Genomic DNA, 244815 nt, shown 5'->3' with positions numbered 1-244815 from the left:
CTCTTTAAGCTGAAAACATTCTGAATAAAATACATTTCCTGCTGTTCAATATGCTACAGGGCTTCCAACTAGGTAATCTTTAAACAGATTTTAGGTTGCTCTGAATTGCGGGTAATTTCTGAACCAAGAGTTGGGATGCACATTTCCCCCTGCTGTCCTGTGTCAAACACAAAGGTCACTGGAATTAGACAACAAAGGCTCCAGCAGAACTGAGTGCAGATCAGTATTCAAGGAGTTAGTCTGGGCAGCCTCAAACACGATAACCAGACGACACAGGTGGGGAAGAGGACCAGACGGGCTGTTCTGAATACTGCCCAATGGAATAAAGAGGTAAAGGTGATTTCATTTTCAAATTCAGCGTTTATTAGCACGCAACAGTGAGTTCAGGAACATGGGCCTTTTCAGTCTGGAAAAACAAACCCCCGAGCACTTTTCCTAGAGCAGTCATCTATACATTTGTGAATAAATGCAGTAAAATATAAACACATTACACATATGTATCCTGCATATCACCATATATATGCAAAGTAAAATAACAACATATTGTAACACTACAGGGTTCACATGGGCACCCTCACCACTACCACATCAGGTCAGCCCCCTGCCGTCAGGGACTCAAACCCGGGTCTCCAGCATCACTCAACAGGGACCCAGCCTCTTGAGCCAAGGGGAGATCTCCCCTCAGCCCAGCGGCTGCGGGCCCTGCTATTCACAGGGAAGGGCAGTGACGTCACCGCGCTGGTAGGCCGGCTCAGCTCTTGCGAGCAATGGAGGCCGTATGTGTGACAATATGTTCAGCCAGACCAATTCCTTGTAATAGACAGGCCAGCTAAGAGTTACCTAGTAACTTGTCTGCAGATCTGACAGCATTTAAAAACATTATAAACTGATGACACAGTTATGAACAGGTGCGCAGCTCCAGAACCCAGACAATAACTTTTGTAGAGCATACCTGTAGCTCATCGAGATGTTAGGATTTGTACAAAAATTACATCTTTGACTGTTTTGCAAATCTAATTCCTCAGTTTGTTCAAGACCACACTGCTCTGACACTTGAGAAGACAATGGTTTTGGAAGTTTATCAAAGCTTAAAAGTAGAACAATATAGAATACACACTTCCTTGTAGTCACATGCAGGGATTTCCATAGAAACAGAACCTCCAGAATTAATCTGATTGGCTCTTTCTCAGCCACGTGATGCTTTGTCAAACACAAAGCCCATCCAATCACAAGCTTTCCAACACTGTGATTATTACACTTGTAATCACTTTAAGAAGAAATCGGTTTTAAATTTTAGCTGGGTCTGCCTGAACTGCTTCAAAATGCAAAATCTGCAGAAGGCCTTAATGATCCCTTAATATTAAAGAGCTCCAAAACGGCATAATCTCCTTCCCAATTATTTAAATCAGTTCAAACCACAACCTTTTTGCATATACTGTACATAGCCATAATCTAACTGAATATGAAAGCTTTTACCTACCTAAAGGAAAGATTAATGGTGATTTATGCAAATTAGAATAGGTTCATATTAATGAAGACAAAGTCCTCAGGAATGCAACAAACATCTCTGACTGTTTAAAAAAATACCCATATTTTGGAATCAAAACAATGAATAAAATACTTTAAAAAATAATTACACACATTTAGATACAGCCCCGATCTATAAATGTATCCTTTCAGGATCATTTTCAGTCAGGCACTGTTTCTGCAGTGGTGTGAAGGCCCCATTTCCTTTCAGGGCCTTTGAGAGAGGTAGGTCAGCTCACAAGCTGTTGATTCCTGACATCAAAACGCAAAAAAATGAACAATTATCACTCCACTGTTGAACAGTTCTGCTCCAAAGCACCTTTAACAGAAAGGCATTGTTTTGTATCTGAAAAGCAGACCACACACTTCTCAAATCAATCCTGAACGTGAATATTTCAGGCCATCATTTCTGACGGTACCATGTAACATTTCTCACATTGCCAGCCTTTGTCTGAAAACCTGCTGCCTGCTAATCTGTTGATTTTCCAGGAACACTGTGTTCTCCAAACACCTGAGCATGAGAGGCCTGCTGAAATTGTTTTATTTCCTATAAGCTGGTTGCAGTTTCTATCTCGGAGTAGGCAGTTTAAAACACTGCTCTGTTGTGTCCATTATAATGCATTTTCTCTTCTAGAACAAAACAGTTTTCTTCAGAGAAGGAGTGTGACCAGCCCAGCTGACAGCAGAGATTCCTCATCTCTTTAAACCAGTGTCCTGCGGTCAGTTTGCCCTGAATAAACTGCTGATTCCTGACCTTCTGCCTGTTACTGTGCTTCTGGGCTCAGGGGCTCAGTCCTGGTCCTCAGGTCCCCCCTCTATCTTCTGATTTCCATTCCAGCTGCTGTGTGAATTCCTGAAGCACATTAGATCCCCCAGTTTGCTGGGGGGTAGGAGGGTACAGCAGTTATCTGTAACTGAGTAAAAGTGCTGGGATTCATGACCCCTCTCACTGAGGCTTGTTTCAAACGGCCTCATGCAGAACTGACTGCTGGTTTGCGTGCCCAGCTGTCTGTAATTGGTGCGTTAAGGATTTTAGACGGTTCTAGATGTATTACACTCTGTGTGCTGGAGCTTTACTGATTATCGGAAGCACCAGAGTCAGGGTAACATCTAAAGCCAAAGGGAACAGTTAAGACCTTGGGGCTGATTGACCACCACTGGCAGCTGGAGGGCTGAGTGGAGTAGGAATGCAAAGCTGGACGGATAAGGGAAGTCAGAGGTCAGGACTGACACTGATTCACATGATGCCAAGTGAAATCAACACATACTGTAGATAATTGTTTACATCTGTGTTATACTTCTACACTTTTCAACCCAAATTGCCCAAAATGAATAAACTGGGGTGTCACGGCGCCCCATTGGTCAGCATAGCTGCCTCACAGCCCTGGGTTCAATTCCTGACCAGGGGCGCGGTCTGTGTGGAGTTTGCATGTTCTCCCTGTGTGTGCGTAGGTTTCCTCCCCCAGTCCAAAGAGATGTTGTGGAGGTTAATTGGGTTCTGGGAAAACTGGCCCTGGTGTGAGTGTGTGTCTGCCCTGTGGTGGACTGGTGTCCTGTCCGGGGTGTACCCTGCCCTGTGCCAGTTGCATGCTGGGATGGGCTCCTGATCCTCTGTGGCCCTGAATTGGATGAAGCAGTTAGAAAATGGACAGATGCATGAACTGTTGACTCCTGGCCTGCAGTCGTTCACTGAGCTACTGCCCAAGCTGGCTCAGACACGTTCCTAACGAGAAAACCTAACGACAGGGAAATTTGGATGCTACAAAGGGCAAACCTTTAGAATTTCCCATTCTAAAAATGTATCCACTAACCAGGAGAGACCATTTTTAACCGAGGGATTCTTTATATAGGAAATCAGAAGAGAGAGGAACTCTTTTAATCCTGTCTTCCCGGACTGTTGTTGACTCCTCATGATTTACCCAGAAATTAAGACAAACTAGAAGATTTCTTTGAACAATGCGTCCATAAGACCCCCTATAACTCATTAAACACTTCAGTTCCTCTCTTGCTTTGAAGCTCCAAGAACTGCAGATGGTGACAATAGCCAGATGTTGACCAGCCCCTCCATCCAGCTGTAACGTTTTTTAATTCAGCCTTTTTCATAATGGAGACTGAGCACCTACATGGGACAGTTCTGTTATACATAAATTCCAGCCAACTGCACTTCCTATAGGCCTATTTCCCATTTAAACGGGGACCAGAAAATACTAACTGCAATCATAGCTAAGAAATTAGCACACATTCTCCCCTCAGTAATTACTCAAGATCAACCAAGCTTTGTGTCCAACAGCCAACTATCATATAACGTCTGACGAACATTTAACATCATAAATTATGCAACTAAAATTAAAACACAAACTGATATTAACTCTGGATGCAGAAAAAGCACTGAACAGGGCATTATGGTCTTTTTTATGAACCTTGCAAACAATGTGGTTTCATAATGACTTTATTGCTTGGCTACAGACAATGTATAAACAGCCAAATGCACTAGTACAGGCTAACGGAACTCTGTCAGAGGGCTTTAATTTATATAAGGGACCTAGACAAGGAGATTCCTTGTCTCCATTGAGTTTTGTTCGCAGTATACAACCACTGGCACAGAGTATAACACAACAGAATTATATAGAGGGAATTCATACAACAGGAGAAACACACAAGCTGGCTCTTTATGCAGATGATGTCATTATAAGCCACAAATCCAACCACAATCTCTCCCTGTTCTCGTGGGTGTAATCACAGAGCATAGTAACTTTCTAGGATATAAATTAAACAAATGAACATGTGAAACAATGGTTATTTTCATCACGGGAGATCAAAAATAAATCCATTTACAATGGGATCCATTTAGCAATTACAATACCCACAAACCTAGAAACCATTTTTAATTAGAACTGTGAGGCGCTAGACATTCAGCGTCATCAAGACTTCGATAGACGGAAATTGTTGCCACCCTGGCTTCTGGGAAGGATTGAGAAAATACGAAGGAATGTACTTCCAAGAATTTTGTTTTTGTTCCAGACCATCGCACAAATGGCAGCATTTGGACAGTTGGTGGAGAAACGTGACTTTCCTAACTCACGCTACTTCTCACACATCATTGAGAACAACCACAATAACCCTAGACACCATAAAGACATTTCTTGGGCCAAACTGCCCCTCCACATTACTGGCCTCTTCCAAACTTTGCATTACACGTTCTCTCCACAGCGCATGTTACCTCCACACCGCCTTCGCTAACCGCTGGTGTCCCTCTCTCTAGCTTCTCCTTGCTTGACTCCGCTTCTGTCACTAAACTGGTTTCACACCACCTGCCTTTTCGATCCCATTCCCACTGCTTTATTTCAATCCTGCTTCACTTCTCCTTACCCCCTTGTCTTCAATATAACGAGTTAATTCATATAATTAATGAGTCCTTGAGCACTGGTGTGGTACCTATGGCCTTCAAAAGTGCTGCGGTCACCCTTGTGCCAAAACAAATATGGCTCTGGACAACCTGAACACTTTTGACCCCATATCCAACTTACCCTTTCTTGCAAACATTTTGGAACTTGCTGTTTGGAACAATTCAGTTAAATAACCATCTGAATGCAAATAACCTCTTCTGAACCCCTTCAGTCTGGTTTCCAACAATTTCACAGCACAGCATCTTCTTCTGCCTCCTGATTCTGGTTCAATTTCTATCCTTATTCTTCTTGACCTCAGTGCTGCTTTTGACACTGTTAACTATGACATCTTACTTTCTCGTCTTGAGACTTTGTTTTGAGTTCCTGATACTTAAACGGTTTAAGTCTTACCTCACTCATCGCTGTCACTTTGTCTCTCTTGGTGGTTTTAGCTCTGAATCTGGACTCCTTAAGTCTGGTGTTCCTCAGGGCTCGATACTGGGCCCCCTGCTTTTCAGCATTTTCACTTGGTCAGCTTTTAAGATCACATGGTTTCAACGGTCATTTTTATGATATTCAAATCTATGTCCATTCTAAGCCTGACACTGATGTGACTGTCTCTGCTTTCTAATCTCTGAAATAAAAACATGGATGACTCCAAATTTCCTTCATCTAAACTGTGACAAGACTAAAGTCATGCTTATCAGCGTGCCCAATCAACTATCTAAAGCCAATGCAAGTAACCCTTTCTGTGGATAGTATGTATATTCATTGTATAGATTTCATGTGTTCTTCTTTTGTTTTGTTGTTGTACTGTAAAGTGCTTTGACGATGATGATGAAGTTAGGCCTCTGGAATATCTTGTCTGTACATATGGTATACATAGAGTATACATGAACTTACTGTATGTCTATGTTTTATGTAGTGTAACGTTTGTATTGTCATTGTTAATAAACATTTGTTTAACCAAGTTTGCCTGAATTATTCTCCTGTGCCAGAGTATAAGGAATTCATGTGCCTCTTGGCTATACTCTGGAGAAATCACTTACAAGTTGGGGGTCATGAATAATTATTTTACTTATTGATTAAATCATTGGTCAGATCCATGATATGCACCAAAATCTAACAATCTGCATGCAAATGTCATATTCCTCATTTTTGAACCCCCCCTCAGTTAAAAGCCAAATCGATAAATCTGTGAGCTAATCCAATCAAGCGGTTTAGATTACATTTGTCAGCTTAAACAGGTTAAAACTGGGCCCTAGAATTGTAGGTCTGGGGCAAACAGCAGACGAGCTGTCAGAGCTGGACAGACCTAGTGCTCAAGCTATCTGACAGAGAAAATTATCCACAGAGCTAGAAATTAACAACATGTACTTGTAAAAAGATGGTGGAAATGGGGAAGATATGTAGAGACTCTCAAGAAGCAGGACACAATTTCAACTTAAAAAGTAATATACAGTAGCTATTATTTTGATGTTCTATGTCCCTTCCCTCCTTTTCTGTTTTGTGTTTCTGTGTCGTCTACAAATGTGTGTGAAAAGAGGGGTGGCTGTAAGTCTCAACATCACTACAGTAAATAGAAAAAGACATGTCCCTCGCTTCAGGAGAGGAGTGTGGCTGTAGCATTAAAGGATACTGGGAGACTGCAGTCGTGCTGGATGTCCAAGGTCATGTTCCTGCAGCGCCTGCAGTGCTCCTGCTGCTCACATGAACTGGAAGGGGGGGTCTTCTCAGACTCTGATACACATTTGAACTTTCTGACCATAGACTTTGTTGGCAAATTTTTATTCTCTGGAACATCTTTCAGTTGTAGATTGAAGAATCAATTATACCACTTAACTCGTTTAAGGGATCTGTACATGTGTTCCTAGTGACTGATGTCCTCAGGGAAAAACATTAGAAACCAATATTTTTTTACCAACTGCTCTCCGTAGGCCAGACAAAGGTATCAATTATGATGATTTTCATGCACATAAATCACTGAGGCAGTAATTGCTTATTTTGTTGTTGTGGTAATCTGGAGATACAAAAAAACTGCGTAGAGCAATCATTTTGTTCCAGCTGGTATTGTTCAGAAGCAGAAATGTAATTTCAGAAGCAGCACCTTTTAAGTGCCAACAATGTGTCCCCTACTGCTTCGCACCTGAGGCTTGCTCAAGACCACACAGGGCTGACCGATGGGGTTCCTAACACCAAGACAAAGCTGCTCAGACTATCTGTGAGGGCTGTGAGTAAGTAGTGTTAGAGCTGGAACAACAGAAATACAATGTTTACCAATCAAGGCCTCCTAATAATCCCCATCTCTGAACTGGCCTCATCACTCTGCTCTCCTCCCCACTGAGAGCTGGTGTGTGGGGAGAGGACTGGAGCATCATCCAGGTGGGGCTGCACACTGGTGGTGACAGTGGGATTCCCCATTACCTGTAAAGAGCTTTGAGTGGAGTGTCCAGAAAAGAGCTATATAAGTGTAAGCAATTATTATTATTACTAACTTAGCTTTGCATGCTCTGTGATCTTTAATCATTTTTGATTAAGGGCAGTGGTGGGTGCACTGAGCTGCAAAGGTGTGTGGCACTATTGTCCAAAGATTTCAGTATTGAACTGCAAGTGCAAATGAGAAAATGGTCATTCACTCTGTTAAGCCATAAAAACCTAAAAAACAAAAGCAAAAGTGCTGAGAGATCTTGCAGAAAACCTTGTGCAGGGAAAGGCAGGACTCACTTGGCCTCAGGTGACTGACACACACCTCAGCCAGAGCTGGGGGACTGCAGGTCATCACCTGTCCGAATCCATTAGCATTCTCACTGCTGCCACGAGGACAGGAGAGTTCGGAGTCCTCCAGGGGTGCTTGGGATCTCCACCCAAGAGGTCGCTTCAAGCTGCACAACAGGAGATAAGAAGAAAGACAAGGTCACAGAAGGGCCTCAGGACAGAAATCCTGGAGCACTTTCTTTCATGTCATTAGTCAACAAGATGCCCTTGTCTTGGGTAACAAAATACCCAGCGGTACATAAGATAAAACATTCGGATGCAGTAAGATGGAGCTGGAGTCACGCGGATCAGGCAGGCATACCCAGCAGGAGGAGGTCCTACAGGAAGCGTCCTGATGGCATTTCGGGCAGCAGCTGTTTCAAGAGCCAGGGGGGCGAGTGGACGCTGCTGCAGGCTGTCCTGCACGGCCCCTCGCTGGCTCAGCTCCGGGGGTCTCTGGCTCATCACTGTCAGACCGCCAGCCGGCCTTCAGATGGCTTGAGCGACACAGCCTTTCTCCGACATGCATCCTGCATCCCGGCGAGCCGCAGCTCTGCGGGGGGGATGTGCGTGGAGACCAGGGCGCAGGGCGAGGACGGGACTCGTGACCCAGGCGACAGAGAGCTCCCCTACTGCCTTTCTACCCCTGCAGTTTGTACCGGTCTTTACGCTAACCTCTATGTTAAGAAAAGGGCATCAAAATAATATTAATTTCTTACACTATAGCTCTTTTCTGGACTCTCCACTCAGAGCTCTTTACAGGTCATGGGGATCCCCTCCACCCCCACCAGTGTGTACCCCCACCTGGATGATGCTCCAGTCCGCTCCCCACGCACCAGCTCTCAGTGGGGAGGAGAGCAGAGTGATGAGGCCAGTTCAGAGATAGGGATTATTAGGAAGCCACGATGGGTAAAGGCCAGGGGGAAATTTGGCCAGGACACTGGGGTAACACCCCTACTCTTTCTGAGAAACACCCTGGGAGTTTTAAGGACCACAGAGAATCAGGATCTCGGTTTTATGTCTCATCCAAAGGACAGCGACTTTTTACAGTGTAGTGTCCTCGCTACTGTACTGGGGCATTAGGACCCACACAGACCGCAGGGTGAGCGCCCCCTGCTGGCCCCACTGACACCTCTCCAAGCAGCAGCCTCAGCTCTCCCAGGAGTCTCCCATCCAGGTACTGGCCAGGCTCACACTGCTGAGCTCCAGTGGGGCTGCCAGCTGGGAGCTGCAGGGTGATAGGGCATAAAGATAAAAGAAGAAAACACAAGTCACAAGACTGTACCCAGACTGGAGGTCTGGCTGCAAGGACAGACGCCTGAACCTCATTAAGGGCAGATGTGGACCCCGCTGTCCCTTCTCTCTGAGGGCGCATGATAGACGAGCCAATCCGCAGGCGTTTTTTTCTGACCTGCCTGTGAGCCTGAGGGGGTGGCAGTGGGGAGCAGGGGTATGTGCCTGCAGCACGGCTCACATGGGCATCCGGCTTAGTAGTGACGCCACCCCTGCAGTAGGTCACTGCTCATCGGACACCGAAAGAACAGTCAGGCCTTCTGGCCCCAGGAGCGATAGAGACCACGTGAAGACAGCCCAGGACACCAACCACTGCAACAAACAGAAGCGCTCTCTTTAAGATACCTGACTTGTTTCCTCCGTTCACAGATTATTGGAAAACCTCTGTACTTCCGACCTCTCCTACTCTATCTTTAGCTTTGTGGGCAGATTTCTCCCTAGATGGCAACTGTACTTGGATCAAGGTAAACGAGCATCATTTTCGCTGCTTTGATCACCCCCCTGCAGGAAGAAAGATGGCCGCCGTGAAGCGCTCTCTGGGCTGTGAGCTGCGCTCCCTCCCAGCTCACTGCGCTCCGCTCTCCCCCTGCACATCTGTTCTTTCCTGTAGCTACACTGACATCACCTGTCGCCATGGCTACGCTCTCCGAAAGGAAAAAAGGTGACGATGGCTTCAGTCCAGGGATAGACGGAGCGCTTTTCCCTCTGCCCTCTGAGCAGAGCCCCGTGTGTGCGTGCGTGTGTGTGGAGCACCACGCAGGACAGATTATGGGGTTATTGGATTACTATTACCCCCAGACAACATCTGTCTGCAGGGGTAAATCTTCTCGGCTCAAATCTCCAGCCACAAAAGTCAATTCAAGGGGGGGGAGTCTTGGACAGGTGTCCAGGTGTGTGTGGATTTCAGGAACAAGACAAGAGGATGTTGCTCAGGGGCAACTGGAGGACAATGTCAGGATAGCAGCTTCTGTTCCTGCCTGCCTGTGGAGAAACTTTTCTCTGAACGCAGCTGTGGCGGGGGTGTTAGGTGTGCGACAACACCGAGGGAGAATGAAAGGAGCGGGAGAGCGTCTCTCTCTATCCCCCTGGTAATTCATTAGATCACCGAGCCAGAGGAGACGCCGGCTCTTCAGAAACACAAAGCGGAGTCGTGATTTCCTGGCAGACGCGCCAGCGACGAGACGCCCGAGTCAAAGACACCGCCAGGTAGCGGCGGAACAGAAAACGGCGGGCGGGCGGGGGGGGCGGCCTTGTTAAAGTGGGAGCTCAATAAAGAGCCGCATTCCTCGTCGTCTTCTGTTTACCTGAGGCCTGCCCCCCCAGGAGAGCCACACTCCCTGGGTTGTCATGGTGAGGGAACCAGGAAGGTGTCAGAGCGTCTGGCTGCAGCAGCACTGAGAGGAGCAGACAGACGCCTCAGAGAGCTGCTGTTTCTGCCTCCTGATCGCGCTGCTTGGGTCTCCAGCTTAGCTACACAGCTTGACACAGCCAGAGCAACATCTAACAACAGGAATGATAAACTCTGTTCTACAGAGGGCCACTAGGGCATCTTCTCAAAAGCGCTTTTCAGGAAAAGTAAAATAAAAACCACTTAAAACAACAAAAATAATAAGATACGAAATTAGCACAAACAAAAAGGGCCGACGATTCTGTTTTTATAACTTCAATGCTTACAAGAATGCCAGCAGCCATGTCACCCTGTAACTTACAATTGGCAACCCACTGAAGCTCAGCAGTGAGAGCCTGGCCAGCACCTGGAGGGGAGACTCCTGGGAAAGCTCAGGCTGCTGCTGGAAGAGGTGTTAGTGGAGCCAGTAGGGGGCGCTCACCCTGCGGTCTGTGTGGGTCCTAATGCCCCAGTATAATGACTGGGACACGATACTGTAAACAGGTGCTGTCTCTCGGATGAGATGTAAAACTGAAGTCCTGAAAAGAGTAGGGGTGTTACCCCAGTGTCCTGGCCAAATTTCCCATGCCTCCTAATAATCCCCTCTTTGAATTGGCTACATTACTTTGTTCTCCTCCCCCCCCGGACGGCAGGCGGAGTGACGCGCTGGTTGGAGTATTCTCGGTCGCAGTTAATGGCAACGTCAGCTCAAAGATTTGCTTCAAACCACCAAATGGCGACGGGCGTGCTGACAAGCAGGGTCTGCTGATGCGGGATTAACGCTAGGATGAGAGAGAGAATGGTTCAAAGAATAATTAGCAAACAATTACAGTGGCCAGATGAGCAAAGCTGGTAAAGATTTATCCAGCTCATGGCTGTAAATTCTGCTAAAGTGGCAATGGTGCCTCTACCATATAGAGGTGGATCATCCAGGTGGGGCTGCACACTGGTGGTGGTGGAGGGGATCCCCATTACCTGTAAAGCGCTTTGAGTGGAGTGTCCAGAAAAGCGCTATATAAGTGTAAGCAATTATTATTATTACCATATAGTGTCTCTGGGATGGGGGTGAATACTTATACAATCAATGATTTTAATTTGCAATTAATTTAGGAGGATCTGTTGAACTATAATGTGATTTGTGTCAGTCAATGCACACAATCCCAATGAACTACATTATGATTCCATTGTAACATAATAAAGTGAAAAAGTCCAAGGGAGGTGAAACCCTCTGATGGCCACTATAGCTATAGACCGGTCAAGTGCAGGAAATCGGTGCCAGGACATCAGCTGACCTTCGAACCCGGTATCTGTCACTGGAGAGGCCAGCTGTTCCAGCTGCAGCTGCAATGCCAGCGTTTGTACCGCCTCCCGGAGAGCAGCACAGCTGACAATGAACTAGTTATCTGTCGAACACAAAGCAAAGTCTGTAGGTTCAAGGAGTACTTGTCCACCCAGCAAAAGACACATAACCACAGTATCAGATACACGTAAGGCAACAAAAAAAGCATTCAAGCGTAACACAGCGTTTGTTGAACTGCAATGATTTGGCAATTAAGTGACTTCAAAGCAGATTGGATATACACTCCTTCACATGAGCAGTGTGGGCAACTGGTTAACCCCACCCCAACGTGCTCATACAGCCGGTAACAGACGCCTTCTGCTGTACTGAACCAGCGTGAATATTCACTAGCGACCATGGGGAACCTGCTCTTGGCATTAACGTCCCTATCAGCCCCAGCAGGAAGCACCCTGGGTCCAGCTATATCGGACACTGCCTCTGCGCGTCCTCCGTTTTCTGCTCAGTGTTGTGTCACAGCTGTCCATTGTGGAAGACCATAAAGACTGCACAGCACTGTGTTCTGCCCAGAATGAAGAGCTACGCAAGTGAAAGACAAAGCGCTTATTGTTGGAGTTTCCACACTCTGGAGGTGACATCACTGCAGGGGAGGTTGCTGGCGACAATCGTATCAGGAAGTGACCTTGAGGTGCAATTTTCTCAGGTGAAACCAAACAGCTGGCCCAACCCAATCCCCCCTACCCGTGCTTAGATCACTAGAGGTACCAAAGGTCAAACTACACCTCATGGGGTCCAGAGCCCCCCCCAAGCGTAGGTGTGGAGGTGACCCAGGAATGTTCGAAAATGACGTGGTGGAGAGGACTCTCCGATAGGCCAAGAGTCTACTAGACTTCAGTGCATCATCAGGCGATTCTGGAGTCCACCACAGCGCCCAAAACACCAGCCCTGCAGCCCATCGGCCTGGGGACACTGCAGTGAACCCCGCTGCCTTCAAGTACACCGTGGTGGCGAATGGGGGGACCCCTGCCCTGTCTGCAGGAGTCGGGGCTCTGCCAACAGCCGAGAAGCACCCGACTGGCTCACATCCCCAGCCTGGACTCCTCCAGCTAGGAGCAGCTGGGGCTGGGAGGGCGGAGGACACTGCCTTGGCAAAGGACTGGGGAAGAGGAAGTATTCTCAAGTGCAGGTTCTGGGTTCAAAACCAGCACATTTAAGACCGTGAACGTGCTTTGCTCTCCGAGTCAACATCAGTCTCGTCCCCTTTCTGGTACCTGTCTCAGGTCTGCTGCAGCCGCCACACTGCGGCAAGAAGGAAGAAGCAAAGTCATGTACAGGTCCCTCCCTGCCCTGGCGGCTTAAATTTGCCTCACGCCCAGTGGGACAAGGTTACAACCTCCTGTTAGTGGCTTTTTAAATAATACAAACATTAGACTAACTTAAGACCAGCCTTTTTACCCCCAGACTTCCCAGAGTCCGAGATAAAGCACACCAAAAACAAATACCAAATCTTTAGCTTCTACTTAAAAACACTTTCACATGCCCATCCTGTGTATACTTACAGAGTTCCTCTTCGAGGTTAATGAAAGCTTATTAAAAAAATGCTATCACGATGGATTTTTATACAACGGATTGGAAGCACTTACTGCACGTCTCCCTAGACAAATCTGCCAAGCAAATAAAGATGTTGACGTAAGTAGATCGTTCTCAGGTCAAAATCAAGGAACAGAGTCCACTAACATTTGTTGCAGGTGCTCTAGACCGCAGGAGTTTGGAAACCCAACAAAACCACTGACAAGTTATTTCTCCCACAAGCACCTTGTAGGGCATCACCCTGAGCAGGAGTGCGTGTTCAGGATTCTTCAGCCTGGTTTGTGAGGGTCTTGAGCGGTGCTGATCTGCAATCAGGCGGTCCTGGAAGATGGCAGTGCTCCCATGTAAGGGTCCCTGTGCCATCAGCTCTGAAGCAGAACACCTGTTTTCCCAACATGTTGAGATCTGGGGGAGCCGACTGTAGCACGGCAGGGTGCTGAGCTCTTCTCACACAGCCCTGCATGCGTATACAGTGGACATCAAAAACCTACGAACCCTGAAATGTCAGCTTTTGTTGATGTAAAGAGAATACACAAAATGATTGCAACATGCAGGGAGTGGCCAGTTACTGCCATAAATTCCTGCAGCTCCTTTAAGGTTGCCGTTGGGCTCTCAGTAGTCTCCCAGCTGAGCTTTCTCCTTGCCCGGTCATTGATTTTGGAATGACATCCTGACCTTTGCACTGTCCTGGTGGTGCCATATTTCTTCCACTGCATTATGATGCTCTTCAGTGTTCCATGATGTAATGCCTTTTAATGAAATTCTCTTAAATCCCTCTCCTGATCTATACCTTAATATCACGTAGATCTTCTGTTAGCTCCTTGTGGACATTGGTTATCTCTGCACTAAGCAACCAAAGAAACCTTCAGGGAAATCCTACAGGAGCAGCTGACTATTTAGGGCTAACCAGAATCACTTCAGTTGATGTCGGGTGAAGGCGAATTAACTTTGTACATGATTTGGAATGTGATTGGTTAAATCTGAACATGGTTCCGTTTATAAAGAGCATGCATCCCTGTACAGGAAAGGTGAAAAAAGGTCCGACATGACTTGTCATGATTTAAGCCTTAACATTAACAAAAGCTGAAATTTCAATAAGGGTGTGTAGACTTTTGATATTCACTGTAGAGTACATGTGGTATCCCAGTGCTAGGGACACAAAGCATCACACTGACCGGACACAACAAGGCATCTGTTGTAGAACATTTTTATTCATTTCTATCCCCTAGATATACAGTACAGCTCCCCTTCTAAGGGGAGCTCATGTCATATAAAACCAAAGCACAGTCTATTGACACAGAACAATCAAGGTATAAACCTGAACTCAAAAGACATGAATGTCTGTAGGTGGAGGATGTGGGGTTAAGGGGTGAGAGGTTGGGGAAGCAAGCAACTTAATTTCATTATACCGTATAATAATGGGAATCCATATAATCTACTACATCCAAATACATGAAATATTACCCAGGGAAGTACAGACACTCGGTAAGACTTCACATAACCTTCTCTGGCTGCTAGTTTGCCTGGTCTTTTACCAACTGTTTGCCATGACAGTCCTGTCTGTACCCCAGGACCAGCTGTGGCTCATGGTTCAATGCGAAAAAATTGTTAACAAAAAAGAGAAACCAGCAGATTTGTATTCATACAAACGGAGAACACAAAATAGAAAAAAACATATTAGAATGAGAGGGGAAAAAGTTAAAATGTGACCCAAAAAAACAAATGCTTTCAACAGCACAGTTACTGGCACAGCAGGTTAAAAGAGCAAGATGATCCTTCAGACACCCCAAGATTACACGGCTACACCACCCGGGGAAACAACCTGAAACTGCGGCCAGCCCACTCCTCTCACAGCAGCAAACCTGCCGCTGTGCACATCTCGGCGAACGCGGGTACAAGACGAAAAAAAACAAGGTCAGAGGCTAAGCCCAGTATTGCACAGTGCAGCCTCCAACCAGTGGCATGCCTGCCGCCCACCTCCCCCCCCAGTGAGGTCACTGCCTTTTCTGATGGTGGTCCCAATTCGTCAGCTCACAGACTGCACAAGGAGCACGAGGGGAAGGCTTTTACTACTCGAATGGAGCTCCATGAACACGAGAATTCGATCTGAAATGACTCCTAGGCGCTAGGGTAAAGGGGTAGGGTCGGTTTGCTGCATGACTGCCCTTTTTGGGGAGCACAACCTAACCAATTCTGAGAAGCTCTGGGCCTTCAAATCATCTTGCCCATCTGCTGCAGGACTGAGGTCACCCCTCAGAATAGAGGCTGCTGGGCATGGTATTCCACAGCAAAACGCGTCAAGGGAAAAGCAGATTTATAAGCAGCTGTATAGAAGCACTGGAACACAACGGTTAACTGTACAATTATTTAAAACGAAGATCGAGGATGAAGTGAAAAGCAACAAGGAGAACATCTACACATCAAAGACTTTAGATTCCATGCAAAACCATATTAAACCACAGCAATAGGAGTGGTGATGACTGTGTGTGCTCTAGTCTACCAAAATGGGACAGGCTCATTCAATGTTCAGTGCAGTCAGTTTTACAGCAAGCGTTGCCAATATCTGAACTTCCCTTGTACAATTACTACCATTGAAAGCAAAGGAGGGAACAATGATTTTGACATTAAAGACTCTTTTCCTTTTTTTTTGTTTAAAGTAGCCAGTTGATCCTGGATATCAATAAATAGGATGTGGTTATGTCGTGGGATGTCTTGCACGTTCAGCAGAGACTGATCGGCTGGCGAATCCGTTTGGTTTTGTGTCTGTCTTAAGCCAGGGCAAGAACTGTAGAGAAGGAAAAAAAAAAAAACAGGAATTACAAGGTCATGTCTAATCCCTTGACGCACAATACTATCAGCTTAATCGCACAAGTGCCTATAAAGTCTAAATGCGTAAGTTTTCAAATATAGCTGGATTGAAACCATGCTTTGGAGTGGAGTAACAAGCAAACACTGAAAAGCAGCTCAGTCGTTTCTGATCCTGACCGATGTTGTGCAACGGGAAGGTGGAAGGAAAAACATCCACTGCTTGCTGGCCAACACCGAGTTAAGTCAACCATGTTCTTTAAACCCATCACTTCATGCTGTCCTAGTCTTAAGTTACACTACACTCAGTAGTGCAAAAGGTACTTCAAGAGATTAAAAAAATACATCCAAGATGCAGAAAGGCCTGCTCTCATAAGAGCAGCCTTCCTTGAAATACACTGCGTAGATAAAATACTGCAGGGGTCCCCAACTCGGTTCCTGCATTGCCGACTGCAGTGGGAACACAAGCCGGAAGATACTAGGCCCTCCAGGAGGAAGAGACGAGATCCATGACGCACTGCGTCTCAACACACGCTGGGCAGAGAGGTGCCCAAGACCCCTAAAAGCCACATCAAGCCAATAAACTTTGCCTAAAAGCACACCATCACCTTCATCACCAGCCTCACTAAACCATTTTTACTGAACAATGCTGTAAACGTAGACAGGTTTGACAATGCATGCATGAGAACATGCAACAAAGCATTACAGCCACAAAACCACAAACAAGCTGGGCAATATTCTTTTCAACCAGCCGTTTCTCCAAGTTAAGCAAGATCAGGACAACAGCTTCAGGGAAAAGGACAGCGAGCCTGCTAGGCTTACCTGAGCAGCAGAGAGCCCTGCTTACAACCAGGAACACTGCACTCCCAGTAATCAAGCAATCTATAATTTCCCACTCAGGGGTCAGGGGGTCAGACGTGATTAACTGTGAAGGAGTAATAGGCTGGCTGTTTCCTCAAGAATCTGCAAGCTGAGCTGGGGAACTCTTTAGCCAAGACATGTAGTCTTGTCCAGGCATTTACAGTTCACCATGTGGTCTGTCAGTGAAGTAAAAAAGTTAAGTAGGAATGCATACCACTTATAGCTTCCTGGGCGAAGTATTTGACATCCATGTCTTGATCTGTGGCCAGCTTCTCCAGCACAGGCTTGACTTCTGTCTGCAGGGCACTGTAAGGCACAGGGGACAAGTGAACTTGGGCTCTTACAGACTTACAGGCCAAGTCTCCTGAGTATTGCCCCCTCCCAACCCCAAGTCCTGTCTCGTATTGCAATAGACTAACCCCCCTTCTCCCAACCACCCACATCCTCTCAAAATAGCAAAAACCACATCACACCCTGGCGGAGGGTTCGCTCACATGTCAAATGTCAAGTACTGCTATGCTGCTGCAGACAGACGTTAGAAAACCCAGAGAGAACGTTAGAGAACCCAAGTCTACAAAGTCGGTACACTGAGTTGAGGCTTTGGTCTAGACTTTCTTCAACATCCCTTCAACAAACCCAAAATGAAAAACAAACACCGGTCGCTTCAGCGCGTACTTGCTGTCAAGAACTGGGCCGATTTTCTGCAAGGACTTGGCGACGTTGAACCGCACGTTGGCCACCTGGTCGTTGGACATCTTCAGAACGACGGGCAGCATCTGCTTGGTGGTGATCTCCTGACCACAGGCCTCAGAGAGAGCCTGCAAAGCCACACACAGCACTGATGCGGGATGGTCAAAAATACATTTTCCTCTACAAACTAAGAAAAGCAAAGAATGTGATAAGTCTGCCTTAGCCAAAATGAAAATTCTCCTACTTAAGATGCATTCAACTGAATTGCTTTTAAAGTGCTTTAATGACAAAGCACTTGTCTTTTATCTCCATTGTAGCAGTTGGCGGCGATTTCTTTAATGGACTTTTCCAAAAATTCTTGTAAGTGGAATGTTATTGGGCAAGACCTGAATACGAAAGGCCCTTGAACGTGCACTGAGCCAACACTGACACAGCAACAGAAGCACTGCCAGGAGTCTGGCTGGTAACAGGGAAACACGATGGCTGAAAATCCTGTTTCTGTCCCTCCCTCCTCTGAAGCATCGGGAAACAATATCAATATAATTTCAGGTGAAGGCTGATTTTCATTTTTCTAAAGCTCAACTGAATAGGCAGTGTGTGAAACACAACCCAATCCCTATGCGAGCTGTTTCAGGACAAGGCACAAGGCTGTTTCAGAGAGCCGCCTTCATATGTGAAATGGAAGAGACAGCATGGCTCCCCTGAGTATACGAAAATAATTCGAAACAGAAAAGGCCTGAAAAGGTGTTTTGTTATGAGTTTAGAGGTATACCATCACTGTTGTCAGTTCTCTACCGGCAGACAGCTAAGTGTCAGAATATTATGACATGTTCAGCAGACAGCCTGACCCAGATTCCCATTTCACTGGAGGCAAAACTGCTAGAGGCGGACATGCCCTGGAGCAGAAAACACGACTGGACTCACATTGATGCAGAAGAGTGTGGTCATTCTGTGCAGGTAGTTGGGATCATTGGCCATGCTCAGGACCTTGGGGACGATGGTGTTCTGTGCCCACTCCGCCCCAAATTTCTCCACTAGCTTCATGAGGTTGCAGGTGGCTGCCTCTCGGATAGCGTACACTGCAGAAACAAGGGCACATCGGCTGCTGTCTAGCATCTTTAAAAGTGTGTGTGCTGCACAACCTGATGGGCACGCTTGGACACCACTGCCCTGAGACGACTTCTGGGGAGGAACAAAATCTGAACCATAAGAACATGCAGCACCACCACCAACCAAAAATGTCAGTATTAAGGATGTCATAGTGGAACACTACTTGTCTGAAAAGGGAATGTGCACATTCAAAACAGACCAGCTCCGAGGAATTGTAAAGTATTACGAAATTTCAGGTGCTTAACTACCAGAATATAGCAATGGAACTTCGAGGTTTATCCCAGAACGAAAAGTTAGCAGTGACAATAATCTCTTAAGAAACATTAGCATCACTCAAAACGACACCTCCAGCTTCCGGAGTCACAATAGAACAGGGGTAATAAGTCTACCACAGCCCAAAGTGTAAAAAAGTGCCTCTCATTCGCACCATGCTTGCTAACTGAGCAGTTAGATCCTTGTAAGTACAGACCAGTACCCGCTGGCACAGCAATTTCCCTCTTAATTCAATCTGCAAGCCCACACTTTTCCGAGAATGTCAAACACGAGGTATTGCTACTCTGTACACGTTAACACAAGACCGATGGAACCTATCGGTTGGATTCTCTAAACAGTCTGGAATGTTTTTAGGATAGTAAAATGGGATGGGTAATCACCAGGCCTGGAAAATTGGAACCGGAAAATATATGCCAAGAGTACGGCTACACTGTGGTCCTAATCTCTCCTGCTGTGGAGTGATTCAGTGCTGACAGATGCTTTCTGGGGCCACAATAAAACAGACAGCACAATACCATTCAAGGAAAACTGCTGCCACTGCTACAGCCAGGGATTGAGCTCCTCTCTCTCTCTAGCCAAGCTCATCATACACTCTCACGTCATCAGAAATAGCTATCCTGCACCATGGAGGACAGGCAGGAACATTCCAGTGATGTAATCTCCCCCCTCCCCCAGTACGTTATTTGCTTTGAAGTTGGCTCCGAAGTGCACAGCCTTTGGGAGTGGGACACTGGGCGTGTCTGTGGGATAACAGAACTGGAGAGGAAGGACTGCAGGCTGACAGACAGAGAGAGAGTGATAACGCACAGATTGCGGATGGGAGCCGCGTACCGCAACTACCATGCCCTCAAATACACGCACAGGTCATATTCACACAGGATGTCAGCACGTCCAGCATGGGACATCTTTGTAGAAAAAAAAAGATTAAAAACAAAAGGGCATCCCGCTAAGACTACCAGACCCCATCATGCTTGGTAGTCCAGTACAGGGTCTGTAGTGGCTACAGAGCAGCGATTCTAATCTCCCCGTGTGCCCTTTCTGTGCTGCCAAGGGGACTGCTGGCATTTCAGGAAACGGCAAGTTTCAGGACGCAGGCGCAGTGCTCGGGTCCCACAGACCGAGCGCTGGCATGCTGCCCACCACAGCCTCAGAGCTGGAGGTCTGGATCCTATTTAGACAGCACCTCACCACTTCAAAGGCTCTTGGAACTTCCTAATGGGATGCAGCCCTACAACATCTGCAGTGATATTTGCACCTGTCTCGCCCAACATTCTTCCGAAAGCAAAATCTAGCAAGAAGTCAACAAAGATAGGGCGCCTTTGTAGTAGGAGCGGTGTGAAATGTTATCTTATACTTTCAGAATATAGTTCAGACTAAATTTCACAAAGCAATAAATCGATAAAATGCTGTTTTCTCAAGTAGATACTAGAGCCAAGAAAGCAATATAGAACAAAGCATATATGGGCATTTCCCAGGCTGCTGCTCCACTTTCTTATCCGACGCCTTTTGGACACTCCGTCAAGACGCATGGCTGGGCCTGCGCACAGGCCAGGCAGGCTGTCACCACTCGGCCCAGGAGCTGCAGTCCCACACGTCCTTCCCCCAGTGTGGGGCGGGGGGGGCTGGTTCTGGGCAGCTCAGGGCTCGGTCTCACTCCAGCCTCCCGGCTGCAGGAGGACTAAATCACAGCAAACCTACTGGTCTCAGGGGGCAGGATGATCCATTTCTTACCTACATGTTCCAGACAGTTTTAAGGCACGTATTTGTCCTCCCCAAAGCTGATTTCCCTGAAAGGTTCTACATAAAAATGTAATTGATGACAGAGTTTGATCCTTATGAATCACAGGCACCGATGAAACAGGGGAGCGAGCTTGGGCATTTCACTCATTCGGCCTGGTTCTGGAAAAGCTTGCATTGGCCCCACCTGTCCGGATGTTAAGATGTGATGGAAAGGAGTCTAGGCGGAACTAAGACACCGCGAGAGAAGCAGGCTTTGTCGCCCAAAATCACTTCTCAACCCCATCACCCCGCGCAGGAGGAGTGGCAGGATCTCAATGAAGGAACAGCGAGGAGCTTACCGTGGTCGACGAGCCACGCCATGCACAGGGAGTTCAGCTTCTCATCGAAGAACTCCACCCCCTGAGGACAGAGAAGAGCGGTCAGGCCCGCGGGCTGGGGTCGAGACGGGCACGTGAACTGAAAAACCACTGCGTCCCCTCACGTCTGGCTGCCTCGGGGTTATAAAACACACCTGCCCACACCCATCAGCGACAGACGAGGTGTAATTAACTTAGAGGAAGAACTAAATCAAAGCAGGGCTCTGCACTTCATTATAAAATGTCTTCCCAATATTCCGTCCACAATGCTGCAAAAATGATACAATCACAGCGAAATAAAATACTGCTTCATGTTTTAAAGATCACAGAATACAACTGCACACACATCAGCAGGTATAAAAAGTGGTTATACTTAAGCCAAAAAAGATTAAGTGCAATTAATACCGTTAACCCTTAGCAAGTCAATAAGGCCTCTTCGGTGTTTAGTGCATACTCTCTCACCCGAGCAAGCTGTAGTTAAGACATTCCAGTGAATAACATTTGTGCCCATCTGTTGAAATAGTTCAGTGTCCCCAGATATGCATAAATATTAAGAGGTCTCTCAAGAGCCTCATCTTGGTTATTGTGCCAACAGGACACATGTGATATGCCTGCCGCCCTGAAGCTCCACACACACCCCCGAGACCATCGCAGCGTCAGGACTCACCAGCTGCCCGGCCAGCAGGGGCATGTACTCGATGATGGCCAGGCGCACCCTCCACTTGGCGTCCTCAGCCAGCTCCACGATGGCGGGCAGCAGGGACTGAGACAGTTGCCGGATCCCAATCACCTCATTCACACAGTCCAGGTTGGAGATGATGTTGAGGCGCACCTCGGGGCACTGGGAGAGAGAGAGGATGGGGGTGAGCACACTTGTCAGGGACTCTAGCAAACAGGCTGATGAGAAAGCTGGCACCGCAGAGAAGAACAGAGGACATCTCCTTGCCAAGGGCTCTGGTTTACTGTTCCTTTATCTTTTTAAAAGGCTTCAGTCTAAAGATCCTCCTGTCACTAGCTGCGCTGGTGTCCTTATAGTACAAATAACAAGGTAACTGCGCCGATTATAAGTTTAGGAAAAGGGTAGGCCTGGGTTGGGGGCTGATGTCTCCCTTAACATTTCATGCTCTTTGACTCTGTGAAAAGGGAAAAAAAACAAAAAACATGTGCAACAAAACACAAAAGCCTTTGATAAGATGCTCTTGACATCTTATCAAAATCCTGCATTTTTCTGAGCAAAACGCACACTGTGTTCAGGGACAGAGCAAAATTGATCAGAAGTCACCGTTGTCTCTTAGCTTCTAGGAACACGGGTCGCTGGCCAAAGACCCGATGCTGACAAGTGAAATGTTACAAGATGATCAATACCTGGTTAACCCTGTTCAAGCTGCATAATGAACCTGAGCAGCCCTCTGCCTTTAAATTCATAGCGATTTGAAAAAGTTACCAATATCTCCAGCATGGAGAGTTAAATACTATGCAGATGAATATAACGGGACATATTGAACGCTTCTTCTCCAGTGTCCAAGATGGAGGCACCGACGTGCCAGCTGTCTGGTGCGCTCGCCACAAACGCACAGCAGCCTGAATTAACAGCCAGGATTATAAACGGCCACAAGAATTATAATTAGGAGACTAAAAAGTTTTTTTTTAAAAAAAGAACTGCGGACAAGTTAATTTGTGCCGCAGTGAAAAAGAAAGATGGATTACAGAGGAGGTCCGTTGACAGTTTCTTTGAGCTTCCGAAATGTTTTAACAATCGCAGTGAAGAGAGCCCAGATCCTCTTGGCAGCTGTGTCTGTCCGCGACGGAGAGCTGCCAGCTCCCACCTGGATTCGCTACATACAATTGCTAATTTTCCTGCCGCTTTCAGGAACTTGAAAGGAGGGCCCCTCTTAAGCCACACATCAAAAGACGATCCATTTCAATTTCAAATTTTAAATCCGAGTCACGAAACCTGAAGGCAGTTTGAATCCAGCACGAACGCAACTTTAAAACTGCGGGTCCTGTTTGAGCATGCCTTCCCGGCTTTCTTTTTTTTTTCCCTCTACCATTTGGCCTTTCCCTTCTAGGCTGTTTCCTGCCTCTGGGGATGAAAAGGCTTCAGTGCTGCACGCCAGAAGCTTGGCCAGCGCCGCGGTGCTCCCAGCTGCAGCAGGGGCAGAGACGTGAAAGCAAGCTATTCTTGCCGGAGACTGGGGAGGACTTCGAACAGGAAGCAGCAGGCATCGCAGGAAGCGAGCGGTATCCAGCACATCCACATCAAAGGGCCTGGAAAGCTGGGAAGCACCATGTTCACCCCCTCGGCCTCACGACCCTGCTCCCTTCACATCTCCCACCCCCGCTGGCCGGCGGCAGAAACATCAAGGCTTTTCGGGACGCGGCGGAGGTGCTCCGTAAAACGGGTGGGGAGGAGGGGGAAAAAAACCCAGGTTTCTTGGGAATGTTGAGGAGTTCTTTTTACCCCGGAAAAAGATCTCCTGGCAGCTGGCTTCAGAGCCTACAGGAAGCCAACAACCGAAACGTGCGCCCGATGTCACAACATGAGGGCCGATCTACCTGGAGGGCAGAGAGGGCTCAGAAAGCACAAAGCCCCCAGCCACCCCGGGCAACAGGGAGATGGACACCCACACGACACACAAGTGTTCTGCATCAGCCAACACTTACAACAGACAGGGCGTGTGGAGCGGCAAAGGACGCAAGTGTTCCCCGTGATTGCTACCACATGTGAACTAGCCCTGAGGGGAGGAGGGGGGTGACAGAGGGAAGACACTTCCCAAGAACTTGTCAGTCTTTCGAAACATCTCTCTGCACTGAAAGCACACGGGAGAGGTGTATCTTTCCTTTGGAACTGGGTGCATTGCCTCCTTTTTTAAAGGAAATTAATATTACTTGAAAATAACCACGATTTTTAAGGTCTCGCAAAGAGGAAACAAAACAAAAGAGACGGACACCCTAAGGGACACGAACAGAGGACAGGTGTCTTCCGGGGGGGGCGTGGGCACACTCACCTCGTCTTTCAGCTGCGCCAGGAAGAGGGGCAGCAGGTGCTCGATGGTGTTGTCTTTGCCCAGGATCGTGGACAGGCCCATGATGACCGACGCCAGCGCCGACTTCACGTGCTGGTTGGTGTCCGACACCAGCTCCTGTGAGCAGGCGAAAGGAAGGAATGGCATCAGATACAGAGAAGAGGGCACAGGACGCTCGGCACCGCCACCGTTTCGATAATCTTCCTTCCTGAGGCAGAGACATTTGCCGCATATTCAAAATACCGGTCGTGAATTGTGTGTGTGTGTGGGGGGGGGGGGGAACCACTCTGCACGGTGCTTGAGAGAACTAGAAAAACAGCTGAAGAAACAGTTGGACAGGTGTGCTGTGGGACCCAGTCTGTCCGCCCCTGCAGAGGGGCAGGCTCGGCAGGCACACGCCCATCCGCAGGCACCAGCGCGGCAGGCCTCCTCCCAGCAGACTGGAGACCAAAACATGTGTCGCTCACATGGCCGCCTCTCTTATTTGCGCACACAGATCATTAACCCCTCGCCCAGGTAGGATTTATTTGCGTTGCTGTAGCTATGAAGGGTTTGGAATTAGTCTGCCGGTTTAAAAAAAACCACACTGCTTCTTTTACCAAACTGAGCCCACATCCAGCACCATGGACCTAAACCCGCTGGAGCGGGAAGCGGGCAGGTTATCGCGACGCAGACGCGATTTGAAATTTGAAAACGCTGAAAAAGAATCGAGATAAGTATAACAGGGAAACTGGCGAGTAAACCACTGAATTTCTAGCCACACTAAAAACTTTTTTTAAACGACTGATGTGTTTCCCCAATACAGTTTGATCCTTACACAAAACCCGTATTTTGGTAACAAATTTGAGTCACAAATTCATATGCAAAGTTACTGGCATACCAGCTACAAAACAATACAGTTGGGGAGGAAAATGAGTGGCACACAGTGCTCATCAGTGTTAGAGAAGCCATTAATTAGTACATGATGCCTACGCAGCCCTGACATGCTGTCTCTTCTAGTTTCCTCCCTGAGCCCAACATGCACTCCTGTTGAGTTTTTAGAGCTGCACACTAGAATGCTCTGAATGACATGAAGCAGGCAAATAAGGGACTGTGGAAGCACATATACAAATCAAGGGTCGAAGGGTCGTGGGGAAAAAAACCCAGCCGGGAAGGGCACAGTATGCCTGCGAAGGCCTGTAGGTCTAAGGGAGAGGGACTATCGAGATCCAGACAATCCAGTAAAGCAATGCAACCAGGCAGCAGCAGCTGCAAAAATGGTGGCCTTGCTTTCTGAAAGTGCTTCTTGGGCTCTGTATCTATTCCTGCAGGGCCACAAACAAGTGAGCACTTGGCCGAGGTGACACAAGGCTCCCATTCGGCACTTTCCTGGATGAACCCCCGATGCATCTGCTTCAACAACACAGCCAGTATGTTCCAGTCCCCCACAACCCTTAGTGTAAAGGTCTGCCTGCCGTTCTCAGGCCTCAATGCGGCACCTTACGTTTCTACACTCCCTTAAGCACAAGTGCTCAAGCACAGGGAAAAAAAAACTGTTTTGTGATAGTCTTGATCTTTATGCTGCTGCGTGCTTTTCTGCTCTTAATTTCAGCAACATGTTCGTCCTCAAACTGCATTAAGGATCAGAGTCGCCTTCTCTGAGCAGCAGCACAAGATCAGGTAAGGTCATGGTGGTGGAAGCCCCAGAGCAGGAACGTGCTGAGAAGTTTGTGGGAAAGGTTTCCAAGTACTGACAGAAAAAGGAAGTCAGATGCTGACTGTGCAGCTATCTGCAACCTCATAACCTCAGGACGCTGGACCCGTTTCTTCCTGTTCTCTGAAGGTACCTCACCTCAGGCAGGGGAAAGTAACTGATCACCAGCCACTGCGTTAGAGACTCTGGCTCGGATATCAATTTGCCAGCATCTGGGCTACAGCCGGCCATCTCACTAAGTCAATTCAGGAAAAGCCACATAAAAAAAAAACATGAACGTGTGGCCAGTTTTAATGCTTAACTGCTCTTTATCTCTGCGTACTTGAACTGTCTCTTGTGCAAGAGTGTCGGCCCTGCAATATCTACTTTTTTTGCATGCAAGTTCAATAAACGCTAGCCTGTTCTGTGGGAAAAAAAAAAAATCGAAATAGTAAGAACAGCCTCAGTGGGGAACCTTATCAAGAAAACAGGTTCTGCACAACGCCGCGTTTGAGTTAAATAGGTCAGCCGAACTGCTGATGAGGGATCATGTGTCTGCAGCTGGAGGGTTTGTCTCACCAGACAGAGGCTGTCGGTTAACCCAGCCAGGTGCTGGCGATTCCACAGTACAACTTGGAGACCGTCATTTCGAAACAGAAAAAGGGGGCTGATCACTGAAGTTTAATGGACAACTGCTGGATTCTGAACCCCCCTCCAAAACAATATATATTGCTTACACTTATATAGCTCTTTCCTGGACACTCCACTCAAAGCACTTTACAGGTAATGGGGATCCCCTCCACCCCCACTAATGTGCAGCCCCACCTGAACGATGCGACGGCAGCCATAGTGCGCCAGAACGCTCCCCACACATCAGCTCTCAGTGGGGAGGAGAGCAGAGTAATGAAGTCAATTCATAGAGGGGATTATTAGGAGGCCATGATTGGTAAGGGCCAATGGGAAGTTTGTCCAGGACGCCAGGGTTACACCCCTACTCTTTTCAAGAAACGCCCTGGGATTTTTAATGACCACAGAGAGTCAGGACCTCGGTTTTACGTCTCATCTGAAGGACGGCGCCTGTTTACAGTATAGTGTCCCCGTTACTATCCCCACATGGACCGCAGGTTGAGCACCCCCTACTGGCCCCACTAACACCACTTCCAGCAGCAGCCTTAGTTTTTCCCCAGGAGTCTCCCATCCAGGTACTGGCCAGGCTCACACTGCTGAGCTCCAGTGGGTTGCCAGTTGTTAGCTGCAGGGTGACGTGGCTGCTGGTAGAGACTCCAACAGTCTATTCTCCTCTCTGACAACAGGGCTAGGAACTCAGGCCACCCCTGGAGCACAGAAAATTGTCAACTCTAGCTGTGAGGACAAGACACAGGCCAAGAGGAATTTCACAGTTTCTTCACCCATCAACGAAGAGAGAAAGCACATCTGAGCCAGAGATCAGATGGCACCTTTTTCATAAAAAGGGTTGCCGGAGTTTGGAACAAGCTATATAGCCATGTTTGATTCACCAAAGCAGCTGCATGACATCTGTTGGATCATTTAAAAACAAACCATCCAGATGGGCCAAATGGCCTCCTCGTTTTGTAAACAAAGATCAAAATGAGTAAGCTCACAATTAAAACCTGTATTCCAACGGGTCAACCGCACAACCCAAGGCCATCCCTACAGTCCAAATGAGCTCGACGCTGCTCACTGACCCTCACATTGGGGGTGTGAGAAGTCCTAAGAACACACTTCTTTGTCAACACAGCCCCATTAGGCTAATCTCTCCATTTCTTATCTTTGGCATGATAAGGCATGTTTTAATGAGCAAAGGAAACTGGACAGCCTCAAGTCAACAACGAAACTCAAAGAGACAGGGGGGGGGTGGAACCGCAAAGCTTTTTTGCCAAGATAAGTCTGGGGAGCAGGAAGGGTGCTGATAAATGGGAGCTCAAACAGGTGCACACCGCCGCCACCTTTACAAACTCAGAGAGCCCATGACAGGTAAGCAAACAAGCCTCCCAGCACCTCCGCAGTACACACCACCCTACCTCGGTGACGCATGAGGGCTTCCAGGAAACCCCCACGGTCAGACCCCAGGACTTACTGAGAAACCAGCAGGGCTCCGGCACGTCACTCACGCAGGAGAAACAAAACACCCTTTGACACTGCGTGCCAGATGGGCAGACCTACACAATGGAATTTCCCCCCCAAATATTTTCAGATCATTTATACGGCAATAATAGATTCAATTCGGTTAAGGCTTTTTATCCAATGCAGTTTATATTTGTTCAAAGGCATAGAGCTGGTCATTTTACTGGAGCAATCCGTGGGCAGCAGGAAGACAACCGCAGAGGCCCTGAACACTGCTGCACACTATAGCCTCAACACAGCGTTCAGGATCTGTTAGTGCACAGCTCCTTGCACAGGCGGCACAATAGTGAAAATGGAAATGGTGCACGTTAGAACAGCTACTCTTTCAAGAATATGTTTGATGAGAGGGAACTGAGACTGTCAACAATATAAAAAAAAAAACACCAGCATGACAATTCAGAAAAGCCCAAGTCAAGGCTGGTTCTGATGTTTGTTTTCTTTTGCCTGCAATGCCTGAACATATCCAGTTATGAGTCAGCTTAGGAGTAATGCACATCAGGTCCTTCAGCAAAAGCAAGTGTTTTTGTGCAGAAACAACATCTGCAACAGTTTAAACTCCTGCCCTTGTAAAAGGTCTCTGCAGTGTGCGCTAAGTGGTGCCAGACCAGAGTGGCTGATATCGGCAAGGAAGCCCATTGGATAGAGAGAAAATCACTCTGCCCTTCCCCAAGGGTGAGAAAGAAACGCCACCTGGGAGCGAATGAATGTGCAACAGCGCCCTCTGTTGGGAATGCAGAACACCAGCAGCCATCCAGTTAGGATGTAGTTCTTGAGTTATGGCCTGTAGCCCCGAGAAGCCAAGGGCATTGCCCCGCTACCCTGAGTGGCTTTACCAGAACTCACTTTCTAATTGAGAAACTACAACAAGCAGCTGATAAACTGGGAGGAAGATTCAGCATCAACAGGCTAAACAAGCCTACAGCCAGGCCCAGTCTGACAAACCCTTGCACCAGGAGAACAACAGCTTTATCATCAAGCCGAGAGGTCAGCTAGGAGACCGGACGCGAGGAAAACGAGGAGACAAATACTTCTTTTAGCACTGCCAGGGAGTTTCGTAGGAGGTGATCGGCCTGTGCCCTGTACATCCTCGAGATGTACAAGCGGGTCGAGCCATGTGCTGGCCTGTACAAGCCTGTTCCTACGGTCTGATTTACACACGCCCGGCCCGGCCCACACCGAGGCGCTGCTTAACAAGCAGTGACGGGCAGGTCAAGCCACCAAAGGCACACAAGTTTCCACGTCTTCGGCTCGGACGCTCTCTAGGTTTTGAGCTCCGAAACAACAATCTCCTCCGAGCAGCAGCCAGAAGGGTTTTTGACCAAACTATCAGCAGGAAGTACAGCAAGAGAAAAGGAGAGCGTGTGGGAGTTGCAGGATGATCTTCATTCTTGTGTAGCATTTATACAAAACGCCCAAATGCTGACAAGCCATCGGCACAGAGACTGCTGAATCCCTCCTCTGCCTCACCTGCCTTAAACACAAAGTACATAAACCGAGATCTCCTGAACGATCATCCTGTCGTCTGTGAATCTCTTCAGAACAATCTGCTCGGGTCCACAGTAAACACTCAGTTTACACAGACAAAATATGATCAAGTGGAGTTTTGTCTGCAAAATGAAAAGTACCAGACTTCCCTCGCGATAACAGTAAGTATAGGGCAAACGGTGTAGGGACAAGCAAATTGTTTACTATGGGTGCTTCGGATGTTTTAGTGAATTTCAAATGAAAAACAACAACACACAGTCAGAAATACTATATAGGTTTACAATTAAGGAATGTCAATGGTGTCCTATAAGGGTAGGTCAACTGCATAGCTTGGTATTTTGTATAGTACATTTTATTACATGAAATAAAAAGCTTATATAATTTAAGATAAAAAGGCACAGGAACAATTTATTGACTGTGTTGCTTGCAATTCTTAAAAAAAAGTCAAAAGATCCAGAAGGCATATGTATTGTATGTATTTTTCTTATCTCAATACTGCTCATTGCTGGAAGAAGTCAGAGCTATACCACAGAGGAAGACAAAGAACAGCACACAAGCATTCACTGAGAACATGCGCCACCTCTGGAGCACATAGCGCAGAGCAGACATGACACTCACCTTGACACAGGGCAGGATGTGGCTCATGATGATGGTCTCCCTGCTATCCTCTGGCAAATTTTCACAGAATTCTGAGAGGGGGAAAACCAGCTGGTCAGGAGTGGAGTTGTTTGTGCAGCAGGGATCAAAACAGTTATACAAACATATTACCATCTACATATCTGCTTATTCTCTGCAGCTCTTCCAATCATCCATTTTCTAACCTCTCTATTCAACACTGGGGCACAGGGGAGCCAGAGCCTATCCCAGCAAGCAACAGTATCAAAGTATCCAGTATCAAAGCAGGATACACCCTGAACGGGATAGCAGTCCATCTCAGGGCGGACAGACACACACCAGGGCCAGTTTTCCCCAAGAAGCCAATTAACCTACCAGCATGTCCTTGGACTATGGGAGGAAACCCACAAGAACATACAAACTTTATGCAAATAGCACCCCAGGAACTGAACCCAGGGCCCTAGTGCTGCAATCCTAAACACTATCACCATGTCTGTCCTACTTTTTCCATTCCATCTGAACGTTAATGGAGAAGCCGCAGACAGGGATGAGTGATGGGGTTTATAATGAGCTTAAACCATTTTCCTCCTAATCGCCAACTGTATTCCTTTATTTCCTAAAAGTCACTGTTTGTGCTGGATCATAATATTCAAATAATTGCAAACTTTAAAACAAAGAAGCAAATGTATTGCCCCACACCTGCCAGTACTATCACTGGTATCTTAATCAAACAATATAAATTCAATACAATATTAAGACAGATAAGCAAATGGGAATGTTATTTTGATACCAAGCGTATCTCATAACAGGGTGATTTGACTTACAAACTTCAAACAGATAACAAAAGATACTTTAAAAAAATAGAACCACGTCCAATCTAATGTTTTAAGCACAGAGCAGTCTCTCGGGATCGCAACAAAAGGCTGAACTGCTCCCACCAGGAATTGAATAATCGCTCAACGAGCTCAAGAAAACAAGATCTTGGTCTAAAGCAGCCAGTCAAGACATTAACGCTCATTTGGTTGCTGTAAGTCTTTCAATGATCCGTTTTCTGGGGACTTCTGAGGACATGGTCTCAACATAAAGGCTTGTGGAGTAACTCTGCACATCTCCAACTCTTTGCATACAGAAAAATAGGCTACTAGCTCCTGATCCTGAATGTATGTGCAATTAATTCCCCATCTGTAGCCTCCACTCCTGGTGTCTGTGTTACACTCCTGACTTAATGCTTTAGCAAGTTATTTTTTTCTCTAATCATCTGGAAAGCATTAAAAGGAAAGAAAGCTCTTTGTGCATCACTGTGGTAAGGGAAGAATGAATCAGAGGCCAACTCCAGCACAATCACAGCCTGCCCCAGCACTGACCTTTGACCTTGTTGGCCGCCGCAGCCCTGACCTCAGCCTCGCAGTCCTTCAGGAGGCTCTGGAAGGCTGGTACCAGGTCGTTCTTGGTAATCTCTGGACCCACTGCCTTCTGGAGCTGGAAGAGGAGAGCGCACAGGGGAAAACTGAAAATCTCACTTGCCCACAGTGCCAGGCCCGTACATTATCATCTCTGAACAGGACTGCAACTTCATGGGCGGAGCGGTGGCTCTGTGGCTCAGGATCTGCGCCTGTGGCTGGAAGGTTGCCGGTTCAAATCCCGCGGCCAGCAGAGGAATCCTACTCCGTTGGGCCCCTGAGCAAAGCCCTTAACCCCAGCTGCTCCAGGGCCGCTGTACAATGGCTGACCCTGCGCTCTACCCCAAGCTGGGGAATGCGAAAAGACAAATTCCTAATGCAAGAAGTTGTATACGGCTAATAAAGTGATGTTATGTTATGCATGGAGAAACCCAAAAAGAAGCAAGACAGTAGTATTCTCCTCATGTGTGAGGTTAAACAGGCCTATATGAATGAAAATAAACTGTACATGAAAGCTTTACTTGAACAAAAAAACTTGTTTTTAACGGATTAGAATTTGCGCAGTGGGTTTGTTAATGTGCGAAGTTTCAGAAGCAGACTTCAGGCTCCTGGAGGCGAGGCCACACTGCCTCTGTAAAAGGCACTTGTAGGTGTACCTGCATCACAAAACTAATCACAGCCTCACTGCCAAGGACTTCTGCAGGCAAGCCAGCGATTGCTGGGAGGTTATCCGTGTTCTGTACAGGTGTTCATGGTCTCCAAGGTTACTAATTCTATTAGTCCGGGGCCGTTCGCAGCCAGAATGGAAAATGAGAGGAGACAACAAAAAGACAGGATCCAAGGACAGCTGAACGCAATATTTTTACATGCTTTTATAGTGTTTTTCCCCACACATAAGTGAGGTGCGTTAGCAGCCTGCAATACCCAAAGTCACTTAATTGGCAGGACAAGTAATCGTGACTACTGGTTTTCACCGAGGTGACTTTAGTGCAAGCATTAAGTGCACTTAACGCTATTGATTCTAAGGGAATATTCATTCCAATGTCAAATAAAATCACCACTGACTTTCTCTGTTGGATGTTCCAGGATCCACTAAGTACTACCTACTGTGGGAACCATTTAACACCACCTCTGCCAAAATTGGACTAGAAATGCGTGCTCTGCTCTTCAAAATCATTAATGCAGGTGAATCAGGGAACCAGATTTTTAGATGTTTTCAAAATACAGACCAAATAGCACCACCTTACTATTGCAAGGTGGTGCTATTTGGTCCGTTTGTATTTGGTTATTACCAGAATACTTTGCAGGCTTATTTTTGTCGGCAGAGCAGAAGAGACCAGTAGCAAATAGAAAAATAAAGCTATAACCCACATCTGCGGTAAAAACACGGCAAATGCTTGGCGTTCTTCAACGAAACGTGCCAAAACAGCGGGTGCGTCCCCAGGCAGCGGGTGGCCGCGCTGCACGCCAGCAATCAACACCCCGCCTGGCCACCACTGCACGTCAGGTGCCAGAGCTCAAGGCCCGTTTCTTACTGAGGTCGCGTTACACAACTGCCCCCGTCAACCCCCCAGACCGGGGGGGGGCACAATGCCGGATTTGGGCAAGTCTCCACCCTGTCTGAGGGGACCTGCGACCAAGCACCCCTCTCGAGCTGCGCGCTCCTCAGAAGGTGCCTGTAGCACAGCAGCCCCACACAGGGCCTGCGCTGTCACTGCGGCTCTGCTGGCTCACACCTGGAGGCAAGCAGGGGCTTAAGAGCCAAGCCCACACGGGGAGCACAAAGACCTTTAAGCCCCATTTAATGAAAACAGCCTGGCGAGCAACTCCAGGGATCGCAACTGCTTGTTTGCAGCTACAGTCATTTCACTTCTAGTCCCGACTGTCTGCACACAGCTCTGTCCTTCCTCGGGGAATCTTTGAGATTCCTTTCAACTACATTCCTCACGGGAAAGAAACCACTAGACTAGGAGGCACTAGAGCAGAGAAGGATAATGACAAGCACACCGAAATGACTAAGTCTTTTTTGTTAAATTGAAGTGTTCCCCTGGTGGGATGGGATAAAAATCAACACCATGCCTTTCTATCCAACGTAGCACATAATGCGTCAAGAAGACTTACAGAACTCCAATGTTTTTTCATCCTTTGAATAACGTTTTATCTTCACAAATCCTTGAAGGACTGAGAAAGTTTATACTGGAAATCGGGAGCCGCAGACTGGGTTACAGAAAGGAGGGAGAGATTTTGAACTTCGACGTGCCCCCCCCAGGCCCCCACTTCACACCACCGGGGGAACATGGCTCCGAGGGGAGCAGCCAGCAGCAGCGGGGGTCTCGCTCACCTCGGAGAACTTGTCCGCCACCATGTAGCGCACCCGCCAGGACTTGTCCTCGGCCGCCTGGCGCAGGGTGGGCATCACCAGGGCCTCCAGGTCCTCCTGCGGCAGCAGCTGGGCGATGCTCACGCAGGCCTCCACCGCCAGGAGCCGCACCGAGTCCTGCAGGGCAGCACAGGCACATCAACCCACCGAGCACAGGCCCACCCCTCCCAGGGCAGCTGACTGGTGCAGCCTCAGGATCTCACAAGAGCTACCTTGGATGCAGTTTTGCAATGAGAACATTATAAAAAAAATAATCCTATCGGCACTACAGTTATCACCGCCAGGGAGACTCCTAACTAAGCACTCATTAAAGACCCCCGGCACACTGTCTGTAAGAGCAGGGGTGCTGCTCTTAGTATGATCGGTCAAACCCAAGTTCTCCCCTAATTCTACTGCTGAAGCATTTTCTCGCTCCTCCACCTGACCTGCTGTGTAGTGGGGCCGTTGGCACAGACTTTCTACGCGAAAGGTCTAGAAATAAAAGGGTGGACTTCCAGAGATATGCAATATTATTTGCTGGGTGAACTTTGGTGAGTATTATTTTTGTAGAAATACTCAAATTTAGAAAACCCAGTAAATCATGCTGACTAAGACGTCTTTTCTGGAGCTGGTAAAACCTGTCATGGATCAATCTGCGGAGCAGTAGGAGTTCAAGGCCTTTTTAGCTGCTGCAGCTCTTGTGCTCAGTCACACATTTCACAACTGGCAACAGCGAAGCATGCATGTCAAGCACGGTCGTTCTGTAAACTGCGCTTTGAGAAGCTACCTTTAAAGGCACTACGTAAAATAAAATTTATCATTAAAAGGTTATAAAAGAGAATGTAACTTGAAAAGGCGAGAGAAATGTTCCTGTTGGAGAACGGGCGTTAATGAGAGCTGATCAGATGTCAGAGGTGCAGGGCTCAGGAGGAGACAGGCAGGTGGGGAAGAACAGGGGGCTCGTGGGTGTCTAGTGGAGAGTTTGATCTGATATGCTTGTTGAAGGGGCAGCACCGTGCTGTACCTGCTCGTCAGAAGCCAGCGCGGTGAAAAGGGAGATGATGTCACTCTTGACGTACTCCAGCTCCAGCACCTTGGCGAATTCGCCCAGCTTAGAGGCTGCAGCTCGGCGCACCATGGGCGTGTCATCGGAGCACAGGGTTCGGAAGTGTCTGGGGACACATACACAGAAGACTGAAGGCCACGGACACTCACACAGCCGGGAGACAGGCTAACCTGACAGTGTAAAAACACGCCGTGCAGTAGGAATGACGGCAACATACGTGTGCACACTCACATGACCAACGAATCATGAGCGTAATTAACAGTTGAGCGAATGAAGCCATTCTATAGATCGTTATGTAATTAAGGAAAGATATAGGCAGTGATGCTAAGCCATGTTAGTTTTCATCTGCACTGCGCACTTGGATGTCCAGCAGCTGGTTCTGGCAGCAGCTCAGTCCTGCTCCCTGATCTACCCGACGCACTACCGACTGCCTCCAAACTGCTGGCCACACTCCTGGAAGCACTGCTAAGTGCTCTAGAGGGTCTTTCTCATCTTTTATTCTCGTGCGTGTCATTTCTTATTTCATTTTGCTGAAAGGAAAACCCACAGAAAAAACAACTGTGCCGTTAGACAAATTGTACTTAAAAGCTGCTGCAAGGGCACCATGCTGTGAAAATGAGAGCATTTCTCTCCCTGCAGACGAAATCGTAGTCGGCACTACAAAGGCCTGCTAATTTCTTTGCTGCAATGGCTGGAGAACAGCAGTTTGAGCCCACAGTGAAACACGCTTTCACCTTAACCTGGAAGGAACAGAGGGTCAAGAGAGGAAGTAGCCCACTATCCATTCCCTGCTCCCAGAACCTCAGCTTTGGTGGATCCAAGCTCCTGCTATGCAGATGCTAAGCCTACAGACCCCAATGAATCTACTGCACTGAGAAAGGGCTGGGGAGTGGAGCTCAGGCTCAGCCTGTTCTGCAGGCACAGGGGTGTACAGGGCCACTCACTGGCGGATCTCGGCCTTGACGGTGCTGGAGACACGGGGGTAGCAGACGCTGAAAAGGCCACAGGCGGAGGTGCGGGAGGTGAACCAGTCCCCACTGGCCAGCCGCTTCACCAGGGGCTCGAAGTGCACCTCCAGGTCGACGGGGGAGTGCTCATGGGAGATCTTCCGCAGGGACTCCACCGCCTTGTCGCGCACCACCGTCTCCTCCACTGTGGCCAGGCTCTCCAGGGGCGGCTGGGGGACAGGCGGACGAGAGGGAGAGACGTTGAGACGTTGAGAGAGGAGGAGGAGGAGGAGGGAGGAACAAGGGAGATCAAGGCTTTTAGAGACAGTGCAAGGGAGAGACATTGAGAAACTGGGAGGCAGAGACATTTCAAGGAAAGAGGAGACAAATGAAAAGGACAAGGTGATGAAAGGAGAGAAAGTCAGGAGAGTGAAGAGAAAGACGAAAGGGAGAGATACACAAAAAAAGGGAAAGAGGAGAGACGAGCATAAGCAAAACAAGAGGGCCTTCGGGGGGTAGGGGATGGGTGAAGGAGGAAGAGGAGGAAAAGGTCTTGTTTCCCAGGTGGAAGAGACTACCAGGGAGAACAGACAGCAGGACTGACAGGAGCTGAATTCCCAAGTAGCTTCAGCGTTCGATCTTACCAGCAGGCAGTGGACATACTCTGGGCCTCCCACCAGCATGGTGAAGTTGCCCAGCTGCTCTGCAAGGGCCAAGAGAACTTCATCCTCATCATAAATAGTGTCTGCGGAAAGAAAGAATGAATTTCTGTATTACGTCCTTCTACAGCCGAAAACAAGCATCTCTTTACAGGAATCAAAGCAAATCCTACCTCTTTCTACCCCTGACTCCCTGCTTTACAGCAAGATAACTACATGTAAAGGCATCAAAACGTAGTCGCTCCCTGTGTCACATTCCACTGTGTTCAACTCATTAAGTCAGCACTCATCCTGGCCCTGAGCCAAACCATCTGCATCAGCAACAAACCCCCTCTGTTCTTGCATGAGAAACGGCTCTTCCAAATCAAAACACGGAGAGTGTACGAAAGACATCCCACATGTACAGTGCTGTGAAAAATAACACCCCATGAAAAGGTGTGTTTTTCCACATATTTACACGTATAGATATCTGATCTTCATTTCAACAATATTGATAGATAAAGGTGATCTAATTTAACAAATAATGAAAATTTGCAATCAATTTTTGCACACAAAAAAAGTCAGAAATGCAATTGTCTGCTGTGGAAAAAATAAGTACATCCCCAAGCTTCAATAGCTGGTGTTGCCCCCTTTGGCAGAAATCACTTCTTGTAAGCATTTCCTGTTATTATCCATCAGTCTCCTACAATCGACTTGGAGAAATTTTTGCCCACTCCTCCAACTGTGTGATGTTTGAGGGCTTTCTTGCACGTCCTGCCCACTTCAAGTCCCCCCACAGCATTTCTATGGGGTTTAGACCTAGGCTTTGACTTGGCCATTCCATAACCCTCCATTTCTTCATTTGGAGCCATTCTTGTGTGGATCTGCTTGAGTGTTTTGGGTCATTTTCTCGTTGCAAGGTCCACTTATGGTGCAGCTTCAGCTTTTTGACAGATGGCCTCACATTCTCCTCAAGTACTCTCTGGTACAATGTGGAATTCATGGTTGACTCCATGATGGCAATCTGGCCAGGCCCTGAGGCAGAAGAGCAGCCCCAAACCATAATGCTTCCACCACCATGCTTTACAGTTGGTATGAGGTTCTTTTGGTCAAAGGCAGTTTTTGGTTGTAGTCAAACAAAGCATTGTGGCCAAACGGCTCTACCTTTTTTGTCATCCTTCTAGAGCACATTGTTTCACTAGTCCTGATCTTCACCTAGGTGTTGTCTAGCAACCTTCAGTCGTGCATCTATATTCATTTTTGAGAGCAGAGGCTTCTTCCCTCCTGAAGTCACATGTAGGGCAAAGTTGTGCCATTTCTTTCGGATGGTGGACTCATGCACTTTAACACTGACTGAGGCCAGACTTGCCTGTCAATCCCTTGAAGTTATCCTGGGGTTCTCGGAGACCTCCTGCAGCATCTTCCGGTCAGCTCTTGGGCTGAACTTGGTGGGACGACCAGGCCTAGATTGCCAGTGGTTTGACATTTTCTCCATTTGTAGATTATCTTTTGGACAGTGGAGTGATTGACTACAAATTGCTTGTCAATGGCTTTTTAAACCCTTCCCAGACATCAACAGTCTTTCTTAAGAGGGCCTCAGAGCTCTTTTGATCTTGGCATGACGTAGCCACACACCTCAATTGCCAAGACCAAACCAGACCACAGGTTTCTGATGTTTAGAATTTATTATAAAATCATTTGCACGTGTTTTAGCAAACCAGATTCTTCTTTTAGGTATTTGATGCAATGATAAAGGTAGGGGTGTACTAACTTTTTCCGCACAAGGAAATTGCATTTATATTGATTTAAATAGTACAAATAAGTCCAAAATGTGATTTTTCAATTAAATATATCCTTTTGTCCAAAAATGTAAAAAAAGACAAACCTTCCATGGGGTGTCCTTGCTTTTTCACACTACGGTAGTTTTGGAAACGAAACCGTGCGGCCCTGTTCACATTGCCGGACTGTTATAATCAGCCCAGGATAGCAGCTGGGGAACATGAAGCCTGACTCTTTTGGTGCCACCCCACTGAAATCAACCTCGCTTTCAGTAAAACGCGTTTCACTGGTTCCTGGGGTGGCAGTGGGGTACGTACGTACCTGTGAGGAAGGGCAGCAGCTCAGTGCGCGTCCTCTCCACTCCCAGCGCCAGAGCGATGGTGGACAGCTTCTTGATGCTGTTCAGACGCAGCTGCCAAAGAGAAGGGAAGAGATCAGGGAGGCAGGTGAGAGAGAGAGAAGCCTTGAGTGCTCGGACACAGGCCGCAAGGCAACAAGCTACCCAGCCATACCGCTCGAGTGAAAACCACTGCTTCTTCCAAGACATCGGCAGATCAATAACCTGCTCGTTATCAAACAGGCTGGATGGGCCGAATGGCTCCTCTCATTAGTAACCTTTCTGAAGACGGGGTTCTGCTGACCCAGACTGTCAGGACGCGAAACCTGCTACAGCCCAGCGTAACGAGGCACTGGGGGACTGTGCCCAGTACATGCCAGCAGGCTGCGGTGTTGATCTTCCATCACTGTGAAGGGCACTAAAGGCTGGGATCTCGGGAATCAGCACACGGGCTTCAGAAATGGGAAAAGGAGAGCCGGACATCTCCTTCACATGACCCACTAACAGACCAGCACAAAGCCTGCCCCCCCCCGCGTCTTCTGACAGTGCGGACAGGGGGGGGGAGCTCAACAGAAAATGCGAATCTGCTTCTTCAACTTCACGGAAGTACAAGCCGCCACCGTTTCTAACCAGCAAGCTCCCGAGAGGTTCTGGTCTCGGCCAGTTTGTTTACAGGACTGAATCAGACAGAGTGCTGCTGGCAACCCCACTGAGCTCATACAGGGCCTATATTTAGCAGTGAGGGTAAGGGTTGCCACGGCAACAGATGAGCCATCACGTACACCCACCAGTCTTTCAGAACCATCTGCAAAATACCGGGGTCCCTGCAGCCACGACTGGAGAGCACTGCACCACTCCTGCATTCACAAACCACTGCAGAGGAGCCCCTGGCTAGACCGCTTGGTGGTCCGCGGGCGTTTTTTCGGGAAGAACAGCACTTCTCATGTGAAAGCCAGGGAGGTCAAAGGCCTTTATTAAAAGAGTGAAATCTAGAAAGAGACCTCATTAATAAACTCCCCTAAAATCGGCTTGATACTGGTTTCTGTGATGTGAATGGACATCACATGTGAATACTGTAAAACAGAGAACGGGGGACGGGACATCATATTAATAAGTGGAATATAAAATAATAACAGCTCGTTTAGGGCTTGGTCACTCTCAGTACATCAGACCCTTCAATCCACACACATGAAATCACAAATCTGTGTCTCACTGGTGTCCCCGAGGGCCAGTCGGTTTCGACAGTCCCGGGCCAGCGAGAGCTCTGGGCACCGCCGGGCGCTGAGGCCTGAGCGGGGAGACAACAACAACAACGCCCAACCGAAGAAGAGGAGGAAAACCGGCCGTGTGCACCACAGAGAACAGAAAAATGAACACTTATACATATACACAGAGCGGTAGAGCTGTTTTTCCTGCTGCCCCCTGTGCCCTCGTCCGCGAGTCCGGGCTAGTGGATACACCCAGTCATGACGGGCAACTCGCTGCACCGGCTCGGCGCTCTCCATGACAACTCGGCGGCCCGCTACCAAGCCCGGGGGGACGAGCACGTATCCTCCTCAGAGCCCAAGTCCAGAATCGGAACCGACTTCCCGAATTCTCCGAATTCCCGGTCCCCGCCCTCCCCCTCCGGCTACTGTAGTGTACCCCAAGCACAGCGACAGCCCTTGGCGAGGAAAAAAAATAAACTATTCTAGATCCATTCTGTTTTCTATTCAAGTCTTTTGTTAAAAAGGCGGCTCCGACAAGCTCTGTTTGGATACAAACAGGAAAACCGAGAACCGTGTCCCTGAAATGAATCTCACCGCCTCTCTCACCAGCACCGCGGCTCGCCGGCTGGGATTTCTGGAACAGGCCCCAGACGTCACTCCTCCGTTTCATCGCTCCGGGTCGCTGAATTCCGCAACGCTGCGCCTGAAAGCTGCCAGCCCCACACTCCGACCTCCCCGAGAGCCCATGTTTAGGGGCTTACCTGAACGTCTTCATTCCGGAGCTCGTCAATGAGCACGGCGATGGGATAGAGAGAGTCGTCTCCGTCGGCTCCTGCCATTTTGGATTCGGGTTTGCTGCTTCCGGCTTGCGGCGCGCACGGGGTTTCCTGCGAGAAGACAATGACCACCAGGGGCTGGTGGGCGGTCACCAGCTTTTATCTAAAAAAAAAAGACAGTTATTTTTTTAATCGACCAAAGGCACATAAAACCAGAGTTTTATGTCAAAATTAAGTCGTTGGGACCTTTACTGTCAACATGTATAATTTACCTCACCTGGTGCACCGTTAAAACTATCGGTGACTACTCGTCGCAGTCTGTCTATAATACATCAATAAAGTTGAGTGAAATTAACGGACTCTTGCACATGCGTGCTGCGAGATTAGTATGATGCCAAATGGAAACATTTTTGTTAAGGGCAGAGCAAGCGCCTGCGCAGTGTGGTCTGTATGGCGCAGACGGCAGATGTTTCTGTTTTTTCATGTGCATCGATTTTGCTGACTGTCGGGCTCTGTGTTGTTTTATGATTCTCAAAGCATCACACTTAAATATCGGAGATCGTGAAAATACGGTGTGCACTTACGTTGCGTTTTTCATTGTATTGTAAATATATAAAATATTTGCGAGGTCTGTTTAAAACATGTTTTAATAATACATATAACAACAAGATGACCTATAATAACAATAATCGCTTACACTTATATAGCGCTTTTCTGGACACTCCACTCAAAGCGCTTTACAGGTAATGGGGATCCCCTCCACCACCACCAATGTGCAGCATCACCTATATTAAGAGAATTAATTTTGTATTCTAAATTTGATTGGTGCTTTTCATTATTATTATTATTATTATTATTATTATTATTTTAACAAACTATTTGAATGAAGCTTCTGGATTGAATCTTTTTAGTCTTGAACAGAGAAGACTGGGAGGAAACCTGAGCAACTGCTCAAAATCCCCAAAGCCCCTCCCAGAATCAACAGGATTTCTTCAAAACGAACCATGAAACACGAAAACTGCTGGAAACAGCGCAGAAGTGCATTTCTTCATAAAAGAAAGACGAGAAAGCAGTTCTTTACCCAGAGAGTTGTGGGAGTGTGAAACAAGCTGCCGGGCCAAGTGGCTGAAGCCACCACTCTGGCTTCTCTAAAGAACCAGCTGGAAGAGAACCGGCTTCCAATCAGGACATGAGGCAACACTTTACGCATAGGGTGGTGGGAGCGTGGAACAAGCAGCCCAGCCCGGCGATTGAAGCCTGTCCGTTGAGTTCCTTCAGGAAGCGGCTGATGGAGCGCTGACTCACACACATGCTTCTTGTTCTCCTTTCCCACATTCTGTCCCGAGTGCCCCTGTCACAGGCGGCAGCCGTTTGTGTTGCCAGTCTGTTCCCGCAAATCCAGCTCCGGAGCGAATGAGCAGGATGGAGGGAGGGAAGCGTGTCTGTGGCGCACGGGTTCCAGGACTCACGCTCTCGGGACGGGGCTCCTAGGCAGCGCGTGACACACATTTCTTTCCCCGGCACACTTCCCTGGAAGAACTGCGCTGGCCTGGCCAGCTGCCCTGCGAGCTGGGCAGAAGAGGATGGGAGAGAGGGCACGCATAACAGCTTAGGAGACGAGCCAATTAGAAAAGTGAAAGGGAATCAGCCCTTGACATCCACTGCTGGCTTGAGATCCTGCCAGGATCCCACCCGGGATCGCCGAGTATCCGGCCCGGAGAATTACACAGATGTGCCAGCTGCCAAGCCTGACTCTAGTCTGCTCATTCCGCTGTGCTCCCTGAGGAAGATGCACGGATCCCCTCGCTTTCCTTCCCCCCTCATTAGGCTGAAAATGGGAAGCTCCAGTGTTCCCTCTCATCAATTCTGCGCTCGTTAAGAGATTCCCTGCCCGCCAGCCCGCGGGGGACCATGTGACTGCGCTGGAGTCTCATCATTCCCAGGAACAGAGAAGCTGACATACAGACAGGGTCACACACACGCACACACAGCGCCTACTGCTGCCTCGCAGACGCTCAGGTATCCTGAGGGCTGCTCCTTTGTAATTAGCGGTTTGGGCTGTCTTGATCAATGGCCTGATGTTTTGCTGGATTTTCCTCTTTCTGCCCACACTAACTAATGACACACTCAGATCAGCACTAATGCACTGAAGGTTGTGCAGCACCTATTGTCTTCCCCCGCCCCACTTCCTGTTGCGCAACCTGGAGGTTGTCCCTCAGGGGCAGACACAGGCAGGGGCCCTGAGCACCTGCTCGGTGGGACAGAGGAGAGAAAGTATGTGCTTGGGGGAGATTTAGCACTGTCAAGTTGCAAAAGCATGTAAAACCTTAGTGAACTGACGTTTCGAGTGTGATCAAAAGTGGTGACTGTGTTGGAATTGTCACAGGACTTCACCAGCCGTCAAGGAGGGCAGCCAGGTGACTTGGAAAAGAGCTGAAAAGGTTGACGTTGAGACAGAAGCAAAAACCTTCCAAGGTCATCCATTAATTAGCTAATTAAATCTACTTTTGCGTCCCACTCAATCAGCCAGATGAAAACAAGACTGGCCATGGAATGTGACTATACAGGGAAGCACCAGAACTGTGGAAAAACACACACAGGAACACAGCTGCTCAGGGATGGAGACTCGTACATTTGATTTTGGCTTTTTTTATTTGATTTGAACACTTGTTTGGTTTTCCTGTACAACACACCAGACACCCAGAATGTAAACACTGACAGGAGGTGCCCTCTCCCCTCTTCAGTGGCTGCATGACCAGACACCCCTACCAAAACCCAGCTACCCAGCCAGAAGGTCAAACACAAACACAATCTCCAACCCCCTCCGAAAAAATAGAGAAAGAAGTCCCAGAATAACCCATTACTCTTCACCAAACCTCCCCACCCCCCTCACTGAGCACGGCCCTCCGAGGCCAGGGGGGAGGAGGAGACCGCTGGGGTTGAGCCCTGTCCTCCAGAACTCTCTGTGCCAGGCAGCTCCCCCAGGACAGTCAGGGTCAGAAGATAAACCCTCTACATCAGGGTTGCTGGGCCAGAACCCACAATAGGTTTTTATTTCTTGTGCTGAGAAAGTGTCACCTGACTTCCAGGATGCTCATTTTCTTCCTCCTTCTCTATCCCCCCTCCCCGCCCCCAAACGCAGTCTGACTGTAATGGAAAAGGAACAGCAGCAGAAGGGATAAGCTCTGCTGGGAGGACAACCGAAGTGGGAATGTGGCAACAAACCGGAATGAAAGGATGAAAGAGAATCGGACCCCCCCCCCCTCAGCGTACGCGTGAGTGCGGCTCACCGACAGGGCATCATGGGACAGGAGCGGGGCGCTGCAGTCTTCAGGGGTGCCTGGAAACCGTGGCTGCTGTTTCACCCCGACATGTAGGCCGGACAGGGAGCTCCACAGCTCCACAGTCACACACCGCTTCCCAGTCAGCAAAACCCCAGGAGGCCTCTGGGGCAGCGGGCGCATCCCCGCGGGTTTCAGGTCTGCCCCAGGAGCGCCGAGAGTTCTCCGGGCCGGCGCCACGACAACTTCAAAACACTGGACACAAGCAGACGGCCTCCGGACCACTGGCCGCAGGCCCGCCCTCCCACACGCGCTCACAGAGAGGAGGACCGCTCGCGATCGGAAGAAGACGCACGATTCACGCCCCCGTCTCCACCCAGTCCTCCCCGAGGACCGCGCGCTGGGGGGGGCGCCGTTTGGCTCAGAGCTCCCCCTGGGGAGAGGAGTGCTGCACTGGTCAGCTGGACCCCCTGTATTTGACGTATGACAGGCTGTGGGGACCCCTGTATTTCACATTTGAGGAGCCTGTGGGGACCCCAGTATTGGACATGTGAGGAGTCTGTGGGGACCCCTGTATTTCATGTATGACAGGCCGGTGGGGACCCCTGTATTTGACGTGTGAGGAGTCCGTGGGGACCCCTGTATTTCTTGTATGACAGGCCGGTGGGGACCCCTGTATTTGACGTGTGAGGAGTCTGTGGGGACCCCTGTACTTGATGTGTGACAGGCCAGTGGGGACCCCTGTAATTTGACATGTGCAAAGCATGTGGGGACCCCTGTGTTTTGACGTGTGTAGAGCATGTGGGAACCCCTGTATTGGACATGTGAGGAGCCCGTGGGGACCCCTGTATTGTGACGTGTGTGGAGCCCGTGGGGACCCCAGCAGAGGGAGCGCTCCAGTCCAGCGCCCACTCACCCCAGTGACCTGCGCGCTGGCGAGACGGGGCACCCCGCAGGCTGGCGGGCGGAGAGGGAGGAGAGGCTGGGGCGGGGGGTGCAGGCGGTCAGGGCTGAGTCCGTTTCCGGGCCGGTTTGGGCCTCCTGGGCTTGAGGATGACGTAGCTGGTGTAGCTGGTGTGCTGATCGGACAGGTATGGCACGAAGAAGGCCCGCAGCAGCCGAGAGGACCTGCGGGGCACAGGGACACTCAGAGCGACGGTTACATTTCACACCTTGCTGACACTCCCCTAGCAGGCTGTGAAACAAGGAATACACGACGTAGCAAGACAAATGAAATCCCATCAAACCAGCTATCCCCCTGACAGACTTCTGAAGAGGGGCTGTCTTATTGATGGGCAAGAACACAAGAAGGCGAGACATTTGGAAACACAGCAGAGCTGCAAAGACAGCACAAGGGAGCCGCTGTGGCCTCCCCTGGCCCGGGGTGGTGGGGACAGTGTGAGTGCGGTGCTCCCTCTGGTGGCCACAGGTGGGCTGTGCAGCCAGGGGCTCCTGTCTGGGGAAGAACAGGTCTGTCTTCTGCAGCCTAATGACAAGCCAGTCTATCAGCAGATAAGGGTCAGGAGGCTGGGGAAGTGATTAGACCAGGGGTCTGCAGCCCCATCTCCCCGCAGAGTGTTTCACCAGGCTTTCTAAGTCTTTTTAAATTATCAGCAGCTTAAGCCGCTGGATGAGGCAGTAGAGCTGCTCTCCACGACAGCAGCCCGGGGAACACAGGGGCACGGGACCTGACAGGCGGACTGCGGAAAGAGGAGGTCAGAAGAGGAACCCCTTCGTGCGGCGCCCACTATTACCATGTCCTGCCGGTGTGTCTGCGCACACTGCGCAGGCGAGAGATGTGCCCAGGGCCTACGCTGCGCAGCCTGTCTGCGAGCTGCAGTACCGCTCGATCAAAGACAGTGGTTTACATGCTTGCAAGAAAACAACTGTTTCACTGCAGCTATGGAAGCCCCTGTGGATGGCTTTAGAGCTAAAAGAGTCAGACCCCTTTTCCCTGGTGGACTTGTGGACACATTTCCCCTTGCCGGGCTTGCTGTGTGACAGCCTCCTGCAGCAGTAGGCTCTTCGGCGAACGAGGTACCTCTGACATGAATGAGCTGCCTGAGTGGCATAATTAGTTGCCCGGCTCAGAGCGCTATTCTAATTCAATTACTGGCACCATTTATCAGCGCAGGCAGCCAGGGGGCCGAGCTGGCACTCGGTGACGTCAAGCAGGGAGACGCCAGCCGTCCCACGAGGCCTTGCTGCAGGAGGCGTGCACGTGGGGGGTGGGGGTTTTTCGGCGGTATCGTCTCCTCTTGGAAGCACTGAAGGTTCTCTTTAGCGCACAGGAGCGAGAGTCTGCAGGGGGGCCGGCGCTGCAGAGCTGTCGGGGGCGAGCAGGAACTGTCCTCGCGCTCCTCGCACTGACCCGCTGGGCTCCCAGGCCGGGCGATTCTAGCGCTTTATCTTCCTGCTTCCCCACAAACTCACACTCCTCCCACCCTCCCCAAAGCAACACACATCTACCTACATGCACGCACACACAGCGGGATGTTTAAAGAGAGAGAGAGCGCATCAATAACAGCTCAGTTGTCAAGGTGCTTTGCAGGCATGGAAACGAGTTTTATCACCATAGCAACCCACGTCCCCCTCCTTCCCCAAAGATGAAGTCAGGCCTACACTCCCCCCCGAACTCTGATCACACCGTCTTTGTGCGTGTGTGTTTTGGGGGGGGGGGTTTATTGGAAAAAGTGGGAACAGAGGGGTGCGGGCTGGCTCATTACCGGCTCTGCATGGGGCCCCCTGATCCGGTCTGATCTACGGGAGTGAAACAGCTTGTCCTTGTCTTCCTTCTCAAAGCTAATTTCTTTTAAACATCCACACAGAGGCTCCAGCTGTTCCCTTCCAACTGGAACCACCGTTCAGTCCAGCCTGCTGCTGCGCTGCTGGGTGACCTTGGAGAAGAGAGGGAGGGGGGCAGCAGGACAGACACAGGGACAGGAGGAGAGAAGGGAGCAGCAGGACAGACACAGGGACAGGAGGAGAGAGAGAGAGGGGGGCAGCAGGACAGACACAGGGACAGGAGGAGAGAGAGAGGGAGAGGGGCAGCAGGACAGACACAGGGGCAGGAGGAGAGAGAGGGGCAGCAGGAAAGACACAGGGACAGGAGGAGAGAGAGGGAGAAGGAGAGAGAGAGAGGGGCAGGAGGGGAGAGGGAGAGGGAGAAGGAGAGAGAGAGGGAGAGGGGCAGCAGGACAGACACAGGGGCAGGAGGAGAGAGAGAGAGGGAGAAGGAGAGAGACAGGGGGAGGGCACAGCAGGAATGTGTGCAGTATGTATTGACATCTCTGCTCTTGTCCTGTGACACAGCTGTCTGCCGGAGCTCCAGAGAGAGGGGTTCTTACTGTCTCTCAGCCCAGGCAGGCACCTTCGACACCACCCCTGCTCCTGGGAGTCTGACCCCGCCTGGGGCACTGGGCTGGACGTCCAGCGGTCAGTGCAGCCGCTCACCTGGCGGAGTCCAGGAAGGGCTTGTAGGCGATGACAGTCCACTCCTCCTTGTTGGCCGCGTAGCGAGGCTCTCGAGGAGCTTCGGCCGCAGTGTCCAGGTCCACCAGGTAGTGGCACTGCTTGATGTCCACCTGCGGAGGACGAGCGTGTCAACACTAGTATAGTCACACAGCAGGACACCCATGCTCTCCGCCTGGACACACACTGGACATGCTGCACACACACTGGACACACACTGGACATGCTGCACACACACCGGACACAAGCCGCACACACGCCGGACACACGCCGGACACACGCCGGACACACGCCGGACACACGCCGGACACACGCCGGACACACTGGCAGACGCGCAGGACTGGCCTGTGCTCAATCTTTCGAAACCTGGACTTGCGTTTAGAGCTCGAACACTCCTTTTCAATCTCGGGTTTTCAAAACATGCACAGGCCAGATCCGGGCACCGCAGGTAGAACCTAGCTCACAGCCACATCTGCCATGACACAGAGGTCAACAACTGCGCATCTTCCCTGGCAGATAAACAACAGATTAGAGCCCTGTCCCAGCTCAGGGCATTTGGGTCCCTTCCTGTGTTTAAGACCTGCTGGCTCTCGTACATGTACTGGTTTATAGGATACTGACATCATCACTCAAAGAAGGGGGCCGAGCTTGTACAAAGCAGCAGCAGGATGGCCTTGATGCAGAATGCTGAAGTTTCGGGTAAACCCTGGAATGGCTCTACCTGCTATGCAATGGGAGTCTAGCAGAGCGCAGAGACAGGAGGGGAGTTTGTGTCCGTAGTGTGGGAGTGCGCTTCCTGTATGTGCTGCCCTCCTCCAGCTCCAACCCAGACACCTCTGGAACACGCTGCTCCGGCCCCCAGCTGTCTGCTGTGACAGCCGAGGCCGTGTCTATTTTCAGGTCTGTGCTGACAAGGTGACTCAAGTACTAATCTGCTCTTGGCGATTCCCCCCGCCTCTCGGGACCCTCTCTCCCTCCTGCCTCTGATCCACTGCAGACGCTCACACCCGTGATCCCAGTCATGACGTGTTTTCCCACTTTTAACATTTTAAAGTCAAATCCCGGTAATCCTCATGCCCAAGTACATATTTCATTTCCCAATGTGGTTGGACTAAGGGATCTGAGCTGTCCAATAGCATTCCCTTTCATTGCATAAAACAACTATCAGCATTGCCAGTGCTTTTTTTAAAAACATTATTGTTTCTCAATAACAGTGTGGTAGGATTGGGGTGCATTGAAAGTAAGTTTGAGGATAATGACATTGTGGTGGATCTGCTGAATCTGCTGCACCTGTGTAGGGACCCAGACATATAGAGCTCTGTTGCCCTGTGCTGTACTGTAGACACACAGACAGAGCTCCTGTTGGCTGTGCTGTACTGTAGACACACAGACAGAGCTCCTGTTGCCTGTGTTGTACTTCAGACACACAGACGGAGCTCCTGTTGTCTGTGCTGTTCTGTAGACACACAGACAGAGCCCCTGTTGCTTGTGCTGTACTGTAGACACACAGACAGAGCCCCTGTTGCCTGTGCTGTACTGTAGACACACAGACGGAGCTCCTGTTGCCCTGTGCTGTACTGTAGACACACAGACGGAGCTCCTGTTGCCTGTGCTGTACTGTAGACACACAGACAGAGCTCCTGTGTTGTACTTTGTCTGCTCTGCAAAGGGACAGATGATTATAGCTTCAAGACATATGACTCATTTCTGAGGATAAAAAATGAATCAAATATTTGCTGAAAGAAATAAGGAGCAATGTGAAATGAAGGAAGAAATAAAAAAGCATACATCTCTTTCTTCAAATGCCAAAGGGTAGAAGGTACTATTCAAAAGGCAATGCCTGACTCTAGTGGCAGTGCTGTTTGTTCAAACGGTCAGAGACAATTCTATAAAACCACATTCAGCCGGTACCTTTTTATAGCTCCCTCCAGTGACTCACTTTCAAACTGACAGACTCGCTGCTAGGCTTACTGGTCAAACCAACTTTCTATAAGCTCCTAGGTCTGCTCTTGTCCTACTGCACTTCTATTAAACCATGGCCTCCGCCAAACACAGCAAAACACCCATCTCCCACAGCACAGCATTGCAGGTTTGAGACATGTTTTCGTACACAGATTCAGTACACGTATTCAGTACAACTGTAGTAAGCGGATAATTGTTCCAATGATCTCATCCAGCCATGAAGCCAAATTATTAGCTTCAAGATCATGGCTGAACAGCTTGTTCCACACTCCCACCACCCTTTGGGCAAAGGAGCACCACCTGTTCTCTGTTTTTAATGCACTTCCATGTAGTTTCCACTTGTGACCTCTAGTCTGTTTTTCATTGTTGGTTCTGAAGAAGTCTGATGGCTTGACTTTGTTACTGCCCATAACAGGCCCTCTCATAATCTTCTCTGTACAAGACTAACAAGGATCAGTTCTTTCAGCCTGTCTTAGCAGCACACAGGCAAACAGGGTGTGGACAGCAGGGAATCACAGAGCAGCAGACAGGAGGACAGGGTTTGGACAGCAGGGAATCACAGAGCAGCAGACAGGAGAACAGGGTGTGGACAGCAGGGAATCGCGGAGCAGCAGACAGGAGAACAGGGTGTGGACAGCAGGGAATCGCAGAGCAGCAGACAGGAGAACAGGGTGTGGACAGCAGGGAATCGCAGAGCAGCAGACAGGAGAACAGGGTGTGGACAGCAGGGAATCGCGGAGCAGCAGACAGGAGGACAGGGTGTGGACAGCAGGGAATCACAGAGCAGCAGACAGGAGAACAGGGTGTGGACAGCAGGGAATCGCGGAGCAGCAAGATGATCAACTTCTCCGATTCACTGTAGCCTGAACGCAATGACGACAGGCAACGTCAATGGACCATAAATACCTGCTGCTCAGCTCACAGGCCCAGAGAGAAAGCTGTCTATCCAGTGACTCAGACACGCACACAAAACTATTCTCTGCGATTCCAACACCAACAACAGCAAATGAGAAAAATACTCAGGGCCCTATAACAGGAGCCATGACTCACTGCTCACTGGAGGGGGGGCTGGGGGGCAGGAGGCTTTCTGGGAGTAAAACTTTAAACGCACAACTTTTCTCTTCTTGTTCCCTTTGCGCCTGTGTCTCAGAAGCAGACCCAGGTAGAAGGGTCAGGCGGTGTGACCCGGACTCTGCACGCCGCGCTGCGCGAATGAGGGGCCAGGAGCCAGCAGCCAGACTGCCGCCCTGGCACCACGACAGACCCTGCGGGCACGGCCCCTGGTCACTAACCCCCCCGCCACCCGCCGGCTGTGCGGGACTCTCAACCCACCGTGAATCATGCTCATATAGCGCCTTTCTCCCCCATCGCGTGTTAATTTAGGTCGGTGGCGCATCCGTGAGCCGAGCGGACGAGGGGGCGCAGGAGAGCACGGTATTACGCCATCGGGGGGCTCCGGCGCTCCAGCCTGACCGCGCCGGCCTCAAACAGCCCGCCTGTCCGATCGACAGGGCGCCCCCCAGCGTTAACTCAGAGCGCAATCAGGGCTGCAGGCTGCAAAACAAAACAACGCCGGGGAGGGGGTCGTTCGGACACAGAGCAGTACCCAGGGTGCACTGTTTCGCCCGCAGGCCGGGGTCGACACCTGGCAGACAGGCGAGCCCTGAGCAGAGGGGTGCAGCCCCCACCCCGCGGGACGAGGAAGAGGGTGCGCAAGAGCAGGCGGCACGCACGTGGGGGGCTGGGGGGGCACGGGCTGAATGAGCCCGGTTTGCATGCAGCCCCTCGTGCTGCACTGGGGGGCCCGGCGGCCGGACTCACGTATCGGGAGGGCTCCTCCAGGTTCTGGTCGTTCACGTGCTCAGGCACCGTCTGCGTGGCGCGGGGGCCCTGGGGGTACGGCTGGGGCAGCTGTCCCCGGAACTCCGACTGGATGAACTGCAGATGCCAGCTGAGACACAGAGCAGACAGGGAGGCCGGAGTGTCACCAGGACACAGAGGAACAACCTCCGGGTGAGCAACTGAGGAACACACTCCCCCAGACTCTCACACTCTCACACACACACACACTCCCCCAGACTCTCACACTCTCACACACACACACACTCCCCCAGACTCTCACTCACACACACACACACTCCCCCAGACTCTCACTCACACACACACACACTCCCCCGGGCTCACACTCACACACCCCCCAGAATCTCACACACACACACACACACACACACACACACACACTCCCCCAGACTCTCACACACACACACACTCCCCCAGGGTCACACACACACACACACTCCCCCAGGGTCACACACACACACACTCCCCCAGGGTCACACACACACACACACTCCCCCAGGGTCACACACACACACACTCCCCCAGGCTCACACACACACACTCCCCCAGGCTCACACACACACACTCACACACACTCACACACTCTCCCCCAGGTGCGACTCACTTGTCGGGCAGCAGGAAGCTGCTGGGGAAGCGGTGCCACTCCTTGCCCACACACACGCTGACCGGCCTGCCCTCGGGCACCGTGTGGATGCTGGGGTCCTTGGCGATGCGGTGGAATTCTGGGTACAGGTCGAGGGGAGCGTGGTACCCTGTGGGTGCACAGGACGGACAGGGGGGCGTTACGACAGAGCTGGGGGCGGGCGCCCGCGGGCAGGCAGGCGTGGGCGGCGCCGGCAGCCTCACCTCGGAACAGGGCGACGGAGCGCGAGAGAGACAGCAGGGAGGACAGCAGGACGCAGCCCAGGGCCAGCCAGTGGGAGGACACTGTGTAGTGCTCCAGGCGGTACCGCTGGAACAGGAAGTGGTAGCACTTCTGAAAGGCGGAGAGGACACAGGCCGGGGTCAGAGGGCACGAGCGGGCAGCCCGCGCCCCGTGATGCCCCGGGAGAGAGAGGACACCTGCAGCGGCCCCAGGCAGGTCGTTTTCTCGTGTCCTGCCCGTTCCGTCTCCCTCCTCGCGCTCCTCTCTCTGACCCACCTGCAGGGACGACAGCGCCACAGCTCCGCACAGGCAGATGAGGGGGTAGATGGGAAACAGGAAGCGCTCCTCCTTGTGGGGGCGTGTGAAGAACACCAGCATCCAGATGTACATGGGTGACAGGGTGAGCCAGTAGGGCCGGCCCAGGTTCTGCACTGGAAAGAGAGACACACACACACACAGGTCACACTGAGGCGCTCTGCTGCTCTCACAAGACGAGGCCTCTTCTCTCCCACAGCCAGGCTGCCAGGCTCCTTCTCCACGGGACCTTATTGAGCTTGACTTAATGTCCAAAACAACACTGGACACACTGACCCCCCACAGCGCCGGACACACTGACCCCTCACAGTTCTGGACTCACTGACCCCTCACAGTTCTGGACTCACTGACCCCTCACAGTTCTGGACACACTGACCCCTCACAGCCCCGGACACACTGACCCCTCACAGTTCTGGACACACTGACCCCTCACAGCCCCGGACACACTGACCCCTCACAGTTCTGGACACACTGACCCCTCACAGCCCCGGACACACTGACCCCTCACAGTTCTGGACACACTGACCCCTCACAGCCCCGGACACACTGACCCCTCACAGCCCCGGACTCACTGACCCCTCACAGTGCTGGACACACTGACCCCTCACAGCCCCGGACTCACTGACCCCTCACAGTGCTGGACACACTGACCCCTCACAGTGCTGGACACACTGACCCCTCACAGCCCCGGACACACTGACCCCTCACAGCCCCGGACTCACTGACCCCTCACAGCCCCGGACTCACTGACCCCTCACAGCCCTGGACACCAGGGTTGAGCTGTGCATGATCAAGAGAGCAGTGAGAGATCCACACTGGGATTCTGTGGCCGGTATCCGGTATCCGGTATCCGGTATCCCTACCGTTGAAGCGGTGCAGCAAGGCCTCCATGATCGCGGTGAGGGGCAGGGCCAGCAGCGCCAGCACGAACACCAGGTTGAAGTTCAGGAAGCCGTTCACGAAGTAGTAATGCCAGGGCTCTGTGCCTGCAAGCACACACACAGAGCAGACCTTGACTTTCCTGCAGCTGCTCCCTGACCTGCTGCACCGGGACCGAGGCTGCTCAAGCGCGAACACTCAGAGGTCACGGCAAACAACCGTAGTTTGGGAAGAAAAACACAAGAGCAATCTGACTCTTCAGCAGCTCTCCCACACAGCCTGCTGACGCTGCCCTTGTGCCTCACACAGGGCCTGACACGGACGATACTAACGGGCATCATGGGATATGTCACGAGGAAAAAAAGATGCCTGTACTCGTCTCCAACAAGAAGAACAGTCCTCAGGGAATTCATAGCAAACAGCCAGGGGAGACAGATGGGGTTCTCACTCCAGCTGCAGGGTAACAGGCTCAAGATTGGGGTACCATCGCTCCCTGTTCCCCAACGTCAATCCCAAACCTTAAAACTCTCGTTCTCCAAATTCCGAGGGGCCACACCCAGCAGACAGGGAGTCAGACTGCGGATCAACAAGTTTTTTTCACCATCCGGCTTTTATAGGAGAGACTGGGAGGTGAACCCGAGACCCCCACGCTGAGCTGACTGTGTCTCCCACAGTCACCACACTCATCCTACACAGAATCTGGAGGAGATGGAGAAACTGCAGGACGAGGTCGCTGCAGAAACCCACCACTGCTCAGGCTCCTCTGCTCAGTACAGTCAGCTGCAGGTACTGTAGGGCGGACTGGGGCAGAGACGGGAAGCCCTGCGCTGCCCTCTTGTGGCTGTGTCTCAGAACTACAGCTCGCAGGCTCGACGCTGATATTCTGCGGTCGATCACTATAGCCTCCGTCCTGCCCTCCTGTGGCCATTCCCTCTAATTACAGTTTTCCGTGCCCCGTGGGGAAAAGGAGTCCTGCAGCAGGCTGGTAGAGTTATTTATAATAGTTCCGTCATGGCAAACGTCTAAAGAACTCGAAAACAGGAACAGAAATAAAGCCCTCACCGTATAGGTCGGGCCCATGGGGGGTGAAGACGTTGTAGAGGACGATGTTGAGAGGGGCGATCACCAGCTTGCCGTAGCAGTGACTGTCCAGCACCACCACAGGGACCTGAGCAGAGAGGAGAGCGCGCTGTCTGACACGAGAGGAGGGGGCGGCTTCGCCGGAGCAGCGGTACAAGGCTACAGCGCGGGACAGCGCCCCCCCCGGCCGGTCAGCGAGCTCCTGCCCTGTACGCAGGTCCAGCGGCCTTACCAGGAGCAGCGCCAGGGCCAGCAGCGTCCAGGAGAGGAAGCTCCTCCACCTCCTGCGCAGCAGCAGCAGGTCGAAGGCGATGGGGAGCCTGGGGGGGACAGGAGGGACCGGGGTCAAAGGTCGCGGCCAGGGGGAGCTCCTTCTGTCCAGTCGGTGTGCCCAGCCCAGCGAGGGCAGCTCTCTCTCGGGGCCCACCCCACACGGCCAGGAGGGGGGCTCCAGACTCCCCCAACCCCCTCTTGCCTGCCACCCTTGATGTGCTCAAGCCCAGACTGCTGCAGTGTTTTTAACTTTTTGCTGTGGGCGAACTGATCGTCTTCAATAAGAAAGAATGTGCCAGCAGCCCTATCACCCCGCAGCTCCCAGCTGGCAGCCCCCCTGGAGCCCAGCAGTGTGAGCCTGGCCAGCGCCTGGAGGGGTCACTCCTGGGAGAGCTGAGGCTGCTGCTGGAAGAGGTGTCAGTGGGGCCAGTAGGGGGCGCTCACCCTGGGGTCTGTGTGGGTCCTAATGCCCCAGTACAGTGATGGGGACACTATACTGTAAACAGGCGCCGTCCTTCAGATGAGACATAAAACCGAGGTCCTGACTCTCTGAGGTCATTAACAATCCCGGGGTGTTTCTCGAAAAGAGTAGGGGTGTTACCCCAGTGTCCTGGCCAAATTTCCCCATCGGCCTTTACCCATCATGGCCTCCTAATAACCCCCGTCTCTGAACTGGCCTCATCACTCTGCTCTCCTCCCCACTGAGAGCTGGTGTGTGGGGAGAGGACTGGAGCATCATCCAGGTGGGGGTACACACTGGTGGGGGTGGAGGGGATCCCCATGACCTGTAAAGAGCTCTGAGTGGACGGTCCAGAAAAGCGCGCTATAAGAGTAAGGAGTTATTATTAAAACGTTCCACACGGAATTTGTGATGAGCAGCCAGGGGAGACAGCTGGGGTTCTCACTCCGTCTGCAGGGTAACAGGCTCAAGATCAGGGTCCCTTCATTCCCCGTTTCCCCAACGTCCATCCCAAACCTTAAAACTCTCGCTCTCCAAATCTCCATGGGGCCACACCCAGCAGACAGGGCGTCAGACTGCGGATCAACGGGGTTTATCACCATCTGGAAGTTCAGCGACTGGGGGCTTCCTGTCTGTGTGTGTGTCCATGTGCTTCTTGGGAGACCCAGTCTGGCCCCCCCAGCGACAGTGCCAGTGCAGGCCGGTACACTCACCCCAGCAGGGCACTGAAGGGCCACCCCACGAGGGCCCCGGCGGCCACCCCCAGCACGGCCACCCCCGGCCGGTCCTGGAACCAGCCTGTCATGGCCACCAGGGTGCAGTACATGCAGAAGCTGCTCGGCAGGTAGGCTGGGGACACAGAGACCAGACAAGAGCGCACAAGTCAGCCTGCAGCTCAGCATCCAGACAGAGAGAGGAAAGAGGCAACGATTCCGGCACATTTCTGAAAAACACGACCTGAAAGCAGGGCGTCCTGGCAGAGAGCGAGAGCCAGGACAGCTCCCCCACAGGATCTCGTGATGACTCTGAACACTGGGCACCGGCTAACTCGGGTTTAGCTCAGGGAGCTGAGCAGCACAAAGCTTTGCGGGTCAAAGAGCAAAAAATAAACCAGGATGAGCTCCCGAGGACGACAGATACTGCCGTGTTTGTGAGGGCTCGGTTTCGTGCCGGGTGTTGGCCACGGGCTGGCTGACCAGCTTCAGCGCTGGGGGCATCGGCCCGGCCCACCCCCACCCTCCCCCCAGACGAGACCAGCCACGCCCTACCTGCGGCCGAGCAGAACATCCCCGCGCTCAGCACCAGAAACGCCAGCATGAGGCGGCCCACGTGGAGCCCGAACTTCTTGCACACGGCCCTGCGGCACACAGAACACAGGGCATAGGGTGAGGGCCTGCAGGGGCAGGGCAGAGGGCAGCTGCTCGCCCAGGGGCCTGACCAACGTGGAGGCCTTCAAGACCAACAGCGAAATACACGTCAAAGGACACAAGAGAACCCAAGAAGAAGAGATAAGATCACTTTATTAGCCCTCTTTAGTGACGCCCCCACTCCCTCCCATCATACTCTGATCTCTCCTCTCTTCTTCCTGTACCCACAATGACTGTGCTCCTACACCACTACATACATGACAACTCAATGTACTGTAAGCTGAAATTGTGCTTAAAACTGTACTAGTTGAGTTGGACTATTTATTAACTCTAACCCTATTATTTTTGCACTGTTCCCCGAACTACTTTTGCACTGTTTTTGTCCTGTTTGTATACTTTTCTCCGTTTGCGTATTTGCAGTTTTTGACGATTTTGCACTGGCATCATACTGTTGTTTACATTGTCATTGTTATTGTGTTACTGTCTATTGTCTTGTCTTCTGATCTATTTATATACTGCACCCGAGAGACTAATGAGAAACACTTTTCACTTTACTTTGCACCCCTATAATGACAAATAAAGTTTAATTGAATTGAAATATTGTTTTTGATTTCGAGACAGGCTTGCTAACAAATACTACTTGTTAACTCATGTTTGAACATTTCTGCTGCACAACCTGTACATATTCACTCGTCCATCCCATCACATCATTCAGTGCAGGGACTAGTGAGCAGGAAGGGCCGCCTCTTGTCACAATTCTCACAAACTCACTCTCACCCGTGGCGAGACCGTGGTGAGCTTTCCGACAACATGGTGACTCACAACGCTCTCGCAAAGCTTAAGATTTTGCGATTGATTTGAAATTCGTCATTTATGATTTGTGGTTTATTTTGTGACCGAGATTGGAGAACCGGTCTGAGAAACTGGGACTGCAGTTCCCTTGAAGACCCAGCTGGGATCGACTCGCTGCCGGGCACCAGCCGGACCAGCTCGTGTGTGACCATTCCTGTGTTCAGTGGTGTAGTGGGGGGGTGTGACGGGGGTCCTCACTGACTTGTAGAAGTAGAGCTCACAGACGCAGCAGGCGAAGGCCAGCAGGCAGCGCAGGAAGTAGAAGACCAGGACCTGCGAAGGGAGCAGAGCGGACTGTCAGAGGGAGGCAGGGGAGGGGGAGTCTCTGGAGCCGGAGCCCGGCCTCTCCCGAGACCCGACCTGCAGGGGGCGCCGGATCCGTCGGGGACAGCTGGGAGGGGGATCTGGGCTCCAGAGCGAGAGACACCGTGAGGGCCACAGCAAGGGGGAGAGCCTGAGCTCCTGGTGCAACACGGTGTCCTCTCTGCTGCCCTGTGAGCCACTCACCCTGTTGCCCTGCAGGGGGCGCTCACCTGTTGGTCTTTATGGGCCTCTGACCCTGTTGCCCTGCAGGGGGCGCTCACCTGTTGGTCTTTATGGGCCTCTCACCCTGTGGGCCTGCAGGGGGCGCTCACCTGTTGGTCTATATGAGCCTCTCACCCTGTGGGCCTGCAGGGGGCGCTCACCTGTTGGTCTTAATGGGCCTCTCACCCTGTGGGCCTGCAGGGGGCGCTCACCTGTTGGTCTATATGAGCCTCTCACCCTGTGGGCCTGCAGGGGGCGCTCACCTGTTGGTCTTAATGGGCCTCTCACCCTGTGGGCCTGCAGGGGGCGCTCACCTGTTGGTCTTTATGGGCCTCTCACCCTGTGGGCCTGCAGGGGGCGCTCACCTGTTGGTCTATATGAGCCTCTCACCCTGTGGGCCTGCAGGGGGCGCTCACCTTGTTGGTCTGCAGGATCCTGGCGTGGAAGCAGGCCGGGAGGGCGTGGAGCCACAGGTAGGCGTAGGAGCGGATGGCGTACGTGGGCGAGTACTCCCAGGTCTGCATGCCCTTCCCGTACAGCAGGAAGTGGGTCTAGGAGGGAGGAGACACATGACTTACTGCACTGTACTTCCTTTTAGTGTCCCAGATGGGAAATTTGCTTTGCAGGTAGGTAAACACAATGCACAATACAGTTAACACAACATGAACACATTAACAAATAATACATTACATGTATGATGAAAAAGAAAGAAAATAAACATAAATGCAATAAAATATACAATCAATTGTTCACATTAAGCAGGTTAATAGCCTTGGGAATAAAAGATTCTAAAGGAGAACTTATTTCTACTGCACTTGAATCTAGGTAGTTTAAATTGATGGTCTGAGCTGTCGTGAGCCGGCGTGAACCGATGTGAGCCGGCGTGAGCTGTCGTGAACTGGTGTGAGCCGTCGTGAACTGGTGTGAGCCGTCGTGAACTGGTGTGAGCCGTCGTGAGTTGGCGTGAGTTGGCGTGAGTTGGCGTGAGTTGGCGCGAGCCGTCGTGAGCCGGCGTGAGCGTGTCCGAGGCAGGACGCCCCGCCCTGTGAGAGCCAGGGGCAGGCAGCAGGAGTCAGGAGCCCTGCGGCGGGGTGGCGGTACCCACGGGCTCCCAGTAGTTGAAGGTCTCGTCGCAGTCGGAGATGTTGCTGAGCAGCGCGGCGCAGAAGCGGGCGGAGACCAGGCACTTGAAGGCCGTGGAGCCCTCGGGCGCCCACACCTGCCCCGCCCTGCTGGAGCCCCTGCAGGAGGGGGAGACACAGAGAGACGGGTGAAAGGGACAGACGCGGCGCAGGGGACCAGCAGGCACAGAGTGTTACAAGACCTGTGATTGTATCCTAGTGAGGCGACTGCCACAGGCCTGGAACTTGCACTAGTACCCCAGGAGCTCACGCACACTGGCCGGGGCAGCTCGGGGGTGAGGACAGGCCCACCGATCTCCGCAGTTCTCCCTCGGCACCCTGGTGTGCCCCAGATTGACAGCGCCCCTCGACAGACTTGTACCACTGCTTCTGTGTGCTGTGCTACACCTCCCTCTCTTAATTCACTCGCCGCACAGCTGGACAGGATACGCAGACCTGCCTGCCTGCTTGTGTAGCGGAGCTAGTTCGGATACAGCGACGTCATCGCCCTGGGCTGGGGGAGGTCTCCTTTAGCTCCCCCGGCTGGCTCTCTGGTGCGTTCCGCCGGAGACCCGGGTTGGCTCCCCAGGTGTGGCGGGAGGAAACGAGCCCGCGCGGACCCCCGACGGTCACAGTTCCTCACTTTTCTCCCTCCTGCCCTCTGGTAAGTGAGCATAAAGGCACGGACTTCCAGATTCAGAGACAGTTTCTTCCCACAAACTGTCAGATTACTGAACTAATAAGAATTAATAATAATTCCTCACACTTCTATAGCTCTTTTCTGGACACTCCACTCAGAGCTCTTTACAGGTCATGGCGATCCCCTCCACCCCCACCAGTGTGCAGCCCCACCTGGATGATGCTCCAGTCCTCTCCCCACACACCAGCTACTCATTTTTTCTTCTCACACTGCTTGTCTGACTTTTTGGGTGTTATTAACTTGTTGTTGTTGCTGCTTTTCTGTGTTTATGTTTTGGTGATTCCTTAACGTCTTAGTATCGGGGCACACATGCAAATAAGCATTTCATGGCACTTGCGCATACGACAAATCAACCGAACCGAAGCACGGGTCAGGGAGGAACCCTCTGATCGCGATCTTCACAGCCCGACACCGCCAGCACCTGCACACCTCTGCGCGCACGGCAGGGGTGACGTGTTCTTCCCGGCTGCCAGAGCGCACGGGTGCGCGGCTACGTGTTGTGCAGAGGCAGCTTCGCAATGAATGAAAAGAGACCAAAACGAGCGGTGCGCGTTTCTTTTCCAGATGTTCAGCACGATTCAGCGTCTCCTCCTGAAAGCACGGAGCCCGATCTCTAAGTCAGGCGTGATGCCGTTGTCTGAATGTTAAACCCGCAATCGAGACTGGAGAAGTGGGATTGCTCGGGTAGCTTAAATGGAGTTGCAGATGCGAGCTGCTGACACTGCCAGAGAGATGCCATAGACCGAGAGATCGCGGCACTCACTCATTCCTGGTTTCCGAGGTTTTACTCTCCTCCGATCCTTTGATTTCGTCTCTGATCCTGGGGTCGCTGCCGACTTTGGGGCTCCCGCTGTTTGCCTCCTGCTTGCTTCCTCGCCTGACTCTCTGCCGGAGACCCCTTGCCGCCATGTCTGCTACTGGCACAGCTCGGCTTCAGCCGCACACAAAAGCCGTTGGCCCTAATGGACTGTCAGGTGGCCATATTGAGTAAGGGCACACGTACAGCCCATACTACAGCGTCATCAATTGGACAAACTACACAGGATTGATCGATAACGCAATTCCAGTTTTACCATTATTTATTACCATTATTGATTATTAAAGCTTTAATCATGTAGAAGATGAAGGTATCTGAATTAAAATATTGCACGTGGTTATTGCTGGAAAAACCTGCAATACTTTTGTACATACGGTTTATAATGAGGGTCTTAAATTATAATAATATATAATAATTATATATAATACATAGAGCCTTTAAAAGTGGCTTCTTTAAGTGCTTTGCACACACACTAAGAGGAGACACCATAATTACACAATTACAATAAAGGTTTGGAATAGAGTAGGAAAGCAAACTGATTACATGAAAGTCCTCTAATAAAGGGTTTGATTCTAGATTTGAAAGCGCTCAGGGAAGGCGACTCTCTGATATCCTTGAGGACAGAATTGCAGAGTTTGGGGATGTAGCAGGAGAAGGCCTTGTCACCCACAGAGTGGGGGATTGGGGGACAAACAGTACAGGAGACCAGAGTCAGACGAATGGAGGCTGCGAGGTGGGGAGTAGGGAGATAATAACTGAGATAGGTACTGAGAACCTGGGACTATACGTCCCCTTTAAGAGTAACGTCAGAAACTCCCAAACGGTCTCAAGTTGAGAAAGTAAGATGTCACGGTTAACAGTGTCAAAAGCAGCAGTGAGGTCAAGGTGAATGAGGATAGAAAGAGAACCGGAGTCAGAAGCCATAAGAAGATCATTAGTGACTTTAAACAGAGCCGTTTCTCTGCTGGGTAGTTGTCTCAAACCAGATCCGAAGAGTTCAAAGAGGTTATTTGCAATGACATGGTCTATGAACCGAATTGTAACAGCATGTTCCAATATTTTTGCAAGGGTGGGCCGGATATTGGGTTAACATTATTCAGGTTGTCCAGAGATAGATTTGTTGCACAGGGGTAACTGCAGCTGTTTTAAAGGTCACTGCTATCACACCAGTAGACAAGGACTCATTTAGTAAGCTGAAGACAACAGTAGAGGAACAGGACTGAAATAAAGAGGGGATAAGATGTGATAGAAGTGTCTCACTTCTCTGTGTAGAGGAATTACCTTGGCCCATGACTGGAGCTGGGTGCAGCGCCCTCTAAAGGACGCGTCCTGCATGTGCAGAATAGGGAGGGTGTGTAACACTTCTGGTATCCTGGTCTGTAACACACACATGGGCCTCCAGGGCAGCAAAGAAAAGCAAATTTCTGATAAACCCAGTTTTTACATGTTTCTCTTTTAATAAAACCTCTCACATTTTGCATACAAAGGTGCATCCAGTGCCACAACAAAGCAGAGCCAGCGTGCTTGCGGTCTGACCCCAGAGATAAAAGCGCAGCTTTCAGCACAACAGGTCACTCACTTTAGTGACAGAATCAGCAGTGAAGCACTACTGACCACTGCACAGAGCCTGACACAGCCTGTGGTCAAGATATACTCACACACAGCACACCTGCAGGAAAGCTACAAAAGCCAAGAGTTTAAAATAAAGTGATACAATTGTGTCCGACTATGATTGGAATAAGCAAGCAGTTCAGCACTCAGAGCAGGAAGAGGACCTACGAAAGTTTAACAGAACTTAACGGAAGTTAAGGTTTCCAATTTATATGATCAAAACCCTAACGTTTTAGATCCCAGAATCAAGAAAAAAGTAAGACAAATGCTAACCTGATAGCAACGTTCTGCATCTCAAAATAATCCCCTCAGTAAACACATGAAGCCAGTTCAGACTCCCCAAACCGAGATACTGTGAGACACAACGTAGTATCATGGTATTCAGGAAATGGGGACACAGGGTGTGGAATTAATAAAGCATGAGGTAATGTACAGTGATTTGTTTCCCCATCAATTAAAACCTGCAGCTTTCTTTTTTTTTGCTGAGCTGACCACAGCTGATCCACACAAATACAGAACACGGGTGAACCCGGAGAGCTTTTGTGGACATTGGCTTTGTCAAAGAAAACTCAGTCCTCACTCAGGCTGGGAGACTGTCAAACAGAGATCTTTAATTCAGTCAGCTGAAGGGGAGCATATCACAGAGGAAGGTTTTCCCCCACCACTCAGGAAGACATGCTCCCTGGACTGACGTGACACTTTCCTTTCTATACATTAAAAGTAGGCAAGACTTTAACATATCAAAGGAACATACAGGGGAAAGGGGCAGTGTCAGAAGTCAAACAAACAGGACAGGGAGATGCCAATCTGTCTCACTTCTCTCTGGTTGAATGGGTGTGAAGAATCACAGGCTTTAGTTTGCACCTACGACAGTGGTCTCAGGTGCAAACAGAAAACCTTTCCGGTGCACAGTCACCATCTTGACCTTTTCACTCGGTCTTCCACAGCTTCAATCCCCTCGATCGATATTATACTGGCAGAAAGCAGTCCCCAGTAAGGGTTGCTCTTCTTCTTCTGTGCAAAGCAATGTCGTTCTCCTACCGACTTTCAGGACGCGCAGGGGAGAAAGCACGCGCCCTGCCCGGAGCGCACCAGTCCTCTGACACCTCTGTTCCCTGCGTCTCTGCCAGGGCTGCAGCCACTCAGCCCCGTGCCACTCTTGGACTCCATGCCCAGGCACGACAGCAGAGAGCTGAGATCTTCCCTACGACAGAGACCACCATCACCGCTGCCAACACGTCAGATACGACTACACGGCACCGAGCAATGAAGCAGCAGCACTGCTCGCAGATGAACACCATCCACCGGGCGAGGTGAGCCCGACTCCAGGTAGCAGGAGACGCCAGAATGAGGGCACAGCCTTTTAAAAAGAGCCACCGATGTCCAGATCACATTTCTTTATTGCCACCGCTGGACATATTACAGCGACTTGTAATGTTGTAATCTGAATTAGCTCTTTTTTTTTTTGGCTCTTTCATTCCTGCTTTGAGGAACCCATTGCTGACGGGAATCATGGCTCTATTACTCCTTTCCCTCAGTCAGACCTCCGCAAACAAAACGAAATCAGTCCAAAACCACCCACACTATCAATGTCATCAATAAGCCCAATGTCGCTTTGCAGACCTGAGTCACTGACACACCTGGGAAGCAGCAAGTTAGACGTGTCACAGTCAAGCAGGCCTGCCACACACACCCTTCAGACAGAACGAGCCTGAGAACATTTCCCTTCCAAAACCACAGATCAGGGTCATCGACGCCTGCTTGTCACACGCGAGAGTCACGGTGCTTTTGAGCGATCGGGAGCAAAATCATACCCTGACCCACCGAATGCCAGTCCCATCAGCAGCCCTCCTCTTCATAATTGAACTGGAAACCCTCACAACAGCTGAGGTTACAAACCTGGCAATACAGCATACAACAGAGAAACTAAAAAATACAGTAATCAACTTGCCCCCCCTCAAGAGAATAAAGACACTCTCTCAACAGATAAACTCAACAATACAGTGCACAACAGATAAATTTAACAATACAGTAAACAACAGATAAACTCATCAATACAGCGCACAACAGATGACCTCATCAGTACCTACTTCATGGCTTGTGACCCTGCTGAACAAGCTATCACACCAACGAGCAGTGCAGCACCTGAGCGAACAACAGCTTTGCCGGCGAGCACCGCTGTAGCCAGCGTGTCTGGAAAACGCAGCCAGTTCTCTAGAAACACCGCAAGCCTCAACACTGGGACCCAGCATCCCCAGACACCAGCCTGTCTTCTCGGTGGGCAGGCGATGTCCACACGCTGCCAGAGAATCAGGTGGTACAGAAATTAAACAGGCAGTTCGAGTAGGGAGCTGCAGCAGCACGCAGAGGCTGCAAAGGAACAAGTACAGGTTTATTCCAGGCTGAAAAGAGAAGAGAGGAGACAAAAAGTTTTGGCTCTGGAGCCTTCTTCGGGTGTGCAAATTAATTAAACAAAACAGGTAAAGGAAAGATTAATGTTGTGACTGCTAAATAAATAGAAATGAGGTGCTGACATCCTGACTCCAGGCCCAGAGGTCCTTCGCCTGAGGTTAGCTGTCAATTGCTCTTGAAACCTCTGGAGGCCACAGCCACTGGCCCCTGGAGAATGAACACAGACTGGAATCCATGTGACACACAGGAGCAGGAGGGCAGAGCAGGATGCGGGTGAGCTGGGAGCAGTGACATCAGGCCCGGATCGGGACCGTTCCAGGATGCCGCTCCCAGGAGGCCTTCCGAGCAGCGCGCCCGGAGGGAACGTGGCGCCCGGGAGACGAGAGGAGACCGCCCGCAGCCTCGCTCCGAGCTGTAACGGAACGGGGGATCGAAACTTGTCCAGACTGTAAACTGTGAAGAGCTGCCCTGAGAAAAGTCTCCTGTGGCAACACCAGGGCAGGGGTCGGCACCATCCAGAGACACGGAGGAGTTTCTTCTTCAACACGAACCATCCCTCCAGAGAGGGAAGGGCAGGGGTCTCCTTCTGGTCATTTTTGCTTTCCTTCCACAGGCGCCCCTGTATACGGACTTTCTTCTGGGGACCTGCGGCCACACAAACCTTCCCGTCTGCGGGCTGATCCTCCACCACAGACGAGGCGCCGGAGCCCGGCGACAAGGGATCGGAGCCGGAGATCGACGGAAGAGCACGTCGCAGAGCGCAGCGTAGGTCGTCACCGTGACAGTACAAGCCCCGTTCGGGTCACCTCTCGTTCCGGCACAAAGAGAAACTAAAAGGCGGCTGGAAAAAAAAAAGTGAAAGCGACCGAGCTTCACCAGCCTGGTGCAGAAAGAGCAGCCGAAGCTCACCCATGTACGCAGAAACGTGCCCGCTGCTTGGCCGGGCTGAAGCCGAGTCCTCCCTCTTGCAGCGGGAGAGGTCGACACGGAGATCAGGCCAGCATCACGGTGTCCATTCCCTGCTGCCTGAAAATGACTTCCATCCTCAGGTCCTAATTTGTGGCTAAAAGACTCTTCTCTGCCGTTTTACACAGCGAGCATCCGGCCCCTGTATCTGAAACAAGATCACTCACAAATGCATTCAAAGGTCAATTGGTTCAACTACGCTGGTTTCTCAGAAGGGCCTCTTTGACAGTCAGTGATCACTCCTTGGTCCTAGCAGCTGGTGGTTAAAACGGGGTCACAGAGCCCGAGCTCCTGCGTGTCGGGCTGTCACCCCCAGGCCCGCGGGCCCCGGCGACCCCGGAGCCCCCCTCTATCTCAGCGTGACCTGCAGCTGCAGGGGGAGCAGCCTGCGCAGCTGCAGCTGCATGCCCAGGGCCTGGCTGTACGACAGCGCCCGGTCGCAGGACTGGTAGGTCAGCCTGTAGCAGAGGCTGGCGTGGCCCATGTGGGGGTGGCGGAAGCGGTCGACCAGAGCCACATCCCGCACGGCGTCCCCGGAGACCCGCCGCACCAACGCGTGGAACGCCAGCTCGTCGAAGCTCTCCGGCTCCACCCAGAAGCTGATGTCGTGCGTGTAGGAGGGGGGGTAGAGGGAGAAGCTGGAGAAGGGCCGGACCTCCTTCCGGGCGAACTGCGCTAGGAAGCGGGGATCCCCGCTCCACAGCATCCTCCAGTCGGGCAGGGAGAACACCTGGCACGCCAGCAGGTCCAGGTTGAGAGTAGCCGCGCAGACCTGCAGGTCCTGGGACAGCTCTCCTCTTGGCGGGAGTGCCGCTATCCTCCCCACTCTGGGGACGCCCCTGAAATTCACCCACAGCTGCGGCGCGGGGCCGCCCGTATCCTCCTCGAAGGAGACCGCGGGCACTGCGGGGTCTCGGGGGGCAGCCTGCCCGTCAGCAGCGCCCAAGGCCGCCTCCAGGCAGCACCGGAGCAGCTGGCAGGGCCGGGAATCCGCTCGGAACGCCCCCAGCAGGAGGAGCTCGTGGAAGGCCGGCGGGCTGCTCTTAGAGACAGGGAGCCTCCGAAAGACCAGGCCGCTCACAGCGTGGAGCGTGCCGGCCCGGAATTCCCTGTGCCCGCAGACTTCCCGGGCGTGGAGGAGCAGGGAAGGCCGGAGGCCGTACCCCTTGGTCTCGCTGTCCTGGGGGCCATTGGGCGCGGAGTCCCCCTCCTCCCCGTCCACCCGCGCCCTCGTCTCGGTGGGTCTGATCCAGTAGACCCGGGCCGGGCTGACGTCGGGCCCGCAGTCGGAGAGCAGGCCCGGACAGGCGCGGAAGAGCTCCGGGAAGTCGCTCTCGAGCCTCTGCACGGGCCAGGGAGAGCGCAGCTCCCTGAGGAGCAGATCCAGGAGGATGCGCACGGGGTGCGAGGAGTTCTGGCCCAAGACATTCCTGGGAAGAAGAGAACCGTTTTTGTGTCTCATGAATTCTCTCTCAGGCAGCGCCTCTTGACGGAAGAGGAACAGATAGATACAGATCCCCCGCTGAGCGACGGTACGTATGGGATGGGGAAGTGTGACAGGGATCTGCGATGAAGGATGATGGCTGTAAGGGAAGATCTGTGCCATCTCTTTGCAGGAGCCAGCTCACCTTTGCCCAGAGTAGCAATATAATGATTAACGTGATATAACATATAAGGTCTTTTTTTTCACATTACCATTCAAATCAACACAAATAAGGAAGTGCACAGGACCTTTGCACTTGAGTTGACCTCAGAGAGCTTAGTGTGGTGACTCTTATCGCACCCCTGGAGCAGGACTGCTGGAGAGCCAGCAGGCCAGGAAATAAGCAGAGGCTTGGAAAACAGGTGAAGGGTGCTAATAATAATAATAATAATAATAATAATAATAATAATAATAATTGCTAACACTTATATAGCGCTTTTTCTGGACACTCCACTCAAAGCACTTTACAGGTCATGGGGATCCCCTCCACCACCACCAGTGTGCAGCCCCACCTGGATGATGCGACGGCAGCCATAGTGCGCCAGAACGCTCACCACACACCAGCTCTCAGTGCGGAGGAGAGCAGAGTAATGTAGCCAATTCATAGAGGGGGAGTATTAGGAGGCCATAATTGATAAGGGCCAATGGGAAATTTGGCCAGGACGCCGGGGTTACATCCCTACTCTTTTCGAGAAACGCCCTGGGATTTTTAATGACCACAGAGAGTCAGGACCTCGGTTTTACGTCTCATCCGAAGGACGGAGCTTTGTGCAGATTGTAGCACTTCCCCTGTTAAATACCCATTATAGCGATCAATTTAAAAGATTGAAGGAAGACTTGCAGGTCAACAGAACCAGCATGTTGAGTGTCCAATCACTACTGTCCATAAAGGTTTTGACAAGTGATCTATGGTTTCCTACCCACCTGGAAACCTACCAAAGACCTGATTCCAATATCACCGACTCTGAATGCAACAGTGTGGTTTTAGAGAAAACAGATTTTACTTTTTCATCCAAACGTTCAGATGCTTTGTGAAGTTTATTTTCTGAAACGCGGTGCAGAGACCCCGCGCAGCGTGGGAGTCGGGGGCCAGCTGGGGCCCCCAGCCCGTTCCCGACTCCAGTACCTGCCGAAGCTGTGGCTCAGCTCCTCGGGCACCTCAAAGCCAACGCTGCCCCTGGCCAGCCTCGCTTCGGCCTGCACGCTCTCCGGGGGGGCGCAGGGCAGGCTGCGAGTGAAGACGTGGGTCAGGGCCCCCTCCGCGTGGAAGGTTTTGTCCTGGCTCCTGAAAAGAGAAGAGGAAACGTGAACGAAGGACAGCTCGTGTTCTCAGCACGGCGTTGCCTTCCCGTGTTAAAATGAGCTGGTTGTACAGAGAGGCTAGCAGACGACGGAGCAGCAGGAGCCTGAGTGGATCTGCAGACCTCCGCCATCACAAGGCTTGGCCATGGGGATTCACCAGCGGAGGGCCCCCGGGAGATCGGAGCAGGACGAGGCCCTGGGCGGCACGCTGGCGGAGCAGAGCCCCTCACCTGTAGCCCGTGCTCCTGTAACCGTGGTACTTGGCGCCGTCGAAGGGGCGGATCTCGCTGAGGATGAATCCCGCCTCCGCAGCCATGGCAACGGCCTGCCAGCTGTTGTGCCACTCTCTCATTGGCTGGTCAGCGGGCGTGCCCCCCTGCCCGTTGCACAGAGTCACGTGGACCTCGCCGCTGTCCTTCAGCACCTGGGCACAGCTGGAGAGGACAAGAGTCCCGCTTGAATATACACTGTCGTCAACCAGTCAGACAGAGCTGCTTCAGGGTGCTCAGTTTGACAGCTGTTTGGAGCACCCATCACCCTTTCAACACCTTACTGCGAATTCAGAATGCAGCAGCTAGAATTGTTACCAGGAGCAGAAAGTACGACCATACAACCCCCATACTTAACTCTTTCCATTGGCTTCCCGTCAGGCTGTACATGCCATTGTGTATCTCTATCTTGGCCCACCAGGCAGATACATCTGTTCTGACCAGACTATCCTATTCTCCTCCCCACATGTCCAGATGGCGCCTGGGCTGGGCATCATCTGAGTTGGATGCTGCATCACTGCCCTGGATCCAAGAGGGACATTGTGGATATAGCTATCGTTTAAGAGGAATTTACTGGTCTACAGAGATCTGCATGGAGTACTAACACACAGAAGACATGATGGATGTATTAATACCTCCATGTATTAATAATTAGTTTTTCCTTTTTTAATTGTATAATGTTAGCAGAGGGGTTGGGCAGACAGTTGACCTTGGACCCCTAGAGGTTTCTTTTCTCCTTACTAAGGAGTTTTTGGTTCCTCTCCTCCGTTGCCTTCTGGTCTTTTCTGTTCTGTATTCACAACATGTAAGGTCACTTACTTTGTAAAGCGCCTTGGGGCAACCTTGTTGTGAAAGGCGCTATATACAAAATTCACTGAATTGAAAGCTAACGCAAAGAAACGCCAATTAGAAAGGAACTGTAACTGTCAGAAATGCAGAAAACTCCGTGACACGACACTGAAACACAGTTTTCCCTTCTGGAGGTGAAGTGGTAGGAATGTACATCCTGCGGAGCCTGACGGCAAAGGGAACACAACTTACAAACTCCCCGGCCCTGTGGCTGCACCTTTCTGCTCCGCCCCACGGGTTCCGGTAGGGCTCACCTGAGGAAGAACTTGGCCAGCAGGCTGCGGTTCCTCTTCACGCCCGCCTTCCTGCCGCAGTGGGGGAAGTTGAAGATGATGTGGTCGAAGAGCTGCCCCGCCAGCGCCGGGCACTCCCCCAGCCGGGTGCTGTCCACTGCGAAATGCACCTCCGCCCCTGAGTGCCCACAACGAAACAGCTGACACCCCCTGCCAGTCACCCCGCTGCCCTGCTGCCACCTTGTCCCCCGCGGAGCCCCATCTTTCCCGTCCCTGCGCTCACTGAGCCATGCCTCCCACGGTTCCTATCGTGCTGCACCAGTCCTCCCACATGCTGGCAATCGACTGTGCTTCCTGGCACCAACACCAGCTGGTGGGCAAAGCCAGCTCAAGCTGGAGCTGGGCAATGCAATCGCGCACACCAAACGATCAGCCATGCGCACAAACGCCAGAGCGGAACGGAGGGGTTTCAGCCAAGCGCAGGGCGAACTCCATGATCAGGAGTTTGAGCCTAGGTCTCACATTACTGGACAGCTGGGATCAAGATTCCCAGAGGAAAGGAATCCAGGGACTAGGGTGTGAGTAGTCAGCCTAGGCACAGCGACCCCTGCGGATTCTCGGACACTAGCAGGAAAGAGGCACATTTGCCGTACTCGCCTTTCTACCAATCAGCACCAAACGTCCGGTATGGGTGGATAGGTGGCTTGAGGGGGGGGCGGGCAGGGCGGGGCAGAGGAGTCTGGCCACACCCCCTCACTCTCCCCTGTGTGCGGCTGAAGGGTTTACAGCTGGGAGCCAGGAAGTGAAAAACACACAACCTGCGATCCCGAATCAGGTGGCCATACAAATTTCTAAATCTATTTTTTAAGTGATCTTTAAAGTGATTTTAAGCGATTTTTAAAACAAAAAAAGGAGTAAAAACATAAATGCAGAATAACAATAAAGAATGCTGTTTCAATGCACCAGGACCTTTATAGCACAAGACTAAATAAATGCAGGATGAAATCTGGTAAAATCAAACAACGATAATTCTGGTATTAATGATAATGCTGCATGTTAATATCGGCCACCAGTGCCAGTAAATGCGACCTGTGTCCCTCTGTGCCAGAGTCCAGTTCATCTAGAGATCAAGAGCATGGGTTCCCAACTCCAGTCCAGAGTCCAGCAGGCTTTCTATGTCTCCCGGAGCTATAAACAGCTCTTCGCCCCGGGAGAAGTGTGAAACTGATCCAATTAGGGTTTTACTTGACCAGTTCATCCCTTCTGCACAGCCTCCAGCAGCTAGAGCTACAAGGAGATACAGACACCCCGCCGGACTGCAGACCCCGGGGTTCGGAGCTGGGAACCCCTGTTCTGGAGCCACGTCAGAGGTGGGCGGAGCAACGTCTAGTCCCACTCGCTGACGTCACTGCGGAGGGCGACGAGGCAGGTGGCCTGTGTGTGTGCGTGCGTGTAAGCGTGTGTGTGGGCCAGTCCTCACCATGCTCTCGGAGGAGCTGGATGTTCTCCTCCGCGCCCTCCTGCTGCAGGACCGCCTCCTCGGCCTGGTAGCAGGTGGCGGTGACCCTGGGGCTGCCCCCGCCGGCCTGGCACAGGGCGGCAGCGAAGGAGAAGTTGCCCTCGCCGAGCAGCAGCACGTCCTGGGGGTCCCGCACCGCAGCGCTGCCTGCGGAGACGGACATGCGCTGAGCTCCACACGCGGTCGCCTCGGCGAGAGGCGGGACGACCAGCTCCTCCTCCTCACACATTCTCAGACCGAGGCACAGAGGCTCCAGAGCAGAACTCCTCCTGAGCACAAGCCCGTTCCCCACGTGCCTTAAGGATCCGATACCACGACGATTCCTTTTTTATTTGGATCTTATATTTAAATCAAATATACAAGGGCAACACCGGACAGGCCTCAGTTCTGTGTAAAACATACACACACACACACACACACACACACACACACACACTGCACCTTGTCTTTGTGATGTTGGCCGATAGTGAACACAGTTATTTTTCACAGGGGTGGAGTGGGACACATACATGAGCACATATTCAGATATTCAGGGTTACCGTGTTAGTACTTAATCACGCTGTGGCACGTATAAAATCATTATTGGGTTAAGCTTAGCTAAGTCTGTTGAACCGGCTCCGATAATCGATTGATGCCTCACGAGGCTGGGGATAGAAAGAAGGATCAACTCCAAGGAACGGGACAAAAACCCGAGGCAGGAAGAGTCACGGACTATCGTGAGGCTCGACTGTATGACAACAGTTTGAAAGCTTGAGCCGTCTCTGTACGGGAGGGTCAACCCAACAGCTGCGCTGCTGTAAGTCCTGGGTTCAGTCAAGGCTGAATCTGCACCAGGCTAGACCTGCTCCTGTCACGGCGGTACGCGTGCCCTCCCCCCGAGAGCTCGGTATAATAAAACAGCCACACTCACTGGGGTCCATTGAGGGAATGTGACTTTTCAACAGGCCAGTTTCCGACCCTGGAGAAACAGAGCAACATGTTACATCTCTATAATGTACAAACCGAGCCCATCGCTGGTGACACACACTACGATCTGTCACACTTTTAGAGAAGAACCAAGAATATCAGATACTGCACTTCACACCCCCCCGTTAAAAGTTATTCATGCTTAACATTAGTTTATATTACATTACCCTTATGTATTTAAACTAATAGCTTAAATGTAAGTAATACGCGCGCCATTTGGTAAATCCAGTTGGTAATTTAGAAAATTACACTCTAATCGCTGTGGTTATCAATACTGAAACACGCCGGTGCCAAGGCACTTAACACGTTAATTACCTAAATTAAAATCTCCTCTCTTCCAACGCAGTTGAAAGTGAGGCCAAGTAATGAGACAACTCACGCTGGAAGAATAATATAGGTTTATCTAGATATTGATAGGACTGTAGATTCCGCCGCTCCGCTTCCCGTGAGTTTCCAGCACGTCTGTCGAGCAACTGGGCTCGCTGTATCTCCCGAGGGAATTTCCTAACAGCAGAGAAGACACAGATACAGCACCTTCACCACTGCAAATGAATGAAACGCCACTCCTGAGAAACTCGATTTTAACATAGTTTCTTTCTTACCGCAGTAGCTCACCATAGCTCACTAAATAAACACTGTTATCAAAGGTACATAAGAGCGTCAGTAAAAAAAAAAATAATTCGCTATGGGAGCTCCGGTTTACAACTCCCTGAAGGAAACCACACGGTGAACTCATACACGACTAGAGTATAAACAGGACAATGTATTTGCTGTTGATAGATATTATATTACAAATTCGTTTTGTTTCCAGACGACCGGGCGGTTATTTAGAAGTTGTGCAACAAAAAGCGCTTAGAAAACACAGTTTACAAAGTGTTCCGCCCACGCGTGTTTCCACGCCGGACGACTGTACTGCGACACACCGGGGGCGGGACATAGAAATTGACACTCCCTTCCGCCAATGAGATGCGGGAGAATCGGCGAAAGGCGGGACTTTTAATTGGATTACTCGATGCGCGATTGATCACTCTAACCTGCTGCTCGCTGTCATTGATTTGCCTGCTATCAGTCATGCGCCCGAACTCTACCAAACGCAGGGCGTCGTGACTGACCGCTGCAGTCCATCTCACGAACAGCAGCTTGCCACCTTTAAAGAGACAGATCGAATTTATTATTGGAATTGATTTATCCAATTGAGTCTGTAATCATTGAAGGGGAAAACAATAATTCCTTACATTTATATAGCGCTTTTCTGGACTCTCCACTCAAAGCTCTTTACAGGTCATGGGGATCCCCTCCACCCCCACCAGTGTGTACCCCCACCTGGATGATGCTCCAGTCCGCTCCCCACACACCAGCTCTCAGTGGGGAGGAGAGCAGAGTGATGAGGCCAGTTCAGAGATGGGGATTATTAGGAGGCCATGATTGGGAAAGGCCAGGGGGAAATTTGGCCAGGATACTGGGGTAACACCCCTACTCTTTTTGAGAAACTCCCTGGGATTGACCACAGAGAGTCAGGACCTAGTTTTTATTGTTTCATCCAAAGGACAGCGCCTTTTTACAGTATAGTGTCCCCGTCACTATACTGGGGCTTTAGGACCCACACAGACTGCAGGGTGAGCGCCCCCTACTGGCCTCACTAACACCTAACAATGATCCATACTCTTACACTGATTTAATATTAGCCATACCTGTTACACCTGTCATTCCGGCTGCATTTCGATGGAATTTCAGATGCCTACACCAGTTCAAGCTGTGTTTAATAAGAAGACCTCTCTTCCTCTCTCGTGCTCCCTGCTGCCCTAGTAAAATCCCACCTGTCTCCTTCTCAAGGGCACTGCTGTGCTCTTTCTACCACTCTGCTCCAACACTCTCCCAGACCATCACTGCCGCTACACGCCCCTCTGCTTGTACTGCGGTATAGCACAGCAGGACTGTAGTCAGGACAGACGCCCCTGTTCCCTGCTTTCACAGGAGGGGGTGGGGCCTGGCTCTGCCTCGATCCCTTGCCCTGGCCACAAGGAAGGCCTTGCTTTCACAGGAGAAAACCCAGGCCTGCTGTGCCCTACAGCAGTCTTTAAGACCTCGGACCTGGATCTTGGTAGGATTCAGCCCGTGTCTTGCAGGAACCAAGCAGGTCTTTGAGGCTGGTGCCCAGTTTGCATCACCTGGCCTGCTCATTTCATACTGAACACCGGCCTCCACTCTGCAGGAGCAGGGCACATGGTGTACCTCTGCTGCACAAACAAGAGGAAGAGTTTCTTCCCAGACACGACAAGAGACAGCAAAGCCACACAATTACAGTATATAACACCAATGCAGCACGCAGAAATATATAACACAAAACCCGTGGGCACACTTAGCCAAAACAAGAGGACACGATTATTGTGCCTTTGGCAGAGCTCACTACTTAAGGCAAAGGAGCCTGTGAATTCCTGAGCCTCCTCCCCCTGGCCATCCGAGAGCTCCAGAGCCTGACGTGCTTCCTGGTTTGGAGACAAGGGCCGAATGTGCAGAGGTAGCCATGGAGGTCAGCGGAGGTGTCTCTGTGGTCCTGAGTACAGAGGAGAGCTTGTTTTCCCCGTCTCCCTCAGAGCTCCACTTCCTGTTTTCTGCAGGGTGTTTTGCTCTAAGCTGCGTGTGAAGGGGACTGACCTGGTGCCACGTTTCCTGCCGCCCAGCTCCTCCTCTCCCCTCCTCTCCCCTCCTGTCCTCACTCTGCAGACGCGGCTGAAGATGGCGAGAAGGTTCCCTCTCTTGCTGCTGGTGCTGGGCTCCCTGTGCCTTGCGCCAGCCTGGGGAGGCCGGCAGATGCCCAAACTGTCCGACAAGAAGATGTGTGCGGACGAAGAGTGCAGCCGTGAGTACTCCCCCGCCGCCGATCAGAGGGCAACAGACTCGTTTATTGAACCATCACATGCAATTCATGTACCTGATTGTCTATACCAGAACCAAAGTCTCTCTGATGTCTTTCTGTGGCTTTCTAGTTAACTTGAACATGAGGAGGAAACCTAGAAAATGAATCTGAATGATGTGGGATGTGTGTTAGACACACAGGTTGTGTGTTTGGCTGTGATATTCTATATTAATTGTATAGTATATTAATGTACACATACAGTGCAATGTGTATGCAGCAATGATTGGGATCTGTGTGTGTGCAGGGTGCGGTGGATTAAAGTCTATGTTCCTGTGGCTGTGCAATGGGGCCCTCAGGTGGAATTAGGAAAGTGGTGTAAGTGCATTAGGAGTGTAGGTTCAAGACAGCTGTACCCCCCAGTCCTTATGGTGTGTCTTTGAGCCTTCTGTCTGTCTGCTCTGTGTCTGTGTTTGTCGATTCCAAATCTGTTTGCCCTCTGTCAGCTCTGAGTCTGTGACTCCCAGTGTCTGTCACCTCTGATTCTGACTCCCAGCACCTATCAACTCCAAGGTTGACCCTTCCGTCTGTGTGCCTGTCTGCAGACCCCATCCTGATCGCCCGAGCTCTGGAAGACTTTTACCCCCAGGACTGTCGCTTCATCCCCATCCGCCAGGGCCAGCTCATCTACGTCTACGCCATGCTGAAGGACCGCGGAAATCTCTTCTGGGCCGGCAGTGTAAGTGCCCCCATCCCACAATGACAAACAGCAGCAGACAGACACTGTGCCTGCGAGTCGTGACAAAGGAGACCCACAAATCCCTCGGATTGTGTTTTGTGTTAAAATTGAAAATAAAAGAAAATAATCTCGTCATTCTGGGATGCGTTTTAGTGCCTTTAGTTATAGGGAAAACAATGCTTCGACAGCAGGATGGTTACATGATCAAAAAGTGCAAAAAGGCTCACATCTCAGAGGTCCATACTGCAGGTCCAAAAGAAGAGCTGGGTTCAATATCCATTTTGTCCACGGGGTGGCAGCCTTCTCCACGTTTCCCGGCAGGTTCAGGGCGAGTACTACGGAGAGCAGGAGGCCCGCCTGGGCCACTTCCCCAGCAGTGCGGTGGAGGAGACGCACGTTCTGATGCCCGCAGGCGTGGAGGTCAACACAGACGTGAGTCCACTTGAACCGGACGCACTGTCCACCACCACACTCGTCCAGGCACACTGCATGACTGACTGGGTCTGGGGATTCAGCCCGTGGTGGGTTTTGGGGTGCAGACCGGAGGTGGAGTAAGCGCTAGTTCAGCACTCGGGGTCCACTCTGAGGTACGCAGCGCTGGGAGCTGAGCTGGCGGGGACGACGAGCGCCACACACACTCCGCCGTCTTCTGAGGAGAAGCGTCTCTGAAGAAGCCAGGGCCTGTTACTGCTCCCCTCTGACTGTCCTGTTCCTCTCCCCTCTCTAGAAGTGGGACTTCTACTGCCACTGAGGCTGCGGTCCGGCCCAGCCTGTGGTCACCCGAGCGCTGGGGGAGAGGAACTTGCCTGGCGGTGTCTGTCTAACCCGGAGAGCTCCGCCTTTCGTTTGCTGTTGGGGCTGTGGTCAGCACCGCCGCTGGGCTCCAGTCTGTGTTTCGTTATGCTTAATTATTCCAGCCCTACAGGAAGTCTTGACCTAAGCCTTAAACCTGACGGCAGCCCTGTGCCTCATCCTAAAACTATATTTTAATGTACCCCATTACTTCTGAGTGAGTATACTGTATAGCATTTCATTATTCCAGCTTTAACCCTATGTAACAAGTGCAAAAGCACAGACTGCATGACAGAAATCATCTCTAATACCATACAGTACAATAGGGTATTGTATTATACCGCACTAGTATACCATGTATTTTAGAATAGAAAACAGTATATTTGATACAGTATGTTGTGTATTTGATCTTATGTTGGTCAAGCGTGGCGACAGCAGGCCAGTGGATAATATCAAATAAACTCCGACGTTTGCAATACTGCGCTTCGTTCTCTGTGTTTCATCACCCAGACGGGTTGTTTTGCTCTGGGAAACAGCAGCAGAAGCCGACAGCGGCTGCAGTAGATCCGGGTTTCAGAAAAAAAAAATCATTTTTGTCTGCGTGCTGTTCAAATCGGGCAAGTCACTACATCCGCTCCTTATCCGAAACAGCCCTGGGCTGCCCTTTTTGCTTCTTGCAAAAATCTGGGGGTTGGTTGAACGATGAGAAAATAAATACATCTAAACTGCAGCCTCATCTTAATAAATACTTCCGATTCAACCAGAAAAGCACTTCTTGAGAAATGTGAACGATTCGACACGGTCGCGCTGCAGGGCGAAACCGCAGCCGCGCGCCCGGTGTCCATGGAGACGGGCCGCAACAGGAGCGCGTCTCCCCGCTGAGGAAGAGGATCCCGCTGAGGAAGAGCGCTTGAGCCGCGCCGGGATCACTTAAACCGGTAAGTCTGTAGGGTAGCGACTTCACGTTCAGGCAATGAATGAAAGCGTGGCTGTGCGGCCCTGTCATGGTGCATTAACCGCTCGGGGCTAGCGCCGTGGTCAGCTGGGGAAATAATTAGAGCTGTCGGCTTTTCTCACTGGGAATGGGAGTCACCTATGCTGAAGTGCCCCGTCGGTAACAAAATACGATGCAAAAAGTCCCACTACACTAACGAAATCCGGGGGAGATCAGACTTGCTCCTCGTCGTCACGGTCCGGCAGTAACGCTGGCGCTGCTGCAGGGTTTCCAGTGTGCTCGTCAGCTGCAAAACTGGACAGAATCGCCTCGCTTCTGAAAACAGGAAAATCAGACAAATTCAGAGGCAAACTCGCGGTGACGCTGCGTGGGACTAACTCAGAAGGAAGAGCGAGTTGCGGGAGACCCAGTCGCGATCTCCGTGATAGCAGCTCATACGAAAGTACGATTTATCTATTATTTAGTCATGCATAATGTCGATATATTATTAAGTATTTATGACGGTTATAGGTGTTGTCGGTTATCGTAGCCTGAGGTTAGTAACCGTTGTTTGTCCTCGGAGCCGGATCGGCCTTTTTCCCAGGCGAGTGAGCAGGTTGACTGCGCTGCCGGCACCGTCTCGCCACACTGCTCGTTTAAGTGCAGCGAAGAGCGTGGGAGTTCATTGACGTGTGCTTCTGGGAAGTTACCGCAGTGACTTATTTAGTTAATCGAATTTGCCCAGTAAAGACTATGGAAGCCCGTTTCCGCCAGAGAGTAAAAATAACGCGCTATGGTAAATCAGAATTGCGACTTAGTAACTCAGAACCGCGACTTAGAAACTCAGAATTGCGACTTTATATCTCAGAATTACGACTTTATATCTCACATTTGCGACTTCGAAATATTTCATCGTCTGTCCTTTCGTTATTGTACCGGATTCGGGTTCCAGGGCTTGTGCCCTCGCCGCCCCCACCCTACTTTCTCACTGCATGGGCTTGTATTATGTACCCCTGCCGATGTTATGGATCTTGTCGGTATTGTATTTCCTTCTGTTGCTCAAATCAAGAGTTTAAAAAAAGCAATGCCCTGTTTGTTGCCGGTGATTCCTGTGTCTCCTCCCGAGGGCTGCGGGATGTCGTCGCCATGGCAGCAGCCCGACGCGCCCTCCCTCTGCGCACCGCGCGCCGCGGGCCACGGGGAGGTGTGGCGCGACTGGGACGCCGACGCCACCTTCCGGCAGTACGGCTGGCGCCGCGGCACCGGCGAGGACGCCTACTCCCCCGCCACCCTGGTGGGCAACTGGGCCGAGGAGCGCCGCGACACCCGCGCCCTGGCCCGCCGCCGGCCCCTGCCCTCCCAGGTGGGCCAAGTCTGGGCCTTACCCCCAGGGTGTGTGGCCGTGGGGGCAGGGGGCGCCACCTGGATAGTTTCTGAAAAATGTTGTTTTTAAACACCCGTACAAACCATTTCATTAAAGTTCTTTGTTTTGTAAAAAGAAAAAAGATGTAAAAAGAGAGCTATACCAGGCACGCAGTGTTCTGGACCTGAATACTATTGGCTCAACCCTGTGATTTACCGTCAGCCCTCCAGGCCAAGTTGAGAATTTTGCTCACAATCTTCCAGAGGGAAGAAAGCTCTGAGATGAGCAACCGTGTGACTGACCACTCAAAATATCCACACCTACTGTGGCGAAAGCGTTCTTTTCAGGACTGTCACAGTGCAGCCCAGAAGTCCCCGTGCTCCTCACAGCACAAGGCCCACCCCCCTCCATTCCTGGCACTCAACACACACGCCACAGGAGTTTCTCGGGGGTACCTCCCCCCGGGTTCTCAGGCTGAGCCACATCTCCTCTCTTTTGGCAGTTCGCTCACTATTTTGAGACGACGTATTCCTCCACGTATGACCGAGGCCGACAGCCCCCCCCGCGTGATCCTGGTAAGTTCCTGCTCCCTTCTCTTCAGCACCTGAGACCCCTGCCTGTAACGACCCCTTCTGGTCGCGCCCCTGAGTCTCGTCTCGGCAGCTGAGGCTGATCAGGTCATGGCTGCCTGCTGCGAGACTCAGACTCTTGGGGAAACAGGTGCTGTAGAATGTCTTTGGGGGAATTGCAGAGCCTCCAGAGATCCCCAGGGTGGGCTACGCCATAAGTGTATAGAGTTTCCTGTAGAAATTCAGTAGAATAGAGGTGTGTCCACCTATCCACTATCAGAAAACTCCCAGCATGGGTCACAGAGTGTTCATGAAGCAAGGGCACAAGGCAGGGCTGCAGCCTGGGAAGGGGCACCTGTCCTTCTCAGGTCACTCACACACACATTAAACACACAAAGACAGATACACAGTCACACAAATAGACACGTACACACATGCAGACACAGACAATCACACACACAGTCAAGTACACAAATGCAGACACACACACAGACACGTACACACACACAGACACACATAGACAGATACAGAGCCACACACACAGATAGATACACAGTAACACACACAGATATTCTTACATGCAGACACACACACGGGCTCATACACATTCTCAGTCACACACACACAGACACGTACATGCACTCACACAGATAGTCACACACACAGACACATATACACACGCAGACATGTACACACAGAATACCCAGTCACACAGACAGTCACCCACACAGACACATACACATACACACACACAGTCACACACACAGACACAATTTGGAGGCACTAAGTAATCCAGCTTTAGGGAGAACGTGCAAACTCCACACAGAAGGTGCCCCAGTGCACAGTTGAACCCAGGACCCACTGTGCTGGTGGGTGCAAGTTATGGGGTTTTCATAGTCTTCTGAAAAAGTCAGATGAGCCGACTGATTATTCTAGACAGACAATTAAGAGCTAGACTGACAATCTGAAGACCCTCTGGTGACCTGCCAGGCCTGGAGTCACACCGCCATGTTCCTCAAATGCTGACACAGGTCTCTGCTTTGCAGGTACAAAGAGGGAACCCCGCTGCTTCCCGGGACACCAGCCTGAGCTGGATCCCCTGCACACAAAGCCCGTCCCCGACTCCTGCTACCGGCACGACTTCAGAGACCCAGCCCCACACCTGCAGGCGCAGAGAGGGACGCAGGCAGGGCAGCAGAGTAATAGCTCACAGAGCTCCACCTGCTGGGGGTAAAGTGTGCAGGCTGAGTACAGTGTACCGTATATCCCGACAAACCGCAGATGTGAAAGTGGGACTAAGAGTGTGATAAAGTGAAGAGAAGCAGTTGTGCAATGTTCTTCATGTGTGCAAGTGGACTTGTGGATGGATGGTGTGGCGAAATGGGACCTTGTGGTATAATCGCAGTGAGGTCCAGTGCAGAACAGGTGTGTGTTGGGGAAACTCTGTAGCCACGCCCCCATGAAGTGTTGATGGGCATAGACTTCCTTTTCGTGTCCTCCAATAAGAAGGGTGTTGTCTGCTGCAATGTGTAGTTTAAAAGGGTTAATATAGGTTTTTCTAGCACAAACATTTTTTAATTCAGGGTTCTACGGTCCTGGTGAATTTCTGCCCTGCAGAGTTCATAAGGAGCTATAAACAGCAGGCAGACACCTTGAGTACAAGTTTACATGTAGTGATTCTGCAAGTAACCGGCCTAAATTAAGATATTGGCAACTCCTCTGGAATTAAAATTAGAACATTCTGTGAGTCTCTTCAGCCCCAGGACTGAAGACTGCTGTCCTGAGGCTGCAATATGGAGAAAACATGGGATTCAAACGCAGACAGCAGAAAAAATAAACAACAAAAGAACGAAAGAGCCACCCATGTGGTTGAAACGATTTATTCTTGAACATTTAAGAAACTCAAGTGTTAATTGAGCTCTGGCTGCTCTATATGGGGTCTCAGGAATGAAAGGTTAGGCAGCGACCACGACAAAATAGAAAATGAATAAGCAGGATCTTTTTAAACAACACTGCCCCCTCCCTGTCCACGAACCTGAACCCGACACAGGAGTGCCCGACCGCTGAGCTGAGCCGAGCCGAGCCGAGCCGAGCCGAGCCCACTCACCGGCTGCAGGAAAGAGCAGACAGCACAGACACTGCAGGGCTGTCGGACAACAGACTACAACTGAGCCCCTGCAAGGGATAAGTTGTGCACTTCTTTACATCACTGGAAGATATGCTGTTGTTCCCATCTGGTTTCCTTTCTGCTTCTACTTTTCCAGATTTTGTGGGCCCATTCTACAATAAAAGTTTTGATATCATGTTCTTGTCTCATTGGCTGTTTTCTGCCTCAAGTGGCCTTGTTTTAAGTGCCTTCTGTGTCCCAGTCACCAATACACGCAGCTGCGACACCTCTGTGTATACCTTGTGGTTATCACAGAGTGCATCTGGGCCAGTGTCCAAACCAGAGGCCTGGCTTCTACTGGGAAAACACCCACTTCCCTCTTGACCACTGCCATGTGAGCAGCGTCAAAACACACTGAAGGCAGGTGCGTTACACTTACAGCAAAGTGCTTTAATATATACAGGGAGGCATTAAAAATGCATCAAATGAGTTTTGGAATCAATAGTGTTTTGTTGCACTTTAAATGCTTTTCAGTATATACAAAAACAAGAGAATTTTATCAGAGAACCTGTCATTAACTCCTCTGTGAAGTCAGACTACTTATTCAGTCACTCCTTTGGTCTTTTTCAAGTCTGTAAGTAAAAAATTCAGCAACCATTTTCCAGACAACTGCTGCGGTAAACCTAATGCCTCAGCCTTTGAGCTGGGTGGAGCGGGGATTTTCCTGAAGCCGATACCTGCGTTCTTGACTGGGATTTGCCAACACCCCTGCAGTGTAACTGCCCTTCAGGTACAAGGTACCTGACTGTACAAGAACACAGGATCTGGTTCACACTCTCAGAGAGGCAATGGTCCCCACAGCTCCAGCTACAAACTGCTCTGGAGCGCTCCTGTGCTCTGTCACGGGGCTCGCTTCTGCACATAAACCCTGCCCACTTAAGGGCATGGCGTTTCTACACGCACAAGTTCCCTAAGATTGTCCTACTTCCTTGAACTGTTTTTGTGTCTTTGAGGCACGATCAGTAGCTGACTTCACAGAGGCTCGTCTGTCACTCTGTGGACCTTTTCCCCCTTCCTCAAGGGACTGACTGGTCCAGCTGCACCAGGGCCCTGCACTCAGTGTGCCTTTGTCTGCTCCTTCCCTTGCTCATTCAGCTGTTCTGCAGCGTGTTTGATTTTACTCAGCAAGCTAGGAGGACAGAGGCCCTGATGTAGCAGCGAATTCCATGAGCCCACCCTTTCTGAGTAATGGAGGATGAGTGGGGTCCTATCCCCTGCCTGTAAATGCAGGGGGGGGCTCTCTTCACTTCCCGTGGCTCAGCGGGTGCCGGGGTCGAGGAAGACGGGGCGGTGGTGGTGGGGTGGCAGTGGCGAGGAGCCAGGGAGGGCGAAGGGGCGGGGGAGAAGGAAGTCTACTTCTTCTGCGGCGCAGCCCCAGCGGGCTTGTCGTCGCGGGTGATGGGGATGGTGCGCTCGGCCACTTCGGACAGGTTGCGCGTGGCGCTGATCGTCAGCACGCCATCGGCGGACAGCGAGGAGGTGATGGAGCCCGGCTCGACCCCTCCTGGGATCCTGTACTTCCTGTGGAACTCCCGAGACACATAGCCGTGCTCATCCTGCCGAAGGGAAAGACACAAGGCACGCTGGAGGGCAGGCTGGACCCCGGGAGACTGCAGGAGGGGAGCAGAGAAAGAGAGAGTGGAGAGGGGAGGGCCAGGGAGACAGGGCAGGAGCCGGGAGGAGGCAGGAGAAAAGGGGGATGGAGAGGCAGGGAGGGAGGGTGTTCCCCTACCTGGCGGTCCTCGTGCTTCCCACGGATCTCGATGAAGTCGCCGTTGACCTTGACGGACAGCTCCTCGGGGGAGAAGTGCTTGACGTCCAGGTGGATTGCGAACCTGTCCTTGTCCAGACGCATCTGCCGGCCAGGAGGAAGCAGGGTCAGCACACAAAAACACACCTGTGCAGCCTGGGCTGCTCACATGCACACAGGTCAGCATCCCCGTCACAGGGCAGGGCATTGAGCCATCAGGTGTGCCTCATTATTAAACAGAAGGATTCATACAGGTATCTGTTTCTTTCTCTTAGAGCCACAAGCTGACAAAGCGCCTCTTAAGTGTGACCAATTCCAGCTTTAGCAGGTTAATTCCAAGAGGTATTTTAGGGCTGGTTTTCTAGGCGGCTGAAGGTTACAGACGAGCGCTCTGCAGTCTGAAAGAGCAGCTCTGACCCTGGGAGTCAGCTGAGTGGGGGAGTGGGCAGTTTGCACTGCGCTCTGAGATTCCTCCCATGGGTCACATTGTGACACCTCGCAGCGAACACAGAGGGCATGGTGCTGGGCTGAGCTGGCTGCAGGCAGCGGGAAGCAATTCTAAACATTCAGAGGCCAACATGTGCACGCGCCCGCCGACGGACTTAAAGGAACAGCTCACATCATCTGTGCTGTACTGGTTTCATGTCCGAACTGTTGGAGTCACTTTCTTTGTCGAGTGAGTGTTTCATCAAACTACAGGGTTTTTTGTCTTAAACTAACAGGGCTCAGGTATTTGAGCTGGTGATCGTTTTATGAGGAATAAAGTTTTAACATGCTACCAAGAAAATGTTGCCACAGTAGGGAGGGACTCGCGTGACACAGAGGGAACCTCATCACGGGATCCCCAGGAATCGGAGCAGGTCAGGACACTGAGCCCCAGGACTCATGTGTGAGAGAGCCAGAGACACCCCACCGTTTCCTCCCTGACTTCAGTGCCCACGTCAACGCCAGCACCCAGCCCCCCACAGCAGAGCAGCAGCTCCTGTTTCACTGCGCTTGATCCTAGTGCTGGTGACGCTGTGGATACGACGTCTCAATATCTGCTGCGCTCTTCCCTGCTGTCACATTCCTGGCCATCCTGCTCTCACAGACAAAAACACCCCCTTCCAAGCCTTTTCTCTCCCACCTCAAGGATTTCAAGCCTTGGTCTCCATATCCCACAAGCCCTTGGTCTCAATATGTCATACGTGCAACGGTTTAGTTTAGTAAAGACTTAGCAAAATATTAAGGTTTTCACAGCTAGTTTTGAAAACATTCCTCTGTAGGAAAGAAGCTATAGGTCCTGCAGCAAACCTGTGAAAAGTCAGAGATTGTCTCTTTTGTCTTCTGGAGAATTCTGGAGCTTTGGCTCTGGAAGGTTAGTCGACGGTCAACCCGCAACAGGCCCGGCCCTCACCTCTGACAGGCCGCCGTCCATCCAGCTGGCACCGCGGAAGGAGGCCCGGGGCCAGTACATCAGGGGGAAGGGGGCGAGCAGCTCGCTCTCTGGGATGTGCTCCCCGAAGTTCTGCTCAAAGATCCGGACGGGGAACAACGAGGAGAAGAGGGGGCGGCGAAACCAGGGGCGCTGGATGGCGATGTCCATGCTGGCTGGGCTGGGCGCACTCTGTGCCTGCTGCTGCCGTGCCGCTCCTGCTGTGCCTCTGGCCCTCAGCTCACTTATATAGCCGCCCCACCAGCCTGTGCCAGCCTGCCACCCTCCTCTTGAACTTTCTGGAACGGTGATGTAAACCGTCTCCCCCGCTCGCCCTCTCCCCCTGCAAGTGCCAGTCCGTGTGTGTTTACGTGATTACTGGCAGTCCGATTTCATTCAGGCAAGCGGCCCTGCGATTGTTCTGGGGGATTTTAAATAGTGCTGATGCCCCCGTGCGCGCAGCGCTGGAAAGTCTCCTTTTGTGCTGGTGCGCGGTTTTCTGTGTGTGCCTGCACGGCCAGCGCCAGGACCCGGCTCGTCTGTCAGACGGGTTTCGGTTTTTGGCGCGCACTCCTCGGGCTTGGCCTCTCTTCCTCCGGCTGCCCCGCGTGCCGGTGGGATTATTTCCGCCGCGCTCCGGTGCCCCTCTCCCCCGCCTGCCCTGACTCCTGTTTGTCCAGGGAGGCTCCAGGCCGGATCAAAGGCTCTGGTGGGTGTGTTTGCCCAGGCGCAGGCAGGGCACCCTGTGTGCAGAGTCAAGCCCCGGGATAAACCACCCCTGGCAGCCCAGCGCAGGCTGCCTCTGCTCCAGGACACAGCACCAGCCTTTGCAGGTCCTTCATTCATTTATTTAGTCAGCTTCTCCACTCAAGATGTCCTTTATGTGTGCAGGTATTAAACTCTCTATCAAAGCTGTTCTTCACAGTATGGTGATGAGTGCTTTTCACAGCTACCTCTCATACTTGAGAAATTCTACAACAGCAAATTTGCGAGACATTTCTGATCTTCCCTATAGAGTACGTGCCTGTGGATATGCTTTGATAAGCACCACCTAATGCTGCACAGTAGCTGTACTGTACTTCACTACTCTGTACTGTCACCACAGTCAACCACAATGCACTTTTATTAGGGCATCAATGGAGGGTAAGAGGATCTACTAGCGGGTGGCACTGTGGCCTCACAGATCTCGAGTCGGGTTTGTGTCCAACTTTAGGGAATCAGTCTGTGTGGAGTCTGCATGCCCCCCCGTGCTTGAGCTTGATTGGCTACTTTAAATTGTTTCGTCCCTGGTTCCCATGAAGAAGGGAACTAAGCACCTCTATTCCATTCTGAACCCCCTGCTCAGATTTTGGACAATATTTCGGCCAATACTTATGTTAACACCTCTCTGGATGTGTAGACTGGACAGTAGGCCACTTCAGCCCGCAACAGCTGCTAACAGCAGTAGCAGCCATCAGCAGAGCAGCAATAACAACACTGTAGAGCTCTGTGGAGTTCTGGAGACCTGCAGGGGCCTGTTGACGGATCACCAAACACTCAGCTCCCAGAATGCTGGACTGTTAGCATCCCCTGGTGTGTCAGTCAGAGCCACAATCACTGTAAGAGCCCCGCCACATTATTCTAGGAAAGGCAAACAGAATTCAAAATGAACAAAAAAGCACTCGGGACTTCCTTCACCTGGGACCTGCTGTAGTCAAGAGAATTATCATCCAACCATGAAAGAAGTGGGATTTGACCTGATCATTGTCGCTATTGTTAACGTGCCTACACCTGGTGACATCATTTAGTCACTGAGTCTGACACCCCTGCACTTCTAAGGCCTTCTCCTTCAGAAGATACGAGCTGCTGTGATACTGTACACATTCACTAGCCTCCTAGAGCTTCCTGGACCTGACAGAACTCTTGCCTAGACCCCTGGACACCCTGTAGTGCCCAAAATAAGTACACTCCATCACCAGGAGGGGCCCCAGCACTGACATCACACTTGATATGTACAGGAACCACAGAAGACAGGAGTGCAGCCCTGGGCAGGTCAATACTCACAACAGGTATGATACACATAAAGAAATATTGCACAGTTCATATCATATGCATATGAGAAAGACACAGCTTTCACTTTGAACTTTTCATGTAAATGAATCACGCAGAGGCAAACTGCTGCTGTCGTGACTTTGCTCCGCTGTGCACAAAAGGCGTCGCCCCCCCGCCCTCACCCAGAGAAACATCAGAAGAGCAGCCTGTTAATCAGCCGCTCGACTTCCCCCCTGCCCCAGGGCGATGCCAGACTTGGCAAGGCCTGGGGCAGAGCTCAATAGCCGTCTTGTAAACAGGGCAGAGACAGGCGGTGTCGGCTGGAGACAGGCTGGAGTTCGGCGTCCTCTCGGACGTCCGCGGCAGTGTGGGGCTCCACCCGCGGACCCCGCAGGGTCAGCTAGGTGATATATAATATCCTCTGAGAGCTGTGGGCTTATTCTTAGGTCCAGGAATGGGGGGAGATGTATTTCCTTACACTTTCTCTACCGGGAGGGTTCAGCTTTTCATTCCACTCGCAACCTTGTCGTTCGAAGGGCCGTATTCAGCAGAGTGCTGACAGTACCAGGCTGGTAACATCATCACAGTTCCCACAGCTCCACACAAAGCCAGGTCCCACTGTGGCCTGCAGTGCTTCTCCCAGTCGTGACGTACTGCAGTAAGTGCAAAATTATTCCACGCATTTCTAATCCTTCAAATAAATCGTCCCAGGCTGCTCTTGGTGAGATGTAATATCCCGTCTCGGAATCGCAGACAAGAGCCCTGCCAGCCGGTCTGTCCAGGCAGGACTGGCCTGTCCCTGTGGGCCATTTTAAACTGATCCATCAGAGATCCCAGTGGCGTATTTGTCTCTGGATTTATTTGTAGTTATGATGTCTCCTTTGGAGTGTCTGTGACCGGGCTATTTCTGGCCTCTTTATCAGCCCCATGCAAACACAGGCACACAGTCACTCTCTCTCTCCCCGACTCTCTCTGCAGACCCTGCCAGTCGTTTCCGCGAGGAACTGAGCCGCCGTGCCCTCGCAGCTCGCTGGGATGTCGGAGCGCACCGTTCCTCACGCGTACCCCATGAGTGTGGAGTACGAGATGGCGTCTCCCTGCCGCATCTACGACCAGAACTTCGGGGAAGGTAAGGCCTCCCGCTGTGCTGGGCTCGTGATCGTGCGTCGGGTCGGCGTGTGTGCGGTGGAACCATGGAACTGCACAAGTCAACAGCGCCCTGTCCTGGTGGAACTGGACGCTTTTCTTCAGAGTGAAAGAAGGAACACAGAGGGGCTATTAAACAGCTGGGCACACAGAGGGGCTTCACAACAGCTGGGCACACAGAGGGGCTTCACAACCTTTTCTGTTCCTGCACAAAACTTAAATCTCCATCCATTCTGAGCAAAAACAAATTCACCAAGAACCGACCCACAAGAAGAAGGAACACAAATGATCTGATCTAGCGCGCTGGTCTGTGGTCACTGGGCTCTGGGTTCAAATCTGCAGTCGCTGATGGTCTGGGTTCAAGTCCACAAAGTGCGGAAGCAGGGCAGTGCGGTGGCTCTGTGGCTGAGGAGCTGTGCCTGTGGCTGGAAGGTTGCTGGTTCGAATCCTGTGACCAGTGGAGGAATCCTACTCCGTTGGGCCCCCGAGCGAGGCCCTTAACCCCAACTGCTCTAGGGGTGCTGTATAAATGGCTGTGCTCCGACCCCAAGCTTCTCTCCCTGTCTGTGTGTCTCATGGAGAGCAAGCTGGAGTATGCGAAAAGACAAATTCCTAATACAAAAAACTGTATAGGGTGAAAAAAGTGATCTTATCTTAAACATTTTACTAAATGACTGTAGCTTGTATGAGGCTATTAAATTGGATTAGATTCTTGCCAAAAGCTTAAAAAGCTCTTAAAACTGTACCAGGGTATTGAAGGCCTGTATGTGGGCATGATAGATAACTGGACATTACTTGAAAGTTGCATGTGATGAGGTAAGGATGCAGGCAGGCAGGCTCACGGGCTCCGAGTCTCAGTCGGATTGCCCCTTGGAGCTGGCGAGGTGCTGACGTGAGAGGGAAGTGACAGATCGACCTGCCCCTGACCTCTCCTGCTGTCGGGGGCCCAGGCAGAGCTGTCACGGACATCGCCCTCCCATGAGCCGCACCAGCCTCGTTCCTCAAGAGGCCGAAGAGGCATGTGTGCAGAGCACCCCCTGGTGGTAGAAGCTGTGAACTTCGGCTTGTCTCTCGCCTAACTTCCTTTAGACTCTTGGAGAGAGTTTCCCTTTGTTTTGGCCTCCTGCTCTGTGGCAGCGGAGCATGAAGGAGTAAAAGGCTGAGAGGGAAATAAAAACAGACGTCTGGCGGCGGAGGGGAATTCCCCGGCCCAGCCCGAAAATAAACTGCCCTCCTACAACCCTGGAGGTCTTGGGAACAGAGCAGCCAGCCTGGCAGCACATTGACACCCCTATCAAAAGACACGCAGGGCTGCCTTTGTTCAGCCTGTTTCTCGCCGGCGAATCCAGACTCCAGAGGAGGAGTAGAAGCTGAGGGATCGCGCTGGTCACCCCAGGGTCAGCCGGATTGAAACCCTGGCTTGACAGGGGCCTCACCTGCTCCCCGCGACCGACCCATCCCCCCAAAGACAGGGGCTTGCATCTGCCCCAGTGTGGGTCTCAGGTTCCGAACCCGTCCTCTGCGGGGGACGAGGAAGTCTCGTCGTGCCAAAGGGAATGGAATTTGTGAGAAATGTATTGACTGTATTAAAATAACATATTAAAATCAATACATTAAGTGCACACCATGACTTTCCTTTGTAATGGCTCTGAAGCAGGCCTGCAAAATAGCATCAGAGCCTTTGTGCTTGGCAGGTGGTTTACTCTGGTAAAAGAGACATGTCCCTGACCAGTGTCGTCTGTGAACGTTTAGAAAAAGGATCTGCTACAAGCGAAGAGACATTGTACACAGCCTTACAGAGGCGCATTGCCAGCGTCCTGACTCTGTTATTACACAAATAATTGCACATACACCATACTCAATTGTAAATCCTTTATTACGAGAATGATTTTTTCTTGTTTATTGCCAACAAACAGTGTGCAACATGGCAGCAGCTATGTCACCCTGCAGCTCCCAGCTCCCAGCTCCCAGGTTGAGCCTGGCCTGCCGAAGCTGCTCTCTCTCGCCCCCAGGCCTGTCGCCTCAGGACGTCCTGGCCCCCACCCTGTACCACGGCTACTACATCCGCCCGCGGCTCAACAAGCAGCTGGAGCGGGGCTTCTCGCAGGTGGACAGCGGCGACGACTGGTTCCGCGTGCTGCTGGACGTGTGCCAGTTCACGCCGGACGAGATCGCGGTCCGCACCGTGGACAACCTGCTGGAGGTGAGCGGTCAACACGCCCAGCGGCTGGACCAGCACGGCTTCGTCAGCCGCCAGTTCAGCCGCACCTACATCCTGCCGCTGGGCGTCGACCCGCTCCTGGTGCAGGTCACCCTCTCCCACGACGGCGTCCTGTGCGCCGAGGCGCCCCGGAAGGCTGCGGATGTCAAGCCCACCGTCCGCGAGCTCCAAGTCCGAGTGGAGGGCGGGGAGAAGCAGCACAAGGAGGCGGGGAAGAGCACGTGAACCCCTCCCACACTGGCAGGGCTGGGCGGGGCTGGGCGGGGCTGGGGAGGGGCTGGGGAGGGGCTGGGCGGGGCTGGGCGGGGCTGGGGAGGGGCTAGGTGAGGCTGGGTGTGCCTGGGGCGGGGTTGAGTGTGGTTGGGGAGGGGCTAGGCGAGGCTGGGTGTGGCTGGGGCCGGGTTGGGGTGTGGTAGGGCGGGGTAGGTGTGGTTGGGGCAGGGCTATGCGAGGCTGGGTGTGGCTGGGGCAGGGCTGGAGAACCTGCAGTCCTGCTGGAGGCCTGGGGTGTTGGCAAGCCTGCTGATATTTCTAGGATGTCTAATCACTCAAGCTGTGCATCATGTTCTTTGAAAGGAGGCGTGTGTTTTATTTCCTGATGAGCAGACTCCAGTGTGGGTGTGTAATAGCCCTCAGGGCTGTGTTGTGTCCTGGATAGGAAAGCATGCCTGAGAAGTTGGCAGCGGATGTTGTATTATTGCATTACATTAATAAATCTATTATTCTTACAAAATGACAACAGGAAACTCTTATTTGTCAATAGGAAGAACCACTTGTTATGCATGAATGTGTTTGACTAGTTAATAGGGTAATCTTTATAGTACCCTTCACCAGTTAAAGACATGTATTTCCCTCCATCAAAAAATAAACTCAGCTGTGAAGTGGAAATAATGACTGGGCAGCTGCTGAAAAAAGCCTCTCATCTCCTGGTCTGAATCACTATCCACTGATCAGACCAGACTCACTGCCCACTGATCAGACCAGACTCACTGCCCACTGATCAGACCAGACTCACTGCCCACTGATCAGACCAGACTCACTGCCCACTGATCAGACCAGACTCACTGTCCACTGATCTGGCCTCATGTGCACCTGCAGAAATGTAGTGCTCCTCTGAGCCACACTAGCAGGGGCTCATTCAGAGTACTGTGTAAACTGTGGTCACAGCATTACAAAAAAGAACACTCCTGCTCTGGAATCAATCACATACATTTGTAGGCTGAAGGGAATGTTTTACAATGGCAGGCCAAAAATTAACATTTTTTAAATCTTTAAACACAGAAGACTATGAGTGGAAGCAGATTTAGGCGATTATCCAAGTTTTTACTAGAATTTTCAACAACTTCATACCTACCAATGCCCAGGTGTGTCTGATTCAACACCCCCCTGCCATTACGCCATATTCAGCTACCATCTTGGCTCAAGGCTATACCATGGTCTGAGCCAAGATGGTGGCTTCCCCATAGGGAGTTCACTATGAGAAAGGCACAGTGTGAAAAAGACAGTGCCTTATGAGTGTGTGGAAAAGGCTCTTAGTCTTTCATATCTCCAGCAGTGACATAAACGCACCCAAAGTGGAAACACATCCGAGGAGGAGAACAACAGCCAACAGAGAAGGAAGGAGAAGTCTCAGACCACTGTGTATTGTTGCTGTGTGGAAACTGCGCTCCTTGGACCAAATTCTGTGCACTCTGCAGACTATCCCTAAGCAGGCAACTCAGCCTGGCGAAGACAGGAAAAGAAGAGAAGCTGATTCGACCTTTTTGATTTGACCTTTAGGTGCTGGGGTAGCTGATTTATATAGAAAGACCAGGAAGAATCCAGCCAAGACATTTACTGTAGTCTGACCGTGTCATAACAGTGTTTTGGCCTTGTGCACATACCCTACAGCTGAGCAGGCTGGGAGAGAGAGAGAGAGGTCTTCTCTGACCCTGAGGAAAAACGGGCTGTTCATAAGTCACTCATTAGCCTAAGAGAGAAAAAAAAAACTTTTCGTGAGAAAAAACAAGACCTAACTGGGAAAGTAGCTGTTTTTATTCACAAGTTCCCAAAATAACTTCCCACCCAACTGAAGATTTAAAAAACGCCACTGTGGTCGGTTCTTATTTTGCTTTTTTTTTTCAGGGTATCATTAAACAACAGCCTTCTGTTTCGATAAACACTAATGTCATGTCGCCAGGGGGTGATTTCGGTGTGGTATTTAAAAAGACTTCACGGCTTTAGTGCTGTGCTTATCTTGACCGCAGGGGGGCGCTGTTAGCATGCCAGAGCGCTGCACCTGTGCGGGAATGTGTCGTGACTTTCAAGAACTGGGAACAAGGAAACGGAATAACTCCGACCTCTTTTGAGTCAGACCTTAAAAAGCATGAATTGTTATGGGAAACCGTATTACCAAAGGAGTGGATAAGTAAGTTTCACGTTTTAACTCTCTTTTTTCCCGACTGTTTTTTTTTTGGAGGAGAGTTTTGGCACCTGCTAGGTGTTGTGTGAGAAACCTGCGTCGCCCTTTTCAACCAACAAACCGGGGCTGTTCCGCCGTGTTTCTCTCAGCGCTGCTTGTTGACACAGCTGTTGTTTCCGAGAGCCGTGTTGGTTTCCTGGATACATCTTTTTTACTTACATTAAACACATGGTAAAGTAAAAATAACAACAACAACAAAAAACGTCGGGCTGAGAATTAGAAGCGTAGTTGTAAAACAAAACGCGACGAACGTTTTGAGTTTCTTCGTGAGTACCGAGAAGCTCCGTGGTGCGGGAGTGGTCGTAACTCCTAGCGCTGACCTGAAGTCGGCGATGCTCGACGGCGCTCTGGGGGTGAACTAGCTGTGTGTGACTACAGGCCAGTAGCCCAGTTAAACAGAGTCGACGGAGTTAAGCAGCTCCCTTCGCGTGTGCGTTTCGGTGGTGGGAGCTGGGTGTTGTTACACGGGCCCGCAGAAGAAGCCCTTTCTCGCAGTGAATCTCATTCTTCCCAGCGACGCTGTGATATTCTGCTCTTGGCTGGACCTCCCCACCTGTCGGCCGGGCCGATCAGAACAGGTACCAGAAGAGCTCTCTTACCGTCCCTGTAACATGTCGGTGATCCAGACAGCCTGCAGCCGGATGTGAATGCTGAACAATTTCATCGTCCGTCGTCAATCTGTTTTGGATAACTCTGGACTACCGATTGATTCAATGATATGTTTCTGTTGCATTTTAGGCGGGGGCTGAAGTCTCCAAATAAAAAAGATCAAAAGAAAGGTGAGTTTTTTTTGTTTTAAGGAAATTGTGTGGCACAGTCATCTTGCAGTATTCAGGAAGAAAGATGTGCCTAACTGGGGACGGAGCTGCAGAAATCGCTGCCCAAGGCTGGCCAGAGGCTCAGCACTCCCAGGTCTGACTGAAGCAGCGGGCCCTGGAGGAGTTACCTAGCAAGGGGGTGAAGAAGCCCACAGAGCAGCACCCTGCTGCAGGTGTGTCAGGTGCAAGGCCTGTCCTGGAGAGTAGGAGACACAGCAGCACAGCTTTGACAAACACTCATGTGTTCCTCCAGGTAGAAGCAGCTTTAAACCAGTGGTATGTCTTTGTGGCACATAGACACTGAAGGGCAGAGAGTTTGATGACATCACTGGTGCTGATGGGTAGAGTGGCCTCTGATGTCACTGGTGCTCAAGGACAGAGCACGATGAAGATGAGCTTTTTATCCAACAAGCCAGGCTGCATCTGTGCCATTATCCACAGGTGCAAATCATGTCATATTTGTGTATTTTCCGTTTCCCTTACAGATGGAAAGGCTGACCTCTCACAACAGGTTTGGTAACAAGTGTCCCTCATCTGCCATTGGCTTCCTGAACTGCACGCCCTGGTGGTTCTTCATTTCCACAGCCTTTTCTTTGTCTTCTTTGTGTAATGCAACGCTTTCGTGTGCGGCAGTGTGGAGCTGTGTTCAGGGTCATTGACTCATAACAGGAAGGGTTTGGGTTCGAATCCCTGAGACACTGCGGTTGTACCTTTAACTGTACTCCACCTAAATTGCTCCAGAAAAATACCCAGCTTTATAAATGGGTGCAAATTATGGGGATAAAAGTATCCATGTGGTAGAAGTGATACACTACTCTATTACTGGTGATTTACTCTATTACTCTCTGTTTCTCTGCTCCTGGGGTATTTTCTGTCCTTTCTGTCCTGTCAGTAGATTAGGAGCCTCAGCATTGCACGCTGAAGCTGTACCTCTGCATTTACGGAGTCGGCCACTGTGTGGCGCTGTTGGCATTAGAAGTCTTTGTAAGGACTCAACACCGTGTTCTCAGAACGAATCCAGTTCTCCTTCAGGTTACTTACAAGTTCTTAAAAATAATCCCTAAAATTTGGGAGGTTTTATTGCTTTCTCTGAAAATGGAGTGGCAAGAAAAATGGAATTATTGATTGGACTTTAAATTGTGGTGATTTTTCCCTAGATTTTCTGCTGTGTGTTCGTGTGGGCCTGTGCCCTCCTCTCACTGCCAGTAACTTGTTCTTGCTTGTCTTTAGTTTCCTGCTTGCTTATCAGTGTTTCAAGACCCCCTCAGTCTCCATATCTGTGTTCTGGTGTGTAGTGGAGAGTTGAGCTGGGGGCTACTTGCCCCTTCTGTAACGCAGCACGACTCCCCCCTCTGTCCCGAGCAGGAAGAAGCCCACATGTACGACGCGGTGGCTGAGATGCCGATCTACTCCGTGGTGAACAAGCGCCGCAAGGCCGGGGGGCAGAGGCAGGAGGAGCTGCACTACGCCGAGATCCAGGTGCTGCAGGGGCCCCCCTCCTCCAGCAGGGGGAGCAGCGCGCCGGCGCTCCGGCAGAGCAGCAGCACGGAGTACGCCACCATAGACTTCCAGCCGCCCCCGCCCCCGCCCCACGGCCCCCCCCGCAAGGCGTCCGGCCCCCCGCGGGCCGCCAGCGCCAGAGCCAGGACTGCCGCCAAGCCCGCGGAAATCCGCATCCCCTCCGGCACGGTGAAGAGACCCGCCCCCAGGCCCCAGCCGCGGAAGGGCACGCTGGTGTAGCGCCCAGGCCGTCCCAGCTCCCACTTTCCCCCGGCTGTGCGCGCCAGGCCAGGCCTCTCCGGGCTCCCGCTGCGCCGCGCCGTGATTGTCGCCTGCTCCAGCTCCCCCCGGTGGTGGTGGAGGGGAGCGCAGCCCTGATCCGGGCAGAGGCGCTCGTGCCCGCAGGGTCCTCCTCCGATCGGCCTGCAGCTGGGGCGGGGAGTCCAGGGGCCCTTGGGAGGCGCCGAGTGGGTCCGAGCCAGGCAGCCCTTGCAGGTGAGCTGAAGCACACGGACACGGAGGGAGGCCACCGGGCCCGTCGTGCTCGTCCGATTGCGGGTGGCTGGGTGAGGATCTTGTCCAGCCTCGCGAGCAGGAGCGGACAGCCGATCTCCGTTTCGCTGCTGGCAGACTGCGTCTCTGCCCTCTGTCCTCACGCTCTTGGTACAGCGCAGTGGAGTGTGTCGCGTGCCGCGCTCTGAGGCCCGGCAGACGGGTCGCGGTGCTTTGAGGACACCTGCCTGACGGAGAGGGTGGCAGGCGTGACGCAGGCAGGGGGCTGACGTGGAGACGCACCCCTCTGGGACACACAACAGCTGGCCGTATGCTGACTCTTGGAGTCAGGATACTGCCTCCTGTTGGGGCGGGGGGGGTCCATGCGGGACTGGGGCAGTGGGGCAGAACCGGACTGGCAGGAGACTGGTGCCAGAAACAAGAGCTAAAGGGCTCCCATGCTTCATCTGGCGTGCTGAGGCCCGAGTGAGCCGGAAATTTGGGTCCACTTAATAAAGCTGGAAGTTTGTACAGTACGTAGTGGTGATCCCACCTATTTAACATGATCGCATTCTTATTACTGCAACACAGATTTAAAACTAAACAAGAAGTCAGCTGTCATGACATTGAAGGCCTAATAGAATACTGCTGCATATTGTAATTCGGAGAACAGAAGGCCGTCGTTTACACAAAGAGTTGTGGGGGGTTGGAACACGTCGACCAGCCATGAAGTCAAAGTTCTAAAAAGTGCCGGTTGAGTTCAGTCAGTTCCCTTCCTGTCACTAATCAAATCAAGGTTAAAAACAGTCTTTGGTTGGTGGTTGTGTCTTTCTGGAGAGGCAGCTTGTGTTGCTTGTGTGCTGCTTCATGGACTACCCAGTATCTGTGAGGCTCATTCCAAAATAACATAAAGACAGTTTCGTGCCTGAGTGTGCTTGGAAAATGAACAAGGACTCATCTAGGTTGCCTTTACAGCATTAAAATCGCTCCACTGGGATGGAAGACAAGAAATTTAGAGCCCAGTCCAGACTGGAGGAGACACCAGCTTCAAGGTCTTTTATCAGAAATATCCGTCAGTCTGTTTCAAGTTAAAAAGTTTAACTTCTACAATTGTTTCTGTTTGAAATTGTGTAAATAGATCAGGGGATTTTGTGTAATTGTTAATAAAAGGAAGGGCAGTGTTTGAGTACAGTGGTCTTTTTGCACCGCCGAAAGACCCAACAGAATGATTACAATAGAAGAATGTCACTGTGCTTTAATTTTTAATTATTTTTTAAATGATTTGTATGTGTTTCTTTGCTATAAAATACTATAAAATGCTATAAAATGTCAACAGCCTTGAGTTACATTTTTCTTCTCCTAAAAGTGTCTGCTCTGCTACTTTGGACATTAATATGTTGATATATCTTGCCAGCACCTATATCACCCTGCAGCTCCCAGCTGGCAGCCCCACTGGAGCTCAGCAGTGTGAGCCTGACCAGTACCTGGATGGGAGACTCCTGGGAGAGCTGAGGCTGCTGCTGGAAGAGGTGTCAGTGGGGCCAGCAGGGGGCGCTCACCCTGTGGTCTGTGTGGGTCCTCATGCCCCAGTATAGTGACGGGGACACTATACTGTAAAAAGGCACCCATCCCTGGTCTTTACCCATCTTAACTTCCTAATAATCCCCATCTCTGAACTGGCCTCATCACTCTGCTCTCCTCCCCACTGAGAGCTGGTGTGTGGGGAGAGGACTGGAGCATCATCCAGGTGGGGGTACACACTGGTGGGGGTGGAGGGGATCCCCATGACCTGTAAAGAGCTCTGAGTGGAGGGTCCAGAAAAGAGCTATAGGAGTGTGAGGAACTGGTTGCAGGAAAGACTCGACAGACCGGGGAACTTGAGGATAAGAAAACTGGCTTCATATATTTAGTGCGCAATGTGTAGCGTACTGTACGTGATGAGATTTGTAAAGTCCAAGGGCTTGAAGAACTCCTGCGGTCTTGTTTTTATAGGCTCGGGGAGAGAGCTGCGTCTGTGCGGACAGCAGGGGGATAAGTAAATCTGCTCCCTTTTACTCCAGAAAGAAGCCCGGGTTATCCTTCTACTTCAATCACAGCCGCCACCGGGCCTCGATGAGTTCTTACACCTCTCAGTCCTGCGCAGATTTCAGCTTTTCACACCCCTTTGCCGGGTCTTTCCCGAGGACACTTTCTCACCTCCTCTGTCTTTTGTTCCCCCGCGCTCCGTATCGCCGCTTACAAACTCGGATTCGAAGAGCTGGGATTGGCATGACTGACGGGGGACGGTGTTGCCGAGGCAGAGGCAATTAACACAACGTCTCCAGTGCAAACATACCGCTCTCTGCTCCTTCCTCACACACATGAAGGAGGTTCAACCGTCCAAGCGTTCCTTTTCCTTCTTGGCTTATTTTCGCCCCACTTTCCGGCGAGGAATCGACCCTTGCTTCGGTTTTTCGCAGGTGGGAAACTACTTTTCTCTGGCCTGGGTCTGGAAAAAGTATCTGTAAACCGAGGGCACATTGCACAGCGCACCCCCGCCCTTATTATGTCCATCAGACCCAGTGGCCCTTCAAAGGCGGTGTCGTCGTTTCGTCAGGGGAGAGAGCGATGCAGAGGTGATGTCTGAGCTCTTTCGCCGGCCTGTGTCTGCTTAATTGCACAAGTTCCTCACGGCCGCCTGGTGTTGCAGGCTTGGTCACCATAGAAACCTGCCGCCCGTTGCTGAAAATTGCACCACAGGACAGCGCCGGGATAACAATTTCCCCTTTTTGAAAAGAAAAAAAACAAAACAAACGAAGATACGTTTTGAACAGCCACCGAGGCTCTAAAAAGAAGAATCCAAAGGGCTGGTGAAAGAAAGCGTGCCTGTCCGCATGTGTGAGTAAATCGTGCGGTGTTATAAACTCCGCAATCCCTGCGGGGTTTGTGCGGAGCTGACTGCGCACAACCTCTCTCCCTACGGGTCTGGCGCTCGCCTGTGTTCAAGTTGCCGCCGTGTGGCCGCGGGTGTAGCTGTACCTCTCGAGTATTTCAGTCATCGCTATTAAACCCACTACCGCTTTCTTCCGGACTGAACCCAGAAGCGGCGTTACACGCAGAAAAGCCGCCGATTCGTGTGCCAGGGTGCGCTCGCATGTATATCCACAAATAAATCTGGTCTAGCAGTCGTGATAAATGTGAGTATAAGTTTCCAAAAAGGCGAGTGTAGAGCAGGGTACTCTCCTGCACGTCGGCAATGCGGACTATCAAACCGACAGCGCAGCTCCTCCTATTAAACCGAGACCAGACGTGACAGTATCCCAGTTTAGGGAGATTAGTAACTAATCCGGGATTTGGACACCTGAGCGCCAGCTCAGGACCCGGACGCGGTGAAGAGAGAGGACGCTCAGAAAGCGCTGTTTCTTGCAGAGGCCGGCGCTCAGAAACGCGAGCCGGGCACGGGGCCAGCCATGACCACGAACGCGCCCGCAGAGGGCTCGGTGAGTACCCCGTGGGGACGGGCCCCGCGGCCGCGGCCAGTGTGGGACAGACACGGAAAGTGTGTTTTTTTGGGGGGATTGCAGATGTCTTTGTTTACTTCAGGAGTGAAGGTCTCATGTCGCATTTTTTCTTTGGTTTAGTGTTGGAGCTGGGGTAGACGCTTATCAATGCAGTGGACAGTTGTTATTGTAATTATTGGACACCAACAGCCGGCCTGTCTGTAGTGTTGTGAATCATATGAGAGGCGGCCATTCTGTCTGTCAAACCCACTAGCTGGTAGTTACCAGCTAATCGATCAGATCTCGTCCAGCCATTTCTTGAAAGAAGCCAGGGTATTGAGTTCAACAGCTCGGATTGGGCAGCTTGTTCCACACTCCCGCCAGCTCTTTGTGTAAAGAAGCTCCCCCTGTCTGCGGTTTAAAATGCACTTCCCTGTAGTTTCCTCCTGGGCCCTCTGGTCCGCTGGCTTGACGTTCGAGGTATTTGAATACGGTTGTATCAGGGGCTGTCATAGCCTCCTCTCTTCCAGACTAAAACAGCTTCAGTTCCTTCAGCCTGCCAGTGTAGGAGCTGGGGACTTTGCGACTTCTTTATTTAATCACCTCACTGCTGTTCCTTTCAAGAACATGAAATGATCTGGCCTGTTTCTTGGATGAAGCCAAAGTATCCTCATGATGGGGCAGCTTGTTCCACACTTGCAGCCCCCTCTGTGTACAGACAAGCAGCAGAGAGGCCAGGCCTCAGGGGTGAGGTCTGCTGGTGGGGTTGGCGCTGTGTAGGAGAGTTTATTCTCAACAGACCTAGCTCGTTTAGGTAATGCATTTTTTCCCCCCCAGAGGGATAGCTGTGTGGATATTGTGTGGAGCAAAGCACAGATCTGGTTAATGGGGATTTTTTTACTTTGGCTGTAGGTCTTTGAGAGGCAAAAGATTTTGTGCCTCTTGAATGATAAATTGATCTAATGTGTTATTTTTCAAACCGATGGTAGTGCATCAGGGTCATTGAGTCCTTTATTTTTAATTGATTATTTATTCATTCTGATTCTTGAGGCCTCCCCGTGGTGAAAGCCACCTGTCCCCTAATCGCCTGTGTCTCAGGAGAGCCGCTCCTGAGCCAGGATTAGCCCAGGAGCTCTCAGGAGACGCCCTGTCCTTCTCCATTTGTAAAAAGCCCATTCGCATTTTTCGGGATGAGAACAGAAGAAATGATCTAGACACAGTGAAATCTAGATGAGTTACAGTTTCTGGAGCCTCACTGCTTTCTCGTTGGGACGTTCAGAGCTGGTGGTTGTCTTAATGTTGACTGGAAGTCTCGCTGACAAAGGTCTACATATCTGACACAGCAATAAACAAATCAGCGGTGGTATCGCATTTGACCGCCAGGTGGCGTCAAAACACAAAACTAAAAAACGAAGACATGCGTTCCGAGTGGAAGATCAGTTGGTGGTTGAATTGACTCACTGCTGTCCTGCCTCTGTGATTGTACAGCAGCAGTCACTGTCAGCAGGTCTCATCAGGGTGTGTTGCTCACTGGGGGGGTGGCTGCCCCATAATGGACGGCGATGCTTTTTGGCTCCGCCCTCGGTGTCAGAGCGAGTTGGGTTCTGTCGTGAAGCTCAGGAGAGAACACAGGCGTGGCCTGGCGAGGAGATCTGTGGGTGACAGGCTGTCAGCAGTGGAGCAGTGGGTGACAGGCTGTCTCCAGTGGAGCTGTGGGTGACAGGCTGTCTCCAGTGGAGCAGTGATGCTGTCAGACCTGCGCGGGGGGAGGAATTTAGGTGAAAGGAGGAAGGATGTGGTTTTATTCTGAGCAGCTCATGCGTGTGTGAGAGTGTGTGTATGCATGTGTACAGTACATGCTTTTGATTGTGTGTCTGTGTGCATCTTTGCGTGCGTGTGTGGGTGTTTGTACGTGTGTGTACACATGGCTGAGCGCGCGTGTCTCGGTGCGTGTGCATGTGTGAGTGTTTGCACATTTCTGCAGGCGCGCGTGTATGTGTGAGTATGTGTGTGCGTGAGTGTGTTTGTGTGCGTGCAAGAGCATGTGCATGAGGGTGTGTGCACCTGTGCACGTCTGTGTATGTGTGAGTGTGTGTGCACTTGTGTGTGCGCGATTATGTGTGTGCGAGTATGTGTGCGTTTGAGTAAGTTAGAGCAGTTATGTGCACTTGTGTGTGTGCACTTGTGTGCGTGTGAGTGTGTGTGCACTTTTGTGTGTGTGTGCCCTTGTGTGCGTGTGTATGCGCGAGTGTGTGTTTGTGTGTGCACTTGTGTGTGCGAATGTGTGTGCACTTGTGTGTGCGTGTGTGTATACTTGTGCGTGCCAGTGTGTGTGCACTTGTGTGTGCGAGTGTGTGCAGTGTTTGCCCCGAGCTCTGCTGATGACAGTGCTCTGTGTGGCGTACAGCAGTCACAGTTTCTGTGTGTTTTTCCTTTTTAAATTTTCCGTCGGCAGCTGGATTTTTCCATTGGAGTCACGCTGGCTGGGGACTGGAGGCACTGAGCTTCCCGCAAAGCGCAGCCTTTAAAGTCGGCTCGAACCCGTGCTTTCCTGCCTGGACTGGGGCTCGAGGTCACCACGGTCGCGCAGGGTCTCAGGGTGGGAGGGGGGCAGTTCTGGGAGCTGAAGAAGCGGGGAGGGGGGTTTCAGATGAGGCCTGTGGCCCGGACGGCATGGGTTCGAGCCTGAGCAGTGGTGCCCAGCGTGGGCACAGCGTGTCCTTCACTCGCCAGCCTGACGGGGTCCCTGGGAGCTGTAATCCCACACCCCGGCCTGGCTCGGCACTCAGCCCTGGAGCTCAGAGCTCGCCGGTCTCCAGATGTCCTGCAGAGGATTCCTGACCCTCCGCTCACAGCAGCTCAGCTCTGGATTCGCGCTCGCTGCCCTGGGGCGGGCCGTTTCCTCAGGAGCACCCCGAGGAGGAAGCGAGCGGGGGAGCCATATCTGTGCTGCACAAGACCACGAGCGAGGCCTCGTGTCAGCAGGCTGTGTCGGCGCTCCTTTTCCGTCCCCCTGACGTTTCCCCAGGCCCGTAAGAAGCCCGTGGGACAGGGCCCGGCCCGGGACAGGGCTCAGGACAAACCGTGAGCTTGTTCTGCAGCACAAGAGGGCAGCCTGGCACAGCCCAGGAGAGTCTGCTCGGGGGCTTTAGGGCTGCTTTCTTATCTGAGCCTGACTTCTCATTTTCAGCCTCTGTCATACAAAAACATCAGCCAGCCTGAACTACTATCCGATTATGTTGGGTACCAGCCGGGGTTTTTTTTTTTAATGATACGTGTTTGGTAAATTCTGTCTAAACAATCTTGAAACTGTTAACAAACCGCGAATGCAGAAGATGGCTCCCTCTCAAATTAGCCTGGGCTGCTTTTAAACCCACCCTTCACCCTCCTGCCTAATGACTTCAGTGGCCCTTCAGCTCAGAAACCGCACAGCAATCAGACCCAGCGAGCGAGCGAGAGCGCGCGCGCGCGCCCGCGCCGGCCGGCCGGGGCGTCGCCATGACGACGCGGGCTCGGCCTCGCAGCAGCAGCAGCAGCAGCAGCAGCAGCCGGGCACGCTCGGTGCGCGCCCCCGCGCCAGCCCCGTATCCTGTTTCGCGTAGCGGGGCTGCGCCGCCGCACAGATGGGGCAGTAAGAGAGGGGACGGGCTGTTTGGAGCCTCTCCTTTGTGTCCGGCGCAGCCGTCGCAAACTCTCCCGGGGTCCGCACGTTTTCCCGAAAGCAGCCCGGGGCACCGCGCCGGGATGATCGCGTCGCTGTCCCGCGGGAATCTGCTGGATGTGCTTCAGGAAGGTTTCAATGAGGTACCGTTTTCCCTGGCCGGAACCATCCGCCTGGCTCAGTTCATGAAGTAGTGGCGCCGGTGCGATCACGTTACTATAAAATCCGTTAAAAACACATCGCGTGTTTCCCGGCTGCGCCTGCAGGAGGGGTCTGTCACGGGCGTGGGTTTTGTGGGGGGGTCCGTGCAGGAGGGGTAGGGTCAGGACGGACCGGGACCCCCCCCCTTTGTGTGGTTTTGTACCCCCACACTTACTCTGGTAACCGGCTTTGAAGGTGACGCAACTGCGTGAGCAGACGCTTTTTAAACCGAGGGAGTGCGGATGTGCGCGCAGGGTGCTGTCTCGCTGCTGCCGGTGGGCAGAGCCGGGGCTTCGTCTGCGCCTGTCATCCCGCGGTCACACGGGTCTGTGAGGGCAGAAGCACACCTGGGTGTCCTGCGAGCCGTCTGGCCCGGTCTCACCTCTCAGTGGGCCGGCAGGGGCACCCCAGCGCCTCTTCTGTACACTGGCCCCCTGCGCCCCAGTCTCTGAGGCCTGTGGAGGGGAGTCAGTCTGCACAGCGTTCCCCCTAACTCTAACCCGGGGGGCACAGGTAACTGGGAGGAGTCAACTCGCGGGGTTCCCCATCCTCAACTTGGCCATCTCCGTTCTTGGAGTCTCCCATCCCCAACTCAGTCACTTCCGAGTCCGGGGCGGCTATCTCCAATTTGGTGACCTTTGGCAGCCAGCAGCCCTATCACCCCACAGCTCCCAGCTGGCAGCCCCCCTGGAGCTCAGCAGTGAGAGCCTGGCCAGTACCTGGAGGGGAGACTCCTGGGAAAGCTGAGGCTGCTGCTGGAAGAGGTGTTAGTGGGTCAGCAGGGGTCGCTCACCCTGTGGACCATGTGGGTCCTAATGCCCCAATATAGTGACGGGGACACTACACTGTAAAAAGGCACCGTCCTTTCGGATGAGACGTAAAACAGAGTCCTGACCCTCTGAGGTCATTAACAATCCCGGGGTGTTTCTCGAGAAGAGTAGGGGTGTTACCCCAGTGTCCTGGTCAAATCTCCTCCTGGTCTTTACCCATCATGGCCTCCTAATAATCCCCATCTCTGAACTGGCCTCATCACTCTGCTCTCCTCCCCACTGAGAGCTGGTGTGTGGGGAGCGGACTGGAGCATCACCAAGGTGGGGCCGCACACTGGTGGGGGTGGAGGGGATCCCCATGACCTGTAAAGAGCTTTGAGTGGAGTCTCCAGAAAAGTGCTATATAAGTGTAAGCAATTATGAATTATTATAATTATTATTACCCCCCCTATCGGGGTCCCCCCATCCCCAGCTCGGCCGTCTCCCTTGGCGTCGGGGGGTGGAGTTGGCCCTCCCAGGGTTCAGCTGGAGTCAGGCTGGGAAGCGTGGCGGTGTTCGGCGTGTCTGAGTGACGGGAAGCCCAAGACAGCTTCAGGTGAAATAACGCCCCCAGGGGCCCGCTGAGGGGATGTCTGGCAGCTGCACCGTTCCGGGCGAGAGGGAGACGTCGGACGCCGGCGGAGGGAGGGGCTGGAAGCCAGCGCTCAGGACGCGGAGAGTGGATCAACCCGTGCCCAGCTGCGAGACCAGAAGTCACGCTTTTCTGCAAGAGCGCCGCCCTGGAGGCTCCCCTGGTCCCCGTGTGGCGCGAATCTGCCAGGCCTTGGGGTGAGATCGGCTGTCCGAGGACCCGGATCTTCGATCGCTAAGAGAGGGGGGCTCGGGCTCCTGCCTGCAGCTGGCCCCTGTCCGTCTCCTGTGTGTGATCTGGCCTGGGAAGTGAAGGGTTTCTGCCCGGCAGGATAAATCCACGGTTTCTGGGCAGTAACATCTGGAACGTTTGTGTGCCCTGAATACGGGATTACAGATCGTCTTACATCAGCTCCCAGCTGTAGGCCTCGTCGGCGTGCTCAGTGCTTAGCGACCCCGGCCTCCGTTCGCGCAGGGACTGACGACTCCCGCTGAGCAGCCGTTTGACCCGTTCCAGGTGTTTGTGATGCCCCGCTGAAGGCCTCACAAGCCCTCACAAGCCCTCACAAGCCCTCACAAGCGGGCTTTTCAGCGGCACGCCTGCGTGCGCTCAGAGCAGGCAGCGTGGAAACATTCGCCGCCCGGCGCTGGTTTTGTCCCAGAGTCCTGGTGCACGCCTGGCACGGGCTCAACTGCTGCTGTCCGAGGAGCAGGAGCAACAGGGGGTTGTGCGTCACTCTGTGATCCCGGGGCCAGCCTCGATCCGAGTCCGCTCAGGACAGGACTGGGACTGATCAATCCAGCCCCACCTGGATGATGCTCCAGTCCTCTCCCCCCACACCAGCTCTCAGTGGGGAGGAGAGCAGAGTGATGAGGCCAGTTCAGAGACGGGGGTTATTAGGAGGCCATGATGGGTAAAGGCCAGGAGGAGATTTGACCAGGACACTGGGGTAACACCCCTACTCTTCTCGAGAAACACCCCGGGATTGTTAATGACCTCAGAGAGTCAGGACCTCAGTTTTATGTCTCATCTAAAGGACGGCGCCTGTTTACAGTACAGTGTCCCCATCACTATACTGGGGCATTAGGACCCACACAGACCGCAGGGTGAGCGACCCCTACTGCCCCACTGACACCTCTTCCAGCAGCAGCCTCAGCTCTCCCAGGAGTCTCCCCTCCAGGTACTGGCCAGGCTCACACTGCTGGGCTCCAGTGGGCGGCCAGCTGCAGGGTTATATGGCAGCAACAGGAGCAGCTCTTCCATCCCGCCTGGCTCCCTGTGTCCCTGGAGCGGGTGAGGGGCTCCAGCCTGCTGCGTCACCCACCAGGAACCAGCGGCATCCCGGCTCTGAGGATGGAAGCTCAATCGGAATTGGCCCTTTCAGTCATGGTGGTAAAACAGATGCCAGAAGGTGGAAAAGAAAATGAGTAACAGTAACAGTACTGAGTGGGCCTGCCGTGCCCCCGTCAAGGGGTCCCCCGCCTGGCCAGCTGGCAGGGGTCCCGCCTCAGCGGCGCTCTGCCGAGAACAGGGACCCCCGCTCACAGGGCCGGACCCGGGAGGCGGGCGGACTCGCGCCCGTGCGAGGGCTCAGCGGCGTGCCGGAGGGGTGCAGTGTCCCCACTCTCCCGCCTGGAGCAGACTGCGCGTGGGTGCGGAGCTGAGGACCAGCCCCTCGCCTCTGCCCTGGTCGGGCCGCGGTGCGTGTGAGCGCCACCGGACACGCGCCCGAGTCCGCGTCCCCGCCGTCCCGGGGCCGGGAGCGCTCCTGTGCCGCCCTGGCGCCAGCGCGGCGGTCTGGGTAGAGAGGGATTTGCGCTGTCAGAAGGAGAGAGGGCTGAGCGCTGATGGCTAAAGCCTCTTTCACGGCTGACAGCACAGCAGGCAGGAGGACAGGCGGAGCGCACCGGGCCGGAAAGGCCATCTCCTCGTCTCCCGCTGGACTGGGGGAGCGGGGGCATCATCGTTCCTCTCTGATCGCCCCCTCGCCCGTTTGCCCCCCCTGCAGCTCGTGCCCTTCAGGTGCAGGACACATGAGCAGACGACAACTAGAAAGAGCGCAGAAGATGAGAAAAACAAGGTAGCAGCTGTAAGTCATCCAGTTTAGAAAGACAACGTTAATCGGTGTGTGAGATAGATACAGTGGTGCTAGAAAGTTTGTGAACCCTTTAGGATTTTCTGAATTTCTGCATAAATGTCACCTAAAATGTGATCAGATCTTCATCCAAGACATAAAAATAGTCAGAAAGTCCTAAAGGGTTCACAAACTTTCTAGCACCACTGTACATAAGACATAAGCATAATAAAAAAATTAAGGATTACAGTCAGTTGTCCAAATACATCAGGTTAAAATCAGATTAATTTAGTTCTTTTATGCTTAAATCTGGGTAGTCAGGACAGGCGCCCTGATGGATGGAGTTCAAATTCGCTGTGCAAACTCAGTCTGCCACAGTGCTGCACCTGTGGGCCTCAGAGCACTGCGCCGTCTAGAGTGGCGCCCCCCACACTTGTTGTATCGTGGGCTTTCAATCTTTCTACTTGTAAATGTGTGCGTCCATCCCATGTGAGGACATCCAGCGTCCCTGCCTGTGCTGCAGCGCGGGCGCCTGTAAACAGGACGCTGTGTTTCTCTGTGGTTCAGCAACAGCTGCAGGCGTACGTGTCCTGGGTGAACTCCCAGCTGAGGAGGAGGCCGGGGCTGCAGCCTGTCCAGGACCTGAGGCGGGACCTGCGGGACGGGGTCGTCCTGGCCCACCTCGTCGAGATCGTGGGTGAGTCCCCGTCACGCGCCGCCGCGCCGCGCCGCGCGCTCCGAGTCTTCCTGGCTCTGCCTCATGCTCCAGTGTCGTGCGCTTCCCTCCCCCAGCGGGCGAGCTCCTGGAGGGCGTCCACTACAGCCCAGCCGACCCCCAGGAGATGCGGGAGAACGTGGAGAAGGTCCTGCAGTTTGTCGCCTCCAAGCGCATCCGCATGCACCAGACCTCCGCCCGCGGTGAGAGCGCCGTCCTGCTGGGGTCGCAGCATCGCTGCCCCGAGAGACAGCTGCCCGTGCAGGGACTGCAGGATCAGTGCGGTATCTGGGCTGGATTCAGGCTGTAGCTGCGGGGCTTGGACAACACTGACTTTTGTGGGAACTTTGCACCTCACTCTGTGCTGAAACACCTCAAGCTGTGCTGGTCTGACGCTGTGCTCTGTGCTGTAACAGCTGTGCTCTGTGCTGTAACAGCTGTGCTGGTCTGACACTGTGCTCTGTGCTGTAACAGCTGTGCTCTGTGCTGTAACAGCTGTGCTGGTCTGACACTGTGCTCTGTGCTGGTCTGACGCTGTGCTCTGTGCTGTAACAGCTGTGCTCTGTGCTGTAACAGCTGTGCTGGTCTGACGCTGTGCTCTGTGCTGGTCTGACGCTGTGCTCTGTGCTGTAACAGCTGTGCTCTGTGCTGTAACAGCTGTGCTGGTCTGACGCTGTGCTCTGTGCTGGTCTGACGCTGTGCTCTGTGCTGTAACAGCTGTGCTCTGTGCTGTAACAGCTGTGCTGACTCTCCCGTCTGCTCCTCCTCACAGACATAGTGGAAGGAAACCTCAAGTCTGTCATGCGGCTCATCCTGGCTCTGGCCGCCCACTTCAAGCCCTCCGCCTCCGCGAACCAGAGGGCAGCGGCCGGCGCGGGACCGGGCCAGCCAGGCCCCTCGCTCAACCACAGGCCGCACTCCGCCACGGCGATGGCCCAGAACGCCGTGGCGGCGCTGGCGGCTGCTCGGCACGACGCGTCCCACTCGGGACGGGGCGTGTTCCAGTTCCGGCAGGATCGGCAGAGGTGAGACCTCCCCTGATTCCCAGCCTCACGCCGTGTGACTGCAGCGGCCCTGCTGCTCCGGCTCCAGCGTGCTTGTCCCTGCAGCTGCCCGGGGCGACTAACTGCCTGTCAAGCAACTGGAGCACGCAGGAAGGGCTGCAGGTGTTAGGACACAGAAAAATACAAGCAGTCAGCGATTTTTTTAATATTCTATTTAATAATCCAGGTGGAGGCGGCACACTGGTGGTGGTAGTGGGATTCCCCATTACCTGTAAAGCGCTTTGAGGGGAGTGTCCAGAAAAGGGCTATATAAGTATAAGCAATTATTATTATGAATTATATTTACTAATTTATTTACTATAACAAAACAAAACAGTAATTACAATTACAGTTATAAATACAACTTAGAATGAGTAAAGAAAAAACACAAAAGTTCACTTATCTAAGAGTCCCTATCTGTCAATGCGCTGTCGTCACTGATCTGTAAATTGTTGTTGCTAGGATTTCCCTTTCAGTTGGTGTCCACCAAAACAGATACACAAGAGGCAAACTTCAATATCCCTCGATAAACACTAAATCCAAATATATATTATAGAAATCCTGTTCGTTAGTATAAAATTACTTTCAAAACAGGCTGAATCCCTCTCTGCTCAAACTCTGTCCGTTTCTCTCTCTGGTGAATTCAAACTCCCCCCCGGAGGTCTTGACCTTTTTTGTCGCTTGCTCCTTTTTAACCATTTAAATAATCATTCTAGTAAATTCTGGTCAAGAAAATTCAAGATAACACTAATTATTTACATAAAGCAATGTAATTTACAAATGATGAATATTCTAGTACAGTGGTTCTCAAACTTTTTGGACCAAGTGCCACCCCTGATCAAACCAAAGCATCCAAGAACCACCTACAAGTCATCTTCTCATAGGAACCCCAGAAAATCTCCATGACCAACACACACTCGCACACACACACATATAATAAATATAATAATAATAATAATAATAATAATAATAATAATAATAAACTTGATTTTATATAGCGCCTTTAAAGGTGGCTTCTCAAAGCCTACAGAATGACAACAGGAACAACAACAATTAAAAATAAACAATAAAAAAGCACCATTTCAGTGAGAGGGGTGAGCCTGTTGAGTCCAGCAAAGCAGATGTGAATTCATTCAGAGTCTAACAGGTTTTAAATCGTCAGGCATTTTCTTGACTGCCAAGGCCTCACGGTGGATGCTGCAGTTCATGTCTGGAGCACCCTCTCTAATTCGTGCAACTACACCGCTGTGTCGGCTTGTCATCACTCTAGCACCGTCTGTACAAACTCAGATGCTTTTTATCCAGTCGATGACATTCTCTTCGATACACTCATTCAGAAGCTGAAATACTGTATGTGCTCTCCTGTTGTTTTTGTTGGTAGCAAAATGGGTTTTCATATAGAAAATATGAAAACCCATCCCAATTTTTCAGTGCACACCACAAATTTCCAGGGTCGTCTGGCGTACCACTGGGGGGCGCTCCGCGTACCACAGTTTGAGCACCATGGTTCTAGTAAATCAAAAATATTTTCAAAGGTTCATAACACAAGCAAGAGGAGGCTCCCCAGCCCGTCGGGCTTCTTTGCTGGTTAGCAGCTGGGGGCCAGGTGACAGGAGGGTCTCCGCCAGATCTTAATCCAGAACACAGCGAGGAGTAACTCCCTGGCCAGCAACGAGTCTCACCTTGGCCTTTGCTTTAACGACTCATCGGCAACCGGCCACCAGGCTCATGGGAGACGTCCACAGCGTTCCTTTCCCCGCTCGGCAGTGTGGGCGACACCAGGCACAGGGGCACCACACGCCCGAGTCCTTCTGGATCCCAGCTGCCACAGGGCTGGCCGGGGGGCGAGCCTCTCAGGTCTGGCTCTTCTGCAAGCTCAGCTGTGCGGCAGCAAAGGAAAAGGAAGTTTATCTGTTAACTTTGAACTTACAGCCCACCATGGGAAATGTCACAATGCAGCTAAATATGGAAGGAGCAGGACATATTCTATACCTGGTGTCGGCTTATTGACTACAGTCTGTGGTCTGGGACCTGGAATAGGCTTATACTGCTTTGGAATGGGACTGTCTGACTGCCCTAATTAACTCCCTGAAACATTGAGGAGGACGTTTTCACTTGCCTAAACCATGGACACATAACACGTAATTCCAGGGCTTGAATTGCGGCATGGGATTGTGGGTATGCCGCACAATTTTAGTTATTCCTGCAAATCCAGCATTAATAATTTATCGCATTTATCGGCAAACTGTCTGCCAAGTAGAACTAGCCTAAATCAATCCACACGTATTCTCTGTCAGACTGAGTTTTCCCAGCCTGTAGACAGCCCTTCTGAATGATTTGGTGTCGTTCCACATCTCGTATTCGTTATGGGCGGACGAACGGGAATCGGTTAACGCTATAGTTCAACCTGTTATGTTCTTGTACCTTCAGTGGAGAGGAGGCTGGCAGTGAAAGACAGATTGACAACAAGGTAGGACAGTATTTACAATGAGCTTATGAAGCTCGTGTTGTGTATGAATTATTTCAATACACTCATTAGTCTACTATTATTCCCCTCCAAGATGCTGAACCCCCCCATGAGCTTCATGTAAAGGGGGAATTCCCACCTCGTTTTCCAAAATGAATTTCAAGCCCTGTAATTAGTCAGTCACTCTAACCTGTCTTAATTATTCTTTATAAATGAATCTAGGCTTTGCAGCCTTTAATTAAATCGCCCAATGAGATTTTCTGTGCAGTGAGTTCTCTACTGAGAACAGGACCTTGTCTGGGAAGGATCCAGCTCTGCCTGGAAGGACTGGACTGCCCTCCAGTGGCCACTGGCCTGTACTGCAGCAGGGCACCATCCCTGCCTGGCGAGAGCTGAAGGATTCTGGGATTCTGGACTTGTGACATGGGAAAAAGAAACCGCTGTTAAACCATCTGCGACACACAGTTCAGTGCTTCACAGTGCTCAGATACTGAACGCTCTGAGTGCAAAACTCCGCCGGGCGCCGGTCTGACCTCGGCGTGTCCCTGTGCCCGCAGGCGGAGCTCCAGCGTGGACGAGGAGATCGAGAACCCGTCGTGGAGCGTGCGGGCACTGGTGCAGCAGTACGAGGGCCAGAGGGAGGCGCCGGCGGGGGACAGCGAGGCCCTGCCGTCCGGGTGAGAGCTCCCTCCGCTCTGTCGCGCCGCCCTGGGCCTGACGGGCCGGCCCGGGTCAGATGTGAAAAGCACACTGTGGGCGATTCCAAAATAATTTAGTGATCCTGGGTCCTCCGGCCTGGGCTGGTAGGGTACCCCCACCTTCACCATGACAATCTGGCGGTCCTCCGGCCTGGGCTGGTAGGGTACCCCCACCTTCACCGTGACAATCTGGCGGTCCTCCGGCCTGGGCTGGTAGGGTACCCCCACCTCCGGCCTGGGCTGGTAGTGTACCCCCACCTTCACCGTGACAATCTGGGGGTCCCTTGGCCCAGCAGTGCCTTTCCCTCCCTGACTGTCTGGAGCCCCGGCGCTGCCCGCAGGCTGAGGGGAAGTAACTCAGAGCAGTGGGGCAGGCGGGTCTGACCGCTGTGTCAGTGGAGGCTGTGCTGCAGTGAGACACAGTGAGGGGTGGGGACTGAAGCGCGGAGCAGCGTCATGGAGGCACGATCGGAGAAACCAGACGAGTGGCAGAGCTCTGTGGGAAGAGTGTAAAGAAGCTGCAGGTGTCCCGTGGCCCAGAGTCACACCGGCCGCCGGTTCTCCTGGCGGAAGAGGAATTCAGAGCGGGTTGTTGGAATCTGGCAAGCGGGCGCTGGAGCTGGTGGTGTGCAGGCTTTGACCCAGCGGGCAGCGGCTGGCAGACGGCACAGCCCCTCCCCCACTGCGCCAGGGGCGCCCCCGGCCGTGTTCTGTGTGGCGAGCTGAACAAGCCGCGGAGTGTGTAGATGTGGCTCTGACGCCCCGCGCAGGCCCCGAGGGGGCGTCGGCTCGGCACGCGCTCCGTCCTGTCGCAGGGGAAGCTGCACAGCGTGTTGCCTCTCTGAGGCTCCATTGTCAGAATGGGTCAGGAGCAGTGAAACCCCAGCAGGGCACTGCGATAGATGTGTTACTGCTTTAAAAGGCTCTCCCTTGTACTCACTGTTTACTTCCCCATTATAGATCATTCCCCAGATATATAGTAAATACGCACATAGATCGTTCCCCAGATATACAGACAGCAACTCCCCAGATATACAGACAGCAGATACACATAGATCGTTCCCCAGATATATAGTAAATACCCATATAGATCATTCCCCACATATATAGATAGTAAATACCCATATAGATCATTCCCCACATATATAGATAGTAAATACCCATATAGATCATTCCCCAGATGCAGTATATAGATAATAAATACCTACATTGATCATTCCCAGATATACAGTATAGAGAGTATACACAGTACCAATGTAGATCATTCCCCAGATATACAGATAGTATATACTGTATGTGTATAGATCATTCCTCAGATATATAGTAAATACCCATATAAATCAGTCCTCAGGTATACAGACAGCATTTAAACATAGATCATTCACATATTACACCTGCAGTAAGAGGCTCAGGATGGCTGTGGATCAAGAGGAGTGATCTGTGGGTGACAATGCCCCCTGGACACAAGCTGGGGTCACCTGGGTGAAGGTGTCTGATCTTGAAAGACCCGAAACACTCAGTGACCCCAGGTAACATCACTGATGATGTCCAGGGGTGGCATCAGAGCATGTATTTTCCAACAAATTGTTCAACTGTCTTTATATAAATAATTACACACATATATATATAATTGTTATACCCCCATATAGGTAATTCCTCAGATACATAAAATGTATATACCAATATAGATAATTCCCAGATATATATACAGTGGATATCAAAAGTCTATGCACCTTTATTAAAATGTCAGCTTTTGTTGACGTAAATGCTGAAATGCAGACAAATCATGTCAGACCTTTTTTCACCCTTAATAAGATCTTGTAACCAACAATATTTAAGTGAATAAAATATGGATCGTTTTTAGGAAAAAATACTTGAAAATACAAAACTTTCAATGCCAGTGCATAAGTGTGCAAACCCTTTAACTTATACTTCTTGGAAGCACAAAGTAAGTCTGTTTGGATAGGTATCTATCAACTTAGCACACCTGGATTTTGCAATTTTATCCCACTCTTCTTTGCAGAAGAGTTCAAGCTCAGTCACATTTTGAGGGCAAATCCTGTGCACAGCCCTCTTTAGGTCAGTCCACAGATTGTTCTATAGGATTGAGGTCCATATTTCCTTCATCATGGTCTTCACAGTGTTCCATGATGTACAGTATGTAATGCCTCTGAAATTCTTTTATATCCCTCTCCTAATCTGTACCTTTTAACAATAAGATCCCATGGTCCACAACATGATTATTAGATAAGATCACTTTATTGGCCCTATACAATTTCTTGCATTAGGAATTTGTCTTTTTCTCAGACCCCAGCTTGCCCTCCATGAGACACACAGACAGGGAGAGAGAGGCCGGGGATCAGAGAGCAGGGCAACCAAGGCATTGAACATTTTTTTTGTTTTAATTATTTTTTCTAAGAATTATCCATTTGTTTTTCACTTAAATATTGTTGGTTACAAGATCTTTATTAAAGTCTGAAAGATGTCTGATGTGACTCCAGCCTTAACATCAACAAAAGCTGAAATTTCAATAAGGGTGTGTAGACTTTTGATATTCACTATAGATATTATATCCCCATATAGATCCTTCCTCAGATAGTATATTTCTATATATATTATTCCTCAGATAAAAAGTATATACCCATATACATCATTCTTATGATATTTAAATATTGTATCTTTATATGATTAAGATAAGCCACAGATATATAGGTATTATATCCCTGTATATAGAGATAGTTTATCCTCATAAAGGATAAAGTGACTGAGCCTGAGCCCCTGTATCGCTAATGCAGGCTCCCCAGGGGTCCGCTGATCCCTGATCCAGCTCTGTGCTGCCCTCACAGGCAGACGTCTTCATTCCCTCCTCCCGTCCTCCGCGGGTCTGATACTTTCTCTTGGGATCGGTGCCGCACGTTGTGAGCCAGTCCAGCACTGGGCGTTCCCGGGGCGCACACTTCCTGGGGCACACTCCACTGTTGTCCTGACTTTCTCATTTACTCAGACAACACTCTTACCCAAGGCGGCTTCAAATCAGCCGTCCCTCCAGACCTCCGGTATCTGAGAGTCACCTGCTCCTGGTGAGGGCTGCAGCAGCCCAGGGCCCATGCAGGGACACCGGAGGACAGACAGACTGCACCCTGAATGGGGCACCAGTCCATCGCAGGGCACCCACTCATGCATGCACACAAGCACGCACACACGCAAATGCATGCACACACAGGCACACGTGCAAATGCACACACATGCAAACACACACAGGCACATGCGCAAATGCACACCCACACAAACACACACAAGCACACATGCAAACACACACACAGGCACACACATACAAGCACACACAGAAACACACATGCAAATGCGCACACACATGCAAATACACACACAACCACACACACACAGAAACACACATGCAAATGCACACACACGTGCAAACACACACAGAAACACACATGCAAATGCACACACACATGCAAACACACACACACATAAGCACACAGCCGTAATTTGGAGACACCGGTGATCCTAACCAGCACCTCTTTGGAAGTGGAAGGATGAGGGTGGCCAACGTGAGCACAGATGGCAGCCTGGTCCAGAACTGAAGCCAGGATTGTAGAGCTGTGCCAACCGGAGTGCCATGCAACCATGCAACTCAAAATCAATGGCCTGTAAAATACTGACAGTACAGGATCATCCACATGAAGAGGATGAAATGGAATCAACCAGAACACAGCATAATAGCATTGCATAATCCAACGACCAGAACAACCCCCGGATGATAAAGCAGGAGTATTTTCAGTGAGCTCTTGTTTTGTGACAGATCGCCTGTCTCTGTGAGCTCTGTCACTGAGGATAAACCTCCTCTTGTAGTGAGATGATCGTGTTAAAATCCACCGAACAAACTGTCCAGGCCAGGATCTGTCAGCCTTACTGGAGTGGGACACTCCCCCTCCCCAACCCCCGCCTCCTCCTCCGCCAAAACACATCTCCCCCGCGGAGGGAGAGAGCGCGGAGGGGGAGGGATGATGCCTGACATCTCTGCACAGACAGGGAGAGGGAGGAGGGAGAGGGAGAAGCCGGGCTGGAGCTTCCAGCTCCCAGCAGTAGGACGGAGAAGGAGCTCAGCGCGACAGCACGAGTCTGAGCGGAGAAAGCAGGAGGCACAGAGCCGACCTCTCTCCTGGCCTCGGGGCAGCCGGGGCTCAGCAGACAGGGGCTGGGAGCAGAGCCGGGCTCCGCAGGCTCACGGCTTCCAGGATCTTTTTCCCGTGCTCCCTGGAGCGCCTGTCACCCCCTGTCCTGAGAGAGGGTGCTGTCCCGCCTTTGTGTGTGATCCGGATTGGGCTCTGGATCCTGGGGGAAGTTGTCAGGAAGCTCAGCCAGATGTGGCTGCCAGCTGGAGCGCCGGTCCCACAGCCTCCAGCGCCGTGCCCTCGCCCTGCCGGGACCAGGCAGCGACAGGAGCCCCGTCGGGACTCCCCAGTTTTTGGTTTTGCCGGATTGTTAGCAGCCCCTCCTGGAGTCCTCTGCTGCCCCACGGCTGCCGGTGTGTGTCTTTTTGGGGGGCGATGGCGTGAGCGGGACTGTGCCGTGACTCGGGTGGCCAAGAGAGGTTTCCTGGGAGGTTAGAGGTCAGACGGCACCATGGGAGCGAAGCAGACGAAATGGTAAGAGGCGAGTGAATGGATCTGCGCTCCCTGCCCACACGCTCATCGCTGGGTCTGCCGCTTCCTGCCTGGCGGAGAGGAGGAATCTGGCATCAGTCTCCTCTCGGGCAAATCGGTTTTTACAGACGTGGCCTGAAGTTCCTGGTTAGGGGCACCTTTAACTTTGATCGAGGGAAGTTTTGTTGGGCTTCAGTGTGATGTGGAGAGCACTTTGTGTACATGGGTCTATATATCCTTTGTGCTCTCTGTACTCATTTTGACTGCTCTCTCAGTCTTTAATATTTAATGATGTTCTTTAAAAACATTTAACGTCTGGAATACATCCAGCATGTGGCGTTCATCGACGGAGAGAAGCAAGGGCAGTCTTTTAAAAGCAGCGAATGTGTGTCGGCTTCCTCCGTTTTTCCCTCCTGTCCTGTGTCTCTGTGTCTGTCTCCCGAATCTCTTGGTGTCGGGTCTGGTCTGAGCCGTGGGATGTGATGAGGTTCCCATGGTAATGCGCTGCAGCGAGTAAGTGTTTGAGGGTGTAAAGTGTGTGCGTGCGTGTGCCCTCCGGTGTTGCAGACGCTGGGTGACGAGGAGATGAGAGTTTTCCTGGCCCGGTGGGTGTTGTGAGACGCACACAGCAGGGCAGCAGTCCTCGAGCACTTCGGTACGGCTCCTTTAACACGGACTGGAAGCCTTGATCGCTCTCCTCTGGAGAGTGCGCTTCTGTTTGGTTTCTCTCCCTGGCCCTAATTATACGGTGCAGAGTCTTTTTTTATCCCTGCTCTCCGAGCCAGACTCTGCAGCGCTCTCACGCCAGCCCAGGGTTCTGAACTGCCCAGAAAGGAAGGGAGGCTGAAAACGGCCCACGTTGCAGCGATGTGGAGTCTCTCCCTCCTTAGCTTCTAGACACGTGTGTGAAACCGACTTTTCTGTGCAGACTTCATGTGCCGCATGGGCAGTGTTTTTCAGCGTCATTTCTATGTCTGCGTCATTTCAGCCAGTCCTGCTGCTGGCTAATAAGCAGGGGAGGGAGGTCTTTTAGTCTTTTGGACAGTGTGGTGGGAAGTATTGTTCCACACAGGAGTCTTTACACCCGCTGTGGAGAAAAGAGGTTATATCTGTGGGAAAAATAATCATCTCAGTGTCGCACGGAGTTGTCAATGACGCTGCAGTCAGGAAAGTGCTTGTGCAAGTGAACTCGAACAAAAGCCCTTTTAACACAGTCCAGTGTGTTTTTTGATAAGGACCGTGGGTGATATAGCAGAGGTCATGCAAATGTCTGTTTTTCGCCCACGACGGTTTGTGACTACACGCAGGAGCTGTCCTGATGAACTCTCCCCGAATCGATGGGCCGTGTGGAAATGGCTGGAGTTCTTCTTTCATCTCGCTATTCCGTGCGTGTTTTGTTGAAACCGAGTTGGCTTCAGTCTTTATCCTTCTGGAAACCTGCGGGCTGAGTGGCCGTTCCTCTGCTCTTTGTTCCTCGACCCCGTGTCCAGGGTGCCCCGTGGGGAATGTCATCCCAGGGGTCAGCGCACCGCCCACGTCCAGCCAGCGCGTTCGTGCGGCCCAGGCCCAGGCCCAGGCCCAGGCCCAGGCACGCGAAACGCTTCCCACGGCAGAGGGGGCGGCCGGGAGGAGGAGTGGCCGTGTGGGGCAGATCGGGGGCCGCTGGCGCTGTGCCAGAGCACCAGGGCCTGCGCGGGCGGGCGGCGGGCGGGGGTGAGGGCCGCAGCCCCATTCAACCCCCACAGACCCCGCAGACAATGAGCAGGGCTGCGCTGTGGGGCCGGCATTGTTGTGCAGTGCACAAAAAGAAGGGCACATTCACAGCAGCTTTCTCACATGCGACCCCCCCTCTCCCCCTCCCCCGCTCCCCTGTCTCCCCGTGTTGTTGTTTGTGCTGCGCCACGGTGACTGACGTGTTGTCATGGAGACAGGTTTGGGAAACTTCACCCAGAGGCCCTCCTTCCAGGTCCCAGCCTCCTCCGTCCCCGTCTGCCCGTGCCAGCCGCCGTCTCTGCGTCTGCGTCCGGGCGCCTTGTCTTTCCCGAGGAAGTGGGCAGGGTGTGGCCACTTTAATAGGAACACGCCATCCCCGAGGAGCAGCATGGCAATCCTGAGGCGCTGCTGCCTCCAGTGGAAGGGCTCTGGGTGACTGCCTGGGAAGAGTTCTGTGCTTGTTGGGTTTTGTAAATGATTCTATCTCGATTTAGATTTTAAGAGTTTACTTCTTTACTCTTACTTCTGCAGAACAAGGGCAGTGAACAGTGTTCAGCTTTCTTGCTCGGTGCCTTACTGTACACACAGCATCGGCAGGGTGTTGTGTGGTGTTTTTGCGTCTCGGCGGTTATCGTTCAGGCCGCGTTGTCGACTTCCAAGCCTCGCGATCTGCCAAAAGCAACAGGAGCCAAGCGGCAGGAGTCCAGGAACGAGCGGCCCCCCTGGTCCACAGCCGCACCGGCGCAGCTCGATGAGCAGAGATCTGAAGCGCTGAGTCAGGCCAGTCACTGAGATGGGATTAATGCATCACAGACCTCCCCGAGGAGGAGCTGGGGGTGCTCTCTGGGCTCAGTTCGGCTCCCGGCTTTCACCAACCCTCTCTGTGTGTGATTCTCTTTCCTGGCGGCCAGATGGCCTGTCTGTGCTGAGTGAGGACAGGGTCTCTGGGGTGGTAGTTCCTTCCCGCCAGCCTTGTTCTGCACATGTCAGGGTTCTCAGGCATTTCCTGTCCCGCCCACATGCCAGCTGCAAACCCCCGCAGGCTGGAATTCTTTTAACTGGGAAGCCCCCGTACGTTTCATCTACTTTTCTTCCTAGTTCCCAATCCTATTTTAGGCAGCAGTAGGGATTTTACAGCCCGTTTTTTTTTTTTTTTTTTTAGATTTGGCCTGTGACACCAGAGTTAAACACTTGGATGTTTAAAAACAACAATAACGAGAAAAAACAACAAAAAAAATTTCAGTTTTGGAAAGAAGGGCGCAGTTAAAGGTCCCATTCGGAAAGTTGTCACGCCCTGTGGCATGTCACCACTCTTGGTATTTGCAAGAAAGTGCGCCACCTACTGGTCTGCTTGGTCTACCAGTTCCAGACCAGTCTCCTGGCCGTGTGAGGGGATATTGAGGCCGTCCTGTTCGGTATGCAGTATATTTGCAGTGTACTCTGATATTCAGAGTGATTAGCCCCTATTGCATTCCAACCCACTGCTCTAGTCCTTCAGCATCCTATCCTTTAATTCCGATTAATTTACTGCACTCTATTTTATTTTGTTTGTTAATTTGGGTTCCATATATTTAATTTTATTGCACTTTGAGAATGAATTATGAGACTTATGAAAATGGATTATAAATAAAATGCTATTATTATTATTATTATTATTATTATTATTATAAAATGGTAGGTCAGGCTGTGGGAAGGCACTGGGTGGTGAGAATGTGTCTCCTGTTGGAATCTGGGGTCTGACTCTTGTGACACTGTGACAGGGAGTCAGTTTCTTGCAGGTGTCAGTTTGCCACCGGTGTCTGGTGTCCCTGCTGCTGTTCACCCATCCATCCATCTCTCTCTCTCTCTCTCTCTCTCTCTCTCTCTCTCCTCCTCCAGTCTGAGCTCCCCCAGCCCAGCTCACACCCCCAAGGGAGAGCTCGCCGTTGGCCAATCAGAGAGCCAGGAGGGGACACTCAGCGCCCAGCTAGAGGAGGCTCGTTGCAAAGCAGGTGAGACCCGTCCGTGAGAGAACATCCTGTCAGCACAAAGAAGCAGCACAACAGGCCAATAGGACACTTATTATCGATCCATCTTTCTGTCTATGCTTAGTTTTAAATTTAGGAAAATTTTATGGAACCTTTCTCATATTATTTAACTGTTATCTGTTATGTGAGTTGACCTTGCCTGTTTTAGTGAAGGCTATAAACCTGCAGAAAAGCTGTTAGTTGAGTGAAAAATTACTTAATCACAGACAGCACCCACAGTATACTGTAGGATACCAACTAAAATATGATTGACTGCTTTTGGACTTTCCTCTGGATTCTGTAGGTATTCTCTAGGTAGAAATGTTTGTAAAGCTAACCCCGAGCTGAATGCTTTGAGTTGGAGCTCCCAGTTTGTGCCGATCATGAGCTCAGTGTGGTCATTGTTGGCTCCTGGCAGGAGCCTGGGTTGGCTTTTCCCAGAGTTGAACTTGAGCTGTCCTGGAGTCTGTTACTGTGAACACCCTGGTGCAGACAGCTCCTAGCACGGCCCTCAGGTGGCTGTGTTTGTGAGCTCAGGCCTCCTTTCTTCCTTCCTCAGAGGTGCTGGTGATGGCGCCGCTGGGCGGGCCTGTGGGGGCGGGGGAGGGCAGCTCCTGGGAGGACCAGCTGCTGGAGCAGCAGGAGCAGCTGGAGAGGGAGATGGAGGAGGCCAGGAGGATGATCTCCAGCCTGCAGGTGAGTCCTGGCACCTCTGGCACGTTTTCCGTTTCAGGTGATACCAGACGGTCTGGAACTGCATTGAAAAGGAGGAAGGAGGCAGAATCCATCGGAAATGCACTTTCTCATCCCACATCCCACAAGTCCACACCCCACTCCTCACACCTCCACACCCCACTCACCACACTGCACAACCCACACCCCACTCACCACACTCCACACTGCACAACACACACCCCACTCACCACACTCCACACTGCACAACACACACCCCACTCACCACACTGCACAACCCACACCCCACTCACCACACTGCACAACCCACACCCCACTCACCACACTGCACAACACACACCCCACTCACCACACTGCACACTGCACACCCCACTCACCACACTGCACAACCCACACCCCACTCACCACACTGCACACTGCACAACACACACCCCACTCACCACACTGCACAACACACACCCCACTCACCACACTGCACAACCCACACCCCACTCACCACACTGCACAACACACACCCCACTCACCACACTGCACAACACACACCCCACTCACCACACTCCACACTGCACAACCCACACCCCACTCACCACACTGCACAACACACACCCCACTCACCACACTGCACAACCCACACCCCACTCACCACACTGCACAACCCACACCCCACTCACCACACTGCACAACCCACACCCCACTCACCACACTGCACAACACACACCCCACTCACCACACTGCACACTGCACACCCCACTCACCACACTGCACAACACACACCCCACTCACCACACTGCACAACCCACACCCCACTCACCACACTGCACACTGCACAACACACACCCCACTCACCACACTGCACAACACACACCCCACTCACCACACTGCACAACCCACACCCCACTCACCACACTGCACAACACACACCCCACTCACCACACTGCACAACACACACCCCACTCACCACACTCCACACTGCACAACCCACACCCCACTCACCACACTGCACAACACACACCCCACTCACCACACTGCACAACACACACCCCACTCACCACACTGCACAACCCACTCTCCACTCACCACACTCCACACTGCACACCCCACCCTCCACTCCGAGGTGCTGTGGCAGGCTGCAGGTGTCGGATTGCCGGATCAGCACGATCGGGCTGTGTGAGAGGTACAGCTTTAAGAGCCACACAGGGATCAGATTAGCCTCCCCCGGCGGAGTCCGGTCACATGCGCAGGACTGAGGGGCTGTGTGTGTGTGCGTCCTTCCCAGGCCCTGCTGCTCCACGGCTCACTACCTGAGGACGAACAGGAGGCCTCGCTCTGTCTCGGGGGGGAAGGGGCTGACAACGCCGAGGAGCAGCTGGTACGTCTCCTTTCCTCCTGCACAGAACGGGTTTCTCTGTCGGCCTGGTGCAGTCACCTCTCTGTCCCCGTACGGCTGAGTATCTCCCTCCCTCAGCGAGACGCAGGTGTCCATGTCTGTTTTTTTCTCGGCATAGAAGCGCAGGTGTTTCTCTCTCTTTCTCTCTCTCTCTCTCTCTCTGGTTCTTTGCTTGCGAATTCCTCCCACGTGACTGTCTCTGTCCTGGGGAACAAGGGTCCTGCTGTTTTTCTCTCTGTGCCTTGTCTGCTCCTTCTCACTCTCTGTCTCCTTCACCGGTTTAGTAAGATTTACATCCAGATCTCAGTGATGTTGGGTTAGCCTGTTCTCCTCTCCCCATCTCTCTCCCGATCTCTTCCCGTTTCTCTCAGTTTCTCCCTTCCTCCCTCCAGATTATTATCCGCAGTCGTCTGGATCAGAGCATGGCGGAGTCGCAGGATCTCAAGGTGAGACGGCACCTTTCCTTTGTGTCTTTGTTTGCGCGGTGCATTTTGGAACGCGCTAAAAACGCGACGAAGGGGGAAGGCAGTCAGATTTTCAGGGGGGGTTCTGGGGTTACTGGCCCAGTGGGCTCGGGTCCTGGAGCAGGGAAGGAACCCGGGCGGCGGGCCTGGAGAGGCTGGAGAGTGACCCGTCCCTGTGCTTGCTTTCACAGAAGGAGCTGCTGCGCTACAAGCAGGAGACTCGCAGCCTGCAAGGCGTGAAGGTGAGGGCGGCAGACCCGGCGCTGTCTGGTCCCACAGCGCGTCCGCCGAGTGGGAAGGCTGCACCGAGGGAGGAAATGACAGGGCCAAGAGCAGCCAGTACATGTGAACCCAGCCCTCCTGGGTCAGGCCGGGCTGTCAGAGGCAGGGCCAGCGCACACACTGTCACGCAGGCCACACACTCTGACACACAGCGTCACATTCCCACGCGCACCCACTTAAACAGACACTCACACCACGACGGATCTTCCCATCGCCTTTCATCCCCTTACTACTGTAACTGTAATCTAATTCAGATTCTCCTGGGGCTCCCTGGTGTGCGTACCCTCCTTCTTCCGGTCTGATCTCTTCGTTGCTTCCCGGACTCTCATTTGTTTCCGACCTCGTTTCTGCCTGTGCGATTTGGATTTGTTGTCTCGGTTGAACTGTCCCGGCCCGGTTTTGACTTTCGCCTGCCCGTGGGTTTTTTGATTATTAGGACTTGTGTTTTTTGGAACCTTTTCTATAACTTTTCTGCAACAGCATGAAGAAATCACCAATTTGAGTCTTTATTTTTTAGCATAAACGATTGCTAACACACGCAGACCCGCATCATTGTCACACAACGAACGTCTAGGAGCTGTACTGTAATAACTCAACAAGGAGAAAAGAAATTTAGACTCACAGTAGTTTAAACATAGATGGTCATAAAGCTGCATTTAAAAAAAAAAGAATTGTCATAAACCAGGCTGCTGCAAACCAAAAACAGAGTCCCCTTGAAACGGAATATTTTCAAAATGAACATTTCTGCAGGGCTGGGAGGTGGAGCTCAGCTTCTGCAAGATGTGGTACCCCAGTAATGAGAAACCCAAGCTGCAGCCAAAATTATGCAAAATCTTATTTTTAATTTTTTCAAAGGTAACATCCACTTCAGTGTTTTTAAAGGTTAGAGAACAAGTCCATGTTTCACGCTTGATTTGTTCAGCATACAGTCACAAGAATTCCAGTGTAATTCCAGTTCTTCAGTAAAAAAAATATTTTTGATAGAGAAAATAATATACGAATACCTTTATTTGTAATAATAAATAAAAATCTGAATGTATCTTTTAAAAAAAATAGGAAACCTATTCTGCATGCTTGGAACTTGTATTTCTGTCTGACCTCTGAGCTGTCTGGGTTTGTCCCTGTCTGACCCTGGTGACTGTGCTGCCCATCTCTTAGAGTCCATTCTTTCCAACCGAGTTTTATATTTCATCTGTTTCGGTTGCATGTTTGTTTGTTTTTACACACTGTATGTTTATTTTAAAAATAAAACACAAGAAAGCCCGTGATTTGTCTGAGACAGGTGTCAGTGCTGACACACCACCACAGTGACTCCAGACCTGACTTGAGAATTGACAAGAGCAACGAGTCCAGCTGTGGTTCTGGGTCTCTTCTGTTTCCTCCTCTGTTCTTCTCTAACCACTCTCTGTTCCCTCCCCGTTTCACTGTCCGCTCTTCTTCCATCTCGCTGCTTCTCTGTCCTGCTCTTTTTATCTGACAGTGACAGACCCCTCGGCCTCTCTCTCTCTCAGGACGCCCTGCAGCAGCGCATGTCCCTGCAGGAGAGCTCTGTCCTGCAGCTCAAACAGGAGCTCCTGAGGGCCAGCATGGCCAGAGATGAACTGCACAGCCAGAATGTGAGTGATGGAGAGGATACTGTCACACATCAGCCCTGTTTGTGTGTGAGACCCCAGCCTCTGTGTGCAGTGCGGCAGTGTGTGTGAGACCCCAGTGCAGTGCAGCAGTGTGTGTGAGACCCCAGCCTCTGTGTGCAGTGCAGCAGTGTGTGTGAGACCCCAGCCTCTGTGTCCAGTGCAGCAGTGTGTGTGAGACCCCAGCCTCTGTGTGCAGTGCAGCAGTGTGTGTGAGACCCCAGCCTCTGTGTCCAGTGCAGCAGTGTGTGTGAGACCCCAGCCTCTGTGTGCAGTGCAGAAGTGTGTGTGAGACCCCAGCCTCTGTGTCCAGTGCAGCAGTGTGTGTGAGACCCCAGCCTCTGTGTCCAGTGCAGCAGTGTGTGTGAGACCCCAGCCTCTGTGTCCAGTGCAGCAGTGTGTAAAAGTGTGTGTGTCTCCCCCAGGTGGAGTTGCAGAGGATGCTGGAGGAGCGCAGCAGACTGCTGACTGACTACAAGGTGAGAGACCTGGGCAGCACAGAGACACCAAGAGGGGCCCTCTGACCACGCTAGTCCCAGAGTTAGTGGTCTGGCACATCGACTTGGTTGAAATTTAAGAAAACATTCTGCATTTATTATCTGAAATCTTTATGAAAAACATAATTCAGATTTGATGAGATGGTGACAATTTGTGTGGAATCAGGAACTATAAATTAGAATATTGTTATACATTTTAATTGGTATGTCTGGGATTAATTAAATGTCAGATGCCAAATGTTATAAATAGTGGGCTGTGAAAGCAGAAATATTAGAAACAAAGAAAAATAACTAAGGCTGATTAAATACCCTTACAGTCAATAGTTAGGATTGTGGACAAGCAATCCACAAACTTGGCACAGTTTAATAGCAGCGTAATCAACAAATAGACAAACGTACAAGCCAAACAATATTCCTAGTAATGACAGAACACAAGATACACAATCTATTTTCTGTGAAGTATTAACCAAGACTGTGAGTCCCTGAGTCTCTCGAAGATGGACCCGCCTTACTGAAACCTGAGACACAGTGATTCATGGCCACCCTCTACAGAACACTTTTCTTTGAAACCCTTGCTAATACTAGTTATATAAACCAGATAAAGCATCCCAAAAATACACACTCTTAGAAGGAAATAATTATTCCCTTTAATATATAATTCCTTCCTAAATTTGATGTCAGTCTCCACTGTGCTCATAAATGCCTGAGGTTTCTTCAGACAGCAGCCTGAGACCAGCCAGGAGCTGGAGCTCACTAGCAGCCCAGTTTCTTCATCTGGGCGGAGAGGGAGTTTCTGAAGGCCGAATCTCTTAACACAGTGTGCTCGTCTCCTGTCCTGTCCCTTCACCTCTTAGTTCTGTGATTTTGTTACTACTGAAATACTTCACACCCCTGGTATAGGACTGTCCCATGACACTTCTTCCTCTTCCTCGTCCTATAAACAGAGAGGAAGACTCTATTCTGTCTCTTTGTCCTTGAGTCCATGTAGCAGATACTCTGGATCTCTCCCTCTCGCTCTTCATGCAGTGCTCAGCACAGCCCTCTGTCAGTCATTGGGCAGTAAACCTGCCTGAGCCTGATTCCCCTGCTCCAACCTGCCTCTCCACACTGTCGTCGCTAGAGAACACTGCAGATCTCTACCTCTGTGTACCTCACAGGCAAAGGGAGGAAGATCCGTGGTTAAACTCCAATTTCTATTTTCCACAGCCCAACTAAAAAGTCACCTGCTCAGAACACATGGTAAAGAAAAGACTCAGTGACAATACATAACCTATACTGGCACAGCTGTAACCCTGCTTTAACCCCGACTCTGAAATGGGAGACAACACGAAGCGTCCAGAGTGACAGCAGCCTGTGGTGTGTCTGTGTGTGTCTGTACAGAAGGAGCTGGGACACAAGGACAGACTCCTGCAGCAGCAGCAGCTCAAGCTGGATGAGGCCTTGCGCAAAGTGGCTGAGGGCTCCCACCTGAAGGTACACTGGCACAGTCACACACTGACACAGGCACACCCTGAGACACACAGGCACAGTCACACACTGACACAGGCACACCCTGAGACACACTGGCACAGTCACACACTGACACAGGCACACCCTGAGACACACAGGCACAGTCACACACTGACACAGGCACACCCTGAGACACACTGACACAGTCACACACTGACACAGGCACACCCTGAGACACACAGGCACAGTCACACACTGACACAGGCACACCCTGAGACACACTGACACAGTCACACACTGACACAGACACACCCTGAGACACACAGGCACAGTCACACACTGACACAGACACACCCTGAGACACACAGGCACAGTCACACACTGACACAGGCACACCCTGAGACACACTGGCACAGTCACACACTGACACAGGCACACCCTGAGACACACAGGCACAGTCACACACTGACACAGACACACCCTGAGACACACAGGCACAGTCACACACTGACACAGGCACACCCTGAGACACACTGGCACAGTCACACACTGACACAGACACACCCTGAGACACACTGGCACAGTCACACACTGACACAGGCACACCCTGAGACACACAGGCACAGTCACACACTGACACAGGCACACCCTGAGACACACTGACACAGTCACACACTGACACAGACACACCCTGAGACACACAGGCACAGTCACACACTGACACAGGCACACCCTGAGACACACAGGCACAGTCACACACTGACACAGTCACACCCTGAGACACACTGACACAGTCACACACTGGCACAGTCACACACTGAGACACACTGGCACAGTCACACACTGACACAGGCACACCCTGAGACACACTGGCACAGTCACACACTGACACAGGCACACCCTGAGACACACAGGCACAGTCACACACTGACACAGGCACACCCCGAGACACACTGGCACAGTCACACACTGACACAGGCACACCCTGAGACACACTGGCACAGTCACACACTGACACAGGCACACCCTGAGACACACAGGCACAGTCACACACTGACACAGGCACACCCTGAGACACACAGGCACAGTCACACACTGACACAGGCACACCCTGAGACACACTGACACAGTCACACACTGACACAGGCACACCCTGAGACACACAGGCACAGTCACACACTGACACAGTCACACCCTGAGACACACTGACACAGTCACACACTGACACAGGCACACCCTGAGACACACAGGCACAGTCACACACTGACACAGGCACACCCCGAGACACACAGGCACAGTCACACCCCGAGACACACTGACACAGTCACACACTGACACAGGCACACCCTGAGACACACAGGCACAGTCACACACTGACACAGGCACACCCTGAGACACACTGGCACAGTCACACACTGACACAGGCACACCCTGAGACACACAGGCACAGTCACACACTGACACAGGCACACCCTGAGACACACTGACACAGTCACACACTGACACAGGCACACCCTGAGACACACAGGCACAGTCACACACTGACACAGTCACACCCTGAGACACACTGACACAGTCACACACTGACACAGGCACACCCTGAGACACACTGGCACAGTCACACACTGACACAGGCACACCCTGAGACACACTGACACAGGCACACACTGACACAGGCACACCCTGAGACACACTGACACAGTCACACACTGACACAGGCACACCCCGAGACACACTGGCACAGTCACACACTGACACAGGCACACCCTGAGACACACAGGCACAGTCACACACTGACACAGGCACACCCCGAGACACACTGGCACAGTCACACACTGACACAGGCACACCCTGAGACACACAGGCACAGTCACACACTGACACAGGCACACCCCGAGACACACTGGCACAGTCACACACTGACACAGGCACACCCCGAGACACACTGGCACAGTCACACACTGACACAGGCACACCCTGAGACACACAGGCACAGTCACACACTGACACAGGCACACCCTGAGACACACTGACACAGGCACACCCTGAGACACACAGGCACAGTCACACACTGACACAGGCACACCCTGAGACACACTGGCACAGTCACACACTGACACAGGCACACCCTGAGACACACTGGCACAGTCACACACTGACACAGGCACACCCTGAGACACACTGACACAGGCACACCCTGAGACACACAGGCACAGTCACACACTGACACAGGCACACCCTGAGACACACAGGCACAGTCACACACTGACACAGTCACACCCTGAGACACACTGACACAGGCACACCCTGAGACACACAGGCACAGTCACACACTGACACAGGCACACCCTGAGACACACAGGCACAGTCACACACTGACACAGGCACACCCTGAGACACACTGGCACAGTCACACACTGACACAGGCACACCCTGAGACACACTGGCACAGTCACACACTGACACAGGCACACCCTGAGACACACTGACACAGTCACACACTGACACAGGCACACCCTGAGACACACAGGCACAGTCACACACTGACACAGGCACACCCCGAGACACACAGGCACAGTCACACACTGACACAGGCACACCCCGAGACACACTGGCACAGTCACACACTGACACAGGCACACCCTGAGACACACAGGCACAGTCACACACTGACACAGGCACACCCTGAGACACACTGACACAGTCACACACTGACACAGGCACACCCCGAGACACACAGGCACAGTCACACACTGACACAGGCACACCCCGAGACACACAGGCACAGTCACACACTGACACAGGCACACCCTGAGACACACAGGCACAGTCACACACTGACACAGGCACACCCTGAGACACACTGGCACAGTCACACACTGACACAGGCACACCCTGAGACACACAGGCACAGTCACACACTGACACAGGCACACCCTGAGACACACAGGCACAGTCACACACTGACACAGGCACACCCTGAGACACACTGGCACAGTCACACACTGACACAGGCACACCCTGAGACACACAGGCACAGTCACACACTGACACAGGCACACCCTGAGACACACAGGCACAGTCACACACTGACACAGGCACACCCTGAGACACACTGGCACAGTCACACACTGACACAGGCACACCCTGAGACACACAGGCACAGTCACACACTGACACAGGCACACCCTGAGACACACAGGCACAGTCACACACTGACACAGGCACACCCTGAGACACACTGGCACAGTCACACACTGACACAGGCACACCCTGAGACACACTGACAAAGTCACACACTGACACAGGCACACCCTGAGACACACTGGCACAGTCACACACTGACACAGGCACACCCTGAGACACACAGGCACAGTCACACACTGACACAGGCACACCCTGAGACACACTGGCACAGTCACACACTGACACAGGCACACCCTGAGACACACTGGCACAGTCACACACTGACACAGGCACACCCTGAGACACACTGACACAGTCACACACTGACACAGGCACACCCCGAGACACACAGGCACAGTCACACACTGACACAGACACACCCTGAGACACACAGGCACAGTCACACACTGACACAGGCACACCCCGAGACACACAGGCACAGTCACACACTGACACAGGCACACCCTGAGACACACAGGCACAGTCACACACTGACACAGGCACACCCCGAGACACACAGGCACAGTCACACCCCGAGACACACTGACACAGTCACACACTGACACAGGCACACCCTGAGACACACAGGCACAGTCACACACTGACACAGGCACACCCTGAGACACACAGGCACAGTCACACACTGACACAGGCACACCCTGAGACACACAGGCACAGTCACACACTGACACAGGCACACCCTGAGACACACTGGCACAGTCACACCCCGAGACACACTGACACAGTCACACACTGACACAGTCACACCCCGGGAGACACTGACACAAGCACACACTGACACAGTCACACCCCGAGACACACTGACACAGTCACACCCCGAGACACACTGACACAGTCACACACTGACACAGTCACACCCCGGGAGACACTGGCACAGTCACACACTGACACAGGCACACCCTGAGACACACTGGCACAGTCACACACTGACACAGGCACACCCTGAGACACACAGGCACAGTCACACACTGACACAGTTACACCCCAAGACACACTGACACAGTCACACCCCGAGGCACACTGACACAGTCACACCCTGAGACACACTGACACAGTCACACACTGACACAGTCACACCCTGAGACACGCAGGCACAGTCGCACTGTATTTTAAGGCTGGTAGGCAGCTTTGTTTCCCTGGGGCCTGGATGTGTGCTGAGTGAGCTGTGTCCTGTCACTGTGCAGGCTGACCTGCAGAGGGAGCTGGAGCACAAGGACAGCCTGCTGCAGGAGCTGATGAGTCGCGATGTGGATGGGATAGAGGTACTGCGCACTTCCTACTCAGTGCAGTATTATTGTCATGTGGTACAAGTGCAGTAGGGTGTTTCCCCAGCGGGCTGTGCAAGCGAGTGCGAGAGTATCTGTTTGTGTTTCAGCACTGTGGCCCTCTGGGACACTCTCAGAGCAACGGGTATATCCATCCGGCGGGCACGGCGTCCAGCATGGCCTCCACACACAGAGGGGTGAGTGTCCCGGGCTCCACTAAGGGCTGCCATTGGAGTCCCCCAGGGGGGCGTGACACAGGGGCGTGACCAGTGTGGAGGAGGAGCCCTACGTTGCCGTAGTAACCACAGCTGCCCTGGCTGATTAAGGACGAGCAGCAGCTGTGGCCTAACCTACCTTAACCCTCACCCTCAGACGGGGCACGGTGTTCCTGTTACACCTGTAAGGGTTGTGACATCAATTGGTCAGGGATAGATCCCGGTGGCCTAGATCACCCTGCTCCCAGAATACCTTCATTACTCCACGTGCACACTGACCCACTTCACGGGGTGTTGACTTGAGGGCCTTCGGCTCCTCTGGGTGAGACATCCTGACACAGAGCGGTCAGGAGTGAAGCCGGAGGTTTAGCTAATGTGGCTCAACAGATTGATTCCAGACTTGGCTGGGTTGTGAATCAATGGCCTGGACTGAAAATGGACACACTGACACACACTGGGACAGGCACACACTGACACAGGCACACACTGACACACACTGACACAGTGACACACTGAGACACACTGACACAGTCACACACTGACACAGTCACACACTGACACAGTCACACACTGACACAGTTGGAGAGGGTAAAAACCGGTTTCCTGTGGAAGCGGCCGCCTGACGCCCTGCCCGTCCCCCTGCGCGTGTGCCAGGCGGAGGAGCTGCAGCTGGTCCGGGAAGCCCTGCGCAGCCTGCGGAACTGCTTCAGCGGCCACGACCCCCAGCACCACACCCTGGACACCCTGGAGCAGGGCATCGCCAGCCTCATGGACCGGCTGCACGCCCTGGACTCTCAGCGCCGCCACGAGAAGAGGGTAACGCCCCCCCCACCCGCCGCAGTCAGCCGCGAGCCGAGGAGCAGGCCGCCCGCGGGTCCCTGAGCCCGTCTCTGTGTGCTTGTGTCCCGCAGAGCCGGGGGAAGTCTCCAGGCCGGCGGGCCGCCCAGTCAGACCGGGACTCCTGGCCTCCAAGCTCCAGTAAGATCGCCACTCTGTCTCCCACCCTGGTAGGCGCAGTAAAACTCAGTGGTGAAATCAACAGCGTGGCACAGCGCAGATCAGGAGGAATGTGGTAAATGGTGAAGGGTGACGGAAACCCCGGCCCCCGGTGGCTTCTTGTTGTGTGACCCCCGGCCTTGTCCCGCTCTCTGTGTTCCAGAGATGTCTCATTCCCACAGCAGTCCTGTTCTCTCCAGCTCCGCCACCACCAAAGTGCTGTACTTCACCGACCGCTCCCTCACACCCTTCATGGTCAACATCCCCAAGAGGTGAGTCCAGAGAGGAGAGGGGAGGTGCAGACAGGAGGAGAGGGGAGGTGCAGACAGGAGGAGAGGGGAGGTACAGACAGGAGGAGAGGGGAGGTGCAGACAGGAGGAGAGAGGAGAGGGGGAGGTGCAGACAGGAGGAGAGGGGAGGTACAGACAGGAGGAGAGGGGAGGTACAGACAGGAGGAGAGAGGAGAGGGGGAGGTGCAGACAGGAGGAGAGGGGAGGTACAGACAGGAGGAGAGAGGAGAGGGGCAGGTACAGACAGGAGGAGGGTGGGGAGAGGGTATAAGGTAGAGAGAGGAGGAAATAGGCTGTCTGCCATCGGTCAGGAGCAGTGTGAGGCTGACTTCAGTGGATGGGCAGGGTGACTGGTGCCTATGTGTCCCACAGGCTGGGTGAGGTGACGCTGAGAGACTTCAAAGCCGCTGTGGACAGAGAGGGCAGCTACAGGTACCACTTCAAAGCTCTGGACCCTGAATTTGGCACCGTAAAGGAAGAGGTACGTATTGGCTGCTCACACAGCTGCCTGCTCTTTTGGACTGTAGCACCTTACTGACCAACACAGTTTAAAACTGGTACCTTTAACACTGTGTTGACATACGCTGATGTCTGCCCACTAGTATACATGTTGCCATGTGTGAGAAACGATCATCTTATTCAATTATACAGAACTATAGCACATTAAAATGGGCTTCTCGCATGAAGAATGGATCTGTGCAGTTTTTGCACATTAGCACGTCCTTGTCAGAGATGCATAAAGTTAAATATTTGCACGAGTGTCTGCATCAGGCCCTGCATGACGCGTAGAAATTTAACAGCATGATCTGTTAGTGAATGAGTGTTAGATCAGTGTGGCCTGTCTTCAGGTGACCCCCTGCAACAGGGCTAATCAAGTGAAAAAGCAGTCAGTTAATCAATCAAGTTATCAGTAACATCAGCAGGTTGACCATTAACCAATCAACCTGTCAGTATCATCCACAGCCTGACCATTAACCAATCAACCTGTCAGTATCATCCACAGCCTGACCATTAACCAATCAACCTGTCAGTATCATCCAAAGCCTGACCATTAACCAATCAACCTGTCAGTAACATCCACAGCCTGACCATTAACCAATCAACCTGTCAGTATCATCCACAGCCTGACCATTAACCAATCAACCTGTCAGTATCATCCACAGCCTGACCATTAACCAATCAACCTGTCAGTATCATCCAGAGACTGACCATTAACCAATCAACCTGTCAGTATCATCCACAGCCTGACCATTAACCAATCAACCTGTCAGTATCATCCACAGCCTGACCATTAACCAATCAACCTGTCAGTATCATCCACAGCCTGACCATTAACCAATTGAGCTGCCGGTCATGTGGAGTCCTGACCCTGAGGTGCTGCAGTGGGACAGGATTGTGCTGATGTACTCTCTCGCCCCCAGGTGTTCCACGACGACGCGGTGGTCCCGGGCTGGGAGGGGAAGATCGTGGCCTGGGTGGAGGAAGACCATGGCGAGGACAGGCAGTCTTGGTGGCAGGGGGACCCGACCAAAGAGTGACTGTGCTGCCGGAGCACCACGATGTCCCCCCTTCCTCCACCCTCCTCCTCCTCGAGCCCAGTAGGCCGCAGGGGAGGTCCTGCACACCTCCCATTCCACAATCCCGCGGGCTGAGGGGAAGTGGGCACTGGTGTGGCCCCATGAGCCCGCGCTCGAGTGGCCGGAGCGGACAGCTGTGGTCAGGCTTGTCCAGTGTGTTAGCAGTGGGAAGGAGCTCCAGCCGGAGAGGCGCTGTGCAGATTTGCTAAAGGGTCCCACCCCCCCGCCCGAGCCCGAGCCCGAGCCCTCTGTGACAGTCGATGTCTCGCGCTCTCAGATGCTGCAGGATGTGGCTCGTCACACCCCGCCGACGTCGGGGACCCCTCTCCAGGTTCTTCAAGACCCTGCGCCTCTCTGCTGTGTCTGACGTCCATCCCAGCCTGGCGTGGTGATGGGAATTCACTGGAAACTGCCGGGACCTCCTTCCCACCTGAGGAGGGCGGATAATGGCGTTCAGGCCCAGACATTTTGTACGCCTGGGCCTGAACTTGCTCAGGAAGGGATGTGGTCGAACTCATATGCCTTCAGCAGGCTGGCCTTCTGGGACTCCGCTGTGCTGCAGTGTACAGACTTGACTGACCTGCTAAACGTTGTGCCAAATGATGTGAAGACTGCACACAGCATCCAGTAAGGGCGCACACTGCATCCACACAGCAGCAGCGCTGTCTCTGTCCTCCTCCCACCCCTGCGGCCCCTCCTGCTGCACAGAGCTGGGGCCTCAAAGTCAGCTTTCAGCCAAAGACCACACGACATGCTCCCTGCAATAGGAAAGACGGCCAACATTCCTGACTGTGCTTCTGCACGAGCTTAGACAAGGAGAAGCTTAGGAGCTGCCTGGAATATTAGTTCAGCCAGGGGAATGAGACTCCGATTGCATTGCACTCTACTCCACTCCAGGTTTTGTGGCTCCACCTCAGACATGCAGTATGTAGTACCTGTACAGTTTTACTATTGCTATCTTATTTTTAGAACGATTTACACATGAACACACTGCACATGCAGAATAAGATCAGATACAGTTTAATAGTTCAACTTTATGATGATGTAATTACTTTATTATTGTTTCACTGTTTCATCACCAGTTTGTTTGAGAGCCGGGGTGTGGCAAAACCAGAAGTGGATCAAACTGCTGTGCAATCCGTCTTTTTTGATTGAATCGGAGAGCTTTGAGGACTCTTCCGGGCCAAGACTCAGTAGTATCATTTCTGTACTGAGAGCTTTTTTTAGGTACTTTGTTAATAAATACAGGTAAATTGCAGAGAGAGGAGGAGAGCTGGCAGTGATGTTGCATTGAGTGAAGGCTAGACGACCAGTCAGCACTGTCAACAGTTGGGCTGAGACCAGCCTGTTTGTGTCCTGTTGGAGCCCGTGGGAGATGTCAGGCCTTGAGTGTGGAATGTTGTACACAGAGGAGTTTCGAGCTTGTTCACACTGAACTCCAGTGGGCTGGAGCGGGTTGCTGAATTATTTTCTCAGTCCACAAGCACCTTTGCCTAATGTGACACACTGATGAAGTTCACACCTGTCATGCTTGCTCACGCAGGACCTGCTGTATTGACAAATGGCCGTGTTCCCGTAGAAACTAATGGAGAATCGATGGGTGTGTTCTCAGTCAGAGTGTTATTGTGCCCTAAACAAGCTGAAGGTGCTTTTGTCACTCCAGCTGTGTCCAGCATCTCAGTGAGGTGGACAGTATGGGCAGTGGCCCGGTGCCTTGTGCTGCCCTGTTTGGAGTTTGCGTGTGAATGTGCCGGGAGTGAGCTGGCGCAGTTGACCAGGTGCCCGTCTTGTGTGTCCATGACTTCCGCCACTCTTGGTGGGCAAGAGCGAGGGGCAGGAGGGAGCTGGGCAAGACTGGCCTGAGATACCCCTTGCGGAGAGTTGGTTTGAAAGGCTGTCTCTACTGTTTCAGTGTGGCGTCAATGAATCCCATTTCTAACGGTGTTTGTAAATCTAGTTTTATACGTTGTGAATTAATTGCACAAAGGTGTTTTTCTACATGTGTGTGAACTGGTACTGGAACCGGTGTCTCTGTATTTGGTTCACTGGGCCGCTCTGATACTCTGCGGCTGCTGTCTGTGTGAATTTCTCACTCGCTGTCTCCTCTGGCTGAGCAGTTTGAGGATAGGACTGGTCCTGTCTGCCCCCCAAAACCACAACTTTCCTGACATCATGGGGGAAACTGGGTCACACTTGGGGTGTGACATGACACAACCTTGAACCCACGACCTCTGTATCATAGAGCTCAGCATGAGCCTTTCCTTCTCAGCCCCTCGGAAACCCCTTGTGCGCTGCTCTGAGGCAGTTTGAGGTATGGTTTGAATGAGCCACAAGCACGCAAAAAAGCCATAGAGAAAAATGCTGTGGAGAGGGGAGAACTGAGATCCCTCCCTCACTCCCCCTCTGGTCTGCAGTCTGTCCGAGGGCTGGGGGCTCACAGTGACACCCACTGGGTGCCTCCCAGTTTGCACAGACGCTCTTCCCCCATCTAGCTGGGACAGATCTGGAGTTCCTTAAAGAGGCTCAGCCAGGAGGGAGGTTTGTGACTAAAAACAGTTTAAAACTTGTGCAGAATATGTTTCTGCTCCGCAGCTGGGAGAGCAGGGGACCAAGCTTAACCTGAACTTTATTCACTTGTGTTCAATGGAAACAAAAACTTTTGTACTGTTTTCAAGCAGCTCTCTTTTCTCACAGTTTTTATATGTTTTTTGTTTTGTTTTGTAAAGGACTGGCTCGCCCCTGTTTGATGCAGACCGTGACTATGTTTTTAAACTGTTTTAATCCCTGATCAGTTTTTTAATCCCTGATCAATTTACTGGTTCACCATGAAAGGCAGGTGCAGGCTGCACCTTGCAGGATTGGCCTTTGAAAACAGGGCTTGTTTCAGGTTCCTACTGCTGTATCAGCGCCCTTGTTCCAGCCCTGCCTTCCTCATCAGTCGCTGTGCTCAGACCCTTGCGCTGTTCAAGAAGGGAGCTGCATGACAGGGACCGAGTCTCCCAGTCCCTTCCCCTCATGCTCAGCGCTTAGTGCTCAGATGGCTGCTGCTGGCTTCAGTGTTTTGTCTTTCTCAGTGCCACGCGTATTATCTGGAGCTGCGTCAGCATGCGGAGACTGCAAAGGAACACATTAAAGGTTAATTCCAGGCTGAAGAAGAGAGGAAAGGAATCACGTTTCGGCTGTGGAGCCTCATGCCCGAAGAAGGCTCCACAGCCGAAACGTTGTGATTCCTTTCTTCTCTTCTTCAGCAGGGAATAGACCTTTTACATATGATCTGATATTTCACTACCAGAATTATTTTTGTGTCTCTGTAAGCAGAGCAGACTTTTGTGATAACTGTGAGCTGAAGTTTACATCACAAAGATTTAAAAGCACTGACATGGGGTGATATTCCTTCTCCATTGCAGGTTGAGTTAGGACAGTGCTTCGGGACCATAAGCTGTACCGGCTTTCTTGTCTGGTTAAAATCAGACAAATTCGCAAGACAAAAGATGTGCCGATTCCTGGGTTACATCCAGATAGCCTGTTGAATTGATCAGTAACTTCAAAGCTGTAGAGCTGGGTGATACAATTTGCTGGATCAGTGCTATCTGGGACTGGGGTTTTCTCACTGCTATATGTGTCTGTGAAGAGCTCCAGATACAGGCAGCAATGCACAGCTACTGGACTGGCTGTGGTGACATCACTAAAGCCCTGCTTGTTCACGCCTGGGGGTCACTGTGCGCGACGGTCACTGCTGGGGCCAGAGAGGACCAGTCTGTCCTGGCCAGGCAGAGCTCATGCAGAGTGTGTTCAGGAGTCATGTAACTTTACTATCATTCCCCTCTGTGTCAGACCACAGACAGTGACAATAAACAAATCAATAAACCACTCTCTCTGTTTTCATAAATCATCTCTCCTGTTGAAAGGGGGTCTGTGGCTGTCTGATTTTACACATCCCTGCAACTCCTAAAAGTTGCTAAGTTGTTTTTTTTCCCTTGCTGTATTTCCTCACTTACTCTATGAACATTAGAGCTTCTGCTTCAGGACCTGCAGGCCTGACTCCTCAGGCCAGATCCCAGCTGTACTATGCCTGCTCCTGCATGCTATCTCCTGGGTTTCGCTGTCATTCTCATCTCAGTGCCAGGCCTGATGCCACCTATGATCCTGGAGTATCCTGACAAGGAGGTGTGCAGTAGAGAGGCAGAACATCAGTGCATGTTTTTTAAAAACGGGCCTGTCTGGTCCCTCTGGCCTGAGTGCTCACAGCCTGCGTTGCACGGTTGGTTTCTGTAGAAACGCCCCCCTGCTGTCACTGTGTTTCAGAAGAGCCGCGAACGAGGCGTACACTGCACTGCTCGCTGGCACAAGTCTCGATTCGAACCTGCTGCTTCACACGCCCAGCAGAACCGCAGGCAGATACCCGGGACACTGACGTTTCACAAGACGCCTGCTTCGAGAATCAGTCCGATACATCATAAGAAACCAAGACACACTGTTATTGTTCAGCTTATTCTGCAAAAGTTCCTTAATTTTTACTTCACTGACGATATTTCATGGCAACTTCTAAAGGAAGTTAAAGGTGCTTCCCAGGCCACTTCACACAGTTTATACAGCGGTGTCTGCGCGCCCCCTGGAGGCGACAGGTGGAACTACTGCTGTTCTGTCACTCGTGGACATTCAGTTGAGCCGGATGCTCTGCAACAGAGTCTCGGTATTGCCTGCAGGGCCTCAGTGTTTCCGGTTTTACTTGCTTAAAATCAAAGCGTATGTTGGTTCTTTATAAACAGCATCTACCCTCTATTAAGGGAGAAGACAAATCCTCGACAACTCGAGAACATGTAAACTCGCAAAAGGTGCCCCCGACCGGAATCGAACCCAGGTCACGCCGCAATGTTCGAGAACATTTCTGTGTTGTTTCACCTTGTATCTAGATCAGCTACACGTGCGATATAAGCTGCCTTATCAATAGCTTATAGAATACATAGAAGATACTTTTTATTCATGCCATCCCGCAACGCAATTTTGAATTGACAGTTTTCAATCGATGTATGCCTGCTCACTGGTTTAGGTTCTTTTCAAAACCACAACGCAAGAAAAAGAGAACGCGGAGGGGATCTGTTCTACATCTTTAGTTACTGGTAGAGTTACTGAGCTCTACCAAGACCGATATTTTAAAACAACAATATCAGAGAAACACAGTAGGGTAGTTATTAGCTAATGTATTTCAACAGGACGCCGAGGTCAGAGTCGCAAAAGCTGAGTCCTATAAAAAGCGACACCACCCCCTCCCGCCTGTGCAGAGGCAGAGACGCGCTGCTTGACGACAGCGTGCTTTACGACCTCACACGACTCTGGTGGGCGGAGCCTAGGTGCTGCGGGTAAGCCGTAAAGCGAGATGTTTTGAGACGGGGAGGTCATTGGAAAGTGAGGGAGGGACTCTCGTTATAAACTGGGGGACACCGGAGCGGCATTAAGGCTGTCGGCTCTGAAGCATTAAAAGGCCAGCTCTTCTGCAGAGTGGGGAACTTCTTGGTGTTGCGCCGTTAAGCGAGCAGCTCGGAATGTTGCGTTGGGCGGTGCGGTTGCGGCAGTCGGTGCGGGTCCCCCGCTTCGGCCCCGGCTCGGCCCCCGGGATGAGCTCCCGGCCGGGGTCCTGCCGTCTCAGGAGGTACCACTCCGGAGGTTCGGCCCGGGTCCGGCCCGTGTGCTACGCCACCGCGGTTACCTGCGGCAGGGGCGGGTTTCTGCAGAGTTACCTGTCCGCACGGAGCTGCCAAGGCAAGCGGCTGTACAGCCTGCCGCCCCACCAGAAGGTAAGGCTTCTCCCAGACGGGCTTGACGGTTTCCTGCTCGCCCACCTGGGCGGGCGTGTGCATCTTTATAGAGGCTTCTGTATAGAGCTCCCAAACTGTGTGGTGCAGCGTTAGGAATGGACAAAATGGCGCTGTGTAGGCTGCCAAATAAGTCTAAACTTTCTTTCACGGAGACATAAATGTTCCACCTTTCCAGTGCTTGGCACGAATTGCGCCACGGTGCTAAGTCGGGGTAACTGCTTAGCAACGCTAACGGCAGGCTTTCCTGTCCCGAGTGTTTCTGCTCCGCGCTGCGCGGCCGGCTGTCCGTGTCACCTTGCAGCTTGAGGCCGCTGGGCTCCGGGCCGGGCCGTAGCTCCTCTCCGAGAGCTGACCTTTCTCACGGGGCATTCTCTCCAGTGTGAGCTTCTCTTTCCCTGCGGTTCAGGCTCATAAACGGCTTGTTTCAGGTGTCCCTTTAGGTCACCTGAGAGAGAGGCTCCGAGGTTTGCTTCTGATGATCAGCTGTTCAGTGCCCGTCTAGCTCATGTGGTTTTTCGGTTGCTAATATCTTCTGGGGACCTCATCCAGACTTGTCTTGGATGATGCCGGAGTATTCGCCTCAATGACTTGGCTTTGCAGTTGTTCCGGACTTCCAGTAACACATTTTTTCTGCTTTGATCCTCAAATAAGTGCACACCTGTCCTGTCCTGTCCTCCTTGACAGCTGGGATTGTTACAGAAGTCTGTTGATGTGAAGCCCCTTGCCTCTGTAAAGCAGCAGTACCTCAGTGGGGATTCGAACCCACAGCTTGCCCTGACTGCTCCTCCACACTGCTCCCCTGCCTTAGTCTTGGCATCCCTGTGTGTGGAGAGCAGGCGTCCTGGACCTGACTGTGCATGCCCCTGGCTCCTATTGGACAGGGCTGTGGGCGTGTCCTGCACTGTGCTCTGCCATTTCTTCTCTTTTCAGCATGGAATAAACCTTTAACTTGTTCCTTTGCATTAAAATAAAATGGCCCAATTTCCCAAAATAAATCGCTCAGCAGTATGGGACACAAATGAGCAGGGTGTTGAAGAGAGCAGCCTTGCGGTTTTCGATGCAGAGGTTGAATGCGCGCTTTAACAGTAAGTGCGCCTGTGCGAGGAGGAGGAGGAGGTCTCTGTGTCACGGTGTGGTTTGGCTCTGTGCAGGTGGTGCTGCCCGCACTCTCCCCCACAATGCAGAATGGCACCATCGCTCGCTGGGAGAAGAAAGAGGGGGACAAGATCAGCGAGGGGGACCTGATCGCCGAGGTGAGGGTGCAGGACTGCTCCTGTGTCCCGTGGCTGCACAGTGCTGGCCCACAATTAGAGCCGTCGGCCATGCTGTCTCGTCTGTATTTCTCCCTTCATCTCTCTCCTTTCTCACACCTGCCTCGCCCTGGTCTTGCGTGCTCTAACCCCACACTCGCTCTCTCGCCAGGTGGAGACGGACAAGGCCACGGTGGGCTTTGAGATTCTGGAGGAGTGTTACTTGGCGAAGATCCTGGTGGCAGAGGGAACCAGGGACGTGCCCATTGGTGCCGTCATCTGTATAACTGTGGAGAGGTAAACTTCCCGTTTCCGCTTTCCTGTCTTGGATCAGGCAGCGAAGAACTATCGTAGCCTTTAAAATAGCTGGGAAGAAAAGCCCGATGTCTAATCCTGCAGTTTTCAGGACTCTATCGCTTCTCAGACACTGCTGTTAATGGGCAGACAAGACAGGTTTGCAGAGAATTTGGAAACGGTCTGTAACTGATGTTGAGTGGCGTCTGCGAAGCACTGCAGGAGTTTGGGTTGCAAGCAGAGTTGCTGAGCTTTTAGGCGAGCGATTGTGGATTTTAGTTGAGTGCCCAGCGCTGGTCCTGCTGTTCTGAGTGTCCCCAGGAAGGGCTCTGGGCAGAAGCAGTAGCTGGTCTGTGGGGCTGCCTGCCTGCCTGCTTGCTGTGTTTGTGGGCAGCCTGTGTCTGACATCATGCTGTTGCTCGTTCTGCCCTCCCTGCAGCCCTGACCTCGTCCCTGCCTTCAAAGACTACACTCTGGACATGGCATCTGCACCCCCCAGCCCAGCAGCAACAGCGGCGGCGGCGGCCCCTCCCCCCCCTGCCGCGGCCCCCCCACAGCCGCCCGGCAGCTCCTACCCCCCGCACATGAAGGTAGGAGCATCGCCTGGCTGGTGCAGCAGCGGTGATGCCTTTACCGCGAGCGACGCGGCAGGAGAGCGAGTTCAGGAGACTCCCCTCTCCAGTACAGAAGTGGAAGTTAAATACTTCATCGCGGGCCCCCACTTTCTGAGAGTGTCCACTAAGCTTCCTTTTATAAAGGATGCTTGGCGGTGCTTTGCGTTTTTAGATGCTTGACACCCTTATAATGCTGGTGATGACAAAGTACCTTATGAAGGAACTGGAAACTGAACTTCCTGTTTCTGTGCCCCCTGACGTTGCCTGGGTGTGCTGTGCCCCTGCCAGGTCCTGCTGCCAGCTCTTTCGCCCACCATGACCATGGGCACCGTGCAGCGCTGGGAGAAGAAGGTGGGCGAGAAGCTGAGTGAGGGGGACCTGCTGGCTGAGATCGAGACGGACAAGGCCACCATCGGTGAGGCCGCTGGGCGCCCACGCCGACATCGACGCGCTGCCGGGGCCTGGGCACAGCACTGACCCTTCGAGGAGTCTTAGACTCCTGAATCAAAGAGGCTCCATTCAGTACTGCGGTACAGCTGTGTGTCAAATCGGCTCCGTCGTGTGCTGACTCTGCCCTGCCTGTGCCAATAGAGATTGGTTTAGTTACAAAATCTACAGTCTATTACAAATCTGATATTTGAGTGTCCTCACTTGAAGTCACCCCCCCCCCTCCAGTTTAGCTCAGTTTCTGCTTGCAGGAGCCTCAGAGATGGTTAATGAGAGCCACCTTGTGGTTAATTATACATGCACCCTCCTAGAGCTGTAACATGTATCCCTCCTTTCTGATTCTGCTGTGTGTAACCCTCCCCCAGGGTTCGAGGTGCAGGAGGAGGGTTTCCTGGCAAAGGTGCTGGTCTCGGAGGGTACCAGAGACGTCCCCCTGGGCACCCCTCTGTGCATCATCGTGGAGAAGGAGTCTGACATCGGCGCCTTTGCGGACTACGTGGAGACTGGGGTGGCTGAAATCAAGAGCCCCCCTCCGGCCCCTGCTCCTGCTCCAGCCCCGGTAAGGGAGCCATCAGCCAGCCCAGTCTGTTGGAGTGGGGCTTGACCCTGGTTCAGAAATGGTTGAAATGGTTTAGCGGACTTCAGCTGTGCAGTGGTTCCTGGAGGTAATAGTTCAGCGAGAAATGTAATCCATTGTGAGCAAGATCAGAGTATAAAACTCAGACGGACCCTCGTCCAGTACGGAGGAGTGTATAATGGAAGAGCCACAGTGGAGCAGGTGGCCGTTTCAAATGATCGAACTTTAAACCCACATTTATTAAAGCGGCAGTGGAGAACTGTGCTTCTTGAGAGCTGCAGGTGAAGGGGTTTCCCTTTTAACTCTGGTAATGTCATATAGGAAGGTGGGCTGCAGTCCCGAGTTGAGATGCATGTGCAGTAAGAGTAGTTGGGTGAGGACACTGTGCTGTGTTTCAGGTGGCAGCAGTACCCCCCCTGTCCCAGCAATCCATTCCTGCTGCTACACCGGTGCCCCCAGCGGGTGCCAAGGCCTTCGCCAGCCCCCTGGCAAAGAAGCTGGCAGCCGAGAAGGGCATCGACCTGGCGAAGGTCAGAGGTAAGGGAGTGGGAGGGAGAGACACTGTCTGAAGTCTCTGCATCGGTGTGGTGCCGGTTGGTCCCCATACTACAGGAAAGTACAATGTAGTCACTTGCAAGTAGAGTTGTACTTAATCCAAATATATTGGGGGGGGAATCGGGCTTGGGCAGAGAGCAGAGCTTCATGCTAGAAGAAAGAGCCTGATGCAGTAGGGTTGTGTAGGTGGACTTTTTAAAGACAAGTACGTGCCTTGGTTCCCTCTCGTCCCTGCTACCCTGTGTTGGCCAGGTAGAGATGTTTGTGTGTGCAGTACCTTGGTTAAAGCGATTTTCCAGCACTGATACGCCACCGAATGCTCTGTCCCGGCTGGTGTTAACTCTGAATCCACCCGTTTCCGAACGGAATGGTTTTCTGTGACCTCAACCAGGGCGCAGTCGGTACAGAGCCATGGAGAAGACCACGACCGTCTTGTCTTGTTCCAACAGGGTCTGGTCCAGACGGGCGGATCACCAGGAAAGACATCGAGAGCTTCGTGCCTCCCAAGGCTGCGCCGGTAAGTGTGGCCATCCCAGTTTTCCCAGGAGGCGCGTATCGTTGCGGAATGGACAAGAGCCGCGTGCTTTCCCTTGTGCTCCAGAACAGTCGCTCGACAGCTGTCCGAGCCTTCGGGCTCATTTGCACATGGGTATGATACCTGGCCAGGTGGAGACGCAATTTAAAGCTGGAGGTCTTTTGAAGATGAAATCTGCTGCAGTCTGGAGTTGGGGTTGTCGAAAGGGTCTTGGAGCAGAATCGCTCTGTGCACTGGGGTGACGAGCGCGGTCTCCTTCCTCTCGGCAGGCTCCAGCGGCTGCTGTGGCCCCTGTCCCTGGTGCTCCCCCTGCTCCTGCTGTGCCATCTGGGACCTTCACCGACATCCCCATAGGCAACATCCGCAGAGTAAGGATGGAGAAGAAACGAATCTTGGGTTCTAAAATCCAAGTTTGTTTTTTTGTTTTTTTTCCTCCTGTTAGCCAAGTTTAGTCTGTTCCTGACCAGGCTTCTGTGTTCACCTGCAGGTGATTGCCCAGAGGCTGATGCAGTCCAAACAGACCATCCCCCACTACTACCTGTCTATAGACATCAACATGGACCAGGTGCTGGAGCTGAGGAAAGAGCTGAATGAGGTGAGAGGTGATTCCGGCTCTTGGATGCACAGCTCGGTACACTCCCTGCAGCCTAGGCATTGAAATCATTCATATGTGACCATTTGCTCTTGTTTACTAAAGAGCTCCCGCCAAGAGGACAGGCAGTGTTTTTAGCAGAGAGGAGTAAGCCTTAAACATGCAAAGGTGCTGAGTGCTTTTGACCCAAGTGCGGTCTTGGGTTTAGGAAAGGCAGACTTCTTGTGCCTGCTGGGTGGAAATTGCTGATATGTCTGTTTCTGCCAGGAGCTGAAGGCTGAGAACATCAAGCTGTCGGTGAATGACTTCATCATCAAGGCCTCGGCCCTGGCTTGTGTGAAGGTGCCCGAGGCCAACTCCTCCTGGATGGACACGGTTATTCGCCAGTGAGTGATCTACTTCTGTCCACACTCTGATGACCCTTTCGGTTTCTGGATCTCCCCATCATGGGAGGTGACAAGCTGGGAGATGAGTATAGTTTCCTGACTAGTTGGTGCTGAATTCGATTCCCATCTTGTTTTCTCGGAAGATTGCCAAGTTTTCCGTGCACGGGCTCTGGGTCTGTGCTCGCATCCACATAAGGCAGGCTGCTTTCCCTCCCAGCACGCTGCTGTGTAACCCCATCTTTCTTCCCCCTGCAGGAACCATGTGGTTGACATGAGCGTCGCTGTCAGCACAGCCAACGGCCTCATCACTCCCATCGTGTTCAATGCCCACATCAAGGGCCTGGCCTCCATCAGCCAGGACGTGGCGGCGCTGGCGGCCCGAGCGAGAGAGGGCAAGCTGCAGCCACATGAGTTCCAGGTGAGAGGGGGGGGGATTGAAAGGGTTGAATTCTGTAGCATCCCTGTAAAAATAGTTTGTTAGGTGTGCAAGTTAATAAGACCACTTATATAGATGCAGAGCCTTCATTCAGAAGTGATTTACCCATTTTATAAAGGCTGCCTTTAGTGCAAGGTGAAGGTGAAATGCACCATGAGTGTCTTTCTCCCTCCTGACATTTCATGACCTGCTATCATGGTCGTGACTGTAAAACAAATGTCTTCCATTTTCAGGGCGGCACCTTCACCATCTCCAACCTGGGCATGTTTGGCATCAAGAACTTCTCCGCCATCATTAACCCTCCCCAGGCCTGCATCCTGGCTGTGGGTGGCTCCGAGAAGCGGCTCCTGCCTGCGGACAACGAGAAAGGGTGAGACTGGATGGGGGAAGGCCCGGCCTTGTGCTGGCCGAGGTGGGAAAGTCACTGGGGGGGTGGACGGGGTGTGGGCTTGTTCCCAGTCTGAAAGAGTGGTGTGAAGTGCTGACTGTTGACTTTGCTGATCTCCAGCCCCTGCCAGTCAGTGGAGAAGCATGATTTACAACATTGATGGAAGGGGAGAACGGTTCATTTCTATAAAACGATGATGCCCCTGTGTTTTGCAGGACTAGTATTTTCTGTACGATTCCCCCTTACTTAGCTTATTTCTCCTCTGTGACTTTGAGTCGACGTACTTGCACAGTGAAGAGCGATGTGTGGGTGTGTGCATGAGGGCTTTTGAACCTCCTGATTTAATACAGATCTTGACATGGGGACAAATATGTATTGATGATAAGCTCCAAGGTTAGGGTTAGCTTTCCTTCTAAACTTGGGTCTCCAGTTAGATTTTTCTTCCACACTCATTCCCAAGCCTTCGAAGACATTTTTAAAGAGATGCTGGGCCTGTGTGTCTGGGGTCGTGTGCAGGTTCGACGTCGCCAACGTGATGGCGGTGACGCTGAGCTGCGACCACAGGGTGGTGGACGGCGCTGTGGGAGCCCAGTGGCTGGCGGAGTTCAGGAAGTTCGTGGAGAAGCCCGTCACCATGCTGCTGTAACCTTCCAGGGTGACGGCCCCCCCACCAGGAGGAGGAAACCGACGGGGGCGCAGCTTGTGGGATCAGTGTCTGTCTTCACCCCTCCCCTGTCTGTCCCACCCCTTCACCTGGTCATGATTTACTAAGCTTTTCGACGGCAGGCGCACACAGAAGCACCCAGTCCTGAAACGGGTACCTTTCAGATTTAAAGTACAGCTTTCAGCTCTGGATAGGAATCCTTGTATCCATGTTAGAGGGGGGGGGGGAGGGTTTGAATATATTGGAGCTCCATAAATCACTGGTGGAGAGGGGTGGGAAACCAGTTTCAATACTGGCCTGAACCAGGATCCCCGACCTGTGCTGATGTTTGTCTCTCGTTTTAAATATTTATAAAGGCTGGGAATAAAAAATTGTCTTGGCTACAGCTTCCAAGTTGAAACTACCCTGATGGTGGGGTTACAGTGGGATTTGAGTGCCAAATTCTGCCAAGTGTTAGATGGCAAAGAGGAAAATGCTCATATTTGGTTCTTTTGATTTTTCTCCTCTCCTGTTTCTGTGCTGCCTTCACTGGAAGGTACCTGCTGTGTTAAGCAGGTCTGTCAGGACAGAGCAGAGCCCATCTCTGCAGTTGTCCCCCTGCTCCAACGGGTGGGTTCAGTCTAAATGTCTTATCACCCCACAAGGGCAACAGTCCCTTCCTGACCGCTGATCCCCCTGACCTTGGAAAGCAGTTTCTGTTGAGCTGAGTCTGGAAGTCAGTCTGTTGGTTAGTGTCCTTACAGATGGTACTTTTAGTGTGTGGTGCATTGAAGCAGTAATCCAGGGTTTCCCTCAGTCAAGCTGACTTTTCTTAAAACTGCACTACTTTGTTGCAACACTTCCAGTTTGGACTTCACGTTTGGTGTTGGGGGGTGTGTAGTGGTCCTTCAGTTTTTTGTTCCCTCATCTTTGCTGTGCCTATCTGTTCTCTTTCCATATGGACTTGATGCCTGGATTGGGATTGATCCTATAAGAACCGATTTGGTTTCTCACCCCAGATCTTGCACTGTTACTGCATTGCTTTTATTTAAATGTTTTGAGTGTGAAAGGGGTTTGGAGCGTTTGTCTTCAATTGTTTATAAGACGCACGTTCTCACTGGACCTGGTTAAGCTGCTACAGAGGGACTGAAAGGATGAAAATTTATTCCAGCTCACCTACAGGACTTGCTAACTGTCTATTAATTTAAGTTCAGAGCTTGTGGGATAAACCTTTATCTCTGCTGGGTAACCTAGCTATTTAAAACTGGTCAGGTGTTTAAATAAACTTTATTGGAATTAGTGCTGAATTTTTAATAGCCAGTGTAAACATGGTGGTACAAAGTTTCATGGTGGTCATTGTATCATGAGGAGCAAAAAAGGAGAAGCTTAATAAAATAAGAGAATTCATGGGTAAATTATAAAAGTGTATTTGAATTGAATCCAGAAATGCCTACAAAGCTTGTGCATCCGTTTTGTGGAGAAGGCCGGATTTGTGCATTCTGTGACAAACCTGTGACTTTTCTTCCTGACTTTAACACTCCTTGTAAATTGTCAATGCTAAAACCAACATTTGTGTACCTTGTGACTCGACGGATGCAACATTGTTAAATCCCTGCACAGGACTCATTTTCACACTGCTTTGTTCTGTGAAGGGTGTTCCTCCAAAGCCATCATGCTGTAAAATGTGCATCCAGATCCTGAGAGGCAACACTGCTGTGAGCAGTAATGAGCCTCTGCTGAGGCCTGACCACAGTCTGCAGCCTAGTACCCTTCCCTTGCCCTCTCGTTGTAAATACCTACCTGTACCACACCCCACAGGACAGGCGGGACCTAGCCTTTCTTGCTTCAGCAGCTGGTGTCTAAACATCAAACAACCCAGAATTCCTCCTGCTGTATGTGCGCAATCCATCCCTTCTCTAGACATGGGGGGGGAACAAAGTAATTTGTTCTATAGCTGTATCCTGAAAATACTGGGGTCTGATTACAATGTAGGCTTCCAAGCCTGCTCATAGCATAAATACTGAGGTTTAGTATTTGGCACCTGAACTTCAGTCAGAATAGTACAGCTTATATTAAGCCAGCTGGTTGTAAGATTTATCTGTAAAAAAGTGTGAACTATCCTCTCACCCAGCCTGTCCATCAAATGTACTGTTGATAATTGCACGAATTCTGGACTCTGTGTGATCTCATTGTTTATGCTTTTGTAATCTGATTCAGCCTTAAATTTGGCCTGTTCATATACTGCGCACAATGGGTATTGTAAAATGGAGATTAAAGGTTTTCAATTGGACCAAGCAGCTTCTGTTTTCTTTGTAGAAACTTGGCCCTAAAAGACCAGACTCTTCCCTTTGGAGTGTGCAGTGTTTTTATAGTGGGCATGGTTCAGTCAGATGAAGTTTTACATTTACCCATACAAGATCCCAAGTCTTTCATGCATTTCTGAATGTATGTTTGGCGGGTGTGAGAGACTTAACCATTCCTCCTTTTGACCATATAACACAGGTAGGAGTGGAGTAAACATTTTTGCAGCTTTAGTTCACCACCAAAAGCAAAGATGATACCAATGGGCTTCTTGAATTCTTACGCACAAAAATATACAGATCATAGTATAGGCACAGTCACAGACAGTATACGGGTCTTCTTGCTGAAAGTGGCACTGGCTGCCTCCTCATTCACTGTCTCGGGCAGGTCCAGCTGGAGATGGTACAGATCTTCCACTTCGATCAGCACGTCATCCTAAAACAGAAACTGAAAAGTCATGATGTAGAACAAACTGCTTTCAGCTGCTATTGTTCTGATCTGAAACTCTGTACATACCTAAGCTTACAAATGGGTAATTATTCTGTAATGGAATACCAATAGTAATGTGCTGGTTTGAGGAGTTGCACAAGCAAGTTACCAGAACTGACTGTGACCAGCACTCCCTTAACAGCCCACTGCTGCTGTGAACTTAGTGGTGTAGAGGAAGGGTGGGGACTGGTGCCACGTGCCTGGGAGATACTCAGTTTGCACTCGGAGATGGAGCTGATCCCAGGCAAGTCCACAGTCAGCTGGAGAGTGTGGGGTCTCCCTTCGCCGTCTTGGATAACCGCAAGCTTATAGCGGGGCTCCTGAGGCTGTGCTACTGTCGTCGTACTTGAGAGCTCCTGGATCAGACCACCTTTTGCTGGATTTGTGACTTCCTGAGGGAACAGCTGGCTGCACCCCTTCTCTTCTTCCTTCTCTTTGTTCTGCTGCAGTGCACAGATCTGCTGGAGCAGGGAGCCCCCTTCTTCTGGAAAGAAAGGACAGTCTTCTCCATAGGCTGAACGTGAACTTGGTTTGAGTGCCTTACATCCTACAGTACATCATAACTCGACTGGCGTCCAGCTGTTAATCTAAGGCAGCAGTTTGGCACCAGTGTGGCATATAAGGGTCTCGCTCAACAGCAGGGCCCCAAGGGGACATCTGAGGAGCTAAAGAAGGGCACGAGAGCTTTTTATGTACACCTAAATATGTACTAAATTTTTCTATAAGGCAATGTTTTTTACAGCAATTTATAAGTAGAAAAGTAGGACTCGCTCTCAAATCGCTGCATTGAATTTGCTACTAATCAGCTAAATCTAAACAAAATGTCAAAAATCCTTTTGTCTATGAAGGTCAGTCCTTGCCCAAGAACTGTTTTTGGAATTAAAATCTGACAACTACCCTCTCGGGCATCTTCAGTCAGCTAACTTTGACGCAAGACCGGATTTTCTGTGCTTTCGATGACCAGAAATAAGCACCACAACAGACTCGATGTTGAAAGTGACTTGCATTGTGCCTTATCTTCTACAGAGCTGAGAATTTCAAAACCCGTGACAAATATGCAGCATCAGAGCTCACATTGATAATGTTTGAGACAAGCTCTTAAATTAAATACACCAAAGTTCAAATGTGAATTTGGATCATACGACCTTCAATCTGTCAAGTAACAATTGAAATCAAAACATTTAAAAAAAATGTTTAAATACAATTTTAGCCTGTACACCAAGGGGGGCGGTGAACCACTGTCCTAAGGTGGCCGGAGGAGGAGTGTTAAAATGAGCTCGTTTTCCCTCGATCATCATTCTAGCTCGAGATAATTCTAAAAGCCTCGTATGGTGTGATGAACAATGTATTTAAGTTGGAGCTCTCTACTGTGTATACATTGTGTACTGCAAGACCTATACCAATGTGAGTTGCTGTTCTGGGGTGGGGCTTATGCATGTCTGTATATTTTTAAGTGGTTTCCAGCCAGACTACCCAGCACTAAACCCAGCTGGGCTGCTGGAAAGTGGTGGGTTACCTGGAGCGCTGTGGGCGGAGGTATTGAGAGGTGTGGCCAGGCGGTCTCTCATCCTCTGGGTGGGGCCCTTGATGTTGGCGCTGGTGAGAGTGTAGCAGGGTGAGAGGCGCAGCCCGTGGTTCTGCTCAGCGTACAACAAGGCCAGGCGGAGCAGCTGGTCCCTCTCTTCACCGTCGCCCTCTGCTCTCCGCAGCGTCTCGGGACTGAACGCCACATCGATCACACTGTACACCTCTTTAAGGGATTAAAAAACACACAGGTCCATCCATCCATTTTCGAACCACTTTATCCAATACAGGGGTGCTGAGGGGCCAGAACCTATCCCAAGTAAGCAACAGACACAAGGCAGGGTAATAACATCATCACTTTTAACTATTATCACTATTAACCCTTTACAATTTCTTGCATTAGGAATTATCTTTTTGCATACCCCATCTTGCTCTCCATGAGACACACAGACAGGGAGAGAAGCTGGGGGTCAGAGCGCAGGGTCAGCCATTGTATGGCACCCCTGGAGCAGCTGGGGTGAAGGGCCTTGCTCAGGAGCCCAACGGAGTAGGATTCCTCTGCCGGCTGCGGGATTTGAACCGGCAACCTTCCAGCCACAGGCGCAGACCCTTAGCCACAGAACCACCTCTCCGCCAAAAGCGTCGTTTTTATGCGCCAGCCGGGAATCGAACCCGGGTGGCAAGAATGGGAATCTTGTATGATACCACTACACCACTGGCGTAGACTCGGTATCTTTTTGGGCTGTGGGAGGAAACTGGAGCACCTCGAGGAAACCCCCATGTGAACATGGGGAGAACATACAGACTCCACACACACAGCACCCCTGGTCCGGAAGGGAAACAAAGGCCCCAGCGCTGTAAAGCAGCAATGCTGACCACTGAGCTGCAACACACAGGCTGTTTCTCTTCAAATGCACTTTCAACTAGGATTGACTCATTTGCAAACATGGTGGGTTTGTTTTTCCTTCTGGAATTGAATCGCGAAGCGGCGCGACCAGGGGAGTGGTGGTACCTTTGCCTTCAGCTCCAGTCGCGAGCTTGCTGGCGCACAGCGGGACGGGGCTGGAGTGAGACTCCGGAGTGGGGACCCGCTTCCAGCTGCACACGTTGACATAGAGCACGCCCTCCTCTGGCTCCTGCAGGACACAGCACAGCTTTGAAACAGGGTGTTCTGCACGCACTCACCAGAATATTAGGAATGCAATGACCACCGTGAATACTGCTTATGTGGTTTGAGCTGCTGCTTGCCGAGCCCTCGCACTTCATTGGTATGGCTCTGCAATATTACACCTTGTGGTTGATGATTAAATCATCTCTTTTCTCACCTCTTCCTCACTTTGATCCCCAGGTACATCTGACAGCAAACTGCAATTGGAGCTCTGGGGTTGTACAGTGTTTAAACTGCATTCCTATTATGTAAGGCGATTTCCACCTACTGGGGTGTAAAAAAAGTCTGTACAAGTACTGCAGTGCGCAGACAGGAGTGAGACGGGGGAGTGTGTACCGGTATAGCAGTGTAGAGACAGGAGTGAGACAGGGGGAGAGTGTACCAGTATCTCAGTGCGCAGACAGGAGTGAGACGGGGGAGTGTGTACCGGTATCTCAGTGCGCAGACAGGAGTGAGACGGGGGAGTGTGTACCAGTATCTCAGTGCGCAGACAGGAGTGAGACGGGGGAGTGTGTACCAGTATCTCAGTGCGCAGACAGGAGTGAGACGGGGGAGTGTGTACCGGTATCTCAGTGCGCAGACAGGAGTGAGACGGGGGGGTGTGTACCGGTATCTCAGTGCGCAGACAGGAGTGAGACGGGGGGGTGTGTACCGGTATCTCAGTGCGCAGACAGGAGTGAGACGGGGGAGTGTGTACCGGTATCTCAGTGCGCGGACAGGAGTGAGACGGGGGAGTGTGTACCGGTATCTCAGTGCGCGGACAGGAGTAAGACGGGGGAGTGTGTACCAGTATCTCAGTGCGCAGACAGGAGTGAGCCTGAGGGCTGCTGTAGTAATCAGCCCCGTCCTTCAGCTGCTGCTGGATGAACCTGCGGTAGCCCTCGGGGCTGCTCTCTGACAGGTCGTCCAGCAGGGACCAGAGCTGGCTGACCTGCTGCAGCACGGCCTGCTGGGAGCACGGAGCCGCCATGCCGCGCCTGTGGGGGAAACGGACACAGGTGACCCTTCTTCTTCTAGAGGGAATTGGTACTGGGCAGACACACAATTTCATCACATGAAAACTTAATAAGCACATGTTCAGTCAAAAAAATATATATCTAGTTCTCTTCCAAGATATCACACTGTCATTCCTGAATCTAGCACAGTGCAGTCCATAAGTATTTGGACAGTGACAGAATATTTGTTGTTTTGGCTCTGTATTCCAGCACATTGGATTTGAAACGAAACAATGACTATGAGGTTAAAGTGCAGAATGTCAGCTTTAATTGAAGAATATTTACATCTATATTGGGTGTAACATATAGGAATCACAGCCCCTTTTATACATAGTCCTCCCATTCTAGGGGACCAAAAGGAATTGGACAACTGGCTGCTCAGTTGTTTCTTGGCCAGCTGTGTGTCGTTGCATCGTTAGTTCCTGCACAAGAGAGCTAAGAAAAGGTCTGGAGTTCATTCTTCGTGTGACACTTGCGTCTGGAGTCTGTTGCTGTTGTCTCTCAACATGAGGAACAAAAAAGAGTCAATGTCATTAACACAGCAATCATGAGGCTGAAAAATCAGAATAAATCAATCACATAGCCAGAAGGTGTATCAAAATCAACTGTTTGGTACATTAAGAAGCAAGAACGCACTGGTGAGCTTAGCATAGCAAACGACCTGGTAGACCAGAGAAGACCACAGTAGTGATGACAGAAGAATACTTTCAATCGTGAAGAAAAACCCCTTTTCGACTGTTGAACAGAGCAGGAACCTTCTCCAGGATGTAGGTATAGATGTGTCAAAAACTACCATAAAGAGAAGAATACACCAGCATAACCTCAGAGGGTTCACCACAAGATGCAAACCCCTGGTAAGAAAGGCCACAGAAAGGCAAGGTAACAGTTTGCTAAAAAGTACATAAAAAAAGCCTGTAGAGTTCTGGGACAAAGTCTTATGGACAGATAAGGCGAAGATTAACCTGTACCAGAGTGATGGGAAGAGGAAAATGTGGAAAAAAAAGGGAACAGCTCATGATCCAAAGCAGACCACCTCATCTGTGGAACATGGTGGAGGTAGTGTCCTGGATTGGACATGTGTGGCTGCCAGTGGACCTGGCTCACTTGTCTTTCTTGATGATGTGACTGCAGACGGCAGCAGCAGGAAGAATTCTGAAATGTACAGAAGCATCTTATCTGCTCAGATCCAACCAAATGCCTCAAAACTCATTGGATGGTGCTACACCTTGCAGCAGGACAATGACCCCAAACATACTGCTAAAGCAACTGTGGAGTTTTTCAGGGCCAAAAAGTGGAATGTTTTCGACTGGCCAAGTCAATCACATGACCTGAATCCCATTGAGCATGCATTTCACTTCCTGAAGACAAGACTGAAAGCAAAAAGCCCTGGAAACAAGCAGGAACTGAAGATGGCTGAATTACAGGCCTGGCAGAGCATCACCAGGGAAGATACCCAACGTCTGGTGATGTCTATGTGTTGCAGACGTCAGGCAGTCATCAATTGCAAAGGATTTGCAACCAAGTATTAAACATGACAATTTTATTTAAGATGATGTTAATGTGTCCAATTACTTTTAGTCCCTTGAAATGGGGGGGCTATGTATAAAAAGGGCTGTGATTCTTATACGGTTCACCCAATACAGACGTAAATATCTTTGAATTAAAGCTGACATTCTGCACTTTAACCCCATAGTCATTGTTTCATTTCAAATCCAACGTGCTGCAGTACAGAGCCAAAACAACAATACCCGTGTCACTGTCTTTGGACTGCACTGGAAATATATTTAGGCATGGAAATATTCCGACTTTATGAGGCTTTGCAAATATAAAATGTGTCTTAGACAGTGACTCCTTTGCAGCACCTTTCATGATATATACATATTATGAAGACGTATAACTCGGGATTTCCAATTAACTTCGATAATATATTGCCTATAATCATTAGGCTAATAAAAACAGAAAAGAAAAAAATAACAGTGAAAATAAAAATGCCGCAAGTCAATCACATTAATGTATTTTTTTTTTTATACAAACACACATTTGTCCTGCTCTAAAATGCTGCCTACCTTGGTGTGCGATATTTGGGTGAGATTTTCAAATCTTCCCACAGCCTCCCGTCTATGCCTTTCTGTTGTAGCTTCTCGGTAACTATAGAAACGCAGTCCGTCAATCCGTGTGGGAGCTCAGGCTGGAAATATTGGTTCCCACCTCGATTTACACTCTTCTGTCATGCAGTCTCTTTCAATGCCGAAATGGATGTATCCGCTTACATTATTCTCAGTTTACTCCTCCGATGTACCGCAGGGTGCTACCGTGTTTAATTGTTCCTAACTGCTATCTTATATCACTATATTTTATTAGCGAGGAAAACAGGATGGGACGTTTAAGCAATGACAACAACGTCCGGTGAAACAACAGAGAAGCGGAGGAAGTCAGTGGGATGAAATAACATGATTTGTTTTAAGGACAAAGAATTACTGTAACAAAAAGGTAAGATTTTAACAGCCTATTAACAAAATCAATTTATATGCACTATGTTGGTATTTTAATGGTATTCATCCTTCAGTCAACTGAAGCTGGCAGGCGGTATTAAAACGAAAATGGAACTCGGTACAATTTCCGCATTTAAAACAGAAAGACACGAATGAAAAGTTTGGGAATTCGCGATAACGGAGCCCCTCTTTTTCGTTTTACCAAACTGCTCCTGCTGAGCCTAAAAAGAGCCTGAAACAGCTTCTACAGGAGCTCGTCACACACGTGAAAAATGTGTGTGCGCTACTGCTGTCTCTTTGTTACTTAATTGTGTGGGAGCTCTCAGTGGGAACAGCTAGGCTTTCGCCTGCATGTCTCAACACGGGAATAAAGTCAACAGTTCCCTGTGCTTTTCCAGGAGCGAGCAGGGAATCAAACCGCTGTATTCATGAAGCAAATTGTTTACCACATTATACCAGTGGGCTATAGACTTGTGTTTTCCTGTAAAAGTAAAAATGAACGTCTTCAAAACCAGAGTCATGGGGGTTTGTGAGTATAGGAGGGTTTTGGGGTACCTTAAGCACTGCCAGTGCAGTTGGGCTGAGCCTTTCTGCCACGCTGAAGAGTTGTTGCTTTGAAAAGGGACTTTTAAGATTTTTCCAGCGTAGAGACATTTCAATAAACTCACAACAGTCCTCTTTGCGACCATCTTTAGAATATTCCTGGTTAGGCTAGGTGTCAGTTCTCCCAACAGATTCACGTTCAGCACATGTAATAGCAAATCTTGGAATTTTCATATGATAATCAGCTTCTGAGGTCTTGCGTGTGATGTCTGTTGTTCCAGCATGATGCTTGAAAACCTTTGCTGGCTGGTTGACCTGTATGAGCTCAGGTACTCAGCAGACGCCTGAATGTTTTGTGTTTTGATAGTGCTAATTTGTGAAAACCTGGGGCATGAAACTGAACTGTAACGACTGTACATTTGGGGTGCAAATTCAAAGTCCAGGGTCCTTGATTAAGAAATTTCTATCTTCTTGCATGTTAGCAAAAGAAGTTGCCCTGGCTAAGTGTATTTACATTTTTGTCTGTATAGGTTTGATCATGTCTCGTGTTCCTATGGGAAAGGTGCTTCTCCGAAATGTCATCCGTCACACAGATGCTCATAATAAGGTAAGCAGGAGTTCATCAGGTACTCCAGGTGCTACTAATCAGACTACATCAAGGGCGCACGCACACACACACATGCACACACGCACGACTTTAGAGATGTCAGTTAACCAGGACAGCATGGATTTGTTTATGAATGTGGAAACCGGAACACCACAGAAAACCCACCCAGACGGTACCCCAATCCAGAATCGTCCTCATCGCCAGCAGCCATATCACCCTGCAACTCACAACTGGCAGCCCCACTGAAGCTAAGCAGGTGTGAGCCGGGTCAGTACCTGGATGGGAGACCTCCTGGGGAAAAACTAAGGTTGCTGCTGGAAGAGGTGTTAGTGGGGCCAGCAGGGGGCGCTCACCCTGTGGACCATGTGGGTCCTAATGCCCCAGTATAGTGACGGGGACACTATACTGTAAACAGGCGCCGTCCTTCGGATGAAACGTAAAACCAGGGTCCTGACTCTCTGTGGTCATTAAAAATCCCAGGGCGTTTCTTGAAAAGAGTAGGGGTGTAACCCCGGCGTCCTGGCAAAATTTCCCATTGGCCTTTACCAATCGTGGCCTCCTAATAATCCCCTCTATGAATTGGCTACATTACTCTCTGCTCTCCTCCCCACTGAGAGCTGATGTGTGGGGAGCGTTCTGGCGCACTATGGCTGCCGTTGCATCATCCAGGTGGGGCTGCACACTGGTGGTGGAGGGGATCCCCATTACCTGTAAAGCGCTTTGAACTTGAACTTGAACTTTATTGCCATATGTAACCGGTACTGGTACAATGGAATTCTTACTTACAGAAAGAAGAGTGGAGTGTCCAGAAAAGCGCTATAAGCTTTTATAATAATAATAATTATTATAACTATAATAATAATTGTAAGCAATTATTATTACTCCAGTATTATTATTACTCCAATTATTATTACTCTTATGATTATAAGATCCTGCCAGATCCTGTCAGGCTGTGGTGCTGGTGATCGGGATTTGCCGAGCTGTAACCACACCTGCGTTTGTCTCCTTCTTTCCTGGTGGGGCAGATCCAGGAGGAGTCGGAGATGTGGAAGATGAGGGAGAAGGAGCGCCAGACGCTGGGTGATCATGCCAGATGGCATCGACGAAAGCTGGATCATGACCTGAGCAGGTTTGCATCCTCCTAAATAAGAGCTCTGTACAGCAGGCTGTGGTGTTCAATAGTGTTCTTAATCTTTCCTAGAAAGACAACCCTGCAGTATTATATAAGTTACAGGAAACCTAAAGTATTGTACTATAAATGGGGGGGAGTGTATAAAAAAGGAGCTGTCAAATTAAAATCCAAAAATCAGGTCCTGAAAACATAGCAAATTCTAATATCAATAATAATAACAACCCTGATTTTAAGGGAATACCGAGCATTACCAGCATGTGTGCTCTTAGCTTCTCCAACACAGCTTGGTAATAGAGTAAAAGGGGGGACCTTAATAAGACAAATATTTATGTTGTTATAGCTACACAAGCAAACAGCACATGGTCTTCATGGCTATATACAGCTATGTACAATACAGTGAGCTACCAGAGACCTGCCTTCAACCTGCATAGAAAATATAGAATTGCTTCCTTATATTCAAGACACAAAACAACTTAAAAAGGCAAATTCTATTTAATATCCTATTTAGCATTCTGTTTAACAAGGGTTCTGTCCAAGACTACATTACTGGGCTTAAAGAGATGCTAAATGAATGAGTTTTTTAAAACACTAACCAATGAGAGAGGCTTTTAGCCTATTGATTCTACAAATGGGGATCAGTAATAATTTACCTTCATGAAGATTTGAACAATGCATGGGGAGCTTTTTCTGAGAACTTGGACTGATTGATTTCTAAAAGTGTCCAGTGCCCTGGACAGGAGGTCCTGCAGGATGCTATCAGCACAGGCCAGGTTGTGTCGCTGTCTGCTGTTCAAAATCACTGACTCTGCATTCCTGCTTAGGGCGCACTCACACAGGATCTGGGTCTGGTTCCAGCTTTTCTGTTCCAGTTCCTGTTTTGAGACCCCTGCACGGTTCCCGATCCTTTGAAACTGGCCGTGCAGAGCTGCGAGGAGGAACGGTAATTTTGTGCTGTTTGGTGTGTCAGGGGCCGCATGCGCTGTGACGGCTTCGACGAGGAGGAGCTCCCCGGGGACGGGGGGGCGGCAACGGCGCAGAGCTCCGAGGGAGACGTCCGCGAGGCCCGCCACTGGACCAAGAAGCTGTACGAGTTCGAGGCCGGCGACCCCGACAGGTTGGTGTCTGGCCAGTCATCCGCGTTAAAACAGCTGACACTGACATGTCAGCGCAGGCGCATTGAGAAGGCTGATTCTCCTGATGCACAAACATTTTCTTACTACAGTAGCTGCAGCAGCTTGCAATGTAAATGGCATTCCTCATATTATCTGGGGTAACTGTTACCACTCTGACTAGTTCCTAGTCTGATCTAGTGTTCCTAGTGTTCATGGAATCCAGCTGTGTCCCTTATAGGTACATCTACTGTACATACAGGTTTGTGCAATTGCCTGTTTCCTAGCGCTGTGCTCAGTGATGTTGAACAACACGCTGCTGTCTGTTCCAGGTGGGGCCACAGTGGCTTTAAGGAGCTCTACCCCGAAGAGTTTGAGACAGACAGGTAAGAAACCCCACAATTCTGTACTGTGCAGCATACTCATCCCCTTCAGGGTTTACCTGTAAAATGTACCCAGTCTGTTACACTGCATACTCTTAGTGGGATCTGGTTTTATGGTCCTTTTTTGCAGCAACAAGTGTCTGTGCCTTTTATTTTAACAAAGGACAAGTATTATATAGACTATATGTCATGGCACATACACGTATGTCTCGTGAATGTAAAAGCAGTGGATAATTCTTGGAGCGTTTTACAGTATAGCTGGGGCTAAAGTGAAATGGCAGGGGAGTTGAGAGGGTGTGACCCACTCCTGTAATATTATCGCAATCCAGTATCTGCAGGAAGACTTCAGCTGGCCCTCCAAGGATACATCTGCTCCCCAGTCGGTCAAGATCGGCCTGTCAATTGAGAGACACTGACTTTGTCACCCCTGTCTCTCCCAGTGACCAGCAGTGCAGCGATGGCGAGAACATCCACCGCCGAGAGAAGGCGCCCAGGTCGGCGAGCCCCGAGTCGGGCCGACGCAAGCGCTCCAAGAAGACGCTGAAGAAGAAGACGAAGAAGAAGGCCAAAAAGAGGAAGAAGGAGGAGGAGCCGGGCAAGCGCAGGAAGAAGAGCAGCAAGGAGAAGCGGAGGAAGAGGAGGAAGGAGAAGGGCCCGGGCGGCAGGAAGGACTCGCACAGCAGCAGCAGCAGCAGCTCGGAGGACGAGGAGACGGGAGGGACCCCCCGCGGCCGCAGGAAGAGACCCCACGAGGCCCGGGCGGAGAGCGAGCACGAGGAGGAGCTGCGCAGGAAGAGGAGGAGGAGGAATTGGAAGGTGGCGGACGAGGAGAAGTCGGAGGACAGCTCTGAGGACTGAGCAGCGGAGGGCCTCCGACACGCAGCCCCTTTCTTTCAGTCCAGATCTCCTCTCGCTCTCTCCCCCTTGGAAGAGCTCCGTAAACGGAGGGGCTCTGCTGTCCCTGCCGCACAATCAGGAAGAACAAAGTGCCGGGTGCAAGCACCACAGAGACCTTGTTTTTGTGAAACTTTTCAGCTCTGGAGTTTTTAAAAGGTGTGGGAAGAAAGGACAGGTGTAAACTCAGTGTGATGGCCAGTGCTTGTGCTGTTTGGCACAGTGTCCATTCAACTAGGCAGAAGCCATTCAGGGATTTTTTGTTTCAGCCCAGGTGTTCTCTGTCTGAGGCCTTGTCCTTGTCCGTGTCCTGGTTCTGGGCCCTGGTTCAGCTGGCATGTGGCTCGCTGGTGCAGCTGCCTCTCACAATAATGACAGTGTTTTTGTACAGCCTTGCTATCGGCACGTCTTTATAATTACTGTTGTTGTGTTGTTATTTCCAAAGCCCCCTACTGTTTTCGGTGAGAGAAATGTTTTTCTGGCGGTCGAGATGTTGGAACGGCTGCCGATGCGCGGACCCAAGCAGGAGCATGTGTCACCTCTCTCACTTCACTTGGGGGGGTGCTGTGTACGTGTGCCCCAGCTTTCACATCCCACCTGTGTGGGCAATAATGGGTTTGCCACTAAACATGGTGAATTTCTGTAGTGTCCTCTTGGAGCTTGTGGACATGTCAGTTGGCATGTATAAATGTAAATGTAAAGTGGAGCCAATTCCCAGGGGTCCCCCACTGCTTCCCAGCAGGCAGCATCATTTCATTGCAGTCTTCCCATAATGCATCCTGACAGGGCTCAAGACAAGTGCTTTAACTTTGTGTTGGCATAGGTCTACAGGTGGCTTTGATTTTTGTGTGTTTTGTATTGCTGTCACCACTTTGTGAAAGTGTTTGACACGATGTGCTCTCATGCTGTTCGCTCAGGTGACAAGACCATCATGTTCCAGCTGTTCTCGGGGATCCCTCCCCACCCCCACCTCACCTGTTGCCATTCCGGAGTCCAGAGAGTCCTTTTCCTTTGGGCTGACACTGACATGGCGTACATGGAAAACTTGTACATGGAAAACCCCCCGTATGCAGAGTGCGATTGACACGAGAGGACAGAGGGGTTCAGTCTGACCCATGTCTGTGAATAGTGACCTGCAGGAACCATTAGTCAGGTGTTTCAGGTCCTCAACACTGTTTCAACCTGCCGGTCAGTGGTGTGTGTTGTGTGACTGTCCATATCTTCTTTTAATTGATTTCTAATTACACAATTTTGTCTAGAACAATTGTCTGTAGTTTGGTGAATGTTATCGTCTGAATCTTTTAACAAACTTTTGTATAGCCTACAGCCCTAATTCCCTTTTTGCCCTCTGTCTCTGGCTGTCTGTGTCACAGTCTTTAGCACCGAAGAGTTTTATTTTCATCTTTTGCCTTGTTCTGGCCTTTTGAGCGTCACAGGGTTTCACGCCGACATTGCAGGCTCTGTACTGCTGCTCCCACCACAGACGCTCCTTGGTTTCTGCAAAAGAGAACTCATTTTAATCTGCTGAACATTGTGTTGGACGATGAGTGGGTTGACCTTTTCCATGTTGACCTGCAGTTTCAACTCTGGCTGCATGCTTAGTAGAGGTTGTCCAACTAGTCCAACTACTTTGCCATTAAACTTCAACTGCGTTGTCCATTCATAGAGTAAGAGTACACCAGTATCCAGGCTAAATTCCAATCACAGTGGCATTATGTGCAATCTGTATATCCCTCACGAATTGGTCGATTTTTTAATGATATGAGTGCTGTAACAAAATGAGACTGAATATTTTACAATGTCTTCAAAGCAATTGTGGAGTTTATGTTGCCACCTTTTTATGGCTTTTCCCTGTATCATTCTGTTTTTGCAGCAGCTGCCCTGGGCAATCTGTAAGCTTTCCTTCATCTGGAGTTCGTGTTGTGTCTTAACGGTCTGGTGCTTTTAACCAACAGGCTGCACCTTCCTTCTGTCACATGGTAAATCATGTTAAACTAAAATCTCAGAGTCGGGCTGATTGACCTCAGGGAACTACTGCAAATCGCCCTTTTTCTGAGCATGGGGCTCATGACATATCTACTATGTATTTGAAAGATCTTGAATTTCTACAATATTTCTTATTATACAAATCAGGAGCAAAGATAACAACAATATTGCAAGATTAAGTAATTCTGCTGATTTTAAAAATAATTCTGCAAAACATTCTATAAGAGGGCAGCAGGTTGAGACAAAATGGCAGCTTTTGTGAACCACATTCCTCATACATGGGTGGGGAGTGGCATCCTGCCCTCAATCCAGCTGCTGGAAGGCCATTAGTCAGGTGACATCTTAAAACCTAGGAAGCAGAGGTCTGTGTCAGTGAGATGTACAGTCTGTACGACAGAAAGCAGATTCTCAGTGTTGGACAGTGTTGGAGCAGGAGCAACTAACAACAGGAGAAAGAAAAGGAGTGAATTGGAGTTATTTTTTGGATGTGCTTTTTGTGAAGATTTTAACCTAGTAAGTAGCTTAACTGCCTAAGTTAGGGAATGGAAAAAGTTTAGTTAGCAGCTGAAAAAGGAACTAGTTTTATATGTTTTGCTTATCTCACACATTGTAAAGGGCACTTACAGTATGTCTGCTTTTTGTGTCTGTTTGCCCAGCTGTCCAGGAAAACGATAACAAAGATCCTTTTAAGAAAAAGGAAGATAGACAGGCCCAGAAATATAGACACAAATGACAAATGTAAGGTATACACCAAGTGCTCTTTACAATGTGAGGGGAAACCAATCTTTAAACCTAGTTCCTTGCTCAGTTAACTGAACTTCTTCCAGTCTCTAACATACTGTAGCAGGCAGGTAGGCTGCTTCCAGCTTAAAGGCTCAGAAAGCACTTCCAAAAGTAATTCCAAAAATTCACACTGCTCCTCTGTGCTGTTGGCTGCTCCTGCTCCCTCTGGCGATTGCCTATCATAGAGGATCTGCTTTCTGTCATTCAGACTGTACATCTCACTCTGCTGGTTTTAAAACTGTCACCTGACGCAGCCGTCTTCCAGCAGCTGGGCAGGTGATTTGAGGCATCAGCTTCTTTTACTAAGCTTTTCCCTCGGCTTTCTGGGAATGTGGTCCAGACGGGGGCTGCCATTTTGTCTGAACCTGTTGCCCCCTTAGAACATAAGAAAGGTAGGGCTGTTTCACGAAGCAAGTTCAACTAATTCTCACATTATGCAGATAGAACTTGCCCGATAACTGAGTTCAGGTTAAGTCCGTTTCACAAAGGCAAACTCAGGTTCAAGTTATCCAGTTACAGTAACTCAGGTTCAAACTATCTGACTAACTGCACGTTCATGCCACACTTTAGTAGGCAAGGAGGGCTGAGTATCGATTCCTTCATCCACGCCAGCAACACCACTGGGAAACAATGTGCGTCTTAATCCAGTGACAATACATTTAGGGTCTTTTTGGAAAACTATGAAGATAAAAGCTGTTGTAAGTGCAGGGAGCTATTCTGTAGCTGCTGCAAAAGCCAGGGAAGACACCTGGCAAAGTATTGCTGAATTGGATGTTAAAGTCAATTATGAAATCCAGTGAAATATGTGAAGAAAGAAAAAAAAATTGAGTGAGCATGAATCTGTTGGGTGGGGAATTACTTAATTTACATTATTATGGCCCTGAAGAGGAGCTCCTCTTTAAGATATTGTGTAGTTGTACAATATTGTTTTCATGCAGCAGTAATTTATGGATTTACAGTAGCTGGGCCACAATAGGAGGACCTAGAAGCAGGTCAAGACAAAGTACCAGAATATCATCCACAGTGGTTGAGTACGATACAGTGTAGTACAATCCTTTCAATGAAAATGTTCCCAACAAAATTGTGAACAGAATAAGACTGGAGGAGAAGAAATCGTCATCAACACAATAAAGAATGTTTTCTTTTCCCAACATTTTTGAAGTGTGAATTAAGTCCTTCAGAAACATTTTGGCAGTGTGAATCAAATAGCATAGTTGCAGCTCCCCTTTCAAGTTGCAGGAAGTCATAAACCAGGTACAAATATCCCAATTTTTTTGTTGTTGGGAGTTTTATGTGTTTACTGTACTATACTGTAATGCTGTGTATGCATTAAAAAAACCCATCCGTGTTTGGCTTTAATGAGGATGTCTGTGCAGTCCGGAGAACCTATTACATGAGGAAATGCTGTAAGAAGTGTTTAGATCAGGGTACGTAGCTACAGGGCACAGAAGCTACATTTACAGTGAATAGAATTAAATATGAGAATATGATGTTATTCACTAATGTATGGCCAGGAGACATTTTTAATGCATGCAAAACTATTGTATTGTACCAAATGACTTATTGAGTGACACATTCAGTTCACCAAAGCACTCTGGGTTACCAACACAGTTAAAAAAAAACTTGTACAGTCACAAGGCATCTCGGACCTCTGTAGAATTTGATTTTCTTTTAAACACTTAGCTTTGATTTAGTATTGACATTGAAAGGGCTTAAGAGATCATGAATATAAAGTATACTCTGCAGAAATTGTATATTTTTCACATTAGAACTTGCAAAGTTCTAATGTGAACTGGAACCCTGAAGAAAGGCGCCAGTTTTTTGCAGAGGGGACTGATTATTCTGTGAGTCAAGCTCTTGTCCTCAAAGTCAGGTTAATTTTGGTTCAAGTAGGTAGCTGCATCATCATATGTAGTCTGTAAAGGAACAAGTAAAGGTTTATTCCATGCCGAAAAGAGAAGAAAAGGAGCACAATATTTCGGCTGTGGAGCCTTTTTCGGGTTTGAAGGAAACTTCGAAGGTTCATTTTAGTTTATTAACCTGATCCGGAGCAGGATGAGAGTAGAGGATGTGTTGCTATAGTTACTTAACTGGATACAATTCAATCCTGACTTTTTCCAAATTTGCAAAAGTTATCCGGTTGTCCATGTAATCTCACTCCATGGAAACAGCCACCTAGCCCATTTCGTCATTGGTATCTTATTGATCCAAGGATCTCTTCCAGGCATTTCTTGAAGGAAACTAAGGTATCGGCTTCACACAGCTGGATAACTTGTTCCACACTCCCAGAACCCTTTGTATAAAGACCATCTTCTCAGTTTTAAATCCATAGTTCTAACTTGAGTGCCAGAATGAATCTGTTTCCACCTTTGTGGACTGATTACAGAGCAGCAATATATTTTTTTGTAATGTGGTGACCAAATTTGTACACAATATTTAAAATCAAGGGCTATGTATTGCATTGTACAATTTTAATGTAACATCCCTTGATTTGAATTCTATGCTTTTGACTTTATATCCTGACATCCTTTTTATTGCTTCCACACATTCCACACGTCCAGCCTCAGTCTCAGTGTTGTCGACATTAAAGTTTCAGCTGCCAGGTGTTTGCCCAGTCTTGAGCTTTATCAAAATTGATATTTATCTATTTTTTTATTAACACTCTTCTACGGTATTTCCTCCTACTTTGGGATCATCTGGAAGTTTGGGAAACTAGTTTACTAATTGTAACAGAATCTAGATCATTAATGTAAATTAGAAACAGCAGTGGTCCAAGTACAGAAAAGTTTTATACGGCACCCACTTACATCAACCCAATTTAAACATTAATCCTTGATTTTGACTCTCTTTTCTATCAACAAATTTTCAGTCGAAATGACTGACAATCTTTTAGAGGGAACTTAATCAAAGTTCTGAAATTCCAAATATACCACATTGTATGCTCTATGTGTGTCAATTACTGTTTTTGCTTGTTCTAATACAAGTTGGCTGAGCAAGAACTACTGTTTCTTAATCTGTGTTGAGTATGGAATGTTATTTCCATGTAATAAATTGACTAGTTGTTTTATCAAATTTCTCTGATCACTTTTGAAGGGCAATGGTGGTTTTCTCAGAAAGAATCTGAATGTATAGGTGTGTATATATATACACACACCTATATGGAAGAGTGTCTGTGTATTGCAATGTTAAAGTGCAGGGAACACATGCAGCAATTATCAAAAAGAAACTGCTGTGTGGAAAAACCTACTGCTTAAACGTTTGCAAAAAAGCCTGATTGGGATTGGTACCTTGACAATTTTAATTTATTCTTTTATAGTTCAATTATTGAAAGTATAATTTATCATTTGGTCGGATTTCCTCTTTTTAAATTAAAAAAATAAAGTACATTTCTGCATACTTTTGCAAATAAAGGTGTCGTAATTTGTGGAGGTCCTAACATTCGTTTACGTTTGTGAATATATATATATTAACATTTCCATTAATAAAAACGAATTCGTATTTTCCCATTTGCTGTGCTCGAGGTGCATTAATGAGACCAGTCCAGTCAGTCTCACAGGACCAAACTGGAAGAACATTTTGAAGACTGATGAGGCCCTCCAGAGCTACTTTCCACTTGGAATTTTGCCCCCTCAAACATTTTGTAATCTCCCTGGAAATAAACACAGCAGATGCCCGGTTAAGGTCTTAAATTGAAGAAAACCCCTTGGGCATTAAGTGTAAACTGCCAGATTTCTTTTGTGTCTTACTGTCTCCACTCACCAGACAGAAATAGAAACAAAGTCTTCAAAGATCAATTTTTCAAGTTGTGGCCCATTGTGCTGGAGTACAGAGCCAAAACAGCAAAAATTGTCACTGTCCAAATACTTATGGACTGCACTGTATATATCCACTACAAACAGAGTCCTGTACAAGAGGCCAAGAGGATTATGGGTAGTGTCTCACCCCCTCCACTGGGAATTTCCACTGCTCCCATCTGGGAGACACCTCCGTGTCCCCAGACGCAGACTCAGGACATCTTTCATCCCTGATGCAATCTCACTTCGATGTAAAGTAACTCCCTTCTCTCTTATGTCCTGTAACACTCTTGTAAAATCTTCTCTGTTCGGAATGTCTTCTTGGTTGTATTGTTGTTTTGGACTGTGCCGTAAAACAAATTTCCCCCAAAGGAAAATAAAGCTTAATCTAAAGTGAGAATTATTCAATTACCGAGCAAACACCTAGAAGGGCTTATAGTCTTATAGATGCCTACAATTAATTCAATGAGTATATACAGTAAGCAAAACAGGAGTCTCAATAAAGCCAAGAAAATATCTCAAACTTACAACAGAATAGCAGGACTGAACCACCACCTGACACCTGGTGCTGATGGGGCACAAACACTGTCAGCTGGTGAGGTCTGAGTGACTCTGGCTGAGCAGAGAGTCTCTTGTCCACATGGGGGAGAAGATCTTGTGCCCGGAGAAGCCTGCATTTAGGAACACAACAAAGGAAAATCTGACCCTTCTTCTTCTTTCAAAATGCAGAACAACACAAAACCAGTGTTCAATATTTCACATTTTCCAGCTGTAACTCTGTTCATCTGCATCGCATAGTTTTGAATTTTATTCTATAGTCATATTAGCTTAGCGACTCTTAACTCTTTATAGATCTGTTACTTATTTCAGTTTCTAGTTTTATTATGTACAAAGGTCGATTCTTATAGCTTCTCCATCTCTAGGGTTCAATGTAAACATATGACCTTACCTGTTGGAAAATGTAGCTCGGTCCCTTTAACTATCTGTAGCTCGACCAGCCTGTGATTCTGTTGATGGCTGGAGTTCGCTGCCCATTTTGAAGCCTCCTGCTGGTCCCTTCGTCACTGTGCCCTGTGCTCCCTGATGCTCTGCGCCAGGGAGCTGCTCTTAGAAGACTTTTTATTGTAAGTTTGATTTCTATATAAAATTGTTCATTTCTCTCTTTTTAAAAATACTAGTTTTTTTTTGTGTGCACATTGTTTCAAAACTATTTCTAAATTACAACTGGACAGTGTGCTTCACTGGATATATCAATATGTCCATACAAAATAAACTGAGGTGATTTTTTTAAAGAAATGTCTATTTTTATTGCACTATCTTGCATTGTCCACAGTACAGCAATTAGATAAGAACAAAAAAATGTACATATCAACTTTTAAAATCCCTGAAAAAATATATTCTGCACAAACCTCAGCATGGCAGTGAGCAGGCACAAAAAGTTACACTCCAGAGAGAGCCTGGGTCTCTGTCTGTGTGCTGTGTAGGACAGTGTTACAGACTGCAGAGAGGTCTCTGGTGTTGCAGCCCTGGGCCTCTGTCTGTGTGCTGCGCAGGACATAGTGTTACAGCCTGCAGACAGGTCTCTATTGTAGCAGCCCTGGGCCTCTGTCAGTGAGCTGCACAGGACAGTGTTACATCCTGCAGAAATGTCTCTGGTGTTGCAGCCCTGGGCCTCTGTCAGTGAGCTGCACAGGACAGTGTTACATCCTGCAGAAATGTCTCTGGTGTTGCAGCATCCCAGGGCCTCTGTCAGTGTGCTGTGTAGGACACAGTGATACGGCCTGCAGGCAGGTCTGGTGTTGCAGCCCTGGGCCTCTGTCAGTGTCTGTCAGCCTGCAGAGAGAGGGTCCTGTAGAGCAGTGGTAAGCTATAAAGGCATGTCCCAAGACCTCAGGGTTAGTACAAGAAATAGGAACAGCTCTGAAATGTCCAGTAGGGCAGTAAACAAGAGAAAAACAAGATGACAGCGAAGGAGACTCCCATTGCACAGCACTTTAGTCCATTTCAAGGTTTTCCGGCTGCAGGATGTGATACAATCAATACCGATGAGAAAGCAGCCATATCTAATATGTCATAAATGATATTTAACATCGTGTCATCCGTCCTTGGAATTACACTCTAGCAGGCCGGAGACATCCTGCCCCAGTGCGGCCCAGGGAGCCCGAGACGGGACAGAGGGCGCGCAGCTACACGCACTGGTGTCTGGGCATGTAGGTGCAGATGCTCTTCCCACAGCCCCAGCAGCGCTCCACGGGGTGGGCGGAGTCCGCCCTCCTCTTGCACAGCCGGCACGAGTCGGCCCCGGCCGCCGCCGCCCTCTTCCCCTTCTGCTGCTGCGCGATCAGGCCCTTCAGCTCCGCCTGGGTGTTGGCGTCGGGGGCGCGGGTGACGTCGATCACCTCCACTTTGCTGGGGTCCCACACGCAGTCCTCCTCCAGCCCGCTGGGCACGGCCTTCATGCCGCAGTTGGGGGGCACCCAGGCGGTGTCGTAGCCGTGGCTGTGCCAGGTCTTCTGCAGGGGGTGGTTGTCGGTGTCGATCCGCTTCACCCGGCCCGTGTCCACCCTCAGCTTCAGCACCACCTTGTCCGTGGCGGGGGCCTGGAGGGGGTAGCGCTCGGCCTTGCGGGGGTTCCTGCTGACGTACACCCCGGGCCCCAGCATGCCGTCGGGGGACTGCCTGAAGCCCCCGGCGATGATGTTGCGGGCCTGGCTGACCGAGGTGCCGTGGTACATGGTGTACAGGCGCCCCGCCTTGGGCTCCTGCTCCGCCGCCAGGTGCTGGTCGTCATCGTACTGCACCTCCCAGCCGAAGAACTCCACCGACATGTCTGCGGGCTCTGGGGGTGTGGAAAGGGAAGGGCTGCGTTACTGCTCCCAGGGCCGACTGTCACCGGAGCGAGGCAGTGGGGGACAGGACCTGAGGACTGCAGGTCTGGCTCCCTGCCCTCTCCTCCCTCTCTCTCCTCCCTCTCTCCCTGCCCTCTCTCCTCCCGAACAGCGCTCATCCTGCTGTGCCCAGTGGAGGACAGGACGCCCCCCTCCAGATATGGCTGACCATGTACTCTCAGGAGAGGGCTGGGGGCTCAGATATCAGATATCGCTAGACTGCGCCCTATGCTGTCACTAACTGTGGCTGAAAAGCTGATCAACACATTTGTGTTCTCTCGAATTGACTACTGTAATGCTCTACTCGCTGGGGTATCTAAATCTACTTTGAACAAATTGCAGTACAGTATGTCCAAAATTCAGCAGCCAGAATCCTGACCAGGTCTAGTGCAAGTGTTCACATTACTCCTATCCTGGAGTCCTTGCACTGGCTTCCGGTCAAATTCCGTGTAGACTTTAAAATCCTCACGCTCACCTATATGGCTCTGCACGGCTTGGCACCTCAGTACCTGTCTGATCTATTATCGCCCTACTCCCCATCTCGCAACCTTCGCTCTCTAATTCTGCTCTCCTAACTGTCCCCCCAGCCCGTCTACAGTACATTGTATGGGCGACAGGGCCTTCTCCTGCTATGCCCCCAAGCTCTGGAACTCTCTCCCCAAGGATATCAGAGAGTCACCTTCTCTAAACTCCTGCAAATCCAGACTCCAAACCCTCTTCTTCAGAAGAGTCTTCATGAACTGTTCCATTCTTCACCCCTCTGCTCTTCTTACTACCCCCATCCACGGTCTCCTCTGTATACCATCATTGTGTTTTATCTTGTGTAGTCTTCTTATTGTAGTTGTCATTCTATAAAGAGCTTTGAGAAGCCACCTTTAGAGGCGCTATATAAAATAAAGTTTACTATTATTATTATCAGATGCATCTTGTGAGAGGAAGGGTGTCCTCTCCTGGGCACTGCCCAGCAGGGCATCCTGCCCCCCTTCTGAAAGAGGGGGTGCCAGGACGGCAGACAGGAGTGCTGCTGGGGTGTTGTGCTGTCTCGTTTCTGCCAGCCCTGAGCCACTCAGTCCACAGTCTGCCGGGGAGCTACCCTGCATTCACTGTGCTTCTGTCACCCAGAAACGCAGGGAAGGTTGGGTGCTGTACGAGACTGGGAGGAAGTTTCACTTTTGTTTCTACATCGGGACTGAGGACAAGCACAGAAAAGAAAAGCAAAGGCGACCCTCCCGCAACAGTCCCATCTCAGCGTTTTTCTCTCTCCAGCTGATAACAAATCGTGATTTCGGGTATGTTTTCACGTCTGATAGAGACAGCAAGAGGGTGTGGAGTAGCGTTACTTCACAGTTCAACTGTGTACTCAAACTGGAAATGCCCACTGCCCTGGAAACTTCATTTTAAGAGCTAAAAGAGAGAAAAGTACACGATATAACATGTATATACTGTATATATATACATACACGAATACTAAGTATCTGGTTTACTCCGTGTTCCCCGGCCATGAGCACTTTTTCAGGAACACTATCTGCCTCGTCTTCTAGCGTACAGGCCACGAACCGATGTCAGAAACGAAGAGAAACGCGGATACGATCTGCCTACACGACGCCCGGTGGACCACGACTCGTCCCTTCGCTAAATCACCGGCTCCGACCGACGCCGCTGAACCCGCCCAAGCCCCTTGAGCCAGAACCGTACCTCTTTCTGCGGGGTGGTTAGCCAAGTAACTCCCGAGCGCAGAGCCTGAAACTTTAAGCTACTCGAACCCGTGGTTTCGGTTTCGGTTCACTCGGGTCTGGGTACGAAACCGAAGAACTTCCCGTTCTAGGCCAAGTAGAGGAAGGAGCCTGTAACAGCAGTGTGTGGGTTTCACGATTATGACAGAATTAAAAAGAAAAACTTTTTATTCGAACAATAACAACATAAAATGCAATACAAACAAGAGTACCTATAACATCACAAATCGTCAGGGGTACATATTACAATACAGATATGATGAAAAAAGTTTCAGCTGTGAACAAAGAGTCCGCAGCACTTTCACGTTTTTACATTTCGAAATAATCTGCAAATACGCCTTTACACCTATTTTCAAATGTTCAAACGCAGGAATCTTCCCAGACCGTTTCACTTTGTGTATTTAATAACGTGCCAGTATCATAAGTAAGTCAATTACAAACGATATGTTTGTATTTTTTCCAATGGAATTGAAATTTAACATCACGAGTCTGTTCCTGTGTGTTTTAAACTGACCAGGTTAAGGCGACTATTATTCTTAGGGTATTACTGCTGTACCTAATACAAATAATTAAAAAAAATTAAAGGAAAAGTACAGGTGAATTTCTTGCTGTAACGTTTCTATCCCCTACTTGTTTCTCCGTGGGCTCACTGCTCCGCACACCGACTACACGCTGAAATCCACGGGCCGCCCGCCGGTCTCCTAGTTCAAGTGTCCCAGACAGACAAGCGATTGACTTTTTAAACACCGCTGTCTCAAGGCCAGGGTCAAGAGCCAACCGTCCCCGTAGTGGAAAGCAGAGCACAGAAGAAAAAGGTACGGCTTTTGAAATGTTCTCTGATTTGCTCAGTTTTTGTCTTGAAAATCGTCTGCGTCCCTTAGGGCACATACTCCTCCTTTTAACTGCGTGTTGGAAAAAGCCTGTTTCAACACCGCGTTTCCATCCTATTACTCCAATTCCAACGGTGTCCTTTCAATTTCATGGTCAAGTCAATGTGCGGTGCCATCATGTCATCTAACGCTAGAGGGAGCAAAACGCATTTTCCTTAATTTCGGGGAATCTACTTTCAGTCAGTGGAGTCAGGGGTGCCTAGTACATGTGTAGCACAGTTAAACGAGGCAGAGAGAATAGCATTCGCTATTCTTGGGTAGTTCTTGAACCTTTTCATCTCGCGGAACACCTCTGGCCAGAGAACCGTGAACAGGTGATCTTTTCTACGTCATCAGCCGGACTAGAAACAATCTTGACTCGCGGCCCATATGATCTCATAGCATTAAATGTAAAATGACATCTCAACTATAATAATAAATCAAAAACGCTACTTTGCAATCATGAAAGAAACTGAAATGAGAATACTTACCAAGGGAGATGCTGGTCTGCTGAGATTTTCTTAGTGTAAAAGTCTTTGTCGGCAATGTAGGTGTTTTCCTAGAGAAGGCTGAGCACTGAACTTGATCCAACCTTTATAGATGTGTGTTCCCAAGTTAATTGTCGAACTAGCTTCAGTACCCTGGACGTGCTCCGTCCTGCCCCTAGAGGGCTCCCATGTCCTCTGTGTCTCTTTAGATCTTCACCCTGATTACAACGATCTCCAGTTTGCAGAATAATCCTTTTGAAATATATTTGGAATTATTAAGCATTAGGTTACCAGAGGAAACTATGTGGAAGTACATTTAAAAACTGGAGGCACTTCTTTATACAAAGGGTGGTGGGAGGATGAAACATACGCTACCCCGGCTCCTTCAACAAACAGCTGGATTAAAGTTAGATGGATTAACAGCTAACTCCTTAATGGGCCGTTGTATCCATTCTCAAACCCACGTTCTTGAGGAGAGCAGGTCCACCCACGTGGCTCTCTGAGAGGGTCAGGCCCACTTTTCTCTACTGGGTTGAAGATGGACAAACCCAGGGCTTCCTTCTGTGGGGCATTCTGGGAGCAGCACGTCTGTGGGGCATTCTGGGAGCAGCACATCTGTGGGGCATTCTGGGAGCAGCACGTCTGTGGGGCATTCTGGGAGCAGCACGTCTGGGGCAGTCTGGCCTGTCTGTGGGGCATTCTGGGAGCAGCACGTCTTGGGCATTTTGGGAGCAGCACGTCTGTGGGGCATTCTGGGAGCAGCACGTCTGGGGCAGGGTGCTCTTGGAAGGAAGAGTGGGTGCAGAAAATCAAGCATGTAGCTCAATTACAGGGTTCGGCTATGACCAAGAGCTCAGCCCAGGAGAAGGAGGACAGGGTGAGTCTCATTCTGGGAATGTTGGTAGGGGAACGGAGCACTGGGAGCTGTACCTCAGAGCCAGGGGACAGACAGACAGGGCAGGCAGGCACAGAGCTCCCTGTCGGAGGCCTGGACTACTGTTCCAGACTCCCTGTGTGCACACCTTCTCCCTATGCTCCGCACACTCGTCATCGATCCTCACCGCAGCAGTACTTGCTGGTCCGGTCACCTGCTCACTGAGCCACGTGTGCCAGCCAGGGTTTCCCAGGGCCACTGGCACTGCCCTGCCCTACTGACTCTGTCTCAGACGGGACTGTAAAGTCACTGCAAGACAGAAGTGACAAAGACAGGCTGAGCAGTAGTCTCAAGGGTTTTAACACTTGTTAACTATTCGGGCATTCAACAGTTACAGCCTTTGTTATTGATGCTCATATCATAAAAAAATGTCTTATGAGGTCAAGCTTGTTGTGGCTCCTTCTGCTGGTTTCAGCTGGTACTGCACTCTGCCAACCTGGTCATTTTTATTTCAATCTCCTATTTGCTACAGTGCCCTTTGCAAGAGTCAGCCACAGAGCACTAAAGACAATATTTAATTGCTCAGAATCCTGAAAAATAATCAAATGACTCTCACCAGACACCTAAAAATAGATCCCTCTGACTGAAGACCAACTGCTGTTTATGCAGCCCCACCAGATGGTTCCACTGACTCAGCAGTCACAGAAACGGGTGTCTGTGTGTAAACATGATTAAATCAATTAAAACAACAGGCTGCAAGAGCTGGCATGCGGGATGGAAACATGTGAGCCTTCTAGGCGCAGGCCGTGGACGCCCCAGCCCCAGGCGGGTCGGCCCGGCCTGTCAGTCCACGACCCTGCGGAGCGCAGCCCTGCCCAGCTGGAGCAGCACAGCACAGGGACAAGCATGCTCAAGCATGGTGAGGGCTGGTCAGCACAGGACAAACCAGTAGAGGCACGGTCAGCGGACAGCTCTACGCCATGACAGATACAGACAGACTTCTAGAGAAGGTTAAAATGCAAAACACCGGAAGGAGCCTCTTTAGTCGTAAAGAACACAAGAAAAGACCAATCCAGAGGGCGAGGAGGCCCCCTGACTTGATTTCACTCATTAGCAGGGGGACCTGCCCCTCGTGCACACGCACGTGAAGGCAGACGCCCCCCCGGAACATGACAAGGACTGGCATGTCTCCTCAGGGACACAGCTTGAGAAACTGGGCAAGGGAGACAGGGTGCCGCAGCAGGGCAGCAGCTCCTGGGGCCGTTCCCTGTGACACACCGAGGACACAGGGCTTCGTGTGGGGCGCAGAGGGAACCATAAACCAGGAGAATCCGCAGGACGGAATGAATTACACCACAGGGGCCTGGGAGCATGAGTAATGCTTTAAGAAAAACAATAAACATTTAAAATAAATAAATAAATAAAAATGATCCGAGTCCAAACACTCGAGTGGGAGTCTAATTAAGGCCAAAGTTCAAAAGCTCTTCCAAGAAGAGGAGCTGCAGCAAAGGCAGAGGCTTTGATGTCTCTCCCCACAGTTCCCCACACTCCCCTGTGCGTCTCCGCGACAATGCATCTCTGTCTGACCTAATGCTTGGTGTCCCTCGCAATGCTGAAATTAAAGCGCTCATATTTCTCATAAGCCAGGACTTCAAACACATCATCATCGTTCCACTCGCGGGCTCTCTGAATGAAGCAGTCTGGGCCCTGCCTCTCACCACTCCGGGTCACATTTCTGTCGGGCACAGAACCGCTGTGTCTCAACCAGAGCTTCAGAAAACTGCTGACAGAGGTCAGGCCGGATTCTGGGGGCGAGCTTTCTTCTTCCTCTTCTCCCTCTCCCTCTCCCTCTCCGTCTCCTTCGCCGTCCTCTTTTTATGACAGCCTGGCGCTGTTTATTTTGAGTTGCTGCTAGCTTGACCGCAGACATGCAGTCCTCAGGCAGATTAGAGTCCGCTTGTCATGAGGCCATTTAAAGACGCAGGAGCCCCATGCCTTTCCTGTGGCCCTCTGATGGCTCGTAATGCTCCAGTGTTCTGCATGTGACCTCGTCTCTCCTGGGCTAAATCAAGCCACTGCTCACAGACATTCCTGCTCAGATTTCCCAGTCTAGCTTCAGTGCGAGACTCCAGAGTGAGAGCAGACCAGCAGCATGGGATAGCACGCAGGGATAATTTGGGAGTTTGTTTTCCTTGAGGACCGAATTTAGTGACTCTCACTTTGGGTTTTGTTTGCAGTTTGAACTGCATTTGACTTCCTCACTTCAGGTGAGTGAGGAGGATTGAGGGCACAGGGGTGTTTGCCCTGGAAATAGTACACGAACTGAAAATGTCCTGTTGCAGCAATGCAGGAAAACAAACTCGTGTTCTTACAGTCTCATATGAACAGAAGAATGATTATCGAGGAGGTCATGTAACTGATTTAGCTTGTTTGGTAGTCAGTAGTTAACTGATCCAGAATGTCATTCAGCTGTTTTTGTTTAAAAAAACAAATCAGGGTATCGGCTTCAACAACAGTGCTGGTAAGTTTGTTCCATGCCTCCGCCACCCTTTGTGTAATGAAGTGCCTCCTGTTCTTGGTGTTAAGTGCACTTCCACATAGTTCAATCAGAAGGAATCTAATGGGATGATTTTGTCAGTATGGACTGCAGTCAGCCTGATAACTTTTTTTTTATTAACACTTAATAGGGTAATCAACATATTTAGGCCCAGATGCAGAAACCAAATACAATTGAAAATAAAGGTGAGACTGTTCATAAGTGTAAAGCGATGCCCAACATTCTGCAGTCTTGCGTCCTTTTGAATACAGTGAAGCCCAGAGACATCCCCCTGAATTCTCTCTGCTGTGTTTCACAAGATTCCCTGTAGAGGTCTCTATTGTCCAGAAGACATGAAACGAGTCGCAGTTTTATTACTGCAGGTAAGAGGACTCTGCTGCATGGCCACCCGACGACTCGGTCGCAGTGTGCAAACACCGTGTCTTCAATCCCCAAAAACAGACAGGTCTGCCAGTGTCAAACTTCACCAGGGATCAAGGCCCACTGGTAGAAATAAAGTCTCCCTTTTTACTTGTTTCCCAGCAGACGGAACGTCTTCCCACAAACTGTCAGTGTCTTGATTCCCAGTGCGCAGTGTCAGTAGTTTTTCCTCACAGGCAGCAGCTCCTACAGCAGACGTTCTCATGCGGGGGATCCCCAGAAACAACGGGAAACGTTTCACCCGACTTCCAGCTCTGTGAAGAATCTCAAACAATGGGTCAGCTCTGCTTGTGCTCAAGGACTTTTCTGACCTGGCCTTTCGCACCGTGTCAAACAGACAAGCTATTCCTGACTGTGACAGATTTCTCCAGGGTGGTGTCCTGCAGTCAGAGGCTGTGCCGCCTGTCTCCTTCAGAGAAGCCCTTTCCCTCTCCAGGCTGGCACACAAGCCTGCCAGTTAATATCGAGACAGAGCGCCCCCTGTTGACTGTGTCAGAATAAAGCAGTGCCGCAGCTCAGCTCTTGAGGCCCTGTGCGTTGGTCCAGCTGCTACAGCTGTCTGGCCATGTGGTTCCAGGCCACCTCTGCTTGATTCCTGTCCGGGGGGGGAGCAGGACCCAATAAAGGCTTTAGTGTATTCTCAAAACCTCAAAGGCCCGCTTTCCTACAGCAGGGTAGCCTTGTCCCAGCTGGCAGGAGCAGGGAAGGCACAACCCTCGCAGGAAACCCAGAGGGGAAAAAACAACTCTGGGACAAACATATCAACTTCCTTCTTCAGCCGTTCACCTCAAGCTGCAAAGCCATGAGCTTCCAAAGTGCCAAGTGCCCTGTGAACTCTCCTCTGACAGCTCGACCTTGGTGTTCAGTTGTCAATGGAGACAGGCTTGCCAAGGTTCTCTAGACTACTGCCCGACATTTACAATAGAACACAGTCCGTTCACTCCCTTTGAAGAGGTTGCCTATTTCTTTTAAACATTATGGAACAACTGGGTTTAAGCCTCAAAGGGACATTTCCTGGATGGTATAAATGTTTGCTCTCACCACTGTTTGACATTACAGTTGTTATCCCAAGCTGCATGACGCCGGCTGTCGGCTCTTGGTTTTACTTCTACTGCGTCCACCGTGTGCGGGGGGTCCGCAGGTGGTCCCTAAACCCAGCCCCCTATGTGCGCTCTGGGGACAGGCTACAGCTTTCTGAACACGGTGCTCTGCCCCTGCTCTTCCGCTTCCCAGCCTGGCGCTGCGGACAAGGGAGCCCTTGTTGTGCCGGTGCCATCCCACCGCATCTGAAAATCTCCTGCGGCTCTTATCAGCGCCGCAGAACAAACACAGGACTGTACTGTGCGCTCGGAAGAAAAGCCAGCTCTGTGTGGCTGTTTAGCAGCTGCCCGGGGGAGAGGGAGCCCGGCGAAACAGCCTTTTCTGTCGATGCCATTGCAGAGCAGTAGCTGCTACACAGAGACCCAGCGCGGGGCTGGCTGAAGGAGCCTGAACGAGCCCGAGAGAGGTAGAAACACACAGGGAAGTGCAGCATCATCGTCATAACTAGGAGACCCTTTCTGAGCCTGGCCTGCTTGTACCACTATGTTATTTGAAATAGGTTAATTTGTTGGTGCCCGTATTGTTCCAGGCCTGAAAAGCAGCAATATGCATGCTGCACGTCAGGTGTACCCCTCAGGGTGCCATATGGGGATCCCCTGGATGATCCTCGGACACCGGAGCACGCTGCGCAGTTCGCTGCTCAAGGGAGCACGTCCCCAGCTGTCGGCTTCAATGCACAACGACTTTCGCCTATTGAAACACTGCGAACGCGTCCTGCACACCGCATACTTTATTACAGAGCAGGCTGGTACGTGTTGTCTAGGAATCGGAAAGAATACAGACTTGTGGACTCCGGGGGTATGAAATCATACAGTGCCCATCGACTTGGGTAACCCCAAAAACCGAAGACAGTCACAGAGCTTTATTTAAAGCAGGTCAGGAACCCCTGGGACTCGAACAGCAGCTGTGTGAATTTAATAACTCTGGGAATGGGACTGCCTTATTTGGGGATCTGAAGTGTTGCAGCACAGGCAGGCTGCCGCAGGGTTACATCCATTATTTTCTTAATATGAAAACAATACAGTATTAGGTAACCAATACGGTTTACCTATTAGTAACAGTAGTAATACAAGCGTTATGACACAGTATATGAGAAAACCATGCCACAGACAAAGGACTTGCTTGAAAATATTCTAGGTTCAGCTCGACAACAGCATGAAGCAGGTGACTGCAGGAAGACCAAGGCTTGAGGAGGTTTGAAACAGAATTGCTGTCGTGTTTCAGTGAAAGGCTCTTGGGGGGTTGTACTGTGTCCTTTGTTCCTGATCTCTCCTGGCTGCTGCAGGTCTAGTCGGGAGGAGTAGGCGGAGGATCTGGGCTTGCTGGTGTGGCAGGACCTCTTCCCTGACTCCTGTATTTCCCCCATGCCGTACGAGAACACCTCCCAGCCTCTCTCCCCTCTCTCCTCTGTCTCTCATGCCTCCTGTCAGTTTGATCTTCCTGCACAAACCCACTTTGTCCATCTATGTCCTACATTTGCCAGCTCCTCAGGCTGTGTATCGGGCTGCTCTCCCTCTCTAGTCCCTCCTCCTGTCTTCGACAGTCCATTCCTTCTCTCTGCTCCATTAATGACAACTTGTTTCTTCTGAGAACTGCCTGAAATGCACACCAATTAACCGAGGTGTTTTTCTAAAATCTAAAATATACAAAACTTCCCAATTAAAAATATATAAGTGACTGACTTAATGAAATGTAACTTAATGTAATTTCTAACATTTCTATGAGCACTTCCATACAGTAGATGAAACGGTCTTCATTTTCTCTAATCTAAGCTGCTGTCCAGGTTCAACAGAAATCCTCAGGAAATGTAGAAAGGACCCTGGCCTTAGGTGGCCCTATCTGTGCCTGTTCCAACGGTATTTCCAGAAGCTGAGAGCTGACATGGATCCTGGGGCAGTTTTGACTTTTATTTTATTTATAGCAATGCTATATATATGTACAGTCGAGCATGATGTCTGTTTGTCTTTTGGTTTTTATGTAGCATTTTACGTTTGAAAGTAACCAACTTTTTAATGCCTTGAAATTTTAATTTTTTCTTCTGGGCAAAGGTTTTTCAATTGGGAACAAAATTTTAAGTGAAGGGAAAAAGAAAACATTTCACTACAGAAATGTTAGTCATTATGTATGCATAAATATACAATCAAAACACAATTTTCTTCAAGCTGTGTTAGAATGCTTGATTTTTAAAGTTGTACCGTCCTACATCAGAAAATAATTACTAGAATGAAACTGATAGAGACACACAGTTTAACTAGTATGGTTAAACACAGTGTTAATTTCAAAATGAAGGCTGATTAACATCCATTAGTTAAAATTAATGACCCCATTAGCGGAAAAACGGCTTCAGTCTCTTAAAACTCACATCTGTAATGAAAAAAATGAAAACGGGGTGTTTGGAGATTCAATTTAATATGCAGGCATCAAAAAGAATAAAAATATGCCTTTTTTTTTTAACAATGCTCGAAGGAGGAAGTTCAGACCTCAGCAGTGGGCCCCAGGTTGCCATGGCGCCTCACTGTAAAGGAAGTGGCCGGGAGGAAGCTCCAATCCCATCGATCAGGCTGGGGCCCCACAGACTGCGGCTGCCAGGCCGGCCACTAGATGGCACTCCGACTCGCATTCTCCTGTGGCTGTGAGTAAACTAATTATACTCGGGGCTCGTCTTGACTTTTATTAGTTCCAGATGATAATTTTGTAACAAACCCACATTATGTATTGTTTAACCCATCGCTGCCCGAGCTTAGGAAAAAGAAGTCACTGTAATAATAACGAATGAGCCTGGGGATGCCACAGGAGCGCGTGGAGTCACGAAGGGCAGCTGTCGGGCCTCTGACGAGGTGAGAGAGAGGGAGAGAGGGAGAGACGTGCCGGGAGAGGGAGGGTGAAGAAGGGTAGAGACTGACGGAGAGAGGGCGATAAGCCGAGAGAGAGAGAGAGATAATGAATGAAACCCTCTTCACAGCAGGAGCTGAATGGGTGCAGGGGTCATGTGAGGCTGGTACAGAGCAGCCACACAATATGACCTGAATATTTCCGATGTGTGAAGAGACACCACCGTGGTGGGGGGGGCACCACCAGGAAAACCAAAAGGTCAGCGAGGAGGGGAGGAAACAATAACCAAGATAAAACTTTCACGCCGAACAGGAAGCACAGCTTCCGTCCGTTTCGAATCTTCGCCAGAGAAACCCCGCCAGGCACGACACCCCGGTCCGCCACAGATCCCATTCACGCCTGTCCTGCTGTGGTTCGAGGCCCTCCCCCTGCCAGTCCAACCGTCAGCCTTGCTCACATTTCCACTGTCTACGTCAGGCCCTGCAACGTCAGGCCACACGACACGGGCACGTTGGCGCCCGCCGTGTTCAGGCGTTGAGTTCGCTGCCTCCCTGTCTGTGGAACGGCCCCCCTCCAGCAGAGCAGGTCCCACAGGTCCTTTCTTAGAGGAGCCCCACTCTCTCCAAACCTGATCAAAACACCTGTGTACCTCTCGAGTGTGGACACGGGGGTCGCCGGGTCAAGTTCACGCCGCGGCTGGACCTCTGTAACGAGAGCGCCCCCCTGCTCAGGCAGGACGCGTCTCCCGGGAGGAGACGGCTCCGCAACCACAGAACGCGTCAAGGATCAAAAGACGACGAGACCGTGAAGCCTGGCACGCTGACACGACGCTCGGGGTGTCAGAAAAGTTATCCCTGGGCTAACGTTTCCAACACCTCCGGCTTCAAATCCAAACAGCTGCGTGTTCGGCACGTACAGGTTCAAAGCTCATTTTACGAGGGTCCTGAAAGGCGTGAGGCCCTGTGTCTGCTGCATACTCATGCTAGGGCAGCTACAGATGCTAAGACGTTTCAGTCCCAATGGGATTTTAAACTCATAACTCACGGATGTGCAGGTGGGGTTGTCCTCGTTTGCAAACGACAGGTTTACTGTACAGTGAGCCGCTACCACTTCGCAATCCGGGAGTGGGGCGACACTGAGGTTTCAAGCAGCCATTTGGCATGTCACCACTTCCCTGCCCAACCTGCAAAAAAAAACCCAAAACAGCAGCAAGGAAATTCTGCTGCGGTCGCTGTTGGTTTTTACCCCCGGAAAAAAGCGGAACAGAGCGACGGACAGTAACAGTTTTCATAAAGAAGAACCCTAACCCTAGCAGGGGCAGCGCAGGTTGGAATAGAAACTCAGGAATTGGTTTCCTACCTGCTACCCACAGGAATCCCGGGCTGATCCCAGCGGGGCTGTGATGTCAACCCTGAGCGAGGGAGTCAGTGAGGCGGATGGGCGTGGTGTAGCGCGGGGACGTCATCGCCCTGGGCTGGGGGAGGTGCCCTTTAGCTCACCCGGCTGGCTCCCTGGTGCGTTCCGCCGGAGACCCGGGTTCGCGCCCCAGGTGTGGCGGGACGAAACGGATGGGGTGGGGCGGCGGAGGGCAGAGTGGCCCCTCAGTACTCTCCCAGGAGGAAGGGGGGGCAGAGTCCGCTGATAGATCCGGGACTGATCGTACACACTCCCCTCACTCTGGACTCCTGCTGGAGAAGGGGAACCGCGGGGTCAGCAATCACACGGACGTCAGGCTGCAGCTGCGTGCGTCCTGCTGCAGACACTGGCGCAGCGAAACCTGAAATCAGGGAAGACGCACCTCGTACGCCCGCGAGCGTGTGTCTGCACTGATTGATCCGTACCGAACCACCTGCTGTACCTGCTGGTCTGCTTGCTAGTCTATCAGATTTGGTTATTGTCGATCGGCTATTTTTATGCATCTGTGTAATTGACGTCTATATCTACTGTCTCTGTTATTTATTTAGATCAGGTAATAAAATATTTATTAAGGTGCGTGCCTTTGATTTTAAATAGTTAGCTCCATTCTTATGCCCACACAAAGACACACACTCAAACATGCACAAATCACAGAAGGATGCAATTACCAGCTCACCAGTCCTGAAAAAAGCTTTCTTCAGGCTACCCTGCTAACCCATTATCAACTCTTTAAACACTTCAAAGACTTCTCAATTATGGCCCATCTAATCCAAGGTGCATAAGGGCTCTTCAATAAAAACCAGCAGGCACAGACGGTATTGTGTTGTGTGGTCTGTGACCACAGAACTGCTGCTCAGGACTGCAAAAGAGGCCGACTTTATTTAACTGGTCAAGGGGTCATAACCTCTGTTATTGAGGAGGCCAAAGGTCGGCAGACTGGCTACCGTGTAAGGTCATCCAGAGGCCATGGTAATGAGCCCTGATGAGCTGCAGGCGAGGGGGCTGGGAGACTGTCTCCCAGACAGGGCTGATCAATATCCTAGGAGAGCAGTCTGGGTCAGAGTCACGCCCTGTCTCCTCTGCTGGGCAGGAGTGAGCTTGGTGTCCAGCCTGGCCATCACTGCTCTGAGGCTGTTTCCATCTGCAGTGGCTTCTTCTCAGGGTCATTACAGGTGTCAGGGGCAAATGTAGGCACAGACTGCGTAAAGCCAGTTCTGCTCCATTAGAACACTGTATAGTTTAGTCAATAACACAAGGACTGTACTCGGCATGGGCAAGTATTCCCAAGAGCTGTTCAGACAAACCCCCAGCTGACCTGGCCAGTGTCTCAGGGGCACCTCTGCGGCAAGGGGCAGCAAGCTGATGCTCTACACCTGCCTGAACGGAAGGGACTGCCAACAGAGAACTGAGTTTCCAGACAGTTAACATTTTATGAACGGTTTCTTATTTGGCTGCTTCAACGCCATTGAAGTCTGCACCCAGGCTCCTGCCAAAGTCCCAGAGTGTCCCTGTCCCCTTCTCCCCTGTCCCTGGCACAGTGGTCCTGGAGTGTCCGCCTGTCCTTGAGTGACTGGCTGTGCCCCTGCTGTCAGATCAGAAACTCAAGATACATCCACCTACGAATGCTCCATCACCCCCAGCCCCCAGACTACCCCTTCATCTGAACCTGAGCTCTAATCCCCATTCCAGCTCCAGCCTCTCCAGTGTGTGCAGGCGGCAGGTCTCACTGATAGCTCAGGGTACCTGGGCTTTTCTGCAGGGACACAGCAGCAGCCTGAAGGCCAGGCACACAGCAGGCACCTTGCAAAGGAAAAAACACCAAATCAGGCAACTGAACCAGCTCTGGGTCTGGCAGAGCTCTGGGTCAGGCGAAGCACGTCCTAATACGTCGTCTATCGTCTCATGTACCGTTCTCAGTGACACCAAAAACAGGATTAACAAGTGAATGCTGGTGTATGAATATTTATCCAGGTAGATAACAAGAAGTCTTAGTCCACTCACTTCTGTGAACTAAATGGTGTGTCTATTTCCTTCACACATTAAAAAAGGGGTAATAACTCCTGTCTCTGCCACACCACCTAACCACCCACTACACACACACCTCCTCTGCCTCAACCTTTCCAATAAATTTACCTTTCAGTCCACTTCAGCCCCAACACGGCAAACATATTAATTGTGTCTGGCCTGCCGGCTCGGTCCCGATGCTTCTCAGAGGCTGATTGGCCAAGCAGGCTGGTCCACCCAGCCAATGACAGGCAGCTGTGCCGTTCCTCTCCTAGCAACAGGACTCCCTCACCGAACAGTGCAGCGAGCAAACCGACACCCGAAATATTACATCATGAATAATGGCAACTCAACAGCTTTGTAGTGGGGGGCAGGGAAAGGAATGGGATTTTTTTTTCTTGGCTGCTTTTCTTTTTTCTTTCTTTCTTTCTTGGCTCTCTCCCTTGTAAGAAAAGTGCATTTAAGGTACTCTTGTTTCAGTCTTTAAAGGGGCAGAGTCCTATTCTCAGAAGCCCCCTCGTAGTCAGTCTCACTGCGAACGCCTCCTGGGCTCCAGAGCCACGGGCCTTCTCCACGTACTGGGAGCAGCCCAGCCCTGTGGAAATGTGTCAAGTTGGACTTTCAGAAGGCATTAATCAGTATTGTACATCGCCTGCCCAAAACATTAAGGCTCATACTTGATTAGCCAGATCTCTGTCGAAGATTGACCATAATGGAAGTGGCTGGTAAAATAAGGCAGATGAACTGTGCTGTTGGGAACGTTTTGACACTGAACAGCCTGGATGTATTCCATTGTAACCAAGATGGTAAAGTACTGAATGTGGTTTTTGGATGTCAGTATCTGGAATACAGTGGTCCAGCGCAAGTGAGGCAGTCCTTGAATTCTATAGATATAAGATAAGATCACTTTATTGGCCATATACAATTTCTGGCATTAGGAATTTGTCTTTTCTCAGACCCCAGCTTGCTCTCCATGAGACACACAGCGCAGGGTCAGCTATTGTACAGCGCCCCTGGAGCAGTTGGGGTTCAGGGCCTTGCTCAGGGGTCCAACGGAGTAGGATTCCTCTGCCAGGTGTGGGATTTGAACCGGCAACCTCCCAGCCACAGGCGCAGGTCCTGAGCCATAGAGCCACCACACCGCCCCATTACAGTATGGTACAGTAAGTGCAACATTCTCTAGTGTTTCACTTATAAATATGTGTGTATTTATAAAGTTCAGTGTTGCACTTAATAAAGAGTGGCTGTCACCCCAGATGTCATCTGTGGGCTTGTGTGTCACCGACATTCCCAAGGCACGATTCTGCTGCTCTCCCTGCCAGCTTAATCCCCTCTCCACCCCCAGTGTGGGCTACGAGCTGCACTTGGCTCTCTAGTCCTCACATTCCGAGATGACAAGGAACAAACAGCTAAATCCTCTCAGAAACAGCAGAGGCAGAAGCCAAACGAAGTCTGCAGTGAAAGTGAGTTATCGTTGTAAACCGCTGTGCTGCTCCATGTTGGTGCGACACACATCAAGTCTGAAAGTCTTCCCAGGACACCGCTGCAGAGTGCTTGGGAAAATCCAGCATGGCGAGTAACAAAGACACAATATGAAAGAGGGTCTTCGGCCCACCGGCGTGCCGTGTTACTGAATAACTACATCTTCTCCTGTCAGTGCTCTCTGCTGCTTCTTCTGTCCAGATCACCACTGGGCAGAGTGAACTAGTCTTACATGGTTCAGTCCAGTGTGCAGGTTCAGTTTGCGGCTTGAATTAGATGTCAAAGTGGTCCAGCTGCACTGTCCTCAGCACAGACAGTGAGGGGTCCGACAGCACAGCAAGACGCTGGGGGAGTGACCGGTCCCAGTGAGACGCTGGGGGAGTGACTGGTCCCAGTGAGACGCTGGTATTGTGGGAGAGACTAGTCCCAGTGAGACCCTGGGGGAGTGACTGGTCCCAGTGAGACGCTGGTGCTGCTAGGGTGCTACAGGAGTGATGCCACTGGTCTCTGTGCTATAGGGTGATGCCAACTCTCCTTCTCTTGTGTGTGAAGGTGAGAGCACGTCAGTGTGTTGCCTTTGGAAGGAGTCACTGTCTGCCCTTGGGAACCTACTCTCACAGTGGGCCTGACAATGGCACACCACAGTTCTCACAACGCCCAGTGTTTGCCAACCCAAAGCCACGGCTGAGGCGGGGCCAGAGGACTGTCACATGCCGGACCACGGCCTGGCAGTGACCAGACAGGACAGCAGCACAGCGATTGCGGCTCTTTGCTTTTGCTGCTTTTCTCTGTGTCCATGGTGATGCGTTATGTGCTCACTGTTGTCCCAACCCTACTGGGTGACACCCAGGCCCTTCCCCAAGCTTGCAGAGCAGCTGCCTGCATATCCATGCCACAGGCCTCCCAGGAAAGAAGGGAAGAAATTCCAGATCAGTTAACTCCCTTTCCCCAGTTTTCTGGTTTTCCAGCACATTGCCTTTCAACAGCAGCAAGGGACAAGAGGAAAACACAGCTCCAACACCGCATAGCGTCTGAGTAAAACTGCTCACCAGGAGAACCTTTGTGCCTCAGGCATCCAATTTCCATATCCGCCACCCGACATTCCCATTCCAGGGGTATTCCCAGGGAGGATGACACATCCGTTCTGCGCATCCAGAGCGAACGCCTCGCATGCAGGAAACATTTCCATCTCTTTAATTAGCAGCTACCAGCAGGATGGCTTGCAGCTCACGGCGGAGGCAGGGATGAGCCGGGTCTCTCGGGAGACGCCGGGAGGCTGAGGGGAGGGCAGGCTGGGCCGTGCCAGGGATGACACTCGCAGTCCTCTGTGTGCCAGCGGGCTCCAGTTTGGGACAAAGGTTTAAGGGTTCGCACAGCGTTCATATACTTTAAGGCAGACGATCACTGATTAATTCTAACTACCTTTATCGCTATCTATTAACAGCTTTACAGGCCAGTTAGAATCTGCCACCAGGAAAGCATTTCAGAAAGTCTTATTCATTGTAAATTGGCCGATACGCTTTGATTATACCAGAACCTATCACAATTTTACAAACCGGTCACGTGCAGATCCACAGTTTAAAGCACTTGCCGAAATCTGGTCTTATCTGCGGGTGTCACCCAAACTAATGGCAATAATAACAACAGTGCAGTGGTGTGTGTTTATCATTTCTTAATCTGCTACTTGTTCTTAAAAAATAAACGTCTCGGGCTGGGTGTTTGGATCTTTTCCACGGCATGGCAGTGTTTACAGGCACTTGTGGAAGATTTTATGATTTCCAAATATTTACTTACATGTGCCCAGCGTGTTCACAGCTCTTTAACGGCCACCCCCTCCTGCCTCCAGTGGGCTGGGAGTGGCCCACCTGCCTATGCCGTCTCTGCTGAGCCGAGGGGCTGATGAGATGTTCCTCAGTTCCTTCCCTGGAGACATACTGTACATGTACTGCAAGATTCCCAGTCGGTCCTGCCGCCTCAGCTCTGGATGCAGGCGTGGTGTCATCATGGCCTGCTGGGACCTGCAGCTCCACAAACATAAGAAGTATGAACATCAGACTGGTTACAAAATAGAGGAGGCCACTAGGCCATCCTAACCTGACAGCTAATTAGTAGTCAACTGAGGAAAGAGGCCAGGCTGTCGGCTTCAACGCCATGGCTGGGCAGCTTGCTCCACACTCCCACCACCCTTTGTGTAAAGGGGAGCCTCCTGTTCTCGGTTTTAAATGCCCTTCCAAGCAGTTTCCACTTGTGCCCTCTGATTCATGTCACGGTAGCCACAGGGCAAGCAGGCAATGTCCACTCATTGCTCACAACTCCACCTGGATAGAGATCTAAAGTTCAGGAAAGAAGACGTCATGCAGTAGAATTATTAAAGCTACTTGGTTTGGTTCTGACTCCTTTAAATGTCTGTAAATCATGTGTTTATACACACTTACTCCACAGGGCAAATATTTTGACAAAATGCCTGACCTAGTGCAACGATCGAGTTCTTTCAGGGCCCTATGCAGACGACACAATCCGGGGTGGAGTGAGAAAACACAGGGGAAAAAAAGGCATTCACGAGTCGGGAATGAAAACGGGGGGGCGTGTCCAAAGTGCGCAGGTGTCCAGGGGGGCGAACAATCCAGAAGTCATCCAAACGGGGAATCCAAAACGGGCAAAGTACAAAGCCAGGCAGTCCATCCGGGACTAAAAAGGATAAAAACAAGAACCGGATCGGAACCGGCAGGGAGAACAGGAACAGAAAATAAAACCGTAACGGAGCCAGGCGATTCCAGGTCCCGGGCTCGCACGTTACAGGAATCAATGCAGAGCCCAGAACTGAGTGGGCGTCTGGCTTTTAAGGTGGGCTGGGAACAGGCTGCAACAGGGGGCAGGTGAACAACATCAAGTCCGAAGTGAAAGAGCCGGAGCGCCCTTAAGGGGGAGGGACTACAATCATGACACCTAGGGACTATGAGGCAGTGAGGGCAGCACTCTTCACTGTTTTTCACTCAGATCCCTGAACTACCACACTAACGACTTTGCGCCCGTGAGCAAGTCTCCAGCACTTTGCAAAAGAAGCTCTTCCTGCCGTAGAACACAAGGTCTGATTGAAAATAAATACAACCTGACGGGAATGAAGGATCAATAAAGAACAGGCAGACGAGCAGAAGTGGTTTGTAACCTCTGGTCTGGAAGCCTGCTGTTGGGGTTTGGGAACCTCGTTCAAATTTCCCCTGGCCAGCTCTGACGGGGTTCAGGGTCTTGGGCTGACAGTGCAAACAGACGACTTCCCCTCAGACCAGGTGAAGAACAGCGTTCCTCACTCACAGGCCAGTCAGGTGCTGTGGGTGAGCCCTGGACACAACACCAGCAGGTCATACAATCAGACTGGTTTCACTGGTCCTCCTGATAAGGACTGTGGACTTTCTGTGATCCCAGAGATAAACATCAATCTCTGCAGCACAGTGGCTTTCTGGATAGTTTTTGTCCCGTGACCCTGCACTGGTCAGTAGTTTTAGTAGCTCTTACTTTCTGCAGGATTGCTTCCCAGGGTGCACCCAGGCAGCCTGATTGACCTCACTCTGCTCTGGTCAGCGGCTGCCGAGATGCACCACACAGCACTAAGCAATAACACATGACTAATAATCACCTATTCTGGAGCTGTTCCCCTCCCCAGAGTGACTTGCGGAGACTAGGGAGCTGACCCAAGACGTCAACAACTGCTGCTGCACAACCACAAAGACCAGAACTTGAGGTTTGACGTCCCATCTGAAGCTCGGAGCAAAGGAGGTTTAGTAACTTAGGGTTTATTCTCAGTTAGGCAGCAGCAGATTAGGGCTTGAACTTTTCATTTAACTCAGCTAACACCTAGCCTCCTACTAAGTTCAACCAGCTTGTGTTCAGTCCAGTATATTACACCATATACTGGAGTACAGATGCACTTCCTGACATGTCAAACTGATGGGGCTCTGTCAGTAACTGAGAGCAGGCAAAGCATGCACTGTAGTGGCTGGAGAAGGGGGCAGATATTGTCACTGTCTCTTTGCTCCAACACTTGGTGGCCGACAGCACCACCACACTGCGCTCCGGCCACATGAAAGGAGCGTTTGTTTCGGACTTCTGGGCCTGGCTGCCATTGTCCCAGACCTGCCATTAATATCCGTTGAAAATCTGCTTATTTTCAGATTCCATCAATACGGACAGACAAAGGGCCGGCTATTGGGAGTCTGTAAACAGATCGCTCCTGCCAACGCTGCCCAGCCCCATTCTGGTGAGCCTGACAAAGACGGGCTGTGTGCCGCAGGACTGACTGATTCAGCCCATTCTGCACAGCAGTGTGCTGAGTGCAGTCCCGAGGTCTTGTAAAGTATGACACACAAACGAGTTTGTGCGTCATTTTGGGACCCCATACATCAACACAGGTGGACAATGTTATTGGAGAGGCTGGATTCGTTGAAGGGAGTTTTAAACAGGTTCTTCTGTTGTGCTGAGGGTGTGGCCCCCCCAAGCATGAGTGTGATTCACGCACTCAGGGAGTCCAGATGTGGAGGTGTAGCTCTCCCAGTGAGGCTGGAGTAACAGGACTGTAAAATAGCTCTCGTAAGTACGACAAAAGCAGAAGAAAATGGAAACCTAGAGTTTGGCTTGGACTACATTTTGCAAAATCCTTTTACAATCTTCATATGAACCACTGAAATTATTGTATTGAAGCCTGGCAGATCGATCCAACAACAAAAGTTTCCAACTTAAAAGCTACAATAATTTTTACACCTGCAGTGGGTCCTAAACTTTTTTGATAAGGGCGGGCCATCATGCAAAGTTTAACAGATTAACTCCACTAACTTCACAGGTATATTTCTAGCACTAACAGGATGAATACAAGTGTAAATGGGACATTAGACAAGCTACCATGCCATATTGCCGACACCAAGACCTTGATTTCTTTCAAGAAACAGCTGGATGAGATCCTTCTTCAATTAATTACTAAACGCCAAGTTAAGCAGATTGGCCTCCTCTTGTTTGCAGCATTACGTATTGTAACGCAAACGGCCGACATTACAGGTTGTGTGAGCCGGCTTGTCAGCACGGTGACGTCCCCGCCCTTCCCTGTGAGTAGCAGGGACCTCAGCCGCCGGGCTGATGGGAGATCTCCCTTTAGCCCAGCTGGCTGGTTCCCTGTTGAGTGACGCTGGAGGCCTGGGTTCGAGCCCCCAGCGGTGGGGGGCCGACCTGAGGCAACAGCAGCGAGGGCGCCTACCCACGTAAACCCGAAAGTGCTACAGTATGTTTGTCTGACTCCTGTCTAGACTAACATGGCTGCCTGACCACTATTCTTGGTTATGTTGTGTGTAACTCCTGTAAATTAATTCCAAACATGGCAAGTATTCTTCTGGTGAGAGCAGATGCATAGTTGTTCCTTGGCACAACATGTGAGAGTTATGTTCTTTGACTTCTCCAGTGCCTTTAACACCATCCATCCACCTTTACTGAGAGATAAGCTAAGGGCGGCGCAGGTGGACACTCCCCTGATGTCCTGGATTATAGACTATCTGACCTGCAGGCCACAGTATGTACGGCTACAGAGCTGTGTGTCCGAACAGGTTGATAGTAGTCCTGGGGCTCCACAGGGGACTGTCCTCGCTCCATTCCTGTTCACCTTTTACACCTCTGACTTCAGACACAACTCTGAGGCATGCCATCTGCAGAAGTTTTTGGATGACTCTGCAATTGTGGGGAGTATTAGGAAGGGCAGGGAGGAGGAATATAGGAGCTTGATTACCAACTTTGTGGAGTGGTGTCATCTTAACCATCTCCAGCTAAACACCAGCAAGACTAAAGAAATGGTCATGGGCTTTCGAAGGAATAAGAGTCCGCTGAACCCTTTTTCCATCCAAGGTGAGGACATAGAGGGGGTGCAGTCCTACAAGTACTTAGGGGTACACCTGAATGATCAGCTGGAGTGGTCTGTTAACACTGATGCCCTGCACAAGAAAAGTCAGAGCCGACTATTTTCTTAGGAGGCTCAGGTCCTTTGGTGTGTGTGGAACACTGCTACACATTTTTTATGAATCAGTGGTGGCAGCAGCCATCTTCTACGCTGTTGTGTGCTGGGGCAGCAGCATCATGACAAGAGATGCAAATAGACTCAAACTTCAAGAAGGCTGGCTCTGTGTTGGGACTGAGCCTTGACCCCCTGGAGGTGGTGGCTGAGAGGAGAATGCTGACCAAGCTCACAGCCATCATGAACAACACCTCTCATCCGCTTCATGACACTGTTATTAGGCAGCGGAGCACTTTTAGCAACAGCCTGCTCCAGCTATGGTGTTCAAGGGAACATTTCCGCAGGTCCTTCCTCCCGGCGGCTGTCAGGGTGTATAACACTAACCCTAGGCTAGGACTGTCAGCCCTTCATCTGCTCATCTATGGACAGCATGTTGCACCATTGTACTTTTTTTGGACACTCAATCTGTATATACCTATGCACATTTTGCACATATTTTATTGTTGTTACAGTGACTATGAGCATATTTTGCACACACCTATATATTTATTTTGTATTACTGTATGTATTTCAATTATATTCTGATGTCTGTTTTTGCTTGTCTCGGGCTGGGCTGCTGTAACACTGTCTTATCTATCTAACATGTACTGACCGCCATTTTGCTTTCACTATTCAACCCCCTCTGTCTTTGGAACTGCATCAGTTGAACTGACATTTGACAGGTTTCAGCACATGAAAACTTGCTTTAGACTTACTGCTCGCACATGTCGCAGCAAGACATAATACTGATACAGCAGTGTCTTTCTGCTCCTTTGGTCAAGGAGCTCCACGCATGGCAGATATCACTGCGGTTTCCCCCTACTTTTAAAGCTCTTAGGGCCTTGCTTGGAAGGGTTCAGAAATGCTTGCTTTTTTATCTCTCTTGCCTGTCCTTTCTTCCTTCCTCTCTTTCTTGTCTCTTTTTCTTTCAATCAGCCCCCTGAACAATTTGTTGCGCGAGCCAACTTCCGAGGTTAATGAAAACACAGACTCCCTCTCTCTCTCCTGCTCTTTCCTCCGTTCACACACTTGGGGAAGGGGGAGGGGTGTGAGAGAGGGCCACGACTCTCACTGCCAGTGTCTGATGCCATTCCTGAAGCACATGCCTTGCCCGTTCTGTCAAAAGCCCACTGCTGCCCATGAGTGAGCAGGCAGCAGATGGAGTCACCTTCTCCTATGCGCTCGACAGAGTCAAAACCTTTCCAGGTGGATCCTGACTGCGGGTAGAACCAGCATGTCTTCTGGATGGGCAGCTGTGTGGACGCAGGCTGCAGGCTGATCTTCACAGAGAGGGCAGGACAGGTGGGCATGAGAGGCACAGCCTGAACTGAAGACACTCATTGACTGGGATTGTTTCAGCAAGGGGCTGGGGAGTCCCACAGCTCAACAAGATGCACACAGCAGCCTCAGGTTGTTTCCAACTTCAGTGTGTTCTTCAGTCCAAACCCCAGCCCTCTGAAGCATAACCCTCCGAATTCATATTACTCCTGCCCACATCTAACCACCAGCACTGTTGTCAGCATCATCAGCTTCTATTAGCAAGCTGCCTTTTGCAAACCTGGACCCTTAAAACACAATGATTCAATGGATATGAGTCAAATCTGCATGTCTCCAACAACCAAAAAATCTGTGCGGGAGATTAGAATTTTCCATGCCCATGCTTGACCAACCTTCTTGTTTAATGATCTACTTGAGTTTCTCAGAAAAGACATCTGACCAAGCCTCCCACAATCAATCATCCTAACCCTCAGAACTACCAGTCCAACACTGATACTCCAGTGTCAGGGAAGTACGATAGTCCACCAGTGACTGGGAAGCCTGGATTCGGCAGTCACTTGGTTGAACTGGGCAGAACACGAGTGCAACTCCTGCCGGGTCTTTAGCAATGCCCAGCAAATAAGGAAAAGAAACAGTTCCAGCTACATTCCCTGCGGTTCACTTACAGCACTTCAAGTATCTGAAAGTTGTATAATGAAGTCTAATTTTAGGCAGAAGCTATTTTCAGTCACAACCAAATTACCCCGGCCTTTGAAATGCGTGGGCCTGAGGATCCATGCTGAATCGGGGCCGAGAAAGACTTTCATTCATCGAGTCTGTCCGTCGTCCTAGAGGCGGGACTTCAAATAGCTCCAGTTTCCTGTTGCCTATTGGCCCCTAATTGTCACCTTGTCTGCTGTGCTTGGCTGTCTGTCTGCGTCTCTGAGAAACATGAATAAAGCATGTGAGAGCTGGGAAAGTCAGCAAAAGGGGCTGGCGAGAGACTCCGTTTCTGCCGGTTTGTCCAGATCTAAAAACTAAAAGTCTCAGAAGATAATTAAAGCATTCTGTGACAGATCCCAAGAGGCTGTTGAATGTTAGTTCATTCACTGCATTCCCCTGGCCTGTGTATACAAGGACATAAACCCAGTTAAAGCTGAGTGATGCCTTAAAAACAACTGTGTGCATCACCATCACACAAGGAGGCCCACCACTGTGCCTGAAGTGGCCGGCCAGTCCTAACCTTCCCCAGGCTCAACAGCGAAGCATAAAGTGCAGTAGAGCACAGTGTAAAGTAAAACTAGGGCAGAGCACAGAGAGGAATAGCCAGGCATGACCCCCAGCATGAGAAGCCACTGTATGGCCACGTCAACATGAGGTGCCAGGGAGGTAACATGTGGTACACATGCATAGCTGACACCAGCACACGGCTAATCTGCTTCTTCCTGTAGTGGGGCTCACAAAGCCCTTCCGGCTTCTTCTCCTCTTTTCTGTCCCCCCCGGCTCCAGCCCCGTTAGACGGATCGTGTTGCAGAACCTGAAGCCGAGCTCGCCTCCCCACCCCCTCCCTCGTCACTAGGGAGTACCGTATAGCAGCACAAACAGGCTCTAGCTCATTCGCTCCTCCGTGTGGCTCGCCCTCATTGCTCGAATGCGAAACGGCTGCTCAACTCTGCTCCTTCTCACCAGGAGAGCCTGCACCACACACACACACGTGCTCCTGCACCACGTTCGTTATTTCAGGATTTCTGAGATACGCCCCTCCAAGCATCCACACACGTTGGCGCTTCGGGCATGTGTCAGAATGTCATTCTGACTTGTGCCGTGGTTACTGCAGAGACAGGCGCATGTTCCTACTTCGGATTTAGCTGAAAGAAGGACTTCAGAATGGGAGCTCACGGTAAAAAAAACACAGATAAATCTGCAGAGGAGCCTGTAACGAGACAGAGCTCTTCAGATGTGTCCACAGAGCCTCGTGCAAAGGCCTGCACCTGCAGTTTTGAAGCAAACGCAGAAAGGAAGACGAGCGCTGTAACACCACCTAGGCTGCTTGCCACACCATGGTTGCTCCAGAGCGCCCTCTCCTGGCTGGTAAAACTCCATCCCAATCAGAAAGCACGGCCCCAGTCCGGTCAGGGGAGCAGGTTTTCTCTTGAGCTAAAGATCGGTTGGTGCTCCCCGAGCTCGGCGTTGACGGCTACTCCACTGTCCAGCTCACGATGAAGAAGCGCAGGCGGGCTGACTCATGAACCAATCAACTGTGAGAGCTTCCCACGCGTGGGGGGCGGACAGCCTGCGAGTCTGAGTCTCCCGCCACGCAGCGGGGGTGAGCTGACCCCTGAGCTCTTGCTTGTGGTCAGACTTGCTGTCGTTTCCATAAAATCACATGAACCACTTTTCCCTGGACTAGGGTGTTGACCTCAGAGTTTCCAGCTGCACTGTGCTGTTCTGCAAGAGCAAGTTAGGGAATATTTAATTGGAGTTTCCTTACATAGCTGGTCAGTGGGGGTCCAGGTCTGCAACTTAAGAGTCTAAATCCCGGCACTCTTACTAAGAGTGACTCTTACTGAGAGACTCTGCAGGGAGCCTATATGTGCTGTTATACGGTACTGAGAGGCCAGGTGTTGATGCTTTAGGATCATCAATGTCGTCCCCATTGCTGTGGGACAAAGGCTGCCTTCAGGGCTGGGAGCAGCAGGATAGTCTTACAGGAAAGCCTGCGTCTGTGCCAAGACTCCCCTGAAACACAACAGACGCTGTGTTCTACCTGGGTCTCCCATCTTTGTCTGGAGCCGTCTTACTGCTTTTTTTGTGTTGTTGTTGTTTTCTCCGAATAGCATTAGGCTTGCATCTAGGCCACAGATGAAAGGAGCAGATAGCAAACAGCTAGGAACACAGAGAAGACCGAACTGCCTCACTGCATGGCTTTCAATTCCCCAGACAAAGACATCGCTGCCCAGGCCTCGACAAAATGGAAACACGATGCCTTTGTCCGCATGTCTTTCAATGCCCTGACACAGAGAACCAGTTTGTTTTCCAGTCAGAAAGTCCTGAAAGAGGTGCTGCTATTAGGTTTAGTAGAACTGCTCTCCAGCCCCCCGAAGTGGACCGAGTCGCGGCCTGCTGTCAGCCACAGTGGAGACAGCAGAGCCCTGACCAGCCTCGGCCAGGGCATGAGCAGCTGGCCACCCGGCTGTCATGGGGCTCCCTGAGGCGCTGCAGACGGGCAGAGAGGGGCCCAGCTCTGACAGCAGAGGGACGAGGGCGACAGCAGGGGTCACTCAGGGGCCACAGTGCCTGGGTTAGTGGAGTGGGCAGACAGGGACGCTGCAGGACAGTGGTCATCAGTCGATGTGCGCTGAGGCCCCACAACCCCAGCCTTCCAGTCCTCATGTTCAGACATTCTCAGGAGTCCATTTTTCACAGGCATTGGTTTAGCACATATATATAATATTAGCGATGCAGTGTATCACTCAGGACACAGACTGCAAGGAAGGAAGGGTTTTAACAGAAAGGAAGCCAGGAGATATGGAGCTGATTTCTCATTACAGGTTCAAGGATGAGGGGCTTGATGGTGTTCCTATGACAACCAGGCCTCGGCCAAAAGGGTGAGAAGGCCCTGAAGACAGGTCAGCCCTTGGGCAGACGATCAGAGGGAAGTGTAGCACACTACATACAGTCCTGCTTCTAGCATCTGTCTCTTTAAATCTGTTTCCAACACTGAAACAGAAAGCTCATTCCTCTCTTCATACACTGACATGTCAAAGATCTGGAAGGAGTCCTCTCCTTCCAGATCCACATTCTCACTCACTCACTCGAGCCCCAGACCCAGCTATACACACCCCAGCCTGGCCAGCAGGGGACTCAGGCACTCAGAGCAGCACCAGTGTGAACTTCTCACAGGAGTGCCACAGGCCTTCTGTGTGAAAACAGAAAGATGGCACTGCTGTGATAATGAGCAGCCTGCCCTGCTCCTCTGCCTGCCTCTCAGAAAGGGGCAAGTCTTCACAAAGCTATGAAACAAAAGAATAATGAATTAAACACTCCTGTAGCCTGCCCTGCTATTGCATTGTCCCTGGGTGCCTTCAGTTTTCCTTCTCTCTTGTGATGGCTTGCACCCTCACCCTTGTACCTGCTGTGTTGGGTGTCACTTACTGCACAAACGGGACCTGCTAGCCAGGATCCATCTGGTTAGTTCGCAAGATCTGCTTTTGAAGCAGTTTCTTCTGCCAAGCACTCTCATTGTAAATGTACTACAGAAAGTCCTTAAACGCTTACAAAACTGCAGTGTATCATTGTAAAAGCACAGCAGAGGATAGGAAGGCAAACCGTTCGGGAATGCACAGCGTGGCAGAGTGGAGGGGGTAATCGCAAGGAACAAGAGTGGGGAGAACAGCAGCTCGCCACACCTCCACCGGGTACAGCTGGTGGCACAGGAAGTTCAGGAGAACAGTGTTGGCTGAGCTTGGGGAGACAGGTCAGAGATCATCTGCCTGTCAAAGCTGCTCATTTTACTATGGCCGGGCTCTTCGCTACCAGACCCCAGCAGGAGAAGGAGAGAAGAGAGAGGGGACTCTGCGGTCTGAACGGTGTGCCCTACTGCCCCAGAGCAGAGGAAGAGAATGAGCCATCACGACAGACGGGTCTAAGGCACACCTGCACCAGCGCACCATGGCGCCTCCACAGTCCAGAGTGGAAAGGGCAGCGAGTCAGGGCCCTTGTGCAGGCCAGCGGGTTGGCCCCTGGTGCAGGCCAGCGGGTTGGCCCCTGGTCCAGGCCAGCGAGTTGGCCCCTGGTGCAGGCCAGCGGGTTGCAGTGCAGATCAGCGCAGACAGGTGTCTTTCAAGGACACGGCCAGAGCAACAGAACAGCAGCCAATATGAAAACTGCAGGGTAAAGCAGATGACATCCTGAAGCATTTAAATCCACGAGCACAAAACAGAACGACTGTTTGTCGAACAGAGGGAACGTTTGCCTGTTTCTAATGGACGGGCGGAGGGGCTAGGGGGGAGGGAGGGGGTACACAGGGGGCAGGAGGAGGGGGCGGTTAGATAATTACCCAGCCATACAACCGTATCATCCCTCCATTGTCTGCTTTGTCTGTCTGAAAGAAAAAGGAAAAAAAACGGAAATGCTAATTTAGTCTCGCGTCAGTCACTGCCTGTTTTTTTTTTTTATTTGGGAGCCCAGGCTGTTCAGACTTTAATTATTGATTTCCCCCCTCGCTCTATGAGATAGAGATCCGCCGGCCTTCGCTAATGCCCCTGGCAGACTGGCTGCGTTTCCAGAGGAATTCTGACGGTGGTTTTTAATGTTCCACGGCGCTGAGCGCCTTCAGATTTCACGGTGCAACATTAACGCGAGCTGACACCCGGGATTACAGGCAGACAGCTGGAATGCCAGGTCCTTTTGTGCAGTGTGGACTTCAGCCAAAATCCTTCAGTCGGAGGCCAAGAGAGACCTGGGAAAAAAAGACTTCTCCTTGGAAACAAACACAAGACCATCCCTGAGCAAGTGCTGCGGCACCAGCCGATGAACCCCCTGCTTGCGGAAGGAGACGCAGAGACCCTCTGACAGCTTCACCCCGTCAGGCAGAGACGCAACCCAGGGCAGAGAGACACGGCCTGAGGTTGACCGAAACCTGTGATGACCCCACACTGACCACTCAGTGGACAGTGACATCCCTCTGACCTTGGGCAGACCGGCAGTGTGGGGGACAGGAACAGTCAGGCCAAAGCCTTGCCATACTTACGTTACAGGGAAACCAGTTCAGTGTTGATCCAACCACCTCTCCATCCCAATTGATGCATTCAACAATCAATTCATTCAATAAAAAATTAAATGCCTTATTGTGCAAGGTGCTCAATCAATATGCACCACTAATTTCACAGTGAAACCTTGACCAGACCTGCACCAAAAAGACCCATAAGCCAACTTGCTGCCTAGCCCCAGAACTCACTCTACACCCATGCACCAGATGATTAACCAACCAGCTTGGCCATAAACCCACTGACTGACTCAATATCATACCCATCTGACAAACAATGCAGATACAGAGCCACCAGGCTGTCAAGCCACCAACCAACCAAGAACCTGACCCAGCCTAAATACGATGATTCACCAGACATCCCACTCAAGAACCTACCAACATAGCTACAGACAGGGCCCTGTAGACATCCTGACACCTGTCCCAGGTGCAGAGGGAGGAGTCTGTGGAGACCTGACACCTGTCCCAGGTGCAGAGGGAGGAGTCTGTGGAGACCTGACACCTGTCCCAGGTGCAGAGGGAGGAGTCTGTGGAGACCTGACACCTGTCCCAGGTGCAGAGGGAGGAGTCTGTGGAGACCTGACACCTGTCCCAGGTGCAGAGGGAGGAGTCTGAGGAGACCTGACACCTGTCCCAGGTGCAGAGGGAGGAGTCTGTGGAGACCTGACACCTGTCCCAGGTGCAGGGAGGAGTCTGTGGAGACCTGACACCTGTCCCAGGTGCAGGGAGGAGTCTGTGGAGACCTGACACCTGTCCCAGGTGCAGGGGGAGGAGTCTGTGGAGCCCTGAGCAAGAGCATGCAAGCCAGTGTGAGTGTGTGCAGGGATCACTGTATACCAAGAAGCAAGCTTCTTTTTACCAAGGCAAATGACATCTTTAAAATTAAAAGGATTCAAAACAATTGGTTACCAACCCTCCCTCCCCTCAGTGTTTCTCAACCAGTGTGCGAGTGTACCAAAGAATTTTGGAAAAGCCACATATCAAATATGAATTTTTATTATATATATGTTTTGTGGAGTCATCAAGGTGTAAAGTTGGACTTTTGGTGTGTTGCACATGGGACAGAGGAATGACCTAGATGTCTAGATGGACAGAGGAATGACCTAGATGTCTAGATGGACAGAGGAATGAACTAAATGCACAGCTGCTGAGGAAGAGCTCCGTGTCTCACTGCACTCAGCTCCTGCCCGGATAAGGATACTGTGAGGCAAACTCAGGTTAAACACTGAAATAAGTTCGGTTTATAAATTAGTAGTGTGCTTGGTCCAGTGAGGCACGTGTGGGCAGGGTGGAGGGGGGCGGTGTGCCATCGAAGTTTTAGATTTCTGTAAGCGTGCGGCGGGTTCGAGAATTGCCTCTCAGTAGAATAAGAGTCAATGGGAGAGAGGGAGAGCTTGTACACCTGCCTCATCCCAATAACCTATTAAAGATCCAGGACAATTACTGAACTGGATCTTCCCTGGGTAACTGCTGCTCTCAGGTGTAAGACATTGCAAAGGAGGATGTCTTCTAGGCTGACATATCTGGTTGAATAACAGATTGATTAAAGCAGAGAATTAATTAGTATTTGCACTGCACACTGGCCCTGCCTCTCCTGGGCACAAATATTTCGTCCTTGTGTCTAGAGCAAAGAGCCTCTTTCACCACAAGGCAAGCAAAACACCAGCAGAGGTCAATACCTGATAAAACTCCAGCGTTATTTCCTGGTGCTCTTTGGGAATGATTTCCCGGCACCAGTTTTCATTCCCTTCCCCTTGTCGACAATGGCCTCATTACATTTGGCATAGAAACCAACAACAAAAAGAATCGGGAATTCGTATCGGAAAAAAATGAACTAGAACAGAAAAAAACAATTTTGCATCCGAGGAAATGGACGAAATAAGAGAATAAGATTATGAATCATAAAACTGCAATTACAGAAAAGATTATCAGATTCCAGCTGCTACCTCTCTAGCTGTTCCCATGACAACAAACGAGGCCGGTCACACCCCATTAAAATGAGGACTTTGTTTTTATCAGCTGGTTCAACACCAATCCCAGCATATGGCCATCAGCCTTGTGCTCTTAAAAACTCGTTCATAACCACTAGATGAAGTTTTTCCTCCCAGCCCCCAAACGCAAAAAAGCTAATTGTTAATTTACTTCAACCCCAGTATTGCCAGGAGTGCCCTGCTCTGTCTAACCAGTAAGACTTGTTTAATGTAAGCACATCAGGATCCAAATCCCAGGATCCACCACAGTCTGATCCTGCAGGGATCACAGTGAATCTGATTCCCTGGCCATTCAATCTGTGATTCTTACTGATCCAATACTCTCCTCTTGCTCTCCACCCTCAACCTTGCTGTCGTCTCTGCGTTCTGTTAGAGTGCCTGCAGAAAACTCTTCTTTTTTCCAGCACACTGGTGATGAAGGTTTTGCAGCCCAGCGAGCTCAGATTAACCTGAAGAATGTAAGGCACAAATATTACTGTGCCTTTCAGCAAAGGAGCACAAGCCCTTCCCCCTGTAACAGAGCACAGGAGAGAGAGGAGGAAGACAGGCAAGGCGGTACGCAGGGGTCCAGAGAGGGGCGAGAGAGGAGTGAGAGAGGGGTGAGAGAGGAGTGAGAGAGGTACGCAGAGGCCCAGAGAGGGGCGAGAGAGGAGTGAGAGAGGGGCGAGAGAGGAGTGAGAGAGGCGAGAGAGGTCCAGAGAGGAGCGAAAGAGGAGTGAGAGAGGTACGAAGAGGTCCAGAGAGGGGCGAGAGAGGAGTGAGAGAGGTACGAAGAGGTCCAGAGAGGGGCGAGAGAGGAGTGAGAGAGGTACGAAGAGGTCCAGAGAGGGGCGAGAGAGGAGTGAGAGAGGTACGAAGAGGTCCAGAGAGGGGCGAGAGAGGAGTGAGAGAGGTACGAAGAGGTCCAGAGAGGGGCGAGAGAGGAGTGAGAGAGGGGCGAGAGAGGTATGAAAAGGTCCAGAGAGGGGTGAGAGAGGAGTGAGAGAGGTATGAAGAGGTCCAGAGAGGAGTGAGCGAGGGGTGAGAGAGGTCCAGAGAGGGGCGAGAGAGGAGTGAGAGAGGAGTGAGAGAGGTCCAGAGAGGAGTGAGAGAGGTCCAGAGAGGAGTGAGAGAGGAGTGAGAGAGGGGCGAGAGAGGGGCGAGAGAGGGGCGAGAGAGGGGCGAGAGAGGGGCGAGAGAGGGGCGAGAGAGGGGCGAGAGAGGGGCGAGAGAGGGGCGAGAGAGGGGCGAGAGAGGAGTGAGAGAGGAATGAGAGAGATATGAAGAGGCCCAGAGAGGAGTGATTACACTCAATGGGATAAACAACCCATATAAACTCTGCACATGGAGTTCTCTAGAAACATCCTCCAGGCTCAGAAAAACTCCTAACAGTGTGTGTAGGGCCGATTTAGGCCAATATCCATTACTAATAAACATACAGAAGAGAGTAATAAAGTATTGGCTACACTTAAAAAGCAGCGACCAAAACTCCTACCACTACAAGGCCCTGCTGAGCCAAGAGCTGAGCCCCACAAAGAGCCCCCTGAGCCAGCTGGTCCTGAGGCTCGCTGGCCTGAGTCACAGCAACACTAAGCAGCCTCAGGACAGCACTGCTAGAGCACCACAACTCAGACTCCACCACACCACAGCACAGATCAAACAGCAATATCTCACACACTGGGACAAACACACAGACAAACACAACACAAACTGGAATGCTACAGAACCCTAAACAGACAATACACACTAGCCGAATATTTGACCAAGATAAATAATAGCGAAAAGAAACAGACCCTGACGAAGTACAGGCTCAGTGACCACAGCCTGGCCATAGAAACTGGGCGACACAGGCAGACCTGGCTGCCCAGAGAGGACAGGCTGTGCTCCCACTGCCAGTGGGGAGAAACAGAGATAGAGATACACTTTCTGCTGCACTGTGACAAATATTCTGGGATTAGACAAACATTTTTCCCCAAATTTACAAATCTTATCCCAGAATTTCCACGCCTGCCAGAATCACAACAACTCCCGATCCTACTGGGAGAGGGAGGAGGGAACTCAGTTGAACTGGCAGCCCAGTATGTGATCTCCTGTCACAGCCTATCTCTCAATAATGCTCCATATCTGTACGTAAATGTCTTATGGTGTGTCTATATTGTAAATGTCTGTAAATATCTGTAGATTTTATGTTCGTCATATTGGTATTGCTTTGGCAACACCTACTCATAGGTCATGTTAATAAAGCACCTTGAATTGAAATTGAAAATTGGTACTGAGAGGGGTGAGAGCAGAGTGAAAAAGGAGTGAGAGAGGTATGAAGAGGTACAGACAGGTGAGAGAGAAGTGAGAGGTACAGAGAGGGTTGAAAGTACTGTGGGGGGTGAGAGGTACAGTAAGGAGTGAGAGGGGAGAGAGAGGGGAGAGAGGAGTGAAGAAGGAGTGAGAGGTACAGACAGGTGAGAGAGAGAAGTGAGAGGTACAGAGAATTGTTAGACGTAAAGAGAACGGTGAGAGAGGTACAGAGGGGTAAGAGGTAAAGTAAGGGTGAGAGAGGGGAGAGAGGTACAGAGAGGGGGTGAGAGGTATAGAGAGGGGGAGAGAGGGGTGAGAGGTATAGAGAGGGGTGAGAGAGGGGTGAGAGGCTGAGTGAAAGGGTCCACTCTTGTCTGACACCAGAACCTGCCATGGTGCTGCTGGCCCAGGCTCTGGTGGCAGTACCAGCTCAAGGAGAGCTGGGCACCACGGGCACTGACGTACACAGAGAGGTGCCAGGGCGGAGCACAGAAAGATTAAATATGACATGAGCCCATTTGACCCATCTGGCCCATTTGTTAGTTAACGGATAACTGATCCCATGTTGCAGCTTCTGGAAAGAAACAAGGACAGGAAGACGTGTAGAAAGAACAGCCCTGCCCAGGTCACCATGTGTCCTGACACCGTAGGTCCAGGTCAAGTGTGGACTTCTCAGTGCGTCTTATCTTCCTGGACAGCGGCTAAACCAGAAGAGACCTTCCGCACACGAGAACAGAGCCAGAAGGAGGAAGAGGAAGGGCAGGAGAGAGGCACATTGCCAGAAGACAGAACTGGTAACTCGCAGCAGCTCCAGCTTAAGGAGGTTTAAATGTCAGGTGCTGAATGTGATGTTGCACATGGCGCCCGCTTGCGTTTCTGACGCTGTTGCGCTTCTGCTGTGGAGCTCTTTACGGCACTTAGGCGCCTGGCCGGGTGTTGGCCATTCTCTGGCCGTTCCACAACCTGCACGAAAGAGAGCAGACGTCTGCAAACCTGTCTGTCTCAGCGTAACACTGAGCGCCGAGCCTGACGGACCCTGGTGACGTGGGGTTCACTGTGGGGTCCCTCGGCTCCGGCACCCCCAGCAGCGCGCAGCGTGTAGCTGGTGTTTACACTGCGAGGCCTGCGGCAGTGCTGTTTGCGTGCCTGTGGTATGCTTGTACAAGTCGGGGCGATAAAAACTACAATAATTGCACTTATCTCTGAGGGAAAAGTTGAAAGGCAGAGCTAAACTGGTAACTGAATGCTAACTGCTGTAAACTCTCTTTGCCACAATTGTTTATATAGTTCTGTCCAATTTGATCTAAATAACCTGTAACAGGAGGGCTTTGCAAATGGCTGTTTGAACTGCACGACTCGTGGTGGGGCTGTGATGTTATCAAGCTATGGCAATTATAAGAACATAAATCAGACTGTCACATGATCTCTAATTGGCAGCAGAACGTCTCTTTCTCTGTCCGTACAGGCTGCTGACAGAACACTGGGATTTTTTAATGCAGAGATTAGTTCTTTCTTAAGAAACCATGACTGAGTAACACTGTTATATGACATTCCCCCTCCCCTCTGCTTTGCAAAGGAAAACTGAACACTTCTGATTTTCAGCTCACTTTTCTGGATATGTTCTAAGAACTCGGGCTTGGTGCACTTCATTCTCTCAAAGTGTATAAAGAATATTTACCTGAAACAGATACATTGCCCTCCAGATTTATTCATGCCCAATGAAAACACAGAATGAGTTACAGATGGACAATGTGCCTCACTTAAAAACATTTTAATAATGTTAGTCTGTAAGAAAACTGCTATCTCTTACACTGCAACATTTCCTGTGCTACCTTTTGCACTCTGCAATGAATTGAGCTATGCTATCTCCTGTGTTGCACTGTGCTATCTCACGCACTGTGTGATGTCTTGTGCTGTGCTCTCTCTTGCACTGTGAGATGTCTTGTGCTGTGCTCTCTCTTGCACTGTGAGATGTCTTGTGCTGTGCTCTCTCTTGCACTGTGATGTCTTGCGCTGTTGCTCTCTTGCACTGTGTGATGTCTTGTGCACTGCTCTCTCATTTATTTGTGATGTCTTGTGCTGTGCTCTCTCTTGCACTGTGTGATGTCTTATGCTGTGCTCTTGCACTGTGTGATGTCTTGTGCTGTGCTCTTGCACTGTGTGATGTCTTGTGCTGTGCTCTTGCACTGTGTGATGTCTTGTGCTGTGCTCTCTCTTGCACTGTGATGTCTTGTGCTGTGCTCTCTCTTGAACTATGTCTTGTGCTGTGCTCTCTCTTGCACTGTGTGATGTCTTGTGCTGTGCTCTCTCTTGCACTGTGTGATGTCTTGAGCTTCACTGCTGAACTTTGTATTGCACTAACACACTTCTCCTGTTACAGCCATTTTAAGGCACCACTGATGATGCAGATGTGAAGGTGAAAGCTTAATGATAACGATTAATGATGGTGACACAGAGGAAAGCGGCGCTGTTAGAGAGTAGTCTGCTGGAGGGTCTGCCCGTCACACCAAAGCTCCCATGTCCCAGAGCTCCAACAGCTCTGTCAGCAAACCAGTCCAGGCTCCATTTACATTCGCTTTGTCCCCTCTTTTCTTCTTCATTTTCATTATACCCCTCTAGGCTGACTCAATTAGGCCTCCTGAAAGGAGATAATGTGTTTTTATGCGACACTTGAAAACCTGTCGGCGAGCTCTAAACGAGCCCAAATGAAGCGCCGGCCTCGCTGGGGCCAGAGCTTTCCCCTGCGCTTAATGAGCCTGATTGTCGGCGCTCTTTAGTGGTGGGAACTCCCCCTGCCTGCGAGAGGGCTCTTCAGCTCACCTGGTCTGCTCCCAGCCCCAGCCTGGCTAATTGGGCAGCGAGGCTGTCAGAACACTCCTGTCCAGAGCATCGGCCCAGGTTCCTCGCTAGCCTGGGCACAGGACACAGCTGGGGCAGCAGCAGCGATGAGGAACAGAACGACCCCCTCTCACCCAGGGACTTATGCATTGTTGGCTTTTTTATGTGCAGATTGGGATATCTGACTGGTTCTAGTTGCTGGTTACTGTGGAGGTGCCCTGTGTGAACGCTTCCAATCTGAGAGGAAGATTCACTCAGCAGAAGACAGACAGTTAGAAAGTCTTCTCATACCTGACTGCCAGGATGTCTGGAGGTGAGGAGAGGCGAAGATTTCACGCCAGGGTCCTGTACACTGCGCAACGGGAAAATACTTCCCCATGGGGCCTAATAAACCACCTGCACAGATAAACACATACAGTATAAGGTATACAGCTGTGCAACAAACACTTTAGTTATCTGTTATAAATGTTAGGAAACAAGAAATAAAAATTGTTAACAGTTATATGATCTTATCACAATTAATCTAAAGTATAACTCATTTTCATAGTGTTGTAGTACATATTCTGAAATAAAGGGAAAGTGTATTACAACACTTTGACTTTGCCCAGAGATGTTGTGGAACTGCTCAGATCATGAGTAACACGGAATTAGCAGGTTTTTAATTGCTCACAGTGTCATCGACACTGTATCCAGCACTCAGCAACGGGATCAGCAGACAGGAAAGCAGAGCCGCAGCTCTCGGCTGGTGACCTGGAGCGGTCAGCTGTCCACTCTGCTTACGGCTCCGGAGATTCTCTGAGACTTTCGGCGTCTTCTCTGGGCCAAGCGCTTGAGGTCGGGCCCCCTGCCGGGGCCAATGGCCGCGGGTCACACGCAGCCTCGCAGGCGGCTGCACCCCCGCGGAAGAGCGAAAATCACAGGGGAGAATCTGCCCCTGAACGTCAGCATGGAGCGGATCGCCAGCTCCTAGCCACATGCTCCGGCCCAGACTGAGCCCATGCCACCAGAGAAGAGTATCTGCAGGAAACCGGACCTTCTCAGCTCTCCAGCACCGGCTGAGAGGCAAAGGCAGGGGTGTACCAGCCAGGAGCGACAGTGTCGAGCAACACCTGCTACTGGACCTGCCATTTCTCTCCAGTGCAGAACGTTTGCATGAACTGCTCTATAATCAGCAGTTTATCATCATTTATTATCACCGAATGTTCCTGCAATGGAACAAACTGGATCTTTCACCCATGAGCTTCAGCTGCCTTTGTGACATCATCGCCCTCCCCTCACTTCCTCCTTCTCAGGCCCCTGCAGGTGCAGCGCAGGCCCGGCTCCTCTCCGGCAGCGCTCCAGCTCTTAAACCTGTCTGCGGGATTTCTGTTTTATTACACCTGGGCACACGAGGCTGTGATGTTTTCCCGTTCAGCAGCGCTCTGATGCTGCACTGAGCTGTGCTGTTTAATCTCTCTCCCCTCCTGTCTGCACAGGCGAGGTGGAGGGGGCTGGGGAGGGAGCCGGAGGCTGATTTATATTAAAAGAAATAAGAAAAACAGGAAAGAAAAAATCCAATCTTTCTCGGTCTGCTTAAAAGTCGAGGCTTTTCTGCACTCCTCCACCCCCCCCCTCAGATTAGCCAGGCTGGGCCGTGAGATCTGGACGGGCCACAGGCTTCATACCAGACCCCCTCCTGTGCCCCCGCAGACGCTGACTTCTGCCCAGGTAGAGGGTAGAGTTTCCGACAGGCTCGCCGGCAGACAATGTCTCCTCGCTTGGCTAGCGCATTGTTCGCTGTGTGGGAACCTGCTTCCTATATTAATAACCGAGCGCTCCTGCCTGCTCCCCCTCCCCCCGGGACATAATAAGACTCTTATAATCGGAGGCAGAAAAAAAAGCAGAAGAGAGAGAAAAAGTTGTGCACACTTCACACTTCACACTTCAATGGACCCCCTCCCTTCCTTTTTTCTTCGGCTAGGCTGCTCTTGAATGGAGACGGGGAAGGCCTGATCAAAGACGAAGGCGAGCTACCACACACAGAGCCTCCATGCACCCAGGTCCTTGGCGTAGGCTTAGCAAACACCCCTCTGTGCACACAGCACCTCCTCCACCCCGCCTTGCCCTCTCCTTCCTCCTGGGCCCTGCTTTGATCTGGGCGGCGTTCGTGTGCACTCTCAGCAGCCCCTGCCCTAAATGAACCTGGCTTACAAAACCTGCCTCCGAAAAGGTTCCATGCATCTAAGGACATTAGAAAAAGAAAACAGTAACAGGCGAGAGGAGGGCATCCTGTACTGTTTGTTCCCAAGAGCCATTGGATGCCACAGGCTCATCCAACCTTGCAATCAAGGAATCGTCTTTAACAAGTCGGAGGGGCATGGTGTTCCATACACCTGCTCCTCTTTGTGTAAAAAAACTGCCTCTTCTTTATCTAAATACAGCTCTTGTCATTTCTGCCTGGGAGGCTATGTCCTTGTTATAATGCTCAACAGCCTCTGAGGGTAACGTTTTACATATTTAGGAGGATCCCGAGAGTTTGAACCACATTTCCTCATGACCACAACTATATGACATGTCTTTGAGAAAAGGTATTTTATCTGGAAGCTCTTTTTCGGAACATCCTCAGCGTGCAGGAAGTGGCCCGGGCGTGACTCCAGAGCCACACGCTGTCCAGCAGTGGGCCGTACCCTCAGTCCCCTCTTGGACTCAACAGAAGCAGATTCAATCCCATGGCAGCGCCAGGGACTTCCAGGCTGCAGTGCCTTTTATTAAGTAAGCTGTCCGGAAATCGGTTCTGAAATCCACTATGAAGGGGGACATTAAAGAACTCTTGTCTTGTACATGCATATACATGCGTCGACATGGGAAATGGAGTTTAGACTTCCCCGACACAAGAAGGATAAATTTAGTGTCACGGTTCTGGAGCTGGCACAGTCGCACAGCACGCAGGGTCTGTGTGCAGCGCGAGCCAGACAGTACAGCCTCTTCTTGTGCTAAGAAGCATGTCATCGTCTCGCTCTCCCTCTCATGCTGAATTATGCAGGGCGCGTGCTATTTTTACAAGGAAGAATTCTAGGTCCTGGAGGACCGAGCTGCGGCTCCACAGAAGACGTGATGGGAAGGCAGGGTGCGGACCGGGCGCGCAGGGCTTCCTTTGCTTGTAGGCTCGAGCAGGTGCGCTTGTCAGTGCGCCAGAAGGGGGAGGCAGGGACTGTTAGCACGGAAACAGCAGGGGTCCAGTTACAAACCCAAGAGCCCGGAGACATCTGGGTTTACATCTGGGTTAGACCACCGCCCGGTTGAGTGAGGTTCAGGATGGCAAACACTTGGCTGAGACAATCCAGACCAGCTTGCGTAACTGCTTCGGCAGGGGGCAGGGAGCGTTTGGAAGCAAAACACTGAAGAGCTGGCCCTGAGGGCTTTTAATATTGCAGACTTAGTGCCGCATGCCTTTCTTACTTTTTCCTAGAAAGTGCTGTAGGGCTTTGCAAGCTACAGACTGAAGTGTCTATTTATGTTGCTGGAAAGGCTTGCTATCTGTTATTTTTAGCTTTGAGGGAGAAGATGCACGCTCACATACCTGGGGCAGACAAATGGCCGCTCTCCTGAAAGAAAGCTCCCGATGAAAGACAGGAGCAACGAGCTGGACGAGCGACGCAATGCGGTCCAGACGGAGACCTGACATGTTGACGCCGCCTCCATCACTCGAGAATTTACCTTCGAATTGGACCATTGCTCATGCCTATCGCAAGGAGCCACATAAAACAGAGCAAAACGGGTAAAAGAACAGACTGACGGGCTTGGTTGCGAACTCTGGGGTGTGAAGCAGTACAGAATGTGGAAGATGAAGGTTACTGTCCCTGGCATTAAAGGAATGTCATACAGAGGCATTTCAGGGAGCTGGATATCTTCAGCCTTGAACAGGAGAGACTACGAGGGAACCCGATACACGTTCTTGTAACATTTCTGTTCCGTGTTCTCCACACAAATGGTCACACAAGCGGCCCAGTTAAGCTGCTGGAGATTCCCTGGCATCCTTCAATGAAAGGTGAGATGAGGTGCCCAGATCAATGAGCTGTGAGTCACCAAATGAACAAGATGGGCTAAACGGCCTCTTGTTTGCAACCTTCCCTGTGCCCTTGTGCTCTTTGAAGGCTGAGCCCCACCCAGGAGGTCCGATTCAGTCTGGATGCCTGCGGCACTGACCTGGGGGCGTGCCCCATCTGTCCACACCTGCTGGCCTCAGAGGGCAGGGTCACACACTCAGCTTCCCATCACACTGCCTGGCGGGAGCTGGCGCAGCAGGAACTGTGCAGGGGATACTGCACAGGAATACCAAATCAGTGAAGTGCCGTGGAAACACCTGCAGGCTATCAGTCAGGAAGAGTACGAAACCCAGCAAGGAAGATAGAGGAACTAAGAGCAAGGCAGATGATCTATACAGCAGACCCCTTAATCTGTTTAAAGACCCAGTGCTGCTACGATCTCAGAGGAATAATATAGCGCAGATAAAAAAGACGCAAGAAAAATAATTCCCCCTCCTCCTGTCTAGACAGACGAGCCCTCAGATATTAAAGCTATCTATACCTGAACATCAGGCCCGCGGGGCTGCCTCTCTCAAGACTCGAAACGAGCAGGGCGTGAACCCATTCTCTCGGAGACCCCGGACAACGGGCGGAAGAGAGGAGAGATGCCGGCAAGGCAATCGGACAGAGCTGAGTGACGCCTGTGTGTTTCAGCCTCCTGTGGTCCTTTAGGAGCAGGGGTGAACAACGCATGAGGAAGCGCTCTCCTGACGCACTTTACAACAGGGATGGGCCAGAGACCTGCGGGTTTCACAGGAACGTTTCAACTCACAGCTAATCTGACAGCTCAGACTTAATCATTACAATTAGGTCATTAAAAGAAGGGAATTATAGACGTTACCTATCATTCCACAGCAATGGAAGCCGTGGCTGGCACCATACAGCTGCTGATCTGATCTGAACTATGGTAAATGAAGAAAAAGACTTGGAAATGTTGTCCTGCGTGCACCATGACGTGACAGTACAGGGGCTGCCATCGTGCAGTCTCATTTATATGGGACTGAACTCCAAAGCAAGGCAGACCCAGGAGTGATGCCCTGTCATGTTAATCAGACCAGGCTGCTGCTCTCAGCCTGGCTTGATCAGGAACCCAACATGTTACTTGAGCTTTGAGCATCTGTTAACACATAGCTTCATAATAATAATAATAATAATAATAATAATAATAATAATAAATATTTGTTGTTGTTTACTCTTATATAGCTTTTTCCTGGACACTCCACTCAAAGCTCTTTACAGGTAATGGGGATCCCACTACTACCACCAGTGTGCAGCCCCACCTGGATGATGCTCCAGTCCTCTCCCCACACACCAGCTCTCAGTGGGGAGGAGAGCACAGTGATGAAGCCAATCTTAAATAAGTGTAACTATACCAGGGAAGTGTAATTTCTACGTCTCGAAATGTCACGCTTAGACTGCAGAGCACCACGAAGTCCTCATCACTTTGCCTCATCCTCGATTAGAATCTGTGCTTCAGCGGGATGTTTTCAGTTAAATCAGACGGGATTAAGACATGACCACTGCAGGACGAAGGCTGCTGTTTACCCAGGGCTCCGCTGGTGTGGCTCCAGGACTTTCCCTTTATCTTCTGTGGGATGAGAGGAGGACTGACAAGCCCCTGCAGTGCTGAGTAACGTGCCCGGGGAGCTGGAATAAAGCACAGCAGAAGAAGAGAGGCATGGCGTGAGTTTGTGTTGGACAAACCACAGACACTTGGAACCGACACGGGGAAACAAGGGATAATCAAAACTCTACGTGGTTCAGCTTCAGAAGTATAACTTTTATTATTATTCCCTGCCAGGCCTTGCTCTCACCCTGTCCATGGCCTGACCGAGACATACAGTTATATCGAGACATACAGAGAGGCAGGAAACAGTTAATTCATTGAAGGAGAGTCATCTCCAACCTGGAAACCTAGAGACTCGAGGAGGAGTGAAAGAGGAACATGGCATCCGAGTATAAATAGACTGCAGAGAGCATGTATGCTGACAGATTAAAAAATCTTTGAAGTCTGCCATACATTACTTGAAACGCCCATCCTGGTTTTAAGCTAATAAGCTTAAACCGTACAGCAGCCAAGCTATTTCTCTGCAAAATTTTAATCCTGGCTTTGATGATACGTTAAGTCCTGAAAGGAAAAACATACTAAGTTCCCCTTGAAACTTTTAAAGTGACAACCCCAGCACCAAGGTCTCAGTAGGAAAAACTCCTTAACAAGTTCAGAGAGGGCCTCCTTTCTCCCAGGGCCCCCCCAACCTCACCTGCCCTTCCCGAACAGTTTTAGGAGGCAATCATCTGCCAGGAAAACAAACACAATCGACCGCGTTGGGGCCGGGCTGAACCGCTGCTCCGATGGGCCTCGCTGTCGGACCACGCTTGCCGGCGCGTTAGAAACCCGCTCCACAGGCTGATCGAGTGGAACGCCATCTGGAGAAGGGAGCAAACATGACGAGCTCTTAAGACTTGACTGCCCTGAATGCTTTGTGGTAAGAGAAATTAGGAGCCGATTATATAAGTACATCATTTACAAATGTGTTCTAATCACTGTTTAGTGTCAGCCAGCTATACAGCAATACAATGGGCATGTATGTAGTACATTCAAAGGCTGTCAAAGCACAGTACACATTATCATAATCTCTCCTGAGAGCAATACCTTTGAACAGCACCACTGTATCTGTGCTATGAAATCGATTGGCTCTCGGAGACAGACACCGAAGTGCTCCAGCAGCCCGGTCCCTAAAGGGAAGCTGACATCAGCTGCTTTGCTCCTTTTGGTTAATTTCGAACTGTTACGTATTTTAGTATGGTACATGTGCTCTCTGTTGCTGATCCGTGCCCTGGAGCACAAGCAGATCCTACAGAAGCCAGGCGGTGTGGGGAGGAGGCACACTGCTGTCGGAAAATGCCGTGAAGTCTCCTGTGTTACACTCTCCCACGTGCCCTCTTCGTTTCCCAGTGGCCGTGCAGACCAAGAGGTCTTCCTTGTACTTGCACGGACCAACGCTACCAGCTTTTGAAAGGAAAGATATAAATAAATGATGTAAAGATGTAAAAAAGTTGATCTAAAAAAGCAAGTTGTTTTATTCAAACAGCAGCTACAGAGGTTGCACAGATTTCATTTAAAGTCCATGCCCCTGCGGAGATTCCTGGGGAAGTCTTGTTCTCTGACAGGTGTGGGCACCCCTGATGTGAGTCAGAGGAGATCCGGGGAGCGGGTGTGCAGACTGACGCTCTTTCTCTCTCCAACAATCACACGCCGGGACGAGAGGACAAAGGGGGCAGCCAATTCTCCATTCAGCTCATGTCTGCTCACCACATCGCCTCAGCACAGAGCAGAGAGCAGACAAGCAGTCCTGGGGGTGCAGAGCCACACAGAAACGGAGAATACAGGCACTGTCACGGGTAATTAAAAGCTTAATTAAATATTTCCTCACCATGACGTTTTGTGTCTGAATGCAAAGACACTGAGGGGCTATTTCTATGAAGCCCCTCAATGAAAAACAATCCATTCAAAATCCAGTCGGCGTGTCTGCATAAACACAGAGCTCTAGAGCAGCGTTCCGCCCGCAGGAAGCTGTTCAAACTAGAGGCACACCCCTCCAACAAGCACAAGTACAGCACTAACGGCAGCATGAGGCTCACAGAAGAGGGGTGCCCTTGAGCACGTCCCCCACACCATGATCAGGCTGCTTCACTGCAACATGCTTGTGCTGGAAACGGATCTCTTTTACATTACAGGGCGAAACGTCAATCTGTTTTGTGGCAGAGAAACAAATTTTGGCCATCTGTAAAAGGACATACAGTATGAACTGCCAAGTTAATGCCCATATAGTATAAGCAATGGGTTTAACTGCATGAGCATCAGATGTTGTTTCTTTAAAAAATATGCTAACTGAAGAGTCATAAAGTAAGCAGAAAGTAAAAGTAGGTCAAGATTATACTCAGATTGTTCAGCAGAACTTGTATTACAAAAGGTGCATGGGAGCACAGTGAATAGCACTGCTGCTTCAATTGGGGCCCTGGCTTCATTTCAATGCTATCCGTGTGGAGTTTGTATGTTCTTCCTTGTCACTGGGTACTCCAGTTCTCCACCCACAGTTCAAAGACATACTGGTAGGTTATTTGGCTTCTGGGAAACCGATGTGAGTGTGCGTGTCCTGTGATGGACTGGCGCCCTGGCCAGGATGGACCCTGCCCTGCCATAGACTCTGGCCGCCCCACGACCCTGAACTGGAAGAAGGAGTTAGAAAATGGATGGATTCATTAAAAAAAGTCCAGATCTAAAATGGTTCTGCTTTCTGTAAGCTGCAGCAACACTATGGATTCAACACATGGCGAAGAGAAGATCTAGCGCACAGAGATCCAGCCAGAGCTCTCTTCGGGGTTGTTCCGCGATCTCACCGACAGCCTCGCGGTTTTTCAGTGCTAATGATGCATATTGAAAGTTTCCGTAAATCGTCCTTGTAATTCACCCTAATGCTTCTCCCTGCATCACCTTCAAGTTCCAGGAGAATCTGCCCGTGGGTGGGGAGACAGAAGGGGGAGAGAAGCGAGAGTAAGGGAGAGTCAGTGTTTCGCCTTGGATTCTGGTTTCATTTTCCTGATGAAAAAATGCAGCACGCACCGGGAGCTGCTGTCTGGTTTCCATGGCGACGGGGCTATTCCAGTACCTTGTCATTCATTATGAAAGGCTGTGCTTGACAGCGAAGAAATTCTTACAGACTACAGCTGGGGACTGGATGGGGTTGGGGGTGTGTGGGTTCATCGATACTGGTTTTTCTTTTATTACTGTTGCTGTTATTATGGTCATTATGATTGCTATTACTATAATCATCAGCACAGTTTCTGTGCTCTGCCCAGAGGGATCCCTGTTGGCCCAGTACTGTCTCGCTTGCTCATACTGGAGGCGCAGGGCGAGGAGGTGGGGGAGACACACACACACACACACACTCCCCCCCACCTGCTTCCCCCCAAACTGGCACAAGACCAGTCCTTCACGTTCTCGGGTGCTTGCAGTAGGACAACCCGGTCCGGTGTGACCAGGCGAAGGTGGCAGGCAATCAAAAAATAAACGCGGCACAGAAATATTGTGCACACATGAACCACAACAGGGGAGCGATATCTGAAAAATAGACAATCAAAATGGAAAAAAAAACAACGCAATACTCCAAGAAGCGGGCCAGTAGCAGGACAGGCGAGGTCTGAGGGCAGGTGGGGGACTAGCTGACGGCTGCTGACAGGGCAGAGACTTGCGTTATGCTCTTCCTCCTCGAGAGCAGGTTCCCACTTAACCACCGCCTGACCCAGAACACAGGAAGCGTCCCTCATGGTTTTGTGATGATCAAGCAGCATTGAGGAAGATCACTAAACAGGAGCAGCGCGGTCATTGGTCGTGCTCGGGGCCCGAGTGTGTGTCCCAGCCGACTCACTGCAGCTACTAACGCATGGCGGCCGCTTGCCAGCCAGACAGCTCTGATGTGCTGGATCAGTTCTCACTTCTCTTTGCAGAAAGTCATCTGCTCGACCTGTCTCTCCATGTAGCAGGTTCAGCAGAGCACAGACAGCTACAAACTGAATCTCCACATACCGGAGGAAGAACAGGCTCTCCTTGTTCTTTGGGGACATGAGGGGAGCTCAGGTGCCACTAGCCAAGAATGCTGCCGCTAAAATAATCTTATAATAAGAATCTTAATAATCTTTTTTTTTTCTAAATTCTGTACTCTAAACTTCAGATAATCTGTCTCCAGAAACTGATAAAGTGTACTGCGAGGAAGATTTCAACACTAAATACAATGCAAATCTCAGTGAACTCATTTGTAATCTCAATCTCACACGTCCCGCAGGAAAAAAGCTCAACCTGTTAGCACTCTGATTCCACAGATCTAGAAGACATTGTGTGTAATTTGGACTGAAGAAAATACAGATGACACTGTAACATCAGAAGTTCTTCCCCCACTTTGCTTTTCCATTCAGACATTCTGACTGCAGAACAGCCATTACCAGATTGTCACATTGATGAGTGAAGAATCTTACTTAAATATCTCCCCATGTGAAGCTAAAACCAAGCACCCTGTTTGAGCCCAGCCTTAGCACTTAATGGTCAGACAGCAAAGGACTAAGGAACAGAAAGAATGTAATTAAACCAAAACTCTGATCCAGCCATTGATTCCAAATTCAAAACTCAGTTGATGGTGGTGTTGCATTGGGAAAAGAAGATGCCTTTGGCAGACAGGTAGATGCCAGTCATGAATTCTGTGCTCGAAGGCCAGATCCAGGTTTTACCTTGATCTGAGCCCTGATCTAGATGGTTTCCAACCTTCGCCTGATGACAAGCCTGCACTTGATGACAAGAAACCCTGCAGGTCTCAGCTGATATCATACAGTGCATGACTCTGTGGAAAAATAAACTGTGTCTTTAAATGACTTTTTATGTATTTTCCATTTTTCTCTCCTTATACATAAATTCAATGCTCTACTGCTGCCCTGCCTGCAGGTCCAGAGAAACCAAGGTGGAAATGATTACGAAACAGGAAACAACCATGTAAATGTGAAAGGGATAGCTCGGCACTTGTTAAAGGGAGAATAAAATGCAAATCCCAAAGTAAAAGACCTTCCAGAGCCTTGAATGGAGCAAAAAAGAAGCAAGGAAGGATGAAATCTTGGTCATTTCAGGCAAATCTGGTCTGAGCCATAGAAAGCTATATTATTGGCTTTCTGGACTTGTTCCAAACATTCATCCCTGAAAAGCCAAGGTCCTTTCTTGCATTAATCCCCATGTCCTTAGCCAGGGCAACATGACAGTGGCTGTAAACGCTCTTTAGAGGAGAGGCAGAGCACTGGCCTCAGCGCACACCCACCACGACGGGTCTGGAAACGCTGGGAGCTGGGGCTGAGGACAGACGGCAGCGAGAGTGACGGAGACGGAGGACGGGGTGGTGGGATGAACAGGCAGGACAAGCTGCAGGGGCCCAGGGACTGGGATGGCTCCAGACACCTCCTTGCGAGGGGGGTGGATCAACAGGGTACCGTCATGTGCCTCAGCTACAAGCCACATGGTTAACCAGCCTCTTCCTGTGTGCTACCTGTATTGTGCTCGCACAGCCTGGCCCTGCGGGAGACTGGAGACGGCTGGAGATGCAGGAACGTTCTTCCCTCCCGCCTGTACTTGCACGAGGGCTGGACTGTGGCCATGCTTCAGGCTTGCAGGACGGACTGCAGTGCGCAAGGAGGCCCTTCTCTGGACTCTTAAGCCGCTTTGATAAGACACATTCCTCCTCGTAGTACCGATACTCTGAACTCTCAGAGACTGCGCCTTGCAGTGATCTTGTTGAAATATAAGCATTTAGAGGCATGTCGCTCATTTGATTGGCAGTGAACAGCCATGTACAGTACATCTCTTCATCCCAGTCTCTCTAAAAACACAGGTACACATATACATATGTATCCCCATGCCTATAAGCACCCAAATGCACTTTCATTTTAATACTGCTTCAGTGTTACTGCCTGAGAACAAGCCAAAACAGTGGCCTTTTAAACCATGTTTAAACCAAGCAGAGTCACTTCTTTTGATGGAGAAGAGAAGACAGTGTTACCAGCAGTGGCTCTCTCTCACATGGTGAAGGGGGAGGACAAAGGGAAGAAAACAGGAAGGGGAATCCGAGGTTCTGTCTGTCTCTCTCTCTCTCTGCCACAGTGCTCAAAGCAGCCATGCGGCGAGCGTCCCCTGCTCTCTGACGCTCTGCCCCTCTGGTAAGTAGGCCAAATGTCATCTGAGGACAGGAACTGAGGGGAAAAGTATTTTTTTGCTCTTTTAACTGAAGTATAATAAGCATTGCCAATATATTTTGGGAGATGGCTGACTGTCTGTGAGCAGCGCCTCATAAATGTTGTGACAGATTTACAGGGCTGCCCATGATGCCCCTGCAGACAGCTCCAGAGTCCTCCAGTTCTGACTACGTTGTCTGTTCCTGGGGGAATGTGGGTTTTTGTGACTGGGGCTACACTTCCTGCCGATCATCACAGGCATGTCTACAGCCCCAGGGGCTGGAGACCAGCACTGCTCGTCTAAACCTCCTTCCCACTGAAACCTGAGCGAGCAAAAAAGCCCCTGCTTTTTCAGGACCCCCGAAAGGGGTTTTAGAAGCTGGGGTACCTCTGCATTGGAAGTAAAACTGCAGGTTTAATACTGATCCGATACGATTTTGCTTTCATGATGTAATACAGACGTCATGCCCTCCTTCTAAAAAAATGGTATGTTAGGTATGATGCACCCCACAAGGTTACTAGAACAAAGCATCTTGTGTGGTGGTACTGAGAAAGCTTTATAGGATATCTGAAATCAGAAAAGGACCCCAAGAAATCAGTCCAAATATCTACTTCACATTCATCATCCTGGGAAGGGAAACCCAGACCTCAGGACCTCAGCTGCTGCAGACCAGGGGCTGGAGACAGAAGGCATTTCCTTAAACAGAGAGACTTTTGTCCTTGAAAGAGATCGGCTTTGTAGAAGCCGGTCGACTGGGATCTGAGGGAAAGAAAGGATTCTCGGATCAATGACCTACCGAGGAGACGCATCAGCAAACAGGCTGAAGGGCGTCCTGCTTGTTAACTCCCTCTCAGACCTGTCTGGTTTTGCCACTAAGAAATCAGAAAGGAAAATATTCGACTGGCCTGTGAGCGGGTCTCAAAGGACAGGTGTGTCCAGAGCTCTCCCCCGACCAGCAAGGTGGAGCAAAAAGCCAGAGCAAATTAAGCGTTGGATATGAAAAGGATGAAAATGGAGGGGTGTTTAAAAATCCTAAAATAAAAAAAAAACAAATCAATAAAACAAAACCAAAAATGTATACATAGGGTATAATAAGAAGTGATATTTTTAGATTCGGTAACCCCAAGTAATATTTTAGTCATTTGAAACATGGAAGGACACCAGCGCACTGCAAGCCTTGCCTGGGCAGACAGGCCCTGAGCAGAGAGCTGAAGGCCCGACAGAGCCCGGGCACAGACACGGGGCAGGACCGAGCCCGGGCACAGACACGGGGCAGGACCGAGCCCGGGCACAGACACGGGGCAGGACCGAGCCCTGGCACAGACACGGGGCAGGACCGAGCCCGGGCACAGCGAGGGCGACAGGGAGAGACACTCACCAATGGCAGTCTGAAATTTCCCATCCTTTCTGCCGGTTGCTTAGAAGTGCTTCGATGAGGTCAGAGATGCAGTCTACCAAAACCACGCAGCTGAAAATTCCTTCTTCTCGTTTCTTTTGGAAAGTCTGCCCCGGTAAATGTCAACAACATGTAGTGGTGCCTCCGTGCTTACATCACACCATGCTTTAAGGAGGTCATGTTTCCCTGTGTGCATTGTTTTACTATACTGTACCTCCCTGTGCCTTACCAGCCTGTGCTTTATTATACTTTACTCGTCATTTGAAAACACTGGTGACCACAGCAGAACCTCTCAAGAGTTAGCACCTCCCAATCGTGTGACGTGTGGCGCTGAACTGCCACTCCTCCAGGAATTCTCCATGTAGCTGGGAGCCAGGAGTCGCTGGTGTCTTCTTCGCTCCTCAACAAGGTCTCTGAAAGCTGGTTTTGATGGAGTGGCTCAGTCATCATCACAAAAACCCAATGTCAGAGGACACGTACCAGGATAAGGAGAATCAAAAAGTGAAGTGAAAACGTTCATCATTGGAACCACCTCTACAGATATTAAATAATGGCATAGAGCCGACAAGGACAGCAAACCTACCACATATTGTGAAATAAGACACGTCTCTTCTCCATTACAGGCAGAGGAGACACAAATGTATGTGTTCTCAGACAAATCACACTCACAGCTCACTAACTCAAGAGAAAACCCTTACTTTTCCCTTCTATGTCTCAGTTAGCCAGCATCAGAGAGTCCCTGCAAGCAGTTCTGCTGAACGTTAAAGATTCAAACAATGCAAATTTGTTTTGTTTTTTTAAAGCAATTAAATGACCATTTAATGGTGTCTAACAAAATGTAATTTATTATCAATTATGTATAACTTTGAGGTAGTTACTGACTTTAATTGTAGATGTGGTCTCAGTGAAGCAACACCATTACTTTTGACCTCAATGTGCATTTGTGATACTGTATGCTCCATATTTACTCAAGAAGCCCCAACACAGAGGATCTTGTGTTGGGTGAGTGAGGGCTACTGAAGGCAGAGGGTCACCCACCCCTAAGGTTGCTGCTGGAAGAGGTGTTTGTGGGGCCAGCAGGGGGCGCTCACCCTGTGGTCTATGTGGGTCCTAATACTATAGCGATTGTGACATTATACTGTAAACAGGCGAGGCATAAAACCGAGGTCCTGACTTTCTGTGGTCTTTAAAAATCCCAGGGTGTTTCTCGAAATGAGTAGGGGTGTAACCCCGGCGTCCAGGCCAAATTTCCCATTGGCCCTTACCAATCACGGTCTCCTAAAAATCCCCTCTACATATATGAATTGGCTTCATCACTCTGCTCTCCTCCCCACTGAGAGCTGGTGTGTGGGGAGCGGACTGGAGCATCATCCAGGTGGGGCTGCACACTGGTGGGGGTGGAGGGGATCCCCATGACCTGTAAAGAGCTTTGAGTGGAGTGTCCAGAAAAGAGCTATGTAAGTGTAAGCAATTATTATTAATTATTATGTTTCACCAAACCAAGTGGGGTACAGTGCACCGCAGCAACCTGATCTTCTGTAATCAAGTCAGCTCAGCGCCCTGCGTCAAGAGGTTCCAGGGCCTTGCAAAACATGTCAGAAAGTGAACGAAAAAATGAAGCCGTTTCATGCACTGGTGCTCAATGGACTGGACTGCTCAAGGCCTTAGTGTGAGAGCAATCTTTTGGCTTGGTGCTGTTAATGCTGTAAGCGCTCAGAGAGTTGGTGGTTCTTATTATTTAAACGGCACAGAGGTTTCACATTTGCATATAGCTCTCATTCAGCAATTAGTGCAAACCATTTCAAGTCAATTTACTGAACTCTGCAGAGAAATTCCTGAAAGATTTGTTTTATAAAAATATTTACATGTTTTTAGAACTCTATCACGTGCATCAGTCAGACATTCTGCAATGCTTTTATTTCTGCTTGGTTACTGACATAGTATGACAACACATGTTACAGGTGATTCAGTAGGATTTGCTGTCTTTTAATTTTAAGACCAACTGGATTAGATATTATTAAATAAATTGGTTTAATATGATGGCACATTCACCTCACAGTACGCATAGGAGGCAGACTTGGCAGATAAAAGTATTTAATTTAAATTATGCTAGGGAAATTATTATTATTATTATTATTATTATTATAGTGACATGCTTTAAACCCACAATTGGACTAAATATAGTTTAATCTAATCTTGAAATTAAATGCAGCAATTTCATATTTAAGACCACTCTAAGCTACACTGGAATTATGCAGATCTCCATGTGTTTAGCTGATCTATCGAAGGGTTGATTGTAGTAAGACAGAGAACAACATCAGTTCCTGTGGACACTAACTTTGACGTGAATGTCTGAAATGCAAAAATGTATTGCAACCAAAAGGAGATGGGTTCTAGCGTGGTATTGTGGTTTCTTTCTAGCGTGGTACAATCGTTGAAATCGTAGTAATGCTCAGTGAAATCATGGCAAACCATAGAAGGCGATTGAAGCATCAGCAAAGGTTGGAAAACCTTGGCACAGCTAAGTCAATGCATGGGACCAGGAGGTCAAGAAGTGGGGCGGAAGTGTGAAGGTGTTCAAAAAGTCGCCATACCATGCTCTCTGCAGAGGTCAGAGGTCATTCAGGGTTGAGCTCCCCTCTCAGCCAGACCCACAGGCAGCTGTCATGGTGGCTGACAGGCGGCTGAAGTCAGCCTGTCAGGCCTGGGTCTGCCAAGGGCCGAAGGGTCAGGGCGGCTGGTTCGGCCAGCGGGCGGACCGAGCAAAGGCCTGAGACCCGAGCTGCTGAGCGTCACGGTGCTGGTACTGGCCCGGCTCAGCCGTGACCCTGTCCGTGCGCCGCTCCTCCTGGACACTTCCTCCCCCTCCTCCTCCTCCCACTCTGCGTGTCGGGGCTGCTTCTTAAAACGAGCCAGTCTGTGAGTTTTAGAACAGACCAGGCACAGCACCCTGTACTTTCAAGTGCGAGTGTGTCGGCTCTGAAAGGCTCTTCAGGAACCAGCGGACCAGGACAAGGACCTTCCATTGATCTCAGTGAGGCCCTGGACAGAAAGTTCAAAGCCACTGAGCCACATCTGCCGCCTCATTCACTGAGCAGCTTGAAAGCCACCCATTAGCTACAATTTTACTACTTACAATAAGAGCCCCAATTCTATACAAATTCACTTCGACTTTTATGGTGAATGCAGGAAAGAAAGTGTAGATATTCCCATAATATTACTAAAAAACAATACTAATAATAATTGCTTACACTTATATAGCTCTTTTCTGGACACTCCACTCAAAGCACTTTACAGGTAATGGGGATCCAGGACACTGGGGTAACACCCCTACTCTTTTCGAGAAACACCCCAGGATTGTTAATGACCTCAGAGAGTCAGGATTCTGTTTTACGTCTCATCCAAAAGGACGGCGCCTTTTTACAGTGTAGTGTCCCCGTCACTATACTGGGGCATTTGGACCCACACAGACCGCAGGGTGAGCGCCCCCTACTGGCCCCACTAACACCTCTTCCAGCAGCAGCCTCAGCTCTCCCAGGAGTCTCCCATCCAGGCGCTGACCAGGCTCACACTGCTGAGCTCCAGTGGGGCTGCCAGCTGGGAGCTGCAGGGTGCTGCTGTGCTTTGACACACACGATACCTACTCCCTATTCTCCTGTCCCATCAGTGTACATTTTACTCATTGATGATGGAAAAAGTGGGAACACAATGTGCTTCAGTCCCAACAAGTAGACTTATAGCATTTATAACATTTGCAGTAAGTTTGCTTTCTCCAGAGCACAGTTTTATTGCGTTGTTTTTAACAGGTGATGCCGAGTGTGGTGAACAGTGAAATGTGCCTAGCCCTTGCTGGGCAAGTGAGAGGTTGGGTTATGGCTAATTTAAATAGGTGGCAAAGGGGGGGTGTATTGGATTGAAATATACAGGATCTGCTCTCATGCAGCTGATGCTCCACCTAATTTAGCTTCTTCAGTGGCTCATGCTCTGTCAGGCTCCTGGAATGACTATTCACCATGTCTTCTGAGTATAATACACCAGGCATCTCGTCGCTTCCAGCCATGAATGCAAAATTTGTTTCCAAGTCTTTGAGAACAGTATTTCCACTCTCCCCACTATAATGGTTCGGAGAAAGGAGTTCACCTCATCAACAGAAGGCTGATTTATTTACACCAGGCTTAATCTACAGTACCTACAGTAGATGGGTAATTTGTTGACCCATAAGGTCAGTGTATTTGCTTGTATGGCAAGTTTAGACATGGCACAGTTAATTCCTTTTCGGATGGTAAATTAATAAATAGCATAAAAGAACAGACTGCAACATTTCATTAAATCCAAGTGTAAAAAAACATTTCACTTGAACACAAAGAACAAAGCTTGAGATTGAAGGCTCTAGCTCTTCGGCCTTCACCTTCAGAAGTATTAGGACATTAACGATCTGATTAAACATGACATTTTGTCATGCTGAATAAACTGTTTGCAACTGCAATTGTATTATTTTTTATAGCATGCACTTCCACTGAAATATTTCGAAACTTTTCTAGCATACTTACAGTATACCTCAAGTATGTAGCGTACTAAGGTTGTTTTTGTCAAGTCATTATAGTTGCATTCTTTTGTACACCTCTGTGATCCGTAACAGGGGTTACAAGAGAAAGTGACAGCCCAGTCCTTGGAGACGGGCACGGGCCTGCCAACAGCCCTGGGAACTGGGCTAGAGGCTCACCATCTGTACAGGCACGGAGGCTGCAGGAAGCTCCCCTCTTTCAGCCTCCTCTCTCCTGTCCCAGGACAGGGAAACCCTACTGGCACCTCGGATACAGGATCTAATAGCATTGCTAATGGACAAGACACAACAAGTGACTTGCTGGATCACCAAGACAGAGAAAGGACGACTTGCAGCTCCTTCCTCTTATCCAAACACCCCTTCTTCCGTCTCGGGCACATTATTACCCTGGTATGTTCCTTGGAGAACTATTGTATTTGTTGAATGTTGAGGGCTGGCAGGAGGTCTCCCTGCTTGTTTATCCCAGCGCTCACCCTGAGCCTGGCTGCACGGATCACCTGTGACGGTGGCAGCCATTCGGCACCAATCTCACAAATGCACAGAGCTCGATTTTATGTAAATAAGGCTCCATTATGGGCAGCCAGCTCCGTGTTTGCTCAGCTTGGCACGGCTCTAAGGATCGGAGCTTTGCACCGCTCTGAGAAGAGGACAGACAGCTGGAAAACCGACAACACGCAAAACACTCCTCAGTACACCTTCAAAATAACTTGACTACTCAATTCCTCACTGTAGCGGCGTCGCCCATTATTCACAAGGTGATCTGGGATTGAGGGCTGTAAAACCAAACCTGCTTCACAACACCAGAAGCACTACTGCCAATATGCTGTACTTTTTCCACATAGTAATAATTCCGCTAGAACTACAAATGAGAAAAAAAATGAGCCAGCACGGTTAACCCAGTTCATTCTACAGGTTAGTTCTTCCATGGAAATATTGCTGATTCAATGGTAGCAATGCCACTACTTTACTAGAACTATCTGCATCTGTACAGTGTGCAGGTCAGTGTCCCACTGCGTCTTCACAGTGTGCAGGCCAGTGTCTCTCCGTCTGTACAGTGTGCAGGTCAGTGTCTCTCTTTGTCTCTGTGTGTGTGTGCAGTGCGCAGTTCAGTGTGTCTCTGTGACTGCAGCGTGCAGGTCAGTGTCTTTCTGTGTGTGTGCAGTGTGCAGATCAATGTCTCTCTGCGTGTACAGTGTGCCGGTCAGTGTCTCTCTGCGTGTACAGCATGCAGGACAATATTTCTCTGTGTCGGCAGTGTGCACGTCGGTGTCTCTCTGTGTCTGTATAGGGTGCAGGCCAGTGTCCCTCTGTGTCTGTATAGGGTGCAGGCCAGTGTCCCTCTGTGTCTGTGCAGTATGCAGGTCAGCGTTTCTTTGTCTCTGTAGTGTGCCTACGTCTGTGTAGTGTGAAGATCAGTGTCTCTCTGTATCTGTGCAGTGCACAGGTCAGTGTTCCTTTGTGTCTGTGAAGTATGCAGGTCAGCATTTCTTTGTGTCTCTGCAGTGTGCAGGTCATTTTGTCTATGTCTTTGTAGTGTGAAGATCAGGTTCTCTCTGTATCTGTACAGTGTGCAAGTCAGTGTCTCTTTGCAGCCTGTTTGTGTGCAGTACATTTCTCTCTCTTTGTACGTTGTGAAATTCAGTGTCTTCCTGTGACCCGTGTCTGTGCAGCGTGCAGGTAATTGCACTTGTTGGCTAGGACTCTAAAAGCAGTGAGCTCTGTCAGAACATCAGCATTTCTGGTGGCAGACAGGCAGACAGACATATTTATCCTCATTTAGCTGATTATTTAAAAATACATTTTATGTGATAATGATAAAATTAAACAGGAAAAATCTGAGGAGTTATGTAATATCAGATTCATGTGTTTTTCTATTGTTATTAGACTTCGGACTGTTTCATTCGTCAATAAAAAAAAGAGTAAAACAGGTACAAGAAAACTAAACGGAAAACCAACGTGAACTGGTTTTAAAACTGAAAAAGTGAGGCACTTCTTTACACAAAGGGTGGTGGGAATATGGAACAAGCTGCCAAGTCATGTTGCTGAAGCTGATACCCTGGTTCAAATGAGTAGAATCTCATCTACTAAAATAATGATTAGATGAGATCCTCAAATGAATTAGTTGGTAGCAACCAAATAAGCTCGATGAACCAAACGCCCTAGCATTTGTAACCTATTTAATGTTCTCATTTACGTTTTGTCTTTTGAAACAAACTGTTAAATGACTGCAATTGCCCCTCTTCATTGAGATAAAATTTGTAATTCAGCCAGGAGCTCATTAGCTGATTAGTTATTTATTCTTTATGATGTCAGTCTAACTAAAGAGACTGGATGTTGGGCTCTGCAGTGCAGGTCAATCAGGTTGCTGTAACTCCCCACTGAACTGTGCAGAGCTCAACCTACTACACATTCCATTGTTTCAAAATGGTTTTCCTTTCTCTCTTCTCACACGGTTTCTTCTTACAAACAAGTCCAAAAGAAAACCCCGAAAGTACGGAAGAATTCTGGGACCGCAAGAAATCAGCAGGTTTCTGAAGACGTGCCTGAAGACCGACAGTGAGGTTACAGGCTGGCTGCACACAGAGGACATTGTAGCAGCCGATTCAGCCTCTGTTCGTCTCACAAAGCAGGTGGATCAGAGTCCGCAGGCTATGCTGGACCAGAACCGACACAGCTTTGCTGGGCAAAGGTCAGAGGTGTTTGGCAGAGCCATCAGGCTCGGGTCGCAACTTCTCACAGAACTCAGAGAAGAAAGGCCTGGCAGATTACACCAGCCAGTCTTCCCTCCTCGCTTTAATGAGTTTTGGCTTGTCCGCTGATTAATCGCGTTTGGTTTCTTATTCTAATCCTAATGCCGCTTTAAAATGTAAAGATTACAGCAGGGCAGTGCAAGACAAGTGTGAGATTTCTCAGGCTGTTTATGAACTATCTGCAAGCTCGTCTGCTCTTTGCTATTAGAGACCCAGGGATAAGGACTAACATTCATTTACCACATAGTTATTATTTATCGTTGCCATTATTTACTACAAAACTAGTTGTTCATAAGTAACACCACAGTATATGCAACAGGTTAAGTACAGTTCCTGATAAAATAATTCTGATCAACATGGTTTTAGTCCAGCACCTGGATCGTATGTATAAGGTAATAACGTAGATGGAATAGAAAATTCTTACTCCTAAGCTCATTACTAAATTTATTTCAACAACCTATATCTACGAGGAGTAGTAAATAGCCTTGTACAGCTGCTACAGTGTCGTGGACTACAGTGCCTTTGCACAGTATTTGTGTAGAAACCGCAGCTTCGGTGTCGTCTTCCCTGGGAAGAGCCCTGCTATCTCTTTGTTCTGAACCGAACATCCATCGGCTCTATCTGGGTGCCTAAACAGTAACTCACTGCGGCTCCGATATTCGCATTCTCACTGCTTGCGTTATTCCCAAACGGAGAAAGTGAACTTGTAATGTTCGCTACAAAAATAAGTAATAACAATTTGCTTAGATTCTCTTATTCTACTGGACCTAGTGTTGGGTCTCGTTCCAACATCGTGCTGGGCTGTTGTTAATTTGTATTTTCTGAATGATTGTTATACAGAAGTTTAACTTTTTAGTCCCCGTAAGGCGTTCACCCTAAAGGTGCTCTCAGTTGGTTCTGCGTATTGATCGATATTGTCGGTGAATTCAGTTCACTGCAGCACATTCTTGTTTAAGGGCCAGCGTCCAGAAGGCGTCTGCGATTTAGACATGCAGCAGTTAGGGTCCTAATGGATCCGTATTTTCTGCTGCTGCCTTTTCGCTTTTCTGCAGAGACGATCGCAACAATCAAAGAACTGGTCCTTCACTATCTGAGCTGGAAAGAAATCCTGAAAACTGTACGTTTCGACGCTTTGGGAAGGAAAGGTGTTAAACCCACAAGCCGACATTTCCTTTGTGATCAGAAAAAAAAGTTCTGCCATTTTCTCGTTCCTCGCTGATTAAGCGATGGCACGCAGAGCGGAGGGGCGAGCCAACAAAAAGCAGGGGAGAGACGACAGCCCCGCTCTCAGGAAACAGCAGCCTGATCCACTGAGCTGGGTTCAGAACAGTCCCTGCTGCAGATCTCACAGCTACCTGCCACTGCGCAGACAGGGCGCCCCAGCAGAACCCAACCCACAGTGCTGCGGTTTACAGAGTACATCCAGAACAATCTGTCGGGGACTGCCAGGGTCTCACTTGCAGAACCACTTCATTGTTGTGAGAGTAGAAAAGTTTCCGAAATAGTTAATGTTATGCAGCACTCTTGTCAAATACATATATTGACTATATATTGAGATAACAGATGCTGCATGCATTCTGATGCATTTATACACGCTTAACGTGTTCAGGAAAAACTCTATTTGTGCAAAAACACATCGTTCTCAGATGTAATCGTGTTACGTCTGTTCAAATGGCTCTGCACACCTCCGAATCTCTGGCGCAATACTGACCGCCATGATCTGAGTGGCCATGTCTCTGAAGCAATTAAATAAATGAGTGAACAAAGAAACGGCAAACAAAGCCAGTGCTCTTCAGCAAGTCGAGCTTCTTTGCTGCATCAATCAAAACAATACTATTTGTGGTTTTGGGGGGGACAGTTAATATACCGGAACTGCGGATGGTGCTCGAGATTTCTGGGGCTGGGCTGGGCTGGGCGTGTTGCAGTACTGCGTTATCACTGCAGATTAACACAGCGTCGTGGACAAAGAAACCTGTAATGCAGGTCTGGAGAAAGAGCACAATAGCGCTGGTGATCAGAGTGACTCTGGCAGCACGGCCGAGTCCAGTGTGGCTGAGGCCTGGCTGGGGTCCGGACGCCGCACTGATCCTCATGGAGGGGCCGGCCGGGGGGGCGCACCTGTACAGCACTTCCAGCTCCTTTGTTCTGCCTGCATGTGTCCAGCTCCTGCTCTCTACCTTACCAGGGCTCCACTGCAGGCTCTGGTGCCTCTGTGCGTCTGCACCACTGCTAGCAGCTCAGCGGCACCAGCCCAGAACAATAGAGCCGGAGCCCAGAAAGGGTTTAATCGGAGGCAGGAGAACTGCTGTTTCAGCACGTCGCACCAGAAAAAAAAAACACATCTTGTGCATTTGCAAAAGAATAAAACAAAACCCATCGGTTACAAATTTCACAGCTAGGAAGAGCTACGAATAAGGGTTTGTGGTGATTCTTAATCAGCACTGCTGCAGGGCTTTCTGGATCAACGGTCGACAGCACAACCTCAAAGATCTTGACTGGAATTCCAGCAAGCAATGAGTCTCCGGTCAAATCCGGCTGCACTAACAACAGACAGACAGTGGGCTGTGCCAACCCCCCCAAGTCCCAGCCACCCTGAGTCCTGTATCCAGGTACAAAGGGGCAGAGGCACGCAGACACTCCAGTGTGAGCAACAGGAGCTTAAGAACAATGACATTGCCTGTCAACAGGCTGAAATTTTAAGTTAATCTAATTTAAATTGAGCTTTTTTAAACATTTTAAACTTGAAATGTCACACTGTCGAACGGGCATCGAGAAAATGAAAACCACTATCGCTGAATTAGTTTTCATGGGCAATAAGGCGCATTGCATTTTATGTTAATGCCCCTGCCCCCGACAGTCCAGCACCGAAACAAACCCTCGTCTTCCTCACCAGAATATAAACATGTTGAGGATTAAAAAATCTATGTGATTGGCTTATGTTTGGCAGATTTCTAAAGGGTCTTTCTTAATGAACAGTGAACTGACGTGACTGTGCTGAAGAGCACACAAAGGGAAGAGATGGCATTAATGTGCGGATTCGGGCTGCTAAATGTGCAGCCACTGACACACCTGTCAACTGCCCTTGCATGCACAACGAGGGTGCTGCACAGCACAGACGGTCATTGCTGAGAGCCGTGTGGCAAAGTGGAAAGCTTGACCTCCACAGCTTCAGAACGACCTTAGCGTGTCGGCTCTGATGCCAGCCCACCACAAACTGCTGCGTGTTTCAAGAAGTAATGGTGTTCTTTTGCACACAAACCAGACAGCAGCAAACGGCGCCGAGAGAACCGCCGCATCGTACCGCGGGACACGGGCACTTCACGCTGGCCGCTGCTTGTGGATCAGGATACGGGCACGCTGGCACACACTCACAACACACAACAAGCCAACAACACGTGTGTCTCTGAACACGCCGGCAGGGTTCGCTGAGGTCAAACACAAGTGTACCGAGCTGTGTGCATCACGCTCTCTCCAGTACTTTGTGCTGCTCTCAAGAAGGGGCGGGCAGAGGGAGCGAGAAAACGAAAGAATGAAGGGAAGGAAAAAAGAAAAGCTGCGACACACAACATGCTCTGTGCTCCTTTTGTATTCTTCTCTTCTCGCCATTCCTAACGAGCTCCGCTTGTTTTAATTTTGCAGATCGCCCCCAGAAAGACTTCTCAGCTGATGCTACCCACCAGCCTGTCACATGACCTCATGCTTTTGATACAGCCGGCATTCCTTCACCCCCATCTTCCCTTCGCTCTCTGCAGACTGAGCTCCCAGCTCAACACATTCTCCCCCCCACCTCACTCCCCCCAGCGGTTTTTCCCTTTTCTCTGTCTGGATTTCCAACACAGGCTCTACACCATCTTCATTTTGAATAAAGGAGACGTCTGAGCACCGCTCGCAGCTCCCAAGAGCCTAACCCGTGGACATAACAGCAAAACGTCACAAGTTAGGGTCTCAGGGATTGAGAGGGGTACAATGATTTTTTTGTGACTTCCAGCAACCTCACATCTCTAGCCGTTAATCGGAAACAGAAGTAAGAAAATGTCAATTCTTTAAAAATAAAATCTCCCCAAAAGAATTCTTTCCCCGAACGCACCGGCGAGGATAGGTGCTCTGCTCTGCTTCTTGGGCGCATCTTCGTCTCTCTCACACACACAACAAGTGCAACCTTCAGCCAGACACAACATTGACCCATCGGTTCCCCCCACCCTCAGCCGCCCGCCCTGTCCCCAGACTAAACAATACGGCACTCTCTAACAAGCCTGAGCGCTGGCTTGGCTAGGTGACTGCCCTGCTGCTGCGTGCGTTCAGGTGTCTGTCCTCACTTCTGATCTCAGACTCAGCCCTCGCTGCCACGGTCGGGCAGAGGGGGAAAAAAAAGAAACAGTACAAGGCGAAAACCCAGCCACCTTAGACAGCGCACTGAATGGACTGGAAAACGACAGCGAGAAAAACAGGAATGACACACAAAGAAAAAAGAAATTGGTCCATATATCGCGACCCCTCCTGAATCCCTCTCGCGCTGTCCACACAGAAATCTGTGCACATGCATACATTAAAGGACAACAGAAACACCCCCTTTTTTTCTGAGGAGGCACTGCAGAAGTCTGATCTTTACGGACTTCTGCCTCTCAGCTTTTTTAAAAGGGTATCAGCTACAGATGTTACACTGTGGGTGGGAGGTTAAAAAGGAAAAGAGAAGGAAGAAGAAATCGCTTAAGGAACTCACCCCTTTCGGTGGCAAAAGGACGCCCCTCTCCCCCGTTCTGTAACAGCCTGCTTAACAGAGAGAGAGGACAGAGAGAAGAGAGAGCGCGAGAGAGAGAAAAATCTCAGATTTCAACTTTCGCAGACAGGGCTCCTCGCAGCTCTGTAAGCGAATGCTTTTCGCGCAGGGAGGCTGATGGAAAGAGGAGAGGGAGGGGGGCAGCGACGGAGCCGGAGACTGGAGATGAACCAGCGGACTGAGATAAGAAGAGAAAAAAGGCGAGAGGATGGGTGGTAAGACAGAAAGAGCACACCACGTGCAAAGAGAGGGAGAGAGAGACGGAGGGAGAAAGAGACGAGAAAAGTGCGATCGACGCTGGCGACAGCGGCAGGCAACTCCCAGATTCGAAAAAACGTACCCGGTGGGAAAAAAAAACGGCCTACGGTTCTCTGAAAATCCACGCAGAAACGAATCAAAACAGACCTTGAGAACGAAATGAGGGAACTTGTGCATTAAGGGGAGAAAATCCTTCCTGTCGTTGCTGGTGGCGACGGCCTCCTGATGGAGCTGCTAGACTATAGCCAAGGCCACATTGACGAGAGCCAGCACCAGTCTGGCATTCAGCATGCTCCAAGAAAAAAATGGGGGGGGGGGGGGGCTATGGCATACACACACCCTCCACCTCTCCCTCTGCCGCTCTCCCGCTCTCTCTCTCGCAACCCCACTACATATCCAGCCTTTCCTCTCGCAGGGAAGAACTGGCTAAGGTAACGGTCGGACACACTGCAGCAAACAAAACAAGAAAAAGACACAAAACCCCGAAACGGTACCGATCGCACCCGCCGCTCGCCACCCCTCTCCTAAACCGGCCCCAAAAACTCAATAAAAAACAGAAAAGGCGACAGCAAAGTCAAATAAAAGGTAAGAATGCGTCAACGCCTGTTGCTACAGCCTCATTCTCCACTCAGCGCTCTCTCTGACTGCCACTGTCTTCCAATCGCCCCTGCCCGCTCTCCCCCGTCCTGCTCATTCCCTCGTGCCGAGCAGACTGAAACACACATGAAATTGAGAAAAGAGTAAGTGGCAGAGGCACGGCACAGCTAGACTGTCGCCTCACCCCCACCACCTATGCTGCCTCACAATCCGTTTACAAGTCCACATCCAACACCCAGAAAAAAAAAAAGAGAAAAAACAGAAATATCATCCATTCATTTCCTCGCACAGCTGAAATCATTTAAACCCGGAGGCCCGCTGCTCTGCAGTATCAGAGAGAAAGAGAGAGAGACTGAAAGAGAAAGCAAAGGAGCCAGTCGCCTCTTGCTTTTCAATTCCTCGATCTTAACTTCTCTTCAGACCTTTCTGCATCATTCTTTTCTTTTTCAGGTCCATCTCCAGTCAGCAAGGCTCGCTCATTTCCCCCTTTTCCTGCCTTCTTTTGCCTGTATTCCTCTCTCTCACTGTCTCGCAGTCTCTCTCTCTCCTGCACTCTCTCTCTAAAGCACTCAGAACCCGGCATCATTAAGACAATCTTATACAGAGAAAAAAAAACAGGCCCTATAGACATAGCTGCACGATGTGCTTGGCTTACAGAGGCTACATTTAATCTTCACTGGCTGGATCCCTCAGGCTCAGGGAGAGAGGGAAAGAGGAGAGACAGAGAGGGGGGAGAGAGAGGGAGAGGGAGGAAAATATGCAGGGAAGGGAGGCTGTGGACGGACAACACACACCAGGCACAAATCAACGACAGGGAGAAAATTCTCCAGACCACACTGCCCCCTTCCTTCCTTTCACTCTCTCTCTCCCTCTCTCTCCAAAGCTCTCTCAGTGTCTCATTTCAGAAAGCCTCAAATCCTCTTTGTTGACCGTCACACGGATTGTGTACAGTGTCTGCAGCATTCCTGGCGCAATCAGCAATCAATACTGCTCTAATCACCTCTACATTTTTTTCCTGAGAGTCCCCCACCCCCCCCCATAAACTCCCTCCCTCGGTACCCCCCCCAACAGAATACACAGAGACAGCCTCATTTATCATCTCCGCCCGGCCAGACTCACCAGCCGCTGCTTCGCTAATATTAGACTGACTGCACCGCTGTCTGCAGCCTGCGAGGACACAGAGCAGCACCAAGTGCGCACACACTCCCATGCACATACACGCAAACCGACACACACTCCATACACCCATCCCCTTGCCTGTCTACCCAATTAAATGAACAAAGACATAAAAACAGGGATACACTGAAATGTACCATACATTAGCACAGAAATGCACAGTACAGACACAAGCACACTCGTATAGCTGGTGAATTACCAAACTGGCACGCTCTTTAATAGACGTTAATGTTTATACAAAACACGTTTTAGTGCAGCAATAACTCAGGGTTTTGCTTACCTCCGAAGAGAGGCCCCACGGACGATGACAATAACTATACGGACAATAATAACTGAAATGGCGTGGTGAAAATCTCGCCGAAGGCTGCGTACCCATCCTCTACCTCACAATGTCGCAGGGCTTCGAAACAAAAAGCCTGCTCACGCCAACCGCTGCCGTTCCTCCTCCTGAAAAACAGGACACCTCTACACTGCTGTCGAAAGCATCCAGCCGTGTATAAATAAACACAGAAATGGGAATAAATATACACACAGACCGAATAACCAAAGAATGAGGAGTCATAGTCCTGTATCTAAACTCGGGGCGCAGCCAGTCAGGCAGTCCACATCGCAAGCAGACATCTCGTCCCGCCACCCCCTGCCCTTGTTCTATACTGCCGCTACGGATTGCTTAAATGCCTGGACTCCCTGCCTTCGCACAGACGGAATGAATAAATAAGTTAATAAAAACTGGCCCTGTGTTTTTAAACTATATTTATGCCATTTGGTGATTTACAAGGGCTAAAATTAAGCTCACTGCCAGGTCCCTAACTGGCACTCTCTGGCTACACGACCCCTACAGACACCACCCGTAAAAAAAAAAGGGCAGGGAGGGAAAAAAGACAGACGTTAACACTTTTCTGCAACATTCGCCCTCTGGGATTTGCGAGACCGCTGCGCCGCTCTCACGTACGAGAGAGGTGACGGAGACGAAGAGAGAGAAAGCGGTGTCATATCGGGCTACTGCAGCCAGTCCACTGAGAGACGAAGACGGGTGAGGACGACCGCAGGAAGCCAGAGAAGGCGGGACGGGGTAAAAGCACAGAAAGCTGCTGGAATTTAATTCCAAATCCTGAGAAATAATTTACCTTACACCGATGAACATGAGCTCCAACAGACTATGATAAATCATACTGTTACCAATACTCTCACAAAGCGTTCTTGACAGGACGCTGCAAAATGTCGGACAATGCAGAACTGCAGAATTAAACCACCGACAATTTTTGAGTGAATACAGGATCAGTGAATTATAGCAAACTTGTGATATGTCACTTACTTCAAAAATGTGTTGAGACATCCTTACCACCACGAAAAAGCATAAACCGAACAAGCTTTCAGTCCTACATAATTGCGCAGGTGTGGCGAGAGAAACATGGAGTGGACACATCATGCCCAGAAGGAGATTTTAAAGTAGCGCAGAAACACACTAGGAGCTACCAGGTCAACACAGCTCTCCTTTCAAATGATTTCAGTGTTCTACAAAGTCTAATAGAGAATCTGAATTGTTATATAGTTTTAAGATCTATAGTAAGATGTTTACAATTTGGAACATTAGATGCATCCTATGTTACAGAGCTCAAACTTGCTATTTCCAATTAATTCTAGTTCAATTTGTCTTTATGATTAACACAAAAACCCTTAAATTATTAACAAAATATTACTAAAAATTAAATGTCGGAATTAGGTACAATTCAATTCAGAGGCAAGTGGCGGAAGAGACCGGTCTAAGCACCAAGTTAAAAGAAATTAACCTTTTCAGAGGTGGGTGGGTTTTAACCGATTCAAATATTCAAAATCTTCATAAGCACTGACAAGACAACTTGGTGGACTTCTTCAGGAGCACCAGTGAAAGAAAAACCAGAGGACCCAAGAGGAAACTACATGGAAGTACATTTAAAATAAAAAAAGTGGCACTTCTTTACACAAAGGTTTGTGGGAGTATGTAACAGGCTGCCCAAGTCAATGTGCTGAAGTCGATACCCTGGCTTCTTTCTAGAAATGGCTGGATAAGAACCCTGGATCAATCAGCAACCAAATGAGCTACATGAGTTTCCCCATTAGTTACAATCTTGCATTCTTAAGAATCACTGGTCACTAGTGTTTTTTCTTCTATACAAAATACAAAAACTGTTCAGATGCAGAGGCACGCACTGCACTCTGGAGCCAAACTGGCCCTCTCAGCCTGCGGTCTGGTTTGGATTAGTGCTGAGGGGCTGAGATAACACAGCACAGGCTCTGGTAGACCATTGCTCCCTCCCACAGGGTCCTGTTCTATAAGCCCTGAGCTTGGTTCAACAGGGAATGAGCCCACGGGATTGAAGGGATCTCGAAGGCTAGACCGCACCTTGTTCCACATTAAAGACATGCAGCTGTTTGGCAGCACGGTGATCTTACACTAAACCACAGATCATTCTGATTTTATGAAACTACTTTGTGATCCCATAAAACAAGGAAAAGAGGAAATCTACAATATGACTCATCTCTTAAAAATCTGACTAGGTGGTCCAGTGGTTAAGGTAAAGGACATCACTGACTGAAAGAGCCTCACACTCCACCATTCAGGTGAGATGCAGAACTGAACCATTGCATTCAGAGACACTACATCTGCAGTTGCTGACACTTTAGTCCTCCCATTCGTTTCTCTAAATTGTTATGGGTAAAGATACCTGCTAAAAGTATATTTTTACCTCTTGCTTAAAAAAAAGATTACAACGGCATTTTACAAAAAGAGCCCTGCACACGGGGAAGGCGGCTGTTCTTTTACGCTGGCCAGCTGTTTGCTCCCCTTGCTCATGTGGGCTTTGCTGTGTGTGAGCCCTGTGCAGAAGGACTGCAGATCTCCCTGCTCCACACGCTCCGCCTGCCTCCTCCCTCCTCCCCTCTTCCTTGCCACCGAGAACAAAGGCAGCCAGAGGAAGTTATCGCTCATTGTTGTCTTCCAGCTGCAGGACCGGCTGCAGCCGCTGCACACAGCTGCAGTGCTCCGTCTGACTGGCAAGTCCCCTGATACACCAACAGGGGGCAGCCTTCCTTTAGTTCAGTTACACTTCACTGCAGTACATTGTGCAAGTCTGAGGATGCCATGTGGGCTGACTCCTGTCTGATCTATGCTGTGTTTCTTGTTTCTAGGTTATATTTCAGCATACTTCAGAATAATAAGTATTAATGCTTTATGGATAAAATGAAGGCAAAATGTGTGAATTAAGTTCCTCTTTGAACAGACACAGACATTTATTTAGAATATAATAATCATAATTCTCTACAACACCACATCTTTCTTAATTGGCATGTAGATGCGTAAATGGGTTCAGTAGCCTGGATAACCTTTACATGCCACAGCAGAACATACAAGCTAACACTTCTATGATCTCTTCCCCTCATCTGAAACAACCAACAAACCTGAGGGCGCCTGATAATTTGGTATCATAATTAGTGAATATACTTCCACAACTTCATGAAGCAGTTTCTAGAGGACAATCAAACTTGATTCCAAGATCCATGTCTCTTTGTCTAAAAGGATGATCTATAATGAGAGAGGGAACTCACCACCCATCAGCCAAAGAACGGTCTTGTATTACTTCCCCAGTCCATGATGGTTTGTGCTGTCTTCAGATTTGACACACATATGCTGTATGTTTTAACTGGTATTCCAGCAATTCGCAACACAGCTATAAGGTGCCTTAGCCGTGATAGAAAATTAATACAGCTGTAATACCATCTCTCCATGCATGGCATATTGATACATTTGCCCGTGCAAAGGATATAATGACGCTATTGTTAGCTTTCACCGTAGCTCCACAGCCACATCTCGCAGGCAGATGCACAAACCATAGATAGTAAAATGATAGCAATTTCATCACTAAAGGCTCCCTATCACCTGACCCATCTTGGCATTCCAATACCTGTGCCCACAGGCAAGGAAACAGGAGAGCAGACAACTTTATAATTAACAATGATATTAAATGTATTCCATATCTAAGGCGTATCTTGAGTAACCAGAACCAGACTCATGAAATTACAGCCTGTCCTTTAACACAACATGCTGCTCTCTGCCGCAAACAGTATCAACTAACAATGAGCAGACCAGGGCGGCCAGGTGGCACCTGGGTATCTGCTAAGGACAGATTTGGTGTGATTTTTTTTTTTGAAACACCAATAAACAAAAGCAAGAAAATCCTCAAAGGGACAATGTGTCACAGCAGGGCTAGTTCACAATGGACTGGGAGTGCTGAGCCCCAGCCAGTAATCCAATGCACGATATTGTAATGTAGAAAACGACTGCACAACCAGCTAAATAAGAAAATTCATAAACGGGGCCCAAGAATTTCAACTGATTTCATTGTTGATCAATCTATATGCTTCTGAAGCTGTTATGGGCACTCGACAAGCTGTTTTTAATTACAGCAGAAAACATTTTCTTACTGCAAAATGAACTGAAGTTTATTCCACTAGTTGTACAGCTTCACCGAGCTTCTAGATTGAGCACTGGTTGCACAAATAACAGGGGGCAGTTTTCTCAATTAGAGGAAATTCTGTCTGGAAGTCTGACTGGCAATATTCTGACGCAAAGTAAGTAATTAAATTACTATAATGACAAAAGAATGAGAAACGAGGAGCCAAATTAGGCTGTTGTCTAAATACTACTAATTAATACAGGAGCAGAGGATGAACTTGCTGATGCGTGAAGCTCCAGTCTTCCTTCTGTGCATTTCTTCACCACCAGTGTGGGGCTCCTACAGTATGAGCTACAGACTGAACACAGAAGCATGCAGCACAGGCTCCTGCAGAGCAGAACGCAGAGACAAAGAGGCCTGCAGCAATCTCAAGAGGGAGAATGCGGCCCAGCAGAGAGACAGCCAGGATCAGCAAGAGGTTAGAAATGAGGCAACAAAGGAATGCCAACTTGCTGCTACCCTTGCGGGGTCACTGCAGAAGCTGGTCTTGACAAAGAAACCTGAGCGAAGCCACGGATTTGAAAATCAGTGTTTTCAGTAACGCCTCCATTGTGTTCACTCAACCACCTTTCAGTGCAACATAAAATAAGAAATAATAAACCCCCCCCCCACCACCACCACTACCTTTGAAGTCCGTAATTATTTCCCCTTGCAATTATTATTAACTCGGAGCCTGCAGCCTTTCTTCTGGTGCCAGGGTGAGCATTCTTCTCTCGTTTGTGTTTTTGGACGGGTGCCCTTGCAGAGCATTTCAGATCTGCTAACGAACAAAGACCAGTCTTCAGAAAACAGAATAAATGCACCCGATGCCCAGTGCTCATTGCCTGTTCTCTCTCTCTAACTCACAACTGTCATCGCCCCTCACAGCGATCCTCACTTCACCACTTGCGCCCACCGGCCACCCTGGCCCGATCGAAAATAGCTCGGGCTCGTATAAGGCCCTGGTAGCATCTCAAGCAGGAAGGGCCATGAAAAAACACAAAAGAATCTTTGGAATCCAGAAAAGGCACGAACACTTCCATTTTCCAGATGCATCAGGATACTGTGAAATCTGCTACATTGCTAACAACTCTCACCCACTCTGTCTCAAAAGTCTGATGCGAGCCCCACGACTGCTGTGTAACTAATGTCTGATTTCAACCTGCACCCAAAAAGAAGCAAGATTTAAAAAAAACAACATTTTGAGGTTTGGTGCAGTCACGTCGGTGCAGCTCACTGTCAGGAACTCCTGCTGCAAGATTTTGTTAGTTGTCAGGCTTTTGAGCGGAAAACCTGTTAACCTACTAGCAGAAAGTCGGCTCTGGCTCCCTGGGCAGATGTGCAGACGGGGCAGTGAAAGGAATGGGAAGACATCACGCCGCGGTTGTGCAGTAACCCATGAGACCCACATTCAGGTTTCAACGGAGGATCATTTCCGTCATTTCCTGCCATTCCTGCCACGTGGAAAGAGGTTTTCCCCAAACGTAGATTCGTACATTTCAACTGAAACGCAGACCGATCGATATAAGACTTACTGGACTGAAAAGAAAAAGTAAAAAAGTACACACGAGCTCAACTACTTTATAATGCAAACAGTTTCAATTTACAGTAGATCAATAGCCTATGTTTTTTTATTCTAAAACTGAATCTTCTGTCACATCAGAAATGACTAGGGCAGGCTATGTACTCCTACACATGCCGACTTTTACTTAAATACTAGATAACTGTAATGTATTATTAATTTTGATATGCTTTACTATGTTGTCTTTCTTACTTTACACTCTTCTGCATGAATACATCTGGAACAATGTAAACTTTGCTTTTATTCACTCACTGATTTGGAGAACAGGTCTACAGAATGTGCTGTAGTTTTGATCATAGACTGGAAATGAAGACCTATAACACTGGGCTTGACTTTATGGCAATGGTAGTGGATAAAAACCCACAAGCAGTTTGGAAAGCTTGAAGGAAATACTATTTAAAATGGCCCCTGGTCATGTTTTCTCCCTGTCAGGGGAGTCCAATCAGAATACACTGTATGACTTGAGCATGGAATTGAGCCATTCCCTATCTAGGGAGACTCCCCAGCAGGTATTACATTTGACTCAGGGAAGTCAGAGGGCAGAGGGCAGAGGGCAGAGAGTGCATACAGTACCTATGGTACCACCTAGTCCAAACCATGCAAAATTTAGTATCTGGTGACACTACTCCTCTATTGTGACGCAGCTATGACCGACAACAAAAAAGACAAAGACCACAAACATACAGTTTTCAATGGGATTTGTACAGATATGACTTGTGTGAGACATAACTGAAGAAGCAGCACACTGCGCTGAGCCTGGGCAGTTTCAAGGGGTCACGACAGCACATGTCAGTGGGCTCAAGTGCTTCAGAAGCAGAAATGCTTTTTATTCGCTGACGGGCAATGGGTTGTCTGTTGGGGAAGTAGGCCTGCTCCGTGAAACGCGTCTGCTTCAGCGAGACTTCCTCCGATGCGCTTGAGCTATGCTGCAGCTAACTTATTTTTATGTATTAGTTAACAAAGTAAGGATTAACACAACTAATAACCATTTGTCAACCTTTACCGTGCAGGGCTTCTTTACCACATAATGTACCACATGAAAGCTTTATTAGATGCATACATACAGAACAGCTGTATTATTTAGATAATAATGAGAGACTGATATACAGGAAGATCAAGGGATTTGTTATTTCACCACACAAAATGACAATGATGTGTGATGAAAAGATATTAACATTAAGACATAGGGTGCAGTGAAAATGCTTTAAAAGGTATTACTTCCGTGTCTTAATTAAATGGTTGCACGATGAGACACTCTCTTTTGGCTATTCAAACAATGTGTTTTGCAATTTGCAGCAGTAATTCATCTCTATTTATTGTTAATAGTAATACCAGGTATTCCAGGCAGAGGCAGCAAAAGCCAGAGACTTTTTAAAAGGAGTCCTGATATTCAGACAGGTCATACTGGTTGACATCACGTCTGTACAGGAAGAACTAACTGACAACACTGACTGATTTCTGTTTTGCCAACAGAGGGTCTTCTGAGGTCAGGATGTGTGTTTTTGTTTTGTGTGTAGAAATTCCAACACTAATACTCTATTTCCCAGAGGTGCTTTTTTCCTCAAACAGTGCTGTTCAACCTCTCTTCCTCTCCTGGCTGTGAACCACACCTCAGTGGAGGCTGACTGGAGGCAGGTGGGTGTCCTCCCATCTCACAGCCCAAATGAAGCTTCACCTAGCTGACCGTAAACACCACAGGAGGCCTGGAACACTGGGCTTGACCCTGCCAATCTAAGCTTCCTGACCTCAGTGGGCACCTGCTGAACTAAGGTACCCATTTGTTCTGCGAAGACAGTTGTGAACCAGTCCCAGATCCCAGTCCCTCCTTGTCCTGAGGAAGAGCACTTGATCTCCCTCCCTGGAATCAAACTAATATAAGCAGCGTGGTGAAGGATGACATCAGAGGCAAGCAGCCGAAGAGCAGTGCACACTCAGATCCTGGAAACAGATATAACCCCTCTCCACCTCTTCCTTTTTTAAATGGCTAAAATAGCAAAATGAACAGAAACATTAACCAAGGGTCAACGAAAACACAGACCATGACATCAGGCAAGAAATTAATTTCGAAAAGTACAGCCAACAAAAAAGAGTTCTTAGTAAACACTGCAATCTCATCATACTATGTCAGTTTGCACAATTAAACACGATACTCAGGTTTACTCTGAGAGTACCTCTGAACAGAGGCTGGAGCATACAAACTTTTTTGCTAGAGGTATCCATAATTCCTTTAAAGTAGAGAGGGGATTATCCAAGCTATAGATTTCCTTTACAATTCCTCACATGGTGGAGCAGATGATGAAAACTGCATCAGAGAAGATGATGTCTAGGGCTGTGGCATTTCCAGACCTTTCCGAATGACTGAGATAGTGAACGCTACAGCCACAGATTCCACGAAATGTACTGGCTGGGGTGAAGTCACTCTTATGAACGCAAGCCATGTGAACTTTATACACAATTGGCTAGTGATTACTTTTCTTCCCCTGTAGCCATAAACAGTGCTTAGTACCATCTCTTGTCAATTAGGAAAAATGTAGCAACTTCCCGGGCAGAAATGTCTGGTATTCTATCACATAATTCACTCCAATTGCTCTTTACTGTTTTTTCTTTTACTACAAAATATGCATCAATGTAGTAAAATTCAGTGTTTCCTTGTACAGAGCTATGGGAGGGCTGACATGGCTGTGTAGCATATCAAAGAAGGTACATTATCCAATGAGAAGAGCACTGTGCTGTGTACTACATAACTTGCTGCTCTTTAGGAACTCTCTCCTTAACGTACAGAAGATTCCATGGCAAAGGAATATTTTAGCAGGGAGGTGACTGTGACATTATCCTGTGAAAGCTATTTTGGGTCAAACACTACAGATAAATTATGTATCGTTATACATCTTTTATACTTTCATTTCTTCTACTGCTGGTGTGAAGGCACTGAAAGGGCTATCTTACTGTGACAAAGGAAGAGTCTATGGAGACAAATGGGATCTGGGGGGAGAATGCAGTCCCTCAATGCCATAGGTCAGGCAGTAGAGGGGTCAGAGTCGCTGTTGCAAGTAGTCTGTGCAAAATGTGATGCACTCGGGAAGTGCCTGACTCCCAGATGATTTATGATGCTTTAGCAATGTTATACAGTATGTGTACTGATTTTCTATTTTTTCTTGGTTTACCCATACTAATATCATTGACTTACTTTAAATTTCCATTGTTTCTCTTGGTTTGCTTCATACTTTACCAAAATTTTCTATTCTTCACTATGATTTCACTGAGCTTTTATCGTGGTATACTGTACCACATGAAACCTTCAAAAGTGTTTGACCTGAAATGAAGGACTGGCAAACACGTCTAACAGGCAGAGCTCAATGCCTGCAGAACCACACTGTGCTTGGCTGAAAGATGTAAAACCCTCACAGAAATGTTAAAGGCCACATAAAAAAACAAAATACCACTCTTTCTAATATGCCAGTAGCAGTCAAGCTCATTATTAGGGATTTCTATCAGGTTTTGGCTGCAGGTCATCTGTATGCCATCAGAGGACCATTTCTGGCCCAAATATTTTGAGTGCATGTCTCAAAGCCACAGACATCCAACAAAAACACAAACATGTTTTTTTTCCCCAGAGTGTACCAATGCAAAAATAAGTTGTTTAGTATGCACGGTATTTTGGATTTTCTGTGTCACTCCTTCCGAGATATTAAAATTTTGAAGTGAATGTTCTTCCTGAATAACAGAGAAACGTATTGTGCATGACTGGTGACTGAGCACCGTGGCACAATTGATTATTTAAGAAAAGATCAGTGCCAGTCTAGACCAACCCCAGGAGAATGTGTAGCAGATAGTTATTCTGTTCGTTTTCCAGGCTCAGATTGGTTTGTTAACATTGCACCATAAATATCTTTCATTGATTAGTTAATGAAATGCAGTACAAGCGACATTCTAGTTCTGCTAGCATTGCCCAGACACACACCCTGTTCACTGACTGAATGAGATATCAGCTCAATGAGGCACTGAGATCTTTTAGTACAATTCTGATGGGAGCCTTGGACATCTTCAAGAACACTAGTTACGTAACCTGGATTCAGTTGAATAACTGCTACTTGGTTTTTACAGGACAATGGCCATGATCTGTGTAATGTAATTAATTTAAAAAATGTTCAATGAAAAACACAGTTTGTACGATTTTGCAGCAAAGGAGTTATCAGTTCTTCTTACTGCTCTCCTTTAATTCATCCTGCCTTCCTCCCTTCCCCTCTGCTCCTCTCCTGTGGCTCCTGTGTGGGTGACTTCAGGCAGGCTCAGACTCTCCAGCAGTGCAGTGCTGGCTTGTGATGCCGAGAGGCTCAGGTGTGGCAGAGGCCGGTGTCTTACCGTGTGGAGCCTGGCTGGGGTCTGCAGAGGCGATGTTTTCTGACAGGAGCTCCGCGTGCCTCAGGGAAAGCTAGGAGGTTGTACAGTTATCTCCCGTGGTGTAATTCTAAACTATACAACCTACTACCTCAGCCTGCAAGCACGCAATCTGGGGCCATACAGGGGACTCGCCGAAGATCTCTCTCATCCATGCAGTCGGCGGGGGGCTGCAAGATGTACAACCTGCTGTCAACAACTTTGTCTCCCGAATCGCTCATCCTGTTTCTGCTGCATCCCAACACTTCTCTTTTAATAAAACATGCCCCTCGCTCTTCCCAGAGAGGACGGCTCGCTGCACAGCCACCATGTGTTCGACCCTTCAGGGTTTGACTTGTGTTTTTCAGCCTGTGATTCATATTTTTTCATCTCAATGAACAGAATAACACAACTTTTTACTGTTCGAGTGTCTTGAAAGCTAATGTGACCACTGCACGCAGCCTTGGGTTAACTTTCTGAAAATGAATCCTGCCCACTTTGGTTCAGCTGATGTTCACACAAGTGTTTGGTATTTCATATGAACAACTGGGAAACAAGTATTAGTGCCTCTGGGAGAGACATTCATTCTCTCCCAGAGGAACAGTAAAAGTATGACCAACTCATTAAAGAGTAAGTTCTTTTAACTTGATATTTTACTCAACATGCATTATCCTCCTATACCTAGTGTAAAAATGGAACACATTGAATATCTTGAACTTTTCTGCAGAGAAAAAAAAGCTGAATGAGAAAAATTAAAATGACCCCTAAATCCCACACAGAATGTTACAGACCCCTCACACTGAGGAATAAGAACAGCAGAGGCATACAGCATACTGGGGTTTGAGCTGAAGGGAATCTTATGATTTTTTTTATACTCTTAAGGCACTTTTTTGTAATCCAATCTTTTTGTATTTGGAAATAACACAATACAATTGTCTCCCATGCCTATCTCCCTAAAATCCTCCCCAAGAGGTAACCCACCCCCCTTCCTAGCTGTTCTCAGGTTCTTCATAATGGTGCTACTATTACAGGCTATCCTTTACAAAGCCCACTGCAGCAAAGTATGTCTACCACAGCGTTGTGAGACTTCATAATGCTTACTGTAACACACTTTCAAGACAATGTATCGCACAATGTAAACTGTAACACACTGGCAGTCTCTGTACAATGTACACTGTAACACTGTTACTGTAGATGGTACAATGTACATGAACACACTGGCAGTCTCTGTACAATGTACATTGTAACACACTGTCCGACTGTACAATGTTCATGAACACACTGCCAGTCTCTGTACAATGTACACTAACACAGTCAGATCGCACAGTGGACATGAACAGTACCAGTGTCTGTACAGTGTAACACACTGGCAGACAATGTACAGTGTACAGTGTAACACACAGGCAGACAATGTACAGTGTACAGTGTAACACACTGGCAGACAATGTACAGTGTACAGTGTAACAGTGTACATGGGTAGAGTAAGCACAATTATGGTTAGTACTGTAACTTGATCAGAGACTGATCTGATGCAAAGCAGATGCTGGTGACACCCAGTGAACACCAAAACAATAAGCAACATAATAATAATTTTTACGACGAACAGCATAACACAGCCACGGAGGACTGAGGGTGTGCTGCGGAGGCCCATTCCACGAGACGGAGAAGTTAAACTCATACAGCTCCTCCACCGGATAGAAGAGCACACAGATAACACTTCAACCTTCAGCACATTAATCACAAGCACACTGCTGAGACAAAGTCCCAGGTAGAGAAAAATTCAAGGTTTAATGCCTAGTCATGATATCTATTTGAAAAAAAACCCTGCTGACATTTCTGCCTCTTTTTGATTTTTACTTGGTATGAACAGTTAATGTTTTACTACCACCACTATTATTACTAAATCAATAAATACGATGAAGGATAAAATTATTTGTGGCTATATTAGGTAAGAATTGAAAACTGCAATACCTATTTTCTTCCCCCCTTGGTTGGGTGTATTCTGTTTTCAGATCAATCTGAGAAAGAGCACCTTAGGTTGGAGGCCTGCAATGCGTACAAAAGAGTGAGAGGATTGATGCGTCATAAGGAAGCCCATTTGCTCCCCATGTTTCTGCCCCAAAAAACACACCTCTGCTCTCTTCAAAGCCTTGAACTTCCTAGCACACAGTCAGACCAGCAGTGTGCACAGGAGTGCGAACA

General features: G+C 50.2%; 13 protein-coding genes, 1 long non-coding RNA gene and 1 other non-coding gene across 34 annotated transcripts; 7 read left to right on the top strand and 8 right to left on the bottom strand.

The window, feature by feature from the left end:
• Nucleotides 1-14422: 14422 nt before the first annotated feature.
• On the bottom strand, nt 14423-40864 carry ppp2r1ba (protein phosphatase 2, regulatory subunit A, beta a). The gene is made up of 16 exons (XM_015337544.2): nt 40800-40864; nt 40508-40685; nt 38523-38613; nt 36429-36529; nt 35782-36014; nt 34796-34943; nt 33754-33909; nt 31377-31491; nt 30016-30086; nt 24078-24212; nt 21737-21910; nt 21052-21112; nt 18515-18669; nt 17576-17718; nt 17115-17206; nt 14423-16019 (listed from the first exon to the last, which is right to left on the bottom strand). Exons 2-16 carry the CDS (start codon nt 40583-40585, stop codon nt 16003-16005), a joined length of 1770 nt encoding a protein of 589 aa, XP_015193030.1. The 5' UTR covers nt 40586-40685; nt 40800-40864; the 3' UTR covers nt 14423-16002.
• Nucleotides 40865-43155: 2291 nt separating this feature from the next.
• Nucleotides 43156-60579, bottom strand: alg9 (ALG9 alpha-1,2-mannosyltransferase). The gene is made up of 15 exons (XM_015337598.2): nt 60297-60579; nt 58818-58953; nt 58129-58263; nt 57390-57460; nt 56237-56325; nt 55682-55817; nt 54468-54555; nt 54218-54323; nt 53140-53262; nt 52238-52392; nt 51943-52072; nt 51701-51848; nt 51058-51187; nt 47257-47387; nt 43156-44931 (listed from the first exon to the last, which is right to left on the bottom strand). Exons 1-15 carry the CDS (start codon nt 60440-60442, stop codon nt 44808-44810), a joined length of 1848 nt encoding a protein of 615 aa, XP_015193084.2. The 5' UTR covers nt 60443-60579; the 3' UTR covers nt 43156-44807.
• Nucleotides 60580-61789: 1210 nt separating this feature from the next.
• fdxacb1 (ferredoxin-fold anticodon binding domain containing 1) lies at nt 61790-72817 on the bottom strand. Of its 4 annotated transcripts, XM_069182964.1 has the most exons (8): nt 72563-72817; nt 72340-72464; nt 71905-71952; nt 70956-71141; nt 69497-69653; nt 68355-68558; nt 67949-68107; nt 61790-66769 (listed from the first exon to the last, which is right to left on the bottom strand). In XM_069182964.1, the coding sequence occupies exons 1-8, from the start codon at nt 72694-72696 to the stop codon at nt 65689-65691; spliced, it is 2094 nt and encodes a 697-aa protein (XP_069039065.1). In that variant the 5' UTR covers nt 72697-72817; the 3' UTR covers nt 61790-65688. The 4 variants fall into 4 exon arrangements, with proteins under 4 accessions (XP_069039065.1, XP_069039066.1, XP_069039067.1 ...); XM_069182965.1 differs by having other exon boundaries at nt 72340-72817; XM_069182966.1 differs by lacking the exon at nt 72563-72817 and having other exon boundaries at nt 72276-72348.
• A 1835-nt stretch (nt 72818-74652) lies between these two features.
• On the top strand, nt 74653-76823 carry mia (MIA SH3 domain containing). The gene is made up of 4 exons (XM_015337585.2): nt 74653-74820; nt 75420-75553; nt 75875-75985; nt 76281-76823. The coding sequence occupies exons 1-4, from the start codon at nt 74697-74699 to the stop codon at nt 76302-76304; spliced, it is 393 nt and encodes a 130-aa protein (XP_015193071.2). The 5' UTR covers nt 74653-74696; the 3' UTR covers nt 76305-76823.
• Nucleotides 76824-76919: 96 nt separating this feature from the next.
• Nucleotides 76920-81516, top strand: cfap68 (cilia and flagella associated protein 68). Of its 3 annotated transcripts, none has more exons than XM_069182970.1 (5): nt 76920-77283; nt 78406-78642; nt 79145-79217; nt 80258-80441; nt 81262-81516. In XM_069182970.1, exons 2-5 carry the CDS (start codon nt 78415-78417, stop codon nt 81281-81283), a joined length of 507 nt encoding a protein of 168 aa, XP_069039071.1. In that variant the 5' UTR covers nt 76920-77283; nt 78406-78414; the 3' UTR covers nt 81284-81516. The 3 variants fall into 3 exon arrangements, with proteins under 3 accessions (XP_069039071.1, XP_069039069.1, XP_069039070.1); XM_069182968.1 differs by having other exon boundaries at nt 78406-78671; XM_069182969.1 differs by lacking the exon at nt 76920-77283 and adding an exon at nt 77300-77742 and having other exon boundaries at nt 78406-78671.
• cryabb (crystallin, alpha B, b) lies at nt 81076-84870 on the bottom strand. Its single transcript, XM_006642147.3, has 3 exons — nt 84525-84870; nt 83111-83233; nt 81076-82934 (listed from the first exon to the last, which is right to left on the bottom strand). Exons 1-3 carry the CDS (start codon nt 84711-84713, stop codon nt 82731-82733), a joined length of 516 nt encoding a protein of 171 aa, XP_006642210.1. The 5' UTR covers nt 84714-84870; the 3' UTR covers nt 81076-82730.
• A 2167-nt stretch (nt 84871-87037) lies between these two features.
• Nucleotides 87038-90216, top strand: hspb2 (heat shock protein, alpha-crystallin-related, b2). Of its 2 annotated transcripts, XM_069182971.1 has the most exons (3): nt 87038-87231; nt 87552-87702; nt 89732-90216. In XM_069182971.1, the coding sequence occupies exons 2-3, from the start codon at nt 87609-87611 to the stop codon at nt 90163-90165; spliced, it is 528 nt and encodes a 175-aa protein (XP_069039072.1). In that variant the 5' UTR covers nt 87038-87231; nt 87552-87608; the 3' UTR covers nt 90166-90216. The 2 variants fall into 2 exon arrangements, with proteins under 2 accessions (XP_069039072.1, XP_006642259.1); XM_006642196.3 differs by lacking the exon at nt 87038-87231 and having other exon boundaries at nt 87500-87702.
• A 1970-nt stretch (nt 90217-92186) lies between these two features.
• Nucleotides 92187-96544, top strand: LOC107075602 (uncharacterized). Its single transcript, XM_015337337.2, has 4 exons — nt 92187-92347; nt 93140-93180; nt 93705-93730; nt 94585-96544. The coding sequence occupies exons 1-4, from the start codon at nt 92316-92318 to the stop codon at nt 94957-94959; spliced, it is 474 nt and encodes a 157-aa protein (XP_015192823.1). The 5' UTR covers nt 92187-92315; the 3' UTR covers nt 94960-96544.
• A 1343-nt stretch (nt 96545-97887) lies between these two features.
• dixdc1b (DIX domain containing 1b) lies at nt 97888-137159 on the top strand. Of its 8 annotated transcripts, none has more exons than XM_069182960.1 (21): nt 97888-98088; nt 98620-98690; nt 106595-106724; nt 106820-106945; nt 107515-107767; nt 110810-110929; nt 119209-119321; nt 119896-120032; nt 121306-121398; nt 121809-121862; nt 122072-122122; nt 123674-123778; nt 124219-124272; nt 125671-125763; nt 130131-130208; nt 130322-130408; nt 131039-131242; nt 131338-131404; nt 131586-131694; nt 132085-132193; nt 133134-137159. In XM_069182960.1, exons 2-21 carry the CDS (start codon nt 98661-98663, stop codon nt 133248-133250), a joined length of 2130 nt encoding a protein of 709 aa, XP_069039061.1. In that variant the 5' UTR covers nt 97888-98088; nt 98620-98660; the 3' UTR covers nt 133251-137159. The 8 variants fall into 8 exon arrangements, with proteins under 8 accessions (XP_069039061.1, XP_069039062.1, XP_069039058.1 ...); XM_069182957.1 differs by lacking the exons at nt 97888-98088; nt 98620-98690 and adding exons at nt 102229-102494; nt 105962-106033; XM_069182956.1 differs by lacking the exons at nt 97888-98088; nt 98620-98690 and adding exons at nt 102229-102494; nt 105962-106042.
• Nucleotides 137160-138638: 1479 nt separating this feature from the next.
• Nucleotides 138639-148112, top strand: dlat (dihydrolipoamide S-acetyltransferase (E2 component of pyruvate dehydrogenase complex)). Of its 2 annotated transcripts, none has more exons than XM_015337442.2 (14): nt 138639-139084; nt 140257-140358; nt 140528-140652; nt 141089-141239; nt 141552-141678; nt 142076-142269; nt 142686-142824; nt 143292-143359; nt 143644-143745; nt 143865-143972; nt 144237-144355; nt 144611-144773; nt 145025-145161; nt 145696-148112. In XM_015337442.2, exons 1-14 carry the CDS (start codon nt 138833-138835, stop codon nt 145823-145825), a joined length of 1917 nt encoding a protein of 638 aa, XP_015192928.2. In that variant the 5' UTR covers nt 138639-138832; the 3' UTR covers nt 145826-148112. The 2 variants fall into 2 exon arrangements, with proteins under 2 accessions (XP_015192928.2, XP_006642211.3); XM_006642148.3 differs by having other exon boundaries at nt 138640-139084; nt 143647-143745.
• Nucleotides 147116-154454, bottom strand: LOC102682470 (PIH1 domain-containing protein 2). 2 transcript variants are annotated; one of them, XM_015337443.2, is made up of 6 exons: nt 154366-154454; nt 152092-152281; nt 151149-151272; nt 150129-150362; nt 148813-149093; nt 147116-148558 (listed from the first exon to the last, which is right to left on the bottom strand). In XM_015337443.2, the coding sequence occupies exons 2-6, from the start codon at nt 152272-152274 to the stop codon at nt 148424-148426; spliced, it is 957 nt and encodes a 318-aa protein (XP_015192929.1). In that variant the 5' UTR covers nt 152275-152281; nt 154366-154454; the 3' UTR covers nt 147116-148423. The 2 variants fall into 2 exon arrangements, with proteins under 2 accessions (XP_015192929.1, XP_006642261.1); XM_006642198.3 differs by having other exon boundaries at nt 148813-149096; nt 154366-154453.
• trnag-ccc (transfer RNA glycine (anticodon CCC)) lies at nt 150788-150858 on the bottom strand. The gene has a single exon. It is a non-coding gene; the product is annotated as a tRNA-Gly (tRNA).
• Nucleotides 154455-154574: 120 nt separating the features above from the next.
• Nucleotides 154575-160723, top strand: nkapd1 (NKAP domain containing 1). 2 transcript variants are annotated; one of them, XM_069182632.1, is made up of 7 exons: nt 154575-154789; nt 155616-155663; nt 155865-155941; nt 156967-157070; nt 158041-158187; nt 158515-158568; nt 159006-160723. In XM_069182632.1, the coding sequence occupies exons 2-7, from the start codon at nt 155654-155656 to the stop codon at nt 159421-159423; spliced, it is 810 nt and encodes a 269-aa protein (XP_069038733.1). In that variant the 5' UTR covers nt 154575-154789; nt 155616-155653; the 3' UTR covers nt 159424-160723. The 2 variants fall into 2 exon arrangements, with proteins under 2 accessions (XP_069038733.1, XP_015192930.1); XM_015337444.2 differs by lacking the exon at nt 155616-155663.
• Nucleotides 160724-160834: 111 nt separating this feature from the next.
• LOC107075640 (uncharacterized) lies at nt 160835-166991 on the bottom strand. The gene is made up of 3 exons (XR_001477155.2): nt 166972-166991; nt 166551-166693; nt 160835-160956 (listed from the first exon to the last, which is right to left on the bottom strand). It is a non-coding gene; the product is annotated as an uncharacterized lncRNA (long non-coding RNA).
• A 313-nt stretch (nt 166992-167304) lies between these two features.
• gig2p (grass carp reovirus (GCRV)-induced gene 2p) lies at nt 167305-196785 on the bottom strand. Of its 4 annotated transcripts, XM_069182633.1 has the most exons (8): nt 196625-196785; nt 186481-186704; nt 181144-181472; nt 180829-180967; nt 172004-173183; nt 170606-170754; nt 169590-169794; nt 167305-168861 (listed from the first exon to the last, which is right to left on the bottom strand). In XM_069182633.1, exons 7-8 carry the CDS (start codon nt 169657-169659, stop codon nt 168209-168211), a joined length of 723 nt encoding a protein of 240 aa, XP_069038734.1. In that variant the 5' UTR covers nt 169660-169794; nt 170606-170754; nt 172004-173183; nt 180829-180967; nt 181144-181472; nt 186481-186704; nt 196625-196785; the 3' UTR covers nt 167305-168208. The 4 variants fall into 4 exon arrangements, with proteins under 4 accessions (XP_069038734.1, XP_015192935.1, XP_015192933.1 ...); XM_015337449.2 differs by lacking the exons at nt 169590-169794; nt 170606-170754; nt 172004-173183; nt 180829-180967 and having other exon boundaries at nt 196625-196778; XM_015337447.2 differs by lacking the exons at nt 169590-169794; nt 180829-180967; nt 181144-181472; nt 186481-186704; nt 196625-196785 and having other exon boundaries at nt 172004-174272.
• Nucleotides 196786-244815: the final 48030 nt, after the last annotated feature.

Source organism: Lepisosteus oculatus, chromosome 23, assembly GCF_040954835.1.
Source record: "Lepisosteus oculatus isolate fLepOcu1 chromosome 23, fLepOcu1.hap2, whole genome shotgun sequence".
NCBI classification, from domain to species: Eukaryota; Metazoa; Chordata; class Actinopteri; order Semionotiformes; family Lepisosteidae; genus Lepisosteus; species Lepisosteus oculatus.
This window is presented reverse-complemented; position numbering and strand designations above follow the sequence as displayed.

Coding starts and splice junctions, on each gene's coding strand:
- mia (XM_015337585.2), top strand. CDS start 74,697: ATGGCGAGAAGGTTCCCTCTCTTGCTGCTGGTGCTGGGCTCCCTGTGC. Junction 74,821..75,419: donor TGCGGACGAAGAGTGCAGCC/GTGAGTACTCCC, acceptor GCCTGTCTGCAG/ACCCCATCCTGATCGCCCGA. Junction 75,554..75,874: donor ATCTCTTCTGGGCCGGCAGT/GTAAGTGCCCCC, acceptor GTTTCCCGGCAG/GTTCAGGGCGAGTACTACGG.
- ppp2r1ba (XM_015337544.2), bottom strand. CDS start 40,585: ATGGCAGGAGCCGACGGAGACGACTCTCTCTATCCCATCGCCGTGCTC. Junction 36,015..36,428: donor AGTATGTCCACTGCCTGCTG/GTAAGATCGAAC, acceptor CCTGTCCCCCAG/CCGCCCCTGGAGAGCCTGGC. Junction 21,113..21,736: donor CCCTGCTGGCCGGGCAGCTG/GTGAGTCCTGAC, acceptor CTCTGTCCTCAG/GGGGTGGAGTTCTTCGATGA.
- LOC107075602 (XM_015337337.2), top strand. CDS start 92,316: ATGGGAAACCGTATTACCAAAGGAGTGGATAA. Junction 92,348..93,139: donor ATTACCAAAGGAGTGGATAA/GTAAGTTTCACG, acceptor GTTGCATTTTAG/GCGGGGGCTGAAGTCTCCAA. Junction 93,731..94,584: donor AGGCTGACCTCTCACAACAG/GTTTGGTAACAA, acceptor TGTCCCGAGCAG/GAAGAAGCCCACATGTACGA.
- fdxacb1 (XM_069182964.1), bottom strand. CDS start 72,696: ATGAGTTCACCGTGTGGTTTCCTTCAGGGAGTTGTAAACCGGAGCTCC. Junction 71,953..72,339: donor ACCTATATTATTCTTCCAGC/GTGAGTTGTCTC, acceptor CTGTTTCTCCAG/GGTCGGAAACTGGCCTGTTG. Junction 66,770..67,948: donor CTGAGCCACAGCTTCGGCAG/GTACTGGAGTCG, acceptor TCTTCTTCCCAG/GAATGTCTTGGGCCAGAACT.
- cfap68 (XM_069182968.1), top strand. CDS start 78,415: ATGTCGTCGCCATGGCAGCAGCCCGACGCGCCCTCCCTCTGCGCACCG. Junction 78,672..79,144: donor GTCTGGGCCTTACCCCCAGG/GTGTGTGGCCGT, acceptor CTCTTTTGGCAG/TTCGCTCACTATTTTGAGAC. Junction 79,218..80,257: donor GCCCCCCCCGCGTGATCCTG/GTAAGTTCCTGC, acceptor TCTGCTTTGCAG/GTACAAAGAGGGAACCCCGC.
- cryabb (XM_006642147.3), bottom strand. CDS start 84,713: ATGGACATCGCCATCCAGCGCCCCTGGTTTCGCCGCCCCCTCTTCTCC. Junction 83,234..84,524: donor TGGACGGCGGCCTGTCAGAG/GTGAGGGCCGGG, acceptor CCTGGCCGGCAG/ATGCGTCTGGACAAGGACAG. Junction 82,935..83,110: donor GGAAGCACGAGGACCGCCAG/GTAGGGGAACAC, acceptor TCCCTTCGGCAG/GATGAGCACGGCTATGTGTC.
- dlat (XM_015337442.2), top strand. CDS start 138,833: ATGTTGCGTTGGGCGGTGCGGTTGCGGCAGTCGGTGCGGGTCCCCCGC. Junction 143,973..144,236: donor TGAGGAAAGAGCTGAATGAG/GTGAGAGGTGAT, acceptor TGTTTCTGCCAG/GAGCTGAAGGCTGAGAACAT. Junction 145,162..145,695: donor CCTGCGGACAACGAGAAAGG/GTGAGACTGGAT, acceptor GGTCGTGTGCAG/GTTCGACGTCGCCAACGTGA.
- LOC102682470 (XM_006642198.3), bottom strand. CDS start 152,274: ATGGCGGCTCCGTGCTCCCAGCAGGCCGTGCTGCAGCAGGTCAGCCAG. Junction 151,273..152,091: donor GTCTGCGCACTGAGATACTG/GTACACACTCCC, acceptor TGTGTCCTGCAG/GAGCCAGAGGAGGGCGTGCT. Junction 149,097..150,128: donor CTCCGCCCACAGCGCTCCAG/GTAACCCACCAC, acceptor CTTTCTTTCCAG/AAGAAGGGGGCTCCCTGCTC.
- alg9 (XM_015337598.2), bottom strand. CDS start 60,442: ATGGCGGCAAGGGGTCTCCGGCAGAGAGTCAGGCGAGGAAGCAAGCAG. Junction 56,326..57,389: donor TGTGAGCTCTACTTCTACAA/GTCAGTGAGGAC, acceptor TGTGTGCCGCAG/GGCCGTGTGCAAGAAGTTCG. Junction 52,393..53,139: donor CTTGCTGCACCGCTTCAACG/GTAGGGATACCG, acceptor CTCTCTTTCCAG/TGCAGAACCTGGGCCGGCCC.
- dixdc1b (XM_069182956.1), top strand. CDS start 102,435: ATGATCGCGTCGCTGTCCCGCGGGAATCTGCTGGATGTGCTTCAGGAA. Junction 125,764..130,130: donor CTGAGGGCTCCCACCTGAAG/GTACACTGGCAC, acceptor GTCACTGTGCAG/GCTGACCTGCAGAGGGAGCT. Junction 132,194..133,133: donor TTGGCACCGTAAAGGAAGAG/GTACGTATTGGC, acceptor TCTCGCCCCCAG/GTGTTCCACGACGACGCGGT.
- gig2p (XM_069182633.1), bottom strand. CDS start 169,659: ATGGAACAGTTCATGAAGACTCTTCTGAAGAAGAGGGTTTGGAGTCTG. Junction 168,862..169,589: donor TTTGCAGGAGTTTAGAGAAG/GTGACTCTCTGA, acceptor CCACACCCCCAG/AGCCCGCAGACATGTCGGTG.
- nkapd1 (XM_069182632.1), top strand. Junction 155,942..156,966: donor ACACAGATGCTCATAATAAG/GTAAGCAGGAGT, acceptor CTGGTGGGGCAG/ATCCAGGAGGAGTCGGAGAT. Junction 158,188..158,514: donor GAGGCCGGCGACCCCGACAG/GTTGGTGTCTGG, acceptor TGTCTGTTCCAG/GTGGGGCCACAGTGGCTTTA.
- hspb2 (XM_069182971.1), top strand. CDS start 87,609: ATGTCGGAGCGCACCGTTCCTCACGCGTACCCCATGAGTGTGGAGTAC. Junction 87,703..89,731: donor CGACCAGAACTTCGGGGAAG/GTAAGGCCTCCC, acceptor TCTCGCCCCCAG/GCCTGTCGCCTCAGGACGTC.